This window comes from Callionymus lyra, chromosome 5, assembly GCF_982586985.1.
Source record: "Callionymus lyra chromosome 5, fCalLyr1.hap1.1, whole genome shotgun sequence".
Classification (NCBI taxonomy): domain Eukaryota; kingdom Metazoa; phylum Chordata; class Actinopteri; order Syngnathiformes; family Callionymidae; genus Callionymus; species Callionymus lyra.
Window position 1 is genome coordinate 11,550,653 of NC_141822.1, and position 264,345 is coordinate 11,814,997.

The 264,345-nt window shown below is 43.7% G+C and overlaps 36 protein-coding genes and 1 long non-coding RNA gene across 53 annotated transcripts; 21 read left to right on the forward strand and 16 right to left on the reverse strand.

Moving 5' to 3' along the window:
* The first annotated feature begins 934 nt into the window (after positions 1-934).
* Positions 935-10,538, forward strand: cnnm4a (cyclin and CBS domain divalent metal cation transport mediator 4a). Its single transcript, XM_087790873.1, is given in 10 exon segments — positions 935-1,253; positions 1,256-1,314; positions 1,316-2,427; positions 3,615-3,758; positions 4,711-4,845; positions 5,079-5,248; positions 5,435-5,531; positions 5,992-6,081; positions 8,201-8,376; positions 8,448-10,538. Coding segments are annotated over 10 exon segments (2,751 nt in total). The 5' UTR covers position 935; the 3' UTR covers positions 8,898-10,538.
* A 1,414-nt stretch (positions 10,539-11,952) lies between these two features.
* Positions 11,953-18,344, forward strand: cnnm3 (cyclin and CBS domain divalent metal cation transport mediator 3). 2 transcript variants are annotated; one of them, XM_087790874.1, is made up of 12 exons: positions 11,973-12,675; positions 12,736-13,070; positions 13,152-13,328; positions 14,349-14,506; positions 15,423-15,566; positions 15,627-15,785; positions 16,016-16,185; positions 16,897-16,993; positions 17,061-17,188; positions 17,249-17,375; positions 17,490-17,555; positions 17,763-18,344. In XM_087790874.1, exons 1-11 carry the CDS (start codon positions 11,983-11,985, stop codon positions 17,537-17,539), a joined length of 2,238 nt encoding a protein of 745 aa, XP_087647000.1. In that variant the 5' UTR covers positions 11,973-11,982; the 3' UTR covers positions 17,540-17,555; positions 17,763-18,344. The 2 variants fall into 2 exon arrangements, with proteins under 2 accessions (XP_087647002.1, XP_087647000.1); XM_087790876.1 differs by lacking the exon at positions 17,490-17,555 and having other exon boundaries at positions 11,953-12,675.
* A 211-nt stretch (positions 18,345-18,555) lies between these two features.
* purbb (purine-rich element binding protein Bb) lies at positions 18,556-19,965 on the reverse strand. The gene has a single exon (XM_087790877.1). It carries the CDS (start codon positions 19,948-19,950, stop codon positions 19,084-19,086), a length of 867 nt encoding a protein of 288 aa, XP_087647003.1. The 5' UTR covers positions 19,951-19,965; the 3' UTR covers positions 18,556-19,083.
* Positions 19,966-21,496: 1,531 nt separating this feature from the next.
* Positions 21,497-22,540, reverse strand: ved (ventrally expressed dharma/bozozok antagonist). The gene is made up of 3 exons (XM_087792452.1): positions 22,285-22,540; positions 21,920-22,161; positions 21,497-21,841 (listed from the first exon to the last, which is right to left on the reverse strand). Exons 1-3 carry the CDS (start codon positions 22,538-22,540, stop codon positions 21,539-21,541), a joined length of 801 nt encoding a protein of 266 aa, XP_087648578.1. The 3' UTR covers positions 21,497-21,538.
* Positions 22,541-25,331: 2,791 nt separating this feature from the next.
* On the reverse strand, positions 25,332-31,991 carry polm (polymerase (DNA directed), mu). Of its 2 annotated transcripts, none has more exons than XM_087790879.1 (11): positions 31,725-31,991; positions 30,749-30,926; positions 30,592-30,681; positions 30,335-30,505; positions 30,193-30,264; positions 29,544-29,664; positions 29,355-29,487; positions 29,170-29,272; positions 28,838-29,104; positions 28,701-28,784; positions 25,332-26,010 (listed from the first exon to the last, which is right to left on the reverse strand). In XM_087790879.1, the coding sequence occupies exons 1-11, from the start codon at positions 31,910-31,912 to the stop codon at positions 25,924-25,926; spliced, it is 1,494 nt and encodes a 497-aa protein (XP_087647005.1). In that variant the 5' UTR covers positions 31,913-31,991; the 3' UTR covers positions 25,332-25,923. The 2 variants fall into 2 exon arrangements, with proteins under 2 accessions (XP_087647005.1, XP_087647006.1); XM_087790880.1 differs by having other exon boundaries at positions 30,592-30,701; positions 31,725-31,865.
* A 927-nt stretch (positions 31,992-32,918) lies between these two features.
* Positions 32,919-40,792, forward strand: gnsb (glucosamine (N-acetyl)-6-sulfatase (Sanfilippo disease IIID), b). Its single transcript, XM_087790878.1, has 13 exons — positions 32,919-33,179; positions 33,336-33,395; positions 33,529-33,732; positions 35,039-35,104; positions 35,178-35,276; positions 35,436-35,603; positions 36,843-36,925; positions 36,987-37,105; positions 37,168-37,271; positions 37,331-37,432; positions 37,997-38,107; positions 38,704-38,814; positions 39,697-40,792. Exons 1-13 carry the CDS (start codon positions 33,012-33,014, stop codon positions 39,844-39,846), a joined length of 1,545 nt encoding a protein of 514 aa, XP_087647004.1. The 5' UTR covers positions 32,919-33,011; the 3' UTR covers positions 39,847-40,792.
* A 2,108-nt stretch (positions 40,793-42,900) lies between these two features.
* On the reverse strand, positions 42,901-44,177 carry mrps24 (mitochondrial ribosomal protein S24). The gene is made up of 4 exons (XM_087790882.1): positions 43,983-44,177; positions 43,658-43,735; positions 43,446-43,557; positions 42,901-43,246 (listed from the first exon to the last, which is right to left on the reverse strand). The coding sequence occupies exons 1-4, from the start codon at positions 44,010-44,012 to the stop codon at positions 42,966-42,968; spliced, it is 501 nt and encodes a 166-aa protein (XP_087647008.1). The 5' UTR covers positions 44,013-44,177; the 3' UTR covers positions 42,901-42,965.
* A 227-nt stretch (positions 44,178-44,404) lies between these two features.
* On the forward strand, positions 44,405-48,148 carry nudcd3 (NudC domain containing 3). Its single transcript, XM_087790881.1, has 6 exons — positions 44,405-44,718; positions 45,529-45,803; positions 46,823-46,955; positions 47,024-47,167; positions 47,594-47,782; positions 47,896-48,148. Exons 1-6 carry the CDS (start codon positions 44,527-44,529, stop codon positions 48,004-48,006), a joined length of 1,044 nt encoding a protein of 347 aa, XP_087647007.1. The 5' UTR covers positions 44,405-44,526; the 3' UTR covers positions 48,007-48,148.
* Positions 48,149-48,911: 763 nt separating this feature from the next.
* camk2b2 (calcium/calmodulin-dependent protein kinase (CaM kinase) II beta 2) lies at positions 48,912-52,465 on the forward strand. Its single transcript, XM_087792280.1, has 6 exons — positions 48,912-48,954; positions 49,434-49,509; positions 49,760-49,854; positions 51,184-51,421; positions 51,471-51,616; positions 52,332-52,465. The coding sequence occupies exons 1-6, from the start codon at positions 48,912-48,914 to the stop codon at positions 52,463-52,465; spliced, it is 732 nt and encodes a 243-aa protein (XP_087648406.1).
* Positions 52,319-68,101, forward strand: ogdhb (oxoglutarate dehydrogenase b). The gene is made up of 23 exons (XM_087790884.1): positions 52,319-52,564; positions 52,903-53,183; positions 54,108-54,266; positions 54,336-54,429; positions 58,892-59,007; positions 62,803-62,957; positions 63,019-63,165; positions 63,231-63,321; positions 63,398-63,577; positions 64,552-64,680; positions 64,742-64,921; positions 64,977-65,129; positions 65,346-65,448; positions 65,520-65,648; positions 65,717-65,867; positions 66,279-66,406; positions 66,478-66,656; positions 66,764-66,835; positions 66,901-67,026; positions 67,088-67,160; positions 67,222-67,385; positions 67,483-67,637; positions 67,762-68,101. Exons 2-23 carry the CDS (start codon positions 52,950-52,952, stop codon positions 67,877-67,879), a joined length of 3,036 nt encoding a protein of 1,011 aa, XP_087647010.1. The 5' UTR covers positions 52,319-52,564; positions 52,903-52,949; the 3' UTR covers positions 67,880-68,101.
* Positions 68,102-68,567: 466 nt separating this feature from the next.
* On the reverse strand, positions 68,568-76,787 carry pargl (poly (ADP-ribose) glycohydrolase, like). Its single transcript, XM_087790885.1, has 14 exons — positions 76,732-76,787; positions 74,791-74,999; positions 74,539-74,658; positions 73,484-73,573; positions 73,342-73,413; positions 73,207-73,284; positions 73,005-73,147; positions 72,872-72,951; positions 72,735-72,807; positions 70,712-70,935; positions 70,461-70,648; positions 69,413-69,509; positions 69,224-69,352; positions 68,568-69,141 (listed from the first exon to the last, which is right to left on the reverse strand). The coding sequence occupies exons 2-14, from the start codon at positions 74,995-74,997 to the stop codon at positions 69,032-69,034; spliced, it is 1,611 nt and encodes a 536-aa protein (XP_087647011.1). The 5' UTR covers positions 74,998-74,999; positions 76,732-76,787; the 3' UTR covers positions 68,568-69,031.
* Positions 76,788-83,049: 6,262 nt separating this feature from the next.
* ppiab (peptidylprolyl isomerase Ab (cyclophilin A)) lies at positions 83,050-84,745 on the forward strand. Its single transcript, XM_087790891.1, has 5 exons — positions 83,050-83,207; positions 83,321-83,351; positions 83,728-83,816; positions 83,900-84,072; positions 84,509-84,745. Exons 1-5 carry the CDS (start codon positions 83,139-83,141, stop codon positions 84,639-84,641), a joined length of 495 nt encoding a protein of 164 aa, XP_087647017.1. The 5' UTR covers positions 83,050-83,138; the 3' UTR covers positions 84,642-84,745.
* A 146-nt stretch (positions 84,746-84,891) lies between these two features.
* Positions 84,892-87,837, reverse strand: dusp26 (dual specificity phosphatase 26). Of its 3 annotated transcripts, XM_087790889.1 has the most exons (5): positions 87,770-87,837; positions 87,601-87,684; positions 87,342-87,528; positions 86,412-86,623; positions 84,892-86,332 (listed from the first exon to the last, which is right to left on the reverse strand). In XM_087790889.1, the coding sequence occupies exons 3-5, from the start codon at positions 87,521-87,523 to the stop codon at positions 86,121-86,123; spliced, it is 606 nt and encodes a 201-aa protein (XP_087647015.1). In that variant the 5' UTR covers positions 87,524-87,528; positions 87,601-87,684; positions 87,770-87,837; the 3' UTR covers positions 84,892-86,120. The 3 variants fall into 3 exon arrangements, with proteins under 3 accessions (XP_087647015.1, XP_087647014.1, XP_087647016.1); XM_087790888.1 differs by having other exon boundaries at positions 87,342-87,684; XM_087790890.1 differs by lacking the exon at positions 87,770-87,837 and having other exon boundaries at positions 87,610-87,625.
* A 1,036-nt stretch (positions 87,838-88,873) lies between these two features.
* LOC148079359 (drebrin-like protein B) lies at positions 88,874-93,623 on the forward strand. Of its 2 annotated transcripts, none has more exons than XM_087790887.1 (15): positions 88,874-89,092; positions 89,149-89,204; positions 89,262-89,374; positions 89,478-89,552; positions 89,621-89,770; positions 90,479-90,556; positions 90,615-90,916; positions 90,982-91,039; positions 91,104-91,163; positions 91,772-91,880; positions 91,946-92,125; positions 93,019-93,075; positions 93,132-93,217; positions 93,295-93,361; positions 93,428-93,623. In XM_087790887.1, the coding sequence occupies exons 1-15, from the start codon at positions 89,010-89,012 to the stop codon at positions 93,562-93,564; spliced, it is 1,611 nt and encodes a 536-aa protein (XP_087647013.1). In that variant the 5' UTR covers positions 88,874-89,009; the 3' UTR covers positions 93,565-93,623. The 2 variants fall into 2 exon arrangements, with proteins under 2 accessions (XP_087647013.1, XP_087647012.1); XM_087790886.1 differs by having other exon boundaries at positions 88,877-89,092; positions 93,129-93,217.
* A 355-nt stretch (positions 93,624-93,978) lies between these two features.
* Positions 93,979-96,281, forward strand: LOC148079360 (cytochrome c oxidase subunit 5B, mitochondrial-like). The gene is made up of 4 exons (XM_087790893.1): positions 93,979-94,118; positions 95,373-95,443; positions 95,518-95,617; positions 96,038-96,281. Exons 1-4 carry the CDS (start codon positions 94,022-94,024, stop codon positions 96,148-96,150), a joined length of 381 nt encoding a protein of 126 aa, XP_087647019.1. The 5' UTR covers positions 93,979-94,021; the 3' UTR covers positions 96,151-96,281.
* Positions 96,282-96,959: 678 nt separating this feature from the next.
* On the forward strand, positions 96,960-100,458 carry LOC148079361 (cytochrome c oxidase subunit 5B, mitochondrial-like). The gene is made up of 4 exons (XM_087790894.1): positions 96,960-97,105; positions 98,570-98,640; positions 98,723-98,822; positions 100,216-100,458. Exons 1-4 carry the CDS (start codon positions 97,009-97,011, stop codon positions 100,326-100,328), a joined length of 381 nt encoding a protein of 126 aa, XP_087647020.1. The 5' UTR covers positions 96,960-97,008; the 3' UTR covers positions 100,329-100,458.
* Positions 100,459-101,086: 628 nt separating this feature from the next.
* On the forward strand, positions 101,087-106,456 carry npy8ar (neuropeptide Y receptor Y8a). The gene is made up of 7 exons (XM_087790895.1): positions 101,087-101,181; positions 101,296-101,416; positions 101,597-101,637; positions 104,187-104,565; positions 104,644-104,885; positions 104,953-105,099; positions 105,216-106,456. Exons 4-7 carry the CDS (start codon positions 104,260-104,262, stop codon positions 105,694-105,696), a joined length of 1,176 nt encoding a protein of 391 aa, XP_087647021.1. The 5' UTR covers positions 101,087-101,181; positions 101,296-101,416; positions 101,597-101,637; positions 104,187-104,259; the 3' UTR covers positions 105,697-106,456.
* Positions 106,457-107,441: 985 nt separating this feature from the next.
* Positions 107,442-115,389, reverse strand: actr1b (actin related protein 1B). The gene is made up of 11 exons (XM_087790896.1): positions 115,214-115,389; positions 113,185-113,249; positions 113,010-113,085; positions 111,203-111,328; positions 111,013-111,137; positions 109,422-109,638; positions 109,262-109,354; positions 109,016-109,190; positions 108,510-108,571; positions 108,398-108,438; positions 107,442-108,118 (listed from the first exon to the last, which is right to left on the reverse strand). The coding sequence occupies exons 1-11, from the start codon at positions 115,259-115,261 to the stop codon at positions 108,016-108,018; spliced, it is 1,131 nt and encodes a 376-aa protein (XP_087647022.1). The 5' UTR covers positions 115,262-115,389; the 3' UTR covers positions 107,442-108,015.
* A 500-nt stretch (positions 115,390-115,889) lies between these two features.
* marchf5l (membrane-associated ring finger (C3HC4) 5, like) lies at positions 115,890-118,714 on the forward strand. The gene is made up of 7 exons (XM_087790897.1): positions 115,890-115,991; positions 116,435-116,518; positions 116,601-116,803; positions 116,953-117,083; positions 117,156-117,321; positions 117,398-117,555; positions 118,310-118,714. Exons 2-7 carry the CDS (start codon positions 116,490-116,492, stop codon positions 118,463-118,465), a joined length of 843 nt encoding a protein of 280 aa, XP_087647023.1. The 5' UTR covers positions 115,890-115,991; positions 116,435-116,489; the 3' UTR covers positions 118,466-118,714.
* An 801-nt stretch (positions 118,715-119,515) lies between these two features.
* On the forward strand, positions 119,516-124,508 carry kctd9b (potassium channel tetramerization domain containing 9b). Of its 3 annotated transcripts, XM_087790902.1 has the most exons (12): positions 119,516-119,674; positions 119,790-119,911; positions 120,254-120,288; positions 120,894-121,040; positions 121,518-121,646; positions 121,709-121,776; positions 121,834-121,929; positions 122,463-122,612; positions 122,671-122,776; positions 122,835-122,968; positions 123,759-123,871; positions 124,111-124,508. In XM_087790902.1, the coding sequence occupies exons 1-12, from the start codon at positions 119,606-119,608 to the stop codon at positions 124,133-124,135; spliced, it is 1,194 nt and encodes a 397-aa protein (XP_087647028.1). In that variant the 5' UTR covers positions 119,516-119,605; the 3' UTR covers positions 124,136-124,508. The 3 variants fall into 3 exon arrangements, with proteins under 3 accessions (XP_087647028.1, XP_087647027.1, XP_087647026.1); XM_087790901.1 differs by having other exon boundaries at positions 121,709-121,929; positions 123,759-123,882; XM_087790900.1 differs by having other exon boundaries at positions 121,709-121,929; positions 123,759-124,508.
* A 785-nt stretch (positions 124,509-125,293) lies between these two features.
* Positions 125,294-132,097, forward strand: fgfr1b (fibroblast growth factor receptor 1b). The gene is made up of 16 exons (XM_087790898.1): positions 125,294-125,520; positions 127,367-127,567; positions 128,461-128,547; positions 128,612-128,772; positions 128,828-128,951; positions 129,015-129,184; positions 129,246-129,369; positions 129,427-129,769; positions 130,480-130,598; positions 130,661-130,771; positions 130,828-131,018; positions 131,074-131,196; positions 131,259-131,329; positions 131,392-131,529; positions 131,597-131,702; positions 131,771-132,097. Exons 2-16 carry the CDS (start codon positions 127,402-127,404, stop codon positions 131,909-131,911), a joined length of 2,175 nt encoding a protein of 724 aa, XP_087647024.1. The 5' UTR covers positions 125,294-125,520; positions 127,367-127,401; the 3' UTR covers positions 131,912-132,097.
* A 12-nt stretch (positions 132,098-132,109) lies between these two features.
* On the reverse strand, positions 132,110-136,311 carry stc1l (stanniocalcin 1, like). Its single transcript, XM_087790903.1, has 5 exons — positions 136,182-136,311; positions 135,130-135,272; positions 134,941-135,048; positions 134,774-134,877; positions 132,110-132,623 (listed from the first exon to the last, which is right to left on the reverse strand). Exons 1-5 carry the CDS (start codon positions 136,297-136,299, stop codon positions 132,338-132,340), a joined length of 759 nt encoding a protein of 252 aa, XP_087647029.1. The 5' UTR covers positions 136,300-136,311; the 3' UTR covers positions 132,110-132,337.
* Positions 136,312-137,992: 1,681 nt separating this feature from the next.
* Positions 137,993-145,063, reverse strand: LOC148079368 (cGMP-dependent protein kinase 1-like). 2 transcript variants are annotated; one of them, XM_087790904.1, is made up of 21 exons: positions 144,991-145,063; positions 144,457-144,666; positions 144,260-144,389; positions 144,138-144,204; positions 143,966-144,065; positions 143,691-143,804; positions 142,704-142,809; positions 142,574-142,637; positions 142,437-142,514; positions 142,278-142,372; positions 142,147-142,212; positions 142,019-142,093; positions 141,385-141,481; positions 140,399-140,538; positions 140,253-140,342; positions 140,047-140,188; positions 139,822-139,985; positions 139,569-139,691; positions 139,227-139,289; positions 139,098-139,164; positions 137,993-138,284 (listed from the first exon to the last, which is right to left on the reverse strand). In XM_087790904.1, exons 2-21 carry the CDS (start codon positions 144,653-144,655, stop codon positions 138,186-138,188), a joined length of 2,079 nt encoding a protein of 692 aa, XP_087647030.1. In that variant the 5' UTR covers positions 144,656-144,666; positions 144,991-145,063; the 3' UTR covers positions 137,993-138,185. The 2 variants fall into 2 exon arrangements, with proteins under 2 accessions (XP_087647030.1, XP_087647031.1); XM_087790905.1 differs by lacking the exons at positions 144,260-144,389; positions 144,457-144,666; positions 144,991-145,063 and having other exon boundaries at positions 143,966-144,070; positions 144,138-144,185.
* A 190-nt stretch (positions 145,064-145,253) lies between these two features.
* lage3 (L antigen family member 3) lies at positions 145,254-146,439 on the forward strand. The gene is made up of 3 exons (XM_087790908.1): positions 145,254-145,326; positions 145,708-145,836; positions 145,907-146,439. The coding sequence occupies exons 1-3, from the start codon at positions 145,283-145,285 to the stop codon at positions 146,013-146,015; spliced, it is 282 nt and encodes a 93-aa protein (XP_087647034.1). The 5' UTR covers positions 145,254-145,282; the 3' UTR covers positions 146,016-146,439.
* On the reverse strand, positions 146,366-151,165 carry wdr45 (WD repeat domain 45). Of its 2 annotated transcripts, XM_087790906.1 has the most exons (11): positions 150,832-151,165; positions 150,293-150,367; positions 149,910-150,014; positions 148,854-148,922; positions 148,585-148,690; positions 148,425-148,519; positions 148,257-148,336; positions 147,986-148,194; positions 147,026-147,127; positions 146,814-146,959; positions 146,366-146,744 (listed from the first exon to the last, which is right to left on the reverse strand). In XM_087790906.1, the coding sequence occupies exons 1-11, from the start codon at positions 150,878-150,880 to the stop codon at positions 146,635-146,637; spliced, it is 1,146 nt and encodes a 381-aa protein (XP_087647032.1). In that variant the 5' UTR covers positions 150,881-151,165; the 3' UTR covers positions 146,366-146,634. The 2 variants fall into 2 exon arrangements, with proteins under 2 accessions (XP_087647032.1, XP_087647033.1); XM_087790907.1 differs by lacking the exon at positions 148,854-148,922 and having other exon boundaries at positions 150,832-151,164.
* A 12,200-nt stretch (positions 151,166-163,365) lies between these two features.
* LOC148079371 (alpha-2B adrenergic receptor) lies at positions 163,366-164,769 on the reverse strand. The gene has a single exon (XM_087792453.1). It carries the CDS (start codon positions 164,767-164,769, stop codon positions 163,366-163,368), a length of 1,404 nt encoding a protein of 467 aa, XP_087648579.1.
* Positions 164,770-168,715: 3,946 nt separating this feature from the next.
* LOC148079372 (uncharacterized) lies at positions 168,716-169,744 on the reverse strand. The gene is made up of 3 exons (XR_015711374.1): positions 169,165-169,744; positions 169,000-169,034; positions 168,716-168,901 (listed from the first exon to the last, which is right to left on the reverse strand). It is a non-coding gene; the product is annotated as an uncharacterized LOC148079372 (long non-coding RNA).
* Positions 169,745-170,168: 424 nt separating this feature from the next.
* LOC148079373 (zinc metalloproteinase nas-4) lies at positions 170,169-173,127 on the reverse strand. Its single transcript, XM_087792281.1, has 10 exons — positions 173,079-173,127; positions 172,982-173,014; positions 172,863-172,916; positions 172,755-172,804; positions 171,524-171,593; positions 171,343-171,457; positions 170,766-170,938; positions 170,619-170,700; positions 170,425-170,554; positions 170,169-170,186 (listed from the first exon to the last, which is right to left on the reverse strand). The coding sequence occupies exons 1-10, from the start codon at positions 173,125-173,127 to the stop codon at positions 170,169-170,171; spliced, it is 774 nt and encodes a 257-aa protein (XP_087648407.1).
* Positions 173,128-174,111: 984 nt separating this feature from the next.
* zcchc9 (zinc finger, CCHC domain containing 9) lies at positions 174,112-177,622 on the forward strand. Its single transcript, XM_087792454.1, has 6 exons — positions 174,112-174,156; positions 175,431-175,874; positions 175,953-176,103; positions 176,831-176,923; positions 176,990-177,058; positions 177,158-177,622. The coding sequence occupies exons 2-6, from the start codon at positions 175,506-175,508 to the stop codon at positions 177,268-177,270; spliced, it is 795 nt and encodes a 264-aa protein (XP_087648580.1). The 5' UTR covers positions 174,112-174,156; positions 175,431-175,505; the 3' UTR covers positions 177,271-177,622.
* Positions 177,623-178,721: 1,099 nt separating this feature from the next.
* On the forward strand, positions 178,722-196,000 carry LOC148079375 (DNA repair protein XRCC4-like). Of its 2 annotated transcripts, none has more exons than XM_087790909.1 (8): positions 178,722-178,832; positions 180,816-180,953; positions 181,990-182,174; positions 186,310-186,476; positions 187,575-187,706; positions 187,774-187,853; positions 190,689-190,803; positions 195,535-196,000. In XM_087790909.1, the coding sequence occupies exons 1-8, from the start codon at positions 178,808-178,810 to the stop codon at positions 195,626-195,628; spliced, it is 936 nt and encodes a 311-aa protein (XP_087647035.1). In that variant the 5' UTR covers positions 178,722-178,807; the 3' UTR covers positions 195,629-196,000. The 2 variants fall into 2 exon arrangements, with proteins under 2 accessions (XP_087647035.1, XP_087647036.1); XM_087790910.1 differs by having other exon boundaries at positions 190,692-190,803.
* Positions 196,001-196,811: 811 nt separating this feature from the next.
* On the forward strand, positions 196,812-209,675 carry vcanb (versican b). Its single transcript, XM_087790911.1, has 16 exons — positions 196,812-196,898; positions 197,293-197,365; positions 198,466-198,870; positions 199,358-199,532; positions 199,887-200,014; positions 200,937-201,233; positions 203,378-203,944; positions 204,174-204,346; positions 204,411-205,389; positions 205,445-205,558; positions 205,620-205,733; positions 206,771-206,929; positions 207,006-207,088; positions 207,962-208,106; positions 208,196-208,378; positions 208,436-209,675. The coding sequence occupies exons 2-16, from the start codon at positions 197,302-197,304 to the stop codon at positions 208,630-208,632; spliced, it is 3,783 nt and encodes a 1,260-aa protein (XP_087647037.1). The 5' UTR covers positions 196,812-196,898; positions 197,293-197,301; the 3' UTR covers positions 208,633-209,675.
* A 1,760-nt stretch (positions 209,676-211,435) lies between these two features.
* hapln1b (hyaluronan and proteoglycan link protein 1b) lies at positions 211,436-219,199 on the reverse strand. The gene is made up of 7 exons (XM_087790913.1): positions 219,156-219,199; positions 218,800-219,077; positions 213,987-214,123; positions 213,454-213,611; positions 212,905-213,103; positions 212,249-212,551; positions 211,436-212,182 (listed from the first exon to the last, which is right to left on the reverse strand). Exons 3-7 carry the CDS (start codon positions 214,090-214,092, stop codon positions 211,893-211,895), a joined length of 1,056 nt encoding a protein of 351 aa, XP_087647039.1. The 5' UTR covers positions 214,093-214,123; positions 218,800-219,077; positions 219,156-219,199; the 3' UTR covers positions 211,436-211,892.
* A 4,480-nt stretch (positions 219,200-223,679) lies between these two features.
* On the forward strand, positions 223,680-231,703 carry ash2l (ash2 like, histone lysine methyltransferase complex subunit). 6 transcript variants are annotated; one of them, XM_087790914.1, is made up of 17 exons: positions 223,680-223,800; positions 224,349-224,415; positions 224,969-225,114; positions 225,188-225,276; positions 225,376-225,470; positions 225,580-225,675; positions 225,789-225,884; positions 226,254-226,329; positions 227,613-227,642; positions 228,989-229,091; positions 229,229-229,446; positions 229,515-229,682; positions 229,888-230,081; positions 230,141-230,233; positions 230,451-230,549; positions 230,617-230,676; positions 231,430-231,703. In XM_087790914.1, the coding sequence occupies exons 1-17, from the start codon at positions 223,742-223,744 to the stop codon at positions 231,535-231,537; spliced, it is 1,797 nt and encodes a 598-aa protein (XP_087647040.1). In that variant the 5' UTR covers positions 223,680-223,741; the 3' UTR covers positions 231,538-231,703. The 6 variants fall into 6 exon arrangements, with proteins under 6 accessions (XP_087647040.1, XP_087647041.1, XP_087647042.1 ...); XM_087790915.1 differs by having other exon boundaries at positions 228,992-229,091; XM_087790916.1 differs by having other exon boundaries at positions 223,681-223,800; positions 227,613-227,630.
* A 23-nt stretch (positions 231,704-231,726) lies between these two features.
* grk5 (G protein-coupled receptor kinase 5) lies at positions 231,727-240,333 on the reverse strand. Of its 2 annotated transcripts, XM_087790920.1 has the most exons (16): positions 240,237-240,333; positions 238,386-238,475; positions 235,788-235,900; positions 235,574-235,651; positions 235,399-235,496; positions 235,251-235,343; positions 235,119-235,182; positions 234,491-234,631; positions 234,145-234,335; positions 234,047-234,084; positions 233,482-233,571; positions 233,198-233,406; positions 232,995-233,132; positions 232,785-232,922; positions 232,583-232,717; positions 231,727-231,917 (listed from the first exon to the last, which is right to left on the reverse strand). In XM_087790920.1, the coding sequence occupies exons 1-16, from the start codon at positions 240,286-240,288 to the stop codon at positions 231,828-231,830; spliced, it is 1,758 nt and encodes a 585-aa protein (XP_087647046.1). In that variant the 5' UTR covers positions 240,289-240,333; the 3' UTR covers positions 231,727-231,827. The 2 variants fall into 2 exon arrangements, with proteins under 2 accessions (XP_087647046.1, XP_087647047.1); XM_087790921.1 differs by lacking the exons at positions 231,727-231,917; positions 232,583-232,717 and having other exon boundaries at positions 232,795-232,922; positions 232,991-233,132.
* Positions 240,334-242,896: 2,563 nt separating this feature from the next.
* On the forward strand, positions 242,897-243,869 carry pnx (posterior neuron-specific homeobox). The gene is given in 4 exon segments (XM_087792455.1): positions 242,897-242,976; positions 242,978-243,014; positions 243,016-243,217; positions 243,451-243,869. Coding segments are annotated over 4 exon segments (738 nt in total).
* Positions 243,870-245,304: 1,435 nt separating this feature from the next.
* On the forward strand, positions 245,305-257,052 carry aebp1a (AE binding protein 1a). Its single transcript, XM_087790923.1, has 20 exons — positions 245,305-245,566; positions 247,658-247,897; positions 249,090-249,170; positions 249,244-249,291; positions 249,381-249,440; positions 249,513-249,572; positions 251,485-251,562; positions 251,892-252,001; positions 252,064-252,203; positions 252,262-252,346; positions 253,519-253,663; positions 253,760-253,839; positions 253,904-254,027; positions 254,088-254,284; positions 254,359-254,532; positions 254,599-254,724; positions 254,788-255,034; positions 255,220-255,359; positions 255,472-255,571; positions 256,338-257,052. Exons 1-20 carry the CDS (start codon positions 245,365-245,367, stop codon positions 256,898-256,900), a joined length of 3,000 nt encoding a protein of 999 aa, XP_087647049.1. The 5' UTR covers positions 245,305-245,364; the 3' UTR covers positions 256,901-257,052.
* Positions 257,053-258,106: 1,054 nt separating this feature from the next.
* Positions 258,107-263,850, reverse strand: ddx56 (DEAD (Asp-Glu-Ala-Asp) box helicase 56). Its single transcript, XM_087792457.1, has 14 exons — positions 263,780-263,850; positions 263,208-263,369; positions 262,962-263,116; positions 262,393-262,563; positions 262,220-262,310; positions 261,916-262,157; positions 260,985-261,125; positions 260,798-260,911; positions 260,632-260,726; positions 259,689-259,762; positions 259,072-259,161; positions 258,901-259,006; positions 258,642-258,736; positions 258,107-258,295 (listed from the first exon to the last, which is right to left on the reverse strand). The coding sequence occupies exons 1-14, from the start codon at positions 263,834-263,836 to the stop codon at positions 258,218-258,220; spliced, it is 1,671 nt and encodes a 556-aa protein (XP_087648583.1). The 5' UTR covers positions 263,837-263,850; the 3' UTR covers positions 258,107-258,217.
* Between the last annotated feature and the right edge of the window lie 495 nt (positions 263,851-264,345).

Below are 264,345 nucleotides of genomic sequence, written 5' to 3' on the forward strand. Positions count from 1 at the left end.
AGGAAGATGTAATGATGATGATGATAAAGAGAATGATGTGGGGATGTTGAAGAGGAAGATGTGATGATGAAAGGGAAGATGAGATGATGATAAAGAGAATGATGTGGGGATGTTGAAGAGGAAGATGTGATGATGAAAGGGAAGATGTGATGATGAAGAGGAAGATGAGATGATGATAAAGAGAATGATGTGGGGATGATGAAGAGGAATAAGTGATGATGAAAGGGAAGATGTGATGTTGAAGAGGAAGATGTGTTGATGATGACGATGATGATGATGAAGATTTGATGATGATGATAAAGAGGATGATGTGATTATGATGATGAAGAGGATTATGATGATGAAGATTTGATGATGATGATAAAGAGGATGATGTGATTTCGATGATGAAGAGGATGATGTGATGATGATGATGAAGAGGATGATGTGATTATGATGATGAAGAGGATTATGATGATGAAGAGGATTATGATGATGAAGAGGATTATGATGATGAAGAGGATGATGTGATTATGATGATGAAGAGGATTATGATGATGAAGAGGATGATGTGATTATGATGATAATGATTATGATGATGAAGAGGATGATGATGCTAATGATGAAAAGGACGATGTGATGATGAAGGCCTTTGTGACGATGATGAGGATCTTTGTGATGATTAAGGCCATGTGCTTTTACATAAGAGTCAAGTGAACATCTGCAGCAGATGTGTGCCGCATAGGCAGGGAGGGAGTGATGACGCAGCACCTCGGCAGCCAATCAGCGGCTGCGCTGAACTCTGACTAGAGACGAGCATCACTGGCGGAAGGTGGGGGGGGGGTGGGGGGGCGGTTGTTTACAGTCGCTACCTGTCGCGGTCCGGTGGGCGGGGTTAACCGAGGGTGTGTGTGTGATGCGAGCAGGAGGGGGGCGGGGTCGCCGGACGTGAGTAAATGACGTCAGCGCCTGCTGTCGCCAGCGAAAGCAACATGGCGACAGAATGGAGCGGGCAGCAGGGTTGCGTCCTCACCGTCATCATCTGTCTGTGGAGCGCCGTGGGCGGCCGGACCGACACCGCGGCCTCCTCCGGGGGGTCCGGCGAGGGGAGCCGGGTGCTCGGCATGCGGCTGGAGCGCAGCGACAAGCCCGCCACGACCACCGACGACGGCGTCCTCCAGGTGACGGAGGAGAGCTCGGTGCTGCTGCGCTTCTACGGGCTGCAGCTCCACCCCGGCGCCTGGACCCAGATCCGCTTCACCGAGATGATGGACGCGCGCGGGGCGGAGGACCCGGAGGAGACGGCGGCGGCGGGTGGGGAGGAGGAGGCGGTGGCGGCGGCGGCGCGCGCGGGGATGGAGAGGACCTGCGTGGACTTCACCAAGGACATCAGCGTGGGCAGCTTCATGAACGTGAGCAGCGGCGGGACCTCCGGGGTCATCGCCGTGCACGTCAAGCCGCTGCGCAAGAGCGAGCCGCGGAAGGAGTACGCGCTGTGCACGCGCCGCGCGGACGGAGCCGCGTGGGAGCTGCTGGGGGACAGTGATGGGCGCGTGCTGGTGGTGGAGGAGAAGAAGTCGCTGCTGCCCCTGTGGCTGGAGTACATCCTCATCTGCTGCCTGCTGGTTCTGTCCGGCATGTTCAGCGGCCTGAACCTGGGCCTGATGGCTCTGGACCCCATGGAGCTGCGCATCGTGCAGAGCTGCGGCACCGAGAAGGAGATGAAGTACGCGCGCAAGATCGAGCCCATCCGGAGCAAAGGGAACTACCTGCTGTGCTCGCTCCTGCTGGGGAACGTCCTGGTCAACACCACGCTCACCATCCTGCTGGACGACCTGATCGGGTCCGGGCTGGGCGCCGTGGTGGCCTCCACCATCGGCATCGTCATCTTCGGCGAGATCGTCCCCCAGGCCTTGTGCTCCAGACACGGGCTGGCCGTGGGCGCCAACACCATCGTGCTCACCAAGTTCTTCATGCTCCTCACCTTCCCGGTCTCCTTCCCCGTCAGCAAGCTGCTGGACGTCCTGCTGGGTCAGGAGATCGGCACCGTGTACAACCGGGAGAAGCTGGTGGAGATGCTGAAGGTGACGGAGCCTTACAACGACCTGGTGAAGGAGGAACTCAACATGATCCAGGGGGCGCTGGAGCTGCGGACCAAGACGGTGGAGGACGTGATGACGCCGCTGAACAACTGCTTCATGATCCAGGCGGACGCCGTCCTGGACTTCAACACCATGTCCGAGATCATGGAGAGCGGCTACACCCGGATCCCGGTCTACGACGACGAGCGCTCCAACATCGTGGACATCCTGTACGTCAAGGACCTGGCCTTCGTGGACCCGGACGACTGCACCACCCTGAAGACCATCACCAAGTTTTACAACCACCCGGTCCACTTCGTGTTCCACGACACCAAGCTGGACGCCATGTTGGAGGAGTTCAAGAAAGGTGTGTTTGTATTTGTCAACAATGAGAGTGTTGGCATGACGACAAACTTGACCATCGTAACCATGACAACCGAGCTACACTGAAGTAGATTCTGACTGACAGTCATATGACCTCTGACATGGCTTGTGTCGGTCGATACCATTGATCAGTGGAATGTTTGTCAGAGGGAGCTGCTGTGACTGGTCGTAGAGAGTCATGTGACTCGCTCTGGGGATTGGAACTTGATCAACTAATGATCGTCTAATCGTGACATGATCATTGTGATCAACTGAGGTGCGTTCAGGCGCACAGGATTACTGTTGTCAGCCCATGTTTAGTGAGGATCAAACACTCGACTGACAACAAGATAACGTTACCTTGACGACAACATCAAAGAAATCTGTTTCTATTACAACTTTAATTCCGTCACCTTCTCACCCCTTTACCTTCCCTCCCTTTTACTTTCTCCTTCCTTCACCTCCTTACCCCATGATGATAGTGATGATTAGGATGAAGGTGATAATGAAGGTCATGGTGTTGTTGAGGATGAAGGTGATGGTGATGATGATGAAGGTGGTTATGTTGATGAGTATGAAGGTCATGATGATGAAGGTGATGATGATGTTGATGAGGTCATCCTCATCATGATGATGATGATAATCAAAATGTTGATGATGATATTGATGATAATGTAGGTGGTGATGATGATGATGAAAGTGATGATGATGATGATGATGAAGGTGATGATGAAAATGTTGATGATGATATTGATGATAATGTAGGTGGTGATGATGATGAGGATGATGAGGATAAAGGGGATGATGAAGATGATGATGATGAAGGTGATGATTATGATGAGGATGAAGAGGATGAAGGTGATGATGAAGGTGATGATGATGATGATGATTATGATGATGATGATGATGAAGGTGATGATGAAGATGTTGATGATGATATTGATGATAATGTAGGTGGTGATGATGAGGATAAAGGGGATGACGAAGATGATGATGATGAAGGTGATGATTATGATGAGGATGAAGAGGATGAAGGTGATGATGAAGGTGGTGATGATGATGATGGTGATGGTGAGGATTAAGGTGGTGATGATAATACCATGTCAACATCAACAATCATTGTTTGACAAGAGAACTCAGATCATTGTTTTGCACAGACGGGGTCGTGACCTTTACATGATCTCTCCGCAGGCAAGTCTCATCTGGCCATCGTCCAGAAGGTCAACAACGAGGGGGAGGGAGACCCCTTCTATGAGGTCCTGGGTCTGGTCACCCTGGAGGACGTCATAGAGGAGATCATTAAGTCTGAGATCCTGGACGAGTCTGACCTCTACAGTAAGACTCTCACACACACACACACACACACACACTCACATGCACACACACACACACATAAAGATGCATTCAATTATTGAGTTGTTATAAAGTTTTGTATTTTTGTGAATTAATATATTTTAGTATGAATATGTGATAATTCTGTGTAATAATTGTTCTTTTAATAATGCGTAGTATTCATGTGAATTAATGTAGTGTAGTATTATATTGTAATTATGTAGTGTGGTGTTAAAGTGTAGTAATAGTGTGGTGATAAAGTGTTATATTATTGTGTAGTATTCTTTTTTATTAATATAGTGTTTAAATAGTGTGTAGTATTATTTTTTAGTAATATAGTGTAGTGATAAAGTGTTGTATTATTGTGTAGTATTATTTTTTATTAAAATAGTGTTTAAATAGCGTGCAGTATTATTTTTGTAGTATTATAGTGTTATATTATTGTGTAGTATTATTTTGTAGTAATATAGTGCAGTGATAAAGTGTTGCTTTATTGGGTAGTATTATTTTGTAGTAATATAGTGTTGTATAAGTGTGAAGTATTATTTTTATTAATATAGTGTTTTATAAGCGTGTAGTATCTTTTTAATAATGTAATGTTTTATAAGTGTGTAGGATTATTTTGAAGTAATCTAGTGTAGTGATAAAGTGTTGTATTATTTTTGTAGTAATATAGTGTTATATTAGTGTGTAGTATTATTTTGTAGTAATATAGTGTTGTATAAGTGTGTAATATTATTTTTAGTAATATAGTGTTTTATAAGTGTGTCGTATCTTTTTAGTAATGTAGTTTTTTATAAGTGTAATATCATTTTGTAATTATATGGTGTAGTGATATAGTGTTGTACTAGTGTGTAGTATCTTTATAATAACGTAGTCAAGTGATTTAGGGTAGTAATATACTGTAGTAACGTCTAGTAACATTGTGTATGACTTGTGTGTCATGTGACTGCAGCTGACAACAGGAACAGGAAGAAAGTGGATCCTAACAAAAGCAAACGAGACTTCTCAGCGTTCAAACACGACGGCGACAGTAACGTCAAGATCTCTCCTCAGCTCATGCTGGCGGCTCATCGCTTCCTCGCCACAGGTGGATTAACACACCATCATTCAGGCCTCTGTCACCGCCACTTACCGTCACTCCCAGACACAGACACACACACACACACACACACACACACACATATAGACTGTAGTTAATTAATTATAAACAAATACAAGTTGATCCTAAATACAGTGTTTGTATGTGTGTGTCCATGTGTGTGTGTGTGTGTGTGTGTGTCCACGTGTGTGTCCATATGTGTGTGTATTCATGTGTGTTAGAGGTGAGTCTCTTCAGTCCATTTCAGATCACGGAGAAGGTTCTGTTGAGGATTCTGCGACACCCCGACGTCATCCAGGAAGTGAAGTTCAACGACAACGACAAGCGCTCGCCGCATCACTTCCTGTACCTGCGAGGAAAACCTGTGGACTACTTCATCCTCATCTTGCAGGTGTCACTCACTCGTGCTGGTCGTCATGGCGACATGTGTGTCCGTGTGTGTATGTGTAAAGAGACACTGCAGGAACTATCTCATATTTATTTGATGCCAGCAAGTGTTACTGGAGACACACAAGTGAAACACAAACTAACGCGTGCGTATGTATTGTGTGTGTGTGTGTTTGTGTGTGTGTTCCAGGGTCGAGTTGAGGTCGAGGCTGGAACCGAAAACATGAAGTTTGAAACGGGAGCGTTCTCGTACTATGGCGTGATGGCTCTGAACACACCCACACTGGGTGAGAGACACACACTCTCGTTACACACACACTCTCGCACAAAAATTGATAAACACACAAAAGGTAAAGCTAAAAAGCAGTTCCGATGTGTGACGGTTTGAGTTGAGGAGGGGGTCAAAGGTCAGCGTCAGTGATGTCACCGCGAGTAAAGCTGCCCCACAAGTCAAGAGGCTTTAGTGCTAAAGACAGCAGCTTAGACCAGTCTGCAGCTCGAGGACACTGAAGGTCACCCGACGCCTCCCTCGCCCACTTGTCAATCATTCATGTGACCACTTCAGTCACATGACGCCACTGACCCCTGCAGGTGTGTCACTGATCCCCCCTGACTTCATGTCAACACACACTGATGATGATGTAACCGCTGCGGCTCCTCTGAGATCTGGAGCCCCCTGCTGGACGCTCGCTGCATGTGCAGGTTCTCTCAGACTGACAACGACCTCTCTGTCTCTCTGTCCCTCAGCCGTCACCCCCCCTCTCTCCCCCTCGGTGGCCTCCCCCCCACCTCGACGTCTCTCTCTTAAGAGGTTTTCTGTCTTCTCTCGCTTCCCAGGTAAAAGAACCGGGGTCTCGTTGGGGGGGTTCTCTTGTGCAATCTGTGGTCCACGCACCCCCAACAAGACCTCTTGCTTGGAGGTCTGTGGACTCTCACCTTCATCATCATCATCATCTGTGCACAGGAGGCTTCACAGTTCATCGTGAACGCTCCTCTGCCCGAGAGGAGAGGATGCAGAAAGTTAGAGGAAATGAAAGGAGGTGAAAAGGAAAGGAGGAGAAAAGCATAAGCATAAGGAAGGAAAAGAGGGAGAAGAGGAGGAAAGGAAAGTGAGGGAGGAAGGTAGTAAGGAGTGGAGGAGGAGATAAGGAAGGAAAAGAGGGAAAAGAGGAGGAAAGGAAAGTGAGGGAGGGAGGGAGTAAGGAGAGGAGGAGGAGATAAGGAAGGAAAAGAGGGAGAAGGGGAGGAAAGAAAAGTGAGGGAGGTAGGTAGTAAGGAGTGGAGGAGGAGATAAGGAAGGAAAAGAGGGATAAGAGGAGGAAAGGAAAGTGAAGGAGGAAGGTAGTGAGGAGAGGAGGAGTAGATAAGGAAGGAAAATATAGAAAGAGGAGAGAATGAAGGGAAAGTGAGGGAGAGGGAAGTAAGGAGTGGAGGAGGAGATAAGGAAGGAAAAGAGGGAGAATAGGAGGAAAGGAAAGTAAGGGAGGAAGGTAGTGAGGAGAGGAGGAGGAGATAAGGAAGGAAAATAGGGAAAAGAGGAGGAAAGGAAAGTGAGGGAGGAAGGAAGTAAGGAGAGGGGGAGGAGATAAGGAAGGAAAAGAGGGAAAAGAGGAGGAAAGGAAAGTGAGGGAGGAAGGAAATAAGGAGAGGAGGAGGAGATAAGGAAGGAAAAGAGGGAAAAGAGGAGGAAAGGAAAGTGAGGGAGGAAGGAAGTAAGGAGAGGAGGAGGAGATAAGGAAGGAAAATAGGGAGAATAGGAGGAAAGGAAAGTGAGGGAGGAGAGGAGGAGATAAGGAAGAAAGGGGGTAAAGGGTTCACTCACCCACTAATGTTTTTCGCTGCTTCAAACTGCAAAACTTTGACGTCATCACTGAAGTCTTCAGGAGGCTCCGCTCAGAATGTCTCACAGACGACTGAGATTATTTCCATAGCGACTAGAGATTAAGAAGCATCTGATGATGAAGTGAGAAACACTTCCTGTGACTGACACCTGACAGCCCCGCCTCTCTGTGACATCACAACCAATCACCGTCTCTGTCTCCTCATGTGTGACCTTCATCTCACACTGTCATGTTCACCGTCATCATCTGAGCGTCCTCACTGTGTGTGTGTGTGTGTGTGTGTGTGCGTGTGTACACATGTCTTTGTGTGTGTGCAGGATTTTTGTATTTCTGTCCATGCATGTGCGCGTCTTGGTTTGTGTGTATGTATGCTTGCATGTCTGTGTGAGTTTACAGCATGTTTGTGTGTGTGCGTTTGTGGTGCGTGCGAGTGTGTGCATGAGTGTAAATCTTTATGCACATGACTATGTGTGTATGTTGTTTGTGTGTGTGTGCAAATGTGTATGTATGTCTATGCATTTGTGTGTGTGTATATATGTGTTTGTCTGTGTGTGTGAGTGTGAATATGTGTGTGCATGTGTGTGTTTGTCTGTGTGAGTGTGTGTGCATTTGTGCATGTGTGAATGTGTGTGTGTGTGTGTGTGTGTTTGTCAGTGTGTGTGAATGTGTGTGCATGTGTTACTGTGTGTGTGTATGTATGTGTTTGTTAGTGTGTGTGCATGTGTTACTGTGTGTGTGTGTGTGTTTGTTAGTGTGTGTGAATGTGTTACTGTGTGTGTGTGTGTGTGTGCTTGTTAGTGTGTGTGTGTGTGTGTGCATGTGTTACTGTGTGTGTGTGTGCGTGTGTGTTTGTTAGTGTGTGTGAATGTGTGTGAATGTGTTACTGTGTGTGTGTGTGTGTTTGTTAGTGTGTGGGAATGTGTGCATGTGTGCATGTGTGCATGTGTGCATGTGTTACTGTGTGTGTGTTTTTTAGTGTGTGTGTGTGCATGTGCATGTGTGTGCGTGTGTTTGTGTGTGTGTGTGCATGTGTGTGTGTGTGTGTTTGTGTGTGTGTGTGCATGTGTGTGTGTGTGTGTGTGCATGAGTTTCTTCTCACTGCTCTCTCTCTCCAGAGTTCCGCTCTCCTTCTCACGGAGGAAACCTCAATCGTTCTGCGTCTCTGAGCTGCACTGAGCGTGCTCCTGAGGGGGGGTCCGTGGGGGGGAGCAACAGCCAGATCCCAGGAACCCCCTTCCAGTATGTTCCCGACTTCTGCGTCAGAGCGCTGACCGACCTGCAGTTCGTCAAGGTAACGCATATCCAGCCTCCGTGTGTGACCACTAGAGGGCGACTGGTGTCTGACCCTCCTCTTCTATCCAGATCACTCGCTCGCAGTACCAGAACGGCCTGCTGGCGTCTCGTCTGGACAGTTCTCCTCAGTCACCAGAGGGCAGTACCGTCCGCTTGGACTTGTCTAACCCGGTGCCCCCCATCACCCCGCCAGGGCCTTTGGCCACGCCTCCCATCAAACAACAGGTGCCGCCCCCTGGTGGCAGGATCGCGCCGTCGTCTTGTCGCCGACCGAGTCAGCCTTTGCCACAGGCCTGTCCTGGGACCCAGACCCCCCTCCCACAGACCATAGTCGCCCCGCAAACAAGCTCAAAGACCCCGCCGTCGCCTCCTTCTGTCGACTCTGAGAACAGCGTTGGGGAGACCACCACGCTGCTCGGGGATCAGCAGAACTGTGCCGGTCCTCGGCGGCCCAGCGGTTCCGGACCGCAGACCCAGGTCCACACCATCAGCCACACACACACGGAGAGCACCATCTGACCCACAGCGCCACCTACTGTTCGGCCCCTGCTCTCCTGACCAGAGCGCCACCTTGTGACCCTTCTTCATCCTGCATGGTCCTCATCAACAGAGCCCAACGGGAGGGAACATGAAGGTTCAATAACCTTTGACCTTTTCAGGTTTGAACAAACTGTAATTAGTTTTTTGGTAACTTTGCCACTGTGAAGTTGTGCGAGACTCTGGGAGGAGACCAGACGCAACGTTTGGAACACTGTGACGGCAGAAGCGCTGATGTTTGTTTGTTTGTTTCCTTTAAGCGCCTGATTTGGGTTCGTTTGTGCAAAAACCTGAATAGTCCAAAACCTGTCGCAAGAGTTTTAACTTGCTAATACTTGACGTGCTGCTCCGGAGGAAGATGGCCGCTCATCTCCGCCAGTTTGGTCCAGATGTTTTGCACAAGCGTCGTGGCGGCGTCTTAATTCTCGTAGCTGGCTGGTGGGGGCGCCGTACTCTGGTGCTCCCGGGTCCAGAATGGAGCGGTACCGGTGATCGTTCCGAGCAGCGCGACGGTGCTGTGTTAGCCTTAACAGAAGAAAGATGTGCTGAAAGCTATAGCCGAACGGCTGAAGCTAGTAACTCGTAGCAGTAAATATACCGACGCATTTATTCAACAGTCCAAATCTTTATTTACAAACGACACAGAAACATTAACAAACGCACCTTCACGTCGAGATGTTGCTGTTCTGTGGCCGGTTAACAATCGTTCTCATGGTGGACCTGTGGGGCAGGGGTCTCAAACTTTATGAGTGCAGGCAGAGCAAGGGACTCCTAACGTCAGATCATATATATTAATTTAATTATAAAGTTTAAATGGAACAGAGTAATACAATAAAATAACTAGTAAATTAGATAAATTTGCCCAAATTCATAGTTTAACCACACACGCAAAAATATGTTTAATATTAAACAAATAAATATAAATTGAATTTGTCAAAGACCTTTCCAACGGGTGACCCAGTCTTCACAAGACTCCTGCTGGCCCCCCAGCCAGTTGAGTTTGAGACCCCTGACCACGTCACGTCTACCGACCTGAGAAACATAAAAAGTGGTTGAAATGTCATGACGTGACGACCCAGCGTGACATGAAAGCAGGACTTTGATGATCATTAGTCGACATTAAATCTGACGTTGTGTTGGTGCGACCTCTGAACTTTGAGGATTGACACTGAACAGATTGTTGCAGCCGTGGACGGGGGTGTTAGCATGCTAACTCACTGGCTAGCTTTATATTTAACCAGCCAGAGTTTCCATGTCATGAAGAGAAAGTTAATGAACGTCCGACCAGGTGAAGGATTGACTCGTCCTGGTCGACCGAGTTTGTCGATATTTAACCCAACTTTCCATCGCATGTCTTCTCCCCGCGTTCGCTCCCGCTTTAGCCGAAGATGTAGTTTACAAATCGTTGCACTTCAAACCAGGGAAACCTCGAGCACTTCCTGTGTACAGACTGTGCTGCTAGCATGGTGGCTACTTCGGTCAGAGTCCTGAGTAGAGTTTATTTTCTTCAACATAGACTGAAATATATTTATGTCAGCAGCAGAGTTGAACTTTCATTTGAACAATCTGAGAGATGATCCAGTTCAAGCACAAGACGTCTGACATCTCCAGCACTTTAGCGCCCCCGTGACCGAAACTAAGTTACAGCATTGTTACAGTCGTTGTCCATCCATCGATTTATTCCGTCATCTAAACCTGGAAAAATATTCTTGTCCTCCATATTTGCAGCACCGCCAGCTGTTACACTCGTTCACTCAGTCATCCATTCATTTATTCATCCATCTATCCGGTGTCAGCCTCTTCACTGTGTTTTCAGATTTTTATTTGATGTACGACTTTGCTAAATAATAATAAAGATTCGTGAGGGACGTTCCTGATCCGGAGTGGAGTCGTACCGTCCACCTGGTTCCTGTACAAAGTTTGACGCATCTTTGTGCTTGAAAGGAAGACTTGAACAGAGCAATAACGACAGGTTTGTTCAGACTCTCACTGATGTTTGCTGCTGAGAGAACAAACTGATTTTATTTTGAAATGTTCCACCTGGTCTGGACCGGGTCTGGTAGTTGAAAGTGACTGAACAAATAAGTGTATTTATTAAAAGCTGTGAGTCGTCGCAGGAGGACGTTAAAAACAGATTTTATTTATTGAAGATGTCTGAGTTGAAAGTGAAGCAATAAACACACATAAACACTTTTTGTCCTACTGTTGTGTTCTTGGCCGTCTGATAAATTGTCTGAGGTTGAGTTAGTTTTGTTCGAATATTTTGAGTTCGATATTCTTATTCAATACATTTTTCGCAGCCTATTAAATACAATATAAAAATGTTGGTATAGTTGTGAGAATATAATTGACTGAAAGTAACTTGAATATTCACTAAGTAGATAAAGTATCTCAGTAATCTTTTGGTATTGTCTGGTTTTTATTTGTTCAGGCTTTTCCTTGATTTTCTGGAACTCCTGTTGTGTTATCAGTTTTATCTTGATCTTTAAAGTATATACTTTATTGAATATTGTTTTGATTGTTTAAGTGCTTTGTGACCCTGGTCTGGAAAAGCGCTATACAAATAAAAATGACTTACTTACTTACTATTATACCGACAATTTTAAATTAAAAATGCCACGAATGAAAAAATATTACATTTTAAAATTGTATTTTTTAATGATCCTAATATCAAACAATAGGTATGTGTTAAAATAATTAATCTATTTTGAAAATATACGATTTTTAACAATTAAAAAATTAAAGAAGCGAATAAAACCTTTTTAATAATACATTTTAAAATATAAAGTTTAATCGTTTTAGATTCAACCATTCAATATGGAGACGCTACTAATAAAAATGTTATTTATAATAATATTTACAAAGAAACGAGTGTTCGGAGAAGTAAACAAGTGCCTTTTTTCGGCGTGTGCGCGTGTTTGCGGGTCTGCGGACTTGAATGCATCATCCTTGTCAACAACTCCCGGCGTCTCCCGACTGTCCTTGAACGCCGCAGATGCTGCGAGTGGGCGGGGCCGCCGAGGGTGCTGGAGTCACATGACCGCGCGCAGCCAGGACCAGATCCAATATGGCGGCCAGCTCGGCGGGTGTCCCGTTATTGTTGACAGTGTTGTTGTGGTCCTGGACTGGGTTCGGCGCCTGTACTCAGGGCGCGCCTCTGGTCCTCGGGCTGCGGCTGGAGGACCCGGCGGGCCCGGTGTTCATGAAGAGCCACATCATCACAGCTCCGGCCGGGTCGTCGTTCCGGCTCCGTCTGTTCGGGTCCAGCCTGAATGGAAGCTCTCCCTGGGTGGCTTTCGCCGGAGTGGTCGGCGGGGCTGCGGGGGCGGTGGGCGACACCGAGGACCCGTGTGAGCTCGAGTCCAACCGCCGGGAGTCCCTCTTCACGGTGTCCAAGGACTTCGTCCCGGATGAGGAGCACGGCGGGCTGCTGACGGTGGAGGTTCGGTCCAGTAGCGGATCCGCCTCACGGATCTACCACCACCTCTGCGTGCGGACCGGAGACGAATGGGCTTCTACTGGCCCGGACCGCTTCCACGTCAGCACCGACAGCGCTTGGCCCGCGGACCACATCCCTGCCTGGGGTCTGGCGGTTCTGGTCGTGGTGCTGTTGTTGGTTTGTGGGCTGCTGCGGACGGTGAACCTGAGCCTGCTGTGGCTGGACCCGGTGGAGCTCTACGTCATCCACAGCTGCGGTTCCGAAGAGGAGAAGCGGGCCGCCAAGAAGCTGGAGCCCATCAGGAGGAGAGGGAACTTCCTGGTGAGTCCTGGTCCAAACGTCACTCTCCATCTTCAAAACTGAACCTCTCTCTGTCCTCAGGCCTGCTCGCTGCTCTTCCTGTGTGTTCTGGGACACTCGGTTCTGGGGGTCCTGCTGTACCGGGCCCTGGGCTCCATTCTCTCGGCCGTCTTCACCAGCGGGATCCTCATCTTCCTGGTGGCGGAGCTGGTCCCTCACATCGTGTGTTCGGGGTACGGCTTCCAGGTGGCGCCGTCTCTCACCTGGCTGGCCCAGGTGTGCCTGGTTCTGACCTGCCCGCTGTCCTGCCCGCTGGGCCTGGTCCTGGACCTGGCCCTGAGGCGAGACATCAGCACGTGTGGCATCAGGGAGCGGGCCATGGAGATGATCCACACCAATGTCAATGACCCGTACAGGTGAGCGCGTGAGAAGGTCCTGACGGGTCCACGCTGAAGTTCTGGTTCTGTGCCGTGACCTCGCCTGCTCTGCTGCTGCAGTGAGTTTGTGAAGGAGGAGTTCAGCCGGGGGGCGCTGCGGAGCAAGACGGTGGAGGACATCCTGACCCCGCTGAAGGACTGCTTCATGCTGCCCAGCTCCGTGGTTCTGGACTTCGCCACCATGTCCGACATCATGCAGAGCGGCTACACCCGCGTGCCCATCTACGAGGAGGAGAGGTGAGCCCGTCGGACCTCTTCATCCCCCCCGACCCCAGTTTGACCTTCAGTCAAAGGTCATAGGTCAGATGTTGTTTTTTACTCGTTTGACCTTCACTATCTGTTACCTTTGTGTGTCAATGAGTTGTACGAACGAATGAACGACAAAGACACTCAGCGGCGCCACCCTGAGGAACTTTACAGTGAAGGGCGTTAGATGTTTGACCTTATTTTATAATCATCAACTCTGAAGATGTTACTGTTCTCACACATGCACACGCACACACACCTGCACACGCACACACACACGCTCACATACACAGCACTTAAGTAGTATTTGTTATTTGAAAAGAAAACGTTTTAAATCAATAATAACATTTTTAACACATAGATTTTCTTGTTCTAATTTAAATAGTTTGTAAATAAATGTTCGCAATTCAATTTTTTTTTTAAATTCCTGAGCTTTTAAATTCAACAATTAATTGGTATATTCTGATTTTATACCAATATTTCAATATTTAATTTAAAACGTTTTTAATTAAATCCCATTTACTTTTAAATAGTTATTTATAACGATATATAACGATTCAAATTAGATCACAAAACTCTTAAGAAAGAAAATAAAGAAACACATTTTTTAATTCAATAATTAAAAAAAAAAAAAGTCTAAATGTATACAGTATTGAATTCAATTATTAGGAAGAATAATGCTTATAATTGATTCATAATTTGATTGAATAATACACCTTTATTACCTTTAAATTTGTTCACAAATAATATAAAATGTCGTGAATACACATTATATTCATACACATTAGTACATAAACTATAGAAAAAGGAAAAAATAATAATCATCAAGGACAAATGATAATATAAATATCATAAAAACAAACACAATTATGAATAAGATAATGATAAATACATAATATGTATCTTCACTAAACAGTAGTAAAAGAAAACAAACTACAAAAGTAGATTAATTCAGAGTCTTAATTATATATTCGCTGTTAAATGTACTTCCATACGCGTGTGTCCTCTCAGGTCCAACATAGTGGAGATTCTGTACGTCAAAGACTTGGCTCTGGTGGATCCAGACGACTGCACACCGATGACCACCATCACCAAGTTCTACAACCACCCGCTGCACTTCGTGTTCAACGACACCAAGCTGGACGCCATGTTGGAGGAGTTCAAGAAAGGTGTGTGTTTTTCGTACTGAGATCCGATCACTTGAATGTTCGATCAGTAGAGATGAACTTTAGAAACTGAAGTTTTTGTTGCTGGTACTGGACCAGGTTCTAGACCAGTGATGGGCTATTAAAATCGCTCAAGGGTCACAATTTAAAGACTGCCTGCTGTAAGGGCCACCAAAGAAAAATAAAAGGAGGGAAAATTATAAAGTAAGAAATAATCAATCAGAATATGCTTAAATTATTATCATTTTGTATTTATATAACTTTTAAAATGTCTAAATCTCGCATAAATCTTTAAATCAAACATTTTTATATTAACATGAATCTTTTTGAGGGGATATAATTATGGAGGCAAATGTGTTGTCAATTTAAAAGAAAGTGATTAAATCCAAAAAAACATTTTCAATCTTTTTAAAAAAATTAATATCGACTTCAAAACTTCATTTAGTTCAATAAATAAAACGACTGTGAAACGGTTTTCTTTGATTGAAGTCACCGCTTTGTGTTTGGAATATGTTGTGGAAAATACATCTATGTCTGGATAATTAAATCCTCAAAAAGTTTATTTCAATCATTTTTTTATTAAATCAAACAAACATTTGTTGTTTGTTTTATTTTAAACTTCTTTTTTTTATAATTCAAAACATTTTTTAATTAAAGCAAATTTTCTTTAACTTAATTCATCTTCTATATGTTGTTTGATAATAAAGAAACAAATTGACCTTCCTTAACAAATACTCGCAAAAATGTCTTATATTATACATACAAATATTACATATTTAGAGACTAGTGGTTGGTTTCGACATGAACTTTGACCTCATGAGGGCCACACAAATACATTTTGCCAAGCTTTTTTTTTTTTCACCTGAGGTTGGCTTAACATACAAACGATGAATAACCTGACCTCTGACCTCTTCTCCAGGAAACTCCCACATGGCCATCGTCCAGAAGGTCAACAACGAGGGGGAGGGGGACCCCTTCTATGAGGTCCTGGGTCTGGTCACCCTGGAGGACGTCATAGAGGAGATCATCAAGTCCGAGATCCTGGACGAGTCTGACGGCTACCGTGAGTGACCACCAGTCGCCCACATTTTGCAGTCAGTCTGACCTCTGACCTCCCATGCAGTGGACAGGAAGGTGAAGCGTCCGCTCGCCCCACTGGACCTTCCGCTGGAGCCTCGCTGCAGCCACGACGAGTTCTCGCTCTTCAAACCCCCCGAAGGAGAACCCAAGATCAGGACCTCGCCTCAGCTGCTGCTGGCCACACATCGCTTCCTGTCAAGAGGTGCGTGTGTGTGTGTGTGTGTGTGTGTGTGCGTGTGTGTGGGTGTATAAACATGTCAGTTCTGTTGTGTGTCAGTACATTTTGTGTACGTTATCTTTTTAATGTCGTTAAAGTAGTGATTCAGTCTCCACCAATGAGATGCAGAAAGACAGAAGCAATCGCTAATGATTGTTCATAAAGTGTGTAAACGGTTCATCCATGTGTGTGTGTGTGTGTGTGTGTGTGCGCAGAGGTGGAACACTTCAGTCCCGCCCGGGTGTCAGAGAAGGTTCTCTTCCACCTGCTGCGTCACCCCAGTGTGAACCAGGAAGTGCACTTTGACCCCAGCAACCGACTCAGTCCGGCCCACTACCTGTACACTCGGAACCACCCGGTGGACTACTTCATCCTGCTGCTGCAGGTAGGTCCGGTTCTGACTGTGTCGTCTCTCCAGACTACAGTTTACCTCTTCAATCGAATGTTACAATGATCCGCGCAGTGGTCAGTACCCGTCACACGACGAGGATTGTTAGAGGTTTTATCCGTTTTAGGATCAAGGAAATATTTATACACATAACTAACTAATCTTCATTTTCACAATACTGTAGGGATAAACAACAGCACTGTATCGATTAATATATACATACATACATACAAACATACATACATACGTAATTTATTGTTGTTGCTTTGAATTCATGTCTTTTTACTATGGATCTGTCATGGATTTTTAAAAAGTGTGTATAAAATAGATGGCAAGATGGCAGCTAAACAAACAATTGAAGCCTTGATATGACTGAGGATGAGAGGATACAGTGAGTCCAGCAGCTTTTAAAGCTGATGTTTGGACAGATTTTGTTTTCAAAACAATTGAAATCAGTTACGACTTCATCAAGAGTCATGTGGTCTGTAAATTCTGCAACACCAGAGTCAAGTACTCCACAATACTACACATATATCCTTGTTACTACAGTATCACTATATATCGTATCGTTGCCCCTTTATTGTGTGTGTGTCGTATCTTTACATTTTTTTTAAATACGCAACCTAGTATGTGTCGCCTCCATCTTGTTCCTACACCAGACAGAGGTCTTAAGTGTGTCATGTGACCAAGACTGTCCACTCACTGCAGGGTCGCGTGGAGGTCGAGATCGGGAAGGAAGGACTGAAGTTTGAGAACGGAGCGTTCACGTATTACGGCGTGTCTGCACTTACGCTGCCCTCCTCAGGTGAGAGTCGGAGGTGCGGCCTGTGGTCAAAGAAAGGTCTTGACCCCCCCCCACGTGTCTCTCTCAGTTCACCAGTCCCCGGTGTCCATGCACCAGTCGCCCCGAGACCCCTTCGAGTCCGGAGAAGCCACGAGCCCCTCCAGCTACTGCCCCGACTACACTGTCCGCGCCCTGACTGACCTGCAGCTCATACGAGTGAGTGACGGAGAGAGAGAGAGTGAAGGAGTGAGTCTGGTGTTCATGACCTCTGCTCAGGTGACCCGTCTCCAGTACCTGAACGCTCTGATGGCCTCGCGGGTGGGCCAGAGTCCGGACCCTCCCGAGATCAAGATCGTGCCGACCAGTCAGACCAAACTGCTCAACGACCGGAACACGTCACAAGGTAGCTTCCTTCTGTGTGACCTCTGACCCCCCGCCGCCTTCTCCGCCACTAACTCTGATTAAGACCGTGATGTCACTTCCTGCTGTACTAAAGTTTTCTTCTTCCTGTGCTCAGACTTCCCTGTTCACTCTTCTTTCTTTGACTCCATTGAGAACTTCTGTTAGTGTGTGTGCGCGCGAGGTAATGCACACTCGCACAAATACACACACTACGCTCACAACCGCACACTTTTCTCTCGCACGTCACACACTCACTAACTCTTTCTGCTTGACTTTTCTTCGTTGTCGACTCTTGAACACAATAGTTTGTGATGTTCAGATGATGTCATCAATGATACGATAAGCTCCGCCCACTCACTCCTGCTGTCCTCTCATTGGTCGACTACAGGTGGCTGCAGCAGCCGAGACAGCTCCACAGAAGAGGAGGCTCTTGGGTAATGAGCTTCCCTGAAGAACGCTGGAACCAAACTGGAGTGTATGCGAGTGTGTGTGTGTGTGTGTAACGACAGAGTGCCAAAGTGTGTGTGTGTGTGAGAGAGAGAGAGTCCTCGTGGGTACGTTTCATGTTACACAGCAGTTTTCTTGTTTGTTGAAGCGAACCTGAATACTGACACGTTGTTTAGACTTTTTTAGAAACAAACACTAGAAGGCATCTCTACCTATTCCCAACGTTCACGTCGAAGCGTCTTCTTGTCCAGCAGGGGGCGCCGCTGATCGGCCCTCACTAGTTACTATGTGGCGAGTTGCTGCTCATTTGTTCCAGGATTATTTTCTACTTTTGATTTTCTACGAAGGACTGAATGTAAAAAAAAAAAAAAAAAAGAGTCGCAAAGTGGAGTAATAATATATAATTTTTAGGACGTAGACGTCCACTTCCTGTCACACTCTTATGTTGGAGGGATCAACTTCCTGTCAGTGTATTTAACGTTTTCAATCGTTTTAGTAAATAAAAGATAAACTTCTGATTGAACCGTGTGTGTCTGAACATGAGTGTGTGTGTGTGGCTGCTGTGGTTCTGCTTCATGGCAACAGAACTAAATATAGCCTCACTGTAGGATCCCCCCCCCCCACCACTTCACTGAAAATACAAAGACTCCTGACACTTCCAGAGCCTCTGGTTCTGACCCGATTCCAGCTGGACCGACGCAGAACTGGGTCAGACACGGCAGTAAATAATGACGTTTAAGAAATTAATGCTTTTATTTTTAAATCCAGGTTTCATAGTTAAAATATTTCTGCTGGTTTGTTTTCTTTGCGTTTGTCGTCAGTCGTTCAGACAGAGAGGATTCTGGGAAGTAACTGGAGTGGAAACCAACAGAGAATTTTTTTGCACGAAACACAAGGTGTGCAGGTGAATCATGACGTCACAGATGTTGGCATCGTGACGTAAAAAGTCTGCTGGCACTCAGGACTCGCGCACACGCACGACAGTGTTGAACCTTCGCACAAATGACGTTGTTCGGTAGCGGATCACGTTGCTGACGTCACAGAAAAAAAACGAATGTCGAAAGATGCACCTGTGCAGGTGAGTGTGGACGAGTCTGGATCTTCTGTCATCCAAGGAATTCCCAAAAACGTTGCTGCCTGACCCACTAAAAAGAAAATCCACGCGGGCTCGCAGAACCGCGTCAGCTGGCTCAGAACCGAACCGTGGTCTTCACCTGCCCCCCCTGATGCTCTGACGTCACAGGCCGGGTCCCCGCGGCGCGTCAATCGTCGTCCACGTCCTCGCCCTCGGACTCGTCGCGGCGCTCGTAGGCCTTGTCCCGGTGCCGCTCCTGGATCTCGCGCATCTCCTCCGCGTACCTGCTGAAGGCGCCTCCGAACTTGCTCCAGGCCTTGAGCGGCACCGTGATAGAGTTCCTGTAGCTGGGCTTCACCTCGCTCACGCGCATGAACACGCCGTACTTGTTGGAGCCCACGTCGAAGAAGAAGCGCTTGGAGTCCACGGTGATGGAGGTCCCCTCGGGCAGCTCGCTGAAGCCGGACGACATGCCGCCGCTCAGCTCGTCGTCGTCGCCGCCGTAGTCGTCGATGAGTTTGGCGAGCGCGTCCCGGAACTCGATCAGGCCCTGGGCCGGCAGCGCGATGGTCTGTCCGGACAACATGCCCCCGGCGGGGCCCCCCATTCCGAAGCCAGGTCCCCGGTTGACGGTCTGGCGGATCCGCAGGAACCTCCCCCTCTGGTTCTCCTTCAAGTCCAAGTAGTACTTGCGGTTCTCCCGGACCAGGAACTCGGACTTGAGCGCGCGCCGCGGGCCGCCCTCCTCGCCCGCGGACGCCTGCGCGACCTGCTCGGGGCTGCTGGGCCCCAGCTGGGCGTAGTGCTCGATGAAGTCCCCGAGGTAGTCCCGGAACTCCGCCGCCACTGACAGCGAGAGCGTCAGGCGGCTCTTGGAGCCTCCGGCCCCGACCTCCGCGATCTTGATGAAGCGGCCCTTGCTGTTCTGCTTCACGTCCAGGTAGAAGCGCTTGTTCTGGATGTCGAGTCTCTTGGACGCCAGTTCCTGCGTGTCCTGGTCCCGCTGGACCTGCTGGAAGCCTCCGCGCTCACTCCCGCTGTCTCCGTCCGCCATGTTCGCGCGAGCCCTTCTCTGCCCCCTGCTCGTGCTCACCCCGCCCCCCCTCAAGATGCGCGCGCTTTCTCCACGCGCACGCGCCCGGAGGAGGGTGACGTGATTGGCCGAGCCGCGCGGGCCCTGCCGATGGTTCCCACGGTTACTGCCGTCTCATTGGTCAAGAGTTCACACGGTCACGCCCACTGAGAGCAACTGCCGTCACCCTATTGGTCGAGAGTCGGATTTCGGCTGCAAAACTTGGGATGTCAAATAGAAATTAATTCTCACGGTTAATCAAACGTAAATAAGACGTCGTGTCAGCAGGACGAACACAAGTGCGATAAATACAATTTAATACAAACAGAGTCACGATGTTACGCAGGGTTTAGTTATGATTGATTGACATATCGATCGAATCGACAACATTCCTTCACATCGTCAGATCCAGTGTTTGTGTCAATATCAGAATATTGAATGGTAGAATTTAACATATCAAATGTGGAAACTTTTCTTATTGAAGTGTTCTTTCAAGTCATTTAATGTCGTTTTAGTCATTACATTTTCATTTGCAATTTGTTCAGTTTATTTAAAAGGACAATGTGCAGTTACATTAAAAAATGGCTGCACCAGATTTAACAAAACGTTACTTTCCATCTGTAGTCCTCAACAAAGAATCAGACAGTTTACATAATAAATACAAATACAAATAAAGCAAAAACACAATAATGTACAAAAACACAGTAGACTTTAATAATGTCAATGATGGCCAAATACTTGTCTGGTGTTATTAGTGTATTATTATTAATTATTTCATAATTTCTATACTGAAAGGGTTATTTTAGATATATACAGAAATCATTTAATGTTTTTTTTATCAAACTAAGGCACCGCAATGGCTGCCTTTGTTCTCGGTTCTATTTTTTTATTGCTTATTTTATTTCGTCCTTTTATTCCGTACTGACACCACTATGTTGTGTGTAGAACTCTGGCAATACAAGCTTCTCATTCATATTATGCCACTAGGATACATCACTAGCTGCCTGTTTTAAAGTAAGTAAGTCATTTTTATTTGTATAGCGCTTTTCCAGGCCAGGGTCACAAAACGCTTCAACAATCAAAACAATATTCAATAAAGTATATATTTTAAAGATCAAGATAAAACTGATAACACAACAGGAGTTCCAGAAAATCAAGGAAAAGCCTGAACAAATATAAACGTCTTAAGATGTTTCTTGAAGGAGTCAGTAGATCCATCAAGTGCAGAGAGAGAGGAAGGTCGTTCCAAAGGTTAAAGGGTAACTGTATCAGAACAAGGCCTGAATGTTACAACAGGAAAATGTAGTTTGAACTCAAAGGATTAAGGCGGACAATGAAGAGAACATTTCCCGTGTAAAAATGAAAATGCAAAAGTAAATAAGGAAAAAAAAAAGTTTTATTTATAGTTTTTTCATCTCAATTTCACTTCAACACAAACATGAAATACAAGTTTGAAAAACACACAAATATTGCACATAATACTGACTCTGCTGCCTCAGGGTTTATCCTCTCCTGATAAACTTCAGGTTAATAAATAAATTATTGTGTCCGTCAGAAGAGTTCTGTGGACTTAATAGAAAGCCCGGTAGTTCGGGTACGAGCCCGCCACAGGGGATGCTGCAGTGGGCAGTACCACGCCGGGCAGGCTGCTGTACTGGTAGAAAGAGTCAAGGGGCAGCTGGGATCCGAAGCTCGGGTGGACGTACTGGGCCGGGCCTTCGGTCAGCGCCGTGGCGGAGTGGTATCGTGGGTACGGCGCCGCTCGGTACGCCTGCATGTAGTGAGAGGCGGCGTTGGCCTGGCACGCGTGGGCAAGTGCATCCTGGACGATCCTCTTCAGCTTCATCCTCCGGTTCTGGAACCAGTTTCTGATCTGAAGAAAGATTTACACAAAAAGGTCAGATAATGCTTGACCTTGCAGGTACATTGGGCTCTTGAGCGGTTCTGGTACCTGTTTGTCGGAGAGGTTGAGGGTCCGGCACAGCTCGGCTTTGTCCTGCGTGCCCAGGTACGCGTTCCTCTTGAAGGCCGCCTCCAGACTGCTGATCTGCTCCGCCGTGAAGGCCGTGCGCGGCCTCCTGCCTGCAGGGGGCGACTGCGGTGAGGTGAGGACCGGCGTCTCGGAGCGCCCCCCCTCGCTCTCGTACCCGGAGGTCTCCTCCTCGGTGCCGCTGCTGAACCCCGCCTCTGAGCCTGCAGACAAAGTTCAGCGGTGAAAAGATCAATCAGAGCAATAAAGGAACAAGTTCCTCTTCATGGCTCAGGTCCCTCTAGTCGCTAACACGCCTCAGATCATGTCCAGAAAACGGGTCTTACCTGTGAGGTGGTTCTGGAGTGTGTCCGTGTACTGTGCTGGTCCAGTCTGGTCCTGATCGTTCCTGGTTCTGTAGTAAAAACCGGGGAGACTCTCCGAATGTGTCCCGCAGGCGGCGGGTCCAGGTTCGGCCCAGTGTTCCGGTTCACTCTGTCCCGACCCAGTAAGTCCTGGCCTGGAAAGTTCTGGCCCAGCCTGTTCCGGCCCGGTCTGCTGGCTGCTCTGGGCCATCCACTCGATAGAGAAGCTTCCCCTCATGTCCGCGGCGAGTCCTGAAGTGTGTGTGAGTGACCACAGACCGGGTCCAGGTTTTATACAGGACGTCCCAGCTGAAGATCAAAGACCCCCCGGCACCCCCCCCTCTCCCTCTGAGTTTTCACAACCAGAGTAATTAAGACGTCTCATTCAGTCTCAATGAGGCTGTTACAGGGAGGCTCCAGTCGGTCTGGGGGGACCCCCCCCCCCCGCCCGGCCGGCCGTCCTCCTGCCACCACTCACCTTCCTGCCTCTCCCGCCTGATAACACACACACACACACACACACACACACACACACACACACACACACACACACACACACTGGGATGTATCGTCAAAAAAAAAATTCTGTAAAAGGTTTAGAAAATAGTTGTGAAATAAACAAGAGACTGTTTGTTGAGACAGTTTTGAAGGTGAAGACTCTGTGTTGAAGGCATGAAGGTGACGAGATCAAACACATGACGTGTGAAAACATGGTCTAATCCTCTCATTGATGCAGGATCAGCCGGATCAGAACCTTCATCATCATCACTTTCTGCTGTCATGTCTTCATTCAAGTAGGAAACTTTGATTCCCTCGAGTCATGTGATCCGGTAAGAGTTCAACTATAAGAATGTTTTTAATGTATTTTACAGTTTCTTCTCTATATCTAGGTGTATTTGTGTGATTTAAATGTGTACAAAACATTTGCACATGTTTTAAAATGTATTATTGATTTGTTGTTGTTTTTTACCAAAAAATCTTCCTTTACTGTAAAATCTCAGATCCGTTTCTTTTCATCTCAGCTGTGTTTGTGTTGGTCACATGATCACGTGATCATGTAGACGAACTCAGGCAGATCCAGCGGTGATTGTGTCCAGAACCCCCCGTCCCCTCTGAGTGTGTGTGTGTGTGTGTGTGTGTCTCCTGCTGGGTCTGTCTTTGATTGTCTCCATTCAGACTCTTTCATCTCTAATGGAGACGCTTGCTCCTCTGTGATGGACGCAAACACACCTCGTCCCCCCCGCCAATCACCCTGTTAACCCCCTCCAGCTGAGAGGAGACGACACACACACACACACACACACACACACACACACCACACCCACACACGAGTGTAACGTCATGATCCCATGAATCATTACTTCTGTTGAAAACAAACAAACTCAAAACTATATCATCTTTAAAAGTGTTTAAGCCTGAATAAAGTGATTAATCATGTGACAGCAGATGTTTAACGCTACACAACACCTACATTTTCTTTTGTAAACGTCTAAGTGTGTGAGACTCGGTGTATTTTTACATGTGCGTTAGTACATTTGTAATCATTTTTTTTGCTGCGTGTAGATTTGTAGCTGTGTATTTTTACATGATATAGTACTTGTGTGTTTGTATGTGTGTTCATCTGTGGGTTAGTAGTTGTGTATTTTAACATGTGCGATGGTAGTTGTGTGTTTGTATGTATGCATTCATGTGTGCGTTAGTAGTTGTGTATTTTAACATGTGCGATGGTACTTGTGTGTTTGTATGTATGCGTTCATGTGTGCGTCTGTAGCTGTGTATTTTTTCATGAGCGTTAGTACTTGTGTTTGTAGGTATGCGTTCATATGTGTGCATTTGTAGCTGTGTATTTTACCATTTACTATAGTACTTGTTTTTTAGTTGTGTTTTAGTATGTATGCATTACATGTATTGTATGTGTATGTATTTTTACATATGCATTTGTCCCTGTGTGTTTTGACATGTACTTTGTTTGTAGGTGTGCGTTAATAGCTGTGTATTTTTACATTAGCCTTAGTTCTTGTGTGTTTTTAGTTATGTTGTAGTATCTGTGCGTTTGTACTTGTGTTTTAACATGTGCTTTGTTTCTACCTTGTGTTTGACGTTGACCTGCCTGCAGAGATTCGTCACCAATACTAAAATAGTTGTGTACCAAACATGGTCGATCAGACATTTGTAAACACTTGTGAGCTCCATTTATAGCTCGACATAAAATAAAAACAGACAAACATACACACCAGGGGCCAGTTGTTAAAATCAGGTGATCAATCTGTGACTCTTTAAAGCAACAATAGGTTGGATCATGTGAAGCAGAAACATCACCAGAACTCTAGATGGAACCACAACAGGTCGGGGTTCACTTTGAGTTTGGTTTTAGAACAATAAACAAATAGATTGACAAAATACAGTGTATATATTTTTTCAAGTAAAAACGAAATATCCAATAGTTAATAAATTGATTAGGATTAGGAGACAATTTATTTTTTACAGGTTCATCTCCGATGATTTTTGATTACTAGACAATGATGAAGGACAGAAATATATTGTTTTATTTGTTATTCAACTCTTTATTCAATTTAAATTTCATTATATTTTTATTATATTATACTTTATTACATTGAAAGGCTTCATGGGTTGCATACGTCTACTTTGTCTACTTAATCAGTGTAACAGTTAAACAAATCAAGTGCAAATTATGTGATATTTTAAATTAAAAAAACTACAAATCCATAATTTTTAAACAAAGTTTCTCCTCCTTCTCAAACAATCCACCTTAAAATCCTGGGTCGAGTTAATCCTGTGTTTTTGGATCAAATGTATTCAGGTCCTACTGTAAAGTCTTAAACGACACAAACTGAAGGTTGATCCAGATTAAGGTTTGGATTACATGATCCAATCCGACAACAGAACCTATTTTCAAAATTTGATCCAATCTGAAAACCACAATCTGATCAAATCACTTCTGAACAACTGGCCCTCGATGTTTGAAGTCACATGACTTTGTTTTTTGTCAGAATTAAGCAGCAAGTTAAAAAAAATAAACAAATATATTTATTTGTATTTACACATTTGACACTTTTCTACCTTGAAGTTGTTGAGTTTCACTTGACTGTGTGTGTGTGTGTGTGTGTGTGTGTGTGTGTGTGTGTGAGACTCACTTCCCTCTACTGATCTCTATCACTCATCAAAGGGTTGAATCTCGAAGGACGAGACGGTGCGGCCAGTCGCCTCCTTGTGGGGGGACAAGGAGACGTGGAGATCAGGTCGTCTCTTGGTGGGAAGTAACCACTCAGCCGTTTTAAATGATGGTTGAACTGATGACGTCACTATCGTCAAGTATATGATTTAGTTGAAGTCTCAAGTAAAGATTCTCAACTGGAGTGTATGTGTGTGTGTGTACATGTGTCTGTAAGAATGAGCGGGAGTGTGTGTGTGTATGCGAGTGTGTGTGTGTACTCATTAGCCTCTCAATAGGGGCTGACATCAAAGGCTCTCCTGTGCGAGCTGGTCTGAGATCAGCCGAGCTGGTCGTCTGTGGTCTTCACGCTGCAGGTGTGAAAGTGTCTCTTCATCTTCTTCGCTGGTCAAACACGTTCTGTGACCACTGGAGTCACCCGACGGTCCTCAGACGTTCCTCTCAGTAGGGGGCACGAAGTCCAGCTCCAGATGAGAGAAGATGTCCTGCTCGGTCTTTGCCTCCAGGTTCTTCTTCTGGGGGGAGGAAAACAGAGTATTTATATGTGCGTCTGTATCTGTTTTTTTACATGTGTGTCTTTATCTGTGTTTTTACATGTGTGTCTTTATCTGTGTTTTTATATGTGCGTCTGTATCTGTGTTTTTACATGCGTGTCTTTATCTGTGTTTTTATATGTGCGTCTGTATCTGTGTTTTTATATGTGCGTCTGTATCTGTGTTTTTACATGCGTGTCTTTATCTGTGTTTTTATATGTGCGTCTGTATCTGTGTTTTTACATGTGTGTCTTTATCTGTGTTTTTATATGTGCGTCTGTATCTGTGTTTTTATATGTGCGTCTGTATCTGTGTTTTTACATGTGTCTTTATCTGTGTTTTTATATGTGCGTCTGTATCTGTGTTTTTACATGTGTGTCTTTATCTGTGTTTTTATATGTGCGTCTGTATCTGTGTTTTTACATGTGTGTCTTTATCTGTGTTTTTACATGTGTGTCTGTATCTGTGTTTTTACATGTGCGTCTGTATCTGTGTTTTTACATGTGTGTCTTTATCTGTGTTTTTACATGTGTGTCTGTATCTGTGTTTTTACATGTGCGTCTGTATCTGTGTTTTTACATGTGTGTCTTTATCTGTGTTTTTACATGTGTGTCTTTATCTGTGTTTTTACATGTGTGTCTTTATCTGTGTTTTTACATGTGCGTCTGTATCTGTGTTTTTACATGTGTGTCTTTATCTGTGTTTTTACATGTGTGTCTGTATCTGTGTTTTTATATGTGCGTCTGTATCTGTGTTTTTATATGTGCGTCTGTATCTGTGTTTTTACATGTGTGTCTTTATCTGTGTTTTTACATGTGCGTCTGTATCTGTGTTTTTATATGTGCGTCTGTATCTGTGTTTTTACATGTGTGTCTTTATCTGTGTTTTTACATGTGTGTCTGTATCTGTGTTTTTATATGTGCGTCTGTATCTGTGTTTTTACATGTGTGTCTGTATCTGTGTTTTTATGTGCTTCTGTATCTTTGTTTTTATGTGCGTCTGTATCTGTGTTTTTACATGTGTGTCTTTATCTGTGTTTTTACATGTGCGTCTGTATCTGTGTTTTTACATGTGCGTCTGTATCTGTGTTTTTACATGTGTGTCTTTATCTGTGTTTTTATATGTGCGTCTATATCTGTGTTTTTACATGTGAGTCTTTATCTGTGTTTTTATATGTGTGTCTTTATCTGTGTTTTTATATGTGTGTCTTTATCTGTGTTTTTATATGTGTGTCTTTATCTGTGTTTTTACATGCGTGTCTTTATCTGTGTTTTTATATTTGTCTTTATCTGTGTTTTTACATGCGTGTCTTTATCTGTGTTTTTATATATGCTATGTATCTGCATGTTGTTACATGTGCGTCTTTATCTGTGTGTTCTTACATAAGGTAAAACTTTATTGATCCCTCAGGAGGTCTCCTTCGGGAAATTGTTTAACCTAACCTTGATACATGCAAGTAAGTAAGCAATTTTTATTTATATAACGCTTTTCCAGACCAGGGTCACAAAGTGCTTAAACAATCAAAACAATATTCAATAAAGTATATACTTTAAAGATCAAGATAAAACTGATAACACAACAGGAGTTCCAGAAAATCAGGGAAAAGCCTGAACAAATAAAAACGTCTTAAGATGTTTCTTGAAGGAGTCAGTAGATCCATCAAGCGCAAAAAGAGAGGAAGATCATTCTGTGTTTTTACATGTGCGTCTTTATCTGTGTTTTTACAGGTGTGTCTTTATCTATGTTTTTATATGTGCGTCTGTATCTGTGTTTTTGTATGCGTGTCTGTATCTGCGTGTTATATCATGTGCGTCTGTATCTGTGTGTTTTTACTCGTGTTTCTGTATCTGTTTGCTTTTACATGTGTTTCTGTATCAATGTGTTTTTACATGCGTGTCTGTATCTGCGTTTTTTAACATGTGTGTCTGTATCATGTTTGTTTTTACATGTGCGTCTGTATCTGTCTGTTTTTTTACATGTGCGTCTGTATCTGTTTGTTTTTTTTACATGTGCGTCTGTATCATGTGTGTTTTTACATGTGCGTCTGTATCATGTGTGTTTTTACATGTGCGTCTGTATCATGTGTGTTTTTACATGTGCGTCTGTATCATGTGCGTTTTTACATGTGCGTCTGTATCATGTGCGTTTTTACATGTGCGTCTGTATCATGTGTGTTTTTACATGTGCGTCTGTATCATGTGTGTTTTTACATGTGCGTCTGTATCATGTGTGTTTTTACATGTGCGTCTGTATGTGTTTTTTTTTTTACATGTGCGTCTGTATCATGTGCGTTTTTACATGTGCGTCTGTATCATGTGCGTTTTTACATGTGCGTCTGTATCATGTGTGTTTTTACATGTGCGTCTGTATCTGTCTGTTTTTACATGTGCGTCTGTATCATGTGGGTTTTTACATGTGCGTCTGTATCATGTGCGTTTTTACATGTGCGTCTGTATCATGTGTGTTTTTACATGTGCGTCTGTATCATGTGTGTTTTTACATGTGCGTCTGTATCCGTCTGTTTTTACATGTGCGTCTGTATCTGTCTGTTTTTACATGTGCGTCTGTATCTTGTGCGTTTTTACAAGTTAATTTGTTCATGTGGGTTTTCTACCTGTATGTCTGTAGCTCTGTGTCTGTACATGTGCGTTTGTTCACGTGTCTGTTTGTACCCGTGTGCAACAGTAGAGGGCGTGGCTGCTCAGCAACATGTTCTTCTCTCGACCAGCCCACCTCCTCAGTTCTCTCTCAAACAGCTGTGAACAATACCGTCAGAAGGTTCCACAGCAGCTGACAGAGATCGACTGACCTTTGACCCCGTCCAGCCCAGTAGAGCAAATGGGAACTGGCTGAACGGGGAAACCACCAGGTCCACTCTGACCGCCCTCCAAGGTTTAGGCCGGGAATGACCTGGAGACTCACACCCTGAGTCAGAGTTCTGTGGTCCAGGGTCCTGCTGGTCCAGCCTGAAGATGGAGAAACACCTCTCAAAGTGGTCCATGCTGGAGGAGGGTCTGCGTGGACCTGCCGACTCCAGGTAGGAGTTCTTGCTGGTCTTGTGGTACAGCAGGAAATCCTGGAAATAAAAACTCACTCTCAGAATGATTCAAGTGAAGGTATTGGGTCTCCTGGACTCCTGACCTTTGACTCTAGCCAAATCAGCACCTGGTCCAGGAGCCCCTTTTCCTGACCCTCCTCCTGGTGGGTAAGCAGGAAGTCCACATCATGGCCCGACTGCTTCCCTCTGCAGACACAGTCAAATGCTGGTTCACAGGGAGACCTGGACTATGATTTGGTGGATGTTCTTATGATCCTCCTCCTTATACCTCCTGAATCCTCCCGTCATGGTGACCTGGGCTCCCGGGCAGACAGTCCGGACCGCCTCCTGCACTATCCCTGCCACAGAGTCGGCCTCCTCTCTGCTGACCGGCTGGTTCAGGTGCTCATAGTGGAGTACACCTGAGAGACCAGAACTTCACCCCCACTCTTGTTCAAAACCAACACCCGGTCCTCACCTGCCCGCTGAGTCCGGTTCAGAACCTCTCCAGAGTCGCGCAGCTGATCGAGATCACAAATTCCTGCTCGAAACCACCGATCTGCCGTCTTTGGTCCGACCCCGAAGATCCCGGTCAGCAGCTGAACACAGCTTTATGTTCACTATGGTGTATCAGCAAGAATATGGCGATAGGATACCAGGGCAACTATAATATATAGTACTGTAGTAACAAGGATATATTTGTAGTATTGTCCAGTACTTGACTCTGGTGTTGCAGTATTTACAGACCACATGACTCTGGACAATTTTTTAATTTCAAAACAATGAAATCAGTTACGACTTCGTCAAAAGATCAGCTTTGAAAGCTGCTGGAGTCGACTGTATCCTCTCATCCTCAGTCAACACTTAGCTCAGGGCGGATGGCTGCTGCCAGCTAGTGTCCGTAAGTTGCAAAAATTAGTTAATTTTACTTTTTAATATACGCACTTTATTGAAATATAAAACATAAAATAACTATGATTAAAATATAAAATAAAAAGATGATTTCCAAGCAAAAAAAAAAAAATCGATTCAATGTTGTTAAATTGTGAAAAGTGCATCTATTTTTTCCCCCAAACCCGTAGAGGTCACCCAAGGTCACCTGAGATACAGAGAAGATTCAGACGAACCTTCAAGACTTTGTATCGCTCAGATGTCCTAGTTTCTTCAACCTCGGTGGACCTGCCCCGCTCCAGAACCTCCTACAAAACAGAAGAACCCCGTCAGTATCCCCGACACTATGCAGGCACACACACACACACACACACACACCTTGACAACCCTCAGCGAATGATCCCCAAGACCAGGAAGTCCTTGCAGGTCCGTCACCCTCGTCACTTTGGCAGGAAGAAACTTCAACACTGCGGCGGCTCTTCGGAACGCAACAGCTCGACCTTCTTCCTGGTTCAGTTCGGCGTTCTCGGCCAGCAGCGACAGAGAATCCTACACACACACACACACACACACACGGTGTATATATAAATATATATACTCCCATGTATACTGACAGGCTCAAGTTGGTGACCCACCGTCAGGCGCTGGTTCTGGTGGTCCAGAGGAGTCGGTCTCTGACAAGCATAAGCAGGAACTGAGAAGGTGACTCGGTCCTGGAGGACGACCTGAACGATGGACAAGGACTCTTCATAGATGTTTGGACCTATAAAGTACTCACAGCCAGTCAGTCACCTGCAGCCGGTGTTGCTCCTGGACCAGGATCGGACCCCCCTCCCTCACGCTGTCCGTGAGCCAGCCGACGTCCAGCACCTGAAGGTGCGTCAGGTCTGTGGCGCCGCCCTGCAGGTGGAGCCATGACATGACGTCGTCGGCAGTGTTGTTCTCGCAAACCAAGTGTGTGACGTCATCACTGCAGGAAGTAAACAGTCACGGACAGACTCATGTGGACGCAGATCACTGGACTATTGAATGGAGTGATTTCAAATGTAAAATGGTGAAAACTAATGTATTTTTTGGAATTGAATTCCCTTTTTTCAAATAATTGAATTGAATAATTTCTATACTCTTATACTAGGTTTTTAATTAATGATTTTTTAATATCTTCTAAAATCATCCATTTTGGGTTTTTTTTAAGAGACAGTTTAATATCCAATTTATATATATATATATATATATATATATATATAAATATACCTTCTTTTTTTTTTAATTCGTAGCCTTTTAAATCCAATCAGAAAATTCAATTCAAAGTGTAAGATTCCTAAGCACTTGTAAGGTTTTAGTTATTTGCAACTGAAGGTGAATTTAAAGATCAGTAGCATTATAACATCGTTTTATATTAAATTTAAAAGGCGATAAATAAAAAATATTGAATTTAGAAAATGTTTGTGCAAAGGGAAATCATTTATTAAAAAAATGTGTTTTGTTTTTGTTCTTTATTTATATATTTTTTTGTATGCAATTATTTAAAAATATATGTATTTAACCTTTAAACATATTTAATTGAAATATCAAAACAATTTAAATGCTTGAAAAGTTCCCTGAGAAGAGAGTGTTGCAGATGTCAACAAGTTTTGATTTGACAGAATTGTTGACAGGACCAGAGGGAGTGACGTCATTGTCGGTGTTTGCTTTGTCACGACATTCATCTGCTAAGAAGCCGTGAGAGACTCGTACCTGAACTTATGAATCCGTGAGAGACTCGTACCTGAACTCCTCGTCCACCCTCAGCCCTCTGCTCCTCGCCAGCCCGGACAGGAAGTGTCTGCGGCTGCGGCCCATCCTCCTCTCCAGGAGGAACACGACCACCTGCGGGAACTTGACTTCCGTCCCGCCTGCTCCAGAACCGGACCCGGCGGTACCGAGTGACTTTTTCCTTCTCTTTAACGGGATCATCTCAGAACGAACGCGTTATTAACACCACTATTAAATTCGAGTGACATTTTCTGTTGAGTGTTGAGTTTTTCACTTTACACAAGCAGAGCACCGGAAACAACTGTTTGCTACTTCCGGGCTCTTCTTAGTGACTCATTGGCGCCATCGTGCGCACAAATACACAAACAACAACTTTTTAAAAAAAAAAAACATGTTTGAATTTATATTATTTAAAACAAAATACAGAACAGTAAAATGTAGGAATGGTATCCTTCTGTCTACATCCTTCTCTTTTAATTTAATCTTTCAGCCTAGTTTTACTTTTTGTTCTATCTAAAGCAGAGAAAAGATAAAATATTACATGGTCTAGTTTTGCGTTTCTTAATTCTCTGTCTTTTTTGGTTAACTATGGAATTAATTTATAGTATTTTTTACCTCAATTGTGCATTACTCGATTCGGCGAAAAATATTTGAATGCAAATATTTCCGATTTATTTGAATTTTGGCTTCAACCATACGTTTTTTTTTTAAATATCACTCTACAACTTGTCATTTATTTTCTAAAACGATAGTGGTCTCATCTGCTAATTGTAATATTTTAAAATAAAAGATGGCAAATTTTGGATTCAGTTTAATTCCTCTGTTCGTGTTGAATATTGTCGTGGTTCCATGCAAAAGTTTTAAATGTTATTTCAATAATGTGTGTTTTTTTCTGCAAAAAAAAACCATTATGTGAGACTTTGTCAAATGCTTTTATGTCTAGACGAGAATCCGTGGCTTATCACCAGGTGGATCTGTGTAGTCTAGCCCATAACTGAGAGAATTGTATCTAAAATGTGAGTCCCTCTCATGAATCATTTAGAGTCAAGAGATAAAGATCTAGGATCCTTATGGTGGATCACGTGAGCAGCTTCGAAGTTACTGAGTTCATCACATTTGAGCTTGTAAACGCCCAGAACTTCATGTTCTTTCACGTCTTTATAGGTGTGTGTTAAAAACAACTAGCACGCCCCCTCGTCTCGTCACGTGCTCCGTCGCACTTACTCAAACTCTCCTGAAGCGGAACCGTCGCCTCAGACCCGGGTCTTCTTCTTCTTCTGTGTGCTGCGGGTCCGAACTCATGTCTGACCACATGGACCGAGACGGAAGTCGGGGGGGATGCGCGCACCGGCGGCTCGCGCTGGCTCTGCTGATGACGTCACTGCTCACCGGCGTCAGGTGCGAGCCCAGACCGAGCAACATCATCCTCATCCTCGCCGACGACCAGGATGTGCAGCTCGGGGGGATGGTGAGAATTAACACACCATGTGTTTGTAACCTGTGTGAAGACATACCCTCTCTGGGGAAGTGAGTGTGAAGTGAGACCTGGAACAGCACGACGACCTTTGACCTCTCAGAGCACCTGCTTGTTGTGTAAAAATAGTCATGTGACTTTTCTCCTTAGACGCCGATGAAGAAAACTCAAACTTTGATCAGAGACGCTGGAGCCTCCTTCGCCAACGCCGTGAGTTCAAACGACATGAAATCATCCAGAACATTACGACCACCTGCGTCAGGAACCTTCCGGGCTGCTGGTCATAATGTTCTGGCTGGCGAGGCTGCAGGTCCTCAAGCGGGTCTCTTCTGTGCTCCTCCAGTTCACGGTGGCGCCGCTCTGCTGTCCGAGCCGAGGCAGCGTGCTGACGGGTCAGTACCCTCACAACCACCAGGTCCGGAACAACTCGCTGAGCGGGAACTGCTCCAGCACTGGGTGGCAGAACGGACCTGAGACCCGGACTCTGGCCGTGTATCTGAGCAAGCAGAAGTACCAGACCTTCTTTACTGGGAAGTACTTGAACCAGGTCTGGCCCGCAAACACTTACACACACAGTAACACACAGACTAGTAAACACACACAGTAACACACAGTCTACTAAACTCGCACAGTAACACACAGACTAGTAAACACACACAGTAACACACAGACTAGTAAACACACACAGTAACACACAGTCTAGTAAACACACAGTAACACACAGACTAGTAAACTCACACAGTAACACACAGACTAGTAAACACACACAGTAACACACAGTCTAGTAAACACACAGTAACACACAGACTAGTAAACTCACACAGTAACACACAGACTAGTAAACACACACAGTAACACACAGTCTAGTAAACACACAGTAACACACAGACTAGTAAACTCACACAGTAACACACAGTCTAGTAAACACACAGTAACACACAGACTATTAAACTCACACAGTAACATGCAGACTACTAAACACATGTGCACACACACAGTAACACACAAAACAATAAACACACACAGTAAAACCCAGAACAATAAACGCACACACAGTAACACACACAGACATTAACACACAAAACAATAAACGCACACACAGACATTAACACAGAGACTGGGAAACACACACACAGTAACACACAGAACAATAAACACATACACACACAGTAACACACAGACTGATGAACACACAGACATTAATACGAAGACTGGGAAACACACAGTAACACACAGAACAATAAACACACACACACAGTAACACACAGAACAATAAACGCACACACAGTAACACACAGAACAATAAACGCACACACAGTAACACACAGTAACACACAGAACAATAAACACACACACAGACATTAACGCAGAGACAGGGAAACACACACACAGTAACACACAGAACAATAAACACACACACAGTAACACACAGAACAATAAACGCACACACAGTAACACACAAACCCGAAGACTGGGAAACACACAGTAACACACAGAACAATAAACGCACACACATTAACACTCATAGACATTAACACAGAGACGTGGAAACACACACACAGTAACACACAGAACAATAAACGCACACACAGTAACACACACACAGTAACACACAGAACAATAAAAGCACACACAGTAACACACACACAGTAACACACAGAACAATAAACACACACACAGACATTAATGCAGAGACGGGGAAACACACACACAGTAACACACAGAACAATAAACGCACACACAGTAACACACACACAGTAACACACAGAACAATAAACGCACACACAGTAACACACACAGACATTAACGCAGAGACGTGGAAACACACACACACTAACAGTGTGTGTCTACAGTACGGAGCGGCAGCAGCAGGTGGTCCGGCTCACGTGCCTCCAGGCTGGGACCAGTGGTTCGCTCTGGTCAGTGCCGGGAATTGAACCATCATCCTGCTGGAGTGAGATACACTTTAAGAATCTTGTTCTCTGTCACCAGGTGGGAAACTCTCGCTACTACAACTACTCTCTGTCGGTCAACGGCGTGGAGGAGCAACATGGAGACGACTACGACCGAGACTACCTGACACACCTGATGGTGAGCTGTCAGTCATCTGCTCACTTCCTGTGTGGCTCAGCTCTGACAGGAAGTGACATGTTTATTCCTCCAGCTGTTGATCTCTGAACATTTGTTTATTTATCGCTCTGTTAGTTTTATCTGATGAACCTATGTTGTGTGTGACATCACTTCCTTCAGACCAACAAGTCTCTGAGGTTCCTGGACCAGCGAAGTCCTCAACGTCCCTTCTTCATGATGTTGGCGCCTCCTGCTCCGCACGCTCCCTGGACTCCCGCGCCACAACACCAGAAGAACTTCTCTGACGTCAGAGCTCCCAGAGACGGCAGCTTCAACTTACCTGCCAAAGTACACACATGCACTCGCACATCCACACACACATGTGCAGTCACATATAAACATTGTCACACGCACACTCGCACACACATGTGCAGTCATATACACACATAGTCACTCTCACACACGCACACAAACAGTCTCACGCACTCACTTAGACAAACACACACATACAATAACTCTTACACACACAGCGTCTCCCTCTCACACAAACATCTTAAACACACATGCAACGAAACGTAGTCAAACACAAGTCTCTTTCACACACTCACACTTACACACAGTCTCGTATACTAACACACACTCACTTAAATACACAATATCTCTCTTTCACACACACACAATCAAACACACAGACACATGCTGAGGAAAACACATGCAGATACAGAAACACACTCACAACAAACACGAGTGAGACACATACACATAAACAGACACACACTCTCAGCAAACACGAGTAAGACACACATATAGAGACATAGAAAAGGACACACATACAGACACACAGACGCACACACACACACACACATAAAGTGACATAAAAAAAACAGACACACACAGAAACGGACGTGCATATAAACACACACACAGAGACACACAAAGTGACATTGAAATGGACCCACATATAGATGCACACAAAGAAACAGACATGCATATAAACACACACACACAGACACACATAAAGTGACATAGAAATGGACACACATATAGACGCACACACAGACAGACATACATAAAGAAACAGACATGCATATAAACACACACACACACACACATAAAGTGACATAAAAAAACAGACACAGATATAGACACACAGACAGACACACACAAAGAAACAGACATGCATATAAGCACACACACAGAGACAGACACACATATAGACACACAGACAGACACACACAAAGAAACAGACATGCATATAAGCACACACGCAGAGACAGACACACATATAGACACACAGACACACACACACAAAGAAACAGACATGCATATAAGCACACACACAGAGACAGACACACATATAGACACACAGACAGACACACACACACAAAGAAACAGACATGCATATAAGCACACACACAGAGACAGACACACATATAGACACATAGACAGACATGCATATAAGCACACACGCAGAGACACACACAAAGTGACATAGAAACAGACACAAATATAGACACCCAAGCACAGAGACACAGACACACAAAGAAAGATACACACCCCGCTAAACAACTGATTGTGTGTCTGCAGGACAAACACTGGCTCCTGCGTCAGCCCGTCAGCCCGATGTCTCAAAGCTCGCTGACGCTGCTGGACGACGTGTTCCAGAAAAGGTCAGACTCCGTCTCTGGACCTTCTCTTGCTGGACGCTGCCTTCACTGCGTCTCCGTGCAGGTGGCGGACCCTGCTGTCGGTGGATGACATGGTGGAGCAGCTGGTGCAGAAGCTGGAGAGCATCAAAGAGCTGAACAACACCTTCATCTTCTACACCTCCGACAACGGCTACCACGCAGGTCTGCCAGCAGAGGGCGCTGTCCTGTTGGAGGGTTCTAGCTGTGTCCGCTCTGCTGTGCAGGTCAGTTCTCGCTGCCCATCGACAAGCGTCAGTTGTACGAGTTCGACATCCGGGTCCCCCTGCTGGTCCGAGGTCCAGGCATCAAACCCGGTCAGACGCTGCAGGTGAGCGAGAGTCCTCCAGGTGGCGCTCTTGTCCGTCTCGCTCACTGACCGTGTCTCAGGGGCCGGTGCTCAACATCGACCTGGCGCCGACCCTGCTGGACATCTCCGGAGTGGACGTGAAGAAGGTCAAGATGGACGGAAAGTCATTCCTCTCGCAAATGGTATGTCGATAAATGTATTAATTTATTATTCAATAAATAACTATTACTTTCATTAAAATAACATTTTAAAAACCATTCTAGATTGATTAGTAAAACTAAAATTTTGGATAAAATGTCTGACCTAAATGACCCTAAGACAAAAACGTACCTAAGTTTAAAATTGTTTTTATTGAAACAACTGTTTTGTCATTAAAGGAATGTTTTTTACTGCAATCGTTTCTCATGTTAGCTTTTTTTTTTTTAAATAAAACAACTTTTTTTTTTAATGCCATTTTTTATTTTGCATCTTTTTATTTATTTAAATGTTTACTTAATATTAAACTTAGCATTTCTTAGAATTGAGCCATCCTTTAAGCTTTTTATCTTGCATTTTTCTTTTTAAATGTAATTTTTATTGTCTAATTTGAATGTTTACTTATGATTCTTACCATCAATTTTTCTTATTTTATTTTATTTTTTAAATTGAGGAATTATTTTTTTAAATTGAATAATAAAGACAAGATCAACCTCCATAAAAGGGTCAGTGCTGATCTAGAACGTTGCTTCACTTAATCCTCCTCTTAGGTTCCGCCTCAACAGAACAGCTCTGTCCGATCCTTCTTCCTGGTGGAACACGCTGGCGAGGGCCACGTGACCTCTGACCCCTCTTGTCCTAAACTGGGCCCAGGACTATCGGTGAGTCCCTTGTCATCCTCCATCCTTCTAAGAAGAAAATATTGATTCACTTAAATATCGCAATATTTTACTTCCCAATATCAATATTCAACAGCACTGTATCAAGGAAGTTAATTTATGGTTTATATTTCAATAAAGTTTTTCTTGAAAAAATTGATTTTTATTTACAATTAAAAAGCAAATATCTAATTGTTCATTTTTGTGTTGCAATTGAACTTCTGGCCACTAGATGGTAGCCGTTCTCCACAGCAAAAAAAACAATGTAATCCTGCAAGATCCCTGTGATGACTGAGGACGAGAGGATACAGTGGCTCCAGCGGCTTTTAAAGCTGATGTTTGGACATATTTTGGTTTCAAAACAAATGAAAGCAGTTACGACTTCGTCAAGAGTCATGTGGTCTGTAAATTCTGAGTCGGATAATCGACAATACTACAAATATATCCTTGTTACTACAGTTTCGCAATATATTACAATATATCGTGCCATAAAGCCTGATTCTTGCAAGTACACACCCCTAACCCCCACACATCGTGGACTCAGAAAGTAACACTGCTCACAAACCGACAGAACACTAACGTTTCTACTTCCTCCTCAGCACTGTTTCCCCGACTGTGTGTGTGAAGACTCGTTCAACAACACGTACGCCTGCATCCGCACTCTGGACGCTCGCAACAACCTGCAGTACTGCGAGTTTGCAGACAGTGAGGTACCTGAGCTCCGCCCACACAGCCTACACCATTGCTGTGTCTCAAATCGCATACTTCTCTTAGTATACTAGAAGTTAGTATGCATCAGGATAGTGAACATACTAACTGTATAAAAGTTTGGAAAATAAATAAATAAAATATATGAGAATCGAAATATTCGCGAGATATTTAAGCTGGTATCAGCACCGAAGACGTGTCGTCCTTCTACTGCTGCTGAAAATACACCTGTAAGTATATGAATATATATATATGACGTAACTTCTGTTTACAACGTCACTAAGATTGCGGCCGTTTGGTGTGGTTAGTGTCCATCGAACCATACTCAGTTTTGTGGGCGTATTAGTGACAATTTAGTGTGCATGGCGCACTAAATTGGCGTACTAAGAATCGAGACGCACTTGCACACTAAAAATACTTACTTTGAGTACGCAAGTATGCGATTTGAGACACAGCACATATATATATATTTTTTTACTCATAGAGTTTGATATTTTGTTCAAACAGATATATTTTTCTGAATTATATTGTCCATATATTTATATATTAAATTTAATAGTTTACAAATTTTTTTATATGGAATGTAAAAGAAAATACATTGGAATTAGAACATCAAAGTGTTCAAAATCCATTAAGAAAAATATTAAACATTTGAAAATGGAATTATTGAGTAAATTTCAATAAGAAGATTTAAAGTTTCAACATGTTTAAATATTCAATTAAATATTAAATAAATCAACGTATACACCGATGGCACTAACAACACCTGAGGAGCTAAAAGCTATCGGCTAACGTGATCCAGTCCTTGTAGCATTCGCTACGTTTCTCGAACTACAAAATGTCTTCGTCTAGTCTAGTTTGACTTGTGCGTTGTCCGCCCACAGTCCTTCGTGGAGATGTACAACCTGACCTCTGACCCACACCAGCTGGTCAACATCGTGAAGAAGGTGGACCCCGCGCTGCTGCAGGTCATGAACCAGCGGCTCATCAAAATGCAGTCGTGCGTCGGCGACTCTTGTCAAGACGGGAAGTAACCGTGGAGCGGCATCCTCCTGTGCCAACACTAGAGGTCGCTGTTGGTTTGCTGCATACTGTTAACGTCACTTTTTGGACCTCAAAAAACAAACTGTGAACCTTGAACTCATACTTGACGTCACCTTAATCTTTTCTGAAGGCACCGAACCAAATAATTGACTGAGTAGCTAGCTGCAGGTTAGCTTAGCTTGAAGTCCATCGGCCACATTGGCCGACCACGAATACATAAACCTCAAATTCCTCAACAGGATGAATCGTTCATGCTAACAGCACAAACACTTGTTCATGCTCACAACAGTTAGCTATGTTAGCAGTAGAAACACTTGTTCATGCTAACAAATGTTAGCAGTGTTAGCAGCAGAAACACTTGTTCATGCTAACTCATGTTAGCTTTGCTAGCACACTTGTTCATGCTTACAAATGTAAGCTGTGTTAGCAGCAGAAACACTTGTTCATGCTAACTCATGTTAACTTTGCTTGCACACTTGTTCATGCTAACAAATGTTAGCTGTGTTAGCAGCAGAAACACTTGTTCATGCTAACTCATGTTAGCTTTGCTAGCAACAGAAACACTTGTTCATGCTAACCTATTTGTTAGCTGTGCAAGTAACAGAAACATTTCACCATGCTAACTAATTTTAGCCTTGTTAGCAGCAGAAACGCTAGTTCATGCTTAAAAATGTTTGCTTTCTTAGCAGCAGAAAAACTTGCTAATGCTAACAGCTGAGGACTTCATCTTCATGATTTTTAATGTTGATGGAAATGAAACGGGTAGCTAGCTAAATGTGAATTCTGCTTTTTATGCGCACACCGAAGCATTTGTGCCACACTTTTGAGGTGTTGAACCCTCAAACTTATTGATTGCGCGCCATGTTCTTCTCTCAATTGGTCCTTAAGTGTTTTTTTTTTGTTTTTTATAATGAAGGTTTTTAAACTTTAGAATAAATAAAAGGGAAGTGTTTAAATACCTCTATACTCTTTCCTGCTCAAAGTGCTACATCAATAAACTGATAGTCAGTGACGTGTCCTCCATGTTTATAGTTGTAGTTCTAGAGTCTGTGAGACAAATGCCTGTTTTGTGCTCACTTTTCTTATTTCGAAAAGACTCACTTAAAACCATCCATATACCTCCACATTTCTAGTCTGAAACATTGATCTTGTAATGAAGACCTCACATAAATTGTCAGAAAAAAAGTCAATATTTTAAGCTTGTTTGTTGCAGAAGTGTCTACACTTGGAACTTGCAACATATTTAGTCAGTAAGTAAGTAATTTGTATTTATAAAGCGCTTTTCCAGACCAGGATAACAAAGCGCTTAAACAATCAAAACAACATTCAATAAAGAAAATATTTTAAAGGTCAAGATAACACTGAGAACAACACAGGAGTTCCAGAAAATCAAGGAAAAGCCTGAACAAATAAAAACGTCTTAAGATGTTTCTTGAAGGAGTCAGTAGATCCATCAAGCGCAAAGAGAGAGGAAGATCGTTCCAAAGCTGAGGAGCAACAGCCTGGAAGGATTTCTCTCCTCTGGTCCTGAACCATGTGTGAGGAACCATCAGTAGATTCTGATCCACAGACCACAGAGCCCGAGCTGGGGTGTAAGGCTGGATCAGATCAGTGATGTAAGGAGGAGCCTGACCATGAATTGTTCTGAAAGTAAGAACCAGAATTTTAAAGTTGATCCTGAAAGAAACTGGAAGCCAGTGAAGAGTTTTAAGGATCAGAGAAATGTGAGTTATTCTACTAGAGCTGGTCAGAATTCTCGCTGCAGAGTTTTGAATCAACTGCAGGCGAGACAGATCCTTCTTGTTAAGACATGAAAACAAACTGTTACAATAGTCCAGACGAGAAGACACAAACGCATGGATTATAAGCTCCAGATCATGTTGTGACAACATTATCCTAAGTTTAGAGATTTTTCTCAGTTGAAGGAAACAGTTTCTGGTCAAGTACTGACTCAACCCTGGAACCTTATCATCAGGAGCAATTACCAGAGTTTCAGTTTTGTCCACATTTAGCTGCAGAGTTTTTTCACTCAGCCATTGTTTAATCGCTAGCAAACAACTGACTAAGCTGTTCAGCCTCTGGGGCTCAGTTGGATCAAAAGAGCAGTAGAGCTGGATGTCATCAGCAAAAATGTGATAAGAAACATTAGTAAATCTCTGAATGTTTTTACCGAGGGGAATCAAGTACAGCAAAAACAAAGGACCCAGAACAGAACCTTGGGGGCCTCCACACAGCAGGTCAGCCGAGTCAGACCTCATTTGATTGGCAGATACACTAAAACTGCGCCCAGAAAGGTATGATGAGAACCATTCTAACACAGACCGAGACAGTCCCACTTCATCCCTCAGTCTTCTCAGCAGGATCTGGTGATCAACTGTGTCCAAGGCTGACGACAGATCCAAGAGAATCAGAACAGTGAATTGACCCGAGTCAGCCGACATGTCACTGGACACTTTCAATAAAGCTGTCTCTGTAGAGTGATGTTTACGGAAGCCAGACTGAAACTTCTCTGATGCAGGAACAAAGACAGCTGCTCAGACACCACCTTCTCCAAGATCTTGGACAAGAAAGGGAGCTTAGAAATAGTCCTGAAATTACTGAGGTCAGTTGGGTTTATTTAGTGTGTCTTGTCTGAGAAGCATGTTAGCCCTTTAGCTTCTGTTAAAAAACAAGCTAAAAATATAGGCCCTTTTGTGGCGAGTGTAAACATGAACTTTGGTCTTTTTTGCCTCAAGTGGACACTTGATGCACTGCAGCTCTTTCACACTTTAGCATTGACCTGAGAAACAAACGTTTTAATTTCAATCATTATTTCTTAACACAGGTAACAAGTTAAGGATAGAAGAGCTCTGTGAGGACCATAATTGTGGCTAACTTGTAGGTGCTTAAATCTTATTTTCTGCAACATTTAACACATTTCTTTTTATTATACAATGTAATTTACTTCTTTTTTTTAAATCATTCTGTATCTAACGTTGAAGTGTATCTTTGACAGCTGCCAAATACTGGAATTTACTGATGGGCAGTAGTAACTTATGGATACATTTGCAACTGTTTCAAACATTTTTATTCTGTGAAGCAAACGTAGTACTGGCTGGAGGTGATCTGGTCAGAGGTACTTGTAGACGGGTGGTTTTTCCACCACCTGGATCTGCATCTTGACAGGACACTTGTAGAAGTGTGACAGCAGCTCCTCCATGTACCCGACCAGGAAGTAGAGCTTGTGCGCCATTATCCTCTGATTCAACAGCATGCAGACCTGCAGCATGTTCGCTCGCCGCTTGATCACCAAATCCACCAAGCTAATTTGTACTGTCCCGGTGATGAAGCGCCGGATGAAGACGTCCTCCAGTGTGCGTTCTGCTGCCCCGTCCTCGCCACTGAGGTTGCCTTACAGACACACACAAAATGCTGTTTAAACTTCTTTTTTTTCCACAAATGTGGATTTTTAATTTGTGTGATCATTGTGTAATTAAATTGAACAAGTAGTTGGAGCTTTTGTGTGCATTGTTCGTTTGTGAACACTGTTGGTATTTTCATGTTAACTTGTTTGCAGGAACTTTTGCATGTGGTTTGTGTGAACACTCACTGGTGTGTTGTGACTTCCAGCCCTTCCTGTGGGCGATGTGATGGGGTTTGAGCGCCTGCTCGTACGTCAGTGGCCGGTCTCCCTTCCCAACACGGATACGGGCGGCTCGATTCTGTAGGATGAAATATGGTGCATCAGAAACTGAAGAAATATCCAACAACTTTCTGGGAGCGACAGAAAAAAGGAAAGGTTGTGCTTCATTATTCCTATACCTTCAAGCAAGACGCTGTGACATGAAGACTCCTGGTCGCAGTCAGCATCAGGGGGGAACTGGACCACACCGCCCACCTCTGAGAACACAATGTCACACAATATCAGCTTGAAGAATGATCAGTAAATCTGTTATTTAAATTAAGAAAATAAATCTAAACGTTTTTATTTGACATTATAAACAAACATGGATCTTCCGTGACAGCTGAATAAATCAGTTAATTAATTGGTAAATAATATCTTGCAATTACAGAATTGGATTCACAGTTGACTTAAAAAATGTTATTATTCATGTTTGTGTGATAAACGTCTTTCAAAATAACTCACCAACATGCCGGAGCTCAAGGACACCGCCATGCTGCTCCCCGCGCACAACGAAGCCAATTTAAAAAAAAGGTTTCAAAGCCTGTGTCGTAATGGAAACCAAAAAAAGGTCCAACCTTAACAAATATTAAATCTTTATGATTAATATGAGGACGTCTTTCAAGCGTCAATGCGCACTGACGTCAAAGAAGAAACCGGAACTATTTAACAGACCCTTTCTTACGACGGACCGTTTTCCTCTTCCGGACAGACCGGAACTCATATAATTTGGATGAAATTAGAGGTTATCTAAAACAAAAAAAGCGAGTTCACGTCAGATATTTAATTCACATAATACTGTGCGTTAATTTATATTAACATTTAAAAATTGTGAAGTGAAATTTAAGAGTTTTTTCAATTGGTATACACTGGGAAACCGGATGTGTCGTAGGTTCTAGAAGCAAAACACGGGAGCATGGACATGTAGCTGATCGACGACTGGAGAATTTAAAACAAACCTTTCGTATTTAAACATTTGAATTCAGTAGTTGTGCTTTAATACACAGTCATGTCGTCGCCACAGTATGAGATGTACGACACCGCGCTGCTGGGAATCCTCCAGCACGTCGGCAACATACAGGAGTTCCTGCACGTCTACTTCGGGTTCTTGTACCGAAAAACGGACTTCTATCGGCTGCTGTCGAGTCCCACCGACAAGATGGGTTTCCCTCCCGGTGTGGCGGAGAAGATGGTGCTGCAGGTAACGAGGGTTTGTGACTTTCAATGTACCAACTGTCTGCGGACTGACGACACAGCGTGATGGTAAAACAGTTTCTCTGACATACATGAACTTGGCTTCATATATGTATGTAAGTCAGTAAGTAAGTAATTTTTAATTATATAGCGCTTTTCCAGACCAGGGTCACAAATCGCTTAAACAATCAAAACAATATTCAATAAAGTATATACTTTAAAGATCAAGATAAAACTGATAACACAACAGGAGTTCCAGAAAATCAAGGAAAAGCCTGAACAAATAAAAACGTCTTAAGATGTTTCTTGAAGGAGTCAGTAGATCATCAAGCCCAAAGAGAAAGGAAGATCGTTCCAAAGCTTAGGAGCAACAGTCTGGAAGGATTTCTCTCCTCTGGTCCTGAACTGTGTGCGTGGAACCATCAGTAGATTCTGATCCACAGACCTCAGAGCCCGAGCTGGGGTGTAAGGCTGGATCAGATCACTGATTTAAGGAGGATCCTGACCATGAATAGATCTGAAAGTAAGAACCAGAATTTTAAAGTTGATCCTCATAGAAACTGGAAGCCAGTGAAGAGTTTTAAGGATCGGAGAAATGTGAGTTCTTCTACTTGAGTGGGCAGAATTCTCGCTGCAGAGTTCTGTGTCAACTGCAGGCTAGACAGATCCTTCTATATATAAATAGACGTGATTTTTTAGGTTTTAGCGCTCCTCTGTATTTTGTTGAACGTCTTATTGATTGATATTTCATTTCTATCAATATTGTGTATATAAATATATATATATACTGTATATATGTGTACCTTTGTGTCCTCAGGTGTTCAAGTCGTTTGAGAAGATGTCTGAACGGGAGCGAGAGCAACGCTTTACTCAGCTGCAGACCACTCCCCCAGCCATCCAGGAGCTGGAGGTCCAATCAGAACCTGCTGAAGAGGAGGTGTCCAGTGCCAAGCAGATCCCGCCAACTGTACCTTCAGAGACCGAAGAATGTCCTGGGCCTGAAGTGGCACCGGCATCTGCACCGGCATCTGCACCGGCATCTGCACCGGCAGGCCCACAAGAGCAGGCGGCTGCTGCAGACAACAGCAAGGCGTAAGTGTCACTTCCTGTTGACGAATGGTTGCTACGTAAACATTGTTGTGAGGTTTTGATACAACAGAGGCAAAGATCACGAGGGAGGATTCATGTCTTGTCGACGTAGCTTTTAGGTTAACCCTGAGATATTGATGTCACAAAACTGTGTATTATATTTAAGAGCAACTCAATTGGGTATGTAGGTAGAACTTTATTGACCCCTCAGGAGGTCTCCTTCGGGAAATAGTTTTTTTCCAACGAGACACAGCAATACAGCAATTATTCATAAAAATAAAATAAGAACAAAGAGAAATAAAGAGAAAGAACAAGATCAATCTGAGACTAAAGATAAGATAAAGAAAATAGATCAAAGAAAAATATCACAAAGGATACAAAGATTAACAGAACATCAAGATACTTTTATGTCGTGTTGGTTATTGATTGATTGATAAACACCTTGTTTTCACATTTAGGGCACAGGGCAACTAATGTGTTGATTAAAGTGTGTCTTAAATAGATCTTAGACCTCTATTGTTCTCATGTGTCTGTTTGTACAAAACGCGCCATTAATCCCGTAAGTCTCCACCTCCAAGGGAGAACTTTATAAAATAATACATTCGAGAGGAAGACTTTAACATTTGAAACATGTGAGTGAGGAGAGTTGGGTTTTCACATTATTTCCCTTTAAATAATGGATAAAAATAGTTTTAGTTGAACTGAGATGAGGACGTGGAAGTCATGCATGTGTATGTCTGAATATACTGTATATTGAGTCTGAGTATTTACATCATAGATTAGATTACAGTTGCCTTACGAATCCCTCTGGAGATCTCCTTCGGGGAATTAGGTAATATAACATATGACAAGAAAATAAAACATTTATAAGTGAGCTGTGGCCTCTGTTCTTGGCACAAGAGGGCGCTGTTTGACGAATACCTGCAGATTATGAGGATTAATGAAGTCTAAGGCAGACGGTCATTACGTTTTGGCTGACCTTCTCGTGCACTCGTCAGATTTTGTGACCCGGTTGTGTCCAGCCCTCAGGTCCAGTACCAGGCGCAGCCAGAGAGCTACAACGGAGCGGTGCGGGAGAACTACTGCTGGTCTCAGGACTACACAGACGTAGAGGTCCGCGTGTCCGTGCCCAAGTCGGTGATGAAGGGTCGACAGGTGAGCCTCGACATCTTAATGCCTTAGCGTGTTGGCGCCCCCTGTTGACGGTCCGGGTGTGGCTGCAGGTGAGTGTGAGCCTTCAGCCCAGCAGCTTGCGCGTGTGCGTGCGGGACGGCGAGCAGCAGCAAACTCTGATGGAGGGCGAGTTCACGCACAAGATCAACACGGAGGAATCCCTGTGGAGTCTGGAGCCGGGGAAGTGCGTAGTGGTACGTGACTTGCAAAAATGTGATATTTTTTGGCAATTAACCTTAAAGTATTGACAATCTTTGTTCATTAATTAAACGTCCTGCGACTAGATGGCAGCGGTCATTGAGTTCTTCACAGCTAACAAGACAATTAAATCCAGTGAGATCTTGGGGATGACTGAGGACGAGAGGATACAGTCGACTCCAGCAGCTTTTAAAGTTAATGTTTGGACATGTTTTGGTTTCAAAACAAATGAAATCAGTTACGACTTCGTCAAGAGTCATGTGGTCTGTAAATTCTGCAACACCAGAGTCAAGTACTTGACAATACTACAAATATATCTTTGTTACTACAGTATCACTATACATCATATTGTTGCCCCTGTATCAGGATACGTATGGTAACACCTGATTCTTGCCAATACACACCCCTGTTTGTCCCCACAGTTGTCGCTCAACAAGACGTCGGAGGTGTGGTGGAACGCCGTGGTCAAGGGCGAGAAGGAGATCGACGTGAACGAGATCAACCGCGAGCGCTCCATGGAGACGGTGGACGAGGAGGAGCACGCCGTCCTGGACCGCCTCAACTTTGACTACGCACAGAAGATGCAGGGGAAGCCACAGAGCCATGAGATGGTGAGAGCGCCCCCCTGTGGAAGACTGAACAGGAAGTTGCTGAACGAGTTGATGTGTAGACGATCATCACTGGTTCTCACCACTTCAAATATTGCCTGGTCATGTCTCCACAGAAGGTCCACGACATGCTGAAGAAGGGCTGGGACGCCGAGGGCTCGCCCTTCAGCGGGCAGAAGTTCGACCCGTCCATGTTCGACATCCCGCCCGGCTCAGTGCAGTTCTAAACCAGACGTGCCGACACAGTGAACTTTTCTTTTCCTTCTCCGAGTGGCCTCCGGAGTTCTGCATTTTAAGACTCCGCCGGTGAACTGGCTCCGCCCACCAACGTTTTGTAGTCATTTGAAATAAAGTGTTTTGAGTTTCAAATGAGTCTCCAATATATTAAACTCACAACTTTTTTTTTTAAATGTACTTTACACATAGACTCGGGTGGTTGACTTGTCTTTAGGGTTGTTTTTTTTGATGGAGTAGCAACTGTTGTCTCGGACTCTCAACCTGAGTAGCTGGGACGGACATGACCTTGTGAAAGTAAAAGGTCAAGTGAAAACGGATGAAATGAGGGTTGAGCTCCTGATGTTGGAAGTCTGAACACAGTCATGTAACGAAACACTCATCTCTGATGACTTCTAGCAGCGGCACAACACACACACACGAGCAGAGTCACACTAATGCACACACACTTTCTAATCTCAGATTATTCCTGATGATTAATCTGTCATTACATCATCTCAGCTTCCATTTGTGTCGCACACGCACACACACACTGATGTGTGCGACGGCTGAGAGGATCTGAAGTTTGTATCAGGTCAACACAACCGTTCTTGACTAGACCTGCAGCTCTGATGTTCTCCTCAGTCGTGGCATGTGTTGGTCACACTTGTTCGGAAGTGTGTGTGTGTGAGTCATACAAGTGTGAGTTAAACAATTGAATGAGTCCTCTGGTGCAGCAACAGGACATGAAGGTGAGTGACATGATGGTCACATGGGACTGGGTCGGGGGGGGGGGTGAGCTAAGCCTCTCACAGAGTCAAATCTGGCGGACAAGAATAGACACGCAGCAGTCAAGATCACAGTCCATATAAGCGACCAGAACCGCTGCAGATCCAGTTATGGAGGATTTTGGACCCCAATGACCCCGCTGACCCTGCTGACCATGAGCGGCCAGATAAGTGGTGAGTGTGCGTTTTTTATATTCATCCATCAGTGATCTTTTCCTCAATGATTTGGGAATCGGAACCAGCAACCTGAACAAAGGGGGTCCTCAGTGCATTTTTTTAAAGGACCTCTGGTTCTGTGGAACAAACTTCAGAAGTCCAGAACAATGTCTAAGGTCCTCGAAGTGCCGATGCTGGGTGCTTTGCTAAAAAGTAAATAAAAAAAATGTACTGTATTAATTTTGTTAATTTCCTGATCTTTAAAAAATGTCAGTGTTTAGGATAAGAAAAAGAAGAGATATTACGGATGTCAACAATGACCCCCAATAACGGTAAAATGGAAAAGAAGGGAATTTCCTTCTCCAGGTTAGAGGCAGTTTGTACATTTGTTCAGTGATCAAGAGATCCTAAAGGTTTTGGCCCCTCGTGTGATTGTTGTGATCTACTGTCTCCTCGCCCTGACTGCACTCTGACAAGGGAACTCTCGCTCTCTGCAGCTCGTGAACAAGAGATCATCAAGATCACAGAGCAGCTGATCGAGACTTTCAACAAAGGAGACTTTGAGTCATACGTGTGAGTTCACCTCTCTAGCTCGCCATCACAGACACTTTCTTATTCACACGTACACTAACACACAGTCTCTGTATCTTTTTATTTGTCACTAAACACAGGCACACATTAACAAGTACACAAACGCATTCATGTACACACATACACACAAACACACGCACACACAGGGGGAGCGGGTAATTACTTACTTATTTAAAAGAGCTGCAGTGTTGAAACTGTCCACTAGAGGTCATGACATCTGCCTCCTCCACAGTAAGATGTGTGATCCTGGTCTGACCTCCTTTGAGCCCGAGGGTCAAGGAAACCTGCTTGAGGGAACTGACTTCCACAGATTCTACTTTGACAACAGTAACGTGTCTGTCTGTGTTCACGTGTCTGTTACCCTGTCTGTAACCTTATGTGTCTGTAGGTCAGTGTTTACTGTCTGTATTTACATGCAAGTCTTTCTGTACTTATGTGTGTGTCTGTCTGTATTTATGTGTGTCTGTCTGTATTTATGTGTGCATCTATCTGTATTTATATGTGAGTGTGTCTATTTGTATTTGTGTGTCTGTGTTTATGTGTGAGTCTGTCTGTATTTATTTGCGAGCCTGTCTGTATTTATGTGCGAGTCTGTCTGTATTCATGTGCAAGTCTGTCTGTATTTATGTCAGAATCTGTCTGCATTCATGCGTGAGTCTGTCGATCTGTATTTATGTGCAAGTCTGTCTGTATTTATGTGTGAGTCTGTCTGTATTTATGTCAGAGTCTGTCTGTATTTATGTGTGAGTCTGTCGATCTGTATTTATGTGTCCGTCTGTCGGTTTGTATTTATGTGTGTGTCTGATCTGTATTTATGTGCAAGTCTGTCTGTATTTATGTGTGTGTCTGATCTGTATTTATGTGCAAGTCTGTCTGTATTTATGTGTGAGTCTGTCTGTATTTATGTCAGAGTCTGTCTGCATTCATGCGTGAGTCTGTCGATCTGTATTTATGTGAGAGTCTGTCTGTATTTATGTGTGCTTCTGATCTGTATTTATGTGCGAGTCTGTCTGCATTTATGTGCGAGTGTCTGTATTTATGTGCGAGTGTCTGTTTTTATGTGTGAGTCTGTCTGTTTTTATGTGAGAGTGTCTGCATTTATGTGTGAGTCTGTCTGTATTCATGTGCAAGTCTGTCTGTATTTATGTCAGAGTCTGTCTGCATTTATGCGTGAGTCTGTCGGTCTGTATTTATGTGTGCATCTGTCGGTCTGTATTTATGTGTGCGTCTGATCTGTATTTATGTGCGAGTCTGTCTGTATTTATGTGAGAGTCTGTGTGTATTTATGTCAGAGTCTGTCTGTATTTATGTGTGAGTCTGTCTGTTTTTATGTGAGAGTGTCTGTATTTATGTGTGAGTCTGTCTGTTTTTATGTGAGAGTGTCTGTATTTATGTGTGAGTCTGTCTGTTTTTATGTGAGAGTGTCTGTATTTATGCGTGAGTCTGTTTGTTTTTATGTGAGAGTCGGTCTGTATTAATGTGTGGGTCTGTATTTATGTGTGAGTCTGTCTGTATTCATGTATGAGTCTATCGGTCTGTCTTTATGTGTGAGTCTGTCGTCTGTCTGTATATTTGTGTGAGTCCAACTGTTGGTCCGTGTGTGAGTGTGTGTTAGTGTGTGATTGTGTCTAACTGGTGACATCTCTCTGTCGTCAGTCGTGACCAGGAACAAGCAGTCCGTCCACACGACCATCTTGAACCCACACGTGCACGTGTTCGGCGAGGACGCCGCTTGCATCGCCTACATCCGCCTCACTCAGTTCGTGGACCTGCAGGGCCGCGCTCGCTCCAGTCAGTCGGAGGAGACGCGGGTCTGGCACCGACGCAACACCCACTGGCAGAACATCCACTTCCACTGCTCCGGGGTCTCTGCTGCCCTCTGCAGGGAGGACAGGTAACTGCAGCACCTCAGCGTCCTCCCCAGTGTGTCCTCGGGTGTGTAGGACTCCTCACCTGTGCTCCACACCTCAGCTCCTCCACATCCCTACCTGTGTCTTCAACGTCAGGAGGTCAAGGGTCAAGGTGGCCATCACAGTGGTCGCGTGGAATGATGTGAGCGCCTCTCCGTCTGCAGCGCCTCACCTGCCCTGTAGGGGGAGACATCAGACGACAATGACTGACGACCATAAAGCATGTGTTAACTGAAGATGTCAAAGTACACTGACCTGCTTTGCCTCAATGTGTGTGTGTGTGTGTGTGTGTGTGATCATTGCATTGATCCTCACTGAAGAGTTATTGTGGAGTATGTTGTTGTTATCATGCAGCATCATTGTTGTGTGTAAGAGACAAATAAATCGTCTGTGTTATCGTGACAAAGAAGCATTGCGTATTGATGTCGATCACTGTGTGTGTGTGTTGTTTTACTCTCGCTTCTTGACTCACTTTGTTTTCTTCTGTTTGTGTTCGAATTTTTGTGTTTGACAATGTGTTATAAACTGACGAGATGTCAACCTGTCGCACGTACTTTGTGTTTGTTCACTGACGGAACTTCCTGATCGTCACACACTTTGGTACAGTTTGTGTGTGTGTGTGTGTGTGTGTGTGTGTGTGTGTGTGTGTGTGTGTGTGTGTGTGTGTGTGTGTGTGTGTGTTTAGTGTGTGACCCGCTTCTCACCTGAGTAGCTGGGACACCACTTTGACGGACGAACATGAACACATGGATCTCAAAAACACATACTAAACCGGATGACACGTTTTGAACGCTTGGTGACGTCACCGTGACGTCACCACACGCAGACGTGGGTGCACTTATATATTCACTCTGGTAAGTGAAAGTTCACTCGCGGGAAAAAATCGCGGTCCAGTCTCCAACCTGGTCAATCCCCCCCCCCTGACGTCACATCCCCGCTGTACGAACCTGCAGCAGCGCGAGCCCGAACTTTCGGCTCGGACTCGGGACGGACAGGTGATTGACAGGAGGAGGCAGCGCGAGCGCTGAGATCACGTGGACATCGCGCGCAGGAGCTCACCTGGTCCCGGAGTCACGGACGGACCTGGACCCCCCAAGACTGTGCAGACCTGCGCCCGCGAGTGCCCGGTGAGTTCTGCGTGTACAGTACAGCGCTGTGACGTCATTACAGTGTGGCGACGAGCGACTCCGTGTGTGTGTTTGCGTGCACGGATGTGTGTGGATATGTGTAAGTGAGTGCGTGTTAGTGTGTGTAACCATTACGGGTCTCATATTTATTCTTTCTTCAGTTTTGTATTTCTCTAGAAAATGTGTTTTTAATCTTCCACAGATAAATAAAGACATTGATAGTTTTGTGTTAGTGTGTGTTTGTGTGTTTGTGTTAGTGTGTGTTTGTGTTAGTGTGTGTTTGTGTGAGCATGTGCGTGAGTTTGTGATGATTTCATCATCATCATCTTCATCATCAGGGACTGTCCATCTGAGGACCTGTCGTGACCTACCGTGACCTTCAGACATGCACCGGGTCCGGACCACGTTGGCGAGGCTGCGTCCTCTGACCGCGGCCCAGACCCTCCAGCACCGGTCCAGACCGCCGCCGCTGCTGCTCCTGGAGGTTATGAAGGCGTCTCAGCCGGCGAGACTGCAGACCACGTCTGTGGCTGCAGAACCTTTTCTGAACGGGACCAGTACCAACTACATGGAGGAGATGTTCGCCGCCTGGCAGGAGAACCCCTCCAGCGTGCACTGGGTGAGACCCACAGACTAGACCAGGTCACATCAGAGTCGTGTGTTGTGATCCGAGTCAGAGTTGTATGAGTTAGAGTTGTAAGTAAGTAAGTAATTTGTATTTATAAAGCGCTTTTCCAGACCAGGGTCACAAAGCGTTTAAACAATCAAAACAATATTCAATAAAAAAAATACTTAAAAGATCAAGAAAAAACTGAGAACAACACAGGAGTTCCAGTAAATCAAGGAAAAGCCTGAACAAATAAAAACGTCTTAAGATGTTTCTTGAAAGAGTCAGTAGATCATCAAACACAGAGGAAGATCGTTCCAAACCTTAGGAAAAACAGCCTGGAAGGATTTCTCTCCTTATCAGCAGATTCTGATCCACAGACCCCGAGCTGGGGTGTAAGGCTGGATCAGATCACTGATGTAAGGTCTGACCATGAATAGATCTGAAAGTAAGAACCAGAATTTTAAAATGGATCCTGAAAGAAACTGGCAGCCAGTGAAGAGTTTTAAGGATCGGAGAAATGTGAGTTCTTCTACTAGAGAAGGTCAGAATTCTCGCTGCAGAGTTTTGTATCAACTGCAGGCGAGACAGATCCTTCTTGTTAAGACATGAAAACAAACTGTTACAATAGTCCATATATGAGCTGGAGATGTGATCCAAGTCAGAGTTTTGTGATCCGAGTCAGATTTATTTGAGTCAGAATTGTGTGAGTCAAAGCTGTGATCCGAGTCAGATTTATTTGAGTCAGAGTTGTGTGAGTCAAAGCTGTGATCCGAGTCAGATTTATTTGAGTCAGAGTTGTGTGAGTCAAAGCTGTGATCCGAGTCAGAGTTGTATGAGTGAGTCAAAGTGAGTCTCCACTTGTATACATCGCACAAGACCACGTGAAACCTTCTAGTTTGTATCGACTCAGTCGTGACTCGTGATTCTCTCCAGTCGTGGGATGCTTTCTTTCGTGACTCCGAGTCCGGAGCGACGCACAAAAGCCCGGCGTCGGCCGAGTCGCGGAGCGGAGCGCCGACCTTGACGGGATCTTCGGTGGAGAAGCTGGTGGCCGACCACCTGGCCGTGCAGTCGCTGATCCGGGCCTACCAGGTAACACGTCGGTGACGTGAGCAGCGCCCGCCGTGGTGGTTGAACAGGAGTCCATTCTGGTCTTCACAGGTCAGAGGTCACCACGTCGCCAAGCTGGACCCTTTGAACATCAGCTGTGTGGACCTGGACGACACGCCGTGCTCCATCGGCCTCCAGAACATCGGTGAGACTCGCACTGCTGGTGACACTTTCACTTCTGCACATTCCTACACACTTCACCTCAGTGACTGGAAATGTTGAGACACAAGTGCCGTGAAGTGACGTGTTGATGTATGTGTTGGAGTGAGTCCTCAGTGTTTGTGTGTTTGTGTGTTTGTATCTGTGGATGTTGATGTATGTGTTGGAGTGAGTCCTCAGTGTTTGTGTGTTTGTATCTGTGGATGTTGATGTATGTGTTGGAGTGAGTCCTCAGTGTTTGTGTGTTTGTATCTGTGGATGTTGATGTATGTGTTGGAGTGAGTCCTCAGTGTTTGTGTGTTTGTATCTGTGGATGTTGATGTATGTGTTGGAGTGAGTCCTCAGTGTTTGTGTGTTTGTATCTGTGGATCTACGGTATATGTGTATGTTTGTGAGTGTGTGTTGGCGTACTGTTTATACATGTGTTTGTGAGAGTGTGCATATTTTTGTGTGTTTGTGTTTGTGGATGCATATGTGTGTGTGAGTACATTTGTGGGTGCACATGTGTATGAGTATGTGTGTATAGGTGCACGTGTGTGTGTATGGTTGCACATGTGTGTGTTTGTGTGAGAGTATGTGTATGTGGGCAAACATGTGTGTGTTTGTGTGAGTAAGTGTGTGGGTGCACATATGTGTGTTTGTGTGAGTATGTGGGGTGCACATATGTGTCTTTTTGAGGGTAGGAGTGTGTGTGTGCACATATGTGTGTTTGTGAGTGTAGGAGTGTGTGGGTGCACATATGTGTGTTTGTGAGGGTAGGAGTGTGTGTGTGCACATATGTGTGTTTGTGAGGGTAGGAGTGTGTGGGTGCACATATGTGTGTTTGTGAGTGTAGGAGTGTGTGGGTGCACATATGTGTGTTTGTGAGGGTAGGAGTGTGTGGGTGCACATATGTGTGTTTGTGAGTGTAGGAGTGTGTGTGTGCACATATGTGTGTTTGTGAGTGTAGGAGAGTGTGTGTGCACATATGTGTGTTTGTGAGGGTAGGAGTGTGTGGGTGCACTTATGTGTGTTTGTGAGGGTAGGAGTGTGTGGGTGCACATGTGTGTGTTTGTGAGGGTAGGAGTGTGTGGGTGCACATGTGTGTGTTTGTGAGTGTAGGAGAGTGTGGGTGCACATGTGTGTGTTTGTGAGTGTAGGAGAGTGTGGGTGCACATGTGTGTGTTTGTGAGTGTAGGAGTGTGTGGGTGCACATGTGTGTGTTTGTGAGTGAAGGAGAGTGTGGGTGCACATGTGTGTGTTTGTGAGTGTAGGAGAGTGTGGGTGCACATGTGTGTGTTTGTGAGTGTAGGAGTGTGTGGGTGCACATGTGTGTGTTTGTGAGTGTAGGAGAGTGTGGGTGCACATGTGTGTGTTTGTGAGTGTAGGAGAGTGTGGGTGCACATGTGTGTGTTTGTGAGTGTAGGAGTGTGTGGGTGCACATGTGTGTGTTTGTGAGTGTAGGAGTGTGTGGGTGCACATGTGTGTGTTTGTGAGTGTAGGAGAGTGTGGGTGCACATGTGTGTGTTTGTGAGTGTAGGAGTGTGTGGGTGCACATGTGTGTGTTTGTGAGTGTAGGAGTGTGTGGGTGCACATGTGTGTGTTTGTGAGTGTAGGAGAGTGTGGGTGCACATGTGTGTGTTTGTGAGTGTAGGAGTGTGTGGGTGCACATGTGTGTGTTTGTGAGTGTAGGAGTGTGTGGGTGCACATGTGTGTGTTTGTGAGTGTAGGAGAGTGTGGGTGCACATGTGTGTGTTTGTGAGTGTAGGAGTGTGTGGGTGCACATGTGTGTGTTTGTGAGTGTAGGAGAGTGTGGGTGCACATGTGTGTGTTTGTGAGTGTAGGAGTGTGTGGGTGCACATATGTGTGTTTGTGAGGGTAGGAGTGTGTGGGTGCACATGTGTGTGTTTGTGAGTGTAGGAGTGTGTGGGTGCACATGTGTGTGTTTGTGAGTGTAGGAGAGTGTGGGTGCACATGCGTGTGTTTGTGAGTGTAGGAGTGTGTGGGTGCACATGTGTGTGTTTGTGAGTGTAGGAGTGTGTGGGTGCACATATGTGTGTTTGTGAGGGTAGGAGTGTGTGGGTGCACATGTGTGTGTTTGTGAGTGTAGGAGAGTGTGGGTGCACATGTGTGTGTTTGTGAGTGTAGGAGTGTGTGGGTACACATATGTGTGTTTGTGAGGGTAGGAGTGTGTGGGTGCACATGTTTGGTTTTTGTGAGTGTAGGAGTGTGTGTGTGCACATGTTTGGTTTTTGTGAGTGTAGGAGTGTGTGTGTGCACATATGTGTGTTTGTGAGTGTAGGAGTGTGTGGGTGCACATGTTTGGTTTTTGTGAGTGTAGGAGTGTGTGTGTGCACATATGTGTGTTTGTGAGGGTAGGAGTGTGTGGGTGCACATGTGTGTGTTTGTGAGTGTAGGAGTGTGTGGGTGCACATGTGTGTGTTTGTGAGTGTAGGAGAGTGTGGGTGCACATGTGTGTGTTTGTGAGTGTAGGAGTGTGTGGGTGCACATGTGTGTGTTTGTGAGGGTAGGAGAGTGTGGGTGCACATATGTGTGTTTGTGAGGGTAGGAGTGTGTGGGTGCACATGTGTGTGTTTGTGAGTGTAGGAGAGTGTGGGTGCACATGCGTGTGTTTGTGAGTGTAGGAGTGTGTGGGTGCACATGTGTGTGTTTGTGAGTGTAGGAGAGTGTGGGTGCACATGTGTGTGTTTGTGAGTGTAGGAGTGTGTGGGTGCACATGTGTGTGTTTGTGAGTGTAGGAGAGTGTGGGTGCACATGCGTGTGTTTGTGAGTGTAGGAGTGTGTGGGTGCACATGTGTGTGTTTGTGAGTGTAGGAGAGTGTGGGTGCACATGTGTGTGTTTGTGAGTGTAGGAGTGTGTGGGTGCACATGTGTGTGTTTGTGAGTGTAGGAGTGTGTGGGTGCACATGTGTGTGTGTTTGTGAGTGTAGGAGTGTGTGGGTGCACATGTGTGTGTTTGTGAGTGTAGGAGTGTGTGGGTGCACATGTGTGTGTTTGTGAGTGTAGGAGTGTGTGTGTGCACATATGTGTGTTTGTGAGGGTAGGAGTGTGTGGGTGCACATGTGTGTGTTTGTGAGTGTAGGAGTGTGTGGGTGCACATGTGTGTGTTTGTGAGTGTAGGAGAGTGTGGGTGCACATGTGTGTGTTTGTGAGTGTAGGAGTGTGTGGGTGCACATGTGTGTGTTTGTGAGGGTAGGAGAGTGTGGGTGCACATATGTGTGTTTGTGAGGGTAGGAGTGTGTGGGTGCACATGTGTGTGTTTGTGAGTGTAGGAGAGTGTGGGTGCACATGCGTGTGTTTGTGAGTGTAGGAGTGTGTGGGTGCACATGTGTGTGTTTGTGAGTGTAGGAGAGTGTGGGTGCACATGTGTGTGTTTGTGAGTGTAGGAGTGTGTGGGTGCACATGTGTGTGTTTGTGAGTGTAGGAGAGTGTGGGTGCACATGCGTGTGTTTGTGAGTGTAGGAGTGTGTGGGTGCACATGTGTGTGTTTGTGAGTGTAGGAGAGTGTGGGTGCACATGTGTGTGTTTGTGAGTGTAGGAGTGTGTGGGTGCACATGTGTGTGTTTGTGAGTGTAGGAGTGTGTGGGTGCACATGTGTGTGTGTTTGTGAGTGTAGGAGTGTGTGGGTGCACATGTGTGTGTTTGTGAGTGTAGGAGTGTGTGGGTGCACATATGTGTGTTTGTGAGGGTAGGAGTGTGTGGGTGCACATGTGTGTGTTTGTGAGTGTAGGAGTGTGTGGGTGCACATGTGTGTGTTTGTGAGTGTAGGAGTGTGTGGGTGCACATATGTGTGTTTGTGAGGGTAGGAGTGTGTGGGTGCACATGTGTGTGTTTGTGAGTGTAGGAGTGTGTGGGTGCACATGTGTGTGTTTGTGAGTGTAGGAGTGTGTGGGTTCACATGTGTATGTGTGTAATGGTTACACATCTATCATGTAGATTCTGCAGCAGTGAGCAGCAGATAAGAACAGTGATGATCTTGCTCAACAGCACAATCATTAGTTATTGATTTCCTATTTTTTAAAACTACACAAAGTCCAACTATGATGTCATCTGCTGATATACCTGAGTGTGTAACATTTGTGTTGTTGGACCACAGCAAAGGAACCGTGCTACACATCACTGTGGACACTTTCTCAGAGCCTGACAAACAACAACTACACAAACACACGGATGACACACTTTTGTGTGTTTATAGTTACTGTGGGTTGTTGTGTAGTTGGAGCAGACATCAGAGTGTAGTTGTGAGTCTGCTGACTCGCTGGACTTCGCTCAGATGTGTGTCTTAGGTGTCATGTGACACTGTGAGTCAGAGATAGTGTGTATCAGTGTCTGTGCAGAGATAACACTTCTGCTCCTCCCTGTGTGTACTGTGGTGTTGTCGATCAAGAGAAACACATGTGTGTCCACTGATAATGACATCATGACCCTCTGACCCCCGTCTTCCTCAGGGGTGTTCGGTCTGACCCAGCAGGATCTGGACAAAGTCTTTCGTCTGCCAACCACGACCTTCATAGGAGGTTCTGAGAGCTCACTCCCCCTCAGAGAAATCATCCACCGGCTGGAGGTATGAGCCAGCACCAAAGACACTCCTCTGTGACTCCTCCCACTTTCAATGACTCCTCCCTCTCATATATGACTCCCCTGTGAGTCCTGCCTCTCTTATTATACCTCTATGACTCATTCCCCAAATCTCTGACTCCTCTGGCTCCCCTGTGACTCCTCCCCCTCCTCAATGATTCCACTGTGACTCGTCCTTTGGCTCTGTGACTCCTCTGTGACTCCTCTGTGACTCCTCTGTGACTCCTCTGTGACTCCTCTGTGACTCATCCTTCAACTCTGTGACTCCTCTGTGACTCATCCTTCAACTGTGTGACTCCTCTGTGACTCACCCTTCAACTCTGTGACTCCTCTGTGACTCATCCTTCAACTGTGTGACTCCTCGGTGACTCATCCTTCAACTCTGTGACTCCTCTGTGACTCATCCTTCAACACTGTGACTCCTCTGTGACTCATCCTTCAACACTGTGACTCCTCTGTGACTCATCCTTCAACACTGTGACTCCTCTGTGACTCATCCTTCAACACTGTGACTCCTCTGTGACTCATCCTTCAACACTGTGACTCCTCTGTGACTCATCCTTCAACTGTGTGACTCCTCTGTGACTCATCCTTCAACTCTGTGACTCCTCTGTGACTCATCCTTCAACTCTGTGACTCCTCTGTGACTCATCCTTCAACTCTGTGACTCCTCTGTGACTCATCCTTCAACTCTGTGACTCCTCTGTGACTCATCCTTCAACTGTGTGACTCCTCTGTGACTCATCCTTCAACTCTGTGACTCCTCTGTGACTCATCCTTCAACTCTGTGACTCCTCTGTGACTCATCCTTCAACTCTGTGACTCATCTGTGACTCATCCTTCAACTCTGTAACTCCTCTGTGACTCATCCTTCAACTCTGTGACTCCTCTGTGACTCATCCTTCAACACTGTGACTCCTCTGTGACTCATCCTTCAACACTGTGACTCCTCTGTGACTCATCCTTCAACTCTGTGACTCCTCTGTGACTCATCCTTCAACACTGTGACTCCTCTGTGACTCATCCTTCAACTCTGTGACTCATCTGTGACTCATCCTTCAACACTGTGACTCCTCTGTGACTCATCCTTCAACTCTGTGACTCCTCTGTGACTCATCCTTCAACACTGTGACTCCTCTGTGACTCATCCTTCAACTCTGTGACTCCTCTGTGACTCATCCTTCAACACTGTGACTCCTCTGTGACTCATCCTTCAACTGTGTGACTCCTCTGTGACTCATCCTTCAACTGTGTGACTCCTCTGTGACTCATCCTTCAACTCTGTGACTCCTCTGTGACTCATCCTTCAACTCTGTGACTCCTCTGTGACTCATCCTTCAACTCTGTGACTCATCTGTGACTCATCCTTCAACTCTGTGACTCATCTGTGACTCATCCTTCAACTCTGTGACTCATCTGTGACTCATCCTTCAACTCTGTGACTCCTCTGTGACTCATCCTTCAACTCTGTGACTCATCTGTGACTCATCCTTCAACTCTGTGACTCCTCTGTGACTCATCCTTCAACTCTGTGACTCATCTGTGACTCATCCTTCAACTCTGTGACTCATCTGTGACTCATCCTTCAACACTGTGACTCCTCTGTGACTCATCCTTCAACTCTGTGACTCCTCTGTGACTCATCCTTCAACTCTGTGACTCATCTGTGACTCATCCTTCAACTCTGTGACTCCTCTGTGACTCATCCTTCAACTCTGTGACTCATCTGTGACTCATCCTTCAACTCTGTGACTCCTCTGTGACTCATCCTTCAACTCTGTGACTCATCTGTGACTCATCCTTCAACTCTGTGACTCATCTGTGACTCATCCTTCAACTCTGTGACTCCTCTGTGACTCATCCTTCAACTCTGTGACTCATCTGTGACTCATCCTTCAACACTGTGACTCCTCTGTGACTCATCCTTCAACTCTGTGACTCATCTGTGACTCATCCTTCAACTCTGTGACTCATCTGTGACTCATCCTTCAACACTGTGACTCCTCTGTGACTCATCCTTCAACTCTGTGACTCCTCTGTGACTCATCCTTCAACTCTGTGACTCCTCTGTGACTCATCCTTCAACTCTGTGACTCATCTGTGACTCATCCTTCAACTCTGTGACTCCTCTGTGACTCATCCTTCAACTCTGTGACTCATCTGTGACTCATCCTTCAACTCTGTGACTCCTCTGTGACTCATCCTTCAACTCTGTGACTCCTCTGTGACTCATCCTTCAACTCTGTGACTCCTCTGTGACTCATCCTTCAACTCTGTGACTCCTCTGTGACTCATCCTTCAACTCTGTGACTCCTCTGTGACTCATCCTTCAACTCTGTGACTCCTCTGTGACTCATCCTTCAACACTGTGACTCCTCTGTGACTCATCCTTCAACTCTGTGACTCCTCTGTGACTCATCCTTCAACTCTGTGACTCATCTGTGACTCATCCTTCAACTCTGTGACTCCTCTGTGACTCATCCTTCAACTCTGTGACTCCTCTGTGACTCATCCTTCAACACTGTGACTCCTCTGTGACTCATCCTTCAACACTGTGACTCCTCTGTGACTCATCCTTCAACTCTGTGACTCCTCTGTGACTCATCCTTCAACTCTGTGACTCATCTGTGACTCATCCTTCAACTCTGTGACTCCTCTGTGACTCATCCTTCAACTCTGTGACTCCTCTGTGACTCATCCTTCAACTCTGTGACTCATCCTTCAACTCTGTGACTCCTCTGTGACTCATCCTTCAACACTGTGACTCCTCTGTGACTCATCCTTCAACTCTGTGACTCCTCTGTGACTCATCCTTCAACTCTGTGACTCCTCTGTGACTCATCCTTCAACTCTGTGACTCATCCTTCAACTCTGTGACTCATCCTTCAACTCTGTGACTCATCCTTCAACTCTGTGACTCCTCTGTGACTCCTCTGTGACTCCTCTGTGACTCCTCCTCTGTGACTCCTCTGTGACTCCTCTGTGACTCCTCCTCTGTGACTCCTCTGTGACTCCTCTGTGACTCCTCCTCTGTGACTCCTCCTCTGTGACTCCTCTGTGACTCCTCCTCTGTGACTCCTCCTCTGTGACTCCTCTGTGACTCCTCCTCTGTGACTCCTCTGTGACTCCTCCTCTGTGACTCCTCTGTGACTCCTCCTCTGTGACTCCTCCTCTGTGACTCCTCTGTGACTCCTCCTCTGTGACTCCTCTGTGACTCCTCCTCTGTGACTCCTCCTCTGTGACTCCTCTGTGACTCCTCTGTGACTCCTCCTCTGTGACTCCTCCTCTGTGACTCCTCTGTGACTCCTCTGTGACTCCTCCTCTGTGACTCCTCCTCTGTGACTCCTCTGTGACTCCTCCTCTGTGACTCCTCTGTGACTCCTCTGTGACTCCTCCTCTGTGACTCCTCCTCTGTGACTCCTCTGTGACTCCTCTGTGACTCCTCCTCTGTGACTCCTCCTCTGTGACTCCTCTGTGACTCCTCCTCTGTGACGCCTCCTCTGTGACTCCTCCTCTGTGACTCCTCCTCTGTGACTCCTCTGTGACTCCTCTGTGACTCCTCCTCTGTGACTCCTCCTCTGTGACTCCTCCTCTGTGACTCCTCTGTGACTCCTCTGTGACTCCTCCTCTGTGACTCCTCCTCTGTGACTCCTCCTCTGTGACTCCTCTGTGACTCCTCTGTGACTCCTCCTCTGTGACTCATCCTCTGTGACTCCTCTGTGACTCCTCCTCTGTGACTCCTCTGTGACTCCTCTGTGACTCCTCCTCTGTGACTCCTCAGTCGGCGTACTGCCAACACATCGGAGTGGAGTTCATGTTCATCAACGACATACATCAGTGTCAGTGGATCCGACAGAAGTTCGAGACTCCAGGACTGCTGCAGTTCAGTGTGGAGGAGAAGCGCACCCTGCTGGCCAGAATGATCCGCTCCACTAGGTGTGTGTGTGTCACAAGTCCAGTTTAGTGCCAGAGACGGGGCTGACCCGGGTGTCCTCAGGTTTGAGGATTTTCTACAGAAGAAATGGTCGTCGGAGAAACGCTTCGGTCTGGAAGGCTGCGAGTCTCTGATCCCGGCGCTGAAGACCATCATCGACAAGTCCAGCGCCAACGGTGTGGAGAACATAGTCATGGGGATGTCGCACAGGTATCACATGACTCCTACAACACGACCGCCGTAGTACCACCTTATCGTGACTGTCGTTTCCTCAGAGGGAGACTCAACGTTCTGGCCAACGTGATACGGAAGGATCTGGAGCAGATCTTCTGCCAGTTCGACTCCAGGCTGGAGGCAGCAGACGAGGTGAGGAACGGCTGATGATGATGATGATGATGAAGATGATGATGATGATGCAGCGGGCGACGCTCTATGACCGCAGGGCTCCGGAGACGTCAAGTACCACCTGGGCATGTACCACCGCAGGATGAACCGCGTCAGCGACAAGTTCATCGCCCTGTCACTCATGGCCAACCCCTCCCACCTGGAGGCCGTGGACCCCGTGGTCCAGGGAAAGACCCGGGCGGAACAGTTCTACTGCGGAGACACGCAAGGAAAGAAGGTGCTTCTTCTCTCCAACAGGGGCTGTCGATGAGTGAGGAAAATGTACAATTGTCAAATCCCAAAATACGTTTCCTGAACACATCACTAGTCTCCTTCTCATGAGGCCACGCCCACTCTCCCAAACCCTCCAAAGTCTAAAAGTCTGTATTTCATTTATAGATTATGCCTTCATTTTATTTAGATTAATCTTTTTTCTATGTATTACTTCAACTTTTTAGATAAAGAATATAAAATGGGTGAAAAGTATTTGTTTCTATTGAAATGTTTGTACTGTTGGTATGATGTTTTTATGATAGTACTAGTATTACATTGAATTCAATTGGCTACTAATTAGGAAAACATCGAGTTTGAAACATTTTTACAAGAATTTCAAACTCTTTGTGTAAAAAACATTCAAAAGGTTTGTATTGTTTCCATGTTAAATTCAATTACTATTTTAAAATTTAAATTTACTTCTTTTTTTTTTCAGGTTTTTAAACATTTTTTTAAATTTAAACTCTATTAATTTATTTAAAATGGATCTTTAAATATAATGTTAGATTTAACCTTTTTTTTTTTTTTTTACAGTCAATTTATTTTAATTTAGGTTACAAAACATTTTTTTTAATTATGAGAAGTCAATGGGATTTGTTTTGAATTTCCTTGAGGTTCAATTTTATTATACTTTATTTTCTTCTCTGTATTTGACCAAAATTAAAATTATATTTCTTTTGATCAAGACAATTTTCCATTACAAAACTCATAACTATAGCATACATAGCAAGAGTTCTGAGTAAAATAATGCCTTATCATGCTTTGATATTGATAAGAATCAAGGCTGTTATTCTCCTTCCTGGAGTGACAGGAAGTCATCACTGGTGTTGCTGCTGTATCTGTCCATGTCGCGGCGTTAGCTTCGCACAGCTAAAGAGATGAAAACATTCCAGAGACTCACCTTCAGCCCCGTCTCCTGACTCGTCCTTGTTCCACCAGGTCATGTCCATCCTCATCCACGGCGATGCCGCCTTCGCCGGACAGGGAATCGTCTACGAGACGTTCCACCTGTCGGACCTGCCGTCCTACACCACACACGGAACCATCCACATCGTGGTCAACAACCAGGTGAGCCTGTCTGGTCTCGGCTCTCCGGTGAAGTCCACTGACGGCACCGGTGGCCCCGCAGGTTGGCTTCACCACGGACCCCAGGGTGGCGCGCTCCTCCCCGTACCCTACCGACGTGGCCCGAGTCGTCAACGCCCCCATATTTCACGTGAACGCGGACGACCCCGAAGCCGTGATGTATGTCTGTAACCTGGCTGCCGAGTGGAGGAACACCTTCCATAAGGACGTGGTGGTGGACCTGGTGAGATCCTGAACATCTGCATCCGATGGCACATCAGCTGACGGCGAACCTTCAGGTGTGTTACAGGAGGAACGGACACAATGAGATGGACGAGCCGATGTTCACGCAGCCGCTGATGTACAAAAGGGTTAAGCAGCAGAAGGGGGTCTTGCAGAAGTTCGTGGAGAAGCTGGTCAAAGAGGAGGTTGTCACCATGCAGGACTATGAGGTGACCACAGCACCGTCACACCTAGAGTATCAGGGTCGGTCCAGGCCTATTGACCCTCGAAACACCTCAGACAGTCTTCAGTTTGAATCCAGACTCTTCATGGATCCATCCTTGTCCTTCCGGAATTAAGTCTACTTTTCTCCTTTATTCCTTCTCATTTCAACGTTCTTCTTCACTCTCCCTTCTTCCTGCTCGCCTCTTCATCTGCCCTCGCAGGAACAAGTGGCTCGATATGACCGGATCTGCGAGGACGCATTCGGGCGCTCCAAAGACGAGAAGATACTGCACATCAAGCACTGGCTTGACTCGCCATGGCCCGGTACTGCCTTTTCCTTTTGCTGGAAATCTCTGCTAGACTCGACGCTGACGTTTGGGTTTCTGTGCCAATAGACTTCTTCAACCAGGAGGGTCAACCGAAAAGACTGGCGTGTCCATCCACAGGCATCAGTGAAGACCAACTGTCTCACATCGGCAGCGTCGCAGCGTCGGTTCCTGAGGCGGACTTCACCATCCACGGAGGTCCTGCTGCTCCAGGGGCTCCTCGTGTCTCCTGCTCAAGTTCTTCTGACGTGTCCTGATCTCCACAGGTCTGAGTCGCATTCTGAAGGGTCGCGCCGACATGCTGAGTCAGCGTCTCTGTGATTGGGCTCTCGCAGAGTACATGGCCTTCGGTTCGCTGCTGCAACAAGGCATCCACGTCCGGCTCAGTGGGCAGGACGTAGAGCGTGGAACGTTTAGGTAAAACACTAAAAGTGTTTTTTTTTCATGCTACACTATCAATATTCATTAGCACTCTATATATATTTTAGTGTTGCAATTAAACTTCCGGCCACTAGTTTGGAGCAGTCATTACGCCCTACGTAGCTAAATAATCTTGCGAGATTCCAGCTATGACTGAGGACGAGAGGATACAGTTAGCTGCGACAGCTTTCAAAGTTGGATTTCAGGGCAAATTTACCAACAACAACTTCGTCAAGAGTCTTGCTAAAGTATGCAACACCAGAGTCAAGTACTCGGACAATACTACGAATGAATCATTGTTTCTACACCATCGCAGTATATTATCTCGTTACCCCTGTATCGTGATACAGCCAGAAAAAAATGCCAATACACACCATACAGTGTTTGCTGACGTGATGTCTTTCTCAGCCACAGACACCATGTGCTACACGACCAGAACGTGGACAAAAGGACCTGCGTTCCCATGAACCACCTGTCCCCGGACCAAGCCGCCTATACCGTCTGCAACAGCTCCTTGTCTGAGTACGCCGTACTGGGTTTGTAATACTACAATGTTACAATACTCCCTTCTTCCCCCCACATCTCACCGTCCGCTCGGGGCCCACAGGCTTCGAACTGGGCTTTGCCATGGCGAGTCCGGACGCACTGGTGCTGTGGGAGGCTCAATTTGGAGACTTCAACAACACCGCTCAGTGCATCATCGACCAGTTCATCAGCTCCGGTCAGGCAAAGTGGGTCCGGCAGAACGGCATTGTGCTGCTGTTGCCTCACGGCATGGAGGGCATGGTGAGGTCGCTCCCTTCAGTTCCTCGCCGTCATCAGCTCTACCCTTTCAGGTAGCTCACTGATGTCTCCTTCCTGTCCTCCGTCTCTCCTCCCTCCTCCTCTCCCAGGGTCCAGAACACTCGTCGGCTCGTCCAGAGAGGTTCCTGCAGATGTGTAACGACGACCAGGATGTGTTTCCGGTCGGTGGCGTCAAGACAGTCCGATCGGGTCGTGGAGCACTCGCTCACTTTCTGTTTCTCTGCAGGACCTCGGCGAAGACTTTGTCGAGCGGCAGCTGGAAGACTGCAACTGGATCGTGGTCAACTGCTCTACACCGGCCAACTACTTCCACGTCCTGCGCCGACAGATGCTGCAGCCCTTCAGGAAACCGGTCAGTGTAGGATCCAGGTCGCTGTGCAAATGGACCTCTTCAGTGATTTGTGTCTCCGCAGCTCATCATCTTCACGCCTAAATCTCTGCTGCGCCATCCAGTGGCCAAGTCCAGTTTTAACGACATGCTTCCCGGTGAGTTCACTGACCATGGTCTGTAGGACGCCCAACGTCTAACCCATTCCACCTCCTGTAGGAACCTGCTTCCAGAGATTGATACCGGACCAGGGCCCGGCTGCTGCGGCCCCAGAGCGGGTCCGCAGACTCATCTTCTGCTCGGGGAAGATCTACTACGAACTGTTGCGGGAGCGGGACAGTAGAGGCCTGAAAGACTCGGTCGCTGTGGTCCGAGTAGAGCAGGTGATTGACCTGGACCTGGGCGTCCTGGGACCAGCGCGTTTGAAGGTGTGAAGAGTTTGTGGGTCACACAAACGGGTTTCTTTTCTCTCTCCACCAGCTGTCGCCGTTCCCATTTGACCTGGTCAAGCTTGAGGCGGACCGGTACCGCGGCGCCGACCTTGTGTGGTGTCAGGAGGAGCACAAGAACCAAGGCTGCTACTACTACGTCAAGCCTCGGATCCGCACCAGCGTCAACAGGACCCGGCGTGTCTGGTGAGAGTCGGTTCTAGATCACCACGCGTCGCATACATCCTCGCCATCTTTTTTCCGCTACGACGTGGATGGTCACGTAGATCCGTGTCACGTCGCTCATCACTCCTCTCATCTCGTCCTGCAGGTACGCCGGCAGAGACGCCGCCGCAGCGCCGGCCACCGGGAACAAACACACTCACGTGATGGAGTTGCAGCGTCTGCTCGACACCGCCTTCCAACTGGACGCTGAATCCACGCCTTAAAGCTCCGCCCACTCCTACCAAGACTCTGATGATCACAACACATGCAACCTCATGCCGTACAAGAACTGTTTGTTTTTTTACTGGAAATACGGGTCACGTGGCTCCTATACATCCACCACACCTATTCTCCCAGCAGGGGGCGAGTCTCAAACACTGAATACATTTGTAGCTCTAGTCTTGTGACGTCTCTCATGTGACAGAAATAAACATTTTTAAAAACCAGCTGACAATGCGATGAGTTTTATAGAATGATTACAAAAATCAGTTGAACAGACTCATCAGTTGTGAGAGTCCAACACTGAGAAGAAACTCATTAAAATATTTATATTGTGTATTTAATAAGCAATGCAATCAAATAAGACAAATCTTGGAGTGAAATAAGGTACTGTTTACATTATTCAAAAAAGGAATGTACAATTTTTGGACAACAAATTCAATAGTAGGCATTAAGAGAAAACACTAAATAAAAAGCAACAATAATGTTAAAAATCAACACAGAAAAATTGAATAATTAAATATCAAATAAATAAAATTGATTTTATTTAATATTTAATTATATAAATTATTTATTTAATATTTAATTATTCCATTTTTTATTGTTATTTTTTAATCATTTAAATAGAAGTAAAAATCAAAGTAGTACAATCTTCATATAAAATATGGATAAAATGTGGGTGATTAAGATCAGATAGAAGCCAATAACAATACGAGTGAAACAGATTTTGAAGGAAAGGAAATTGTTTGGGAGGTAAGAGAGGCTGAATAGAGAAAAATAGTTTAAAGAACTTTGTAAATAAGGACCGAATTCTAAGGTAGTGTTTGAATACAGGGTTCAATGTAGATTTACTTGGAGTTATTAGCCAAGCAAGACGTCAACAGTACTGGAACGATCAGATCAAACGCAGGATTGTGGGCCAGTAGTAGAGATTGAAGTGAGACAAAACCCAATATGTCCAAATAAAAGAAAATTAACTTTTAAATGAAGGATCACTTTAACAGACATGAAATATTTTAAAGAGCGAAAGGATTATCAAAAATTCTGTCCTTTGATTGCACACGTATCAGTATCCATTTCTCGTTGGACAATTATGCAATGAAGTCAAATGAGACAAACAACGAGACAATTGTGGACGATGTTCACGTGACGCTGTGTCACGGTGGACTTTGCCGAGCTCTGCTGGTGGTCTTGATGAAGTCAAAGAGTGGCGGAGAAGACTTTGGCGAGGTCACACAGTAATTCTCCAGCATCTCCATCAGGTCTCCTGGAGCAACGGATCAGAGAGTGAGTTGCACTGACATGTGTCCACTGAACGTTGACCTCCAAAGTCTGACCACGTGACTCACCGACTGTGACTCTCTGTGACACCAGCAGGTGGTGCACTTCCTGCAGCTGCTGCTGCAGCGGTTTGTCTCCGTAGGTGAAGAACGCAAGACTGCGATTGGCGACCGCTGCCGCCATCATCTGGATCAGAGCTGGACAACAGGTAGATTTAGCCTGGGGCGACATCATTAGGTGCACCTCTGACCACACACCTTTGAGCTGAGAGTCCCCGTTGCTAGACCCGCATCCCCACTTGCCGGTGGCGATGTCTGGCTCGTCATGCCCGAAACACCTGAAGGCACAGAAAGCCTGCCAGAGCAAAGTGTCGAAGAAGATGAGGAGGATGGGAATATATTACGGAAGTACAGACAGACAGACAGACAGACAGACAGACAGACAGACAGACAGACAGACAGATAGATTCAATATTTTTAAATTCAATATGAAAAATTCAAAGTCTTAAATTCAATTTAAACTTCAAAGTATTAAATTCAATATGAAAAATTCAAAGTCTTAAATTCAATTTAAACTTCAAAGTATTAAATTCAATATGAAAAATAAAAGTATTAAATTCAAAGTCTTAAATTCAATATGAAAAATTCTAAGTATTAAATTCAATATACAAATTCCAAGTTTAAAATTCAATATACAAATTCAAAGTATTCAATTCAAAGTCTTAAATTCAATATGAAAAATTCTAAGTATTAAATTCAATATACAAATTCCAAGTTTAAAATTCAATATACAAATTCAAAGTATTAAATTCAAAGCCTTAAATTCAATATGAAAAATTCAAAGTCTTAAATTCAATATAAAACAATTTGAAGCCTTGCAAATTCAACATAAATGCTGGGCTGTGTCCCAGATCGCTCATTTCTGTGCAATGGTTTATAGTACACATTAAGTATCAGATATGAGCTAATTCTAAAACATGACATCACTTGACAAAAGTTCAAGAGCAGGTTTCGAACCCCCAAATTGTTTTTTTTATTTATTTAGAAACTATTTCAGAATTAGAAAATAAAGCTAAGTAAAAAGAATATGATCATTTTCTATTCAATTATTGAGAAAAACAAAACAAATTCAAGCCTTCAATAAACAAACGATTCAAATAAATTATATATAAAAAAAAAAAATTCAACCTTTCATTATATAAATGATGTAATGCAATTACAAAAAAAAAGAAGCTTAAAAAGCTTAATTTTAAATGAAACTATTCAATGTTCTGATGGCACTGATTTACTTCGATAGAACTGTTACCTTGTTGAGCTCTCGTGTGATGTTGGCTCTGGTGAACTGGTCTCTGACATGTTTGTAGTTCTGAGCGTCGATGGCCACGATCTTCCTCTGCCGCCGACACCAGTCGTCCCTGAGCACCTGGTCCTGGTGAGGCCCCGCCCACTTGAAGCTGTCGCCGCAACCCTCGTGCGAGCTGTACTGCTCACCTCCTGAGAAACAGCAGTGGTCACATGACCGGTCTCACCCTCCGCACGCTCATGAGCTTCAGGTACCAGTTATGATCAGACACTCGTTGTCATCGAGTTGTTCCGTGAAGAGTCTGGACACGATCAGTTCTGGACTCAGCAGGAACAGGATCTCCTCCTGCAGCAGACCAGAATCCAGAACTCCTCCTCCGACCCAACAGGAGGCAAAGTCCACCTGGAGGAGTCCAGCTCCTTCTGTCTCGATGGTCCCAGCTGAGCTCACGTGCAGTCTGGGCATCCTGTGTGTGCAGCTGAAACACAGTGTCATCATCTATGATAGTCAGTGACATCATCATATTTAGTCGCTAATATCATCATGGATCGCCTGTGACGTCATCGTAGATAGTCAATAATATCATCATGGATCGCCTGTGACGTCATCGTAGATAGTCGCTAATATCATCATGGATCGCCTGTGACGTCATCGTAGATAGTCAATAATATCATCATGGATCGCCTGTGACGTCATCGTAGATAGTCGCTAATATCATCATGGATCGACTGTGACGTCATCGTAGATAGTCAATAATATCATCATGGATCGCCTGTGACGTCATCGTAGATAGTCGCTAATATCATCATGGATCGCCTGTGACGTCATCGTAGATAGTCGGTGATATCATCATGGATCGACTGTGACGTCATCGTAGATAGTCAATAATATCATCATGGATCGCCTGTGACGTCATCGTAGATAGTCGCTAATATCATCATGGATCGCCTGTGACGTCATCGTAGATAGTCAATAATATCATCATGGATCGCCTGTGACGTCATCGTAGATAGTCGCTAATATCATCATGGATCGCCTGTGACGTCATCGTAGATAGTCAATAATATCATCATGGATCGCCTGTGACGTCATCGTAGATAGTCACTAATATCATCATGGATCGCCTGTGACGTCATCGTAGATAGTCGCTAATATCATCATGGATCGCCTGTGACGTCATCGTAGATAGTCGCTTATATCATCATGGATCGACTGTGACGTCATCGTAGATAGTCGGTAATATCATCATGGATCGCCTGTGACGTCATCGTAGATAGTCGCTAATATCATCATGGATCGCCTGTGACGTCATCGTAGATAGTCGGTAATATCATCATGGATCGACTGTGACATTATCGTAGATAGTCGGTGATATCATCATGGATTGACTGTGACATTATCGTAGATAGTCGGTAATATCATCATGGATCGACTGTGACATTATCGTAGATAGTCGGTGATATCATCATGGATTGACTGTGACATTATCGTAGATAGTCGGTGATATCATCATGGATCAACTGTGACATTATCGTAGATAGTTGGTGATATCATCATGGATCGCCTGTGACGTCATCGTAGATAGTCGGTAATATCATCATGGATCGACTGTGACATCATCATATTTAGTCGGTAATATCATCATGGATCGACTGTGACATCATCATATTTAGTCGGTAATATCATCATGGATCGACTGTGACATAATCGTAAATAGCTGGTGATATCATGATAGATAGTCATCAAAGATAGTTATATCAGATTTTAAAAAAAACTTTTATTGCCAGTGTTAAAAAGAACGTTGGAATATTTGGTGTTTTTTCATGAAATGTATCATCATAAATAGTCATGACATCATCATAGATGGCCAGTCATATCATCATAGAGTGTCGGTAGATAGTAGGTTAAAAAGAACACTGGAATATTTGGTGTTTTTTCATGAAATGTATCATCATAAATAGTCATGACATCATCATAGATGGCCAGTCATATCATCATAGATTGTCGGTAGATAGTAGGTTAAAAAGAACACTGGAATATTTGGTGTTTTTTCTTGAAATGCATCATCATAAATAGTCATGACATCATCATAGATGGCCAGTCATATCATCATAGATTGTCGGTAGATAGTAGGTTAAAAAGAACACTGGAATATTTGGTGTTTTTTCTTGAAATGCATCATCATAAATAGTCATGACATCATCATAGATGGCCAGTCATATCATCATAGATTGTCAGTAGATAGTAGGGGACATCATCTGTCTCTAACTGTCATACCTGCGCCATTTGGGACGCTGATGGTTAACCAGGCATCTCCTCTCAAACGTCAGCAGTCCAGCAGGTCGCGTCTCTGCAGAAGCAGGTTTTTTTAGGTGAAGCTGTCCACACCTTAGATCTGGTACCATCAGACTGACCTGGGTTCGTGACCACACTGAAGTAGTGCATGATGGCCTGCAGCTTCTCCATCTTCCCTTCAGGCCCATCTCCAAACAGGCTGGAACAGAACCAGAATCAGAGCCTGGAAGGCGCTCATGCTAATAGTTGTACCAGTTGAAGTTGATGGACGGGAGGTCTTGGTTCGAGGTCCGGTCGGGGAAGGTGCAGAAGAAGGCGTTGGCCAACAGCGTGGCGACCTGCATCTGGGACAGTGTGATGGAGTCAGAGCTTCCCCGGCGGAGCAGTGGAACACCCTGGAGACCGAGCAGACAGCTTCATCACACCATCGTCCGACAGGCTGACCTGACCTCACCGCCTTCAGCTTGTCGGGCAGAGTCATGGCCAGCGCCGCGATCTTGGGGAACAGCTGCTTGGAACTGCGCTGCTTCTTCTGTGGACACACGAAGACGATCAACGTTCAGCTGATCTCTCATAAGTGTGTTCAGACCTGGACAAAGCTGCTCAGAGACTTGAAGGTCCACAGGTGCCGCTGTCTTTGGTTGTAGGTAAGGATTGCCTCCTGATGGAGAGCAAGACAGACTAAGAACTTCTCCACACAGTTGTCAAACTCTGCGGGAAACTGGACGAACCTGAATGTCGTTGACTGTTGCTTCTCTCATGTAGGTGAGATTATGAACATGCTGAAAGATCACGTCCCACAGCTGCTCACGCTTCCTCATCTAAGCAACAACACACGTGTGACGACATCATCAGTTAGAGTCGGTCAGGTCAGCATCAGTGACATCATCACTGCAAGTCAGTGATAACATCATAGACAGTTGGTTATAAAATCATAGTCAATAACATTATCATAGTTGGTTATATAGTCATAGATAGTCAGATATATCATATGTCAAAGCACTTTGTGACCCTGGTCTAGAAAGGCGCTATATAAATAGAGATTATTATTATTATTATTATTATAGATAGTCAGTGACATCATAGATTTTCAGAGATGACATCATAGATAGTCAGAGATATCATCATAGATAGTCAGACATATCATCATAGACAGTCAGTGACATCATTGATAGTCAGAAATATCATCATAATCAGTGACATCATCTTAGATAGTCAGTGATATCATTATAGAAAGTAAGTGATTGTTGTGGTCACAGCAGTCTGCTGTGTTTTCCTCCTCCTGGTCTGCCACTCCCCCTGTCGTCTCACCTCACACCTGGTCCTCATCTTCAATCATGCTCACCTGGTCTTGATCCCCAATCAACCCCCTTCATAAACCCTTGGATTCCCCGCGGTCGGCGCCAGATCGTACTACGCACAACCGTGTTACCCGGATCACTCACTCCAGCTCGCCCACCTCGCTCTCCCTCCGGCTTCCTCATCCACTACCTGCTCCCGTCCTATTCAATGAACCCTGTTTGTATGCCCTTGAACATCGCCTCTGTCTGCTCTTGGGTTCAGCATCGTGACACCTAACAGTGATATCATTATAGATAGTCAGTGATATCATTATAGATAGTCAGTGATATCATTATAGATAGATTGTCGGACAAATCATCTTAGATTTTTGAAACAATTATAATAGTCAGTGATATCATTATATATAATCAGTTATATCATTAAAGATAGTAAATGATACCATCATTGATAGTCGTGATATCATCATACATAATGGAATCATCACCTTTTCACCTGCCGTGTCCACGAAACCATCCGGTGAGTTTGGCATCTCGACATAGTCTACGTCCAGACGCTTTGGAGCTTGATGAGGATAAATTCCAGCTCCTGAGTTAAAACGTTGGACCTGCACATACAAACGTCTTGACACAGACTCAAATGAAAAAACACACAACTCACTCATCTCTTCTATGAAGACACACAGATTTAAAGACACAGACTCAGCACACACACAAAAGGTAAAAGTAGGTGACGCTACATCGATGAGGACGGTGTGACTCCTGCTGCTGTACAAACGTCTCTTCGTCTGGAGCCGCTTCAGGTCCTGCAGACCACAACACGACGATGGGGCCACACCATGAGGACCATCTCCCGGTCCAGGTCCACTGGCTGCGTTCTTCCCTGGTTTGATGGATTGCTTTTTCTTAGACTTCTTGGACCCTTCGTGGTCTCCAAGTCCAGACATTCCTGCGAGGACACTGGAGTAGATTATCCGACGCTTCCACGATCACAGCCAAGCCAATAATCAAAGTCAGTCAAACGATTTTTTTCTCGCGTTACATCAATACTCACTAAATGTAGAATATAGTGAAATGATTTGTTAAAAATCTAAATAACATTTTTATTCAATCAATTATTTATTATTATTGATCTGTCAAAATAAACGCATTTACATCATAGATGAAAGTTTTACTGTATGAAATTACTGAGACATTTAACTTGTGTTTTTGGTGGGAGTTTTACGTTCAATTACATACAGTATGATGTAAACTCATTTTAGCCCTTTTAATGGCAATGAAAGAAAAACGAACTATATATTATTAACAATGAAGACGTTATCTATCATATAAATGTATCTATCATTTGAATGAATTTAGAGACACTTTTACTGTAGTTTTTTGATTTTATCAAGTTATAAATGTAGTCATTTCAATACAAAGGCATGTCAACTTTAAACAGCATTAAAATAAAAATCTACAAACCTCTGTAAACGAATAACTACCTGTATATATTATTAAGGATGAAGGTTTTATCTTTCATCTGAATGAATTAAGAAACATTTTACTTTACTTGATTGATGATTTTATCATGTTATGAATGTTGTAGTCATTTCAATACAGACATGTTTACTTTAAATGTCAATAAAATAAACATTGTGTAAATTACTTCGTTATTACAACTCTGATGGTCACCAAATGTATGTCAACTTTTAAATATCTTCATATCATGTAACTACACTCGTTACTTTTTCAGATTTTTATTTAAATTCTTAAAAATCAATATTTTCAGTCAATCTTTCATAAACATTTTTTAGTAGATGGATAGATAAACTTTATTGATCCATCTAGGGGTCAGGAATTTTTTTTCCAGCACACAGCAACACAGACGATAGATACATAAAAAAAACGAGAACAAGAACAAACTGCAATAAAAAGAAAGTGCAAGATGACAAAATCTTAATCTAAAGAACAATAATCAAAGAAAAATAACACAAAGAAAAGGATACAAAGAATAACATAGAATATAATAATCTAATCACTCCATTCCTGCCCCCAAACTCAGAATTAAAAAATCTAATAGAACGAGGAATTAATGGGTCCCTGAGTCTATTAGTGTTGCATCATGGGAGGAGCAATTGTCACCAGTGAGTCCAGCTTTATGCCAACCACAGAGCCCGCCCTCCTGATCAACCTGTCCAACCTGTTGACAATCTGTTGTTTTTTTTTACTTGGACCTTACAAAATGTTTATGAAAAACTGCATTAAAATATTTCTATTAACGATTTTAGAGAAACATTTAAAAAAACGAATCAGTTTAGTAAAATGATATGAAGGTCGTCCATAAGTGACATACATTTGGTGACCATCAGAGTTTTGTAATTACAAAGTTATTCTCGCTTTTTGACTTAATGTCGAAGTGTTGTCGCCTCGGTGGTCGCGTGTTTTTTTTTTTTGTTTGTTTTTTCAAAATTCAACCATTCACACATACTGATGTGAGTAGGCTGCACACTTGCGCCAAGTTCACCATCAGGAGCAATCAGGGTGAAGTGTCTTGCTCAGGGACACAACGACACAAGCTTGTCTGGAGCTGGGATTGAACCTGCAACCTTTTGGACTGCAGGCAACCACTCTACCATCTGAGCTATTTTTGAACATATTAATAAAAATGATAACAATTCACAAAAGAATAACACACATACCTGCATGTGAATCAAAATACTGTTTGAGGATGAATCGCTCACACACTCGTTGCTTTCGCTCTAGAAACACCACACAACAAATATATAAGTTACACGCTTAAAAAAATTAATACAAACATATACAATAAAATGGCTACTAAAAAAAAGAGGATATAAAGTAGGACAATTGAATGAAAAAGGTGTTTCTAACATAGTTTTATACAATAATGCTCACAGATCGAGCTCATCCTCCTACCACAGTGCAGTCCTCGAGGCAATAAGGAAGGGTGGTCAATATCGCGATCGACCGATGTGATATGAGATAAGAAAATAGTAAAGAGAGCTCTGATTGGCTGCTGTGCATGTCAATCAAATACTTATTGCGCCGATTGGTTGACAATTTGATTGACATGCACAGCAGCCAATCAGAGCTCCCGCCTCTTCCACTGAACGCTCGGCAAAGTTCATTGCTGTGTCTCAAATCGCATACTAGCGTACTAAAAGTTAGTATTTTTAGTGCGTTAGTGCGTCTCAATTCTTAGTACGCCAATTTAGTGTGCATGGCGCACGCCCACAAAACTGAGCATGTTTCAGGAACAACACTCTCCACCCACTGCACCTGCCACTGAAGGAGCTGGCCTCAGGCACCCCCAGTGTAGGAGCGTTATAGAAGGTCCTTCATCCCAACTGGTGTCAGGATATTTAACTCTCTACTTTAAATATCCTGATGCAAATCCATAGTGTGTTTTTCTTCTCGTGTGTTTTATTTTATTTTTTATTTTTATTTGATTTTATTTTATTTTATTCTATTTTATTTTGTTAATAGTGTTAAATTTCTAATTTTGTAAATAATTTGTATATTTTTAAGATCGTTTTTATTTTATTTTGTATTATCTCTTTTATTATTTATTTATTCCTTGCACTTTATTATTATTATTTTTTTTCAACTGTGCTGTTGTAAAAGTGCGTTTCCCCTCTGGGGATGAATAAAGATTTTCTATTCTATTCTATTCGATGGACACTAGACACACTAAACAGCCGCCATCTTAGTGACGTTTTAAACGGAAGTTACGTCATATATAAACGCATATATATGCATATACTTACAGGTGCATTTTCCGCAGCAGTAGAAGAATAAACACGTCTTCGCTGCTGATACCAGCTTAAATATCTCGCAATTTCTTTATTTATTTTTCCAAAGTTGCAATACGTGCTGCCAGCAGGTGGCGATAGCGTTCAAACAGCTGGTTGAAACATCGTTAAATAGAAGTAGAAGAAGAAGCTGTCATGTGATTTCCTGTTAGTGTGTAGCAGCAGTGTTTGATTTGAGACATACTATCTGTGGAGAAATTGCGTACTAGTTAGTACGTACACTAAACTGATGCATACTAACTTCTAGCATACTAAGAGTAGTATGCGATTTGAGACACAGCACATATGAATCGAGAATAAAAAGAGCAAAACGTGCGGACTTCCCGACAGTCATTTTACGCAATTCAGAAAAAACGATATAGAATTATAAGCTTGTTTTTTTTCAATAATATATCTAACAAAATAATGCGCGTTTGATCGCTTCAGGTCTTCTCTGCGAGAGTCACAGAAACATGACGTCAGTTCCATCAAAGTTAAGCTGCAGGTTCCAATGAAAGCAACAAATGCTGGTTTTCCTTTTGTGATCGCGTCCTTAAAACACACTTGTATTAATACACCATCACATGATGACTATTTGTAAATGACCTTTATCTCACGAATGTAATAAGAATACGCTGAAACACGTTAAACAGTTACATGTGAGCCACAAATTCTAATGACAAAGCGATGATGATGTGAAGTTACTGGTTAACAGTTTTATTCTCGTTAAACTTCATCTGAAGATGTTTTAAAATTTAAATAATCCACTTGTGTGATTCATATCAGACATGTTTAAAATTAACAAATATAAACTGTTTGAATTCATGTTTTCATTTGTTTTTGTTTTTTCATGATCACAAAAATGGAGAAATTTAAATCTTGTCCTTCATTTAAATATGATCGGCATATTGAAATGGAGGCATGGAAAGGGATGAACCCGTCTGAATTCTTTGTTGATTTTGATGAACAAAGGAAAATGGCTTGAATTCGTGTCAAACACAGATCTTTACACATGAATATTTTTTGTGCACCATATGGGTTCAAATGAACGACCATTTTTAGTTGGAAATCAATGCAATTCTTAGTGCATATGAGTCTGAACTGGTCTGCAGTGGAGGATGAGATTCAACACAGGCTGACACTGAGCCTAAGACCAGTGCTGTGTCTCAAATCGCATACTAATCTTAGTATGCTAGAAGTTAGTATGCATCAGTTTAGTATGCATACTAACTAGTACGCAAATTCTCCGCAGATAGTATGTCTCAAATCAAACCCTGAAGCTACACACTAACCGGAAATCACATCACAGCTTCTTCTTCTACTTCTATTTAAGGATGTTTCAACCAGCTGTTTGAACGCTGATCGCCGACACCTGCTGGCAGCACGTATTGCAACTTTGGAAAAAGAAATAAAGAAAAAATATGAGAATCTAAATAATCGCGAGATATTTAAGCTGGTATCAGCAGCGAAGACGTGTTTATCCTCCTACTGCTGCAGAAAATACACATTTAAGTATATGCATATATATGCATTTATATATGACGTAACTTCCGTTTAAAACGTCACTAAAATGGCGGCTGTTTAGTATGGTTAGTGTCCATCGAACCATGCTAGTTTTGTGGGCGTGTTAGTACGCCAATTTAGTATGCATGGCGCACTAAATTTCGCATACTAAGAATTGAGACACACTAACGTACTAAAAATACTAACTTTTAGTACGCTAGTATGCGATTTGAGACACAGCACAGGTCTCATGGACATTTTTGGAAGTTACTCTCAGAGGAAAAGTATCTTCTTATGAGGAAATATCCTCCTAACGGACTGAACTATTTGAATCGAGTTATTTATGTAAGTCAGCATTTCTATGAAGATGATTAAATCCACACATCCTTCCATCATGACTGATTATCAGTCCATTCACTTCATTTAGTGCAAGTCATCTGAGTAAAGTATGTTCTTACTTACGTTGAGCAAATTTGATGAAGGTAGATCTTTTGAACTTGACAATTATAAAAGTAGCTCGCGAACCGAAAAAGTGTGAGCACCCCTGCAATAAGGATATCATACAACAGCGGTACAGGTCAAAGGGCAGGTTTAATGAAAAACAACAATAACAGTAGGTGGCACTGTTACCCAATTTTAGTGAGTTTAATGCACAGTCCTTCACTTTGTTACACCCGCACGAAAAGTTAGATAAACAAAGGCAAGATGAAAATTGATATTTTGAAATGATTAGCTCTTGGCACAGAATACATTATATATACCACTTTAGTCAACTTTATCAAAAATACAAAACGTATAAGAGCAGAAGATATATTTATCAAAAGGATCGTGATCTTACTAACTCAACTTACTAACTCACTTAACTCAACACTAGCGATTCATTGTAGTTTAAATGTTAAATTCTCACAACATTAGCAGAATTAGTCAAATATTGTAGTCACATTAAATAATATTTCTGAACTTCAGTGTAATATGTTTTGTCATGTTTGTGTATGTGACGGTTTTTAAGAAGGTGCGCTTGAATTTGTGTACAAGTGTGTGTGTGTTGCATCATGTCTTTGTGGGTCTTTGGAGCAGAAGGAACGAGTCTAAAGAACTAAAATAAAGAAAGACGTCTGGCTGAAGGCAACACTTATGTAACTGTGTGTTTCAGTTTGTGTGTGTGTTTGTGAATCTTGTTCTAAAGGGAACCACGCCTATCCAGTCAGAACAGGTTTTCATGTAGTCTTGATCACCTTTGCTTCTTCTGAGCATGTGTTGTGTTGATGACTCACACACTGAATAATGGATCCTTCCTTGACTTGATTAAGCCACAGTGTGTGATGTCACTTCCTGCCCGTGACCTGCATCCTTCAGACTTTAGTGAATGTGCTGAGCTGATAACTTTACATATTATTTCAGACTCATCTTTCATAACACAACTCTGATGCTCAATTACATAACACACAACATTGTGTTGAGGATGACTCAAGAGTCTCAGTTCGAGTTCATCACTCAAACACTAACAGACACACACACACTTTAACACACTTGTCAGCAGCAGGTGCTCTGCAGTAGTTCTCTTCTGTCACACACTTCTGTCGTTGGTCCTCTTCAACCTATCTCAGGTTATACTCTTCATCATCCTAATTTTCATCCTTATCATCATCATCAACTTCAACTTCATCATCATCATCAACTTCATCATCATTGTCACAGTCATCATCATCATCATCTTCATTTTCATCGTCATCGTCATCGTCATCGTCATCGTCATCGTCATCGTCATCGTCATCATCTTCATCGTCATCGTCATCGTCATCATCATCATCATTTTCATCATCATTGTCACCATCATCGTCATCACCTTCATCTTCATCTTCATCATCCTCATCCTCATCGACATCGACATCGTCATCTTCATCCTCATCCTCATCATCATCATCATCCTCGACATCTTCATCTTCATCGTCATCGTCATCGTCATCGTCATCATCATCACCATCATCGACATCGACATCGACATCGACATCTTCATCTTCATCTTCATCTTCATCCTCATCCTCATCATCATCATCATCATCATCATCGTCATCGTCATCGTCATCATCATCATCATCATCATCATCATCCTCATCATCGTCATCATCATCATCATCGTCATCGTCATCTCCTTATCCTCTTAGCCACCATTATCGCATTTTCTTCATTATCATCACCATAATCTTCTTTATCGCCATAATCCCTTTTAATATTTATCTTCGTCTACATTGTCATCGTCTTTTTCATCATCACCCCTATCTCCATCATCATCTTATTCTTTATCATTATCATCCTTCATTATCATCCTCATCACCATCGTCATTATCCCCTTTATTATCACCATAATTTTCATCATCATCATCATCATCACCACCTGCATCATCATCATGACTTCTTGACTGAAGAAAAACTGAGCCTGAGAAACCTGGGTGTTGTATTTGATAAAGACATGTCTCTAGTACAACACTGTAGAAAACTGACCAGAAACTGTTTCCTTCAACTGAGAAAAATCCCTAAACTTAGGTTAATGTTGTCGGAACATGATCACGATCTTATAATCCATGTGTTTGTTTCTTCTCGTCTGGACTATTGTAACAGTTTATTTTCATGTCTTAACAAGAAGGATCTGTCTCGCCTTCAGTTGATTCAAAACTCTGACCGGCTCTTGTAGAAGAACTCACATTTCTCCGATCCTTAAAACTCTTCACTGGCTTCCAGTTACTTTCAAGATCAACATTAAATTTTTGGTTCTTACTTTCAGATCTATTCATGGTCAGGCTCCTCCTTACATCACTGATCTGATCCAGCCTTACACCCCAGCTCGGGCTCTGAGGTCTGTGGATCAGAATCTACTGATGGTTCCACGCACACGGCTCAGGACCAGAGGAGAGAAATCCTTCCAGGCTGTTGCTCCTAAGCTTTGGAACGATCTTCCTCTGTCTTTGCGCTTGATGGATCTACTGACTCCTTCAAGAAACATCTTAAGACATTTTTATTTGTTTAGGCTTTTCCTTGATTTTCTGGAACTCCTGTTGTGTTATCAGTTTTATCTTGACTTTTAAAGTATATACTTTATTGAATATTGTTTTGATTGTTTAAGCGCTGTGTGACCCTGGTCTGGAAAAGCGCTAAACAATTAAAAATTACTTACTTACTTACTTATTCCATTCTTTTATCCTGTAATGCCACCATTAAAATCCCTATGTTGTGTTGAAAACACAATAGGTTTCTGACTCTGACCATCATCATCATCATCATCATCATCGTCATCATCATCATCATCATCATCAACATCATCATCATCATCCTCTTCAACGTCGTCTTCTTCTTCATTATCAGCATCCTCCTCTTCATCACCTTAACCATCATATTCTTCTTCTTCATCACTCCTTTGTAAAACCTTGGTGGCATATTCGATCACTTTATTAAATCCCTATCACCTCTTCGTCACACATTGATCCCCTCTTCATCACTCCTTCATCCTCCTCACATCTCTCATTTCTCATTCCGTCATCCCTCCATCAATCCGTATAAGTCCACCGACAACTCCGCGGTCCCGCCCCGCGTTTATTCCGCGCACACGCGGGCGGGAGTTGACTCGTGTCGGGCTTCTCTCCTGACATTAGCGAACTCTCACGTCAATCACAACCACGGAGGCGGGGGCTGTGACGTCACGCGCACCGTTTCAATAAAGCGGATCCTGCAGCGGTGACTCGCTTCATCCTCGCCTTCATCACCGGATCACCATCATCCTCCAGCTCCGTACAACCAACATGGGACTCCCACAAGTCTTCTTCGACATGACCGCCGATGGCGAAAAGGTTGGGAGGATCGTCATGGAGGTACTGTTGATGTCGAACATGGCGTCACGTCAGTGCGACGATGACGTCGAACTTTGTTGACTCGATGGCATGTGCGCGTCTGTAAACAAGTTGTTTTGTGTGTTTGTCCACAGCTGCGGTCAGACGTAGTTCCAAAGACAGCCGGTAAGTAAAAAAAAAACTGGACGAACCTGTCAAACAAGTCAACGTCACCTTTTTTCTTCTTCTATCTTTGCCTGTTTTGATTATGTTTCTTTATTCACATCAGATGTGACACAAAAATTCTTAAATCCGTGTAAAACAATGTTTCAATGGGAGAATGAATGAACAAGCGTTAACTTGCCTCAACGTGTCGGTTGACATTAGATGCGAGATCGGCAACTCCCTGATTCGTCGGTTGCATAATCGCAACAACACACCTGCCATAGGAATCTGTCGTACCCGCAGTAATCCCTCGAGCGTCTTTCTTAGACGCCACCTAGTGGCCGAGCAGGAAACAACCGTCTGACATACAAGTCAGCTGACTTTCTTCACTTCCTAGAAAACTTCCGAGCTCTGTGCACCGGTGAGAAAGGTTTCGGCTACAAGGGTTCGACGTTCCACCGCATCATCCCCGACTTCATGTGTCAGGTAACCACGCACCCTCGTAAGGCGGTTGCAGTCCCAGTCATCGGCCGACGTGTTGAAACTAGACCTGTCTTCTGGTTCTGAAGGGAGGCGACTTCACCAGACACGACGGCACCGGCGGAAAGTCCATCTATGGAAACAAATTTTCTGACGAGAACTTTACGCTGAAACACCAAGGACTGGGAACTCTGTCCATGGCCAACGCCGGGCCGAACACCAACGGGTCCCAGTTCTTCATCTGCACGGCTAAAACGACCTGGTGAGTGTACCAACGGCTTCTGGTCCGTTATTAGAACATTTCTTTTTAGCTCTAGAACAACGTTACAATAGATTCCAACCTGCGTCCTTGAGATCAAATGTGTGCTTCGCTAAGATGTCCAGGGTTAAAGACATAAAGGGAGTAAGTGGTAAGAGAGAAATTAAATAAGGATATTTCATTGTGTTTTCCTCTTTAAAAGATTATGAACACATTGCACAAACTCAAATGAAATCAGATGAAAGTGAAGCGTGTGGTTGCTCGTGGCTAGGAATCAGTATTTCATGGCTACAGTATGTCGTTCCAAAGGTATAGCTATACAATTCCTGTGTTTGTCCAGGGCCTCTTAAATTGATCTAAAACTAAAACATAAATATCATTGTAATTATTCTCGGATCTGTCTGATGCTAACAGTCCTGTCCTCCGTTGTGTCCCGCAGGCTGGATGGCAAGCATGTGGTCTTCGGGAATGTGGTGGAGGGTGAGGACGTGGTGAAGGTGTTAAACAAGAAGGGAGGCAGCAGTGGAAAAACCAAAGAGAAGATTGTCATCGCTGACTGTGGCCAGCTCTAGTGCTTCTGACCCCCAAAGACCCATCGAGACCCAAACCTGCTTCCTTTCTGATTTATGTTTGTTCATTTTCTACGAATAAATGCACTTTAGTGGTGGAAGCTGGAGACGGAGCTGGATTGACGTGCTGGCGAAACAGAACGACCTCCTATTTTCTGACCGACCCGTAGCAGCATTAGCATATTTAGCTTTCAACAGAACACAACATTTTTTTCTGAAAGAATTTAAACTTGATTTGCGTCAGAAAAACTAGTGATGAAGGTAAACCTCTAAACGCCTGAAGAAGCTGAGAAAAGACAACCTTTCAGATTGTTTGGTTCTTTATTGGTTGAAAGACTGAGGTTCCATTCATTTTAAGGCCTCGACAGAAGAATCAGGTAGAAAAATAAAATCCAGTATAATCTGAGAGTTTTTCTGAGGGAGAAAATATTCCTGAAAACCAGAAAAAGACATTGAAGGAACGCGAGTCGACTCAACAGATGCTAATTCGAAGATGACAACAAACAAAGTTCCCGCCTCTCAACGTTGTGTGTCTGTCCTACATTGTGTTTGTCATTACTGGCAACACTCACGTTTGGTCCCAGGGTAGACTCGTCCGGTAGAAACTTGAAGACTGAGTGTTTTAAAAAACAGCGTAAGACGACGTGACCAGAAGAAAACGAACAAGAATCCACTTCCTGTTTTCTACAAGGGCGTGCTCAGGGTCACATGACGTCCAGACACACCTGAGCACCAACAAACGTTGGAGACTCGACGAGTTGACTTGAAGACTCGGCTGCTGGTGCGAAGACAAGTACAAGTCACGGATGTCTACTTCGCTGGAATGTTTCCGAAGTCTGAGAGATCGCAGCACCCATCACCAGGTTACCGTGACGACATGTTGATTCTTGTTACCAACATCTTGAGACTCATTTTTCGAAATCTCTCGTATGCGATCATATCGGATTGTTGTTCTCGTGGGAGCACTGAGTGTGAGCGGAAATATAATAAACTCAAATCCTAATCCTAAATCTCTGAGACCTGAAACAAAATCTGTGGTTCTGCTGGTTCTGGTCCAGACTGGTCTACCACATTTACCTTACAATCAGTTTGTTAAAACCTTGAACTGGATCAGGTACCATGTCTGGACCAGTTGGGGTTAAAGTGGTTAAACAACGGTTAGTGCATTAAGCTAGTAAAGGATCTCGTGCTGGTTATTTTTCCGACTCATGGTTCGGCCAGATCGCTAACAAGCTCGCAAACATTCCTGAATACACTGACGCAGCTGCTAGCTTAGCATCCCTGTTTTTGTCTTTATACCTGCTAGTTTAGCATCGCTGTTTATGTCTTGATACCTGCTAGCTTAGCTTTTTTGTTTACATTTATGGACCTGTTAGCTTAGCATCATTGTATGCCGTTGTGTATAGAAGAGTCATGACATCACTGTATCTGACCTCAGATGTTCTGGTCATGGGGGCACGAACATTTCGGCAGGTCCGGATCTCAGTTCTGGACAGACGACCTGCGACTGTCTCTCAAGATCCCGTCCAGTCCGTTGAGCTGGCGCAGGAACCCGCGGTTGGGCGTCACTCCCCGGTGGTCTTTGACCGTCCTGATGGCTTCCACCAGCGTCAGGTTCTGTCGGATCATCAGGTAGGCCAGAACCAGGGTGGCGGAGCGGCTCACTCCCACCGTGCAGTGGACCAGAACCTTCCCTGAACACAACAACAGGTCCACATTCGTTCAGGTCCGCCTCATGTGGAATCAGTCTAAGGGTCAAGCAGACTCGCTCACCTCCACTGGTCAGAGCTTTGTGGATGAACTCGGACGCAGGGTAGAAGTTGACGCTCATGTCGAAGGTGGGCGAGTCGTGCGCCTCGATGCCGTGATACGTGATGTTCATCCCGGCGTAGTACTCGGCGCCGCTGCGCCACTTGCACTGGGCGCAGTTGATGATGTGAGTGATTCCGAGTCGGGCCAGCTCACGGCGGTCGGACGCCATTTCCCTGTAAAGACATTCTTGATATTTTCTTTTGTTTGTTTTTTTAACCCAACGTTTAAGCTCATAACACTCACTGACTTTTTTTTTATCTTTATCAACACAACTTCATAAATAATAGCAATAATATTTTTGTGACAGGCAATTTTGGGAAGTTAACTCTCTTTTTTATTCATTGTAGGCAAAACGACTGCCTGTGATTGTTGTTGTTTATAATAAATAAAATAAATAGCGCCACCAACTGTCTAGTGGTGACTAGTTGAACAGCAGTTACTGTTGTTATTGGCCGTCAGGTAGAAGTAGTGAAAAGTCCGAAAATCAAGCTCAAACTATTATTTTATCGTATATTATATAAACTTTAATTAAAAAATAAATCTAATATAAACCACTTTTGTCACAATATTTTTTTTATATTCACCTTAATATTATACTCAGAAAATTGGCAAAAGTAGAAGTAATAAAATAAATAGAAATTACATGAAATATAACATAATTAGAGATCGAAATTAATAAAATAAATAAATGAAAAGTTAATAAATATATATATTTTTTTAATTTCTACCTGACTTCAACCTCATGAAGGCCACATAAATACGGTAAAGGGGCCACATGTGGCCCCCGGGCTGCACTTTTTCCCTGGTCTGGTCTGGTCTAGTCACGCACGTGATGAACGAATAAACAACAAAACTTGTCACAGGTGCCTCTGGTTCTGGTTCTGGACTCACTGGTCTCCGATGTAGAGTCTGGGCCAGACCTCGTCCGCGTGGTTGACGGCAGTTTTGCCGGTGAACAGCAGCCGCTCCAGCTCCGACACCGACATTCGGCTCGGCGACACCTTCTCCGAATCTTTCCGGTTCGGAGACCGAGAGCTGCTTCGAGACCGGGAGAACCGGGACATGAACGCCATCGAGTCTGGAGCAGATGGAGTCACGTGATCAACGAGACCCTCGAACCGCTGTGATGTTGAAGAAACTGAACCCACACCGTCGGTACCGGGTCTCTCGGGGACAGACGAGCGGGGTTCAGCGGTTCTTGACTCGGTGCAGCGCCATGTTGACTCGATATGTTCTGGAGGAGACAGATGCGACAGATGCGGAACATTCACAGTCTGGACCCATCAACAAGTCCCGGGTCTGGTTCTGGTCTTATTTACCTGGTACCGGGTGAACAATCTAGCCTTTCGTCCCGCTGGATCCAGGTTCGACTTGGTTCTTCTCTCTGTTCCTCGAATGGACTGTTATTTTTATTATTTATTAGTTTATGATGCTGGCCGTGACGTCACGTGTGTTCTGCTATCTCTGGCACCATCTTGTGGACACGATGTGTCATGCATGTATTTATTTATTACTGTTTCAACAGCTGTATTTAACATTTCCATCCATCCATAATCTGACGCTTATTCCAAGTTTTAGGAGTTGCGGGGGGTGTTACTTTTGTAAGGATTTAATTATTTATCTACTTTTAAAAGTCGATTGAATAATTTCTATATTGTAAGGTTTTTATTGTGTTTTTTTTTAAATAATAACTTTAATCTATGTTTAAAAAATGGAATCTTTTCATAATTAATTATTTTCTTAACACGTGCAATTGGATTTAAAGGTTTTTTGTTGTTTTTAATTATTTTACAATATTTACATTTTTTTTATTTACACAGAGCTTGATTGAAATGCCAATTATTCTAAATATTTTTTTCTAAATTTCGATTTTTTAATTCATGGTCTATTAAATTTAATGTAACATTTTTGATATTATAGTGCCACCAGGCAATACAAAATCATGTTGGTACTATTATACCAACATCTTTCAATATAATTTAGAAGGGTACAAATTTGAAAAAAAAATCGATTTAAAAATAATATATTTATATATATATTTGAATTATTGGTATAAGAATATCAAACTCAAATAAAGGATAATAACCCAAATAATAAAAAAAATAAAAAAACGTTGCAATATATATACATGGATTCAATTATACAATAAAACAAATCAAACCTTTCTATGAAGAAATTATTGAATTCAATTATTAAAAATAATGATCCAATACCTAAAAAACAATCAATTTCTATTTTTAAAAAATCAATGTTTCAACATTTGAAATTTGAAATTCATAAATGTTCTGTTCTGATGGCATACTTCTATAGTTCACCTGACTCTAAAGGGGCAGGTGTTGAAATACTCCCACTCTTCTTCAGGTTAGCAGCGGACACTTCATAAACAGGTTTCAGGAACTGTGTCCCGGCAACGGACGAGAAATTAAATCTACTTCCTGGGTGTTGTAGATTTCCAGCGGGTGAGTTGGGAATGTGACTGGGCAGGTTCTGTCCTCCCCGACAGGTCCGACGCGTCGCTCTGAGTCTCCTGTGTCACTTCTCACCTGCTCCCGGATCAAAATGTCGGTGAATCTGAGCAAGAACGGCGCCGCGCTCTCGGCCGCCTACGAGGAGGTGGTGAACGCCAAGTCAGACACCAACTGGTGAGTGGGATCGAGAGCCGGGTCACTTCCTGTCACTGACGGTCTGCTACTTCCAGGGCGCTCTTCACTTACGAGGGAAACAGCAACGACCTGCGGCTGGCTGAGACCGGAGGTGACTGGTTCTGGAGGTCCAGCTATGGGTCAGGATGTTAACCGGGTCTGTGTGCAGGAGGAGGACTGGAGCAGATGGTGGAGGAGCTCAACAGCGGGAAGATCATGTACGCCTTCTGCCGGGTCCACGACCCTAATTCTGGTCTGCCCAAGTTCGTCCTCATCAACTGGGTAAGTCAAGACCTCTGACCTGATGCTTGACTGTGACCCAGTTCTGGACTCCCTCGTGGAGTCTCTCAACATAAATGTGTGTTTCTGGTGTGTGTGTGTCCAGACAGGTGAGGGTGTAAAAGACTCCCGGAAAGGAGTTTGTGCGAATCACCTGAGCTCCATCAGGACCTTCCTGAAGGTCAGTGATCTCAAGTCAGGGTCGAAACACAGACCATCATCCACACAAACACCTCTGTAATGGTCCAGGGCGCCCATGTGACCATCAATGCTCGCGACGAGGACGACGTGGAGCCGGAGACGATCCTCTCTAAAGTGTCGAAAGCGTCCGGAGCAAACTTTAACTTCCATAAACCAAGCCAGGAGCCCGGGAAATGGGACGCACCGAGAGGCCCCGTGGTGAGCTGAGTAATGTGGCTGTTACTGTTTATTTTTAATACAACATTTTCTGGACAACATTATGGAGATAGATTTTATTATTATTATTATTCAGTCAAAAAAAGTAGCTACAAACGAAAAAAAAAAATTCAATTAATAAAAAAGTTGCTAGAAAGACTGAAGCAACTGTAAAAAAAAAAATGATTATGACACCAATGTCCTACCCATAATACAGCTCAACCAGACTAAAAAAAATACACTTGAATCAAAGAAATCTGTTTTTGGAAAAAAGTTTATCAATAGAAAAAGTGTTTTTATAAATTTAAAAAGATATATTTTTTTAATTTAAGAAATGTTTGATTGTTTGAGTCAACTTTTTAAATAAAATAATAAACAAATCTACTCCTATAAAACATTTGTTTATCAATAGCATGTTGCTAAGATGTCCCTTTAGTTTTATTAGCTTAGCTTTTTTTCGGTTAGCAACCACACAGATGTGGCTAGTTTGTTAGCACCACCTGCTGCTTTTTCTCTTTAACAACATGTTTGTATCTTTTTAGTTTGTCACAGATGAACACCTGCATTACTCCTGTTTGTTAACAATGTTTATTTTATCTGTTTATTTAGTTTACGGTGTTAGCATGCACGCTAATTTAACCCATAGAACAGAAAAGTGGGTTAGCAGAGTTAGCTCAGCGATGCTAACTCCGGGCTCCTGCTGTATCCCAGGGTTCTGTGTACAGAAAGATCAACGCTGTGGAGGAAATCCAGAAGACGAATAAAGACGACTTCTGGACTCAGAACCAGGTACCGCCTGACCCGAGGTCGCCACGGCGAATAAAGTAACCCACTCCTGTTTCCTCAGATGGATGAGGAGCAGCGACGCAGGGAGGAGAACAAGAGAGCCCAGGAAGAGAGGAGTGTACGAGAGAGGGAGTGGAGAGAGATGGAGGACCAGAAAGCAAAAGAGAGGAGAGAGATGGAGGTGAAGAAAGAATTGGAGCAGAGGACAGAGAGTAGACAGAGGGAGGAGAGGAGAGAAATGGAGGAGAGGAGAGAAATGGAGGAGAAGAGAGATATGGAGCAGAGGAGAGAACTGGAGGAGAGGAAACAGAGGGAGGAGAGGAGACAGATGGAGGAGAGGAAACAGAGGGAGGAGCAGCAAAGGTGAGTTCTGAAAATGTACTGATAGAAAATGTAACATCAGAGTCATCAATGGACTGTTTGATTAGAAATGAACAGAAGAGGAGTGAAGAAGGAGGACGAGGAGGAGAGGAAGAGCGACATCATGTGAGACTCAGATCAGATCATACAAAGAAAAGTGAAATGAAGTAAACAACTGTTGATGTGTCAGTTTGATGCAGGAAACAGGAAGTCTGGGATTTCAGGAGTTGCTTCCGTGCAGAAAGCTGACGTGAGAGAAAACACACACACACACACACACACCCACACCCCCCCCCCCACACACACACACACACATACTCACACACACACACACACACACACACACACACACACACACCCCCACACACCCCCCCCCACACACACCCCCCACACACACACACACATACTCACACACCCCCACACACACCCCCCCCCCACACACACACACACACACATACTCACACACACACACACACACACACACCCACACACACACACACACACATTCTCACACACACGCACACTCACACATACTCACATACTCACACACAAACACACACACACATACTCACACACACATACACACACACATACTCACACACACATACACACACACACACATACTCACACACACATACACACACACATACTCACACACACTTGTTCTTATTTTATTTTGATTCATTTTTTATGAAAAATTGCTGTATTTGCTGTGGCTATTGAATGAAAAAAAAAATTCCGAAGGAGACCTCCTGAGGGATCAATAAAGTTCTACTTTACCTTACCTTACACATACACACACATACACATACACACACACATACTCACACACACACTAACGCGGTGTTGTGTCTTCAGGAGGCCAGATCTTTGATCTCTCAGCGCAGCTTCAACCCCAGGGAGATGTTTCTTCAGCGAGAGAAGAGTCTGGAGGAGAACACGGGCAGACGAGCGATGCCCACCAAAGGTGACGACGCCTGAAGGTCATGTGACCCGGACAACAACAACAAACGTGGAGGTGTTTGTTCTCAGGGAAGTTGCAGAGTCCGTTCCTGTCCCAGAAGTGGAGCGACAAAGACCCTCAGGACTCCACTCGTCCTGTGTCTCCACGCGTTGATAATCCGCCGTCCCCCGACATCTACTCCTCCCCCGCCCCTCCTGCCGTCTACCGGTCTCACCCTCATCACACAGAAGAACACACACCTGCCGCAGGTTTGACTCTTAATCTCACTGGTAACTGTTAATCCCAGGTTTTGCACATCATTTCAGGATGAAATATTTATGGTAGTGTTTACTTTAATCTCTAGCCTGGTTTACAGAGAAATTCAGTCTTGACCTTTAATCTTAGGTTTAACTGTTGATCTCAGGTTTGACTGTTAATCTCAGGTTTAACTGTTGATCTCCGGTTTAACTGTTAATCTCAGGTTTGACTGTTAATCTCAGGTTTAACTGTTGATCTCCGGTTTGACTGGTTGTCTCAAGTTTTACTGTAAATATCAAATCTGACAGTTAATTTTAGGTTTAAAGTTATTCTTAGGTTTGGGTTTTAATCTCAGAGTTACATGTTCATCTCAGATTTACCTTTTAATCTCAGGTTTGACTGTTAATCTTAGGTTTGACTCTTAACTTCAGGTTTGACTGTTAATCTCAGGTTCGACTATTAAACTGAGGTTTGACTCTTAATATCAAATTTGACTGTTAACGTGAGGTTTCACTGTTAATCTGAGGTTCGTCTCTTAATCTGAGGTTCGACTGTTAATCTCAGGTTTGACTGTTAATCTCAGGTTCGACTGTTAATCTCAGGTTTGACTCTTAATTCCAGGTTTGACTGTCGATCTCAGGGTTGACTCTTAATTTTGGGTTTGACTGTTAATCTGAGGTTTGACTGTTAATCTGAGGTTTGACTGTTAATCTGAGGTTCGACTGTTAATCTCAGGTTCAACTGTTAATCTCAGGTTCAACTGTTAATCTCAGGGTTTACTGTTAATTTGAGGTTTGACTGTTAATCTTAAATTTGACAATAAACGCACAAATGAGGACACAAGGACGTGGTCAGCTGTGAAGGTCAGTGTTAAATCGTAACGACCTGCTCGTGTCTGTTGCAGACTTGGAGGACGAGTGGTCGGACGAGTTTGACGACGACGTGGACGAGAGCGGTGGCGGTGAGTTGGCACGCCACACAACTGTTGTCTTGAAGTCTGACTGTCTCGTGCAGCAGGTTCCAACCCCTCCAATGACACACAGGACACTCCACGTGCTGAGGAGCCGCAGGAGGACCTGTACGAGGACTTCTACCACACGCCTGTGAGTCTCTATAGACCAGTCTGGAACTTAATGTTGACGACGAAAGTTTGACAACTTTTTAATCGTAATTGTTTCAGAGCAAAGACAAACCATCCGCTGCTGACAACAGCCTCCGAGCTCGAGCTCTGTACGACTATCAGGCTGGTGAGACTCACAAATGGACTCACACTCTTGAGATAAATAAAAAAAAAAATGTCTGTGTTCCTGCAGTTGACGACTCAGAGATCACCTTTGACCCCGATGACATCATCACAGGGATCGACATGGTGGACGAGGGCTGGTGGCGAGGCTTCGGGCCGGATGGGCGGTTCGGGATGTTTCCCGCCAACTATGTGGAACTTCTGTGAGGTTCAAGATGGAATCGACGATTCATTTTTCCGGGAATTAAGAATTAAAATGTTGTTTAACTGTTCTCACTGTGTTTTGCTTAAAAACAACAACATCGGAACAACATCCACTAACCTCTTTTACTAACATTTTCAAACATGAAAGAGATTTTATCTCACAAAGGATCAAGACAAATATGAATGTAGATTTGTTTCTTTGTTATTCATGCTTTTTTTCATCAAAGAAACTTTATTTTAATTGAAAATATATATTTTTGTTTGAAGCTACTTTTTTGATTGAATAATAAAGAAACAAATCTACCTACAAATGCAAAAAAAACACCGATCAACTTGATAGAAAGATAAAACTGGACTCACACACCACACCAGCAGAGGGCGCTGCGTGTGCGTGCACTTGTTATAAACGAAGAAGAGCGGTCGCGTCATTAGCTGCGACAGACTTGCTAAACAAGGAGAAATGGCTGCAAGGTTACTGCTTAGATCCGCCGTGAGAGCCGCGACGACATGTCGGGCCGCACCAGTGTCGGTTCTGACCCGCAGCATGGCGGCTGGAGGTGAGTACATTTACCGACACCGACCACGGAACCTCAGGTTCGAGTGGAACCTCGCGCCAAGGTGACGAAAGACACCTTCGAGTGCTCCACCGAAATATAGCGATAATTGTGATTATAATAAAGTTAATGTCAGATGGATAATGTATTTTTTTTTTATCTAGTTCGTATATACATTTTTTTTGCATTAATTGCGTTTAAAAAGTGACGTATTTCATGCCATGCTCGAGGACTGTAGCACTAGGGTGGACCAGGGTGTTGTAAATATAACCAAACAAACGTTTTTATCGAACGTATATTTAGTTTTTTTTGTCACCCGGGATGATATCTAAATGAATCTAATATATTATGAACGCACCACCTCCTTGGCTGAGCAAAGGACATGTTCAGAAAGATGCAAACCCTGGTGTTTTTATAACGTATGACCATTATTTACTTGTGGTGTGTCATAAGTAACATACGCTGTGTATCAAGACTATTGTCGATCCCTTGACGCACATATTGTTGTTGTTTAGTTCTTTTAAACTATGCAAAAATCACAACTTCTGGTCTTTATAGGGTAAATAGAGTTACGTTTTTCATATTGACAGATTAAAATTCAAAAGTGACCATTAAAAGGAGAGAAAATTACAGATTTGCCAAAAACAATGTAACTGAGTTAGTGCTAGTTTTTGGGCGAAAATCTAATTGTGATTTAATTGATTTTTTTTTTTTCTTTCTTCAATATTGTGATCCAGTTTGCAAAGCTGAAAGGATTGATGCATAGATTTGAAACAAAAAATATTTATTTAACTTTTGGACTGTAAAACTAAAAAACGTAAAAAGCACTACACAACACACCTGGAATGGACAATATTATTATAAATGTAACACAAATGAAGAGTGCAAACAACTACTCGTATGTAAGCATGTGGATCTCCAGTCTTTAACTAATCACAAAATATAAAGTACAACAAAAAAAAAAAGGAAAAAGTTTTAGCTCCATCAATGAATTTTGTACTTAAAAGCAAAAAGGTATTTGCCTCCATCTACTGTAGGGTTTTTATTTTTTAATAAGTCACAGCCCATTAGATCACCGTGCCAACATTAGATCAGCCATATTTCCTGTGATCCAATTGTATTAACAAATTCATACGTGATCAGTTAATTGTGCCTATCCTTGGTAGTTGGAGTCTCTATTAGACCAACTGTTGGGTTCTCTAGACGCTCATTGCTGCAACACTATCAGCTGATCAGCTGTTTGTGCGTCTCTGACAGGGATCCCCACTGACGAGCAGCAGGCGACTGGGCTGGAGAGGGTCATCATGGAGGCGTCCAAAGAAGGAAAGGTGAGAGCAGCCCAGCTTCCTCCTGCCGTCACATGACCTGAGGATAAATTGATGTGACCTGTGTTTTTGTTCAGGATCCCTACAGCTTGCATAAGCCCAAATCCTACGCTGGGACCAAAGAGGAGCCTCACCTGGTGCCCTCAGTTACCAACAAGAGGATCGTGGGCTGCGTGTGTGAGTGTCTGCTGTCCCAGCGAGTGTTGCTGTCATTATTAGAAACTGATTTATTTCCTCATGATCGTATTACTTTTATATCGGAAGTATATCAGAGCCGTCTAAATATTGAATGGTTGAATTAAACATTTTAAATGTTTTTGTTTTTTTTACTGAAAAGTATTTATTTGAATAATCAATTTGTAATTTATTTAAATTACATTTAAAAAGTTTATTTCCAAATGAATGAGCTTCCATATATTTTTTTAATCCTTAGTCCTTTTTGTAACACAATTTTCAATCAGATGTATTTTGTCGTCTAATGACAGTCGCCACAGTGCAGCACTAAATGATCGGGTGTTGTCATTCAAAACATTAATGTATCAAAGTCTGACGTTATGATTTATGCTGGCCTGTAACGTGTTGTGGCGCCCCCTGCAGGTGAAGAGGACAACACGACTGTGATCTGGTTCTGGCTCCACGAGGGTGAAGCCCAGCGCTGCCCCTCCTGCGGCGACCACTACCTGCTGGTCCCCCACGCCGTACCCCACTAAACCCGCCCACCTGGTCCATCATACTGCAGCTGGATGACTCGTCAGCCTGCGAACTGATTGGTTGATGTGGATTAATGTGACTTTCTGTTCAATTTTATTAGTAAACCAATAAATTAATCTTTAATCCTCAAGTGTGGTATTGAGTTTAAAAAACAAAAGGTTTCTGTGACTCGCATTTTTTTCACTACTGTAGGAACCTGGTCTGAATAGCAATCTGGGTGGTAAAAGTTGCAGACTCCTCTAGAACCTTCTGCTCTCGACCACTGAGGCGGTCACCATAGCGATGAGTTTGAGTGACAGCTTTGTTGAAGTCTCCGTGGAGGACGACTGTTATGGGATTTCACTTCTCAGCAGGTCTGATGTGTGGAGTGCTTCAGGTGCCTCATCTAGCCTGTCAATCATGTACTCTGTGGAGGTTCATTTTGGGGTGTCAGTGGAGATGCAGTAGCAGGGGGTGCTATTTTTAAGATGAAAGTTTTATCAGTTCATCTCTGGAAGATCTAGAAGGAGAGCCCTTTTCTGCTAACATACCCAAAGTGCAACTGCACTTATTCCCTGCCATGTTTTGCATCTGTAAGGCCCCTAGAGATCGTCCCACCCTGCTTGGGCTGAGGGGGAGCATTGGATCCCTTACCCCGTTCATCAAGTCTGTTTGTGAACTCTGGGAGAATCCACTGTACCTGGATGATATCGGTACAAAATCTACCATTAACACCAGCTGATGGTGCAGCTATTCTCGCTGTAATTAATGAAGCGACCAGCAGAGGGCGCTGCGCTCTTGACCGTAGTGTGCGTGCCCTCGCCTCGACTACTAATAAGCGAAGAAGAGAGGACAGAAGTCTCGCACAGGAAGGAGAAATGGCTGCAAGGTTACTGCTGAGATCCGCCGTGAGAGCCGCTGCGACATGTCGGGCCGCACCAGTGTCGGTTCTGACCCGCAGCATGGCGGCTGGAGGTGAGTACATTGACCTCGGAACTTTGGGTTCGAGTGGAACCTTAGAGAAGAACATGGCGACAAAGTTTCCCTTCCGCCTGTTTAAAGAGTGAAAACTGTGGTAAAATGGAGACAATACTTTTATTTGTATGTTGTTTAGAGCTTCAGTGGAGCTAGCTTGACAGCAGCTGAAGCTAAACACGTCACATGTCAAAGTTGTGTTTCTGACCTCGACGTTTCCGCTTCCGTTCTTTATTATCTTTTTACAACCGTCTCTGACATGTCACGTGACGATGGAAGATGGGTAAAATACGATTCATAAATGGTTAACTTCTCCAAAAGTCTACGTTCATATGTCATGATATTTTGTGGGATAGTAGTCTACATTTTCTGAGATGATTGAAAGAATCTTAAACCTGTCATCTTCGACAGTGTATGAAACACAGCTAAAATGTTTTTAACTTTGAATTTCCCTAAAATTCTACATTCTAATGTTGTTTGGCGTCCTAAACCTGGCATTTTAAATGATCTAAACCTATCACCTGGCTAAAAATACAAAGATGTTTTTAAATAATCAATAAATATGGCTCAAAATAATGAATGATGACAAATATAAATGAATTACAAACATGCATTTTTAAACGGCAACATAGTGTAACTGTGAAATAACGGATTACAAAGCAGGTGCAGCTGATTCAATGCTCTTAATTTAGTTTATTTCCTTCTGAATGGCGTTCTGGACTGTTACGATGAGTGTAGTAAGGTAGTATGTTGGGGTTTGCTTTAGTTAAAGGTCAATTCAGAAGAGAAGTCCCCGAAGTATGTTACTTCTTACTGGTTAATATTGCCTAGTTCTTTCCGTGGTAAACCAGATGAAATATGAAATATTTCAAATTTTGATACATCAGTCCAGAGCACCTGCTGCAATTTTTCTGCATCTTAGTTCCTATGCTTTTGTGCAGAGTTGAGCCGCTTGGCCTTGTTTCCATGTCGGATGAATGGCTTTTTGGCTGCAAATCTTCCATGAAGACACTTCTGGACAGACTTCTCCGACAGTAGATGGGTGTACCTGTGGGTCCCACTGGTTTCTGCCAGTTCTGAGGTGATGGCACGGCTGGACATCTTCAGATTCCACTGCGTCTATGATCCTCAACGTTGCCTGTTTCTTTGTGCTTCTTCAAAAGAACTTGAACAGCACATCTTGAAACCTCAGTCTGCTTTGAAACCTTGCTGGGAAAAACCTTGCTGATGCAGTAGAACTACCTTGTGTCTTGTTCCTTTGCTCAGTCTTGCCATGGCGTATGAACATGAAAACAACCTCAGCTTGGTAGCAGTTTGTTCCTCACCCAGTTTTAAACTCCTACACAGCTGTATCTTTTTCTCTTGATTCACATGAAACCTCACGCTAGCGCTAAGTTAGCCTAGCGGATGTTCTAAGTTAGGGTAGCTGACGTTCAGGTGATGATGTTGGTGCGTCTCTGACAGGGATCCCCACTGACGAGCAGCAGGCGACTGGGCTGGAGAGGATCATCATGGAGGCGTCCAAAGAAGGAAAGGTGAGAGCAGCCCAGCTGTCAATCTTCTTCCTGCCGTCACATGACCTGAGAATAAATTGATGTGACCTGTGTTTTTGTTCAGGATCCCTACAGCTTGCATAAGCCCATATCCTATGCCGGGACCAAAGAGGAGCCTCACCTGGTGCCCTCAGTTACCAACAAGAGGATCGTGGGCTGTGTGTGTGAGTGTCTGCTGTCCCAGCGAGTCCAGGGAGTTTCTCTCTGACTTTTGCTGTCGATTCTAGAAACTGATTTATTTCCGCATTGATGGTGTTATTTTTATATATTTCTTTGATTTAACCTTTTTTTTCTTGACTTTCCAAGCACTCTTCTGATCATGAGGTTTTTAGATTAAAATGTTTATCTTTTATCAAAAGCTAAGCATGTCATGGATAATGAAGGAAGGAGGAATGAAGGAATAAATGCAAGGTATAGGTGTGGAAAGTGTCTGATTTATGTTTGATGACAGAAGCAATATATCCAATCCATGTTCCAATAGTCAAATGTTTTTTTTTGTTCATGTGAATGTTTTATGTTTGCTACATAGTGCAGTCAATTTGTTCGTTTAAAAGCTCAATCATTAAAAAAGCTTAGCATTGTCAAAAATCGTGCACTTACTTGTGCAGTGCTCAAATTCCAACGGTGAAGTTCTGTCTCAAATCAAACACTGTCACTACACACTTACAGGAAATGACTCGACGGTTTCTTCTTCTACTACTTTTTAACGTTGATTGCAACCGGCCGTTGGAACCTCATCGCAGACACTTGACGGAGCTTTTCGCCATTTGAAACAAGTTATTCAGTTTTATTTACTCAATTTTCTGGAAATTTGAGCACTACATTTTCACACACTGCTTATTAGGGTGCACTTTCAAACAATTGAAAGTGAAGTGAAGTGAAGTGAAGTGAAAGTGAACAATTGAAAATTTTAAACAATTTCACGAAGGAGACCTCCTGAGGGATCAATAAAAAAAAATTTTTTTACCTTACCTTACTTGTGCAGTCAAAATATTAAGGGGAAGTGCGCGATTTGGGACACACCCCATGATACAATCTGTTTAAAACCCTGGATAGGATGCAGTTGCATACAGAAGTTTAAATCAATATTGCTGCAGAGTCCAGTCATGGTCGCTAGATGGCAGTGTCTCTTTACTGGGGGGCACGCTGGCACGTATCATGTATTGCTAACGTTTACGTCCAAAACATCTTGAGAAAAAATTATGTAATGGGTTTAAAAACGCCACCAACGCATCCATCTCCGGGAAACTTGCCACTTCTGAGTGAATGAACGATGTAAACCTGTGAAAAGAAGTTGCTCTGATTTAAATTCAAAATACCCACATATTTGAGACTAAAGACTTAGAAATGTAATCTTAATTCTAAACCTGATCACTGTTTTGGGGAATCTCATTGTGATGTATTTTTTTAACCAATATTATGATTGTGAATCAGAATGTGATGCTGTATTGCGACCGTGGTTTTTATTTTATTTTTTTCAGCACCAAGACTGTAGTCACCGTGTTGTTGCTGACAGTTATGTGACTGGCCTGTAACGTGTTGTTGCGCCCCCTGCAGGTGAGGAGGACAACACAACTGTGATCTGGTTCTGGCTCCATGAGGGTGAAGCCCAGCGCTGCCCCTCCTGCGGCGACCACTACCTGCTGGTCCCCCACGCCGTACCCCACTAACCCCGCCCTCCTGGTCTATCACACTGCAACTGGATGACTCGTCAGCGTGCGAACTGATTGGTTGACGTGGATTCATGTGACTTCCCGTTCAATTTTATTAGTAAATCAATAAATTAATCTTTGATCCTCACGTGTCTGTGTTCAAGTTGACTCTCAAGTCAAGGTCAGCACTCTTCTACTCTTGGTACTCCAACACCCTGATTACGCCTGGCGGTCTCACCCGCAACCTCAGTGTTTGCTCAAGTGCTTCTGTGGTGGCCTGGTCCAGTCCAGACTCTAGATCCTTCTAGTGACCACTGATGGGGTCACCATGGCGATGAGTGTGAGTGACGGCAGAACTGTGTTGCAGTCACCGTGGAGGATGACTATTATGGGATGAGAGCTCAGCAGGTCTGATTTGCGGAGCCCCTCAGGGGCCTCCTACCCTTCACCAGCCTGTCAATCATAGACTGGAGGTTCATTTCGGGGTGTCAGTGGGGATTCAGCAGCAGGGGGCGCTGTTCTGAGATAAAAGTTTCAGAATCAATTTGCTGCAGGTCAGAACAACTCGGGGTGAGAGGGAGTATTTAACCCCACACCCCAGTCTTCCAGTCTGTTGGTACACTATGGGAGGACATCTGAGTACCCAGAGGAGATCAGTACAAAAGCTACTCTAGTCCGGTTCAATTAAGCGATCGATCAGCGGGTCACGTGACGCGGTCTCGCCAAACGACACGCACTAACTCGACTGCGTCTTCGATCGGCAGGTGCGACTCTTCGTGTGTTCTCGTTAATCCTCGCTCGGTGGGCTCAGTCGCTCGTTTTCCCGCCGGAGGTGGACGCGCTGATACTGGCGCCAAACGGACGAATCCAGGTGAGTGCTGGCGGGAACTTCTGACCACATGCTCGGGCTGAGGTGGTGATTGACAGCTGGTTCCGACTCGGCTGGTAGAAGCGGTTCCTCTGATATCCAGATGTTTTTCGGCAGCATCTTCATCTTCGTCACTCGTGTCAATCTTCCGCGTGGATCTGAAGCCGGTTCTGTCTACACCGCGGAACGGAACCACCACAACAACGACAGACGAGGAGGTCCAGATGAACGAGTGAACGTGAGAGAGATTTCTGTTATGCTGAGGATGATCGACCAAACGATATTTCCTCTGTGGTGAACTTACAGATGTTCTAGCGTAATTTAAACTCTAATTTGAAATCTTACCTTTCATCTTCCTTTATCTCGACCCTTCTTTCTGGCTTTGAATTCGTTTTTCTGTCATCTTTTTTTTTCACAGTTCAGAAAAAACATTGAACACAACGCAATCTTACGTCGAAGGTATTTAACATATATTTTTTCATTGAACATTTTATTTATTTTCTATATTTCAATTTTTCCATTATTTATGCGTTTTAATCCAATTGTGGTAGTTACTGATACTTATTTAAAAACTATATCACATAACTGTTATTCTTTTTTATAATAGCTGTCATATTATTTTCCCCAGCAGTCAGTTTTCCTGTTTTTTTATTTTACAAACGTCAGTTTATTAACTGAAGTGAAATGAAAATTGACTTCTTCCCATTTATATTAAGTGCTACAACTTTTTTTATTTTCATGAATGTTTTTCTTCTTCGGGCTTTCGAAGACTGGAAAGTGACAAGATGTCAACAACCGGTCCTATCGTGACGGTCACATCCTTCAGGGGGCGCTAGTCACTTCTGTTTGACGTTGACACAGAAGGTTGACGGTTCAAATCCCAGTGCGTTTCAAAAGTCGCTTTCAGGCTTGATCAAAAAACTATGAATTTGACCAAGACTATTCCAGACCTGGACCTGCCTCAGAGGGTTGGCTCTGATGCAGCTCCTCCTTAGACCTCGCCTAGTCTCATGAGGACCTGCAGGTGTTCCTCGTGGTCCAAACCAGCCGAGCCGAACATGACACCAGCTGGTGAGAGGCGGCAACAGATGGAGGCGTCATCAGTGACCAACAGCCACGGCTGTCCTGTCGCCATGGAGACAAGAGGAGAAGGAGACCCTGGTCCAGGGTTTCTGCCGGGGTCCAGCTCACCTGACACAATGACCTCTATGTCCACATGGGTGTGACATCCACGAGCAGGTCCACTTAGTCACGTTCTGACCTGTATCTGCCCGTCTCATCTGGTCCACGGTTGCATCCGAGTGAATCTTCAGTGGAAATGGAAGAAGACGTGTCATCCTGTTGTGATCTCCTTAACATTCCACCTCCAGATGCTAAAATTACAGCTCATTTGCATGTTCCACCCAGGAATGTCACTCTGGGAAGAACAACTGTTTTGGACGCAGCTGAGGCTCAGTCAGCGGAATCTAATGTCAAAGAAAAGTTGAGGTCGGATACTTGGCTCTGCTGCTCACCTGATGAATGCATGTCCTGCACAAAGAGGAATAAATAGGCTTTCAAATGATATAAGAATCAGTTCTTAGATGTATTTTTACAACATAGAAATAATCTACCAAACAAAAATTGCGTTTTTTCATTTTTGTGTCATGTTTAATACATGTTAGTGTTGTTGAAGCTGATGTAGCTGTTGTAGTAGTGGCTGACTTAGCAAAATGTTATTAAGCTGATGTTAGCATAGATCATGTCATTTGCTAAAGCTAATCTAGCTAAAATTGGCACAGATGAACGTAACATTGCTAAAGCTGATGAAGCCCAAATTAGCATAGATGAACGTAATGTAGCAAAAGTTAGCATAGATGCACGTAATGTAGTCAAAGGTAGCATAGATGACTGTAATGTAGCTAATGCTAATTTAGCTAAAGTCAGTAATATTGCTAAAGCTAATGTAGCCAAAGATAGCATAGATTAACATAATGTAGCCAAAGTCATCATAGATGAACGTAATGTCGCCAAAGCTAATGTAGCCAAAGTTAGCATAGATGAACATAATGTAGCCAAAGTTATCATAGATTAATGTAATGTAGCTAAAGCTAATGTAGCCAAAGTTAGCATGGGTGAACGTAATGTAACCAAAGTAAGCATAGATGAACGTAATGTAGCTAAAGATAATGTAGCCGAAGTTAGCATAGATGAACTTAATGTAGGCAAAGTTAGCATAGATGAATGTAATGTATCTAAAGCTAATGCAGCCGAAGTTAGCATAGATGAACGTAATGTAGCCAAAGCTAATGTAGCCAAAGCTAGCATAGATGAACATAATGTAAGCAAAGTTAGCATAGATGAACGTAATGTAGGCAAAGTTCGCATAGATGAAGGTAATGTATCTAAAACTAATGTAGCCGAAGTTAGCATAGATGAACGTAATGTAGCCAAAGTTAGCATTTATGAACGTAATGTATCTAAAAGTAATTTAGCTAAAGTTAGTATAGATTAATGTTAACTAAAGCAAATGTAGCCCAAGTCAGCATAGATGAACTAAACGGAGATTAAGCTATTATCGTTAAATTAAATGTAGCTAAAGCTAATGTCCAACTCAAGATAATTTAGCAGAGGTTTGCATAGATCAATGTAATTTTGATAACGCTAATGTAGCTGAAGCTAGCATAGATGGATGTAATTTAGCTGAAGCTAGCATAGCTAAATATAATATGTGATAAATTGAATGAACCTAGCATATATAAATGTAATGTAGCGAAAGCTAATGTAGTTCAAGTTAGCATAGCTGAATGCCATGTAGCTACAGCTAATGTAAATGAATTTAATGAAGCTAAAGCTAATGTAGTTGAATTTAATGTAGCTAAAAGTACTGTTGCTGAAGCTAATGTAGTTGAAACTAACTTTAATGATTGGTGGTCTGAGTGATGAAGATATTTCCAGGCACATTAAATACGTTTGTCATTGTGAAGATTCATCTCAGCTCTCGGTGACTCAGTCTTGCTCTGTCACAGTCTCAGGACCTTCATCAGCAGTGAAGGAACTCATCCGAGTCAGACCTCCTGCCGTGCGATCGCTCGGTACCTCATGTCAAACGTCACTCCCCCGGAGGTCTGGGGCGCCTCCGGCTGGACGGACCCCCCTCTGTGTTCTCCCCTGGTCGGTGCCACGACCTTCCTGATCGCGGCCTACAGCGTGGTCATCTTCTTGGGGCTGCTGGGAAATGCCGGCCTGGTGTTCATCGTGGCCCGGCAGCAGGAGCTACGCAACGTCACCGACATCCTGATCGCCAACCTGTCGTGCTCCGACATCCTCATGTGCCTCGTGTGTCTGCCGGTCACCGTGGTCTACACCCTGATGGACCGCTGGGTGCTCGGGGAGGTGCTGTGTAAGGTCAGAGGGCGCTGAGATGATGACATCACAGCAACACACCCAACAGAAAGTTCAATTCATTTTTCCTGTTGCCTGCAGGTGACGCCGTTCGTCCAGTGCACGTCCGTGACCGTGTCCGTCTTCTCGCTCGTCCTGATCGCTCTGGAGCGCCACCAGCTGATCCTTCACCCCACCGGCTGGTCGCCCGCCACCGGACACTCCTACCTGGCGGTGGGACTCACCTGGCTGGTGGCCGGTTTCATCTCACTCCCTTTCCTGTCCTTCAACATCCTGACCGACGACCCCTTCCAGAACACCAGCCTGGCCGCCGGACCCTTCAGGTGAGCACGACCGTCCACGGGCCCACGACTCAGAATGTCTATATCTCGGGGCCGCCCTTCTCTGCAGGGATCATGTGATCTGCATGGAGCTGTGGCCGTCCAACAAGCAGAGGCTGGTTTACACCACGTCTCTGCTGCTGTTCCAGTACTGCCTCCCCCTGCTGCTGGTGCTGCTCTGCTACCTGAGAATCTTCCTGCGGCTGCGGCGCCGAAGGTGGTTTTCCTCCGTCACCCAGATAACCTAGGAACCCTTGACAATCTGTCTTTTTCTTACACCCCTGATGGCATTTTCGTTTCCTCATAGTTTGACCTCGCCGGTCTTCTTTCCAGGGACATCCTGGAGAGCAGTCGAAGGACCCGCGGCGCCCAGCGCATCAACGCCATGCTGCTGGTCATCGTGGTGGCGTTCGCCCTCTGCTGGCTGCCCCTGAACGTCTTCAACACCATCTTCGACTGGCACCACCAGGTCCTCCCCGACTGCCGGCACGACGCCGTCTTCTCCGCGTGCCACCTGACCGCCATGGCGTCCACCTGCGTCAACCCCGTGGTCTACGGGTTCCTCAACAGCAACTTCCAGAGGGAGTTCAAGTCCACGCTGCAGCGCTGCCAGCGGCGCGAGCGGGCGCCGGACAGTTACGAGAGCGTTCCCATGTCCGTGGTGGGCAGCGACGGCACCACCAAGGTCACGTCCTTCCACAGGCTGCCGTCACCTCAACTCCAGATCAGCCTGGCTTTACCAGCCGAGGTCAACCAGACGGCGGGGATAGAACAGTCGACCTTACATTCTCGTAGGAGTGAACCCACAGTGTAAGCTGGACCAGATCCAGCGTAGAGGTTCTAACACCGGACATGGAGGTCCAGTGAGAATCATGACTCGCCAGACTAGCGGAGTTGCTCTGCCCTGACACACTTTGTGACCTCTAAACCTCCAGTTCAGTTAGCAGCTCCACATGACCACAACAGGGATTGAACCAGCAACCTCTCTAGTCAGTGACTCCTGAAAACCCAACACAAACTTGAGTTGGGGTCCTCGCAGAAGTGGAGGTCCTGACTCAGCGTTAGCTTAGCTTAGCACGAGTTGTCATTGGAACTACAGAGTCAAAAGAGGAAGAAACATATCGTGTTGAAAGTTCTGTTTAATGCCTGTAAACCGGAAAACTAGCATCTTTAGCTATGTTAGCTGATAGCATTAGCATGGTAACGTGTTGTGATGGTAACTGATCACATGGTGCGACTGTAGATGACAAGTTTTGGATCAAAGCTTAGGCGTAAAAAGTAAAAAGTATTTTGTGTTTTTTAAGACACTTCATTTGATTTATAAAAAAAAATTGGATTATATTATACTGATTATTTTCCTCTCATTTGTAGAGACTAAAAAAACAAACAAAAAACGAGATAGAATCACATGTGCATTGTGTTTGTATCTTAAAATAAAGGTCAGACACATGAAAAGTAACATTCTGCTGTACATACTCCACTTTTTTGCAAACAATTATGATTTCATAAGAAAACAATCACACTTCTATTTTTGAGAAGCCACACTTCAACATGGTGGCTCATTCACACTTAGTGAGGTGACAGATTAAATTGGCATTGAAACTAAATATATTGGCTGAAAGAAATAAAACATTAAGAATACATTTAAGTAACAGCTTAATATTGTTTTTACATCCAATATATGTTTTAGCAAATATTTTTTTAATGCCCCTTACGCTGTCATTTCATTTCAATGTTTTGAATCTCATCATAATTAGAAATATTGGAATTTTCATGGAGGTCTTCCGTCCCCCTTCTCTTGCCATCCTCCCTAAAACCTTCACCGACTAGAATTCTACATGCTATCTTCATGTAAAATTGGACATGTTTACATTTCATGGGGGTTGTCTACGTACATTTCAGCTACAATTACAGTTAACAAAAATAGAAATCTCCTTTACTGAGTATGTAATACCTATGGTTTAGATCTCATCAAAGGTGGATGTGCTTGAATCTCCACATCACTGAGGTTCAGATGCTTGTGACTCATCAGCCTGAAAACAGATCAATCGCCCGATGAACTGCTGACGGCTTCAGCTGGTCACCAATGTTTCATGAGGTCACAGGAACTGAATTTTCTCTCCAGACATCCTGCTTTCAAGTGAGGAGGAGTTGTCATGGTAACCATGTATGTTTCTCAAGTCCTTTAAAATAACTTGGAAAAACACAACCTGCTGCCAGACTGTGTGAGAGGGCCAAGTAACCATGGCAACAAAGCTAAAAAAAGAAATTCAGAAACCCGTTTGTTGGTGTGAAGTCACTTCCCGGTGTATCCTCACTTTATTTATAAAAATAAAAACACTGCTTTAGATTTACTCTTAAATCGTAGGATTTTTGTTCACGTTAATAAATAAACATGCATGTGTAAAAGATTATATTCATTACGTTTTAAATTATGAGACTTAATATTAAGATTTTATTCAGATCCCCATGAGGCTATTGTCTGACACCTGGTGGTCATGAGTGGAACTACAACTTGACTTAATTGCTAAACTTGATAAATGAGCAGGAAACACAAACTTTTCAACACATAACTTTAATTCTGCTGCTGTTTACATAAAAACTTTTCATCCAAAGTGACGACAGACAGCGTTGGTCGTTTTTTTTCCACTGGGATGGTGACGTCAACGCTCGGAGGCGCTGTGGCGGCGGCTGACGCAGTCATGTGACCCCCAAACCTTTTTACTTCCACCAAAAAATTCTGGGATTTAAATACAGAACACCTTTCTCAGCGGAGGTGACGGCGTCAGCGATAGTGTGTGTGTGGTTACAGTAAATATCGGTTACTAGAAGCGCGTTGTTGGCGAAGGTCGTTAAATAAAACCTAATGTTGGAATGGAAATTTTCAACAGTAGCAAAAACAAACAAAAACAATCATGTTTGTTGACATGTCATGAAATCGTCCACACACGGTTGCTGCAACATGACTAAGTTGGAGAGCAGCGCCCCCTTGTGGTGAGAGTCCACTGAACGAAGCGACGACCCCCACCGGCCCACTCAGAAGGTGGTCAGGAGCAGGCGGGGGCAGTGGGGGGGTGGAGTCTCTGACAAAGGGAGGGGGGTTTGGGGGGTCAAGGGGCAGTCCCGGGGAGGATTAGAAGGTCTTCCTGTGGATGGCACGAGCTCTGTCTTCTTCATATTCCCGCTTAGACACCCACATCTTCTTAAAGGTGTCCAACGACGCAAGGATGGAGCCACTGTGGGGAGACGCTTGTATTAGATGAATTCAACTTTTGTGTTTGGTTCGGAGTCGAAGATAAGAGTTGAATCTTCGACACTCATTTTTAACATTTTCTTTCACAGAAACTATTGTGTTTTGGGGTATTTTTACAACGTCTTCATTTAGCTTGACTGTATTAAATCAATTGAGGACAAGATTGTCTTTAAATACACACTAAAAGTTTCAGTCACACCAGATGTCAAATGTCAGATCATGTGATGTAATAGTCATGTGAGCATGAGTTCTTGATTCTCACCCGATCCACGTGGAGTAGAGTCTCTCCTGAGGAGCCGAGATCTGAGCACAGAAGCAGCGAGAATTAACATCCCGAGTGAAACAGGAAGTGAGGAGGCTGGACAGGAAGTTACCTTGATCTTCACGTCTTTAGGCGCCAGCTTTTTTACTTCAGTCAGTAGTCTCTCGCCGAAACCTGCCGGGTCAGAGCGCAATATTAACCTTTGACCCCATGTCAGTCTCACTAAAAAGTGAAGGCCTCTGTCAACACAAGTGAGTTGGTCGATGTAGTTCACATGGCAGGCCTGTGTGGGGCGCTGTAACACACCCACAAGTAAGACTGTATGGAAGTAGCGTTAGCTTATAAACATTAGCATTAAAACGGAAATGGAGGAAGATAGACACCTTTGTGCTAATTGAAGGTTTTGAGAATCTCCCATTATGACTAAGGACGAGAGGATACAGTAAACTCCAGCAGCTTTTATAGCCGATGTTTGGACATATTTTGGTTTCAAAAACAAATGAAAGAAGTTACGGTAAATAGCCTGAAAGATGCCACAGAGCTTGAGCAGGTCCCAATGTTAAACCTGCTTCACATTCCTATGACCCCCAACACAGAACCCTGCAGACGTGGACGGACCTTTGATGAGGGTGGAGCCGCCACACAACACGATGGTGGAGAAGAGCGTGCGCCTCAGGTCCATGTCAGACTTCTGGATGGCGTAGGCCAGAACCTCGTGGATGCCCGAGCTCTCGTCTCCGATCAGGTCGGGTCTGAAAAGCAGCTCGGGAGCTCTGAACCGGGCCGGTCCAATCTGCGGATAACAAGAAAGACTCGTCGTAGAGGTCGGAGGTCAGAGGGACGGCAGAGAAAGTGGACGCTCACGTTCAGAGTGCTTCCGTCAGGGAGGACATACTGAGCCTTCTCCGTCTCCAGAGTCTCGTCTTTCTGAGGGTTGAGGGACAGGTAGCAGGCCCTCTGGACACACACACACAGGTTAGGGACATCATGGTGCTTGACCCGGCCCACGGTGGTCTCCTGGTACCTCTTTGACGGTGCGGACGACCTCGAACTCTGCCGAGGTGTTGAAGTTGTAACCCTCCTTACGCAGCAGCAGACGAAGGTACCGCGACACGTCTCGCCCGGCGATGTCCACGCGCATGATGGAGTGAGGGATGGCGAAGCCCTCGTAGATGGGAACTACGTGGGTCACTCCGTCTCCAGAGTCCAGCACCACACCCGTGGTCCGACCCGTCGCATACCTGGAACAAAATGAAAGTCAACATCAGAACACAAGACTCATGAATGCAACAACCAAACTAAAGGAAACCTTGTCAACTAAACACCTTCATACTCAAGCATAGGAGTTTGAGAAAATATCAATACACCCGATGTTGTGTATATCTTTTTTACAATACTGTATTATTGTAAATTCTTAAATGTATCACTTACAATTGACAATTTTGCATTCTTTGTTGCAATAAAATACGGTTCGGTCAGTAAAATCCTGCGCAATGCCGGCGACAACTGAGGACAAGAGGATACAGTCGACTCCAGCAGCTTTTAAAGCTGATGTTTGGACATATTTTGGTTTCAAAAACAAATGAAAGCAGTAAAGACTTGTCCAAGTCTAAGTCAAGAGTCATGTGGTCTGTAAATTCTGCAACACCAGAGTCTGAACTCGACAATACTACAAATATATCCTGGTTACTACAGTATCCCAAATATCGTACCAATCCCCATGTATAGTTATATGTATCGTATCGCCAGTTTCTTGACAGTAAATAACCATATGAAGTATAAGGCAATACTTCATATGGTTAAAACAAACACATTTTCCCCCAGAAGTTTTTATGGATCAATAACTTTTTGTAAAACATAACCATGTAGACATTACTGTTCACTCAGCGAAAGAAAAGCACATTTACTAACAGACGAAAAGTCTCAGGGGCTGAAGTGTAAACATTAATTCATGAATTGAATCACAGGAAGTTGAACGAACTAAACCAGAAACAGCAGCAGCGAAGATGCATCAAAGATCGTCAGAAATAGACGGTTACAAAAACATCTTCAATAGTTACTCAAACTGACTTCTGATGAAGAGAAATACAGAAGACGACAAATAATATACAACAAGGGAACAATCTTGACTAACTGAGTGTTTTTCAAAAGCAGGTAATAACATTAAAGACTTCAAACATAAGTAAGAGGGAAGAACAAATGGATCTACATCTAAGAAAAAGAAAAACTTGGCTCAAATATTTGGCTTCAATAAATGCTGAAAATAAACGGCGGAAATAAATACTTGTGATGTTTTGTAAATTCAATGGAAAATATGTGGATCTGGTTAAATTGAAATAAACATGAAACTAATAACTCTTTACACTTTAACTACATCTATACAACTTTGTCACTTTAGTGATGGTATTTTGTCGACCCTGAAACAAACATGAAGGAAGAAGAATAAAAAGAATCTTCATCCACCAGTCGACTATTACTATTGCTATGACTATCATCTTCCACAGAACGTTTTCAGACTCAACTACTTATTAACATGTGAACTCCGTCCAGGAAGTGAACGCTCAGATAAGTCCATAAACTCGTCGGTACCCTAAAGGAGAGTCAGAAGAACCTACAAGCTGAGCACGGCCTGCATGGAGATGAAGAGTGCCGGCACGTTGAAGGTCTCGAAGAAAACCTCGGCAGCCTTCTCCCTGTTCTTGCTGGGGTTGAGGGGAGCTTCTGTCAGGAGGACCGGATGCTGTAGAGACATAGGGGTTTAGAGCAGAACCGAGGATCAGGTGGACCACAGAGGGAAGAGCTCACCTCCTCCGAGAAGGTCTGCAGCTGCTCTTTGGAGTAGACGTACTGCCAGATCCGCTCCATGTCGTTCCAGTCGTTGACGATGCCGTGTTCCATGGGGTACCTGACAGACAGCAGACCCCGGTGCTCCTGGACCACACACACAACATGTCAACCGTCTGCAGCCGAGAGCAAACGTTTCAAGTCACAGAACAGCGGGACAAAGATGCTTCAGTCTCTGGATCATGTGAAAGTTCCAGCAGCTTTCCCGGCAGGCCAGGCGACCACAGGAGCGTGAGTTCTGAACGGCTTTATTTTTATCTACAGAACATTCCACAGCAATATCCAACAGAACCATTAGGCAGTGGCACTGATGAGCAGTTAGGAGTCTGAAGACGAGGGCAGAGAAGGTCAACAACGGTGCACCTAATATGTGATTGTCATCAGACTTGTGGATAGTCACACGAGCCACTATAACTTACTCAACTCGAAGGTTCAAATGTCTCTGTCACGGTGACATCAGAGGAACCACAGTTCATTAGTCATCCAGTAATTGTTTGATGACAAATAAACCCTTGTATTTGACATCTATAAACATTTTCTTGTTGCTATACTGCAGTGTTCACCATCTTGAGTCTGTTACGTCCTGTTGTTGATGAAAATAGAATCATATCAGATTCTATGACGTTACTATGAAGTGTTTCCAACCATGATTCAACTTGTAGAGCTTCAACTATAGCATGTATTTTTATGATCTAAAAACAGTTTAAATTCACAGTAAAAGTCACTATAATTATTTGACTTGAATACATGACATCATGTGGATTTTTATCCCAAAGAAATATTTGACCTTTCCAGCCCTTAAGGCGGCGCTGCTACAGTACAATATGCACTCCTTTCATCATATACTCTTGATACATGATTGTTAAATACTTTTTTTAGTCGTTATACTTGACCTCCTTCTTGTATAATATATACATGATTATATTATAAACACATGAATAATTATACATGATTTGAATCAATTCTTCTTGCAAGAGACAATTTTAACGTTTATTAGTGCATCGCTACTATTGGTATGTTAGTGATGCACATGATTAAAAATAAAATAAGGAATAAAATAAAATTAATTAATATCTTGCGGACTGATTTCGATTAATATTTTCCATTTTGTTCTGGCATGATGATCACACAAGTTAAGGTGAGTAAATTAAAGTCTTTTAAGTTATTGTATTCTAAACTAAACAGAGATCTCTGTATCTACATCTATCAACCAAATATTCAAACAAAAATGCTTTTCTTGACCATCAGAGTCGTTTCCACTGACGCACGACATACAAAATGTTTCGGGGATTCTGCTGATGAATCACTCTGCCAGTTGTGTTCAAACTTTTGTGAACGGGGGCCAGGTTTAATGAAGAGAAACGAGCAGGGGTCAAAGGTTTCTCATTGAAGAAGCTATGAACTTCTTCAATGACCAACGGGAAAAACGTTTTCAGTATTAGGAGTTATCGACAAGTAGACCATGTGCTGTTTTTATTCGACCTATAAAGATCTTGAGTGACATTTAAAAATGTTGTATTTTACAATTGACATGGATAATAAATTGCCCCCCAGTTTGATTCTGAGATTTTTTACGTTTTTTTTTTTTTTTTAAATCAACAAAAAACTCAATTAACAGGACAAAAGTTATCAGGGTTTGATCAGTAAATGCTCTTTTTGTTTAATTGTTATACATTTTTAATATTATTATTTATAAGAATTCTGTCAGAATAAAGAGCAAATGTAAAAAATTCTGATCAGCTGTGTTCTGGTGCACATGTGCGTTTACCTCGGCCTTAGGTCCAATAAACATGTCTCCTTCCAGCGCTCCTGCCATCACCCGCACATGTTTGGGACGTCCCACACTGGAATACAACAATAGAGTGTTTTAAAAATGATTCCCTGGTCGAAGAACATGCATAAGACAAGAGGTTCTCCAGGAGAAGTTCTGCAGGAAAACTTACTAGTTGGGGAAACAGTATTTGGGGATCTGGTCTCCAGCAAAGCCGGCCTTGATAACCCCCGACCCCTGAGAAGAGAGAAGAACTCCAATTAGTCTGTACGTGGTCACGCACATTCATCAAAAAAGATGTTTATGGTACAATGTCTCTTGTCTGGACTTCCAAGCATTGCTTAGAATGATGGACGGATCCAGAGCAATTACCGAAGAGAAAATCATTTCTACAAGATAAAGATGAATAAACTATGTCTATAAGCAAAACTGTCAGAATCTGCTGTTGGTTCAGCCAAAACACTTAAAGAGTTTAACTTCAACAGAGGAGTACATTCATCAGACATCCTAATGAACCGGACCAAATGATTCTTCCTAGTTCTATGCTGGACCTGGAGAAGTGCCAGAGAGGACACGTCACACAGTACAACCACTCAGAAGACAAGAACAAAACTGAAATATCAAGTCTGTTGGAGGAAAACGTGGCGATCATAAGACTCTGCTTCAGGCCAGCATTCAGAAACTCACATCCAACTCAATCCACATTCACAGACAAGTATATATTCACTCTAGCCTTTCAGACATTTTACCATGCTTTTAGATTTATAATTGTGTCGTTAATAAACATCAGAAACTCTTAAAGTGTCAGAAGAATCAAGTATCCTTATTAAAGCATTAGCTGATAGTTATTTATAAATGTCATCTTTGACTACACAGAACACAGAAGCTCAATTAACGAAGTACAAGACTCTCTCTTGTACAAGTGGATACTAGCCGTCAGAAACTAAAATAAAATGAAGAGGGTTCAATGGAAAATAAAGGATTCCCTGAATCTTTCTACAGTGATCTTTTAGCCCTCAAACAATTGCTGGGTTGCAAGACCAGTTGTATAGCTGTTCAAATCCAAAGACGGAAAAGATGTCAGACTGTAAACATGCTGGAGTGTGATGAATAAAGCTGTAATTCTTATGCGTATATGTTGTTTTCTTTGCTTGCCCAACAAATGGGTTGAGTGAACTCGGTCACAGTTGCCTGCAAGATCTGAAAAAGTTAATTTTTCTAGGTTGGAAAATTCAAAACTGGAACCAGGTGATAACATGAACTAGTTTAATGCTTCTTGAGAAATACTCAGCATAGACAGATCTGCATTATGGTTCAGCTCTTTCATTTATACTGACCAGATACTATTATATTTTGATTTGCAGCAGATGAAGCTGTATGGTGGATCAAAATCCATCATTCTGACTGACTGTGATGAAGATCTGATTCAAACATTTCAAACACCAGAAACAGGTTTGGTGCGATGCACAGGTTGAAAATCATCAGCAACATAAACTTTTTAGACACCTTGTTTAGATATATTCTAGATTTCTCAACAAGAAGCTTCTAGTCTTGTAGTCGGAAGACACTTGCACGAGTTGTTGCATTATTATTATTATTATTAGAACAAAAGGATAATAGTGCATTTCAGTCAGAAGGAGCAGCTACTGACACACACATCTACTGTGTCACACTAGCTCTCATGTGTTCTGGACAGTTTAACTAAACACTAAAGTTAAGGTTATTTATAATATATTTGCAACAAGGGGGATGTAAACGTCTGAGAGGTCACATGACAGAGCGACGTGTTTATATTGTTCCGACTTCAGACCATAACGCCCGCTAGTCAAGTGCTATATAACATACACGTCCATAAGAGCCCAAGAAAATGTATCGACAGCATATAAAGTCACTTTCAGGGATGAAACTTGTGAGAAGCTGCGTAATGATGGAGGCTCCAGCACCACAGAGCAGCTAGCATCCTGACCCGACGGTTAGCTACAGGCTTCACCGGGATCGAACTGCTGCTATCGCTCCCTAAACACCGACCCGGTGAACCGGGAGACAAAAGCGACTGTGTCGGAGTCTGCCGGGTGATGTTCTGCTTTCGATACGAGCCGTAACCCCGAATAAAAGTGGTGTCGCCGCTGCACGGAGCTAGGCGGCTAACAGGCAGCAGCGGCCTCGGTTAGGGTGTGGATCCGTGACATCATCATACTCACATTATCGATCACCACCGGCTGATTGGCTAAGATGTCATAGGATTCCATGACGAAGTGGCAGTTGTGGAGGTGTCTGTGAGGATCTCTGGCCGCTTTGCTCGCCGGTGAGTGTGCTCAGCATGTAAAAATAGACGCCCCGGTGTGTGTCTGCACTTTCCGCCGCTCGACGTCGCCGCCGCTCCTCTCTGTGCTGAAGCCCCGCCCCGTCCGGCACAACAACAACCGCATCCCGAGACCGCGACCCCGACGGACAAGGGAACCAGCCAATGGGATTGAGGGTATCTGGTGACTGATAGAAACGGCAGCCAATCGTGTAGCGCTAAGGAAGCGCTTGTGTTGTCGCTGTCAACGACAACGTGGAAGCTGATGAAAGATAAATATCCAAATTGTTTATTTCAGCTTTTTTTTCTATGAAATAAACCATAGAAATTAAATAGGCAGAAAACTAACGCATTTGATCATTAGTTTTATAATTAAACAATAATAGCGACAGCTTTAATAATAATAATAATAATGTATGAATTGAGACTTGGTTGCTCTTATGTCGCATTTTAAGACACAAACAATGTTGTTTTGTCAACATGTCAAATACAAAATCGCGACAAGTATTTCCTGGAAAGCGTTTATGTCATGAATGCACCTCCAGTGTCTTCGCTTTAAACCAATAGAAATGTTGCTGGACGGAGTGGGCGGGGCTTAGCTGTTCTGGACCACGGCAAACGTTTTCAAGAAAACAAAAGTTCTTTAAAATGAATTAACGCCTACAAGACAACAGCAGGTACTGTTTAATTATATACAATACGAAGATAATATTGATAATCCATGTGAGACGACCCTGGACGAAACAACGATGTTTGTTTGAATCTAAAAATAGCGTCGGCTAACTAGCTATTAGCTTACAGGTCATAACATAGATTGAACAGGTGATAATGTAACTTTTGTTTTATTAATGCCTTTGATTCAAATGTTGTTTTCCCACTTCCAGAAGCACGTGTTTATATGTATCCGCCATTAGCTGACAGCATGAGTAATGTAGTTTAATATTGTAAACAGAACCTGATGATGACTGGCGAGGTTAAAATTAGAATCAAGTTACTTCTATTTTCGCTGTGAAACCCTTCAGGCGAGTATATGTGTCTAGTTCTTTAATACCAATGTTTGAAGACTATTGTTCAATTGAAAGGTATCTTTGACCTTTTTTTTTTAAATGTTTTCCATCAGGGATTGATGACGTCATTCTAACATTTAGAACTGCAAGTGTTGGGTTCAGACCGTCATGTCTGGTTCTGAGGAGCAGCAGGAGAAGTAAGAATTGTTGTTAGCCTGACAAAGTCCATTACCTTATGGTCACATGACTCTCTCTCTGTGTTTGTGTGTGTGTGAGCAGGCACTGCTGGGTGTGTTTCTCTACGGACGGGGACGACCGGGCGGCGGAGTGGGTCAGTCCCTGCAGATGTAGAGGATGCACCAAGTGGATCCACCAGGCATGTCTGCAGCGTTGGCTCGATGAGAAGCAGAAGGGAAATGGGGGCGGCCCGGTCAGCTGTCCTCAGTGTGGCACCGAGTATCTTATCATCTTCCCCAAAATGGGCAAGTCCAGAACCGCACTTCTGTCAGTGAGGATGAATGAGTGAAGTCTTTACAGAGAAAGTTTCACACTTGAATGAATAAACGTGAAGTTCCGTTTGATGAGAGCCTTTTCTTCTGAGTTTAAATCCGGTATGCCTGTGCTCCTACAGGTCCGGTGGTGTTCTTCCTGCAGCAGGTGGACCGGGCCTTGTCCTGGGTCAGTCCCTTCACTGCTGTAGGAGTGGTGGTGGGGACGATGTACTGGTCAGCGGTGACGTACGGCGCCGTGACTGTCATGCAGGTGAGCCAAGAGTCACAACTGGCAAACAACTCGTGCAGGTCCTAATGTGTGTCTGTGTGTGTGTGCACGCAGGTGGTGGGTCACAAGAAGGGTCTGCACGTGATGGAGCGCGCCGACCCGCTCTTCCTGCTGATGGCGCTGCCCACCATCCCAGTGATGCTGGTCCTGGGAAAGATGATCCGCTGGGAAGATTACATCATCAGACTGTGGCAGAGACACACGCTGAGGCGCAAGAAGGGTAACACAACACTTGTGAACACACACCTGCACAGAAGTACCACACAATCGTAGAGCACCAACGCTTTGTCTTCCAGGTCACCATCCACGGTTGCCAGCGGAGGTCCCGTCAGCGGGAGACCATCTGTCCGTGCCCAGAACTCTATGTGGCGCCCTCATCTTTCCATCAGTGGCCAGTCTGGTGGGTCGTCTGCTGTTCAGTCATGTGACCTCTGACCTGCAGCGAACCATCCTGGTAAGTTCTGATCTGTGTCAATAAAATCTTAATTTATTAGGAATAAATGTATTCATTTTTAAATATTTTACTGAAAGTCACCTATTCAGACCTGGTTAAAATGGTTGATCTTCTGACCCATCCTGGACACACAAGAGGCCAGAAATGAATTGAGAAAACATGCTTTCTTTCCTAGTGACTTCCATATTATTATTTTGTATTTAAACATAATTTTTTTGATAAGGTGTTCTTTTTCATTTTTTCAATTTTTATAATTAACCACCAAGTTGCAAATGCCTGGATCACCTGCTGAGTGAGGCGTCCAGTCGCCTGGGCCACCCTGGCTTCCCTCCATGTGGACGAGGAGTGGATCTAATTTGAGTCTCTCCTAAATGACTGAGCTCCTCACCCCATCTCTAAGAGTGTCGCTTGTTTCCACGATCTTGTTCTTTGGGTCACAAATTTGGTGACCTTAAATGAGAGTAGGTAACGTAGTAGTATTGAGAGCTTTTGGCTCAGCTCTTTTTACACCACCATCAGAGACCTGATGACTGAGGAGGTTACATTGGTCCACCTGTTGATCTCACCCTTGTATTTTTCCCTCACTGGAAAATAAGACCCAAAGATACTTGAAATTCAAGTCCTAAATAAATCATATTTATTATCGTTGCTTCTGAACATGTAGTGGCTCCAATAATGACATTTCACATGATCCTGAAACCAAATTTAAAAAAAATCGGCAGATGCAGAATGCAGTGTTTTTCTCTCTCCTCAGGGGGGCGTCACATTCGTGTTTCTGAAGGGAGCGATGAAGATCTACTTCAAACAGCAGCAGTGCGTCTCTCAGACCGAAAGAAAGATTCTCAACTATCCTGAGACAAACGTCCACACGGACGGAGGGGACGACACGGAGGACAGCGGGAACGAGTGAGCGGATGGTTGGGAAGGAAGGAGGGAAAGATGGACAATCATGTCATCACAGACTAACTGCTGTTGTCATGGCAACGACAATGAGGAGTTTATTTTTCTACGTTTAGTGATGGAAGTGAAATTAAAAAGTATATTTTTAGATATTTGATGCTCTTTGATGCACTTTGACAATCTTCCCGACGATTATTTTGAAATCGACTCCACGAGTGAAGCTGCTGATGATGTGTTGCAATAAAAAGACTAAAACCTACATGAAGCATCTCCAGGCTGGATACACAACTGTGTTTATGCCACTTTTTACATTTCTAGAAGTTATTTTCTTTCGTGTTTATAGCAAACAAAATGGATTATTCTAAAGAAAAAGTTTTCTCATCTCTGATATCAAGCTTAAGACCCTGAGTAGACTTTAGGTTGAAATCTCAGAGTCCAGTTTTACACCCTGGTATTACCACTTAAGTTATATTTTTAATCAAACTCTTGATTCCTCCCTTACCAAATGAGAAGCGCATGTTATGATTTTCTGTCTCTGTGTTCCACTTGGAATCTTCTGTGTTGATTCGGCATCCACGCATTCAGAATGTACTGATGGTTCCTGAACACGGTTCAGGACCAGAGGAGAGAAATCCTTCCAGGCTGTTGCTCCTAAGCTTTGGAATGATCTTCCTCTGTGTTTGATGATCTACTGACTCATTCAAGAAACATCTTAAGACTTTTTTATTCGTGCAGGCTTTTCCCTGATTTTCTGGGACACCTGTGTTTTTCTCGGTGTTATCTTGATCTTTTTAGTATATATTTTTAAAGTATTTTTTTGATTGTTTAAGCGCTTTGTGACCCTGGTCTAGAAATATAAATTACTTACATACGCACTCTTGCATTATTTCACTTCACAATGACAAGTTTTTCAATGAAAATAATCGCAGATCCTGTGTGTCGACTGTTAGTCATGAACGGGTTAATGAAACTTTTTATCAACTTTGACTGCAGAAGTGCTGCGGTAGGGGTAAGTCCCGCCCCCCGGAGCGTGATTGGCTCTCATCATGTGTCACGGCTCTGATTGGGGCGGTGGCAGGAAGAGGAGAAGCAGCGATGGAACGAAGTGATTCTCTGTAAAAAGATGATTTTAAGAAAAAACATGTAACCGATGAGTGTGTCTCCTGCCGCCATGAAGAGAGTCACGCTGTTTGTCAACGGGTCGTCCACGAACGGAAAGGCAAGTGAAGTAAAAGTGTTTTTGTTAGCATCGTGCTAACGAAGGCAGCTTCGCTAGTTCTCGGATCTTCCCGCGAATCTTCGTGTTCGTAAAGTGACTTCTTTGGTTCTGGAAGGTGGCGGCCGTGTTCGGGTCCATGGAGGACGTGCTGACGGTGGCCAGCGCCAAACTGGGACTAAGAGCCTCCAGTGTGTACAACGGGAACGGCGGCCTCATCGATGACGTCACTTTAATTCGGTAGGATGGTTATTGAAACGTCAGAAAAATAAATAAAAACGTCAGAAATAAAATGTCCCGTGTTCGGACGTTATGTGATTATTCACGTAAAAAAAATCAAGTTAAATAAAGTTTTCTATGGAATGTTGAAGTGCATTGATTCATATCAACATTTAAACACCGTTATTTTTATTTACTTATATTATTATTATTTGATGATAAGCATTTATGAATTAACGTTTAATAATTTAATTGTCCAGATTAATTTGGTTTTCCAGTAATGAGTGTTTATAACTTGTCTCTAGTTTCTTTTGTTGATAATAATGCAACTTAAATCAAATGAATACATTTACGTTGTTTCAGGGACGACGATGTTCTATTTGTGTCAGAAGATGATGGTGAGTTGTTGTTTTTTTCACTTGGGTTTCCTGCCTGTCAGTCATGCTTATCACTTGTGCTTTAAAATTCCTGTTTTGAATGTTTTTTTAATTTATTTCTAAGCTATTGTTGATGAGAAGTAACTGGTCAACAATAACAAAATCTTGCACTATATATTTTTTTTATTAATATTAAGGCCATGGCCTAAGTAAGAGCACAAATGAAATGCATCATTTAAAGAAAATACGTAAACTTTCTATGAATATGTCTCGCTATAAGAAGTTTGGATTATTGAACACTTGATAAAGTACTTTTGCTGTCTGTCCGTCACTGGATGTGTGACTGCTGAGAAAAGACGTCCACACAAAATACAATTTGCTGTCAGTTTTGCTGTGAGTTTTAGCCAGTAAAAAAGTTGTTAACTTGCTTATATCTACGGGTGCTGACAAAGAGAGAAAAGAAGTAGAAGTCTCATGATAAATAATGTTAATTCAACATTATTAAAGATTCCCCAGCAAGAGCACCTATAAGCGTTCCAGTGTGTATCTCAAGTGCTGCTGTTATAAAGCGAGTCTATAGCAAGATCGTGAGTTTCCTGTTTGGCGTGACGTCCGTTTCCCTGCAGACATCCAGGACGGCCCCCCCGCCAGCGACCACACCCACACGGACTGGCTGACGCTGAACGTGGGTGGACGCTGCTTCACCACCACCCGGAGCACCCTGGTCAGCAAAGAGCCGGAGAGCATGCTGGCCCACATGTTCCGGGAGAAAGGTGAATTCATCCGGTGTTTGAAACTTTTATTACTCAACGCAACACTAAGATGCATAATACATATCCAGTCCTGGAGCAAACTTTTATCTGAAATATAAATAAATGTAAACAAATTTTTTTTAACCAATATGCGTCAGGGTCTACATTTTCCTTTATTTCTATCACTTCTGTTCGTGAATATTTTTTTTCTTCATATAATTATAGATGACTGTTGTGACGCTACTTCACCTACTGAGGGCGCTGAGCTGCCAGGTTCTCACTGTCTGATTCCAAAACTGTCCTGCTGCAGCGCTCTCGTCTTAATTCACCTCCTCTCTCAAGCCTCTGCTTTTGATTCTCCTCTCAGACTCTCTAACTCAGGGAGAAGATGCTTGGTCATCATTAGGCATCAAGTGCAGTTTGTTACCACGTAAACAGGAAGCGATGCGCTCTGACGTTGATCCACTGGTCTCTGCTCACTCTGACTCCTTCATACAGATGTTTGGGGGAACAAGCGGGACTCTCGCGGGGCCTACCTCATCGACCGCAGCCCGGACTACTTCGAGCCCATCCTCAACTACCTGCGTCACGGTCAGATGATCATCAACGACGGCATCAACCCACTGGGTATGACGCGTCCTCGCTCAAGAGACTCACGACTGGTTCTGACCGGCCTCGGTTCTCTGCAGGGGTTCTGGAGGAGGCCCGCTTCTTTGGGATCGAAGCGTTGGCGGAGCGGCTGGAGGCGTTGATCAAGGTGCGCCCAGGTGTTTGTTGGGGGTCAATGGGGAAGTTAACGTGTGTGTGTGTTCAGGCCTCGCAGCCAGTGGACGACCACTCGCCTCTGACCCGGAAAGAGTTCACCCGCTTCCTGTTGGCAACCACGACCAAATCAGAGCTTCGCTGCCAGGTACACGCACGCTGGTGCTGCCGGTGTAGTTACAATTTCAGTCCCTCCACTTCCTACGCGATGACGTCACACGCTGCATTTGCGAACGTCTCTTTAAAACATTGTTTATGGGTTAAAGAAACGTCAACAGAACGTTTACAAAAAACAAAAAAGTTTGATAGTCTATAACTCATTCTACCTGTCTGTAGTTCGGACCATAAACAGCTAAAACATCATTTAGTTTTCATTTCGATTTTTATACATTATGTTAAGAGAACAAATCACAATAAAATCTTGAAAATTAGAAAAAATAAATTAGCCAGTAGTGTTAGAAAAACACACGATTTATTTTTTGTTGTACTGCATACATTATACAAATTGAACAGATTAAATAAAATAAAATGACTCGTTCAATAAAGTGGGCATATATACATGTAATAATTGATTTAAATTGGAGAAAAAAAACGTTAGTTTAATTAGTTATAGAAAGGGGAATATTATAACATTTTTGTTATTTGTCATTTTGTTATTTAAATTAAATTAAATCCCTGCAGGGTCTCAACTTCTCCGGGGCAGATTTGTCTCGACTGGATCTTCGGAACATAAACTTCCGGCTGGCGAACCTGCGAGGAGCAAACCTGAAGCACAGCAACCTGAGCGGTGCCAATCTTGAGCGAGCCGACCTGTCCAATGCCTGCCTGGATGTCAGTCATCCGAGTTTGTGTATGTGTGTGTGATGGTGTTAATCTATGTGTGTATTAGGGGGCGAACCTGCAGGGAGTCAAGATGTTGTGCACTAACGCAGAAGGAGCCACGCTTAGAGGCTGCAATTTTGAAGACCCAGCAGGATTGAAGGCAAACCTAGAGGGTGAGACACAAACACACACATACACACACACGCACAGAAAGTGACTGTGTGTTCTCAGGGGCCAACCTGAAGGGAGTGGACATGGACGGGAGTCAGATGACGGGCATCAACATGAGAGTCGCGACACTGAAGAATGCCACGCTGAAGAATTGTAACCTGCGGGGGGCGACACTGGCTGGGACTGACCTGGAGGTAAAAAAAAACACAAAAAAAGTACGATGGGACACACAATACATGGTCCATTATACTGATGTTGTCAAGAAGCTGTGGTAATGACATCCATAATAACATGTTAAGCCAACTGGTTTTAAAACTGTTTCACTGCAGTTAAAGGGGGATAATGAACCATGTTCTTTTTAAATGGTCCATTTTACGACTGTCTGGTGGTCTTGCTCGCTGTGAAGTCGTTCCTCGTCCTCCTCTGAGAACTCTACTGCGAACTCTACTGCATATATTTACACGTATTGTATCAAACTGCAGTCAGGACAAGCAATTCCTTGTCTTTGTCTCGACTTGGTTGGACAAACTTATTACCGCACCCACCTTACGGTGGAATGCAGACGGTGAATTCCCATGATGCCTCACTGCTGTATTTAGTGACTGCTGAATGGCTACAATACTGTACTTAAGTTCTATATCTATGTTGCTATGTCAAAAGTTATCGACATCTGTGTTGGTTGGCTGGGCGGCAAAGCATTATGGGACCTGTTCAGGTCACGGTTACTGAGATGGTTGTTGAGAGGCTAGGAAACCTTAGTTAGTTTAAATAAATGTAATTTAAAGAAGCAAAGCTTTAAATAGTCACCACTTCAAAGATTTAAACAACTGTATTTTGTAACAACATCATCCAAGTACACACTGTAAATATGATACAGTGGTAACTTAATTGAGTGATTTATATTTTGTTGTTTGATTCATTTCCTTGCGGTGACAATGAAAGTTTTGACCTCGACTTCACCCTCTTTGTTGTTTTTGTGGACAGAACTGCGACCTCTCCGGGTGTGACCTTCAGGAGGCCAATCTTCGCGGCTCCAACGTGAAAGGCGCCATCTTCCAGGAGATGCTAACTCCCCTCCACATGTCGCAGAGCGTGCGGTAAAACACAGGTCACACACGCGTCACACCTCTCAGTTGTGTATCCGTGCATGTTTGTGTGAGGTTTAGAAGCTAGTCTGCCGCCTGTGGCTTCAGCTTAACGCTTCAGTTCAGCTAACTATCACAGGACTAAGCTAGCATATTAGCAGACGCTGAGCAGTTCGGAGGTGAATGTGTGGCATATGTCCGCCAGGGGGCGCTACCGCAGACCAACAGTTCTCACGTCTTGTTTGGCACAGGTTTTACGTTGGATGTCCGTTCTGATGTTCTGGACCAGAGCCTTCACCCGATGAAGGTGAAACACAGAGAGACAGAAACTTTGGTACAAATTCATAACGTCGGTGCTTTTGCCTGAACTTCCTCGCGTACACAGTCTTTATGCCTTCTTTCTCAGGGGTCAGCGGTTCAAAGCCTCTGACCTCAACTTGTACGAGCTGACCTCCGAAACTGTGGACACTCCAGGTGGTCGCATGACCGATTTATTTTTTTGGTTTTACAAAATAAAGGTTGGAACTGCTCCCGACAACAATATCGATTGTAAAAACTCAACAACCTTCATGTCGTCGTCACTGTAACAGGGACTCGTACTACACTATCGTCGCCTGCTGATTTTCAATAAAGTTCTTATTCAAAAGTCCTGCTTTTTTTGGTTTGCATGTTTTATTTCCACACACACAGTCTCCTCCCTCGCACTCTCAAAAACTGGAATGAGGCTTTAAAATCTACAGGTTTATTTGTACAACTGGCAAAAAAACACCTTCTCATGGAGTCCAGCAGAGAGTGAGGGAGTGAAATATTTACAAATATATCTACACTTGACATTCATCTGGAAGCTCTCCACACACACACACACACACACACACACACACGACACAGCCGTGGCAACTTGTATTTGGGTCAGAATGGAGAATAATAATGTTTCATATCCTGAAACTCCCTCTGTTGTTCCTGGGAAGTGTGAGACAGTCATGACGTCAGGAGTTTTTCAGCAGATGTGTGACCACAGTACCCGCCCATACCGGGCCTGGATCCGACCCCAGCCGACCACACAAACACATTCCTGCTCACCAGACCGGACCTGAGTCTGTGCCAGGAGAAACCGGTCCACCTGTGACCGCAGGCCCCGCCCACCTCCAGATGTCACGTCTGTGAAACCAAAGAAAACTCACAATTTATCTTCTGTGACACACAATATTTTATTTCACACGTGTGTTTGTGTGTGTGTGTGTGTGTGTGTGTGTGTGCGCACGTGTTGATTTCTTTAAACAAATAAATCCAGGTTTATTAAAACTAATTAAAACCACGTCACTTCCGTTCTCACACCTTGTTTAAATAAAGGACTATTGGAGTTAGTGGACCGGGACCAGGACTGGATGAAGAATCGACAGTCGGTCCAAGGACTTGGAATGGTCTCAAAAATGTAGGGCGGGATCGGAAGAGGGGGGGCAGGGACCAGGCTGCTCCACAGTGCAAGTTCACGCCGGACTCCGACTGCGCTGCTCGGCTTCTGTCTCCCTGGAGACTCGCTGTGGTTCTGGTTCCTGTGGGCCGAACTTGCCGCGTGTCCGTTTTCTCGAGTCGTGCTCCTGCAGGAGAGTTCGGTCTAAACTGGCAGATCTTCGAGGCATTGGACCGAAGAACCGAGCCTGGTAGGGGTTTCTAACTTTCAGACTGAGAAATGATGTTGAAATGTTCTGGTGATCCGGTCCAGAAGAACCTTCTTTAATGGGTTTTTTTTTCGTATTTACTGATGACCCCCTCATCGTTCAGTGTTAACTTGGTTCTGCACCGCTGGTAGAGTTGAGTCTCGCGTTAGCAAAACATCTGGAACATTTTGATTTATATATCTTTATATAAAAGAGCAGATTATCTTCATTGGAAAACTATAAACATATTTCACATTTCACCATCGTTTCAATTTGATATTAGAAATATTTTTTCTTTCATTCTATATTTACACGATTTTCATTTTAATATTCAAAATAAACAAAGTGTAAAGTTAAATTTCACCTCAGTGTATTTAAGTATATCAGTGCAATTAAATTAAACATTGAAATTGTTGAAATTCTTTATTGAAACGTTGTTTTTATTATTATAATTAAATTAAATTATTTCTTTATAAAAGAAAAACAATACAGATGAGTACTGGGCGACTTGAAAGCAACTTAAGCCAATCCTGTTCACACTATCATAACAACATTTTTATATTGAATTAAAAAGGCTATAATATAAAAAAGTTATTATTCAATAAAAAACAATGAAAATGTTGGACTTTTATGGATAATATTTTATTAATTTACATTGAAACATGATTTTATTAAACAGTTTTGTTACACTTTCAAATAAACTTTCCAGAGCAATGTAATGGACACATAATTATCGACCCAATCATTGAATTTTTAATGACGCAAAGGTGACGCTAGAATCTTCAGGCTGACACTGACGACAGTTCTTGCTGGTGTTGGTTCTGGAGACACAAACATGTCGGGCTCTTGTTGACAACGTCAACGTGTTCGGTCGTTTCACGTTGTCGTGCTGCGGCTTCGGAATGTACAGAGTGTGTGTCGAGTCTCTCGAACGCACACTGCAGTCGGAATGTCGTGTCTCTCCAGCACCAGAACCATCTGGTCCTGCTGAACCCGTCTCAACTCTCGAGTCCACTGCCAGGCCTTCGGTTTATTTGTCTGAGTGAGCAGCACTGTGGCGCTACTGTGAGCCACAAATGGTGTCAGAGGCAGGATGATCCACGAGGACCTGTGAGACACATCTGTGCTCTGGCTGGGTGTGTGGGATTCTGGTCCTGGTCCAGTTGGGACGGGGGAATAAAGGCGGATCTGGTCCAGCTGACTCATGTTCAGGTGGTGCCGAAATTAAACTGAGTCATTGGTTTTCTTATGAACGAGTTTCCTACATTAAAAAAATGCTCACACACAGCATCATTTTTTAAATAAAAACAATCCAAACAAACCTTATTTGCAGACAATAAATTACACATTTTATCACTTACTTCAATGTTATTTATCAGTTTCGAGTGACAGCTGACTGATCCCAATAATCTGATCAATGGGAAGACCCTAAGACAAAGTCTTATCGGTTAACTATTCTTATCAAATCATGTCTTGCTGTGTATTGTCAATAAAGTTGCACTTTATTAATGGAATAAAATACAAAATCAAAGTACAAAAAAACAAAGAGTAACAAACAAATATACCAACATATGCACACATGTGCTTCTTCTACTTTGTCTCTCTAACTTTTTCTTCTCTTCTCTATACTTGTTTCCTTCTCTCCCTCATCCCTTCTTTTTCTTGGCTGCTTCTCTATCTTCTTATCATTCCTTTTTTCCCTTTTTTTGTGAGGGTTAAGGTTGTGGTTGTTCCTCACATGTTCTTCACTCCTTCTTTTTCTATCCCTCTGGTCCCTTCTTCCATTCCTCTCTTTTTCTTCCTTCCTTCCTTCCCTCCACTGAGCTGACTCTCCTCTTCTCCTCAACAGTCTCTTCAAGTGGACTTGTGGGACTCAGTCACACTATGTGGTCTCCTCGCCGCCTCCCTCTGCTGCTCCTCCTGCTGGCAGCGGTCCAGTGTCCTCCCGCTGATTCCAGACCCACCACAGAAGACACCGACCCCGACCCCGACCCTGACCAGGACCCAGATTCGGACACAGACTTGGACACAGACTTGGACACAGACACAGGTGAGAGACGTGATGAAGTGAAGGACACACACGGTCCCAGGTCCTGGTCCTGGTGGACGACATTATCTCCTGTCCAGAGACAAATGTTTTGTTTTCTTCTTCTTTGACTCTCTCTGCTGCTCCCATCGACCCCCAGAACCAACACACAGAGAAAGAAAGAATTCCAGTTACCGCCCAGTCTGAGCCTGAGTGATCTTTTTATAGAACATTTGAAGTTGTTAACACACAGACTTCTTTTACAGACACATGCAGACCCACATACACACAAAAATGCAGACTCACAAACAATCCTTAAAGATGTGTGTGTGGTCGTGATGGTAGTTTATCAGTGCAATAGGAATAGATGTTAAACTTTTTTCTTATATATTTTTTTGTAAGCATCATTTTTTAATTCATAATTTCTATATTTAAAGTTTTTATTAACCCTTGTGTTGTCTCTGGGTCAAGGTGAACGACCTTCAAGGGATACCAAGAACACATTTGTTTTTGGGCCTCCGGGTCACCTTGACCCAGATAAAACACATAATTGCATTGAATCATTTGTAATTTTTCAAAATGAGCTATTTTTAAACATTGTGTTTTAAATAATTAAAAAATAAATAATATAACAATAATCAACATTTATACATACCATTTAAATGGCTATGAATGACAGAATATATAAATATTATTTTAAATTTATTTAAATTATATTATAATATACAGCAATGATCAATTATAATAATAAATAATAAATCAATGCTTAACAAAAAAAGGAAATGTCAACACCCAGAGTCTTGTCCCTGAACCCCCCCATTCCTGCTCTACATTTTTGAGATTATTCCAGAGATCCTGGACCGACTGTCGATCCCTAATCATGTCCTTAAGTTTCAACTTTGTTGAAAATGTTTCAGTCGACTCTCTAGAGGACGAGGAAGAGTCGTCTTCAGAGGAGAACCGGGTCTCGCCCGAGTCCACCACCAGCACCCACAACCTACAGCGTGAGTCCTAAGACTTCTTCAACATTATCCCTGTATTCTAACCACGCTGCCTCCTGCTGGCCAGATCTGGCGCCACAGTGGTCGGCGCCGGAAAAGATGGAGAGACGGGTTCATGTGGTCCAGGTGGGTCGGGCCGCCAAGTTCCGATGTGTGGCGGCAGGAAACCCGACTCCCGCGCTGCACTGGTACAAGAACGGCAGAGAGCTGGAACCTGCGGGCATGAAGGTGGGTCAGAGGTTCTGATTGGACGGTGCTGGTTCTGAGGCTCTGGTTCCGGCAGATTCGGGACCAGCCGTGGACCCTGGTCGTGGAGGCTGTGGTGCCATCCGACACCGGGAACTACTCGTGTGTGGTACAGAACCAGCACGGGAGCCTGAGACATGACTTTCTGCTGGATGTCATCGGTGAGAGACTCACATTAGTTCGTCCAGGTCATGTGACATCACTGTGCTGCTGTTCTGTTCCAGAGGATTCTGGTGTCAGGCCCGTCCTGCGTACTGGACCTCAACCCAACAGGACAGTACTGGTGGGCAGTGACGTGGACCTGAAGTGTGGAGTCTCCGGCCGCTGGCCGGGTCACGTGACGTGGTTGAAACATGTCATGGTGAACGGCATCCGAGTCACACGCGTGCTGAAGGCGAGTCACATGTGATCGAGTCACATGACCGGGTCGTCAACAACAACATTGTCTCGTCCAGGCTGCAGATCTGGACCCCCCGGATCAGGCCCTGGTTCTGAAGAACGTGTCGGTGCAGGACTCGGGCGAGTACACGTGCGTGGCAGAAAATTCGAACCAGTCGCTGTGGCTCACGGTCGTCCCAGGTCAGAACCGGACCCGCATGTCCCGGGTCCAGAAGTCTGATCGGGTCTGTCCTGCAGATCATCCCGGGCCTCCTCTGCTGACTCAGAAATACTTGGAGGTCTTCCTGTACTGTCTGGGCTTCTTCATCATCGTCATCCTCACCGTGGGGGTCGTGGCCTGCAGACTCTGCTGTGCCCCCCAGAAGACGGACTTCAGCGGCTCGTCGACGGTCCAGAAGCTGGCCAAGACCGTCTCGCTGAAAAAGAAGGTCCGGCAGCACATTTTTAGTCTCAGAACTGAAGGACCTGAAGGTCTGACGTGTGCCCCCATGCAGGACTCCTCCTCCTGTCTGGTCCCCAAGACTTCACTCTCCATGTGTGACCCGCCTTACGACCCGGTTTGGGAGATCCCAAGAGACCGGTTCGTATGCAATGATCAGTGTTGACAACAAGGTTGGATACAAATGCGGGCGTGTGTCTTTGTGTGTGTGATGTGTATGAGTGTGTGTTTATTTTTCATCATGTGTGTGTTTGTTTTGTGTGAGTGTACGTTTTCTTGTGTCTTTGTGTGTATGGTCTTTATATATTTGTGTGTGTATTATTTGTGTTATAAGTACACTTGTGTGCTTATTGTGTGACTGTGTGTGTTCTTAATTGTTCTTGTGTCTTTGTTTAATTGTTTTTGTGTGCGTTAGTTTGCGCATTTGTTTTTGTGATTTGTGTGTATGTGTCTGTGTGTATGACTTGTGTGACTAGTACATGTTTGTGCTTTTTTATAATTTCGTTTGTGTTCTTACATTTGCGTGTGTCTTTGTGTGTGTACGTGCATACGTGAATTTTGTAACTGTGTGTTTTGTAAGCGTCAGTATATGTTTTAGTGATTGTGTTAAAGTTTGTGTGTCTCATTGTATGTGTATTTCGTGTGATGTGTATGTCACTGTGTGTGTTTTGTAATTGTAATTGTGTGTTTGATTTATCAGCGTTTGTGTATATATGTGTGTGTGTTTTTCGATTGTGGGACTGTAAGTTTGCATGATTGTGTGTGCTTATTGTAATTGTGTGTGTCTGTGTGATTTTTTGTGTAGGTCTGTGCGTATACATTTGTGATTGTGTGCGTGTCTGTGTGTGCAGACTGTCTCTCGGGCGTCCTCTGGGTGAAGGATGTTTCGGTAAGGTGGTTCTGGGGCAGGTAGTGGGTCTGGACCAGAACAGGTCCGGGATCAGCCAAGTTGCGGTGAAGATGCTGAAAGGTAGAAAGTTATTTTTTATTTTTTTATCCGTCTATGTCCATGATGTCACTTCCTGTCTTAAGCCGACGCCTCAGAGAAGGACCAGCAGGACCTGATCGCAGAGATGGAGATGATGAAGAGCATCGGACGACACCAGAACATCATCAACCTGCTGGGGGTGTGCATGTATGATGGTGAGAGCGGTTCCAGGTCCAGTTTCTACAGGTCCCTCACCCTTCACCTTCATCAGGTCCGCTGTACGTGCTGGTGGAGTTCGCGTCTCAAGGGAACCTGCGAGACTATCTGCGGTCTCGTAGGCCTGCTGGTCTGCAGTACTGGGGTGGCACCGGTCGTCCGGACCTTGGGTCTGTGGACTTGCGGGACCTGGTCTCAGCCGCCTTCCAGGTGTCTCGCGGGATGTGCTACCTGGAGTCTAAGAAGGTGAGTGTGACCCCTGGTGGCTGGGACAAGACAAGACAAGACTGTGTGTGTTCAGTGTGTCCACAGAGACCTGGCCGCCCGGAACGTCTTGGTCACAGAGGACTTTGTCATGAAGATCGCAGACTTCGGACTCGCCAGAGACGTGCACCACATTGACTACTACAAGAAGACCACCAATGTAAGACCTCGACTCACTTTTGACTTCCAGCCAGACTCACTGCTCAACTGGTCCTCCTGCAGGGTCGTCTGCCCGTCAAGTGGATGGCGCCCGAAGCTCTTTTCGATCGGATCTACACCCCCCAGAGCGACGTGTGAGTTCTGGTACCCCTCAGAAACCGGACAAGTCAGAGGTCAATGACGCAGGTCTTTGCAGGTGGTCTTTCGGAGTCCTCCTGTGGGAGGTCTTCAGTCTCGGAGGTTCTCCGTACCCGGGTGTTCCAGTGGAGGATCTGTTCAAGCTGCTGAAAGAGGGTCACCGTATGGAGAGACCGTCCGCCTGCCCCCCTGAGCTGTGAGCCCCGAAGAACTCACCTGACCCTTTCTCTTACTCACCCGACTCACCTGCCCATGTCGTCCAGGTATCAGCTGATGAGGAGCTGCTGGAGCGATGCCCCAACTAGCCGGCCTACTTTCCAGAACCTTGTGCAAAAATTGGACCGGTCCCTGTTGACAGCAAGTAACAAGGTAACCATGGCGACAAGAATTTGCTCGTAGCTCTTTCATCACTTAAATCCTCCGGCCGTGCCCCTTAGGAATACCTGGACCTGGCTGTGTCACCGGTCCAGAACTCTACAGTGCAGTACACCTTGATCCAGAACCTGGCGGTCCAGTACTCCAGCGTGCAGCCTGCTGCGGTCCAGTACTCTCCCGTCTCCACCTTCTACTCTCTCTAGATTTGGACAAACTTCCTTTTTCCGGGATCAACTTCCTGTTCACGAGTGCTACCAGAAGTCCCAGCTGGACTGGGACTCAACAGAACCAGTACCGGCAACGGCTTGTAAATACTGTAAATAACAGTGTGGGTGAGGAAGAGGAGCAGATGATGAAGAGTTGCGTCTTTTTATCCAACTTTCTTTTTTATTTAAAATATTAAATATGACTGATTGAAGAAGAGCTTCATCTCTGACACACACACACATCATAGATCAATCAAGGTTGGTAGTTACATTTTTATTTGTCAGATTATAAACCAGAAAATAATGTCACATGATCTCAGACCAAGAAGTCATTGAACGCACCACGACCTGCGTGGCGACGCTGGCAGACTCGCACTTTAAATAAAATCGCTCTTAATAAATATGGCCGACGAAGCTCTGGTTCTACTTCTGGCCGTCTTCCAGCTTCTCGTCCACCGACCTCCTGGCAAACAGGTGTGTGGGGTCGCGGCCTCTGAAGCCCGGCTGCACGTTGAACACGGGCATGTTCCTCCAGCTGGCCGGGTTGTCGAAAGCGCTGGGACCGCTGCCGACTGGACACGGTTTGTTCTGGACCAGCTGCAGAAAGGTCTCCATGTCGGGTCCCAGGCGAGCGATGAGCCCCGTGCGCACCGACGCCACCGTTTGGTCGTCGCAGGACTGCAGCACCTGCAGCAGCGTCGAGTAGTACCTGCAGCATACAAGGTTGAACTTTTGACTTCTAGGTACAAACGTAACAGAGACTACTGAGGAGAAACATTATAGTAACTGACTTGGAAGAAGATAAAGTACCGGAGAGTCCAAGGTAGAAACTCAAATTTATAAAAGTATTTTAGTCAGTTACAAATGTTGAACATTTGAAATGTAAAATTGATTAAAAAATAATGCTTATACATTTTTTTTTTAATTGAATCCTATATTTCTACATTAAAAGGTTGAATTTGTTTTTATTAAATAATTAAATGCAATAATTAGTATATTGAATTGTTTGAATACCATATTGGTATCTAAGCAGTTAGCAGAAGTTAGCATTAACAACTCTAAAATTCTATAAGCTAATGTAGCAGAAGTTAACATAAACAACTATAATATACCAGAAGCTAATGTAGCAGAATTTAACATAACTCTAACATACCAGAAGCTAATGTAGCAGAAGTTAACATAAACTACTTTAACATACTAGAAGCTAATGTAGCAGAAGTTAACATAAACAACTTTAATATACTAGAAGCTAATGTAGCAGAAGTTAACATAAACTACTATAACATACTAGAAGCTAATGTAGCAGAAGTTAACATAAACAACTATAATATACTAGAAGCTAATGTAGCAGAAGTTAACATAAACAACTATAATATACTAGAAGCTAATGTAGCAGAAGTTAACATAAACAACTATAATATACTAGAAGCTAATGTAGCAGAAGTTAACATAAACAACTATAATATACTAGAAGCTAATGTAGCAGAAGTTAACATAAACAACTATAATATACTAGAAGCTAATGTAGCAGAAGTTAACATAAACAACTATAATATACTAGAAGATAATGTAGCAGAAGTTAACATAAACAACTATAATATACTAGAAGCTAATGTAGCAGAAGTTAACATAAACAACTATAATATACTAGAAGCTAATGTAGCAGAAGTTAACATAAACAACTATAATATACTAGAAGCTAATGTAGCAGAAGTTAACATAAACAACTATAATATACTAGAAGATAATGTAGCAGAAGTTAACATAAACAACTATAATATACTAGAAGCTAATGTAGCAGAAGTTAACATAAACAACTATAATATACTAGAAGCTAATGTAGCAGAAGTTAACATAAACAACTATAATATACTAGAAGATAATGTACCAGAAGTTAACATAAACAACTATAATATACTAGAAGCTAATGTAGCAGAAGTTAACATAAACAACTATAATATACTAGAAGTAGCTATTGTAGCAGAAGTTAACATAAACAACTTTAATATACTAGAAGCTAATGTAGCAGAAGTCAAGATAAACTACTATAACATACTAGAAGCTAATGTAGCAGAAGTTAACATAAACAACTATAATATACTAGAAGCTAATGTAGCAGAAGTTAACATAAACAACTATAATATACTAGAAGATAATGTAGCAGAAGTTAACATAAACAACTATAATATACTAGAAGATAATGTAGCAGAAGTTAACATAAACAACTATAATATACTAGAAGCTAATGTAGCAGAAGTTAACATAAACTACTATAACATACTAGAAGCTATTGTAGCAGAAGTTAACATAAACAACTTTAATATACTAGAAGCTAATGTAGCAGAAGTCAACATAAACTACTATAACATACTAGAAGCTAATGTAGCAGAAGTTAACATAAACAACTATAATATACTAGAAGTAGCTATTGTAGCAGAAGTTAACATAAACAACTTTAATATACTAGATGCTAATGTAGCAGAAGTCAACATAAACTACTATAACATACTAGAAGCTAATGTAGCAGAAGTTAACATAAACTACTATAACATACTAGAAGCTAATGTAGCAAAAGTTATCATAAACTACTATAACATAATAGAAGCTAATGTAGCAGAAGTTAACATAAACAACTATAACATACTAGAAGCTAATGTAGCAAAAGTTATCATAAACTACTATAACATACTAGAAGCTAATGTAGCAGAATTTAACATAAACAACTATAATATACCAGAAGCTAATGTAGCAGAAGTTAACATAAACAACTATAATATACTAGAAGCTAATGTAGCAGAAGTTAGCATAAACAACTATAATATACTAGAAGCTAATGTAGCAGTTGCTAACATAGCTCACCTGTTGGGGAAGTGGGCGGGGACCTGCACCACCTCACCGATGGCGTCTGGGTTGGTGCGAGCGACGGTGCAGATGTCCAGCGAGGTGAAACATTCTTCCTGCACCTGAGATAGAAACAAATATGATGTCAGTGCTCACGGAGCATCGGCGTGACCTCGTCTGCTCACCTCGGCGATCATCCTCTGGAAGATGTTGCAGCGCCTGATGGTCTGGAAGACTTTGGAGGAGATTCCCTGAGCGATGCAGTGAAGACTCTTCTTCACAAAGGTTTTACCCTGAAGACCCAGAGCACAGGTCATCAGCTCACCTGTCACACCTGTCCGTCACAGAGGCGGCGGCGGGCGCCGCCAGCTCACCTCGGTGTTGAACATGGCGGCCGTCTGGAGGAAAAGCTCACAGATCTCGTGCATCCCGTCCGTGTCACAGGTGGAGTTTTCCAGGCAGGAGAAGAAGCCGCAGCCCACGGCGACAGCATCGTTCAGACACCGGGCCACGTCCGCTGCACAAGAACCACAAAGATTGAGTTATTATACATGGAATATACAGTGTTGACACAGATTGTACTACTGTACAGACATAGTCAGTTGTAGCAGTAGTATTTATATCAAGTTCTTGTAAAAGTACTGACACAAAAAACATTGTTGTACTAAGTCTTTAAAACTGAGCATCCGTTGCTGTTGCCAGAATGTTGTAAGAAAACAAAATGTACAATTCCAGATGTAATAATACTGCATTCTCAACAAGGGTCAAGGTAATACAAGTACTCCCCAAAAGTATAAAGAAAACTGAAATACCATCAGGTGCATTTCCTCAGCAGTAGTACTACAATGGAGTATTTAAACTTGGAGTGGTTGTAGAAATACTACTGATCTCCAAATAGTACTAATTATAGTAAAAAATGCAGTACACTTATTGTCAGTACAGTAGTAGCAGCAGTTATGAAGCAGTACATCTGACTGAATGGAGACATGTCAGGATAAATTGAAGCTGAAGAGTAAATTAAGTAAAAGTAATAGTATTTATTAATATTAGTATATATACTGCGAGTTATGGTAGCTGCAACAGAAAATATAAAGATAAAAGTACTTCTGGAAGTATTGATGAATGGTTTGAGTTAGTAACATGCAGTTACTGTATATTGACTATTCTATTCATAATATTATATATAATAATATATAATAGTATTCATAATTATTGTTGGTATGACCACTCGTTTTAGTAAAAGTGTTAGTTAGTAAACTTATTCTACAACTTAACTTACCCTGTGAGTATAAATACTTGTCAGTACCAACAGAGCAGTAGAAGCATTAGGAGTATTACTAATAAGGACCGAGTACTACATTACAAGTACGGGTCAGATGGAAGTACCAGGAGTACAAGGAGAAGACCGAGCGACACCGTTACTCACTCGGGCTGTTGGAGGAGAAGCGAGCCCGGCGAGGAGCCGCTTCCTCCGGCAGGAGCGTGACGGCGCAGGCGGTGGAGACGAGGAGCAGCAGCAGAGGAGCGGAGCAGGTGGTCGCCATCTTTGAGGTGGGTTGGAGGTCCAGGTGGAGGTCCGGCTGGTGTGACCCATCGCTGGCTCTCGCCGGTATTTAAGCGCGGTCCCGTCCAATCAGGAGGCTCCATTGAAAAAAACTAATGGCAAGTTTCCAGACACGCGTGCGCGGAAGTTCCAAATGACCGAGACCACAACAAGTTCCAAGACCGAGGTGACGTCACGTGTGAACGACCCGAACCTGACTTCACCTGGAACTCGCGGGTGTCCAGAAATAGTAGCCGGAAGGCAGTGGTTTTTATTCCGATCACGTGCAGGCCCACTGGACCGAGGCGAGAGACCTGGACGGACTTGGATCAGAACAGGACTTGAGTTGTGTGTCTTCGTCTCATGTGGATGTGTGTTTGTGTACACTACACACATGTGTTGTTGTTGATGGTAGAACTAGGCAACATGTTTATTTTTGTCTATACACTTTTGTTTTGTGTATCTGTGTGTGTGTGTGGGTGTGTGAGTGTGGAAAAATGTGTGTGTCTTATCTCCGTGTCATCAGGAAGCAGTGACCTGACGGCTTCTTTATTCCGCAGGTCTTTCTGATAATGATCTTAAAGCACTTCGATACACACACACACGCACACAAACACACACATTTCACACTTCAAGGCTTTCCAGAAGACACAACTTTAGGAACCTGACAATTCAGTTAGCTCAAGTGCCACAACTGATGATTGTAACACAACTTTACTAATGATAACTGTATCACAAGTATACAGACAACAACAAAACTGTACTGATGATTACTTACTATAAACAAATGTAACACAACAAAACTAATGTCAACTAAACTATCACTATACTTATAGCAACTTTGACACAACTTCACCCATGACCACTGTAGCATAACTGTACAGCAACTTTTACACAATTATACTGACAACAATTGCAACACAGCTATACTAATGGCGAATAAAACCCACTATACTGAAGACAACTATCATAAATATAATAACATCAACTGGACCACAAATATACTGATGACAACTGCCCCACAAATATACTAATTACAACTGTTACACAATTAATCCTATTAACTGTCAGAGAATAAAAGTATACCGTCAACAAGTGTAACACAACTATACTAATAAACAGCTGTTACACAAATATACTGAGATTCCACTCTGAGAACAAATGTAACACAGCTTTACAGACAGCGACTTTTTCAGGATTATAATGATGACAACTGTAACACAACTGTACTTATGACAACTTAAACACAACGATAATGAAGACAACTGGAACATATCAATACTAATGTGATATAATTATACTGATGACAACTCTTAGACAATCATTCTGCAAACAAAAGAAACACAACTGTTTCAATGACAGCTGTTACACAATACTAAACTGTAACTACTACAACTGGATGAAGCTGTAATAAAACTGTAGCAAAATTCACAACAAAACAGCTAATTGGTGACTTTTAACACAACTATACTGTTGATGACTTTTCAATAATTATAGTACACAATTACAGTATACTGTATAATCTATGCACAAATATATCGAAGACAACTGTAACACAATTATACTGATGACAACTGTAACAAAACTAGCTGGTAACTATGTTTATTTGTGTGAGTAAAAAAAAAAACACCATACATTGAAACACTAAAACTTTATTGGCACAGCTTGGGTGAACAGTTGCAGGTAAACTTCATCGTTGAAGTGTTCGGGCTGAGAAACAAATACACAATAACACAGACATGATGTAACTGGGATCAAAAAGCTCGATCCCACAACAGTGAATCAAGTTCATTTTTGCAGTGAGCCTGTGTCCAGGAAGTGGTCAGGGTTTAGCGGTTTGGAGTCTGAGAACTGCAGCAGCTGAGAGACCAAAACAAGTCGAACCCGCTAGAACTCCTGATCCCAGCCTGAGTCGTCGTCTGGAGGAGGATCGTCCGATTCTTCAGGGAAGAAGTCGAAGTTGCTGTTGTCCAGGGGTCCCTCCACCTGCCACACACACACACATATGCACACAAACAAACACAAACACACACTCACAAACATAGACACACAAACACACACTCACAAACATAGACACACACAAACACACACTCACAAACATAGACACACAAACACACACTCACAAACAGACACACAAACATAGACACACACTCACAAACATAGACACACACAAACACACACTCACAAACATAGACACACAAACACACACTCAAAAACATAGACACACACAAACACACACTCACAAACATAAACACACACAAACACACACTCACAAACATAGACACACAAACACACACTCACAAACATAGACACACACAAACACACACTCACAAACATAGACACACAAACACACACTCATAAACATAGACACACACAAACACACACTCACAAACATGGACACACAAACACACTCAAAAACAGACACACACAAACACACTCAAAAACATAGACACACTCACAAACATAGACACACACAAACACACACTCACAAACATAGACACACACAAACACACTCACAAACATAGACACACAAACACACACTCAAAAACATAGACACACACACTCACGAACATAGACACACAAACACACACTCAAAAACAGACACACAAACACACACTCACAAACATAGACACACAAACACACACTCAGAAACATAGACACACAAACATGAACACACACATGCACCAACACATTCAGATGTAGACACACATTCACAGACAAACACGAGAATACACAGGAACACACACATTAACATAAGCTGCAGGTCTGTGACTCTCACACACACACACACACACACACCGTGGGAGTGTATGGGGGGTCCAAGGTTCCCTGACGAAGACCCTCCCAGTTGAAACCTTCAAACCATCTGCCAGAGACAAATACGTGTTTCCATGACAACCACTTCAACTGTCTGAGTTTGGCTCTCACTTGTGTTTCTGGATGTCCTTCACTCCGTTCTTCTGGTTCCCTAGACGCTCGGACGGATTGTCCCTGGATACACACACAGGAACACACACATTTGTGCACATAAATGAACACAACACATACATGAACACATTTGTGTACAAAAGTGGACACATCAAACATCAACATCCACAAACACAAAAATTTGTGTGAACAAGCAAACACAACACACACATAAACACACAAACATGAACACAACACAAAACTAACACGAACATGAACGCAACACACACGGATCAAAGAAATGCTCAACAAAGACAGGGCTCCGGGTCAGGTGTGGGTCCAGGTCTGAGGGTCCTGACGTACCTGCAGAGCCTCTTGATGAGGTTGGCAGCACTCTTGGTGATCTTCTTGGGGAACACGATCATGTCGATGCCTCTCAGGATGATGTTGTAGGTCTTCATCGGGTCAGAACCAGAGAAAGGAGGACTGCAGGGACAGAGGTAAGAGTTCTGAACCAGACTAGACCTCCAAAGACCAGGGGTCTCTACTGGAAGAGTTCAGTAAAGTTGCTCTTCCGGATTGACACTGTGACCACCAGGACCCGGGTCACCTTCACCTGCCACTCAGGAGCTCGAAGACCAGGATGCCAAGAGACCAGCAGTCCGCCGAGCTGTCGTGACCCTTGTTGAGGATGATCTCCGGAGCCACGTACTCTGGAGTCCCACAGAAAGTCCAAGTCTTCTTGCCCAGGCCCACCTTTTTCGCGAAGCCAAAGTCCACCTGAGCGAGACCAGGAACAGGTGAGACCTGGACCTGAGTCCCCACTGGACCCTGACAGTACCAGTTTGGCGTAGCCCCTGTGGTCCAGGATGATGTTCTCAGGCTTCAGGTCCCGGTAGATGATCCCTCTGGCGTGGAGCAAGGCTAGAGCCTCGATCACGCAGCCTGTGTAGAACCGGGTCGTGCTGTCGTCGAAGGACCCCCTGAGACCAGCAACACATTTAGTCCCCCCTCCTTTCTGCAGATCTGCCCTTGAGCAACACAAACCTGTCCCTCAGGACCGTCCACAGTTCCCCCCCTAGACACACCTCCAGCAGCATGTACAGGTACTTGGAGTCCCTGAAGGTCCGGTAGAGCCTGAAGACCGATGGCTGTCAGGTGAGAGTGTGGCACGGGTGATTGACAGGTCGTACCTGATGATGAACGGGCTGTGAGCCTCCTTCATGATTCGGCGCTCAGACAGGATGTGACCCTGCTGACTCGTATCCAGGATGTGACGCTTCTTCAGGACCTTCAGGGCGAACGACCGGCTTGTGTCACTCTTCAGCTGGACCTGGACCACAAGATCAGAATTGTAACAGAAATCTAGAGATGACCAGAGAAGAGCAGAAGACCAGAAAAGACTAGAAGAACAGACAGCCGAAAGTACAGAGAATACAGAGAGAACAGAGAAGGACAAAATAATAGAAGAACACAGGATACAAGAGGAACAGAGGATGAAAAGTCCAGAGAAGAAAACCAGAAGACCATAGAAGAGCACAAGAATAGAGAAGACCTAAAGAAGAGAGAAGACCAGAAAATAGATAAGACCAGAAGACCATAGAGAACCAGAAGAATATAGAAGACCAAAAGAAGAGAGAAGACCAGAAGAATAAAGAAGAACAGTGAATAACAGGGAAGACCAGAAGAATAGAGAAAAAAAGAGAAGAACAGAGAAGAACAGAAGAAGATAGAAGTAAGTAAGTAAGTAAGTAATATATATTTATATAGCGCTTTTCGAGACCAGGGTCACAAAGCGCTTTAACAATCAAAACAATACTCAAAACAGTACATACTTCAAAGATCAAGACAACACCGAGAACAACACAGGAGTTCGAGAAATTCAAGGAAAAGCCTGCACAAATAGAAACGTCTTAAGAACAGAGTAGACCAGAAGAACAGAGAACACCAGACAAACAGAGAAGAACAGAGAAGACCAGAAGAATAGAGAAAACCAGAAAAATAACAGCTTAGAGAAGACCAGAAGAGTATGGAATACGAGCAGACCAGAAGGAAAGAGAAGATCAGAGAAGACCAGAGTGAATAAGATAGCAACTCTAGTACACTGAATGACAACCTTCTCATCTCTTCGAGACCTGGTACCAGGCAGGACCACGGAGAGGGTTCTTGTTGGACTCACCAGATCAACTCGGCTAAATCCTCCGACTCCAAGAGTGCAGATGTTGTTGAAGTCCTTCAGCGAGACTGAGGAGAAGAAGTCCTGCTCCGCCTGAAGGCTGGAGGACATCAGTGTCATCAGAATATAGACTGATTGAATTTAACATTTCTAACTTTGAATCTATTTATTAAAATGTTATTTTTAATCAATTGATGGTTTTATTAAAATAATTGAATTAAATTATGTCTCGATTGAAAAGTTGAATTTTCCTTTATGGAAAAAATTGAATTAAATTTTTTTTTTATTATTTAAATAATCATAAAAAATGTATTTTCTAAATTCAATTCATTTGACAGTGTGTTCCTACGTCGTCATGTGATCGTCTCTGCATCGCGTGATTGGCTGAAAGTTCGATCAAAAATCTGGTGGCCCTGATGCATTTTATATCGAATTTAAAAGGCTACAAATTAAAAGAAATATTGAATTATTTTTTTTATTGATCAGTTTTATCAAATTCTATGAGTAAAAATTAATTTAATATTTTATTTTAATAATAAAAAAAAATGCAAAATATTGAATTATAATATTGAAAAAAAATCCCCAGAAAACATTTGAAATATTCAAAATTCAGTGTGCATCCGTTGTCGTCACTCACTTGGCAGAGTACTCGTCACTCTCGCACTGTTTGTTGTTGACGTCGTCCAGACCTCCGATCAGCTGCTTGAACGACCTTCAACCAAACCACGTTAACATGGACTCAGACGGGCCCTTTCGAGGACTCACTCTCTGTCGATGACCAGACACGTGACGTCGCCCGTCGCCGTCACGCTCGCCGTCCGCACGTCCTCGCTGCAGTTACCATCGCCAGTTAGCAGTTCCTCGGATCAGCAACAGGGGTCGCTAGAATACCTCACCCCTTCAGCGCCTGCTCGCCGAACCAGTCTCCTTTCTTCAGGGTTTTCTCCGACGCCTGCTCTTCACCTGCCGAGTTCTGCTGCGACACTTTGACCTTCAGGAGGAAAAAAACACAAACGTTGAAGGAGCTGGAGTCGCATGAGGAACCTCGGACTCACCTGTCCTTCACTGATGATGAAGAAGGTGTCCCCCGTGGCCCCCTGGCGGATGATGTAATCTCCGTCGCTGTACCGGGTCTGACAGCAGAGGGCGACATGTTAGGCGTGCGTTAACGGAGCTAGCGTCGCGTCGTCACCTCCTCCAGGACGTCGGCTAGTTTGCTCAGGACGTCTTCGGGCAGCGACTTGAACGATGGGACGCTGCAAGGGGGGCGATAGCGAGCGTTAGCTTGGCTCACGGGTCATGTGTCCGATTCCAGGCGTTACCTGCGCAGGAATTCGGTGTACTGGGAGTGTTTTATGAGTCCGGTCCTCATCATGATGGTCTGGAAGCACTGGCGGTCGATGGCCCACAGCTTGATGTCCGTCAGAGCTGTGAACAGGAAGTCGGTGAATTCTCGTCGCTACACGAGCTGCGACAGGACTGAGGCTCTGGTCTGAGGCTCTGGTCCGAGGCTCCGATGGATGACTCGGCTCAGTCGGGCAATCGGGGCGACGAACCCCGATTAGAACTGGCCCATAGAGGAGCGTGACCCAAAATGGTTTTCTGAATAACATACTTGTTGAGTTGTAAGGTCTTTGTGTACGCTACTGGTTGCCATGGAAACAAGCACAGTATCCTTGAAAAGTGCTGGAGTTTTGTCCACTGGCGACAACAGAAAGAGCTCTAGTATATCAGCGCCGTCAGAATATTCAATGGATTGATTTAACATTTTCAATGTGGAAACTTGGAATCTTCTTATTACAATGGTGTTGTTTTTAAAGCATTTAATTATAATTAAATTAAATAATTGAATTAAATAGTTTCTATATTTAAAGGATGAATTATTTTCAATTATAACATTTTTATATTGAATTTAAAATGCTTTGAAATGAAAAATATTGAACCTAGAAACTTTATTTTTTAGTTATCGGTATAAGAATATCAAACTCTATGCGTAAAAAAAAAAAAAGTATATTGTTTTGAATTGTATAAAAAAATATAGAAATTATTGAATTAATTTATTCAGAAAATATATATATATTTTTTTATGTATCTAATGCTTTAAATAATTCATAAAGAAAGTTTTAAGTGTCAACATAAATTAAATTCAACCATCTAATATTTCGATGATACTGATATACTTCAATAGAACTTACAGTTTTGTGTGTGTGTGTGTGTGGGGGGGGGGGGGGGGGTGCGTGTGTGTGCGTGTGCGTGTGTGTGGGGGTGCGTGTGTGTGTGTGTGTGTGTGTGTGTGTGTGTGTCTGTACCTGTAACTGACGCGGTCCTGGTACAGTTGTACAGAATAGCCAGTTCTCCAAACACTTTTCCTGGTCCGATGCTGCAGAGCTTCTTCCCCTGTTTGGTCACCTCCACCTCCCCCTCTGAGACCAGAACCAGAACCATACATCAAGACAAGAACCAGACTGTTAAACGGGTCAACTTGGACCCAACACTCTACACTTGACCGCCCCCTGCTAGCCCGTAACACCGGTTCTGAAGGAAACCTCATGATCCTCTCAGACCTTCAGATCTTCAGGGGTACCTTCCAGCACGTAGACCATGGAGCCGTCGTCGCCCTCTCGGATGACACAGAAGCCTTTGGTCAGACTCGTCGGGTGCATGCAGTCCATGATCGTGAGGATCTGCACTTACAGGGGGGTCGGGGAGGTCAGAGGGGTCAGGCCCAGGCACGGACTAGAGCCGGTAGTCTTCACCTGCCCGTGCTCTAGGTGCTTCATGAAGTCGTTGTCCATTAGAGCCTTCTGGATCAGCTCACTGGACCTGCAGGGGGAGACGGATCAAATCTTCTGACCCAGGAACAGGTCCTGGTACTCACTCTTTGGTCTTGCTGTAGCTGGTGAGGGTGACGTCGGTCAGCTGGGACGGGTCCAGTCCGCTCGGCTCTGCGGAGATGGCCTGTCTCTTGGTGCGCTGGTCGGGTCCCGTCAACGTCTGGACCGCGGCGCCTGTGGGCCCCACAAACAGGGTCTGTAGGACTCCCTCGCACACCGACCCCCCCTGCTGGCCACGCACCTGCCGGGCCACTTGGGTTCTGCGGCTGCCTGCGGTGCCGGTCCAGCTCCACCTGCAGCTGTCGGATCAGGTCGTCTTTGGAGTCCAGCTCCAGCTCCAGCTCGTCGATCAGAGTGTCTCGCTGGCGCAGCTCCTCGATCTTCAGCTGCAGCGCCAGCTGCAGGTCACGCAGCGTCCCGCGGCTCCTCGGTGCTGCCATGGTGCCGCAATCTGGACAAGTCACAGGGATGAGGATCAGCACCTCCAGGTCTGACATGGTGGTTCTCTTTCAGGTGAGGGCGGATGCTGACCCAGGACTCATTTAATGTCAGCAGGGAGGAGTCCACGGGTCAGACCCGGGAGGAAAAATCATGAAGGGAATCATCAGCAGAAAAAATCATTTCATCATCTCTGATTAACTTTGACTTTATTGAACTTTTCCGCAGCTGACGTCATGAATATATAGTCTCAACAAGTTACGCACTCTCTCCTGAACACGAGCGGATGGATAATGTTGTTGAAAGATGATGAAGAAAAGACAAAGAAGCGTCTCACCTGCAGGAGCGTCGTTTTATCAGTGAGTGACTCTGAGCTCAGACGGCTGTCGCTGACAGCTCTACAAAATAAAAGCCTCGTACGAGGATCTCATCCATGCGTCAAGTTTCAGTCCGGAAAAAAAACAGTGTCACTTCCTGTCTCACATTTCCTCTTTTCGACGTTACAACTTTTATTTTCACATCTTCAAAAGTGTAAATGATGCAGTTCTGAGTTCCACCGCTCGATGGCGGAAGACTTAAAATTCCTGCTCAGGTCAGGCCGGATCTTACGTCACACCACAATAAGAAAGATGGCGGCGACGGTGTCGGACCACGAAGATGAGAAGTTTGAATAGTATCCTTTTATTCTTTATTATTAATCCAAATATCAACGACGAAGCAAACTTATATACTTTCATTTTGTCAACAATCGTTGACGGTTTTGTTAGATTTTGAGGTCTGAACTGCATTTTGATGACGCATAAATATAAATTATAGTAGAGTTGTACGGGAAGGTTGCGTCAAATGTTTTTAATTTCATATGAAAATAGTTTTAAATAAAATATAAGAGTATGCCTTAAAAAATTGGTTGTTTAATGTTGAGAATAGATACATTTAATCTTGATAATGATGTAAAAATAAAAATCTTTCGAATCTAAAAAACACAAGGAGCTTGATTTATTCTTGATGTTTCTGATATGGTTGCCGTGGCAACGGTCCTTCACTCTCTCTCAAGCTCTTTACACGTCCCGTTTCCTTCCTCGCATCTGGCGACCATTGCCCTTCGATCGCTGTCGCCGGACCGTGAGCCGAGGCGAGGAGGGGTCAACAAGCAGCTGACCTTGGAGGACAACACGCTGTCGGTGTGAGTCAACTGTGACATCATCGGTGTGAGATCTGTGTGCGTCTGGTGTTAACTCTGGTTCGTCTCAAAGGAAGTGGACCGCTGACACGGCGAGGGTCCTCCGCGTCTCCACCAACTCCTTCATGGACCACCTGATTCTGGTCCTGGAGACCATGCAGATGTTCAGCAGTGACTCCTGAGGACAGTCGGGTAGCAGATAGAAGACCCTCTTTGTGAAGAGTTTTACTGAGTATCAACAAACGCCACAGAGTGACTCTTACAGACCACATTTATAGTTGAACAACATCTCAAGATTTCAAATGAAGGAGAAAAGAAGAAGAAAATCACCTGCTGTCGCTCGGCTGTTCCCACGGCAACAACTGTCTTTTCCTCCATCATGAAAACCTTGAGTTGAGTGACTTGTCTCTCTCATCTATCATCTGAACCAGTAAATCCCTAAGTGACGTCTTAAGTTTCACTTCAAACCAACATGGAAGCTTCTTTGGATTTCGGTGCATTTTGAGACATTTTGGGATCAATCATCATGAACTTGTGTTTCGCATGTTTGTGATTTATTGTCTCACCAACTACAAAAGAATAAACAACATGAAAAGCTCAATAAAAGTCAATTTTAAAATGGTCTTCTTTCACATAAAGTAAAACCTGACAGCTCACGTGCAAAAACCTCACGTGTGTTGCCGTCACTCGACTTCAAACTCACTGAATCAGAAAAGTTCTGAGGAAGAGACTATCGGACCGGCGGCTCTGATGACATCATCACTCCTCAGGACAGGTGTGAGCAGATGGCGGTCCTTCACATCAGAAGTCGTCGTCGTCACAGATGTCCAGATACACGTCGAACGCTTCTCGGTTGCAGTTTCCATCCGGGGTGAAGACGTACTTGTGGAAGGTTCCGTCCACGCAGATGGCTGCGACACATTGACAGGAGTTACCAAACAAGACTAATCGTTGAAGATGTCAACATCAGCGACTCTCACCGATGACCGAGTTCACGTTCTTGGACGTGTTCTTTCCGAAGGCGCAGATGCAGGCGCACTCGGCCGGTACGGTGAAGCTGGCCAGAGACCACTGACTGTCCACATACTGACCGATCACTGGACCCACTTTCCCCACTCGAGCCAGGCTGGAGGAGAGACAGGGAGACGGGTGAGGGCGGGGCTCAAAGGTCAGAGGTCGAAGTTGGTCTTACGCTGAGCGACGGTTCAGTTTCGTGTCTTTCAGGGCGAAAATGTGGACGGTGCCTTTGTCGCTCGACGCGCAGAGAAATGATGAGTCGTGACTGAAGTTGATGCTGCGGAGACACACATGACAGACGTCAGTCACATGTCAGAGAGAGAGACAGTTGTCAATCACAGGTCAGAGTGAGAGAGACAGACGTCAGTCACAGGTCAGAGAGAGAGAGACAGACGTCAGTCACATGTCAGAGTGAGAGAGACAGACGTCAGTCACAGGTCAGAGAGAGAGAGACAGTTGTCAATCACAGGTCAGAAAGACAGTTGTCAATCACAGATCGGAGTGAGAGAGAGAGAAAGCTTTCAATCACAGGTCAGAAAGAGAGAGACAGTTCTCAGTCACAGGTCAGCGAGAGAGAGAGACAGTTGTCAATCACAGGTCAGCGAGAGACAGTTGTCAATCACAGGTCAGAGAGAGAGAGACAGTTGTCAATCACAGGTCAGCGAGAGACAGTTGTCAATCACAGGTCAGAGAGAGAGAGACAGTTGTCAATCACAGATCAGAGAGAGAGAGACAGTTGTCATCAGAGGTCAGAGAGAGAGAGAGAGAAATCTTTCAATCACAGGTCAGAGAGAGAGAGACAGTTGTCAATCACAGATCAGAGAGAGAGAGAGAGACAGTCGTCAATCACAGGTCAGCGAGAGAGAGACAGTTGTCAATCACAGGTCAGAGAGAGAGAGACAGTTGTCAATCAAAGGTCAGCGAGAGAGAGACAGTTGTCATCAGAGGTCAGAGAGAGAGAGACAGTTGTCAATCACAGGTCAGAGAGAGAGAGACAGTTGTCATCAGAGGTCAGCGAGAGACAGCTGTCAATCACAGGTCGGAGAGAGAGTGACAGCTGTCAATCACAGGTCAGAGAGAGAGAGAGAGAGAGAGACAGCCGTCAATCACAGTTTATGTCTGAGTTGTCACTAACCAGTAGAGGGTTGCCGGGTCAGTTCCTCTCCGCAGCTCCACCAGCTTGTCTCGGGTCGTGGTGTCGAACAGTCGGATCAACGTTCCTTTACGAGAAGCTGAAGCAGCGACACTTCCGGGCTGATTCAGGGCGACACAAGCGATCTCACTCTGGTGAGCGTTGATGGTGAACGGGGCCGACGACGTCCCGGGTTTGGTGTTGGACAGGTCCTGCAGAAGAAGACCGGTAAGATGTGTGTGTGAGCGAGAGTGTGTGTAAAAGTATGTCTCACCACCAGCTGCAGACTCCCGCACTTGTGTCCGGGGAAGAGCAGCAGTTGTTTCTCCAGACTGGGACAAAGGTCACACAGACCTGCAGACACACCAGAGACTCACTCATCAGCTGGTCAGCTTGAAGGCCATTTGAGCTGACGTTACATAAGCAAGACATTACTACAGACCTTTGGGATTGTCTCTGGTGTCAAACTCGAACAGCTTGACGGGGTTGTCGGGGAAACTGTAGACGTAGATCCGGTTCTTCAGCACGATGATGATCCTGTGGGCAAAGACGTTGTCAGGACAGCTGTCAGTTGGTTCACGGTTGCTGGTTTGAAGACCGACTTATCGTGTCTCATGCGGACCGCCAGGACTGGTTTGGTGAAGGTGAACTCGAGCACCAACTTGTCCTTGGGGTCCCGGGACTCGCGGGCGTCATCCCAGATCAGAACTGAAACACAACAGACGAGATGTTCGGTGTCGACACAGAAACTAACCGCGTCCTTCGCCCTGTGGCCCGTCAGAATCATGACCTCGCCTGACCTTGTCTGACCTCACCTGACCTCGCCTGACCTCGTCTGACCTCACCTGCCTGGCTAACATCTCACTTTTACCTGCGTTATCTTTCGCGTTATCTTTCTGGCTGCATCGGCGGCGCTTTTTACGAGACTTTACGCCTCCTCCTGGAATGAAACGTGACACGAGATCATCGCTGCGGGCTCGACCAGTTCTCTGCACTATCACTGCAACGCCGTAAATTCTCAGACCGAAGACAAACGTGTTAATTGTTCTTGTTTATTTCCTTTAGTAAAAATATTTAACTGATGGAAGGGAGTCAATATAGTTATTGTAAGTGTTTTAATCAAAATATGTTCTGAAATTATTATTATTATTAGGTAAAATTAGGTTAAGAAAATGTCAAAAGAATCTGTAATTTGTTAAAAAAAAAAAGGTTAAAACACTCACAAAAGGAAGCGACAGAAGATGGACGATTATGGAACATACAGAAACCTGTCAAGCACATTGAACAGCTCCAATCTCCACCAGAAACAAAGCTGCTTATTTATCTTTTCACCAGATAAAGCGAGGATATGAACATCAGATGCTTCTTTTTGAGAATTATGACACACATTTTTGCTTCAGGGACGCACACACATGACGTCAGCTCCGCTGCACGACTGTCATGGTGTAGTGTGAGTTCTATAACCATCATTAATGACAATTTCAACCCGAGTTTTTAGACTTTATCAGACAAGACGTCCTAAAAAGTCAGATTCATCTATAGCGGGTTTATAGCGGTTCAATTGCAAACTCCATAATCATGATCACATTTTCTTCTTCATCTTTAACTCATCTTTAAACAGAATTATTTCACTGTATTGTCACTTGTATTAACTATGGCAGTCAATAAGATGGCACTGGAAACTTTGTCCGATGACCAAAATCTATTTTATTGCCAATAAACATGAACAATTATTTTGCCAATAGACATAAAGATACACTCATAACGAGGAAAGCCATGACAGTCAGAAAATTATATTTATATCTTACAGTAAAATAAATGAATGAAAATAATCTATTCAAATATGAATGAATGGAAAAGTAATACAATAAAAAAAGAATAAACAAACCGTTTGGGCTGCAGTTCCATTTGAAACATTTCACCTCACCTGAGATCTCAGAGAACCTGGGGTTGACTCCGCCTCCCACAATGGCCAGCAAGTTGGAGCGGTGCAGCATGGAGCACAGCGCCACGCTGCCGACCTGCTCGTGATCTGACAGAGGACAGAAGCGACACATGAGCGTCATGAAGACACATGATGGTCACAGACACACACGTGAGTGTCATGGTCTTGTGAACAAGCTTGTACCTGTTTTTCTGTTGGTACTTTTTCAGTAGCTCTAAAAATAAATTCACTTTTTTGTATGAATTCATGGTCTTCTCAATTATTGTTTTAAAAAAAGAATTAATAATGAAATGTAGAGGCAGGATTGTCAAGTATTTGAATAACCGGGGTGTATTGTGACGTCATCAGACATCAGCAGGACTCACCCAGGTGACCTTTCTCCATCAGAGGCTCCACGTTGTAGATCCTCACACCCGTCTCCATCGCACAGCAGAAACAACCTGAGACGAGTCATTCACAATCAATCACTCATTTACATTAAATTTATTTACTTTTCTTTAAAATAGCTAATAATGGCGAAATTAACTTCAGTAGTAAATAAATTAAAGTAATGAATACCTAAAAGTTGAACAGTAAGTTATCACAAGATAAATGGTGTTCATTATTTATTTTTGCTACTTAAGTTTTATTTAATGATTTTTAAAACGATTTTATTATAATTAATTATAAATATAAGAAAATATATTATTGATGACGTCACTCTTGGGTCTCCAGTCACTCGCTTGTTGTTGTTGTTGTTTTGTTACTCAAATCAGAAATGACGACACATATTCACGTCAAATACACAATCGTTTTAAACACTTTCGTGTTCACCTCAAAACACACGATGTTAACACTTAATTCAATTCAATTCAATTTTAAACCTGAACATCACACTTGTTGTTAGCATTAGCAGCTAGCTCACTCTGGTCCTGGTTGAACTGCAGGCTGTTGACTCCTCTCTGCTGAGTCATGGTTCCGCTCACAAGATGGTTCCGACACACTTGTGCTTCGGTTGTGTCGGGACGACGAACCCGGGCTCGAGGGTCCGGTCCAGGGCCGAGACAGACGTTCTGTCTCTCGGAGAGATGAGAGGACACTAACAGGGAGCTAACAGGCTAACTACCGAGCCGCTAACATCACGTCCATCTTTTGACACTTTGGATCAACTCGAACTCTAACAAAACGAACCGTCGAACAGAGAAAAAAAACAATCGTCACGACTTGTTTTGTTTTTACACGCGTGACGTCACTCACACGTGTTTCCGCTGTTCTGGTTCAAGAACTCCTGAAAGTGCGGAAGTTATAAAAATAATTTCACATTAAAGTGTCCAGACTTTGAAGATGACAAGAGAACCTTAGTGACGTAATCGATTCCATATCACAAAGATTATGGCCAACATTACTGAACAATTTTCATCTGAACAGTATTTGTTCTTGACAAAACACTTTCTATAGCATTCATTTATTCAGTGTCACCACAGCAATCTGTTATTCACACACTTGTCACCACAACGAAAGTGATGTGTCACTCACACACTCGTCACCATGACAACTATGGCCAACTATTTGTCACTCACATAATTGTCACCATGACAACACTTAGGTTTCACTAAAAGTCACCATGATGACACATATGTCTCACTCACACTTGTTACCGTAATGACACTTTAGTTGTCACTATGACAACAATGATGTGTCACATCCTACTCCGCTAAAGAACTTTTAACTTTAACAGAAGCCTTTAATTTTGAGCAACATGTTTCTGAACCCACTCATCAAAAAGGCCAGACTTTAGACTTAGTTTTTACTCTTGGCCTGAACATTTCTAATGTATCTGTACATGATGTCCATGTGAGTGATCATTCTCTTGTCTTGTTTAACCTGGACTTCATCCTTGAACCTAAGCCTTTGAAAGTTAGGTCTCAGAGGTGTGTTATCTCAGCCGATACTGCAGACATTTTTTCTGCTATGTTTGACCCTCTTTCCTTTGATGACTGCCTAAATGTGGACAGTTTGATTCGCTGTTTCACTACTCATTGTGTTGAAATACTGAGTCAAGTGGCACCTGTTAAATCGAACGTGAAAATTCAGAAAAAACGGTGCCCTTCGACAAATGAAGATCTCCTATGTCTGAAGAGACTTTGTCGAAAGACTGAGCATCTCTGGAAGTCCACTAAACTTGAGATGCACAGACTTCACCTCAGGGATCTGATGTCTTCATACAATGAGATGTCGGAAACTGCCAGATCTGATTACATCAGAAAACTGGTAGCAGCAAGTAAGAAGCTCCTCAAATCAAGCCTGTCTTCTGTGATGCTGACAGCAATGCATTGTTGAGATTTTTCATTGACAAAATTAAATTGATCAAAGAGAAAATCTCTCCCCCTTTGTGTGGAACCCATGCTGTCTCTGAGCCCCTCTCCTCCTCTTGGTCTTCCTTCAGTGCTGTATCTCTGGGTGATATTTCGGCACTAGTGAACAAGATGAAACCCTCCTCTTGCTCAGATCACGTCCTTTCTTGCAGGCTTTTTATAAAAGTAATTGATGTAATTGGGCCCTGGGTTACCTATATGGTAAACCTCTCCCTTTCCACAGGGTTTTTCCCAATGCATTTAAACATGCCATTGTGGAGCCTTTGCCCAAAAAGCCAGGCTTAGACTTGACTGACCTCAGTAATTTCAGGCCTATTTCTAAGCTCCCTTTCTTGTCCAAGATCTTGGAGAAGGTGGTGTCTGAGCAGCTGTCTTTGTTCCTGGATCAGAGCGACATTCATGAGAAGTTTCAGTCTGGTTTCCGTAAACATCACTCTACAGAGACAGCCTTACTGAAAGTGTCCGGTGACATCATGTTGTCGGCTGATTCTGGTCAATAAACTGTTCTGGTTCTCTTTGTCCTCAGCCTCAGACACAGTTAATCACCAGATCCTGCTGATCTGAGAAGACTTGAGGGATGAAGGGGGACTGTCTGGGTCTGTGTTAGAATGGTTCTCATCTTACCTTTCTGGGCGCAGTTTTAGTGTATCTGCCAATCAAATGAGGTCTGAATCATCGGATCTGTTGTGTGAAGTCCCTGAAGGTTCTGTTATGGGGCCTTTATTGTTTTTGCTGTACTTGATTCCCCTCGGTAAAATCATTCTAAGATTTCCTGATGTTTTTTATCACATTTTTGCCTTTGACATCCAGCTCTACTGCAGCTCTACTGCTCTTTTGATCCAACTGAGCCCCAGAGGCTGAACAGCTTAGTCAATTGTTTGCTATAAATCAAACAATGGCTGAGTGAAAACACTTTGCAGCTAAATATGGACAAAACTGAAACTCTGGTGATTGCTCCTGATGATAAGGTTCCAGGGTTGAGTCAGTACTTGAGTGACTTAGGTCAGTCTGTCAAACTGAGCCTGAGAAACCTGGGTGTTGTATTTGACAAAGACATGTCTCTAGTTGGACACTGCAGAAAACTGACCAAAAACTGTTTCCTTTAACTGAGAAAAATCTCTAAACTTAGGGAAATTATGTCATAACATGATCCGGAGCTTATAATCCATGCGTTTGTTTCTTCTCGTCTGGACTATTGCAACAGTTTGTTTTCATGTCTTAACAAGAAGGATCTGTCTCGCCTGCTGTTGATACAAAACTCTGCAGCGAGAATTCTGACCCGCTCTAGTAGAAGAACTTACGTTTACCCGATCATTAAAACTCTTCACTGGCTTCCAGTTTCTTTCACGATCAACTTTAAAATTCTGGTTCTTACTTTCAGATCTATTCATGGTCAAGCTTACATCACTGATCTGATCCAGCCTTATAACCCAGCTCGGGCTCTGAGGTCTGTGGATCAGAATCTACTGATGGTTCCTCGCACACAGTTCAGGACCAGAGGAGAGAAATCCTTCCAGGCTGTTGCTCCTAAGCTTTGGAACGATCTTCCTCTCTCTGTGTTTGATGATCTACTGACTCCTTCAAGAAACATCTTAAGACTTTTTTATTTGTTCAGGCTTTTCCTTGATTTTCTGGAACTCCTGTGTTGTTCTCAGTGTGATCTTGACCTTTAAAGTATATCTTTTATTGAGTATTGTTTTGATTGTTTAAGCGCTTTGTGACCCTGTCTGGAAAAGCGCTATATAAATACAAATTACTTACTTACTTACTAACTAAAGTTGTCACCATAAAATAATGATTTTGTTATTCACACACTCGTCATCATGATGACAATAAGGTAACATTCACACTCGTCACCATGACAACATTTATGTTTAACTAAAGGTCGTCAACATCCTGACACTGATTGTCCAGTCACATGCTCATCACCATGACAACACTTGGGTTTCACTAAAAGTTGTCACCACGATGACACATATGTGTCACTCACGTACTTGTAACCATGACAACAGGTGTGTCACACTTGTCACCATGACGACATTGTGGTGTGAGAGTGATAACTAAGCAGATATTTTTGTGTGGACTGGTCGACATAAAAGCTTAAATTTCTTGGTAAAAGTCTAATCAGGTTTCAAGTGGAGGCCAGTGATGATGATGATGGTGATGATGATGTGATTGGAGCAGGAAGTGATCAGTATCATCTTTCAGAGTGACGGCTGCCTGTGTGGAAAATGAGGATTAGATTCCCGCCAAAAACTACAACAAACCCTCATCAGACGTCTCTGACAATCTAACGAGCGATGAGGTCATCGACGATTAACTTCCAAATCGACTTTAATCCGATCCAAGGAAATCAGGAGGACAATAAAAGGTCCGGCAGATTTAAGGGCCGGCATCGATTTCAGGGTCGCGCCGGTGAAGAGAGTCGGCGCCGGGCTGCGACGCGTAAATCTGTTTTCATCAAGAATGATTCTCCACTTAGCTCTTCTACTTTGAATCACACCGGCTTGACATTGACGCTGAGCTTCTCCCTGTCAATCACACGTCACACAAGTGACACTCGACAGCCGCTCTTTCACCTGCGACCGTCCACCGGGGTGTTATTGAAGCCGCAGACACTTCACTGACGGGAAGAACGGCCAAACCAAAATGATCACACACAATAAATCAGACATAAAAAACTATTGATCCAGACGACTGTACTCACATGCACCACAGGGGGCGCATCTGCACCAATATTCTTGATAAAGAAGAGACTCAGTGTGTCAGTGAAGAACAGTGAGGTTCATGGTGGGTGAGGCAGATTTACAAATATATTAACCCAGCTGAAAAGGAACACACTACAGAACAACATACCCATCAGTGTTGCGTAAAGACAGAGGAAGACCAGTGATGAAGTCTATTGTAAGGTGGGTAGGTAGAACTTTATTTTACTAAATTGTTTTTTTCTAATTAGCCACAGCAAATACAGCAATTTTCATTAATTAAATAATAAAATAAGAACAAGAGAAATAAAGAGAAAGAACGAGATGATACAATCTAAAGATAAAGATAAAGAACATGGATCATAGAAAAATAACCAAGACAAAGGATACAAAGACTAACATAGAACAGAACATCCAGATACTTTCACTCCACTCCTGCCCCCGAACTCAGAATTGTACAATTGAATAGCCCGAGGAATGAATGAGTCCCTGAGTCTATTAGTTTTGCACCTGGGTAGGAGCATTCGTGCACTCATTCTGCTTCTCTGCTCACTGATGACAGTGTTCAGAGGATGACTGTCATCATCCAACCCATCTTTTATGGATACAGATATATTTGACCCTGACCCGGGATGAAATCTAAAAAACTGATGCTAAACTAAACTCCCAGAAAGTGCTTGGGCAGATTCGGAAAAAAGACAAGGATGTCGTCCAGAACCGACCTGGACAAACTGGTTCAGCATATCACGTAACAATTATTGGTCATTTATGCAACACTATTTATGCAATAGACTCAGGGACTCATTCATTCCTCGCGCTATTAGGCTGTTTACTTCTGAGTCTGGGGGCAGGAGTGGAGCGGAAAAATAATTATATTCTATGTAATCTTTGTATCCTTTTCTTTGTTATTTTTCTTTGATCTATGTTCTTTATCTTTAGATTTAGATTGTGTCATCTTGTTCTTTCTTTTTATTTCTCTTTGTTCTTGTTCTTATTTTTATGAATAATCGTCTGTATTGCTGCGTCTAATTGGAAAAACAATTTCCCGAAGGAGACCTCCTGAGGGATCAATCATTTGTTCAGGCTTTTCCTTGATTTTCTGGAACTCCTGTTGTGTTATCAGTTTTATCTTGATCTTTAAAGTATATACTTTATTGAGTATTATTTTGATTGTTTAAGCGCTTTGTGACCCTGGTCTGGAAAAGTGCTATATAAATAAAAATTACTTACTTACTTACTTACCTATCTTTAGATTTAGATTGTTTCATCTTGCACTTTCTTTTTATTGAACTTTGTTCTTTGAATCTATCGTCTGTGTTGCTGGAAAAAAAACAATTTCCCGAAACAGTTGTGTAACTACTAAAAAGGTGTCAGTCGAGGGGGGCGTGGTCTGGCTGTGACTGACAGGTGGATACGGACCAGAACCACAAATCCAGGTCATCGTCATCATCATCCTCACTAACGAGGTGGATTCTCAGGAAGGGTCGCGCAACAACTCGTTCATCATCGTGTCTCCTCCGAGCTCCTGCGGCGTTCCTGCTCACGTTCATTAACAGGCGGTGCTGACGGTCGCGGGCCCCGGGGGACCCTGCTCCACTTCTGCGGCTCCTCGTCCCACTTTAGTCGTCTCCGGAGGAACAAGACTATCGATCCAGCATCATGTCAGCCTACAGGAGGCGCTGTCGACCTGGTTCCAGTATCAATCGCCTCCAGTGTGAAGTTTTCACCTGTGAGATGATGTCATCAAAGTGAGCTGCTCAGGTCATGTGACCCATTGTCCTTTTAAAATAAACTGAACTGAACTGACAGTAGAGGTCACCGTCTAATGTAGTTTAATGAATTTAGACGTGTGTGTGTGTGGATGTGTGTGTGTGGATGTGTGTGTGGGGGTGTGTGTGTATGTGTGTGTGTGTGTGTGTGTGTGTGTGTGTGTGTATGCGTGTGTGTGTGTGTGTGTGGATGTGTGTGTGCATATGTGTGTGTGTGTGTGTGTGTGTGTGTGTGTGTGTGTGTGTGTGTGTAGCCAGTAGAATGTTTTCCAAGTGTCTTTGAAAAATTTCTGGACCAGCCGGTGCCTGTAAACCAGAAGAAATCTAAACAAGAACCAGATCAAACAAGTAAAAAAAGTGAGTGTGTTGTGAGAGAATGTGCGTGTGTGTGTGACTAAATGTTTGCCAGCGTGTGTGTCTGTGAGAGAGAGTGTGTGTGACTACATTTTTGCCAACCTGTGTGTCTGTGAGAGAGTGTGTGTTTGACTAAAGATTTGCCAACGTGTGTGTATGTGAGTGGGTATAAGGATGTGTGTGTGTCTATGCCTGAGTGAAAGTGTTAAGGAAATGTTGTGAGTCTGCTGCTGTCTTCAACACTAATAAAGACCTTTATGGTGGTGATCGCACATTTTTAGCACACTGAATATTAAAAAACGCACAGAAGCAGGAATACACACTCGTATACACACAAACATTATATCACACAAAGAGCCTGAAACATGGAATGATAATATCCATTAATTTGATTCACATTAAAATCGTCCATTAAGCTTGTCGACATGAAGGCGGAAATGAAAGCGGTTTGCCACACACACACAAACGCACAAAAACGCACACACACGTGCACGCCCACACTCACACAGACGCACACACATACACACAGACACAAAAGTATTTATTAGCGTCCCTCACTGTGTATGGAGATAAACGGAGTAAACAGATACACTTTGTGAACCTTAGATCTGATTCATGAGTAATTAATTGATAGACATCGTCAACCTTCTGCTTCCCTTTGTTGACTCTTAAGCTCCAGCAGATTCAGCTCAGCCGCCTCTATGAGTCATTGACTCCAACAAGATCCAGACATCCAGGGACGAGTCTTTTGAGTTGGTGTTCAAATCCTGTGACGAGTCAGAGGATTTTGACAATATAAATGGCTGCAGAGAACCTTGAGTCACAGGAGTTTGATGATAGAAATGACTGTAGAAGAGTCATGAGTCACAGGAGTTTGAACGTATAAATGAGTATAAAAGAGCCATGAGTTACTGGAGTTTGAAGATATAAATTACTGTAGAAGAGTCATGAGTCCCAGGAGTTTGAAGATAGAAATGACTGTAGAAGAGTCATGAGTCACAGGAGTTTGAACATATAAATGAGTATAAAAGAGCCATGAGTCCCAGGAGTTTGAAGATAGAAATGACTGTAGAAGAGTCATGAGTCACAGGAGTTTGAACGTATAAATGAGTATAAAAGAGCCATGAGTTACTGGAGTTTGAAGATATAAATTACTGTAGAAGAGTCATGAGTCACAGGAGTTTGAAGATATAAATGACTGTAGAAGAGTCATGAGTCACAGGAGTTTGAACGTATAAATGGCTGTAGAAGAGTCATGAGTCACAGGAGTTTGAACGTATAAATGGCTGTAGAAGAGTCATGAGTCACAGGAGTTTGAACATATAAATGACTGTAGAAGAGTCATGAGTCACAGGAGTTTGAAGATATAAATGACTGTAGAAGAGTCATGAGTCACAGGAATTGGAACATTTAAATGACTGTAGAAGAGTCATGAGTCACAGAACTTTAGCTGGAAGAACTAAAGGATGTTCCTTTAGTTGACTCAAGAGTCACTGTCAAAAGTTTGAGTGACACCAGGTGAGTCAGCAGGAGTGAGTCTCAGCCGGCGCTCCGGCACAAGTGTGAATATATTCAGCGGCTCTCGACTCGTCAGTGGGAGGATTGTTCTCACACGTTTGTTCCACGAATCGTCAAGTGGATTACGTGAGAGTCGAGTCTTTGTTCTGTTTGTCTTTTGTCTCTCACAGAAACGACTCACTCCCACGTCAGAGCCCGTCTGACCCTCAACTCGACCTCTATGATTCCTGATGGAGATTCGTTGAAGCTCAGCGAGCAAAAGAATCTCAGTTGTAACCATGGCGACAGCCACGACCTGCACCTTCGAGACCTCTGCGAGTCTTCAAGATCGAGTCAAAGAAGACGAGTCATTGGTTTTAATTGTCGCTTGATTTAACCCGTGAGTCATTTGAGGTTGGATTCCACATGTTAAAGTGGGACACTCACCAATGTGTGATTGACATCCGAGGCGTCATGTGACCAGGAAATCAATTGAAAGGCTCATCAATATTGATGAGACACTCGCCTGCTCTCGTCCTATCGCGCGCCTACGTCCTCATGAATATTCACCACCAGGCTGATCCAGTATTCACAGTGCAGCGGTCAACTGGAGGTCACCTGGATGTCTCACCTGTCCTCCCGACATTCAACTGAGTCAACCGACCAAAAACTTATTGACGGACTCAACGTCTACTTTTGTCGCACTGGACGCCATTTTGTTTTAATCTCAAGTACGATCAGAGACAACTGTCAAAAAATGTGATGCTAATGATGAAGATGAGATCGACGATGATGAAGATGAGACCGACAATGATGAAGATGAGAACGACGATGATGAAGATGAGACAGACGATGATGAAGATGAGAACGACGATGATGAAGATGAGACCTACGATGATTAAGATGAGACCGACGATGATGAAGATGAGACCAACGATGATGAAGACGGGACTGATGATGAAGATGAGACTTACGATGATAAAGACAAGACTGACAATGATGAAGATGAGACCGACGATGATGAAGATGAGACCAACGATGATGAAGACGGGACTGATGATGAAGATGAGATCGACGATGATGAAGATGAGACCGACGATGATGAAGATGAGATAGACGATGATGAAGATGAGACCGACGATGATGAAGATGAGAACGACGATGATGAAGATGAGAACGACGATGATGAAGATGAGACAGACGATGATGAAGATGAGACAGACGATGATGAAGATGAGACCGACGATGATGAAGATGAGACCGACGATGATGAAGATGAGAACGACGATGATGAAGATGAGAACGACGATGATGAAGATGAGACCGACGATGATGAAGATGAGACCTACGATGATTGAGATGAGACCGACGATGATGAAGATGAGACCAACGATGATGAAGACGGGACTGATGATGAAGATGAGACTTACGATGATAAAGACAAGACTGACAATGATGAAGATGAGACCGACGATGATGAAGATGAGACCAACGATGATGAAGACGGGACTGATGATGAAGATGGGACCGACGATGATGAAGATGAGATCGACGATGATGAAGATGAGACCGACGATGATGAAGATGAGATAGACGATGATGAAGATGAGACCGACGATGATGAAGATGAGATAGACGATGATGAAGATGAGACCAACGATGATGAAGACGGGACTGATGATGAAGATGAGATCGACGATGATGAAGATGAGACCGACGATGATGAAGATGAGAAAGACGATGATGAAGATGAGACCGACGATGATGAAGATGAGAACGACGATGATGAAGATGAGAACGACGATGATGAAGATGAGACAGACGATGATGAAGATGAGAACGACGATGATGAAGATGAGACCTACGATGATTGAGATGAGACCGACGATGATGAAGATGAGACCAACGATGATGAAGACGGGACTGATGATGAAGATGAGACTTACGATGATAAAGACAAGACTGACAATGATGAAGATGAGACCGACGATGATGAAGATGAGACCAACGATGATGAAGACGGGACTGATGATGAAGATGGGACCGACGATGATGAAGATGAGATCGACGATGATGAAGATGAGACCGACGATGATGAAGATGAGATAGACGATGATGAAGATGAGACCGACGATGATGAAGATGAGAACGACGATGATGAAGATGAGACCTACGATGATGAAGACGGGACTGATGATGAAGATGAGACCTACGATGATGAAGACGGGACTGATGATGAAGATGAGACCTACGATGATAAAGACAAGACTGACAATGATGAAGATGAGACCGACGATGATGAAGATGAGACTGAAGGTCAACATGGTGACTACTGTGTGATGATGTAACAATAAGTCCAAGGTAAACAAAAACAACTCAGGACTGAACAAATAATAATAATTTGTTCAAAAGTAGAAAAAGTTGGTCAGATGATTCCCATTGATGTTGCCACGGAAACACTTCAAGTCGGATAAACAGACAGGAGAGCTGAGTGTGTGTGTTTGTGAGTGTGTAATCTGATTGTCGTTGAAGCAAACAAGATAGGATGTTAGCGGTTAGCTTGGGGCGGCGACATGGTTAAATGTCACGGCTTATCACCATGGCGACGAAGATGAGGCGACAGGGACGGAGACGTTTTCAAACAAGTCGCAGCAAAAACTTATTTAAAGCTTCACGTGGAAGTTTCAGCCTCAGTTATGGAGGGAAAACTACCTTTTAGCTACATGTTTGTGAGCTGATGCTAGGACCTCTAGATGTTGGAGTTTATGAAAGTATATCAGTGCCTTGGGTAGATTAAATGGATGAAGTTAACATTTTAACTAACTATAAAACTACTATTACTATAAATATCTATAAAAAATATATAACAAACATATTAAATTTTGAAAAGAAACTCATAATGATTTGGGAAACAAATATAATGACCATAATAATCATGTAAATCTATTGAAAAAAACATTTTTTCTAGTCTTATTGTTTCTAAACAACTAAACAAATGTAACACTTAAATAGAACAACAATTAAATTGTCCAAAAAATAGTAATTAAATATTAAAAAACAACAACATCAGAGTTTATTTAAAAAAAAAAAACTTAAAACATTTGAAATGTTAAAATCAACCATTCAATATTGTGCCAGGTGACAGACTGGCCTCCTGTCCAGGGTGTCCCACGCCTTTTGCCCTGAGAAACTGGGATAGGCTTCAGCCCCAGATGACCCCCATAAGGGAACAAGTTGCACAGAAAATGAATGAATGAACCATTCGATATTATGATGGCACTGACATATCTTCATAGATGTTCAGGTAGTAATACATCTGGTTCTGTCTGTCAGGAACCAGAGCAAGCTAGCATAGTTAGCTAGCATTAAAATCATTTACATCCTTCATCAATTAGCTTGAAACAAAATAAACGTTAGTGAAATGTTTTTTTGTATTTCTTCCATTAACATAATACGATTACATGGTGACACACTGGATCTCGAGTGATGACCTGCAGAATATTGGAGCAGACACACTCAAATAAAACTTCCACCAAATTATAGTCTCATTTCATAATTTATTACTCTTCTGCTCGCAGGTGAACACACACACACACACACACACACACACACGGCAATGAAAGTGTGTCGGTAAATCTCAGTCTCTCGGTGGTCGAAGCTCGAGTCGTCCTGGAGCGACAAAACTCAGACGAGTGAGTCAACCGATGATGTCACGTGGTCACAGACGAACACGGGGCAATAAAAAACACATTAAAGATCCTATAAAACTCAAAGCTCCGGGCTGTAAAACCATCAGAAGCGCCAGAGACGACCGCTGGGAGCCCGCTGGTCACATGACTGCCGAGGCTATGCTGATGGATGGTCAGTTGTGATGGAGGGTCGGTGGGGGGGGGGGGGGGCAGCACCCCGAGAAAGTTGTTCGACGAGGGGATTGAAACAGGAAGTTGATTTAACATTGTGGAACTCACAAGTGCACCTTGGTATTAATGAATTATAGCCGTCTAGACGCGATGCTAACGTGGCTAAGCTAAGAGTTGTCTTTTGTGTCTTATTGAAATACAAATTGATCTCAACAGTCCAACAACAAGTCACATGATGTTTCTCCAGAAGATTAGCAGGACCAGCAGTAGCATACAGGAGGTCCAGCAGTGAGGAACCTTCTTAATCCAGAGTGTACTTCAACTTCAACAAAGAAAAGACAGGTTCGGATCATGACTCTTCTCTACCAAGACATCAGCTCAACACAGTGTCTGGCGGACGAGAAGACATTCTTGTCGTCCTCCTGGACGCTCAGCTACTGACACATTCTTGCAACAAATTACAAAAATCTTTACATCATTTTCCTTTTTCTTTACAAACATTTACACCTCAGTTATCTGATCGGAGTCTCTGGTAAATGACCGAGCACTACCTTTTTTTTTTGCGTGTCTTGAGTCGTCAGTGAAACTTTACCAATGAAGGATCACTAAGGCCCTAAGGGGGCGCTCACAAGCAGTTCCCAGGGCGGCTCCAGGTCACAGGGAGAACCCTCACTTACTGCAAGAGGAGACGCTTCTGTCTGCTGCTTTGTTTTCTTAGCGATAAAGAACACTTAGTGATCCAGTCGACCCTCGGGCAGGTTCTGAACATCCGCTTCTGTTGGACTGTCTTTCCTCTGCAGACGCTGATCTGATAAGACTCTTAGAATATATAAGAACATCAAACAAACAACATTAAAGATAATTGATTCTGCTAAGAGTTGGGGTTTACTTTCTGTCCTCTAGAACAAGGTTCCCTTCGTGTCGCGGCAAAGGATTTTCTTGAAAGCCTTACGGAAGTCCTTGTTGAAGATGGTGTAGATCACAGGGTTCAGACAGGAGTTGCAGTAACCGATCCAGAAGAAGAACTTGAAGAGCGGGTCCGGGATGCTGCAGGACTCGGGACAAACGGCCTTCAGCGAGTACGAGAGGAAGAAGGGGAACCAGCAGACCACGAACACACCCATGACCACAGCCAGCACGAAGGTTAAGCGCTTCTCTCGGTTCAGAAGCGCTTTCCGCCGGGAGGCTGGCGTCCCCGGAGTCTGGGGCTCCGGCACCAGTCTGGTCCCGACCGAAGTAGCCATGGTGCTTTTGTACCGGACTGCCAAGTCCTTCATCTGAGCTCTGAAACCTTTCCCCCGGGTCGGTTCCAGGCGCGGCTCATCTGTGGTCCTGGACTTGGCCTCGTCCGTGTCGGCGTCTGAGCCGGAGCTGGGAGCAGACAAAACCTCCGTCTCGGAGGCTTGCCTCCTGGTATGCTTCTTCTTCAGAGCACCCAGGGGGATTTCGGAAGGGAGCCGTGCCAGGTCGGACCCCTGGTTTTGAACCTTCTGATGTGAATACGTCAACTTGTCTTTCACACTTCCCTGTTCACTGTTCTGCTCCATGGACTTTCTAAAGGTCTCACTGGCGTCCTCGCCTCTAGACTTCTGGCCCGGCGGGCAGCGGGTGTGCTGCTTGGCTATTTGGTAAATCCTGACGTAGACCAGGATCATGATCACGCAGGGCGCGAAGAAGGAGCCGAGAGTGGAGTAGAGGATGTACCAGCGCTCATCGTTCAGCTCGCACACGTCCTCGCCCGCCTCGCTCTTGTCCAGCGAGAGCAGCGGCGGGAAGGAGATGACGGCGGAGATGAGCCAGACCACGACAATGGCCGCTTTGATGTGGTAGGCAGTCCTTTTGGGGCCATAGGTTACGGGTTTGGAGATGGACAGGTAGCGGTCCATGGCGATGGCACACAGGTGGAAGATGGAGGAGGTGCAGAAGAGGACGTCTAGAGCCAGGTAGATCTCACACCAGACGGCGCTGAAGGCCCAGTAGCCCTGCAGCTCGTTCGCCAACGAGAAGGGAATGATCAGCGTGGCCACCAAAATGTCGGCCGCCGCCAGCGACACCAGGAACAGGTTCTGAGGTCCTTTGAGGGAGCGCGATGTCAGGACGGCAATGATGACCAGGATATTGCCCACGATGGTGACCACCATCATGAAGGTGATGGCGAGGGCGAAGGCGGCGGTGGCCGGCGGCGTGTAGATGGAGCCGGGGCTGGTGACGCTCTGGTTGCAAGGATGTGTCCCCGAGACGAAGCTGCTGTTCCTGCTGTGAAGTCCGAGCAGCTCCGTCAGACAAGTGGTGTCGGAGGCCATGACGATGACAAAGACCACCTGTCACTCACCGGAGAACGCTGATGCCATGAGGGCAAGTCATGTGACCTGCAAGAGATCAAAGACCAAAATTGAAGGGGTTTTTTTTAGCTTATTTTCAGTCACAGTTCTACCATGTGTGGTTTAGTTTTGGTGTGTATATTGGTGTGAGTGTAAAAAATTATCAGTAACTTCTGTTTGTATGTGTTTTTCTGCATAATTTGTGTGTTTTCTTGTTCTGTTGTGTTGAAAAAGATCACCCTTGTGGGTGTTTTGGTTGTCGTTTTTTGTATAGATTTTTATGGGTTTTAATGTTTGCCTGTAGAAAAGTAATTCCATATGAAATTAAAAACTACTGGACATCACTTTGATCATAAATGCAATATTTTACATATTTTAAATATTCTATATTTTTCCGTGTTCTTGTGTGTATGATGTTCTGGAACTACATTTTATTGTTAAAGTTTATTTTCTAAAACTGAAGTGATCTCTATAATATACTTTACGTTTGTTGCTTTCTCTGTTGTGGTTAAAACAAGGCTTAGTTTGAGGGTGTGTTTTTGTGTGTGTATTGTGTTGTTAGCTCAAGTAGTTGCTCGATCTGCTCTTGATGGATCTACCGACTCCTTCAAGAAACATCTGAAGACATTTTTATTCTTGCAGGCTTTCCCCTGATTTTCTGAGATTCCTGTGTTTGTCTTTTGTCTTAATCTTTTAAGTATATATTTTATTGAGTATTGTTTTGATTGTTTAAGCGCTTTGTGACCCTGGTCTGGAAAAGCGCTCTATAAATATAAATTACTTACTTATGTCAGTGGAGAGTCAAAATGTTGGAAGTATGAACACAAAAACACCATCATCTACACGACTTTTATTTTATTTCTATGTCTTGTTTTATTTTGTCTCTCTGTATACAGCCCTGTAAAATCTGAGCTCTGATAGGTCAACCATCGTTAATCGAGTTGTACAATAAAATGTTACCAGAATCTTGAAACACTTGCGATGTCACAATCCGCCGCACCCCCGTATTGTAGTGCAGCCGTTTGTAATTGAACCTCCATGTTGGCGTGAACACAGCTTCGTATTGAGCAGGGCTGGAAACACCAGTCGCAATAATTTGCCCACAATAACAATAAGATCATGATCCTGCATTATTTATTTTTTATAAAACAAGTGTATTATGCACAGTGGCTCTTTATAAAACACACACTGATAATTACTTATTTGAGAGATGAATGATACAAAATAAATGAATAAATAAAGATTTATCATCATAATAATCATGACAATTAAAAAAAGAAAAAGATTTCATTCAGTGTATGTTCATAAAAATCTGGGTGGTTCAGGAAAGTTTTACTGACACTACACGTATAAAGCACTACAGACTGACCGTACACCTCGGTGGTAATACTTGTGGTTTTTTTTTTGTTTTTTTTTTTAATTTTTTTTTTTAGAATCCCTTATTAGTCCCGCGAGGGGAAATTCAACCATTCACACATACTGATGGGAGTAGGCATGCACACTTGCGCCAAGTTCACCATCAGGAGCAATCAGGGTGAAGTGTCTTGCTCAGGGACACAACGACACAAGCTTGTCTGGAGCTGGGATTGAACCTGCAACCTTTTGGACTGCAGGCAACCACTCTAACATCTGAGCTATGTCGCCCCTGTATTAATGTCTTTGACAAATTTAAAAACTGAGAACATTTAACTTGCTTGTATTTAAAATGTCTGCATCACAAACTATATATATAGAGCATATAGAGTTATTATGAAATGATTTAAGAAGCTAAACATATATTTAGAAAGATATTTAGTAAAAACTAACACTATATGCTCCGATCATTCACTGCAGTCGGTTCGAGGAGTCGTTGCTTCATAGGAATCCATGCTTGATAGTTGCAGTTAATTGATAATGTACAAGAGCCTAAAACATATACAAATATATTCTAGTACCGATGTTTTGTCACACCCCTAATACTGACGCATCACCACCTCTGAAAACACAATTCTCTTCTTCTCTGACAGCATCTTTATTTTCTCTCTCCTTCTTTTTAGTCTCATCTTTAGGACAATTTCCACAACAGTGACAGTTGTTCAAAATGAATTTGCTTAGCTCACCTGATGGGACAACCGGCCAACACTGAAACTGTTCACATTGAAATACACAAAACTAGGATCAGCACAGACCAGCAGGCACTCAAACATGAAAAAGTTATTTTGCACGCCAGCCATCAAAAGCCATCTTCTATCATCAACTTACTCACAGAAGTGTTGCCAGGAGACTCTGGAGCTCCAGATGCACGTCAGGATGAGAGACACGCAGCAAGGAGGCTGTTCGGAGGAGCAGAGGAGTTCATCTGGTGCTGAGGATGAGGAGGACCGAGGAGGGTGGAGGGAGGGGGGGGAAATAGTGTGGTCACGTGACTTCAGGGCGACTCACATCATCATCATGTCTTGAAGAAAAAGGTTTGTTCTCCTCACTCACATCTATAGCTAATTTTCGTGTGTTTTGGACAGGTCTTGGGGGAAAAAAAAGTCAGTTTAACGTGAATATTGGTCGTATTTGCAAGACTTTTTTGTGACTTCAAAAGTAGACACGAAAGAAGGACATACGATTACAAAGAAATTTTAATCTAAACTTCCATTGATTAAGTCTTTTATCAGTCACAATTCCAATAACATTTAATTAAATTAATCGGAATAAAATATTAATGCAGTTCATTTCTGGCGCCCTCTTGTGGTCAACCACCGTATTCTATTTAGTATAACAATGTCTTATTCATTTAAAAAAAGATTATCAAGTTTATAATAGTTTTTAGGTCAATAATACTTGTATTATTAATTAAATTAAATAATTCTTCACGTTCATAAAAGGAATTATAGTTCTATGTAGTGAAATATCTTGAATTAAACCAATAAAAAAATAGGCATGCAATATTACGGAGTCCTTTAAGGGACATATAAAAACAAAACAAACGTTATGGCGCGCACGAAAAAGTAAAAAAAAAAAAAAAAAAAAGGAGTAAAAAGGTCCATCATGCATATTACATGGTATAAAAGGTTATTTGATGGCAGGAATAACTCACGATCAAAAATTAACTAGGATTTTACAAGGTACAAAACAATGTAAAAATATTTTAAATGAAAAATGCAAAGCCCATGAAATTTAGTCTTAAAATATTGTATCGTCCCTTAAACATTCACTACTACAATGGGCTCTAGTGACATTTTGACCAAAGAAATCCAGCGGAATCACTGCTAATGTCTATAAGAAGGTCTAAACCTTGGAGAGCTTGCATTTTTAAAAGGCTGCAGGTCATTTTGATCCCAAGAAGATCTCTGTAGGACCCCTGTAACACCCTTGACAGAACCAAGCTGACCCTTAATACATATTGATTATTAAATATGCTTAAAAGGGACTTGTTGTACAGGGAGTGCGGAAATATTAGGCAAGTTTATTATTATTATTAAGTAGTATTTTTGAGGATTAATTTTATTATTGAACAACAACCATGCTCTTAATTAACCCAAAACACTCATTAATATCAAAGGTGAATATTTTTGGAAGTTGGAGCAGGGCTTTTTTAGTTTTAGCTATTTTAGGAAGATATATGTGTGTGCAGGTGACTATTACTGTGCATAATTATTAGGCAACTTAACAAAAAACAAATATATACCCATTATAATTATTTATTTTCACCAGGGAAACCAATATAACAGTTCAACAATCACAAATATACATTTCTGACATTCAAAAACAAAACAAAAACAAATCAGTGACCAATATAGCCACCTTTCTTTGCAAGGACACTCAAAAGCCTGCCATCCATGGATTCTGTCAGTGTTTTGATCTGTTCACGATCAACATTGCGTGCAGCAGCAACCACAGCCTCCCAGACACGGTTCAGAGAGGTGTACTGTTTTCCCTCGTAAATCTGACATTTGATGAGGGACCACAGGTTCTCTATGGGGTTCAGATCAGGTGAACAAGGAGGCCATGTCATTAGTTTTTCTTCTTTTAGACCCTTTCTTGCCAGCAATGATGGAGCATTGTCCTGCATGAAAATCATGTTTTTCTTGAAGGATGCCGACTTCTTCCTGTACCACTGCTTGAAGAAGGTGTCTTCCAGAAACTGGCAGTAGGACTGGGAGTTGAGCTTGACTCCATCCTCAACCCGAAAAGGCCCCACAAGCTCATCTTTGATGATACCAGCACATACCAGTACCCCACCTCCACCTTGCTGGCGTCTGAGTCGGACTGGAGCTCTCTGCCCTTTACCGATCCAGCCACGGGCCCATCCATCTGGCCCATCAAGACTCACTCTCATTTCATCAGTCCATAAAACCTTAGAAAAATCAGTCTTGAGATATTTCTTGGCCCAGTCTACAAGTAGACGTTTCAGCTTGTGTGTCTTGTTCAGTGGTGGTCGTTTTTCAGCCTTTCTTACCTTGGCCATGTCCCTGAGTATTGCACACCTTGTGCTTTTTGGCACTCCAGTGATGTTGCAGCTCTGAAATATGGCAAAACTGGTGGCAAGTGGCATCTTGGCAGCTGCATGCTTGACTTTTCTCAGTTCATGGGCAGTTATTTTGCGCCTTGGTTTTTCCACACGCTTTTTGCGACCCTGTTGACTATTTTGAATGAAACGCTTGATTGTTCGATGATCACGCTTCAGAAGCGTGGCAATTTTAAGAGTGCTGCATCCCTCTGCAAGATATCTCACTATTTTTGACTTTTCGGAGCCTGTCAAGTCCCTCTTCTGACCCATTTTGCCAAAGGAAAGGAAGTTGCCTAATAATTATGCACACCTGATATAGGGTGTTGATGTCATTAGACCACACCCCTTCTCATTACAGAGATGCACATCACCTGATATGCGTAATTGGGAGTAGGCTTTCGAGCCTATACAACTTGGAGTAAGACAACATGCATAAAGAGCATGATGTGGTCAAAATACTCATTTGCCTAATAATTCTGCACTCCCTGTATAAACAAAGAGGGGTGTGATAACAGCTGGCTGGAGGAGTGAAACCATGATCATGTCATAATGGACTCTGCTCTCATAACCTCTCCTTCGCCCAGATTTCAGGCGTGAACTTTATAAACTGACAACTTTTAAAACATGGTCATGATGAGGGACTTACTGCATCTTGGAGAAGACTTTAACAGTTGAATCATGCAAGTACATCAGGAGAGTTGGAGTTTATACACATGTTCCTCATTTAATGTTTAAAGTAAGTATTAGATGAAAGAAGTACAATCTTGTATTTTCATGTTTCCAAAAAAGCAACAGGTTTTCTAGACTGTCATTTTGGGGAGTAGATCAAAGAGGCTATTTGTTTGTTTCAATCATCATATTGACCAAGACATTGAACGGATATATCGGGGGTGGGGGGGATCTAAGCGGTCTTGTGTGGCTGCAGTCAGGAGGTCAAAGGTGAAGACTCGGATGTCAAACTTTATTGTCTTAGACAAACTGCTGAGGAGGTGAACTGGTCAAGACTGGAGCGATCAGCCGTGATATGGACCCAAGATTGAAACGTCCTCCTGGTTCCTCCGTCTATGGTTCAGTCTGTGGAGGGAGCAGGTGAGTCGTGGCCTTCAGAGTCACCAACCTTCACGCCAGAGCACAAAGATAACATGGTGGTCACTCACCGCAGCTGTGCAGTTGTACAGTTCACGAACTCTGGCCACGTCCAGCGGCGTCATCTCACTCCTCTGGCCCATCCCCGACACCTTCTCGTTGGAGACGATGGTCGGCTCTCCGTTCACAGAGAAGAAGTGGCTTCAGGGCGAACAAACTAGAGTCAAGAACTTCCGAAGAAGTCTGGAGTCGTACGTGACTTTACCTGCCGTAGTGCAGGATGGAGTTGATGTCGTACGGCAGCTCAAAAGTCGTCCCTAACCTCTTGTTGAAGTTCTTCTCCATCCCTGGATCGAGATGTTTCACATAGATCATCAACAATCGCTTCTTTGTCTCACAAGTCTATGGTCACCCATCATGATGTTCCCCGGCAGGATGCTGATGAAGCGGTCCCGGTCCTCCCTCGTGTGCTCGTGGTGGAAGCCGATCGCGTGAAGGACTTCGTGCACGATGTTTCCCTTTCGGCATCGTGACCCGATGTACACGGGCTGCTTCCCACCAATGAAGCCAACGTACGAAGCACAACTGCAAAAGAAGCATCAGTGGACTCAGTAGCTCCCCTAGTGGTCCTCTTGAGAAATTAGGTCAAAACCTCAGGAAATGCATGTTTAACTTGAAAATTCAAACTTTTGAGGTTAAATTAAATGTTTGTTTTTATACATTTGTAACTTGATATTGAACTGAATAAAACAAATAAATGTAACAAATTTTACAATATATAACAATTTAACATTATATCAAAATATTTAACAGCCAAATAATGAGAAAAGAATATACATTATTGTAACTTTTAAGAAAATATTAAATGCAAGTTCTAGTTCACAACCAGCTCTTACACAGGCTGTCTGAAGACTTTACGAGGCCCCAGGACCAGGTTTCCATCTGTAAACTTTGATTTAATTTAGGGAGAACATGAGACTTGGCGCTACCCTTTCCTGGTCTGGAACAGCAGGAAGTCCGGCTCACTGGTCCGTCCGATGAAGGTCAGGCAGGTTTGTTCCGACACCATCGACAAGGCAGCTTCGATGTCTTTCGTCCGACTTTCTGAAACGGGAACAGAGAACGGTTTAGACACCGGTCACAAGCTCCAAGTCGACAAAGTGGTCGTACCCAAGTGTGCGTCGATGAGGTACGGGATCACCGGCGTCGGCCATCTTTGGCCGACTGCGTTTCGATCGTCCTGTCGGGCCAGAAGATCATGTGATACTCACTTCACTTTGAAGAGCCAGAACTTCGTCCTGAACATTAGCTTTGTTAAAAAAAATTAAAAAAACCTTTTAAAAGAAATTATTCAGATGACAAACATTCCTGTAAATTTTTATCGGTTGCTGGAAATGCTCATATTTTCCATATTAACATTCCAGTAAAACAAGTATAGTCAACACTTTTGTCACCAAAAATAAAATGAAGATCTATCTATCTATCTATAGATAGATAGATAGATAGATCCGACTTGAGTACATTAGTCTGCATCCATCTTGTATTGAAGCCTCAACATGTGGAATCTTTCAGAAAAAAAAAAAAGTATATATTTTAAGATTGTTTTTAGCGGAAGATCCCGGTCTAGGATAGTGTTTCACGGAGGAAGAACTTGAAGCCAAGATACCAGACTTAGACTTAGACTGCACTTTATTGATCCCTTTGAGATGACACTCAGGGAAATTTCTGTTTTCCAGTAGCACAGAAGGAATAGAGAAAAACCAAAAAGCACACAGAAGAGGACGATAGCATTAAATAACAAAACAGTAACTGAATATAACGACAGTATAAACAAAATATAAATATAAATAAAATAAACTAAACAAATTGACTTTACGTTATTGCAAATGAAAGTGTCAGAGTGTTGTTATCCACTGTAGAGGTGGAAGTGTCAGACTCCTCCAGACTCCAGGAGCTTCTGCTACAAAGGAACATTAAAATATAGAATTATTTAAAGTTTTCCCGAACAAGTCCTAATGTTGAGGCTTCGATCCAAAAGGGAAATTCCAGCAGTATTGAGGAATTTGGATGTTTTTTTGGACGAAGATGAAAACAAAGACAACTGAGATCCAGTCGCTACATTAAAATGAACAAACATTTTTGTCTCTAAAAGAACAGATTACTCTGAAAATGATCCCAACCCTCACTTGAGATTGGGGTGAGTACTAACGATACTATCCCTTTAAATAATAAAATCTGAACAATTTTATGGCAGATTTCACACAAAAAGCATTGATTTATTCTGAGTATATAGTTAAAACGAAGACCAACAAAAAGACCTCACAGAAGGTTGAGAACTGAGTTATCTTTAACACCAAACATTATTTATTTACTAAAGACATTTGTCGACCGTCAGACTCACAGGGAGGACCAGGTCTCCCTCCAGAACCGTCAAGTCGTCAGCCATCAACTCTGCAGGAGGCAGCGAGTCAGTGACGTCTTGTGCTCGCATCGTTGACGGTCAACTCACCCTCCATGGTCTCAGGGTCAGAGGTCATGTAGCTCACTACTTTAGCCAGCCAGCCTGAGGGCGGAGAAGAAGTTTAAAAAAACGTCACTCTGGGGGAGAGTGAAGGGAAGACATGTTACCTCGTGAACCCTCTCTGACGGGCCCACTCGCCGCTGAGACAACACCACATGTTAGTTCCACGTCTTTAAGTCAGTTTCTTCTTCTTCTTCTTCTTACCGTGCTGGAGGTGGTGGGAGAGCAGCAGAGCAGTGAGCAGCAGCAGCATGATGGACGATCATCAGAGACAATTGAACTCAGCTGCTGCTTAAAACACAACCCTCCCATTCAGTGTTATCTTGATCTTTTAAGTATATATTTTATTGAGTTTTGATTGTTTAAGCGCTTTGTGACCCTGGTCTGGAAAAGCGCTCTACAAATATAATTGACTTACTTACTTACTTATTCTGTACCAAAAGTAATCTGGAAAACTGTTTTCATCACTGCCTTTTATTTTGGTTTAGTGTGTGACACATAACTTTATAGAGACATGAACTTTTAAAGCAATATTTTTTAGGAAAATAATAAAAACAAATAAAATGTTGCTGGAAAAAAAAGGAAATATAAATAATAAAATAAATAAATTAAAATAGTAAAGTTCTGCAGTAAGTAAAATAATAAATAAAAAAATCGAACTGTATAATTGTTCATCTCATCTTTTCCTATTCTTATAATCTTTAATGTTGATATAAAACTGTCGGGTTAATTATGTTGACATTAAGCATGTTTTGAAATATCATTTTTTGAGGAATTACACCTAAGCTCACGGGGTTGGGAGCAATTAAAATTCCCTCGTGAGGAAAAAGAAACAAATAAAAATGAATAAATAATGTTGAAGATTTAGGAAATGTTTCAATATTTAAAAATGTAATTATGTCAAATATTGATATCGTCTTTTTCAACCAAGTTATATTATTTTGTATTTTATGTATATTTTGAAGAATAGTTTGTCAATGTATTTTAAGAAACAAGAATTTTAAAACGTTATATTGTATATAAGTAATGAATAATAAAAACAATTTGGTTTACTCTGACCATAATGGCTAAATAGATAAGGAAAAGTAAAGTAAAAAGGCACTAGCTACCGCCAGGCTGCATTTATATGTATTTTAAACGTCAAATTTTAAATTGAATATTTCGCGACTTTCTTTCATCGGATCTGTTCTTCGCCAGAACTGCAGGGGCGCTGCAGATCTCTTACTCCATTCTTTCAGTAGTAGCAACAGGAAGCATCTTCCGCATGTTGATGAAAACACAGGTATGTTCATTTTTCTTAATTTAATGTAACTTGTGATGTATTTCTGAATTTACTTTTTGAGTTTATGACTTTATTTTACACGGAAAGTCCGACATGTCACTGCTTACAAGCTAAACATCGTCGTGAACAACATTCCATGTCGATACTTCACTGTTGAGCTAAAATGTTTGAGGTCTACCTAAAATTTCACTTTCTTAAGCTATTGCGACTAAATAACTAAAGCCATGTTTACGGCTGTTTTTCATATTGACATGACAAGTCAAAATCGTATGCTTTTAGAAAGACTACATCCTACATGGACCTGGTGTGCTTGTTTATTGTTTATAAGTTCTGATTATTTTGAAAGAAATATATTGATTTATCCAAAGCATTTCAGAACAGAATAGATAAGATGTGTATATATATATATATATATATATATATATATATATATATATATTCTGATCTTTATCAAAATACAATGTAATACTAAACAAAACTGGGAAAATCCGAGTTTGTACCTTCTTCATAATAACCTCTCCCCTGTCGGTCATGTAAGAATATACATTTAAAAAAGAGGACTAGGTACGATACAGGAGCACCAATACAATATACTGTGATTTATTACGATACTATTTTTGTAGCATTGTCCAAGTATTTGACCCTGGCATTACAAAATGTACAGACTATATGATTATTGACGAAGTCTTAAATTCTTTTTGTTGTTTTAAAACCAAAATGTGTCCAAACATCAGATTTAAAAGCTTCATGAGTCGACTGTATCCCCTGGTCCTCAGTCATCGCCTGTATTTTGTAGGATATCATTGTTTTATCAGCAGAACGTAATGACTGCTGGCATCTAGAGGCCAAAAGTTGGATTCAAACACATTGAAAAGTCTCTTTATATGAAAATATTTGCATATAAAAAAAAGAAATATAATATAAGTGAAAAAATATATTATTTTATTGAAAAATAAACGCAACATAAATGTGATTAAAAAAAAAGATAAGATTGACAGCCCAAAAAGAATATAATTTTAACAATTTTAAATATTGATACTGTGCTGTAAGTATCGATACAGTAATGTGTAAAGAGGACATGTCCAGGTAAAGAGGACAAATGGTCACCCTAGTAAAGATCGTGCTACAAAAACAAGTGTTCAGATTCTGATAAAGTTATGAACTGACATGTGGGTTCAGGGATGTCTTGAAAGTTTCATCATCTGCATCATTAGAGCTGCAGCACCGTCTCAAACAACTTTTCAACACATTTTTTAAATCTCTTGTTTCAACAGTCGGAGAATGTGAGCAGAAGAAGCTGACGCAGTCTCAGCGGGATTTTACCAAACAACTTCCACTGAAAACCAGTCATGACGAGGTGGGCTAGAGCCAACAACAGTAGACCCAAACCAGCTGAGGCCACACCGTGGAGCAAGCTAAAAGGAAGGGGCGGGGCCTCCGCAGGAAGAGGCAGGACGCCTGCTGGCCGTGGTCAGAGTGAGCCCCCTGAGAGGCCGCTGCTTGTGGGCTCTGCGAAGAAGCCAAAGTATGAAGACCAGGACGTGAATGGTTTCATGGAGTACCTGAAGGAGAGTGGAGTGGGACCAGCTGACCGGGGGGTGAGACAAGGGGGGAGGGAGGAGAAGCAGTTCAGGGAGGAGGTGCAGACCGCTCTGCACAAGGACAGACGGCGAGAAGATCGAAGGGTGAAGAGACAGTCGGACAAGAAGAGCAACATGGTGAGAGCGGAGAGGCCCGGGTCAGCCCACGTCTGGTTCTGGTACCAAACCTGTGCATGTGTGTGTTTCTGCCCTCAGCTCTGCTTCAACTGCAAGAAACCAGGTCATGGTCTCGCCGACTGCCCGGAGGCGGACCGGGACGAGGAGATGGGACGAGGGATCTGCTATCGCTGCGGCTCCACGGAACATGAGATCCAGAAGTGCCGGGCCAAAGTGGACCCCGCCCTGGGTGAGCAAGATTGCCTAAGAGGGGTTACACTGGGATGGAGCAGAGATGGACAAAGTGTGGCCCCTTGACTGTATTTATGAGGCCCTCATGATGTCAGAGTTGAACGTGTAGAACAGGGATTTCCAACCAAATAATTTCCAAAAGGGTATCATTTTTTTGTGGGAGGGTGGATGTAATTATATAAAAATACAAATACACAAAATAGTGTTTTAAATGTTAAAACTCATTCAGTTTAAAAGGATATTAAACATTTTCAAATATTCTTTTCAGTATATTTATAATGCCTTCGTATTTATGGGGCCAGAGGTGGGCCGAAAGGTTTTTGAGCCCTGAGTTGTAAAGTTTAGGGACCACTGATGATAGGTAGAAAATGTTACTATTTTATTTAGTATTCATTATTGTATTAACTCTTAATACAACTTTCTCAAGTTCTTTATTTTGGACTGTTTTCCCTTTTTTCTTCTTCCTTTTGGTGAATATTTCTTTCTCCTTGAAATAATTTGACTAAATATTGATGATATTTTTCTTTGATCGTATCTTTTATACAAAATATTTATAAATTTTTCTATTCTTACTTACTTGCTTTTTTTTCTTTTTTTTTCAAGTGTTTCCATCATATGTTGCCCCCCCTTTCGTCCCGCCCCCCAACAGTTAGATTATATACTTTGGCCCCTTAGGACATTGAATTGCCTCACCCACTGGAGAGTAACTGTGATGTCATTCTCAGGTGAATATCCATACGCCAAATGTTTCATCTGCAGTCAGACGGGTCACCTGTCCAGGTCCTGTCCAGACAACCCCAAAGGACTCTATGGCCAAGGTCAGACTTATAACTCAACACACATATGAACATAATCACTCAGATAGTGTGTGTGTGTGTGTTCAGGAGGTTGCTGTCGAGTGTGCGGCTCAGTGGAACATTTCCAGAGGGACTGCCCAGAACATCAAGCTGCCGGTCAGTGCAGGCTCCGCCTACTTTACATTATCATCAGTGTTTCTGCAACTCTAGCAACTGGAGGTCACCTGACTGTGTGTTTTCGTGTGTGTGTAACAGGCAGCTCTATGACGGTCGGCTGGCTGTCCAACAACATGAGCGCGGACTTCGAGGACGCGCACGTCCCAGTGAAGAAGGTTAAACCAAAACAGATTAAGGTGGTGACTTTCTGAGTCGGGTGCCCACCGCTGATGACGTCGCCCGCTTCATTTCCTTTTGAAGAAATACACATTTTTGAACAGTTTAACCTTGTCCTCTCTGACTCCTCCACAAGATGGCGCAGTTGTCCAGACCTAAACCTCGAGTAACTGAACTACTTTCTCAAGTGTTGCGGGTGTGGTCCATGTCCACGTGACTACTTGCTGCTTAGGCAACAGCTTTAAGTTAAATATCTGTGTGTGTGTGTGTGTGTGTGTGTGTTCTTTTATTCAACAGCCTCACACATGTTTCTGGTTTGGATTCACAAACATCTGTGTGTGTCTGTATGTGTGACACACACACACTTGTATTTAAACACGCTGTACAAAAAATAAAAGGCCCACTCTTTTATACACAAAGTACACACTTGTATTTACACAGATACAAGGTTCACACGACAAGCTAGTCTTGTGTGAGGATTTTTCTATTTTCAATCCCACATTCGTGGAGCTTGGATGTTTAGATGTGAGTCACCGTGACTCAGTATTAGTTCCTATTATGAAAACAGTCGATTGCACAGTAATCTCAGCATCAACAAACACTGCACAGCCCAAAGGGTCTACTCGTGTCTGACCATGGCTGTCTGGGAGAAGATGATGCTGTCGTGAACAAAAAAACTGAGCAGATAATGAGGGCCAGCACTGAAGAATCTGAGGGTGTGGTTCTCGACAGGAAAGAAGACACGCTCCAGGCTCCCAAAGATAAAAAAGGTCCAGACAATGGCGGTGTCAAAAACATGGTAACTAAGGAAACATCAGATGCACAACTGGAGCTCTGAGAGTTGTGTGGAGTCCACCTGAGAGTCACGGTCCTTCAGCAGACTCGAATGTTCCGCAATCCCCTGAAGACAAACAGCTGAAGACATTTTTACTCAAACTAATTATTCCCGGGAAGTCCAGTGTTTGTTTGAGACTCTCTGATCTGCTCATTTCCTCTCTTCCATCTGGATTACACACTCTCCTGTCCTCCCTGCTGTACGTGCAGCTCTTGTCTGTGTTCACAGCCTTCATGACTTCTATAGTCTGTTACAATTTCCCTATTAAATCATTTTGATGATTAAACATTAATCCACAGCTGTGAATCACACAAACCAAAAAGTCGATTAAAACACCACATTTAAATACAAATTACTTACTTACTTACTTACATTTAGTTTTGTGGGAAACGTAAAGTAGCTGGATTTGGCCACACGTTTGACAATTATGTATTAAAAACATAAAACAAAAATTCAAAACACGCATGTGTTTTTTTAATGTATTGTGGTTACAGGTTAATATATTTTTATCTCGACAATTTAAAACAAATTGTAATTAAAATAATCCTGGAAAATAGCTGGTGTTTAACGAAGTCTGCGCAGAATTATATCCAGCTATATGGAAAATTAAATAAATAAAAATAAATGCATTGGGTTGTGACGTCATCACCAGTCAAGTCTAGCAGCTCAGTGATGACGTAAAAAGTGTCGCGGCTCAGCTCTACTGTTAATATAAATCATATAACTCAAGATAATAAATGTCTTCACACCAGGCGACTCCAGGTAAGTGTCTTATCTCTCTCGTCCAAAGTTAGTCGTTAACGTAACTGTTGTTGTGTCGCATTTGTGTTCCTCGTGTTGTGTGTTTACAGTTGTTAGCATGTTAAGCTAATGTTGACGTTCACCACCCTTTCCCTTAAAACCCCTCAATATTTGTCACTTTACTGTTTTAATTCATGAGTAACAAACTCTCTTCAACCTCCGAGCTCGGCCAGTGTTAACCCCGCGAGTTGAGTTTTGTTTTTTACACTTAAATGTTGAATATACTTTGGCTAACTTTACTTGCACAACAAGTGCAACCAAAGTTTGACTCCAGATCATTTCTGTGAGCATCGAACTTGCTTCTCATTCTGTCTTATTTTTATTTTCTTTAAATCATAGTCATTCAACTCTCTGAAAGACAGATAAATAAGCACCTAGTTATTGTCAGTTCATCTGGCTGAAAAATGTATTTTCTTTTTTTCAATCTTTTGCTCAGTATTGTTTAGATTCAAGTTGACATCAAGACCTCGTCTGTCATCCTTGATCACAGAGAAGCTACAGTACATTCCATTGTATTCCCTTTATTATTTGCATACTTGACTGTTTTCAATACATGATTTATTGATGCACAACATTTTGTGTTTAAATTCATCGATTGTAATGCCTTTTATTATTAACGTTATTTACTTTCTGTTAAATTAAAACTTTAATCTCACATTCAGGGAAATGTTTTCTTTAAATAAAGTGTTTATTACAATCCTTTTCACAGCACATAGCAAGACCAAAGTGCAACAGGTTTCTTGGCAGAGTTTTAAACACAATAATAAAACGTTTGTGGTGTTGACAGTAAAGACTAGAATGAATAAAATCCATAAAAGTAATATATCAGGATGATGACAAGGGAAGTGAAGGTCTTGATCATTAGATGTCATTATGATCAGCTTTTTATTTCAAAGTTTTAAAGTTACTGACTTTGGTGGTTTTAGTTGAATTCAAAGTGAGACGTCAGTGAGCTGAGTCACTGGTTGTGAAATAGATAATGCCTGGTTTTCTCCATGTCATCCGATGATCATTTTAATGATCGTTCGGCTCCAACTCTACAGTCCAGCCCCGTTATTATCTGTAAGAGCCAGTTAGCTTTCGCTGTCGCCGCCGTGACACATGTTTACTCTTTAACTACATCCTGTGCACAGCTGCTCCTGCATTCAGCTTCGGATGCTCCGACATCACAAACGCGACACATTTTTCTGACCTCAACTTCGGCACCGACGACCTTCTTGTGGGCTGTATTTAGCCCCTGAGCCTCAAGTTTGAAACCGAGGTAGTCCAGAGCAAAAACAAGTTAAAGAGACAAATATTAATAATAATCATCAATTTTACAAGAGAATGATGCTGAGTTTGGGGCGCACGGTGGCGCAGTGGATCTCGTGATCGCCTAAAAACAAAAAGGTTGCCGGTTGGCATCCAGGTCGGGAGGGAGCAAACTTGTGAACTTTATGTGGAGTTTGTATGTTCTCCTTGTGTTGCGTGGGTTTACTCCGGGCACTCCGGTTAAGTAAAGACAATTAATGAGTTTTTACATGTTTAAAATACATTTAAAAAAAAAGTTTTAATACACAATAGAATAAGAAATAAAAAATATATATATATATTTATTAAGGTTCATGCATTGGATTAGTGATACTTGGATCATACAGGATTTAAGAGAAATAGGAGCAGACAAAATAACATTATTAATTAATATTATCTTTTACATTTTTTTTACACCCGTTACATTTATCTTGATAAAACCATTAACCATCACCGCATGGTTATTGCATACTTTTGACGATATGAATAAACCTGATCAAATTAAAATAACAAAAAATAGTTCAATAGTAAAATAAAAAAATCGGATTTAATTGATCAATAAAAGGAAAAGTAAATAACAAATAATCCTATTATATAATTATATTATATATATATATAATTTCAAGTGATGAATCTATGTTGTGGTGTCTGCAGTCATGGCTACCTGGGTGCGCGAGGTCAGCATTTCTCCTGGCTCCTCCTACTTCCTCCGGGTGGACGTCGGTTGGCCGGACTTGTCTTCGGGCTTCCAGCTGCTGCTGACGGACGGACAGAGCGCCTGGAGAGGAGAAGGTACGGCCGTTAATCATCCAATGCACGTCTAGCGAAGACAGGTTTATAGCAACACTGTGTTCACCTGTCTGACTCCTCACACTCCAAAACGTTAACCTTTCACCTCACGTCTCAGGTGTGTCTGCTCACCTGTGACAACCTAGAAATGATTCAGCAGTCTCGTTGAGTGGCAAAAAGATTCCGACATCAATGTTACGATGCAGAAGTTCAGACGCTCTATTTAGTTAAGCTAACAGCCACGTTATTAAGCTAATGGTAAAGTATTCGCTGCAATGTGGACTTTAGCGAGCCGCTAGTCTGGCTGGAGTTACAACAATATATACACTATATTGAAATACTGTAGGAACAAGGATATATTTGTAGTATTGTCCAGTACTTGACTCTGGTGTTACAGTATTTACAGACCACATGACCCTGGACGAAGTCGTAACTGCTTTCATTTGGATTTGAAATCAAAATATGTCCAAACATCAGCTTCAAAAGCTGCTGGAGTCGACTGTATCCTCTCGTCCTCAGTCATCGCTGGGATATCGCTCAGGATTTCATTGTTACTTTAACCGCGAAGGACGTAATGACTGCGGCCATCTGGCGGCTGGAAGTTTAATTATAACATAAACACAAACGGTGTGAATATTATGTTAATTTCAAATTAAAAATACTTAATTTTATTCACACTTTATTGAAAAACATTCCATAAAATAACTAATATAAATATAGTAAATTGTGAATAAAAAAAATCATAAAAAACTATCATAAAAGTTAAATATAATTTGTAAGCCAAATAAACGCATATATATTGTCACAAGGCTGTTTAATATCGATACAGTACTGTGAAAAATAAATTAAAATGTATTGTTGTATCTATATTTTCTCACACCTGAAGTTGGAGTTAATGTAAGGTTTGGACAGTTGCTAATAGTGCAGTTGTAAACGCTAACGTGGTTAGCATTAGCACGTTAGTCAGTGTACATCGGTCGTTGGCGTGACTAGCTAGGTAGTGATGAAGATACCTGAGACAGAGTTGATGTTGTTCCAGTGAGTGCTGAGTCGGTGCAGCAGGAAGCCTCAGAGCTGGAGATGCAGGAGGAGAGCTACATCCAGGACCTGAAGGGGGCGCTAACAGAAGCTGGAGGCTGCTATCGCCTCTTGCTGACGCCGTCTCCTCCGCAACATGCCGCTGTGGTGACGCTGACATACGAGAAGGTCCAGGAGGAGATTTCGGTAAGTCTGTCTCAGTTCTCACGAGTTAAGACAAGATATTCCTTCATTAATCCCAGCAGGTTAAATTCCTCTTTGAGCAGCAAAAAACAGAAACGATAGTAACAGTACAGACACTAGGACAACAAATGAAAAAGTAGTGTTGTGGGATCTAACAAAAATCTAAAAAGGCATAACATAAACTTAATGTTAATTGTTTATTATTATTGCTGTGACGTGATGAAGAAGCAGAAGAATCTCTTCCTGGAAGAGGCTCAGAGCTTCATATCTGTGACACGAGCGTGTTATTGATGCTCCCGCAGCTGCCATTTATCTAAACTCTGTCAGAGGCGCTCGTTCATCTTCGTCCTCACAGCGACTGTTTGTTTGACTTTCTCACCTGAACTTTGACTGATGAAGTATCACATAAAACTCAGGTCAGGGAGCAGCTCAGAGCTCAGTTACATGCAGACGTCCAGGAGGAATGAAGCAGGGATGTTGTCGACTTGTTCGTTTGATTTGTTATTTGATAGCTATGTGAGTCATCTAGCTGTGTGACTCGTCTCATTCTGTGACTCATCTCACACTTTCGCTCCTCTAACTCTCTGACTCGTCTCACACTTTCGCTCCTCTAACTCTCTGACTCCTCTTACTATTGGACTCCTATGACTCCTCTGACTCCTCTTACTATTGGACTCCTCTGACTCCTCTGACTCTCTGACTCCTCTTACTATTGGACTCTCTGACTCCTCTTACTATTGGACTCTCTGACTCCTCTTACTATTGGACTCCGCTGACTCCTCTGACTCTCTGACTCCTCTTACTATTGGACTCTCTGACTCCTCTGACTCCTCTTACTATTGGACTCTCTGACTCCTCTTACTATTGGACTCCTCTGACTCCTCTGACTCTCTGACTCCTCTTACTATTGGACTCTCTGACTCCTCTTACTATTGGACTCCTCTGACTCCTCTGACTCTCTGACTCCTCTTACTATTGGACTCCTATGACTCCTCTGACTCCTCTTACTATTGGACTCCTCTGACTCCTCTGACTCTCTGACTCCTCTTACTATTGGACTCCTATGACTCCTCTGACTCTCTGACTCCTCTTACTATTGGACTCCTCTGAATCCTCTGACTCTCTGACTCCTCTTACTATTGGACTCCTCTGACTCCTCTGAGTCCTCTGACTATTTGACTTCTCTGACTGCTCTGACTATTTGACTCCTCTGACTATTGGACTCCTCTGACTCCTCTGACTGTTTGACTCCTCTGACTCCTCTGACTATTTGACTCCTCTGACTATTGGACTCCTCTGACTCCTCTGACTGTTTGACTCCTCTGACTATTTGACTCCTCTGACTATTGGACTCCTCTGACTCCTCTGACTGTTTGACTCCTCTGACTATTTGACTCCTCCAACTATTGGACTCCTCTGACTCCTCTGACTGTTTGACTCCTCTGACTATTTGACTCCTCTGACTATTGGACTCCTCTGACTCCTCTGACTGTTTGACTCCTCTGACTATTTGACTCCTCTGACTATTGGACTCCTCTGACTCCTCTGACTGTTTGACTCCTCTGACTATTTGACTCCTCCAACTATTGGACTCCTCTGACTCCTCTGAATGTTTGACTCCTCCGACTATTGGACTCCTCTGACTCCTCTGACTCCTCTGACTGTTTGACTCCTCTGACTCCTCTGACTATTTGACTTCTCTGACTCCTCTGACTCTCTGACTCCTCCGACTATTGGACTCCTCTGACTCCTCTGACTATTTGACTCCTCCAACTATTGGACTCCTCTGACTCCTCTGACTATTTGACTCCTCTGACTATTGGACTCCTCTGACTCCTCTGACTGTTTGACTCCTCTGACTCCTCTGACTATTTGACTCCTCCAACTATTGGACGCCTCTGACTGTTTGACTCCTCCGACTATTGGACTCCTCTGACTCCTCTGACTGTTTGACTCCTCTGACTCCTCTGACTGTTTGACTTCTCTGACTCCTCTGACTCTCTGACTCCTCCGACTATTGGACTCCTCTGACTCCTTTGACTGTTTGACTCCTCTGACTATTTGACTCTCTAACTTCTCTGACTCCTCTGACTGTTTGACTCCTCTTACTATTTTAGTCCTCTTACTATTTGACTCCGCTGACTATTAGACTCCTCTGACTCTCTGAGTCCTGACTCCAACTCTGTAACTCTCTCACTATAGGACCCCAGCGACTCTGTGACTCCTCTTACTGTTGGAAACATCTGACTCTTTGACTTGTTTGACTCTGTGACTTGTTTGACTCTGTGACTCGTTTAACTCTGTAAAGTATTGTGATTGTATAATAAGTTTCACGGGAAGATTAAAAAGGAAAACTAGTCAAAATCACCAGATGACGTTGACGAGTATCAAAGTTGTCAGCAGTTGTCAGTGGATCTGGCCCGTGAGCAGAAGATTTTGTCAACAAGAAGAAAGTGTGAGTCTGGACGAGAGAGTTATGTAACGTCGACCAGCAGCTGGTTCATGTTGCAGCCGTCATGTTCGCTGGTCGGGGCCTCCAGGAGCTGGACCTCCGTGATTTGAACCCATATCTGGTGAAGCCGTCGCTATGACAACCCGCCACTGTTGGGAAAGACAAAACGGGAAGTTGTGTTGTAATAAAGCTGCGTTCCGGGGCGTTGAGAGATCCGAATCATGTGATCTGATTCATTCATCATATGCAGAAGTGACCTGCGTCATCGAGGGAGTTGTTGCTCAAGAGCAGGAATAAAATCAACAGAAGCTCTCGTGAAGTTATGAGTCATAATGAGAGGGTGAATGTATGTGTGTGTGCGTTCCCCTCTAATCTCTCACACACGTGCGCAGATGTTGCCAACGTATTTAACATACCTCTGTGTGTGTCTGTGTGTGCATGAGACGCACAACTTGTCTACACTACTCTCGAAAGCTTTCAAACTTTAAATGAGTTTTAGTTGTATCAGAAACCGGAAGTTGGTTCATCCTGCTCTGAAGTGATAGTACGGAGCCGGTAAGTCGGGTGACCTCTCTGATGACCTCTTGTCTGACCTCTGAAGTCACATGGTGACTTTGAGATATAAAAGTATTCAAGTAAATGTGTCTAAGAAAAGTGTTGCTGTGTCTCATATCGCATACTAGCGTACTCAAAGTTAGTATTAAGTGCGTCTCAATTCTTAGTATGCGAAATTTAATGCGCCATGCACACTAAATTGGCGTACTAAAACAACCACAAACCTGAGTATGGTTCGATGGACACTAACCACCCTAAACGGCCGCCATCTTAATGACGTTTTAAACAGAAGTTACGTTATATATATTCATATATATTCATATACTTACAGGTGTATTTTCAGCAGCAGTTGGAGGATGACATTTATCGCTGCTGATACGAGCTTAAATATCTCGCGAATATTTCGATTCTCATATTTTTTCTATATTTCTTTTCCAAACTTGCAAAACGGGCTGCCAGCAGGTGGCGATAGCGTTCCTACAACTGGTTGGAACCATCGTTAAGTAGAAGTAGAAGAAGAAGCTGTCACCTCAATTCCTGTTAGTGCGTAGCAGCAGTGTTTGATTTGAGACATACTATCTGTGGAGAATTTACGTACTAATTAGTACGTACACTATCCTGATGCATACTTACTTCTAGTATACTAAGAGAAGAATGCAATTTGAGACACAGCACGTGTGTCATTTCTTTTTTAAGCTCTGGCTAGAGTTGATTCTGTCCAGGGCGTAATTCAACATAGAACCTCCCCTGGAGTCGTTCTTTTTCCTTTTCCATGACAACAGTGCAGGTCAAACCTCAGCAGACGTTCTGGTCCCTCAGGTGTCAGACTGGACCTCTGCAGCCTGGACGGCTTCTGGTGTTTGTGTGTGTAATGATGTCATCGCTACGTCTGACCAACTCTGCTCAGTGTTGTCTGATGGCACGTTGGCAGCCACATGGATCTGAACCAGTAAACTTGACTCATATGTTGTATCAGTTATTTAACACCTAAAACTGCAGACATTAGTACAACAGGTGTACCAGTACTACCTTAAATACCGCATCATAGATCTGTAGTCATGGAGGTTCTACTGACATGTTCGTCTAGGCAAAAACTTAAATCTGTGTTTCCTTATTTTTGTTTTGATCCAGTTCCAGTTGGGCTCGGTCCTCCTGCGGTCCGTGTCCGACCCGACTGAGGAGGTGAGACGTCTGCTGCTGCACTCTCTGGACAGGAGGCACTCCCTGCACGACCAGAACTACAGACTGGAGCAGGAGAACCAGACTCTGAGACAAGAACACCAGCGAGTCTCTGATGAGTGAGAACCAGAACCGCACACACACGCACGGACGGACACACACCTACAAGCACACGCACGCATATACACACTCACATACACGTACACACATGGACACCAACAGACACACAGGTACACGCATATAAACACAAGGACACCAACAGACATACAGGTACACGCACACACATATACACAAATACACACACATACACACACATACACACAAGGACACCAACAGACATACAGATACACGCACACACATATACACAAATACACACACATACACACACATACACACAAGGACACCAACAGACATACAGGTACACGCACACACATACACAAATACACACATTGATACCAACATACACACAGGTAAACACATACACATATACACAAGTACACACACGGACACCGACGGTCACACGGGTACACACACAAACACACGTATACACAAGTACACACATGGACAACAACAGACACACGGGTACACACACACACACACACACACACACAAGTACACATATGGACACCAACAGACACACAGGTACACACAGATATACAAATACACATACATACTTAAGTACATTCACACAAATACCCCAACTGAAATGCATGTACACAAATGTACACCTAGTTACACAATGTACACACTTGTATAAACAGACACATGCACGCATGCACACAAACAAACACGCACAAGCACACAAATACGTAGACGCGTAGAAACGTATGTACACAAACATACAGGCACGCACACCAACATGCAAACAGACACACACATCCACTCAAGCAAAAGGACACACAACAGCTTGCACTCACACACACACACTTTACTCAACTTGCTGTCTGTCACTAAATGGTCTCACTTCTTCTTAAACTTCCTCTGAAGAGTGAAGTTCCGTTGTTGGCGTGAGAGAAGCATGTGGTTGTGAGGGTTCTTCTCTGCTGAGTCAGTAACTATGATTAAGAAAGTTGTTAAGGAGTTTGATCTTCTCCTTGTACTCCAGTTTCCTCCACGAACTACACTAATGAGTTACAGTCTGTACAGTCATGATGTGAGCTCAACCTTGTGTGTGTATTTGTGTGTGTGTGTGTGTGTGTGTGTGCGCGCACATGCAGGCTGATGCACTGTAGGTACAGTCAGGAGTCGTGGGAGGACGAGCTGTTCCGGCAGTTTTTGGAGGTCCTCAACACCCAGAAGGCTCTGACCCGAGTCCTGCAGGAGTCAGTCAAGAAACTGAAGCACAAGAGGTCAGTAACAGATCATCAGCTGAACCTCGGTGACATCAGTCTGCAACGTTCTGATCCGTGTCGGCAGCTCTGAGGAGACCAACCCAGAGGACAACCCAGAGGAGGTCGAAGACTTGCAGGAGGCCACGTCGTCTGGGCTGAACCAAGGTGAACACACCTGTTCTTTTTTTAATGTTCGTGTTGATGGGAACAATAAGGGTGTTGGAAAATATACACTTAAATATCTTTAATACCATATCGATATTTAACAGCGCTGCTTTCAAACCATATTTTATTCTTTATCTTTTATATCATGATATATATCTTATTTTATATTAGATATTATACTATGTATTATATTTCAATAAAGTGTGTTTCTTATACAATTATTAGATTTATTTTATTCCCAATTAACATGCTAATATTCACAGGGATTTTGTGTGGCATTAAACTTCCTTCCACTAGATGGCAGCAGTAATTACTTCCTCTGGAGCTAAAGTAACGTAAAGTAACTAAAGTGAAATCGTGAGAGCCCAGCGATGACTGAGGATGAGAGGATACAGTTGACTCCAGCAGCTTTAAAGCTGACGTTTGGATCGTCTGTAAATTCTGCAACACCAGAGTCAAGTACTCCTGGTCAGGGACAGTTTGCTCAGTATAAAATTGGTTTTCCCATGATTAAGAGTGTTAAAAATACAGTGTTGACAACATTAGCCTGTTAGCTTGAAGACACTGTTGTCACGAAGAGACTAAAGAAGTTGGACGTGTGGAGAAGAGAAATTCAACAGAAGTTGACTGTTTCGAGTAAGAGAAAAGTCATCAGTTTTCACTTTGAGGCTGAAGAAAAAAAAATCTAATTTAAAGATGAGCTCCAGCGCCACCTTGAGGATCCTGAGCATGCACAAATAAGGCTGCAGGTTCACTGAACTAGAACTTGTTGACGTCAAAAATGGATATTGTTTCTCCGGAGTTCGGTCCTGGCCTGGTTCTGCTGCCAGCACCTGAGGAACCCAAATAAGCAGGCTGATGGTTCCCAGATGGAGAATGGCATCGACGTCATTGCCCTGCCACCACTTGACGTTTATGCTCGTCAAATATCACGTCGTCGTGGCGACGGGTGTTTTCCAAACCTGACGTCAACCTGTGTTATGCAACCGGGCCCCAGGCCTCCCGGAGACCTGAGCAGAGATGATGTTCCACTTCAGCGGAGTTGACTTCCCACGTCTGCACATGATTAACGACTCGTTGCAGAGCCACTCGCTCTACGTTGGTCTGGTCCAGTTCTGGTCTTGTTTCTGTCTGTTCTGGTCCTGTATGGGTCCAGTTTTGGTCACTCCTGGTCGACTTATAGTCTGTCTCGGTCTAGTTCCTGTCTGATTCGGTTTTGATTTAGATGTTGTGTTATGGTCTAATTCTGATTATGTTGTTGTTATGTCTGGTATGGTCTGGTTGTATATGGGTCAGTACTGGTCCAGGTATTGTGTGTCTACAGTTCTGGTCTTATTCTGGTCTGATCCAATTCTGGTCTGGTCCAGTTCTGGTCTTGTTCCCATCTGTTCTGGTCCTGTATGGTTTCACTTCTGGTCTCTCATGGTCCAGGTATCATCTATTTTGGTCCAGTTCAGGTCTAACTTTGGTCTGGTCCTGACCCAATTAGGATAGGATAAGACATGTCTGGAATGGTCCTGTTCTTGTTGGTTCTGGTCTGGTCCTGTTTTGGTCTGTTCTAGCGCTGTTGGGTTAGATCTTGTCCATTTACGATCTGACTAAGTTCTATTCCATTTTGGTTCAGTTCTGGTCCTGTACGGTTCGTTCTTGTCTGGTCTTGCTTTAATCTAGTTCCTGCCTGTTCCATTCTATTTATGGTCCAATTCTGGTCTACTCTCGTTCAGTTCTGGTCCAGCTGTGGCCTCTTCTGCTCCAGTTCAAGTCAGTTCTGGTGCATCTCTGGTGTGGTTTAGTCTGTTCTGGCCACATGTCTGTCAGCGTGAACATTGTTCCATCAGATATGTGGAGGACATATAAGAACTCACCGGGCCAGGAGACCCGCGGGCCTGGACAGTTCTGAGAGTTTACAGACTTCAGTGGAGCCTCGTTAGTGAATTTACAGCAAATAAAGTCAACAGTAAAATTCACAGCCTGAGGTTCTGTTGCAGTCCTGATCAGAACCAGAACTCCAGTGAATGTGGGTCAGAGTTGGGTTGTTAGCACAAAGAAGTCCTCCACTCTGACACCGTGGTGCTGATCGAAGCCGGTAGCAAGCTTTTGTGTTCCCAGCTGTGACCGGATCAAAGTTTTGTCGACGTAATCGTCTCACAGTGTAGGCTTGGTTCTGTGTTCTTTTAAACCCATTACTCACATTTCAAAGTAATTAGTTACATTACAATATTACTGTCTTTAAAATGTAAAGTACTTTTCTTAGTAAAATATTGTTTTGGTGTTAAAGTGGCTGCAGTAACTTTTTGTTGTAAAATCTATAAATATGTGTTTATATGTGTCTAAAACTCTATAAACTGTTGTTTATTAAAACCTTTTTTTCTGACGTGAATGAAGACGTGTGAATGTTTATATGGAGGATAATCAACTTAGCATGCAGGCTAACAAGGTTGCTAACACGTTTACCAATTTTCTTCAGGCTCTTAAACCCCTTGAAGCAGTAAACAAAGTTACTTGTTTATCTGTAAAACATGCAGTAACATGGATCATATTCAAAAGAATGTCCTTAATGTCAATACAGGACGTTTTTTTGCTGCTTTTTTCTCCCTTAGCTACTCTCTTGTGGCTGATTTGTATGAAGAAAAACTTTATTTAAAATAAAAAAAGGATTGCACACCGTTGTACCAACGTAATATATATAAATATATAACCATATTTTATTGCAATGCTTTACACAATGGGCATGTAAGTAAAGCGTTACTTTAATTGACTTGCTCAACACTGTTGTCCGACGTATCTGAAGTGTTGCTGACGCTCTGACAACAAGTGGAACTTCTGTCTCCACAGCAGCAGCTCCTGACGACGACCTCAGCCAGATCCTCAGCGACATGCCTGACGTGGCACCGAACCGGAAACGCCGCCTCTGTCATCGGAGCGCTCCCGCTGTTCCAGCGCCAAAGAGGTGTGTTCGCTCGTCTATCCCGGGCCTCTCGTGTCCGTCCTGGTTCTTGTGCGTTCGTCGTGCGTCTCTTTCGGTGTTGTCGGTGTGTGTTTGTCGTGATGATGTGTGAAGTTTCCGTGCCACACTTTACAGCATCGTCTGTCTGAGTGTTTTACTGCTGCCGTCGACAGTTTGGTGTTGTGATGCTTAATGTGCTCACGTCTGAGGGTGGAGCACTCACACACACACACACTCGGACTCACACTAACACACACTGGAAACTGTCGTACTTGAGGGGTCACGTGATTTGTTCAGCTGCAGCTTAGGAATCTTCTCATAGTTTCACGCCGACGCCCTTCGTGACCTTCGACCTGCTTGTTCCCCCATAATCTGCGCCAAAGTCTTTGTCCTGCATCAGGTGACACCGGCTGGAATGTGGAGAGTAAATTTACAAACTCGGCAAACATGACAACGTCTCTTTTTATACGGGTCAGATGTCAACGAGAGGGTCAGCGTGGACAGTAGTTTGAAGGTCTCGTTTCAAAACTTTATTTAAAATCAATGATAAATCCTGATGACATTTTCTTTTTAAATATTTGAGGTGCTTGTATGTTTTGACCTTCTTCTTAGACTTCTGTTTATCACACACCGGTAGGAAAACGACGGCTCATCAGTATTGTTTTCATACTCGATACATTTCCCTGATTAAAAAACAAAATATAAAACTGCTGCATCAATAAAATTAACAGGATATCGAGGTTCTTTTTAATCAAGAGAAGCTTAGTCCTCCATGATCGATGCGGAGTAGGCTCTGCTCCTCCAAGAGAAGACGGATGTTGCAAAGAATCTCTAGTGTGAATCAGATCTTTCACTCCAGACCTTAGCGTGTTTACGACCTTCAGATTGTGTTTATAGAAGATGTCGCTGCCCTGCAGCTTAACAGTGCTGAGGACCTGGTACCACCTTTAAAGACCAGAAGCTCACGCTGGTCCAGCAGGACGTGCTGCCCCCGGGTCAGCATCTTGGACCTCTTTATGTGAGGACAAGTCCTCTAATGAGGGCCTGGATCTGGGTCAGGGGGGGTCTGAGACTTGGACCAGGGCAACAGGAGGGACCATCCTTGCTGATCCTGGTTGATGTTCTAGTGGAAGTCTGGACTTGATGCTGTACTGAACTAATGTCGGTTTGAATCACAGGCACTTTGTGAAAAACTCCAAATAATTGCGGCACTCACAACGAAACCTGAACCCCAGGTGGTCCTTCAGCAAACCTGGTCCCCCTCGAGGGAGCCGGATCAATCTGTGGTCCTTCTGGTGTCCGATGACCGGCATGAGTCTGATTGTTGCTGGTGTTGTCTTTAGACTCAGTGGGGGGTTTGAAGTAGATCTGGAACTCGTCGGTCTCTCTCAAAGAATCTTTTCTCCTCGTCTGTGTTTGGACTCTGGACCCAGAGAATCGCTCCGACCAGTTCCAGGTCCAAGAGCCTCACAGCTGCTGTTGTTGCTTTGCCCAGCCAGAGTCTCAGTACCTCCTTGTTGTTGCCCCGCGTGTGCCAGCTTCTGTAAAGCGCTACAACAGCTGCCCGGGGGCCCGGAACCCCAACGAGGGCCGCCGGCCAGCTGAGGTTTCTGGCCGCTCGCATCGCGACCCCCCTCAGAGTTGGCAGACGTCCGCCGCAGAAGAGAGTCTTTGTCTGACAGTAGCCATTAACAGCGGTGGGGATTCATGGGGGTCCTGGGGGGGCCTTGTGGGAGGGGGGGCATCAACACACCAGCCTATTGTGTTGAAGGTTTCCATGACTCGGGAAATCTGATTGACCCGCAGAGACTCAATACCTCAGTCTCATGTCTGCTTGTGGACTTCAGTCTTTTTTGACGGGAACTTATTTTTCAGAGTCTGAGACTGAAACCTGTAGAGCACTCCAGAGGGTCTGAGACCAGAACTGGACTGGTCAGGTGTGACGGACCAGCATTAGAGTGTCCAAACTAGGGGTGTTTATTGGCTAGAATCTGGTGATTCATAGTGATGCAGGGACAACGATACAATATATTGTGATACTGTAGTAACAACGATATATTTGTAGTACTGTTGAGTACTTGACTCTGGTGTTGCAGAATTTACAGACCACATGACACATAACTGCTTTTATTTTGAAACCAAAATATGTCCAAGCATCATTTAAAAGCTGCTGCAGTCGACTGTATCCTCTGGTCCTCAGTCATCACCTTGATCTGAAAAGAGTTCATTGTTTTCTTTAGTTGCAGATTTCATGACTAATTGCAACATGAAAATAAACAATTTTTTTATGGTATATATTTTAATAAAGCGTGAATAAAAAATGTCAAAAATAAAATGCAATGTGGAAGCCAAAATGATAATGTTTTTAAAATACACTAAACGATGCAGTTCACTGAAGAAGAAAAATCTATATTTTCTAACACTTCTCATCAAAACTGGAGCCGGCGTCTGCTCATGTCAGTAATGAGGATCGTGGCGCAGTACTTATGGGTTTTTGGACTCCAGTCAGAACATCTGACTCACATTATTTTTCATGTTCCAACTTCATGATTGTTTCTTCACGTTCCTTCGATGAATGAATCCTCAATTGTTCTGCTGCACGACCGCAGACCCTGCAACCCAAGTCCAGTTCCCCTCCTTAGACCCTTTCGCTGCTCAGTTAGAACTTTGTGTTTTTGTTTCTGTTGATTGTTTACATGTTACATGTTAGTTTGGCCTTGGGTTCTGCCAGGAAACACAACAAAACACACATACTTTCACTCTCGCACAGCGGAGGCTCCGGGCTGAGGTTCATAATCACTACAAGATTGTTTCTCTGCAGTGACTCCAGTGTTGTCTTGTTCAAGTCACTTCTCTTTGAGAGTAAGTCCAGGCGGGTCATGTGAGGCTGCATCTATTGAGGGAGACGAGTGGAAGCCAGATGGACTCAGGAGCACCCATGAATCAGGGGTAGACTTTTTTTCAAAATAAAGCACCTTACAGACTGCAATGATTAATAGAAGATAAGTTATATATATATTTTTTTTCTTTATGTGCGACCAAGTAAAAAACGCCTCGGAGACAACCTACTTCTCTAAAGGAGAGTTTGCTCTAGTCCGAGTCTCAGTCGGATGAATGAGCTCCAAGTGATGGACACCGTGGGAAAGTCCCGCAACGGGAGAGGAGAAGACCTCAAACATGGGGGGTCCCGGTACTGCCTGCCAAGCCGACATCCGGATCGTCCATCTTGAAACCCCCTTCTGGGCTCACCAGGTCCCTCCAGGTCTACGATGAGGGACCGGAAACTAAACCAGGCACCGCCGCCTTGACAAAGACCAGGATGGGGTCTCCAGAGGATCCCTGTCAAATGCGATCCTGGAAACACATGTAGTCCAGCTGGTCCTGGTTCCGAGAGCCAAGAGTCACTCCTTTGTTTGAGGATCTGCGTCGTCTTTGTTGTCATTTCTGCCGAAATCCGGGTCCGTCTGAGGAATCGACGGGCCGCTCGGCAGAACCGACCTCAACTGACACCGTGTGATGAAACCATGAGTTTCCTCGAGTTCTCACCGCCAACCACACAGGGACCACGGCGGTGTAATTAGCCTGTTGTGGTCTGGTGCTGGACCTGGACTTCCTGCTGCCTGCTCCGCCCGGACCTTTGCCGAGGTCGAACTTAAGACTGATAATTGCTGCTCTTGCATGGCGGGGGTCGGGGGGGGGGTGTCCATGACCGGGCTTAACTTCGATCTGGTCCCCCTGCTTGTGTTCGGGTCTGTGGTGGTCTTGTCCCTCCCCCTCCGATTAACTGGTACCAGCAGTTGTGTTTTTGCTCCGGTCCTGATTCAAACAAGCTGCACAGCTACATCTTCCTGTGATGCCTCTGGGCTCCGGGGGGTCTGAGTGTGTGGTCACTGTAGCAGCTCTGTGGTGGGATGTCGACACTCACCAGGAGCTGTTGGTTAGCTGCTGGTTTGGATGTTAGAATATGATGAAGACAATGACGAGAATGCTGGGAGGGCATTGAACTTATGTACACACACACGCAAGAACACACACACACACACACACACTTACATTTACATTTACATGCATATGTTGAAGCATCATGAAGCTCCATTACCAGGTCAACTTTTTTTGGGCTGCTGGCACACACACACACACACAGTGACACACCCACACACATAGTAACACATATAGACTCGCACACAAACATTCTCTCACACAACCAGTGACCCACACACTGACACACACAGTGACACACAAACACATACAGTGACACACACAGTGACACACACACATACAGCGACACACACACACAGTGACACTAACAGACACACAATCACACACACTTGCACACAGTGACACACACGGATACACAGTCACACACTCTTGCACACAGTGACACACACAGACACACAATCATGCACACTTGCACACAGTGACACACACGGATACACACACACATACAGTGACACACACACACTCTCTCACACACAAAGTGACACTAACAGACACACAATCACACACTCTTGCACACAGTGACATACACAGTCACACAGTCACACACACTTGCATACAGTGACACACTTGGGTATTATCTTCACACAGATGTTTCTGGTCTTTTTCCTTATGAGCCTCACAATCCACTTCCTGCCTCAACAGGAACCTTCAACTGTAAACCAGCCTCATTGACGTGTGTGCGTGTGCGTGTGTGTGTGTGTGTGTGTGTGTGTGTGTGTGTGTGTTCACTTACAGGATTGACCCCCCCTCATTACCCAGCGCTCCGTCAACATCCTTCCTCTCTCCAGCATCATGTTGGGAAGTCGACAAACTGTTTGATGACATTTAAAGTTCTGGTGATATCTGGACCCACTCAGTGAGTACAGAGATGAAGTCCCCGGACACTTGGTTCCAACCCTGAAGGCACCACAGTGGACCGGGAACCAGCAGAAGACGTTTGTAGTTCTGACTGTTCGAAACCCTCGAGAACCTCCAGAGATCCTGAGACTGGAGAGTTTTGAGAAGATCTCCAGTTTTAACAAGAGGAAAATTCTTGAACTTGTTCATTGTTGTTCGAACCCTAGACTGTGTTGGTCCTGTTTTTAGAACCCAGTTCTGAAGGTTCTGCGCACCTGCTGCTGTTCCGGGACCATGTTTGATCCCTGTTGGTTGATGTGCACATTTTATAAAGATTTTTCAAAATAAAATGTGTGAAGCATGATGTGTTCTTCCTGGCCAGCTAGAATCATCTCTAGAGACATTAAATGAAGCCTCCAGGTACTCTGATTTCCTCCCATTATTAGATAACAATTAAGAGTCAACAACTCACTCAGTGTAACTCGTATGTAATTACTCACTAGAGATAGTACGGGGTGTGTATCTGCAGGAATCTGTCGATACGATACGTATCACGATACAGGGTCAACAATACCATATATTGTAATACTGTAGAAACAAGGATATTTTTGTAGTATCGTCGAGTACTTGACTCTGGTGTTGCAGAATTTACAGACCACATGACTCTTGACGAAGTCGTAACTGATTTCATCTGTTTTGAAACCAAAATATGTGCAAACATCAGCTGTAAAAGCTGCTCGAGTGAACTGTATCCTCTCGTCCTCAGTAACCGCCGCCATTTGCGTAATTTCATTGTTACTTTATGTGCAGAGGGAGTAATGAATGGACAAATGCCATGAATATTATGATGTTGATTGTAAAAACATCTGCTTGTGTAACACAACATTATAATAATGGACTGAACTACACAACCAGACGAGCAAACACTCACTCGTCGTCCTGTCATTCAGGGGCAGCAGCAGAGACATTGGGAGGTGCTGATCCTCATCCCTGACTCTAGTGTGTTGAAGCCTCTCCTGGTTCTGGTCGGACTCCAGACGAGAGGAGAAAGAGTTAACATGGGAGGAGGTAGTGTCGGGGTCTCAGACGGGATCCCCCCTCCTCCTCCTCTCGCTCCTCCCCTCCACCCTCCACCCCCCCACCCGCCCCTCCATAATAGCGGGTGTGAAGTGGATTTGAACTTGCAGCAGAGAGTGCGTCTTCTGAGGAACTTCCAGCTCAAGCCTGGACTTCAGTTATCTTCAGAGTTTTTTCTTCCACAGGTGAGTTTGTAGATTCATCTCTGACTCGACTGCGAGACTCAAGATTTGTTGAATGTGACAAAGTCATTGTGTTACTGTTGTTTATTTTGTGTGAGACACAACAACATGTCAGGAGATGATCTAAACATTAATCAGGATTTTATTTTCTAACATTTCTTATCTTTCCTTTTTTTGTCACCACATTTTGTTAATTAAAAATAAGAAATGTCATATGTAAAAAAAGGGCACTGTCAGTGTAACTGAACATGTGTTTGTCATTAAATAAAAAAGAAACTTCTTGGTCACGCTCCTGCTGATTGGCTGAGACGGGTGATGTCATCATCACTACGAGTCGTCACGGTGAAAGTGACGTTGAGTTGTACGTCAGCTGATCTTGTGGTTACTCTCCTGCCAGAGTTGTGCGATGATTCTCCTCCACCTCGCTCGACTTGTTGGGCTGGTGTGTTTTTGTTCGGCGCGTCCACTAGGTGAGTGTTTGTTTTATTTGTTTTATTTGTCATCATTATTGTCAGCAAGAGAAAGTGTTCATTGGAAGAATTTCATAGATGTATTAAATGAGTCACTGAGGGATGTAAGAAAATATCAATGCACTTAAATATCGCAATGTTTTTCCTGATATCTATATTCAACATTATTTATTTTATATTTAATGTCTTTCAAATCATATTTTATTATTTATCAAACTTATTTTATGCTTTATATATCAATAAAGTGTGTATGAATAAATAATATTTCAATATTTCTAAACGTCACTCCTGAGGGTCCAAGACTTTTGAGTACATGACCTCAATCTGACCTCCAGCATCCGACCACTGTCGTCATGGTAACCACAGTCTAGTCAAACATCAACAACCTGATTCGTGACGAAGCTCTTTTCAAGATTCATCAGTTTCTCCTCGAATACGACTTTGTTCGTCACATGTTGTAAAGTCGTCGGCCATCTTGACTCCAAACAACGAATTTCCCTTTGTGATTTAGTCATTGGAACTTCAAAAGAATGGTACAGATGACAGACCTCCACGGTGGTGTCGTAAAGCTCATCGTCACGCTCACAGAATGCTAGTTCACACCGTCGCGTTATGCACTAGCGCTAATGTTTGCTAATTAGCCACAAACAAACATGGCTGCTGTGAAGTTAATTCTTCCGTAAGTCAAAGTTTCTCGCGGTGATATTGGGTGTGGCGGAAACTGCAGCTCCTAGTTTACAACCTCATTATATATATATATATTTATTTTAAATACAACATTCTACAAACTACGCCTTCCAAATTAAAAGATGATTAGCATGATGACTGAATAGCATCTGCTAGCTAACGGCTACTGTTTTAACAGCTCTTAGTTTTTAAACCAGAAAATACTTGTCTTGACCAAGGTAGTACACAATGTTGTGTACACACTTTCGCTGTTTTATACGACTTTTATTTTCTATGCCATCCAAGAGATTTGGACGTAACTTACGGTAAATAAATGTAGGAATATTACGATGTTAGCATCAACGTTAGCTGCTGATTAATGTTGAAGGTGATTCTGTGGAAAGAGGACTGAGGTCCAGGTCTTGGTGTTCCAGTCTTTCATAGTATGCAGATGGAGGACGATAGGCCAGTCGTCGGGTCCCTGGCGGGAAAAGTGGAGATTCCTTGTTTCTTCAACATCGATGCGACCCAACCCCCCACGGACACCCCCGTACCGCCCCCAAGTGGAGTCCTCGGGGACGACCCACAGGACCAGTTGAGGATCAAGTGGACGAAGTTGGAGGCAGCAGGGGAGAGTGTGGTCCTGGTGGCTCATGGCAGCATGGTCAAGGTGTCTCCGAATTACCAGGGCCGCGTGTCGGTGCCAAGTCACCCGCTGTCCGTGGGCGACGCTTCCCTGACCCTGGTGAGGCTCCGGGCCAGTGATGCTGGACTCTACCGCTGTGAGGTGATGCATGGGATCGAGGACGTGCAGGACCTGGCCCACCTCAAGGTTATCGGTGAGTCCAGGCGTACCATTTATAGCACAGAACCTAGACTTCTTCAGACCGCGTCCCAGGACGAGTTCGGACTTATTCAGCTTCATTTGACTCCAGAATCCGTATCCCAGCCAAAACATTATGACCTCCTACTTTCCGCCTTCCGTCAGACCAGCAGTGGTCTCCTGCCCCTCACCACCCGAGACCCTGTACCAGGTCTACCTCTTCTGGCCACAATAGTCCTGTAGACTCTCTATGCAAACCAAATTGGGTTCAGAGGTTAATCCCGCGGACTAGGACCAGCGCATTGAGATGCTGAGATGAATCAGAAGATGAAGACTGGACTCATTTGGACCAGGATGCCAGAGTCCAGGACCTGGTTCTAAAGAGCCAAGTGAACCCTGACGACTACTTAAACTACTACAACTTCTACTACGACTGTAACTGTTTCTATTTCAACTTCTTTTGTTGCCATCAGCTTAAATGTCTTGCCTGGTTCTGTTTGCAGGAGTCGTGTTCCACTACCGGGCCCGGATCGACCGCTACACCCTGGACTTCGGCGCCGCAGTGGCTGCGTGTCGGGCAGCAGACGCGACCATCGCCACGCCAGAGCAGCTGAACGCTGCCTTCGAGGACGGTCTGGACCAGTGTGACGCTGGATGGCTGTCGGACCAGACGGCCCGGTGAGTACCATCCGTAGTATTACTGTAGTAATAGTCGATCACTGGTGTAGTTGAAGTACTGACAAGAGAACTGCAGACGTATCAGTGTCAGTACTTTATCCGGTTTCCTGGTTCCTGCTGATCCAGTCCTCTTATAGTACATGTAAATGAGTCATACATGAAATAGAGGTGGATCGGGTCGGAACAGATTCGGGTCAGAACTCTGAGGCCTCGCTGCAGCAGCGACGACGTTATCACTGTGAAATGCCGAGACTGTTGCTGGACACGGAACATCTGGCTCGTCCTTCTGGACCCGACCCGCCTGGTCTCTGTGGACCTTCAGAGAATCTCTGACCCCGAATCCGTCTCCTCCAGGTATCCGATCACGGTACCACGGCCCGGCTGCTCAGGGGACTTGAGGGGAAGACCCGGTGTGAGGACGTACGGAGTCAGAGACCCTGCAGAGAAGTACGACGTGTACTGCTACGTGGAGCGACTGGACGGTACTTTCACCTTCATTTGGATCAGAACCTCTTGGAGAGAGTTGGCTATGTGTGTTCTGTCGCCCCCTTCAGGCAGTCTTTGGAAGTGTGTTATCTGTTATCATAAGTGTGTATGTGACTGTTTCAACATCTGTGTAGATGCATTAATGTACGTTTGTGTAGCTGTTGTTACTTGTGTGTCTGTATACCTTTATAAATGTTTGTAAATATATCAAAGTGTGTACTTGTATTAACGTGTGTGTATGTCTGTGGTGTGTCTCTGTGTACACATCTAGCTGTATTAGCATATGTTTGTGTTAATGATCGTATTGACAGTGTGTCTTTAACTGTATAAGCGTTTGTGCGTCTGTGGTGTGTGTGTAGTTGTGGTAACGTGTGTGTGTTTATGACTGTATTAACAATTGTGTTTGTTTTTATAGCTTTACGTACTCGGGTGTGTACAACTTATAACTTATATGTATCATTTTATTAACATGTTTGTGTGCAACTTTATTAAGGTGTGTGTTTGTGGTGTGTGTGTCTTTTCATGACTGTATTTACGTGTGTATTTTGCAATATTATGTTCTGTGTGTGTAGCTGTATTAATTGTTGTCTGTGCTGTGTGTTTTTGTGTGTAGCTGTATTAACCTCTGTGAGTTTATTACTTAATTTACATGTGTGTGTTTGTTTGTATACCTTATTAATTATTACTAGTGTAGTTATTAACAGTTGTGTAGTTGTATTAGCGTGTGTGTACGCATGTAGCTGTACTTGTGTGTGTGTGTTCAGTATTGTATTTACGCGTGTGTGGGTTTGTGTAGTTGTATCAAAGTCTGTGTGTGCGCTTGAATGTATAGCTGTACTAAAGTGTGTATGAATATATTAATGTGTGTATTTAGCTCTATCAATGTGTGTAACTATATGGGGATGTGTGTGTGTTCAGGAGAGGTCTTCTATCCGGCGTCTCTGTCCAACAAGCTGACGTTGCAAGAGGCTCGAGTCCACTGTGAGGACCAGGATGCAGTTCTAGCATCACCGGGTCAGCTGTTCGCGGCCTGGAGGGCGGGTCTGAACCGATGTGACTTCGGCTGGTTGTCGGACGGCAGCGTGAGGTATCCAATCAACCTGCCCAGACCCGCGTGTGGGCGGGGCCTGCTGGGGGTACGCACTCTCTACAAGTACGACAACCAGACTGGATACCCCGACCCACAGGAGCACCACGGAGCCTTCTGTTACAAAGGTGACTCAGTCACACAAAAGACATAAACAAACATATTTGCAAATATGCATACAAATACACAAACATTCATTTACAAACATGCATATAAACACATTTACAACTATGCATACACACACGTTTACAAACATGCATACACACACATTTACAACTATGCATACACACACATTTACAAATAGACATACACACATTAACTAATTTGCATACCAACTCATTTACAAAAATGCATACACATACATTTACAAATATACATACACACATTAACACATGCATACACACACGTTTAAAAACATGCATACAAACACATTTACAACTATGCATACACACATGTTTACAAATATACATACACACATTTACAACTATGCATACACACACGTTTACAATCATGCATACACACACGTTTACAACAATGCATACACACACGTTTACAAACATGGATACACACACATTTACAAATATGCATACACACACATTTACAACTATGCATACACACACGTTTACAATCATGCATACACACACATTTACAGTTATGCATACACACACATTTACACACGTGCATTAAATAACACTAAAAACACAAATTTCTACACTCATGCATACAAACTTCATTCATAGACACACACACACAATATCACATGCAAAAATACTCACATGTATACACACACGCATACACAGACATCTACAACATTCTTGTTGCTCCAACATGAAGACATTGATTCAAGTGGGTCAATGAATGCGTCACTGACTCGGTCACATGACCGTCGGCTGAATTCTTCAGAAACGTTGTGTTGCCGTGACTCTCTACACAAGAACTGGAACCAAACACTTGCAGAACTCTGATCAGATGTGACCCGGTCAGTTGCTGGATACGCCCACTGATGATGTCATAGGGCCTCATGAGCTGGGTGGAGGAGAGTTACAGTGTGATGACATCATCAGAATGGAACCGTGTGTGTGTGTGTGTGTGTGTGTGTGAGAGCATGGGTGTCACAGTCGTGCTGTACGAGACCTTGTGTGTGTCTTTGTGTGTTTGAAGATATGTTGCGGTTTGTGAGGCTCAAGAGCACTTCAGCCTTGTGGTGTTAGTGTGTACCAGTCTAAAGTAAACTAGCGACGATAGGTTCAGGGACACTCAGTAAAAGTCGGCATCAGCTCGTAAACCAGTGGTCATGTGGCTGGTGTTTTCTCCTTTTATAGTCGTGAGCTTTTACTGTAGATTCTTCTCTCCTTCTGTCACTCAAAGTGTATTTTCTCAGAACACGCAAAATGCAATCATGTTGTTGTGTACGATTGTGTGGTTGTATGGAAATTAGTAGTTTTGTTGTGCAGTTATGTGTGGTTGTATAGAACTGAGTTGTGTTGTTGTGTGTCGTTGTATAGTTTTTAAGCATGTGTGGTTAAAATAAAAAGAGTTGTGTTGTTGTGTGTTGTTGTGTAGTTAGGTATGGTTGTATAGTGGTAGGTTATGTGGTTGTATAGAGATAAGTTGTGTTGTTGTGTGTCGTTGTGTAGTTAGGTATGGTTGTATAGAGGTAGGTTATGTGGTTGTATAGAGATAAGTTGTGTTGTTGTGTGTTGTTGTGTAGTAAGGTATGGTTGTATAGAGGTAGGTTATGTGGTTGTATAGAGATAAGTTGTATTGTTGTGTGTCGTTGTGTAGTTAGGTATGGTTGTATAGAGGTAGGTTATGTGGTTGTATAGAGATAAGTTGTGTTGTTGTGTGTCGTTGTGTAGTTAGGTGTGGTCGTATAGAAGTTAGTTGTATAGAAGAGTTGTATTTGTGTGTTATATGTGTCATTGTGTTTTGTGTAGAAATGAGTTGGGTAGTTGTGTGTCATTGTATTGAAATGCGTTGTGTTGTTGAGTAGTTATGTCGAGTTTTAGAAATTATTTACGTGTGGCTGTGTAGTTATGTGTGATTGTGTGGTTGTATGAATTGTGGTTTATCATGACTTTGTACGAGGTTACATTTGTGCCAAAAACATGTGGTCGTGCTCACAGTCTTTACTCTGACATGTGATGAGTCGTTCTTGTGTCGTTTGTCGTCATGACGTGTCTTTTTAGTTAGTTGTTGTTACGTTGTGTTCTCTTGATGTGTTGTTTGACAACATTGTCTACTCATGGACTTGTTTGTTTGTCCTCCTCAGCTCACCCACCGACGCCAACCCCTGTTCTGGACCCGGTCACCACCCCAACACCTGAGTCCCCGCTCGTCCCAGAAGTTGCTCAGGTCCAGACTAGACATCCGGTCGTGTCCACCCCCGGACCCAGGATTCCGGACCCGGTTCAGTCAACACTCTATGTGGACTACGAGGCTCCGGACTTTGACTCGAGCATGGTGGAGTCGGTTCCTGGTCGGGGGGACACGCTACTGCCCATGCTGCTACCCCCCCTGCCCACCACCAGAGGGCAGCCTGCTATTCTGGACATCGAGTCTCACCCATGTGAGTCAATTTTGACAGAAGTTTTGCCGACCCCGGACCAGGCACCGGACCATGTCACCATCAGACCGGACCTGCTTTCGGTGGTGACACCAGAACCGGGTCTTCCCATCGATGACCCACAACAGCCGGCGCTGGTCTTCAAAGAGGACTCCACACAGGGAACTTTGATCCAGATCCACCAGTCCGGGGCCGAGCCTTCAGGGGACGAGTCGTCCGTCAAACCGCCGTTCCACGTCATCATCGTCAACGTCCACGACCAGAACCAGTCCGGTGAGTCGCGAGTCGCTACTGACCAACAAACATCAACACATGGTGTCAACGGTGTAATCCTGTCGCCGGCTGATGACATCACACTGAGATACTTCTACTTATTCATTATTTAGTTATTTAGAGATTGTTTTACTTCCTGTCTGCTCATAATTGGCGAGTGGACACGCAAACACACTTCCTGCCCACCAGCAGGGGGCACCCTCTGATGCTTCCGCTGTGTCTCCTGTAGTGGACCGGATCCTGGATCTTCTGAACCAGCCCATCAGCGGTCTGGAGGGTCAACATATCCACTTCCCTCAGATCACAGACCTGTCCCAGCTCGCCGCGGTCCACGGCATCGCCGACCCTCTCGACCCGACCCCCATACACCTGCCGCCTACGGACCCCAACGAGAGTCACCAGGTTTGTGTCCCTCTGATGAGGATCAGGGACGAAACGTTCTCATGTTCTTTCATCCATCTCTCAGGTGGCGTTCCAGGTGGACCTGCCAGAGGAGGCCCGGGGGGACCAGTTTGAGACGGCCACGCCGGTCCAGGTTGAGGACGGAGCGGTGGATGAGGTCGCCTTTGAATTCAGCGCAGTCGAGATCCAGACGGAGGAGCCTCCAACGGACCAGGCCTCAGGCACTGAGCCCTCACAGCTGGACCTGCTAAATGAACTGGACCAGACCTCCACAACAAGACCTTCGACACCCCCTAATCTGGTCCTCAGTCCGGGTGACTCCAGCAGAAGGATTTCTGGCGGTTCTGTGGGTCCAGGCGAAAGTTCTACAGGATACTCCGATCCAACACGGGCCACTAAGGTACCATCCAGAGTGATGACCGACGAGACTGAACTTGGCGGAACCGACGCCCCGACAGCGAGTCCAGCTTCCTTCTCGCCGGTGAACACCATGCCGACTTTAGACTTGGAGGGTTCTGCGTCTGACGAAGAGGAAACTTCAGGACAAGAGCCCGACTCGGGAGAGGCCAGTGGCACCGGCCCGTTTCCTTCTGCCCCCCCGCCGTCAGCAGCAGGGACCACACAGGTCCTGGGTTCAGCTCAGGCTGACCAGCTGTCGGGCCAAGTTTCCGGGAGCGGTCCTGTTCCAATGGGGGTCACGGCAGGTCCAGACATGGCATCTGTGACTTTTACTGAGCCCACTGTGGACTTTATAGAGTCGACCTCTGGACTCGGACCCACCAGATACTCCACAGATGTCCATGAAGGACCCTCCACAGGCACCCCTCAGACCCCGCTGTACACCTTTGACCACAACGACAGTACCAGGTCCGTCCCTCAGTGGGCGCTGCAGCCTGACCCGGCGTCCACACTGCTGTTGGAGAACGCATCCCTGGACTACAACAGAGAACTGGTCCCAGACCTGCTGGACTCTCAGAGACCCACACAGGAACCAGAGATCAGCAGCGACCCGGTTTTCCTCGTCAACACGGCAGACCTGAGAGGTGCGAGTCCGAGTCCCACTTCCTGTCTCCTCTTTTGACCGTCTTGTCGTCTCAGATCTTCTGTCCTGCTCGCCGGGCTTGTGTCAGAACGGAGGCTCGTGTGTCCTGCGGGGGTCAGAGGTCGCGTGCGCGTGTGCGCCCGGGTTCTCTGGTCGTTACTGTGAGACAGGTGAGCTCACGCCTGCCCTCTGCTGGCAGACCCGGCGTCACATCTGTCTTGTCGTCTGCAGACGTGGACGAGTGCCGGTCGGACCCGTGTCTCAACGGCGCCACCTGTCTGGACCGGGTCGGCTCCTTCAGCTGCGTCTGTCTGCCCAGCTACTCGGGGAGACTCTGTGAACAAGGTGAGTCCAGAACCTCCTGACAGGGTGAGTAACCTGATGCTGCTGTCACTCATCTCCCACTCATTAACTCACCTGACCCCACAGCTGTGCGCCTGCAGGTATGTGTGTTTGTGTGTGTGTGTGTGTGTGTGTGTGTGTGTGTGTGTGTGTGTGTACAGGTGGGTGTGTATGGATAGTGTGTGTGTTTGTCGACATTTGTGTGTAAGAGTTTGTACGTGTACTGTGTATAAATGTGTACAAATGTGTGTGTGTCTAATTAAATGTATGTGTATTCAAGTATGTGTGTTTATTTCTGGTGTGTGTTGTACACAGTATGTTTGTGTGTACAGATGAAGGGTTTAACTTTTTAATATAACTGTGTTATTGTACGTCAATGTCTTTAGGAATGTGTTTGTTTCGCTGTGTGTGTATTCATGTCTGGCTGTGTGTGAGTGTATTTGTGTTATAAACTGTATACAGTCTTCAAGTATGTGTAAGTTTCCTTTTGTGTGTGTGTTTATGTCTGTGTTTAAGTGTGTGCGAGTGCAAGTGCATGTATAAATGTGTGTTAGAGTTTGTATGTGTACTGTGTAAAAATGTGTATAAATGTGTGTGTGTGTGTAATTGTATTTATATGTATTTAAGTATGTGTGTGTTTATGTCTATATGGGTGTTTGAGTGTGTGTTGTACAGGCTTGAGTGTGTAGGTGTGCCTGTGAGTGTGTGTTTACAAAAGTTTGAGTGTGTGTGTTTTTAGGAAGTGTAATTGTACGTTAATGTTTTTAGGAATGTGTGTGTTTTGCTTTTTGTGTGTTAATGTCTGTGAATGTATATCGGTTATATGTGTTATAAATTGTATACAGTTGTGTTCAAGTATGTGTATGTTTCCATTTGTGTATGTGTTCATGTGTGTGTTAGAGTGCGTGTGTTTATTTCTGTTGTTGTGTGTGTTTGCAAGTGCATGCATGTACTGTGTGTGAGTGTGTGAGTTTCTTTGCTAGTCTCACCTATGTTGTGTGTTGTCACATCAGTGAGGTGTTGTTGTGTTTGTCGTGCAGACACGGAGGTGTGCGGCGTCAACTGGCTGAAGTTCCAGTCGCACTGCTACCGTCACTTCACGCACCGCAGGACGTGGGACGCGGCGGAGCGCGAGTGTCGCCTGCACGGAGGTCACCTGACCAGCGTGCTGTCAGAGGAGGAGCAGCTGTTCGTCAACCGTCAGTCCACCGATGATGTCACCGATGATGTCGCTGACGGACGTCCTGCTCACGCGTGTCTCGTTCGTCTCCGCAGGTCTGGGAAGCGACTACCAGTGGATCGGACTCAACGACAAGATGTTCGAGAGAGACTTCAGATGGAGCGACGGCAGTCTGATGGTGAGTCCTGCTGGTCACATGACCCACGGCGACTAACAGAAAACACACACTTAGCTTGGTGTGTGTATTTGCAAAATAATCGGGCGATGTAAGTAAGTAAGTCATTTTTATTTGTATAGCGCTTTTCCAGACCAGGGTCACAAAGTGCTTAAACAATCAAAACAATATTCAATAAAGTATATACTTTAAAGATCAAGATAAAACTGATAACACAACAGGAGTTCCAGAAAATCAAGGAAAAGCCTGAACAAATAAAAACGTCTTAAGATGTTTCTTGAAGGAGTCAGTAGATCCATCAAGCGCAAAGAGAGAGGAAGATCGTTCCAAAGCTTAGGATGTATTTTGATACTGTAGTAACAAGGATTGTAGTATTGTCGAGTACTTGAAACCAAAATATGTCCAAACTTCAGCTTTAAAAGCTGCTGGAGTCTACTGTATCCTCTCGTCCTCAGTCATCACAAGGATGTCGCAGAATTTCTTTGTTCCTTTAGCTGCGGAGGACTATTGACTGCCATCTAGTGACCGGAGGTTTATATTACAACACAAAAATGATCCAACTCTTCTCAAAATATTTTCAATTACAATGGTTAACTGTAATTGAAAATATTTTTTTCATATATACACATTCTTTATTGAAGTATAAACCATAAAGTAAACAATGAAATAAAAATCTATACTGTTACAGTTTCGTGAAAAAAATGTATGCGATACTTAATTGAATCAATATTTTCTTACACCACTAAACCAAACACGCCTCAGTGTATTTGACTGACATGCAACAACATACATCTGCTGCCCTCTGCTGGTTGAAATGTAACATGCACACAAGTGAGTGATTCGAGGACTCTTGATGACGAGTCCATGTTCCCGCAGCAATACGACCACTGGAGGCCCAACCAGCCCGACAGCTTCTTCCAGTCCGGCGAGGACTGCGTGGTTCTGATCTGGCACGAGAACGGCCGCTGGAACGACGTGCCCTGCAACTACCACCTGACCTTCACCTGCAAGAAGGGCACAGGTAAAGTCGCAGCCCCCGCCAGCAGGGGGCGCCCTAGTGACCTCACGGTGTCCTTCCCTATTGACTCACCTGTTCCATCCGGTCTTAAGTGTCATGTGACCAGCCGCCGGTGGTGAGGGACGCCCGAGTGTTCGGCGCCTCTAAGGTGCGCTACGAGATCAACTCGCTGGTGCGATATCACTGCAAACCCGGGTTCATCCAGCGACACTCTCCCACCATACGCTGCCGTGCCGACGGCGAGTGGGACCTGCCCCGAGTGACCTGCATCCCCCGTAGGTACCACGTCTTCCAGGAGAGCCGGGTCCACGCTAACGCCGTTCCCTCCGCAGCCTCCACCTTCCACAGGCCGACCTCGGCGCGGCTTCGCCAGGAGCAGAGCGGCGAGCGTCAGCGGCGGCGCCACCGCGAGCACGTCCATCATGGCGGCCGACGGCAGCAGACTCCCGAGTCCCAGCTTCATCACACGCGTCAGGATTCCCGGGAGACTCTCCATCAGAGGGAGAAACGGCAGCGCGACATGAGCTAGCTCTTCAGCGCCACCCGTGGTCGTCCGACGTAGTGGCTAAGCTAGCAAACAACCATTCAGAAAATGACGTCTTCTCTACTTTTTCTTTCTGAACTCTAAGGTTCCTGTCACTGGTGCTCGCTCGTTCCCTCCTGGCCGACCGTGAAGACAACATGGACGCCCGGGTGTTGGCGTCAGACTGAACTGAAACAGTAAAAGTCTGAGTCTTCTTGAATTAGGATCCGATGAAAGAGCGACAGCTGGTGGACGTTCATCATGTTAACAAGTTTACTGTAAAAGAAGAGGATTGCTGTGAGCTCTTATTTTTGAAGGGTTTTGATGTACAATGATAACGCACAACTGACGTTCTCGATGGAGACCTAAATCGGACACATTTCATCTCAGACTCTCATGTTTTGAGCTGCAGTTTCATCACAAACTTTGTGGCGGTTAAACTTTCAAGTCAACTTTGAAGTTGGAATCCTTGTTAAATGTTTTCCAGTGAACTTCAAGACTGTCTCCTGTTGATCTAACGATAAACATGTAACGCTCATGAAGCTGCAGCTCAGAAACGTCCCAATAGACAATTTACTTTAAGCTAAACTTTTGATTCATTTTCAAAATAAAAGCTTTCAGCTTTTCACGTTCTGTTTTTATATTTTCCACTCTGAACCTGTAAATGCTGTTTTTCGTATCTTTTCTCCAAGGGTGTAGGGGGGGGGGAGTACATGTGTAACTTGATTCTTTTGAATTCAAATCTTAACTTATTGTTCAAATGTGATTTTGATATCTGGCAACTTCCTGTCCGGGGCTTTTATTCTTTCAGCAACAGGAAGTGCAGATCTGGTATCTGTCCTGTAACAAACGTTGAATGTGAAAGATTGAGTTTTTTTAAATGTGATTTTTGTATGTTTTTACGTGTAAATATTTGTTTTCCTTCGGACGAGCTTCACACGTTCTCTTTGGACATTTTAATATTTGTGCAATAAAAGTGAAAGACATAACTAGAACAAATATCTATTTTGTTGCTCTATTCCTTTAATACTTTTCAAATAAACATTTTTCAAAGGTAAATGTTTTAGCCTCATTTCCTCTTATAGTTCAGTGTGTGTTTAATATAATTTAAGATATGTTTATTTTTGTTGACACACTTTTTTTCTTTACTCATTAGTTGTGTTTCTGTTGTTGTTATCTCAGGTCAAGGTGACACGAAGCCCGAAAACAAATGTCTTTGTGGTATTCCTTGTGTTGTCTGTGGGTCAAGGTGAACTACTTTTACCACTGCATATGTATTTATGGTAACCAGGGAGGTCCGTCACCTTGAACCAGAGACAAGACAAGGGATTACAAAAACACATTAGTTTTCGGGCCTTTCGGGTCACCTTGACCCACAGACAACACAAGAGTCAACATGACAGAAGAGAATTATTTTTGATTATTTGAGATTCGAGTGCATTCAACGTTTACTATAGTTTTTAATTGTAAACTTGCAGGACAGACATAAAGGATGATTTTAAAATAAGAAATAACATTTTATTTAGATTTAAATTAGTATGAAAAGCATCATTTTTCCTAATGAAATTATTATATAAGTTTTAAAGGAATATGTTTAATTATATTATGTAGTAGTATTTTCATGTAGAAATTGTTGTAACTAAAATGATTAAAAACATTCTTTAAGTAATTTGCTGATTCATTAAAGACTCAACAATTTTGCGATTAATTTATTTGGTTATAGTTTTAGTTATTATTTGTGTAAAACAACTGTCTGCTCACCGTCGATGTAAAAATCGGAACATTCTGACGCAACACTCGTAGGGACCTCTCGGGCTCCTCTGTGATTTGTGTTCTTCTTCTGCTGAGTCACTGGAAGTCCTCGCTGATGCTGCTGACGTTTGATTGGTCGGTCGATGGCGGCTCATTAGTGAAGTTAACGAAGCCACGAACGAGCGTCAGGAGCGTCGACGCTGCTACGTTGATCAATAAAATATGCAACACAGCAAGAAGAATAAGTGTTTCAGTGTAAACTGCAATACAACGTAACATTGATTCATACAATGTTTAGTATTTTTCGATTCAACACCAACATAAACACAACTACTGAAGATGAAGCTAACTCATTGTGTTACATGCTAAACAAGCTAGTGCTACAGCGCTAATAGACATGCTAACATTAGTATTATTATTATTTTACTCAAAACTATTTAAATTAAAGATTGTTTTATTAATGTAAGATTTTAGAAGTTAGTTGTACATCATGGTTAAAAAAACATGCTGTTTAAAAAAAAGACCAATAAAGTTTTGGATGTTTTTATTCATGAAAGGTCGTATACAGAGCGTGCATGGACGCTGAAGCTAGCCGAGCTCAAGCTAGAGCAGCTCTACGACAGCGAAGAGCGTCATGTTCCGTTGAGTCTTCAGAGCTTCGCTTTTTTATTCGTTTCTTATGATTGCCATCGTGTTACGCTAAAAAACAGGTAAAACAAAAGGGTTTAGAAACGATCTATGACGCTAACGCTCGGATGGACGCGGATGGTTCTGTCATGTGACGTCGGTATAAAAACGTAAAAGCAGCGGACACTTCATAAACATGTTAGCACCGAGTCGGAAACTCTTCTGTCCTGAACCCGATAACAAGATAAGTGCCCCGAGAATCAGTCGCCCACGAGTTCAGGTCGACGTTTCAATGTCGACGCCCAGGTTGTTAAGCCCCGCCCCTCCCTTAAATAATTGTTAAATATATGTCATTAACTAGCGAATCTTCGATGTCCGTCTACTACGAAGTCTTCCTAAAGCGTCACAGTTTAAGTGTGTTTGTGTGAGCGTGTGCGTTTGCTCTTTACGTTTGTGTTATCGTGTGTGTGTCGGTGCGTTCATTTTTCTGTGTTTGAGTTTGTGTGTGTGAGAAAGAGTGTCTGTGAATGCCATTGTGTGTCAACGTTTATTTATATGCGTCTTTGTTTTTGTATATTTGTGATTTTGTTTATGTACGTGTATGAGTGTGTGAGTGTGTGTTTTTGTGTAAGCATGTTCTTGTTTGTGCCTTTTTGTATTTTATCGTACATGTGTCTGTTTTTTTTTCTCTTCTGTGTGTGTTTGTGCGAGAGTGTGTGTCTTTGTTTATGTTATTACGTGCATTTTTAAGTGTATGCCTTTTTGTTTGTGTGTGCTTTTGTGTACATGTGTTTTGTGCATGTTTGTGTGAGTGCATTTGTCTGTTTTTTGCATAAATGTGTGAGTCTTTTTATGTGTGTTTCCTTGTGTATTGTGTGTCTTTCAGCTCAGTTGCCTCCTTTAAAGCAATAGGCTCCGTACAACTTGTGTTTTTTATCGGGGTATCCGTGGAACCTGACGGCGGCCTCCGTGGGGCTGCAGCGGCGGCGTGGGCTGGAGATGGGGTACCGGACGCTCCCGTCAGCGAGCCAGCCGGCGTCGCAGCGGTCGTAGCCCAGCAGCTTCCAGGCGGCGAACATCTGCCCGACCTTGGCCAGCTGGGCGCCGTCTTTCCTGCAGGCGACCGCCGCCTCTTCGTACGTCAGCTTGGACGGATGGATCAGGAAGTAGAAGCGACCTGCGGGGGAAAGCCGGCAGAAGAGTCAGCGCCCTCTGGTGGCCACGAAGTAAAGTTCCCCCGAACCTTTGTGGAAGGACGTGAAACAGAAGACGTCGTATTGATTCTTCTCTTTGTCCCGCCGGCCGTAGTTCCGGATCCCGGGAATGGTGTTCTTGCCGCCGCAGGGCTCCCGGGGGACGGTGATGGGGTACTGGACCGAACCGTCGCTGAGCCAGCCGGCGTTGCACCAGTCCAGCCCGCCTCGCCACGACTCGTAGAGCTGGTCGTAGGACGCCACCACGGCGTCCTGTTCCCGACAGGCCCGCTCGGCGTCGTAGAAGTTGAGGTTGTAGCGTCCCAGGCGAGGGAAGTACGGGAACACGACGCCTGCAGGTGAGAGAGAAGTGACGACATGATCACCTGATGTCATGTGACGGCGCTCCTTCAACCTACACGTGGACAGTGGGGGGCGCCACCTCGATGTTCACATAAATCGTTTTTCAGATGTTTTATTTCAAAAAAACTTTATTCGTCTTCGGATGTTGACATACAGCGAGAAGCTAACGCACAATAACAAAACACGTCCGACAAACAAAAACGTCGCTCGCGAGCGTAAACCAGTCGCCTGCTCAACAGCGCCCCCCCTCTGAGATGCCAGGAACTTTCTTCCGATCGACGTCGCCATGTTACGAGGACCTTGGGAGTGTCCACTGAGGGTCTTGGACAGGTTCAGGTCTCACCTTCCAGGTCCAGTGAGACCACCACAGTGGCGTCCTCGAGTCCGTCGATCACTTCGCACTTGTAGCGACCGTAGTCGTCCAGCGTGATGTCGGCCAAGACCAGGGACGCGTCCAGAGGGTTGGAGTTCTGCAGGTGAACTCGGCCGTGGAACCTTCCGTAGCTCCTCTTGTGGTGGTCCATCACCACGAAGACGTCCTCCTGGAGGTGCAGGAGAAGGTCAGTCTGGAGCGTGCAGTGTCCTGCTGGACCTTAGGGACCCACTATAGTCTCTTGTGTTCAGTTCAGATGTCTGGTCAGGACCAGGTTTGACTAAGGTCCACGGTCCATGTGTCATGTTTGGTGGAGTCTTCAAGGAGTCTAAGTCCTCGAGTCAAGTTCAATCTTCAAGTCACGTTTGGGTCAAGTCGGGAGGGATATGCTAGTCCACATTTAGAGCTGGATCTAGATGGCCCGGTTCAGTGGTCCAGCTCGTCCTTCTATTCCGTAATCTAGTCTGCGGTCTACAGGTTCGGGTCTTGGTAGGTCTACGTCCGACATCGTCCACAAACCTCTTTGAGGAAATCCGACGTCAGCTTCGTCCACTTGATCCTCATCTTCTTGCTCAGAGTCGTGGAGGTGTGGATCTTGCACGTTAGCGTAGCATTGCTTCCTCTGCGCGACAGAACTCGGTTCTGATCCGTCGTCACCGACAGCTTTGGACCGTTTTCTGGAACAAACAGAGAGTTGTTAGCATGGATGGTTCAAACCCACAAGATCCAACAGCAGGTACACTTGTTAGCTGCTGCTGATGAAGCTAGCTAAAGATGCTAATTAACCCTTCATGTGTCAGTATGGATGATGGATGATTGACAGGTGGATGATTGACAGATGGATCAAAGCGATTTCAGAAGTTCAGTCACTTTGACCTCTGAACTCGGGTCTAATAGTCCATGGTGGTGAGGTCTAGCTCTGGTCCTCTGTAGATCTTATCCTGCCGAACAGGGACAGCCGGGTCTTATCAGAGCCGACCCGCTGATACTGGTGTCGGAGAGGAGCGCAGAGAGGATGACATCATCGACCCGGCATGTAAACAGAGACCCACCCACGACGTAGATGGTTCTGGAGTGGTCCAGCTCCGGGTGCAGGGAGTCCACGTCCAGGTCCGCCGCGGTCAGCGACAACAGGCTCCAGATCAGGACGAGAATCATCTTTGCTGGAGCAGAACCAGAATTCCTATCACTGCAGAGAGACACACAGTCAGCTGCAGCAGAACCAGGACGTCCCAGAACACACTCTCAAACACACACTCTCACACACACACTCTCACACACACTCACAAACACACACACACAAAAAGAACACGTTTATGGGTCCACGTACTGAGCGAAATTCTCAGCAGCAGATCCGGAGCCAGAAGTTAGAGAAGAGACCAGAGATGCGGGGATGCAGGAGCGTGTGTGTAAGTGTGTGTAGGTGTGCGTGTGTGTAAATGTGTGTGTGTATCTCTACGGAGAGTCGCAGCAGACAAACCAGCAGCAAGTTTTAATCAGTTTAATACACAACTCAGTAAAGAAACACTTAGCTAAACACTAGTTTCTAAAATTAGAAACACAAACATGTTGTGTATAATTTAAATTAATTACGTGTGTGTCTGTGGGATGTGTGTGTCTGTGAGGTGAGTGTGTGTGTGTGTCCATCCACACATTTCTTCATTCACTAAACGTCTAAATTGCTGATGCTCCTCGTCCTCTGCCAGGTGCGGTCAGCAGATCAACTCTGCAGTACTACACACACACACACACACACACACACACTGAGTCACTCTCACACACACGAACACAGACACAATGACACACACACATCGTCTTGGAAGATAAAAGAGAAGAGTCGCTGTCAATCAACACTTTTTATCAAGAGTAAACAACAATAGAGACACACACACACACACCTGGTCTTCTAACTGTTTTACCCTCCACACACAAGGTTGTTAAGTGTGTCTGCTCTGTGTGTGTGTGTGTGTGTGTGTGTGTGTGTGTGTGTGTGTGTGTGTGTGTGTGTGTGTGTGTGTGTGTTCTTAAAATCTGCTCCTTCATTGTTCTGCTGTAACTGTGAGTTGTTAACCTGTGACGACCCCCACTGATAATAACTGCTTGTGTGTGTGTGTGTGTGTGTGTGTGTGTGTGTGTGTGTGTGTGTGTGTGTGTGTGTGTGTGTGTGTGTGTGTGTGTGTGTGTGTCTCTTTCTCTGTGAGTGAGTTTGTGTGTGTCTCTTTCTGTGTAAGTGTGGTTGTGGGTGTGTGTGTGTGTGTGTGTGTAAGTGAGTGTGAGTCTCTTCCTGTGTGAGTCCGTTTGTGTGTATTTCTTTTAGTATGTGTGTGTTTGTGTGTGTGCGTTTCTTTTTGTACGAGTGTGTTTGTGTGTGAGAGTGAGTGTGTGTCCCTTTCTGTGTCCGTGTAAGTAAGTTTGTGTCTCTTTGTGTGTGTGTGTTACTGTCTCTCTTTGTGTAAATGTTTGAATGTGTGTGTTTTTGTGTATTTGTGTGTGCGTTTGTTGGTGTGTGTCTGGCACGTCAAACACAAACTTCAATCTGTGCTAATGACGTAAAAGATGTTTTAAGAAGGAAAATCTTGTTTGTGATTTTTACGCACAGATGTACTTTTACGCACACACATGCGCACACACATGCGCACACACTCGTGTTTCCACTCCTTCTTTGGTGATTTCTTCACAGTTTTTCTCCCACATTTAACACCGTTGACGTCACCTTTGACCTCTACCAACTCTAAACTCTTTCACAGACTTCAGGTCAGATTGTCGTCCACTTCTCTCTCTCCCACACACACACACACACACACACACACACACACACACACCTGGGAGGAGTTCTATTAGTGGAAGCTAGCATGTTTGTGTTTCAGGTTTACACAAACACCTCAGTGAGTGTGTTTCTTATTCCACACAAACACACACACACTTGAATTCCACCTGGTGCAACAGACACACACAAAGACGCCACAGTGCGTCGACTAGTGACCTCATCAGCTACACACATTTATAACTGATTCCATGGCAACGCCCACAAGGGTGTGGACACACATACCTGTATTTGATTTTCTATTTAAACACACAAATAAAAAAAGATCACACACTCGTGCACATTTAGACACATGACGTGTCTTAAGTACACAAACATGTAGATTTAAAAATAAGTTAGAACGCACACACTTTGACAAACAAGTGAAACATACAACAAAATTGACAAACCCACGTGTGTCTGGTTCCGAAGAGGTTTCTGCTTAAAGCATTTAAATGCTAGAATGATTATTTTTTCTCAAACAAAATTTGACTTTTGTTGAAGACAAAAGTCTGAAGTGACTTCATGGACCCGTAAGAGATGAGTGTGGATCAGAACCGTGTGTGGATCCAACAGGACAGTTCTCCTGACTGTCAGTGAACACACCACGAGCGGTGAGTGGTCAAATGTTCTTCTTCTTCCGCGTCAGGATGTAGAACACCAAAAGTTTACGACGTCGTTGACTTAACAAAGCTTTTATCAACCATAAAACTCTGTATGTGGTCCAACATCAGCGTGAGGTTCTGATCCAGACGAGCTACTTCTGTAAGCTGTGGATCTTTGATGTGGCACTTTATACTTTACAGTCTGATATAAAAGACCCCCCCCTGCAGCCCCCCGTCACTCCCGGCCTCCAACTGTTGCGTCATGCAGCTTCATCTCAACAGTGCCCCAGAGGTCTTCACATGTGTCAAATCCTCTTTTTATTTCCCGTCCACAGGGGTCCGTACTCACACCCGGGGTCAGAGGTCAGAGACCTGAGGAGGGACACGACTCGACTCCTCGGTGACTCCGGCGTCATCGTAACACACGTTCAAATCCACGAACGCATCGAACAACAACAGCACTTTTCACAAAGTCTGATGACATCATCAGCCGCGTCACATGACCCAGCTGGCTTCGGTCGAGAAGGTCTCAGTCAGCAGAACCGACGCACTAAACACACTCTCACTTCATTTATAGTGGAGCCGCTCTGGAGGGCGTGTGCTGCAACACACACACACACACACTCACAGTCGGAGTAACATTTAAACACAAGTGTGTATTCATTTCAGCGACGACACAACTAAACCTTGACTTTAGTGAGCTTAAGAGACATTCTTGATGCCAATTAAGACTAATTGAACCAAGCAGTGTGTGTGTGTGTGTGTGTGTTTGAACGTGTGTGTTTGTGTGTGGCATGTGTGTAATGGGTGAGGGTCAGGGTGGAGCCGCGGAGTCTCAGCAGCACACAGAGGAGAGTTGTTGTGTTGTTGCTCTCTTCAAGTTCTCGACTCAAAAACCTCCGTCGTGGTGAAGCAACTATGATGTCACAGCTGCCTTTTCACTTCTGAACTTCAGTTCATGTTCTAGTTGTGTACTACACAATCAACACAACAGCAAACACAAAATAGCAATGAAAACAACAACACACCCATGAACAGAAGACATCGCTCTACACAACACAAAACATCACACAAAACAACACATAAATCAACACAACAGATCACTCAACACAACACATGACACAACACATCACTCAACACAAAACATCACACAAAACATCACATAAATCAACACAACAGATCACTCAATAGAATGCAACACTCAACACAACACATCTCATAGAACAATACATCATTAAACACAACACACAAACATCACCCTACAAAACGCATCACTAAACACAACACACAAAACACAGACAGCTCAAGAAAACACACAACAGAGCACATAGCACAACACACTTAATACCTGCATCCTTTAATACGCACAGATCAATACAAGAACAAAAACATGTTCAACACATCTGCTACACATCACTTTACGTGACAACATATAAACCTGTCTTCCGTCTGTTACTGACCCACAACTTTCAAATCAATCCACAGTAGCAGCATCTTGGAAATCCAATGATTGAAGAATGATTGACAGATGAAACTACAACAGCTGACACTTGTCAGTCAAGTCAACCATGTCTCTTATTATCTAAGTTCAGGAAAATGCAAATGTAATCGAATATATAAATTGTTAGAAAAATGAATGATTGAGAAATCTGAAGCCAGCCTCAAGTGGACACCAGATGAACTGCGGCTTTTTAAAATCGAATGTCGACTTTGGGTCAAAAGAAGCATTAGTGTCTCAAGCAAACACAAAAATAAGATTCTAAATTAAATAAAAGTAACCACTCAATACAATGTTTGATAGAAAAAATTTGGAAACAACAAAAAAAGGCAGACTTTCTGGGATTAAACAATACACATATGTGCGTGTGTGTTTATTGTCTTATCATATCTCAGCAGTCACATGACTTCCACTGTCTCATTCCAGCTGATCTGTTTGTGTGTCAATCAATAATCAATCAACATCAAGGTGAAGACAGAAAGCTGAGCCTCAACAGAGAAGAACATAAACCAGTTTCATCTTAAACCTGAGTGGAAAAGCATTTAAAGTGATTTATGAATTAAAATTTAATTTAAATGTTCATAACTTCACAACGAAATTACATTTTTTACTCGTAATTACCGATTTAATACGTCATTCCTCAGAATAACACTTTTATTTGTGCATAAATAATCATTTATTTTTGAAGGTGTTGTTACTGCAGTCAACCTGGTGCGTTCACGACCACAGATGTGCGAAACTAAAAATCTTTATCAAGGAATAAAAAGTAAAACTTTCAGCCGCGAACGCGTCTGGATCGTGAAGCTGCAGTTGAAAAAGAGACGCGTCTTGATCCGTCAATCATGTAGAAACTGCGTCACATTAAATCATCGAGGATCTCATGACGTCATGAGCAGAATGATATTAAAAACGTTAAAGTTCGTTGGCGTGCGCGTTAAGAAAAGTGAAACGTGCGTCACCTGAGCTGCTGCTGCTGGACTCTCCGGCTGATGCGGGACCACGACTGGACCAGAACCAAGATTTCCGCCACAGATGCGGGACGCGGACAGGAGCGGGACCAGGACGCGGCGAGGACTCCTGAGCTCTGACTTTACTTCCACATCTTCTCTGAGCGGGAGGTCTGAAGATAAGAGCTGATGTCACCGATCAAGTGTCCGCCTCCTCTGGAGCCCCTCAGTTCCGGACCCCCTGATCTCCGGGACCTCCTGTCCTTTGGACCCCAGACGTTCTGCTGTCACTTTTCGAGATAGTCTGTCTTCATACCTGCTGGACGTGAAATCACTGTTGCCTGAAGTTACGTGAAGGCAACACTCACCTGCTCCTCCTTTTTAGTCCAAGTCTTCTGGTCAACAAGTCTTCAGACATCTGCTGTCTGTCTGCTGGTCATCACTGGTCCTCTTGCCTTCAAGTCTGCAAGTCACCGAATCAGCTTCTCAACCCATCAGATCTCTACTCGTCCTCAAGTCTTGGTCCTTTAGTCTTGTGGGCTTCTGGTCTTAAGGTCCTTTATTATTCAGGTCCTCTAGTCTGCAGGTCCCTTTGCCTCCAGGTATTCTAGTCTCCAGGTCCTCTAGTCTTACATTCCTCAAGTCTCCATGTCCTCCAGAGTCCAGGTCCTCTAGTCGTACGTTCCTCTCAAGTCTCCATGTCCTCAAGTCTCCATGTCCTCAAGTCTCCATGTCCTCTAGTCTCCAGGTCCTCTAGTCTTACATTCCTCAAGTCTCCATGTCCTCCAGAGTCCAGGTCCTCTAGTCATACGTTCCTCTCTAGTCTCCATGTCCTCCAGTCTCCAGGTCCTCTAGCCGTAAATTCCTCAAGTCTCGATGTCCTCCAGAGTCCAGGTCCTCTAGTCATACGTTCCTCTCAAGTCTCCATGTCCTCCAGTCTCCAGGTCCTCTAATCGTAAATTCCTCAAGTCTCCATGTCCTCCAGAGTCCAGGTCCTCTAGTCATACGTTACTCTCAAGTCTCCATGTCCTCTAGTCTCCAGGTCCTCTTGTCGTACATTCCTAAAGTCTCCTTGTCATCTGGTCTCCAGTCCCTCTTGTCTCCTGCTCCTCTAGTCTCTAGGTCTGAAGTCTTGATGTCTTCTTGTATTCTTGTATTTTGGTCTTCTAGTCTCCAGATCATCTAGTCTTCCTAGCACGTAGTCTTCTGATCTTCTGGTCCTCTTGTCTTCAGGTCCTTTAGTCTCCTGGTCCACTAGTCTTCGGTTCCTCTAGTCTAGGGTCCTCTGTTCTCCATGTAATTTAGTCTTCGGTCTTCTAGTCATCTGGTCCTCTAGTGTTCTGGTCCACTATTGTTCTTGTCCTCACCTCAGAGGTGAATTCCAGTTCACAGGTACAATTTCTTCAGGACCCCCTTGGATTAAGTCCAGGTTGATAATTCCCTTCTTGTTCTCTTGCCGTCCAGCGCTGGACGCTTCGTTAACTTGTTCTGGTCACTGAGCTTCATCTGAAGGTCAGAGTCATAAAGAGTTGAAAGGTCAACGACCTGGAGATGTTTGTGGAACTGTTCCGCTTTCATCTCATCAGCCATTCTCTCGGTCTTTGGACTAACGAGGTCTTAACCTTGTGACGGGGCCAGCAGGTCTTCAGAGGGACCACCTTATCTTTTAGTCCTAGTCTGGTGAGAGACTGGATCTGGTCCGTCCTCTCTGAGCTCTCACATTTGTTTCTTTATGTTCATGTCAGTGAATGGAAGAATGTCAGTGCCATCTGAATTTTAAGCATTTTAATTTTTTAAGCATTTATTTATTGTGGAATCATTTAATTCAATATGTTTTATACTAAAAGTTTGAATTAATTTTTCATACATTTTTATTTAATTAAAAAAAGAAATATTTTCAAAATGAGTCCATTCATCAATATTCACTGTGTTTGTTCATCAACTGGAGCAGCTTTTAAAGCCCGTGTTTGAGATTTGGATTTTTTTTAATTAAAGCATTTTTTTTTTTACAAGTAGAGTTTGATATTTTAACTACAATAATTTGAATATAAATTTCTTGATCACACAGATACAAGCAACTTGATAATTTACAGAGTCCACGCGTTTATTTCCATTTTGTTGAGTTGTGGAGGACGTTAGTTGTCTTTGCACATGTTTTTTTGATTGTGTTCATGCGTGTGTTTGTGCGTCACAGAGAGTCTTTATTAAGATTAGTAAAGACCACACGGACTCTGTGCTTTACTCTAGTGACTTCTGGAAACATTAGAATTAATCTCGGCTGCAGAAACATTAGTTTAGTTTTCCAAACTTTTCTTAGCAAGTCCTTTAAAGACAGATCGTTTTTGTTCTAGTGTAGACACAGATGTCAATCACATATGTACCTTTGAAGGTGTTCATTGAGAGCTAGAAAGGGAGTCGAGTCGTTCAGGAACTTTTTCTGCTGAATCTCAAATCTGTGTTTTTCTACCAGGGAGGAAACGACTTCACCTGGGAAAGAATCGGACTCTGTGAGACCCGGTCCGGGTCCGGACAGAGGCGGCTTTCTCAGGACTGAACCCCCTCCCTCGTCCCACCCCTCCCTGTCTCACCCTCCCCCAGCAGGATTGCTTGCGTCCGTTCATCTCTCTCATGTGGTCTCGCTGACATGCAGGCGGACCGGGGGGGGGAGAGGGTCTTCTACAGCTGTGAAGTCATGTGACCCAGCTTGAGAGAGTGTGTCCATTTCTAGATGGTCAACAAAGATTTCAGTTGAAACAACATTCTGACTGATATTTTTGAGATGACTCACTCCGTAGAACTCTCGCCCTATTTTGTTAACTGCACTTTATTACACAACTATAGCTGATATCTGACTGACAAAAGAACTGCTAAACTTGTGGGTCAAGGCTTCAACTACCAGGAGAAAAATAACCCAACAAGAGCCTGTTTTCTAATTGTGTTAACAATTTTATCATCTAACATTGCTGCAATTACTCTTTTCAACCAGCGGGGGAGCTGAAAACAAACCCCTTCAAACTCAAGTGTTGATTTAGGCTCTAATCCTAGCATATCTGTACTTATCTTCAAAGTACAGTCGTTCTTTCTCTCCTACATTGGCTCAGAATACAAATAAAATAACACTACTCCAAAAGAGACAACACAACAATGTGTGACACAAAATGAATGAATGAAACTGGAAAAGTATCTTAAGTATTTATCTGAATAGTTGTTTGTCAGTTTTGCTGCTGAAATACTGGAGCTAACTTTGGTGCTTGAATCAGATGAATATCAAAGCCGTGGGAGACGTCAGTTTCATTTTCATTAGAAGTTAACTTCTGATTTATGTTGGAACGTTGATTAATTTAACTTAGTTTTACAACTTCTTTTATTTAAAATGGTTGTTTACATGTGTTGACGCTTTATTGCGTTGTCTTGTAATTGTGTCTTAATTTAATTGTGTTGCGGTGAACTTTACACCATTTGAGAGACAAAACTAATCACTAGACTAGGATTTACCCTTAAAGCAAGAGTGTAATCGCAACAGTGCAGAATTAAATGAAAAGTGCTGTTTTATTCTATTGTGTTGTTGCTTTTACAATTGTGTCGTGGTCTAATGTTGCTGTGCCATGGTTTTTGTTGCAAAATTAATTGTTTACATTAAAATCTATGTAGATGTGAATTTTAAGGTCTGATGGACAAAGCAACTGAACAGTAAAATACAAATATATGTTCTTGTTTTGTTACTAAACACCCATGATGTGTGTCTATCTGATGTGAACACACACTTCCATCACACAACAAAACAACAAGGCTAGTTTTATCACTGTTGCTTCTTACGTAGATATGGTCGTCAGTTTCAAAAGCATTTGTATGAACGTTTAGGTGGAAAGATTCCTGTTTCGAATATTTAAAAAATATCTTTAGGTAATAACAACAGGCTTATATGTTACATTTATTGGTTCATATGAATCTAAAATGTTTACATTGACATGAATCAGCGATAGAAAAGTTTTCCCGTGACATCATAAAGGTGTCTCAGGGTCTCTTGCATTGCAACATGGAAGATAATATTCAATTAAATTCTAGATAAATGTTAACTTATTCAAATTTAACAGAAGCAACTTTTATGGACGATGTACGATCATTACAAGTATTCATCTAGATTGTTCTAATCTATCTCCACACTTTAATACTCTGTACTTGAATCAACTTGATTGACATCAATGAAACTCGTTTTTCCTGCCGCTTTATTGTGTTTGTGACTCACGACAGGAAGGAGAGATAAGTGAAGGTGGCGCCATTCGTTTGTTGAAGCTGGTAGGAAAAAAAAGATAGAGGAGGAGAGGAAGAGGATGAAGGAAACAACACAGCTGTCTGAGGTTGGCTTCCTTTAGTTTTCTGTTTTTACACTTTTCTTATTTTTTCCTGCACTTTTCTTTTATTCACCCTGAAGGTGTGTTAAGAATAATAATGATCTCTTGTTGTATTGAGTGTTGTACCCTGAATAATAATGTTGTCAATGTAGGTAGATGACTGTCTGGTGGTTAGAAATCATGAAATATAATGACTATTAATGGAAGGAAGAGGAAGGATGATGCAGGAGAGATGGTTAAAACATAGTAAGAGGTGAAGATGACAGGGAAGAGAAGCTTTCAAGAAGTAATTTCCCTCAAAATAAACTTCTTGACTTATTTTATATTTTTGACCAATTGAAACCTTGAGGGATATTTTGGGACAAACATTTGTCAATTATATATAACCTGAAGAAATATTTTAGTCACTCAAGTTGTGGACTTAAATATGTGTTCATTTCCTTTACTGGAAGTGTTTTCCATCGTCGAACCCGTTTGTGTTTCTCAATTGTCCAGGATGAGGAGAAGAGTCTGCGCCATGCTTCTGGCAGAAAGAATTGGGAGACATCACTCGTCCGCAAGTCTCGCTCTCGCGATGTTTCGCCGTCATCAGTTCAAAAAACATGGCGTCTGAGGCTGAGGCGGGCAACACAACAACGACAGAAGCGGATGCCGGGAGAGGGTTTGTGTGGTTTTTATCTAAAACTAACGCTTTTGGAAAATGCAATCGCTTTATTTTACAATTGCCTCATATTTTCCTTTACAATATCATATCTTTTGACACACTAGTGTGGAAAATGAAGCAGAGCTAACGTTAGCTTCATGCAAAGTCAACACAAGAGCTAACGGTCTCTTTTTCACTGTGAATTGAATACATTAAAATGTTATGGTATTAAAAAATACATCTAAGTTTCTTTGCACTTTTTCAAACCTTTTATCCACAAAATACACTATCAGAAGCTTATTCTGATAGTAAACAGTTTGAGTGACAGTGAACACAAAGCGTCGTAGATATTTGAGTGTCTATTCTTTTAAATTTCTAGACAAAGACACGAACACAATCTACAGATAAGTTAACATTATAAGTTCATGGAAAAAAACTAGGAAACAAAGGAGGGATCAATAAAGTTCTATCTATCTATTAGTCATGACTCGTAATTTTAATATTGTTTCCCCCAAAACAATAAAACTCATTAGTTTGTTTGTATTAACCTGCTACTTTTTTTTCAGGGATGCTGCTTTCACTGAAACCCCCTCCAACATCGACACTGAATCTTCGAACGGAAAAGAGGCCATGGTAAGTTTGGTCTGTTGTAGCCACCTTTGGCTAACAGTTAAAACAGTTTTGGGTCTTACTTTTTGCTGACTTATTGACACAGTATGGTCAGAAACGAGTTTTATGAAGAAGCAGACATTTCAGACAGGTTCCATTTGATTGAGGTAGATAAAGTGATGGAAAAATGGGGAGGAGAGAGATGAGAGCAGGTACAGCAGAGGGAAAGTTCCAGTTGTATGGCAGCTGATGGTATGTTAACTTGTCCTACTCATAATGTAAGTTGTTTATGGTGGTGAACCACAGTCTCAGTTTTAAAGAGGATGATTTAGCTCCCCTTTCACCTCCTGCAGAATAAGACAATCTATTTCTGACTCGCATCTCACTGTTCTTAGGTGTTTGTTTTTCCTCTCATTCTTCTCACAATTACATTTTGTTCCTGGTACTTCCCTCTTTGTTTTTTATGTTTTTATTGTTTGATTTCTACACAAGACTTTGATTGTTCCTGCAAACGTTTGTGGTTCTTAGTCATTGACAAATGCTTCGCAAGTCTCATCCCACCTGAACCTGTGTCCAGGAAACGGCCGGTGATGGCTCGGAGGCGGCCGAGACTCTGACAGGGTCTGGGGATGATGAGTCCGGGCGGCAGCTGGGTGAGGTGGAGCTGCAGTGCGCCCTCTGCACCAAGTGGTTCACTGCAGACACCTTTGGCATCGACACGGCGTACGTTCAATAACTAGCCTCGTCATGCATCCTTGTAAAGTCACATGTTTCATCTGCCTGTCTCGCCCTCTAGGACCTGTCTTCCCTTCATGACCAACTATGTGTTTCACTGCAACATCTGTCACCACAGCGGAAACACATACTTCCTAAGGAAACAAGCCAGTATGTGTCCGAAGCTGCCCTGATTGTTTCTAAGATTTGAACTTTGTCTGTCTCTCGAGCCTGAAGGAAATGTGTCTCACTGCTCTGTCTGTCTCTCAGACCTAAAGGAAATGTGTCTCACTGCACTGGCTAACTTGACGTGGAGGTCCAGAACTCAAGACGAGCACCCAAAGACCATGTTCTCCAAAGACAAGGTGTCGGTCTCTCTCTGCCTCTTTCACTTTCTCTCATCATTTGGTGTCTATTTGTCACATTTCTTCCTTCTTCCTCTTCCTGTCTCTAATTCCGTCTCGTCTATCTCAGGACATCATCCCCTTTATTGACAAGTACTGGGAGTGCATGACAACCCGCCAGAGACCCGGCAAGCTCACGTGGCCTAACAACATCGTCAAGACAATGGTAGAGTTCAGCAACTATGCACTACCTTTGTTGAGTGGCTTCAGAGTGCATATGATTCACATTTCACATAAAGTTTTCTTTTTTTAAATCTGATTTTTACCAATTTCCACCAGAGTAAAGAACGAGATGTTTTCCTGGTGAAGGAGCATCCGGACCCTGGGAGCAAAGATGTGGAGGAGGAGTTCCCCAAGTTTGGCCTTCTTGATCAGGTCTGACACATTAATATTTAATTAAAGACCACTATTGTGGTCTGCATGATTCTAATGTAAAAGCAATACAAAGACTGATGTTTTCCTTAACTTGATGGGACAGTACGTGGTCAATAATGGACCACAAGCTACAGCATAACCATCAATTATGATGGAAACGATGACGACAACAACAAAATAAGTCTATGAAGAACACTTTTTTAGTGGAAAAAAAAGTTTTGAAACAATTATTTTTGCTTAATTTATATAAATTACAGGGTTTTTTTCAGTAGAAAATTGTCTTGATTTTGTGTAAATTGCAGATGCAACTGTCAAACAAGAGCCTTAAGAGCGATACAGTTGTTTCAATCAATCTTGTGGCTTTTGCAGGAATTGGGGACCATCGGACCTTCCTACGATGGCCTGAAGCAGTCCAGTGCTGCGCCCTCTACTGGAGGACTCAATGGTAACACAAAAAAACACTAATCATGATTATAGTGGCCGGCCACCACAATGCAGCTACTCATGCCTGCCCCCCAGAGTGTCAAAGATCTATCCGAGGTGCCGATCAAGGCTTGTTCCACTCTTCTGAGGAACATGTCAGCAGCTGTGGCTCTGATCACCAAAATATTCAAAATTTGAATAACGCAACTTATGTTTTGCAGAAAAAGTGTAGTGACATGAATTGGTGTCAGTTTATCCCCATTCTCTCGTCAAGAAAGACTATTTTACTAAATTGTCGAGGTTCAGCCTCTTGAGGGAGGACGACCAGAGACTTGTTGCCTCGAGGGCTGCAGCTGCTGTAGCCAGATGAGACTATAAAGGAGCTTGAATCTCATCGAGGGATTCTATCAAGTTCTCAACTTGGGTCCTAGTCAATTGAGGGGACTGTGAAATTAGAAGCATGACTAGGTATTGAAGGAGACTTGAGGATCATGCAAAGGGCTAAAACTGAGAATTCACTCCAAAGATGGGTTCATTGACTCGTCACATGCCATCAACTAAGATAATCTACCTAATAAAAGGAACTCTTGGTTTGTTCTAGGACTGGGCTTTGAGGTGGTCTTGAAATGCTCGACTTGATCTTGTCTGACTGACAGAATTTACATTTGTCACTGATGGAGTTTTAAACATTTCAAACCTCACTTAAATTAAAATAAAACTTTGATATACCGTTATTTTATAGGACAACTAATGTGTTGATTTGAGTGACTCTTAAAAAGATGTTGGACTCCATTGTATCATCAGGATGTTTCTGTTTGTACAAAACCCTCTTTTCATTGAAATATTACATTACAAATTTTAAAAATGTGTTAAGCACCGAAAATGCTTTGTATTTATGGAGCTAAATTGTTTTCCATAACCACGGCCACTCTGCTGTGATTTGACATAGAGGTTTGTCACTGTGCATCACCAATAACAGAAGTCTCCACCTCTAAGGGACTTGTTGTATAAACAAAGTGGGCGTGATTCCAGCTGGCTGAAGGAGTGAGGCCATTATTGCATCTTAATGGACTCTGCTCTCGTACGCCAAGATTTAATTCAAACTTTATAAAGTCATACGTTCAAAACATGGTCACGATGAGGGACTTACTGTATCTTTGAGAGGAAGACTTCAACGTTTGAAACATGAGAGTCAGAAGAGTTGGTTTTCCCATTAATTTTCCTTTAACAACCTTGGCCTGGCTCTCCACCTTGAAGCAACACGCTCTTAAATCTGTGTGTGATGAGTGTTTGTTGTTGTTCCAGGTGGATCTACCTTCACAGGTGAATATGTTGGTGTGTGTTAGTGTGTGTTGCGTGGACGTTAAATCTCCCCAGCTGGTCCTCAATCACAGCTTCTCCTTTGTCCACATTGATGTTCAGAACCCCTCCGTGCCCTCGCTTCCACCACTGCCCCCTAGTGTCTCTGCCTGCTAATGCCAGCCAGCTAAATTACCAGAAGGGTGTTTCCACAGGGTGGCGCTATTCACTCTGGTGCTCGTCTGCTGCCCCCTGCTGTTAAAAGCAGCCTGACAGTGTTATCTGTAGAGGGTAAGCAGATCGTTCCAGACTGAACCTTGCTGCTCTGTGGACACGCACTGCATGATCCAAGAACCATTTAATGAGCCTCTTCCTGCTCCGAGTCCAACGTCAAAAAGTTTTTCCGAAAAGCATCTCGTCATCTGATTGAACTGGTCGGGCTCTTAACTGGTGCTTCTTCTCCCTTCCTTCTTAATGTCTGTCAGTTTAGTTTGATTTTTAATTGTCGTCTCCATGAAATGCGTGTGTTGAAGTGACTCTTGTTGTGAGAAAACACTTTTTTTTATCCTTCAGTGTTTTTCAGTTTGAGACGTTGTTGCAGCAGCTGCGACTCAACAGTTGTTTTCTTATTTTGGTGGAACAAACGTTACACGGTTTACATATTAGAGAGACACGACACAAGTAAATGCATCCTAGCCCGAACCTAAAGCACATTCAGATCAAATGACTTATAAAAAAATAAATAATTAAGTTTATCGTAATAGCTAAGCCAGGGGCCAGCATGTTTAACACAGTCTCGCTGTTGTGCTGAACAAAAGGTAGTGTTTAAATGTTGCTAAAATATTTCAGGCTAAGTTTATTATTATTTGTATCATCATTTTAGAATGAATATGGTTCCATACAGACTATCAATCACACTTTTAATTAGTGTGTATCTGTCACAATGCTAACAAACGGTGAATCAAAGTCGACTAAAGCGTTGAGGTTAACACATGAGTTACATGCTGGGATGGCAGTATTTAGGTGAGTTGGGCCGGACTGTTGAACTGGAACTTCAGATCAAACGGTTCTTCTGAGAATTTTTCCAGTCCATTCCCCGTGTCACTTCTCAAACAAGCTGACAGTGTTTTACTTCTTGAATTCTTGATGGTAGTGAGATTCACCCGTGAGTTCAGTCGCTCACAATTCACATGATGTATAATCTTGATTCTGAGCCTCCTCGCCTCTCTGGATCTGTGTGACTCACGGGTTAAGTGAGTTGTTTGTCCGAGTCATGAGTCTGTTGGTGCGTCCAGCTCCGCTGCTTCTCCATTCCTTGTGTGTGTCTGTGCTCGTCTGGAGACGTTTGCGTGACGACGGTTGTGACTTTAACTGATGATCAGCAGGCGCTCTGGCCGCCGGTCCCGGGAAAGGACGAGGAGCCAAACGTAAGCAGCAGCAGCAGCAAGAGGGCGCCACCACCGGGGCCACCAAGAGAACCCGCAGGTGACCTTTTGAACTCTGGACCGTTGTTGCATTTCTGTGTCTCTCATGTTTGTTAAGGGAGGTTCTTAATAGAACAAAGTGGATCAGTACCACACGCGGTCCAGATCTTTCATGCTCTTGACTGTCTTCCCCATCAGTGACCCGCTATTCTCGGCTCAGCGTCTGCCCCCCCACGGTTACCCACTGGAACACCCCTTCAACAAGGACGGCTACCGCTACATCCTGGCAGAACCAGACCCGCACGCTCCAGACCCAGAGAAGCTGGAACTGGACTGCTGGGCGGGAAAACCCATCCCGGGCGATCTGTACCGGTCCTGCCTGTACGAGCGAGTGCTGCTGGCCCTTCATGACCGAGGTTTTTACGAGTCACCGACAAGGGGCCGAGACTTGGACCACGGGTCCTGACCTGTGATCTGGTTCCAGCTCCGCAGCTGAAGATCTCCGACGACAGGCTGACGGTGACGGGAGAGAAGGGCTACTCCATGGTGCGGGCCTCGCACGGGGTCCGCAAAGGGAACTGGTTCTTTGAGGTGACTGTGGACGAGATGCCCCCCGACACGGCGGCCAGACTTGGCTGGTCCCAACCCCTCGGTAAGTTTGTCATGTTGCTACTCTAGCAGTTACTGGCTTCACTTCTTTCTCCTATAATAACAATTATTAAATATTACTTTATGGCCACTGAATGTTAGGGAGGATTATTGGGACTTTCCTCAATTAGTCGTCATAAAATGGTCGTTCAAACTGTACAGTTTAATGTTCCTGAATGACCCGGGTGTTCCACCTCTGCGACCCTCAGGGAACCTGCAGGCTCCGCTCGGCTACGACAAGTTCAGCTACTCATGGAGAAGCAAGAAAGGAACTCGCTTCCACCAGTCCATCGGCAAACATTACTCGGCAGGTTACAGTCAAGGGGACACACTGGGGTTCTACATCCAGCTCCCGGACGACACGGACGTGGCCCGAGCGCTGCCCGACACGTACAAGGACAAGGTGAGTCGACACGAGGGCTCACAGGCCGACACGCGCGCTGACTCGTCCTCTTTCTGCAGGCGCTGATCAAGTTCAAGAGCTACTTGTACTTTGAGGAGAAGGACTACGTGGACAAGGCCGAGAAGAACTTGAAGCCCATGAGTCCTAGTCAGGTGACACCAGAACCAGGAATTATTATCATTTAGACCTAGATCTTAGTTTTAGATTCTAGACAGATCCAGGACTAGATCTGCTGCTGCCTGACTTGAATCCAGGTCCAGTTACATTTGAAGCTTCTAACTTGCTTCAGGCCGAGAGAGTAGGACCCTGGAACTGATCTTCAGCTAGAACACCAGATCTAGACTTCTGACCTTTGTGATGTTCCCACAGATGATCTTCTACAAAAATGGGGTCAGCCAAGGCATGGCCTACGAGAACCTCTTTGAAGGACTCTACTTCCCGGCCATCTCGCTGTACAAGAGCTGCACGGTCCGTGTTCTGGTCCCGAGAAGATTCTGCTCCCTCTTGTCGACTAAATATGTGTTTTGTACTTCAGGTGTCGGTCAACTTCGGACCTCACTTCAAACACCCTCCCAAAGATCTCAAGTTCCAGCCGGTGAGTCTCAGAGTCCTCGTGAACCAGAAAACTATTGTTGTGTCGCATGTTGATTTTAGCTTCTTATGGTATTGACTGAGCAGATACACATAACCTTGAAACACAAACACACCCTTAAATATCCAACACTAGTGTGTATGCGAGTCTTGCTTTCTTAAGGTATTTAATTATTAATCAGAATAATTCAATTAAATAATTAGAATTTTGTAAAAACTTTTTTTTAATTATTGAATTGAAAATGGGAATAATCTCAATGAATTATTTTTATTATTTGTTTTAATTAAAAAATGTATATTTTTTAATCCTTAGCCATTTAAATTAAATTTAAAAAATGGTATTAAAGGGCCCACAGGTCATATTGAATTTAAAGGCTGTGAATAAGAAAATATTGAATTTAGGGGGGAAAAAAGTGTTATTGGAATAAGATTTTTTTTATTTTAATTATAAAAAAATCAACCTTTCAATGTTAAAATGATTTACGTACAATTTTTAATTAAAACATATTGAACCTTTCATCATAGAAATGATTGAATCCAATTTTGTGATGACACTAAACTTCCATGTAAAATGAAACTGCAGACGCTCTAAACTACAAGGTCAATTACGTTTGGTCTCATGTTCATGTGGCCCATTAGATCTTTAAATACTATTGTAATAAATTAGTCATTTAAAGCTATTTAAAGAAACGATCTCTAGTACAAACGAACGGCTAAAAGTGTGATTGACTCCCGCGTGTTTGTGTCCGGCGCTCAGATGAGCGACATGGGATGGGGCGCCGTAATCGAGCATTCGCTGGCGGACATCTTGTACCACGTGGAGACGGACGTGGACGGACGCCGCAGCCCGCCGTGGGAGGGATGAGCCTCGCGCTCACAGCGTTGGCTCATTTTAAACGATGAAAAAAATAAAAAAAAATAGATTTAGTGGAATTTGTGCTAAGACATGTTTGCTCGTGCTGTCCAAGCTTTTTCTAATTTTATTTGTCGTTTTCTACATTCACCATCAATAAAAGGCTGCATAACTTGAACTCACGGATGTTTTCTTACCAGATTTAAATTAACATGTTTATTTAAAAAAAAGCACATACAATAAAAACTTTTTTTTACACATTTGTTGGCCGACTCCTTCCATGACGCCGGGCGTTTCATTTGTCAGAACGTTGAGCTGATGAGTCCCGCCCCTAAATACGTGCTGTTGGGCAGCACAGGTTCGTCTTCTGATGACTCTCCAGAGTTCTGGTGCTGCAGAGAACAAATGAACATGAACGGGTGAAAAATGCACACAGACGCACAAACCTCCCACAACATTAGACACAACGTAACTCAAAAACAAGTGTTGCTACTAGTGTAAGAAAATATCAATACACTGATGCCATATTGAATTGACAGCACTGATTGATGTTTTTTCATTTTCAAATCATAATTAATTTCTATCATATTTTTGTTTATATTTCAATGAAAGTTGTATATTTTTTAAAATTGACAATTAACATGCAAATATTTACATTTTTGTGTTGCAATTAAACCTCTGGCCGCTAGATGGCCGCAGTATGTAATAACTCCGTAGCCAAAGGAACAATGAATTCCAGCAATGACTGAGGACGAGAGGATACGGTCGAATTCAGCAGCTTTTAAAGCTGATGTTTGGACATATTTTGTTTTTTTAAAACAAATGAAAGAAGTTTCGACTTTGTCAAGAATCATGTGGTCTGTAAATTCTGCAACAACAGAGTCAAGTACTCGACAATACTACACATATATCTCTATATATTCATATTCATATATATTGTTTTTTGCCCTGTATTGTGATGCGTATTCTATCGCCAGAGTCTTGTCAATACACACCCCTAGAAAAAATGTTTTCAAACACCCACACACACACAATTTATTTTTGTTAATAATCGTACGTGTCTGCGGAAGATTCTGTCCAGCAGGGATTTCTGGGTCCGTTTCTCAGGAACCTGGGTCCAGTCTAGGTCCGCGGTTCGAGTCCCTTTTGGCCCAAACACATTGAGCTCCCTGAAGCAGCCGGTGTCGATGATCTGAGGCGGGAGAGCATGTTTTTTTAAGAGGTTCTGTCTAAAGGAAGAGGACCTAGAAGAGGGGTACCTCATTCTGCCAGGTGATGGGAACGCTGCCGGTGTTGAACTGAGTGTAGAAGTCGAGGTCAGTCTGGTCCAGCGTGACCCCCTTCACAGGCAAGAACTCCTCAATGTCCTGCACGTCGTTGCAGTACACCAGTTTGGGCTGCAGGGGGAGGAAGTGGTCAGACATACGTCGATGACTCTTCGAGTCGGGACTAAAGGGCGAAGTACTTGCATCCGGTTTGAACGGCGGCTCCACCAGTCCGGCCTCCAGCATCCGGAAGTTGATCTTATTGAAGAAGCGGTGAGACTGGACCTCCATCCCTGCGGCGGCGCCACAGCCGAGCCTTCTGTGAGAGTCTTTGTTCATCAGCTGGACCAGAAAATATGAGTCACTCCGGGGTCAGGTCAAAGCAGGAGAGAGGACCAGGGACCCACCCGGCTGCAGATGTCCCGGACGTCCAGTTTGAACTCGGTCCCGTAGTCCTCCTTCTCGGTCTGTATCCTCCGCTCCATCTCCGCTGGTTTGGGGTGTTCTCCTTTGGCCCTCAGGGGGGGCTGACCTGCCGTCATCTCGTAGATGAGGCACCCGAGACCCCACCAATCGGCGCTAGTGCCATAATGATAGTGACCTATGACCTCTGGAGCTAAAATGGGCAGCAGGATAGTTGAGCGGATGGATCTAAGACCTTGGATTCTGATGTGTTTTATCAAATACTGACCCATGTATCCGAGGGTCCCGACACGTCCTTTCACCAGCTGACCCTCCCTGAGCCGCACCGCCAGACCCAGGTCAGAGATGCGGATGTGACCTGAAGGAGAAAACATCTCCGCTGGTTTCATTATTTCCACGGTTCAATTCACTGCTATGTTCACGCCTTTTAGGATCAACTGTCCATCAAAAGACAGGGAAGTTAGCTAAACATCCGACTCAGCAGATCGAGACACGCTTTCAACATTTGCATTCTTGAGTCGATGCCAAAAGGAAGATATGACCTAAAAAAAAAAATTCCCAACAAGTTTATCTGGATCTTGGTTTAACTGTTGACATATCACAGTCAAGAAGTCCTGAGAATTTTTTTATTTTGTTCACGGAAGTCGAGCGGGTTTATCCTAACTCGACCTGAACCCTTTTCTCAGTCTGGTCTGTCCTTGTTTCTTCTTCATGAGTCCATCCATCAGAGTATGTGGTCCGCCCCATGGTTTGCTTTGTCAGTCAAAGTACTAAATAAAGGACCAGAACTGAAATGTTCTCAGACCCGGAGAGGTCTTTGAAGTGATAAGTACCTTTGTCGTCCACGAGGATGTTTTCTGGCTTCAGGTCTCTGCAGGAGGAAGACGATGGTTTGTCACAAACTCAACCCTTTGAAGGAGACGAAGCTCACCTGTAGACGATGGACTTCTGGTGCAGGTGCATCAACCCGCAGCAGACTTCTGCAGCGTAGAACCGGACCCTCTCTTTGTCCAGGCCTGGATTGCCGATGCTGTAGATGTGGAACCTCAGGTCGCCACCCGACATCATGGTCAGAACCATGCAGAGATCATGTTTGGTCTCGTAGGCGTACGCCAGGTTCACCTGAGGAGGAGACAGGTGTAGGTGAGTCGCTGAGGGACTGCAGAGGTTCAACTATAAGAAACTTTTCTGATTCATGTTCTTGCTCTGTGATCAGGACCGGTCTCAACAGATCTTATTCTTTCATTTTTTATTTTATTTTTTGAAGCCATCTGTACCACAAAACGACTGTCCAGACTTTCCAGGATCTCCTTCTCGTTCAGGGCCATGTTCTCCCCTCTCCGCCTCTTCACGTGAGTCTTCTCCAGTTTCTTGCAGGCGTACATCATCCCCGTGGCTCGGACCTGACAGGCCCACACCTGCAGAGGGAGCAGATACAGGCGTGTTTTCACCTCCACCAACTTCTCCTCAGGACCGGTTAAATCCTGAAGGCCACTAGAGCTGGTCGTTCAGTGGTCAGTCAGGACTGGCCCAAATGGGACCTGGACTAGGATCTGAACTTCAAACCCTTGTTCTTTAAACAACTAGTGGACTTCAGAATGTTGAGGCAGGACCATGTAGAGTTTTACTACAACTCTTAATGAGAGGGCACCTGAATAGTTTTTGGAACCCGTTTTGGAGACAATGAGGACCTCAGTGGGACCATTACACTTGAGTGAGGGCCATGTTCTAAAACCCTCATGGTGGGTGTTGCTTCAGTCATCTGTTAGAGACTCAGAGGAGAGTTCCTGCTTCCAAATAAGTCAGCTGAGCTTGGATGGTAAGTCCTGAACAAGTGTTCTAGGAAGACCCGTGTTGATGGCCAGGTCCAGGATCAGGGTCATGTTTCAAAGACGGTTGACTCACCTCTCCAAAACCTCCTTTCCCCAGCAGACGATACTGTCTGAAGTTCTGCTTGGTGACCGGCTGCCTTGAACATAAGTAGACTCATTCAAATTCTGGGTGAATCAGAAGGTCCTACCGAACTGTCTCACTGACCTCTCCAGCATCTTCCACTGAAGGAACCGGTCGAAGAACATGCTGTCCTGGTACTGGAGGTACGGCTCTGCGCTCAGGTACTGGTGCAGGTCTCTGGGCAGGAAAACGTCACGGTCTGTACCCAGTGAGTTGGTCAGTGGCAACTCACTTGCGACAGTGTAGGAAGATGTCCGTGCACGGGTCCACCTCCAGACTGTGGATGCAGCTCAGCTCGTGAGGCTCCATGATGGGAACATGTTGGATGGACTGTGAAGACCAGGAGTCAGGTGAGTTAATTTCCAAAGTCCAAAGATAGCCGGGAATCTGGGGTAGAGAATTTGGACCTGACTCCTGAAGAAACGATCAACGATGTTGAGCCCAAACTTTGCTCTTTCTTCGTCGGACCTGGTCTCGAACACCTCCTGGAGGAGGAGCCAGAAGACAGGAAGTTAGAGGATCTTCATTTGAAGTCAACAACCAGAAACATATTTAACATAACAATTGCTTTCACAGGCCACACCCTGGACCTCCGGGTGTGTTGTTGCCTGAGACTCGTACCAGAGCGTCCTGAAGGGAAACGTAGTTCTTCAGCGAGAGCTGACTTCGGCAGAAGAGCTGGAACAGTCTCTTTCCGATCGGCTGCTTCACACAGAGACTCCAGTAGTCACGATCTGACACACAAACACGTTGTTACTGCAGCCAAACAACAGAGGGCGCTGTGAACTCCAGCAGAGGCGGTGGAGCGTCAGTGAGAACTTGCTAACATTAGATCTTTGGTTCGTTTTAAGAGGCAGGTCTAAAAACACAGCAGAGCTCATGGTTGGTTATTATGACAACATTTTTAAAATATAATGATATTTAAAAACATTATGACCACATGTGTAGAATATAATATTTAAAAACATTATGACCACATGTGTAGAATATAATTATATTTAAAAACATTATGACTGTATATGTTTTTCACTCTTTGTTTCAATGCAGCCATTCGCTAAACTCATTTAAATAATTATAGTTTGCAAATGTATTAAAAAAGGGAAACTGAAATATCATATGTGCCAAGTATTCAGACCCTTTGCTGTGACTTATATTTAAGTAAGTAATTTGTATTTATAAAGCGCTTTTCCAGTCCAGGGTCACAAAGCGCTTAAACAATCAAAACAATATTCAATAAAGTATATACTTCATATAACACTGAGAACAACACAGGAGTTCCAGAAAATCAAGGAAAAGCCAGCACGAAAAAAGATGTTTCTTGAAGGAGTCAGTAGATCCATCAAGCGCAAAGAGGGAGGAAGATTGTTCCAAAGCTTAGGAGCAACAGTCTGAAAGGATTTCTCTCCTCTGGTCCTGAACCGTGTGCGAGGAACCATCAGTAGATTCTGATCCACAGACCTCAGAGCCCGAGCTGGGGTATAAGGCTGGATCAGATCACTGATGGAAGGAGGAGTCTGACCATGAATAGATCTGAAAGTAAGAACCAGAATTTTAAAGTTGATCCTAAAAGAAACTGGAAGCCAGTGAAGAGTTTTAAGGATCGGAGAAATGTGAGTTCTTCTACTATGGCGGGTTAGAATTCTTGCTGCAGAGTTTTGTGTCAACTGTAGGCAAAACAGCTCCTTCTTGTTAAGACATGAAAATAAACTGTTACAATAGTCCAGGCGAGAAGAAACAAACGCATGGATTACAAGCTCCAGATCATGTTCCGACAACATTTTCCTAAGTTAGAGATTTTTCTCAGTTGAAGGAAACAGTTTCTGGTCAGTTTTCTACAGTGTTGTACTAGAGACATGTCTTTATCAAATACAACACCCAGGTTTCTCAGGCTCAGTTTGACAGACTGACCTAAGTCACCCAAGTACTGACCCTGGAACCGTATCATCAGGAGCAATCACCAGAGTTTCAGTTTTGTCCACATTTAGCTTCAAAGTGTTTTCACTCAGCCATTGTTTGATTTCTAGCAAACAATTGACTAAGCTATTCAGCCTCTGGGGCTCAGTTGGATCAAAAGAGCAGTAGAGCTGGATGTCATCAGCAAAAATGTGATAAGAAACATCAGGAAATCTCGTGAATGATTTTACCGAAAAAAGTTCCCGAAAGTCAACTATCACTGCAGCTCTCCACCAATGAGGGCTTTATGGCAGATGGGCCGACGGAAGCTTCTCCTCAGTGTAAGACATGAAAGCCTGCATAGAGTTTGCCAAAAAACACGTGAAGGACCAAGATTTAAATCTTTGGCCTCAATTCTAAGAGGTATGTGTGTAAAAACCAGGCACTGCTCATCTCCTGCACAATCCTCCTCCAACAGTGAACATGGTGGGGGCAGCTTCATGCTATGAGGGTGTTGTTCAGCTGCAGGGACGACTGGTTGCAATTGAAGGAAAGATGAATGCTGCCAAGTACAGAGATATCCTGGAAGAAAACCTTCTCCAGAGTGCTCAGGACCTCAGATTGGGCTGAAGGTTCACCTTCCAAAAAGACAATGACCCAATGCTCAGACTAAAATAATAGTGGCTTCTCTGTGACCATCCTTGACTGGTCCAGCCAGAGCTCTGACCTGAACCCAATCGAGCATCTCTGGAGAGACCAGAAAATGTCTGTCTATCAACGTTCACCATCCAACAGAACTGAAGAGGTTCTGCAAGGAAGAATGGCAGAGGATCTCCTAATACAGGAGGGAAAAACTTGTTACATCTTTTCCAAGAAGACTCAAAAAGGTGCTTCTACTCAATACTGAGCAAAGGGTCTGAATTATGACCATGAGATATTTAAGTTTTTTTATTTTTAAGTTTTCTTTTATTCATTTGCTAAAATGTATTTTCAGTTATTTACTGCTGAGTGAACATTAATGTGTTCAAAATGAACTTAAATGATTTTAGCAAATGGCTGCAATGGAAAAAAAGAATGGGGGTCTGATTACTTTCTGTACCCACTGTATATATGTACACACACACACACACACACACACACACACACACACACACATCGGATCTTTCTTTTCCCACGGAGAGTTCTGCAGAGCACCTGCACTTCTCACCGGAAACCCATGGTCAATATCCATGGTAACGTGTTCAGAGTTAAACTGAACCTGCTTTGTTCAAACGTAAAGCTTGAGTTGTGTGTCCCTGAAGTGATGTCACTCAGTCACAGACTCACCCAGACTGACGGCCACGTCCACACACTGGCTGATGTGAGGGAGGCGAAGCATTTCTTTCCACTTGTCGCTGCGACCCTTGCCGCCCCCACCTGCACACATGACACGGAAACACTTTTAATCTTAAGTTCATTTGCATGAAACCTAGGATTGTTTGTGTGTGTGTTAGTGCGCCTGCATATGTTTGTGTGTGTGTGCACGTCATGTTCCTGTAGTGAGCTATTTATAGTTTCGCGGGATGATCCAGTACGACAACATAACAGGGGAACTTTTAAACTCCAATTTCCTGAAACACTCAACACTGTTTAGACGCATGTTCAGAATGTACAGCAACAACACAAACATGGTGATGAAAGGAAGACAACGTGTGTGTAGTTGATGTGCGTATATTTACACAACACATGCAGAACTAACACAAGTGTCCAACAATGATCACAACAGTGAGCCCAGAGGTGAGTTCCTAACACACAGACACACAACATGAGGTGGAACTTCCCCTCTTGTTCGTCGACAATCAAATCCGATGTCCGGCTGAACGAGTGTGTGTTTAATTATCGCTCGCGTTAACGGAACCGTCCGTCGCTGCAGAACCTGTTCGACGAACCTCGGCAGTTGTTTCTTTTCTCTCGGCTACACTAACAGTGTGTGTGTCTGTTCTGAGTCACGAGTTTGCGACTCTTTGTGCGTCCGTGTGTTGATGTCGAGAAGTGACTACATCAAAACACACTGGGATGTGTTTCCGAACATGTTGACATCAGATGGATCGACGGTTGCGTTCGTCCAAGAAAAATCGCTGATCTGTTGAAACATCTGTGTCGACGAGTCAAAAGATTTTATTAGTTACAACCCGTTGCTTCATGACTAGCTGCTAAAAATAACCAGACTTGTCGATTTCCTCTTCACAGAAACATCCCATGATACATCGTCTCTGACACAGAAACACACTCTTTTCATACATTTCATTGAATAAAAATGAGTGACTTGTTGAATCAGGTTTAAGAACCTAAACCCAAGAATCAACATTTATAAGTGAAAGATCATATTAAAAACCATTACATCACATATCGTAAACCCTTGGCCCGAGGGCCAAATCTGGCCCGTCAAGTTATTTAATGCGGCCTGTCGGATGGTTCTCTCAACGTCTCAATAATAATAATAAGAATATTCATGTTCATGTGTCGACCTATAAAGATGTTGACGAAAAGATAAGCTTCAGAGATGATGGATGACGACAATACAAGTCAAACTGACGTTAAAAGATGCCGAAAATGAATACGTTTTAGATAAATTGAGCCTCAAATAATAAAAAAGGCTGAATTACAGTAGAATCATACTTCCTGTTTGGTGGATATACGATTAGTTTGGCCCTAAACAAACTGATAGAAGGTTTTGGCCCCTTGTGTCATTTAGTTTGACAATCATGAATATATATATATATATATATATATATATATATATATATATATATATATATATATATAATATATTGTTTTTCTTTTGTGAAACGTTTGAGTGACATGCACATGAATTCATCAACATAAATGACTTAAATTGTTTGACCATCTCATGATCAACAAGGAATCAACAAACCTTGTAAAGAAATGTAGCAGAAAGTTCAGATAGTTAGTGTTATAAACAGTTCTCAGTAACAACAACATCGAGTGAAGCACCGATGTTGATGTTTTGTTTTGAGTCTAATAAGAGGTTGTTGTCCTCCTTATTTTGTTTTGTTGACGCTGATGATATCGAGGGTTCTTCTGTTGAGTGTGTGTCTGGTCGTCACTCAATAACACGTTTGTTTCATGTCACAGATGCTGGCGATAACACACACACACACACACACATTCTCATACCTTCTCTTGCTCGGATGAGCGCGCTATTGGCCACCATGCTCTCGATCTCCATCGGACGTCTGCACCGGTGCGTCCTCGCTCACCTGCCCAGTCGCTCACCTGCTTCTTTTTTTAGCTCCGGACACGCCTCCTCTGGGAGGGCGGAGCCACGACTTCCTGCTCAGAGCTGCCGACCGAGAATATCCAGATTGACTGTCACATGACCTCAGGTGACCTCAAACTGACTACACAACAGGTGTTGATGAGAGTCGCGGTTGTTGTTGCTCACAGCGGCCACCAGAGGGAGAATCATTATAGCAGTGGAGCCTCTGCGTTTGGCCCCTGAACAAGACCAGAGACACATTTTTGACTTTTCCTATACACTGCGTGTCAAAAATATAGGACCAGACATTTTTAGGAGCATATTACTTTTTGGAGTAACTAAATAAAAATGAAGACTGTATGTCTTTTGTTGTTATATTCTGCACTTACCTACATGTTTCGATCTCTTAGAAGGTTTGGTTTGAAACATATCAACACTTTAGGGCCTAAACATAGGTAGTTATTATATATTTCATGACTTTTTTGTGAAGAACCCAGATGGGGTTATTTAATATTATTTATTTCACAAATAGTTTTTGTTTATTTCCTGATATGTGGGGAAATGGAAGTATATCAGTGTCACCAGAATATTGAATGGTTGAATTTAACATTTAAAATGCTGAAACTGTAAAAACAATTGTATTGAAATGTTGTTTTAAGCTTTGAATTTAATTAATTTCATTTACATTTAATTTCATAATTTCTACAGAAAAAGGTTGAATTATTGTTTATTAACCAGTGTAGTGTAGTGTAGAATAAATATTTTTTACACATTGAATTTGATATATTAAAAATACATTTTCTAAATGCAATATTTCTTAAATTTCTTTAATTAAATATAAAAATGTTGGTATAATCGTGTCACCAGACAATATCAAAAGAGAACCAACATACTTAATCAAACGTTCAGCCAATCATGGTTTTATTATACATGTATTTTTATATTGAATTATTATTATTATTATTTTAAGTTTTAATACAGAAATAAAGTTAAATTGTTAGATAGATCAACTTTATTCTTTACTACCATATGGGAATAAAAAAATATATTAAATCAAAAAACATGTTTTTTATCTCAGTATTTTTTCTTATTTTCCGTTTTAGTTTGACATTTTCTTTAAAAAGGTTGTTTTAAACGTTGGTTTAAACGATCAGCCTACACACTCAAACACACATTTGTGATCATTAATGGCTCCAGTCTTTGTCCTCTCGTCGCCGCTGTTGTCACCGAACCGCCTCCTGCTGAGCCGCCGCCGCGGTGATGTTTGCGGCGCTCGTCATTCGGCAGTAAAGTCGTCGTCACACAAAGACTAAAGTGTGTCGAACACAAAGCATCATGGGAGTCAGCGACCCCTGCAGAGTCGCTGTAAACTCTTTGTTGTCCAGTTCTCCTCCTCGCACACATCTGTCAACTTTCCTCAACCTGTAAACTCACCGGGCGAGAAACAAACGATGGAGCTACTTGTTGTTTTTCAGACCAGAACTCCTGGTATGAAGGTTTCTGTGTCTTTGCAGCTGCACCAGGGTCACATGGTTGAGTGGGGAGTCGACCCTGGTGTCAGAAGTAGGATGGTCAGGTGAAAAATGATGGCATTTTGATGGTGGTCGCCTCAGTCAGGTGATCACTTCCTAAAGAATGTTCTTCTTCAACTGGTCCCCCCCCTTCCCAGGGTCCAGGAACAAAGGTCGGGTCATTTAAGGTCGAGCGAGGAAAGACATCTGCTAATTGTCCTGATGGTCCGTCCCCCAGACCCCCATCCTCTCAAGACCAGCAGGCGACTGATGCAGCGAGACGACCACATCTGTCACCCGTATTTCTCCCCCAACCCTGGACCCACACACACACACACACCCCCACACACACACACACTCCGGTATGACAGTGTGGTTTTTTTAAGATGCTAAAAAAGTAATCAAAGTTGTCATGTTCAATTCTCACTGAAACACAAAATCATCAGAAAAATGTCACATGACTCAGCAGATGTGAGCAATATTGAACTATAAAAATGAATTAAGATTAAGTTAGATTCAATTATACATTTTTAATTTAACATATATTAGCAGGATTCCAACAGTTATGTGTTAGTTTAGTTGTAAGACGATTGCAATACAAAAACACACATATTTTGACTCATTTTTTAACAATTTAGCTTACAATATTTTAGAAAAAGTTCAATTATAGACCATTAATATTGGATTAAAGATAGTTTTGGAGCGAGACTGAGTAAAATAACACAAGAAAGTTGAATAAGAATCATTTAAACGTCTTGAATTTATTTATATTTCTTGCAGTTCATTAAAAACTGATATTAAGACATAAATTACACATATTAAAAGTTAAAATATATATATAGAGAAATAATAACACAATGATTAAATAACAATAATAAACTAAAAACTGATTTATAATATATCAACAACCGAAAACGTTAACGCACAAATAAATGATTTCTCATCCCAAACTCCGCTTGTTCCATTGATCCTCGTACATGTGTGAACACACACGAACACACTCGTAAACGTGTCTCCTCTTGTCTTTCATGACTTGCACCACTTTCTCTTTGACTTCATCACTTTGCATGACAAGCTTCCTGACAAGCTCCTTCACAATAAAAGACACGTGAAACAGCTGCAGGACAATAAATAACCAGGACACGCGCCCACCCGCCGGGCAGGCTCGTGTCCGTCACGTCACTGGAGGCTTCTGGGTATAAAGCCGCGGGACTCGGTCCGGGTCTCAGTCCGCGCTGGTCCCGGTTCTGAGCTCACTCTCTCCAAAAACATGCTGCAGGACAAACTTCCGTCCAACTTCCGGACTCCGTTTTCCGTGGAGGATATTCTGGATCCTCACAAGTTCAACGGAAGACTCACCTGCGTCCCTGCTGACGTCACGCACACAGGTAAGAGATTTTAGTTTCTCGTCTTCAGTCAAAAATAATGAATATTATTTATGTCTGTTTAAAATATTTGACATATTTGAAGAAATTATGATTTGACTCAATTACATTTAGAATGTTGTGTTTTTTTCTATTTTATTACAAATCATGTTTTTTGTGAAGAGAAAACAAAAGTATTTTTAATTTAATTTAAAAAAAAATGTGTGAGTTAATTCTTGTTTCATTTCTGCCATTAGCTCCGACCGACTCACAGGAAGTGACGTCAGAGCGTCTCGCCTCCGACGAGGATTCCGACGAGGGGGCGGAGCCTCAGAGTGACGACAGCCCGCGGCGGAGGAAGAGGATCCGCACCGCCTTCACCCTCGAGCAGCTCGGCGTGTTGGAGCGCAGCTTCCGGCGCGCCCACTACCTGTCGGTGCTGGAGCGCCACACGCTGGCCGCCGCGCTGCGACTCTCCGAGACGCAGGTGAAGATCTGGTTCCAGAACCGACGCACTAAATGGAAGAAGGAGCGAGCGATGGCGGGCGAGACGGAGGAGGATCAGCGCCTCTGTTTCGTGCCGTCCATCCCCTGCGCTCCACTGTACTGCCACCAGGCGGCGCCACTGAACTTCTTTGCGCCGCCGCTAACGTTCCATCGTCGTTTTTACGTCTGAGGTTTGGACTCGAAAGGGACTCGGAGTAGAACGATGCTGTCAGAAATTATTCGGATCAAACTTTGTTTTGCGTGTTGAAAATGTTATAGTATTTTGTATCTAATTAAATATTTATTTTTAAATAATGAAGTCATTGTCGCAGAATGTTTCTTGTTCGCTTGAAGGCATCACAGGTTTACTTCCAGAACACCCATACATGGGCCATTTTAAGAAGTGGTCCGAGGACTGGTACAGGTACTTACGGCCATACTATGTTACCGGGCTGCACAGAAGGTCAAGATAATATATATATCATTTATGTTTTATTGATTATTTATGTCTGAAATGTGAAAAAAAGGCATTAACTAACATTAGTCTGTGACTCTCGACTCATCGAGACGCTCATTTATTCAAGAATTAAACCCAAAAAGTCAAGATTGTTGAAGCACAAACTTTATGAGTTGTTTTTTTTACAGTTTTATCTCAATTTTTGTCCGAGGAAAAAAAAAACTGACATGAAACACGTCTGCTACGCAAAAAATCTGATTTTGAATGAATAAAAGAATCAGGATTGCAGGCCTTTCCATGGTGTCCCCTGCCTCTCCCCTGAGTAGCTGGGACAGGGAACAGCCCCTCTGACTCTTGCAACAAATCAATGAAACCTCTCTCTCTCACACACACGCACATGCACACACACACACATGCACACACACACACCTCCGTATTCAGATGTTTCTTCTCAAATAACTTTAATCATCAAACAAACATTTAACTGTTCATCTAATAAAAGTGAACATGTTTGAAAGACTGTCAGAGAAACAACAACCAGATGGACCATCTCGCTCTCGCACGCACGCACACACGCACGCACACACACACAGTTTGGCGGCAGAATCTGAGTCACACTTGATGGGAAATGTTTTCGTCTTTACAACACGTGTGAAGCAGAGGGTTTTTCTCAACAACCACAAGAGGGCGCCAGTCCAAACTTGAACATGAGTCAGTTCGTTGCTCTTGAAGTTTGAGGAACATCTTCGAGGTGAGAAGAATAACAAACATGTCTAGTGAAGCTTCCTCGCTCCACACACTTCAGGTCCTCTGTCAGTGATCGTGTTGCATTCACTGACCAGGGCGTTGAGAAGCTAATCATCTTTTTAAGGAACAAAAAAACAGAACAATATAAACAAATGTTTATAAAGTAAAACCATATAATTCAGAAACAAATCATTAAAAAAAATTGAGGACAAAAACTAAAATACTTCACATTCAATAATATTTAGTTGAAAATGTTGATAAAAATCTATTTTTTTACATTTAAAGTCAAACAATTTTGTCAAAAATTAAGAAAAAAAACTCCCTCCTCCTCAGGAATGTGTCACGTGGGGAGACTCCTCCCCCCACTCCCAGACGGGTAAGGGGAACAGGGGATAAAGGGGGAGACATGAGGAGGAGGAGACACTCGCTCTCTCTTGTCTGCTTCATGTTCATTTCCAGAAGGTTCTGGTGAAGCTGCAACATGAGGACCCAAGTTCTGCTGCTGCTGGTCTCGGGTCTCTGCTGCGTCCAGGTCTGTGCCCGGGAGGCCCCGGTGGGGGACCCAGGTGGGGTCCAGGCGGCGGCGGTGGAGGAGAAGAAGGAGGAGATGATGTCAGACGAGCCGGTGGAAGAGGTGAAGGTGGAGAAGAAGAAGAAGAAGACACCTGAGGAGGTGGAGGCAGGTGAGTTCGGGTCCAACACCAGGACTGGTTTCTTCAGCGAGTCTTACAGATGTTCCTCCTGATGTTGTCCAAGACTCCAGAGTCTCTGGAGGGTCAGAGATGATGTTGCACAGCTCCAGGAGACCCTGGTTTTGATTTTGGTTTTTAAAAGCAGGAATGTTTTTCTTGATCTGATCAGGGAAGGATCTGGAGTTGAGCTCAGAAACATGTGTGTATCAGTGAAGTGTAATGAGTTGTGATGAACCAGAGCAGGAGATGAAACCATCTGACAAACTTCTCACTTGGTTTTCTGGATCTCCTGTTGTGTTCTCAGTTTTATCTTGCCCTTTAAAGTATATACTTTATTGAATATTGTTTTGATTGTTTAAGCGCTTTGTGACCCTGGTCTGGAAAAGCGCTCTATAAATACAAATGACTTACTTACTTATGAACACTGAAGGAAGAAAGAATAGACACTTTAAGACAGTTTTATCAACATTGAAAATCAGAAGACGTTGCTGATGCTGTAACGGTGAGAACATAAATAGTGAAAGAAGACGACGGGGGTAAAAAATAATATAACATTTGAAATAAAAGCCTGTTTCAGTGAATGAGGACCACGGAGACTTGTTTTTTTTTAAATATATATTTATTAATTTTGACATTAAATAACATAAACCACATCAATAAATGTGAAAGTGATTGAAACAAGATTCAAAATCTCAAAATAAAAAAAGGAAAGACACAAATAATATAAAAAGACTAATCAAAAATGAAAAAGTTTGTCCAGCACATTAGATTTGCTGAAGCTGTGCTGTCGCTGGTGCGCCCCCTGCTGGTTCGCTTCAGCCAGCTTTTGGCTCCAAAAGACGTCAGTTTGTCTCCACAACAAACTTTCCGCTGCAGCAGCAGTTTTTTTCCGACGCCACTCGCTCTACTCGGTTACATAAACCTGCTGAGTCCGCAAACACGATGGGATCATGGGCTCCGGGTCTGGGCCCCCGTCTGTGGTGGAACCAGCATCTCCCACGCCAGACTCTTCTGGAATCATGTGTCACTGATGTCTCCCGGGTCTTTTGGGGGGAGGACCACGTGGATCCATGTCAGGTCTAGACTTGTGTGCGTTGGGGTTGTTGTGGTCGGGATGCGTCTCCGAGGCTCTAGTCCTGACCCCGGTGTTAATGAAAGACCCGGGTTTGGGGGTTCCGGCTGGCTGCGGACCTCCAGGACAGTCTCCCACACTGACCCTGATGTTTATCTTGAGGCTTCCTTCTCATCTTCTTCAATCACTGCCAGATGACCTGAGGGTGGGGAGACAACGCCCCCGGCAGGCCTGGACATCCTGGTCCCAGAGTCACTCTATGGGTTCTGACCGGACTCTAGTCGAGGGTAGTCAAGTGGTCGAGTCACTTCCTCTCGTGGACAGCGTCTGAAGATTTGAGACATTTGTGTGGTGATGAGGAAGAGCTGGTTGGTGCTAACGAAGGTGTTTATTTTAACCATAAGGTTCATGATGACCAGCACTAGTAAGATGGACAAACAAAGGTAAATACCGACGTGAACTTACGGTATTTTCTGTACTGGTTACAGAAAATACAATCATTCATAATTATTTTTTTTTAAGTCAACACTTTTCAAGTGTCTACTAATAGACACACAGTTGTGAGTCCATCTAATGTGTACACACACCTCCACGTTTTGTTTGAAAGGTGGATGTTCCTCAGTTTTCGAAACATTTGTATAAACAAATTCCATTATTTTGTGGAAGCGACCCAAATACTTCGGTAGTACCGAGTATTGAAACAACACAGTAGAACCTCAGATGTCACTTGTTAGCAAGTGTTATTTTGCTCTGGAAACTATTTTTTTCTGTTGGAAAACAGCTTGGAGTTGAACTTTAGGTCTGTGGATCAGAATCTACTGATGGTTCCTCGATCCATGACCAGCCCTAGTGACTAATACACAACAATTTTGTGCAGATTTCAACATCGTGCTACGAATAAAAGTCTTTCTGTTTGATGATAATAAAAGTGTCACAGGTGTCAGTGAACTTTTAGACTCTATGTGAAGTTCAGGTCTAACAGAGGGTCTCTGTCCTCTCTCTCTCTCCAGCGAAGGCCCGCAAGGCGGCAGAGAAGGAGGCCAAGGCCAAGAAGCAGAAGACCCCCAAACCCACCAAGAAACCCAAAGCCCCGAAACCCACCAAGAAACCCAAAGCTCCGAAGCCCTCCAAGAAACCCAAACAGCCCAAACCCACCAAGAGGTCAGAGACCACCACCGTGCTGCCAGACACCGCCAGACCCACCCAGCCCCCGCAGACCAGAGTGGTGACCGAGTGGGACTGGGACTCAAGTGCGTAGGTCCTGATGATGTGAACAAGTCCAGTCCTGTTGGGGTTAAGGCCAGTTGATGTGTATCAAAACTGACACCCATACCCTAGTCTCTCACACTGCTGGGTCTAGTCACTCCTATAGTCCAGGGCTTCCAAAGCTTCACCATGCCAAGGCCCCTGTTATACTATAGCTTGGGACCCCCTTTGCATATATGGCAAATTATTTTTAACCCTGTTGTCTCTGGGTCAAGGTGAACGACCTGCACCACTGCATATGTATTTCTGGACGCCAGGGAGGTTGTTCACCTTGACCCGGAGACAACACAAGGGATACCACAAACACATTTGTTTTTCAGGCCTTTGGTCACCTTGACCCACAGACAACACAAGGGATACCACAAAAACATTTGTTTTTTCAGCCCTTCTTGTCACCTTGACCCAGAGACAACACAAGGGATACCACAAACACATTTGTTTTTTCAGCCCTTCCTGTCACCATGACCCAGAGACAACACAAGGGATACCACAAACATATTTGTTTTTTCGGGCCTTCGTGTCCCCTTGACCCAGAGACAACACAAGGGATACCACAAACACATTTGTTTTTGGGCCTTCGTGTCATTTTGACCCAGAGACAACACAAGGGATACCACAAACACATTTGTTTTCAGGCCTTCATGTCACCATGACCCAGAGACAACACAAGGGATACCACAAACACATTTGTTTTTTCAGGCCTTCGTGTCACCTTGACCCAGGGACAACACAAGGGATACCACAAACACATTTGTTTTCAGGCCTTCATGTCACCATGACCCAGAGACAACACAAGGGATACCACAAACACATTTGTTTTTTCAGGCCTTCCTGTCACCATGACCAAGAGACAACACAAGGGATACCACAAACACATTAGTTTTTTGGGCCTTCCTGTCACCATGACCTATAGACAACACAAGGGATACCACAAACACATTTGTTTTTTCGGGCCTTCCTGTCACCATGACCTATAGACAACACAACGGATACCACAAACACATTTGTTTTTTCGAGCCTTCATGTCAGCTTGACCTTCAGACAATACAAGGGTTAAGCATTTGGGGCAATTGTAACCATTTTTCTGTTTACTTAATGGGATGACAGAGTATCTTTTGAGATTGTGCGTCCACAAGTCCAAGACCCAGTCGTGACGCCCCTGAAACCTCTTCTCAGTCTTCCGGCCGGTGACCCCACACAGACGTATGGAGGAGGCGGAGCCGGTGACGTGGGTGGAGCCTGTGGAGCCGGACCTGGGTGAGAAGAGTCCCAGAACCAATCACACGTTGTGGGTTCAGGTCAGCACCTAAGGTCACTTTGTCGCTCTCAGTCCGCAGGAAGGTCACGCCCACTCCTGAGGTCATCATGATGGTACCAGGTGAGAGGAGCCGACCCTAGTGCTTCAGTAGACCAGATGAGACAGGTGGTCATAATGTTTTGGCTGGTACTCTCAAACTCACTCCTCAGAGGAAGAGTCGCTGCCGCCGCCCGTGGTGCCCTGGTACGAGGAGTACGACTACGCCGACCGTGAGTCAATGAGCTGTCAATCATGTCTGCCGATCACGTCGTCATGGTAACGGTGATGCCTTCATATCTCAGTGGCCGCCAAGAAGCAGGAGGAGGAGGAGGAGCGAGCGCGGAAGGAGAAGGTGGAGAAAGGTGGACTCTTTGTTTTCTTCTTGAGATATAAGGATAGAAATGTTGTGATGCTTATTGTTTAGTATTATATTATAATATATGTATGTGAATGTAAATATATATTTATACTTGTATTTAAGTAACAAGAAACTAAATCCAAGATATTATAAGTGTATTTATGCCTGTGACCTTATACTTAAGCTTAAAAATGTTAATTTATTGTTTTTTTTATTTAATGTACTTTTTTGACAGGAATCATTATATAAAGATGGAAACATATACTGTAAATGTGATATAAATAGGCTAATACATTTATTTTATAAATTTATAATTTTAATAACAAAATGGTAAAAAAAAAAAAAAAGTGTTATAAGAATATATATTTTTTTTATTTTTGGGGGGATTTAAGTGTTCTTTTGTTTATGATGATAACACATATGAGCATGTGTTGAATATGTCGAATATAATTTTAACATGCAATCAAAACATCATCAACAATCGCAAATACTAATGTTAGCTGTGTGTATGCTAATGCTAGCTGTGTGTACACCAATGCTAGCTGTGTATATACTAATGCTAGCTGTGTGTATGCTAATGCTGGATGTGTATACTAATGCTAGCGGTGTATGCTAATGATAGATGTATTTACTAATGCTAGCTGTGTATATACTAATGCTAGCTGTGTGTATGCTAATGCTGGATGTGTATACTAATGCTAGCGGTGTATTCTAATGATATAGGTATATACTAATGCTAGCTGTGTGTATACTAATGCTAGCTGTGTGTATGCTAATGCTGGATGTGTATACTAATGCTAGCGGTGTATGCTAATGATAGATGTATTTACTAATGCTAGCTGTGTATAAACTAATGCTAGCTGTGTGTATGCTAATGCTAGATGTGTATACTAATGCTAGCGGTGTATTCTAATGATAGATGTATATACTAATGCTAGCTGTGTGTACACTAATGCTAGCTGTGTTTACACTAATGTTAGCTGTGTTTACACTAATGTTAGCTTTGTGTATAATAATGCTAACTGTGTGTATATTAATTCTAGACATGTGTATGCTAATGATAGCTGTATGTACGCTAATGCTAGATGTGTGTATACTAATGCTAGCTGTGTGTACGCTAATGCTAGCTACCAATCCTCATCCCCAGCAGGTTTTACTTTGTTCATGTCTGATTATATTGTGAATTTTCTCTAAATAATGAAGCTTTTAATCAAAAGCTGTGAATGAAATCAAGTTCATGTCATAAGCATAATAACTTCTGAAAGAGTGTAAGGTATCGTAGTGGAAAATATTGGAGTGACTGAGTCAGTGCTTCCTCCTCCAGTCCATTGGCAGGAAGTGCAAATCTTTTAGTAAGAGCAGATGTTTTGATGTTACTTTTTTACAACTGTTTGGTTTTAACTCACTGATCTCATTGTCTTTAATAGTCATGCTGGGATACATCCCATCCTCTTTTTCAACCCAATATGAAGCGTCAAAATAGTTGATCCGACCTTCAGTCGGTTCAACTCAATCACCCCTAAATCCACAGATACTCATGAAAATAATTCAGCCGTTATAAGTTTTCACGCCTTCTTTCTCAAATGTTTCTCATCTGTTTCTTATCTTTTCGTCCGAGTCGACATCTGAGAACAAAATAATAAAAACAATAACCCACAATATTGATTCGCTAAAAAGTTGTTGATAATAATGGTCAAATAGTCATATTGGGTTTGGATCAGAACTGGGTCGCGAGGTAGAAGCGCTGTTTATGAGGAATGTGGAAACATGAAGCAACATCTGGAAACACTTTGTGTGTGTTCGTGTGATTGTGTGTGTGTGTTTGTGTGTGTGTGTGTGTGTGTGTGTGTGTGTGTGTGTGTGTGTGTGTGTGTGTGTGTGTGTGTGTGTGTGTGTGTGTGTGTGTGTCTCCTCAGCTGAGCGTCTGAGGAAGAAGTGGGAGGAAGAGGAAGAGGAGCGGCTGAAGCAGATCCTGCCTCCCCCGGAGCCCAAGAGTGAGACGTCCTCCTGTCTGTCCTCTTCTCTTCAGACTGTGTCCACCTGGTCCCGCCGCAGCTCTTGTCCTGGACTGCAGTGGTCAGTGGCCACCAGAATGTTGTGCACAGGCAAAAGTTTTGAATATTAAAAAAAAAAATACATGACCATCCTCTCGGGAGGTCAAAATCCACTTTGGGGGCCCCTCGTTATGTCACTTGGGGGCGAGTTCCCAGTGACTCTCAGGTGACCGCTCGCTACTGACCCAGTAAGAGCTGCGGTCATGACCATACGGATGGACAGGTGGTCGTAATGTAATGGCCGAAATGCTCTTCTGTTCCCCGTTCAGAGTGTCCTCCTCTGGGTCTGGAGTCCCACAGGGTGGAGAACGACCAGTTGCTGGTGTCCTCGCAGTCTCATCACGGGTTCTCGGCTCAGAGGGCGAGACTCAACATGCAGGTACTCTCACGGGTGAGGCTTCGGCCTCGGCCTGTGTTGACCCCCTTTGTGTCCTCTTCAAGGGGTCCCCCAACGAGGAGGACACGTACGGGGGCGCCTGGTGCGCCGAGCCCGAGGAGAGCGCCCACTGGTTGGAGGTGGACGCCCGGCGAGAGGTGGAGTTCTCCGGGGTCATCACTCAGGGCCGCAACTCTGAAACGCTGTAAGTGGAGCATGTGACTCCGGCCAGCTGCGGTAACTACTTCCTGTTTCCTTTCCAGTGAGGACTTTGTGTCGTCCTACTATGTAGCGTTCAGTAACGACAGTCGAGACTGGACGGTCCTGCACGACGGATATGAAGAGTGGGTGAGTCGAGGATCAACGGGAGCCACAACTTTTTTATTGACTCATACATGACTCAAAACAACTTCCTGTCATTTCTCAAGTTCATCTTAAAATGTAGATTTAACTTCCGGTAGTACGGGGTCTAAAGTCAGTGGAGAGTCAAAATGGTGGATCGGAGTGTCAGAATCTTACATTTATTTAACGTGGAAGTATGAAAAAGAAACACTTGTGCTGTGTCTCAAATCGCATACTTCTCTTAGTATACTAGAAGTTAGTATGCATCAGGATAGTGTACATACTAACTAGTACGCAAATTCTCCACAGATAGTATGTCTCAAATCAAACACTGCTGCTACGCACTAACAGGAAATGACGCGACAGCTTCTTCTTAGACTTCTATTTAACGGTGGTTGCAACCAGCTGTTTGAACGCTATCGCCACCTGCTGGCAGCACGTTTTGCAAGTTTGGAAAAAAGAAATAAAGAAAAATATGAGAATCGAAATATTCGTGAGATATTTAAGCTGGTATCAGCACCGAAGCAACTCATCCTACTATTGCTGCTGAAAATACACCTGTAAGTATATGAATATATATGCATATTATATATACATATATATATATATATATTATATATAACACGTAACTTCCGTTTACAACGTCACTAAGGCGGCCGTTTAGGGTAGATAGTGTCCATCGAACCATACTCAGTTTTGTGGGCGTTTTAGTACGACAATATAGTGTGCATGGCGCATTAAATTTCACATACTAAGAATTGAGACGCACTAACGCACTAAAAATACTAACTTTGATTAATTTTGATTTGAGACACAGCATTGGACTTATGTTATTGGAACATCATATATATTAAAAAAATGAAACTAACAACATCATCAATGACAATAAAAAGTATTTTCATGTTTGCACTATTATCCAGAAATGGTTTGTTAGCTGATGTGAGCTAATGCTAGTTTCTATTCCCTTTAATGCAACTTTTAAACTCATTTATTCATTGTGTTAGAATCGAGCAAATATCGGCTTTTCAGTCAACTGACAGTTTTGTTACCGGATGAGTTTCTGTTCATCAAGCTTTGTTTTCCGCTCTAGCTAGCATGAGCTAACAAACACTGAGCCAGTTGAAATGTTACTGGATGAAAGTTTAACACGTGAAGCTAAAATATCACTTTCTCTGCAGTTGTTTTACGGGAATGTCGACAAAGACACGCCGGTGATGAACCAGTTTTCCTGGCCGGTCGTGGCTCGATACATCCGCATCCTCCCTCAGAGCTGGAACGGCAGCTTGTGCCTGCGAGCCGAGATCCTGGCGTGTCAACTGCCGAGTGGGTCTCATGCATCATTTTCAGGACCTGTTATGGCTGGACCCAACAGGGACACTCTCTAGGTCGGTGTCCGTTTAACCGTCCGTCTCCTTTCAGACAGCCACCACAGCGAGAACGAGGTCACCCCGACGGACGAGCTCGACTTCCGCCACCACAACTACAAAGACATGAGACAGGTCGTTCACTCGCCGACCTTGACCCGCGCACCGTCGTTGTTGACATGGTTGTCGTGTTCTCCAGATGATGAAGGTGATCAACGAAGAGTGTCCGAACATCACGAGGATCTACAACATCGGCAAGAGTTCGCAGGGCCTGAAGATTTACGCCATGGAAATTTCCGACAACCCCGGGGAGCACGAGATGGGTACGGTTCGGCATCGGGGGGTCCGTCCACATTAGTTGCTGACGTCAAACCTTTTTCAAGGGGAACCGGAGTTCCGGTACACAGCTGGTCTTCACGGCAACGAGGCACTGGGTCGAGAACTACTTCTGCTCCTGATGCAGTTTATGTGCAAAGAATACAATGACGAAAACCCGAGGGTGCGGCGTCTGGTTGAGGGAGTCCGGATCCACCTGGTGCCATCACTGAACCCGGACGCCTACGAACTGGCCTATGAAATGGTGAATGACCTCAAGATACTTAGCTACATTAGCATTGAGCAACAACTCGGGTGCTGATGGAACTGGTCCTGCAGGGTTCTGAGATGGGGAACTGGGCCCTCGGTCACTGGACAGAAGAAGGTTACGACCTCTTCCAGAACTTCCCGGACCTCAACAGTCTCCTGTGGGGAGCTGAGGACCGTGGTTGGGTTCCACGGATGTTCCCCAATCATCACATCCCTTTGCCAGAGAACGCCCTCAATGGATCTGTGAGTCAGAATCTTCAACGAAGTCCTGAACTCCCAGATCCCAAACTTGTTTCCCTGTTCTTATAGATCGCTGTGGAGACCAGAGCCATTGTCTCCTGGATGGAGAAAACCCCTTTTGTTCTGGGGGCAAACCTGCAGGGAGGAGAAAAGCTGGTGGCGTATCCCTTCGACATGCAGCGCCCCCCGCCTTCTGTAAGATCTTTAGAGCGTGTGGTCCGAGAAATGGTGGCTTCACAGACGTGTCTCTCCCTAAAGTCTACAGAAAGGCAACACTCGAGGACCAACGACGACATGAACGAAGAGACGTGGGCTCGCATCCAGCGGCAGAACGACGGGGCGTTGAGGGAGACTCCGGACGACGCGATGTTCCGTTGGCTCGCCATGTCGTACGCACACAGTCACCTGACCATGACGGAAACGTACCGAGGATCCTGCCACGGCGACGATGTCACCGGCGGGCAGGCGATCACCAACAGGGCGGCTTGGAAACCCGTGGTGGGAAGTAAGTCCGGTAGAAGGGGTTTGACCAAAATTATAGTTTTGTGCTTCATGATATGAAGACGACGATCAAAAATGTAACAACGTAGACGATGTGCTCAACTCTTAGATTACAGTCTGTAGTGCCATTGTCAGTTGTTGGTCAAGTATCCCTCACGAAGATGGATTTTCCTTTTTCTTTCCCCGCAGGCATGAACGACTTCAGCTACCTTCACACGAACTGCTTTGAGCTCTCCGTCTTCCTGGGCTGCGACAAGTTTCCACACGAAAGTGAACTTCCTCTGGAGTGGGAGAACAACCGGGAGTCCCTGCTGTCCTTCATGGAACAGGTGAGGGTCCATGGTTCAAGGTTTGGACATTCTCCACGACCGACTCTTTGGTCAGGTATCCGTGGAGCCGACAAAAAACTCCAGTCCGGGCCCTGAACTCCTGTCTCCTCAGGTGAATCGAGGCATCAAGGGAGTGGTAAGAGACGTGGAGGGGAACCAGCTGGGAAACGCCACCATCTCAGTGGAAGGAATAAGACACGACGTTAAAACAGGTGCGTCAAGACGCCGACCAAATCAACGCAGTTTGAACGTGTCCGGTTTATTGTGTCTCAAAGCGTTCATATAACAACCTTGGGCGACTCACTCATGTGGTAGACCATGTGCAACGGAACACCTCTGTGCTACTCTAGGGGGCGTCGGAGAGCGGGCTCTGGAATTTGACTAATGCTGTGTCTCAAATCGCATACTTCTCTTAGTATACTAGAAGTTAGTATGCATCAGGATAGTGTACGTACTAGTAACAAATTCTCCACAGATAGTATGTCTCAAATCAAACTCTGCTGCTACACACTAACAGGAAATGACGCGACAGCTTCTTCTTCTTCTTCTATTTAACGATGTTTCAACCAGCTGTTTGAACGCTATCGCCACCTGCTGGCAGCAAGTTTGGAAAAATAAATTAAGAAAAAATATGAGAATCGAAATATTGGCGAGATATTTAAGCTGGTATCAGCAGCGAAGACGTGTTTATCCTCCTACTGCTGCGGAAAATGCACCTGTAAGTATATGAATATATATGCATTTATATATGACGTAACTTCCGTTTAAAACGTCACTAAGATGGCGGCTGTTTAGGGTAGATAGTGTCCATCGAACCATACTCAGTTTTGTGGGTGTGTTAGTACGCTAATTTAGTGTGCATGGCGCACTAAATTTCGGATACTAAGAATTGAGACGCACTAACGCACTAAAAATACTAACTTTGAGTACGCTAGTATGCAATTTGAGACACAGCATACATTTTTCATCTGATCATAGCCCCGGGCGGAGACTACTGGCGTCTGCTGAATCCAGGCGAGTACAGGGTGACGGCCAGAGCCGACGGCTACACGCCGCAGACCCGCCTGTGTCTGGTGGGCTACGACTCCGGCGCCAGCACCTGCAGCTTCACGTTGGCTAAATCCAACTGGGACCGAATCCGGCAGATCATGGCGACCAACGGCAAGCGGCCAATCCGGCTGGTCCCCAAGAGCGTCGTCAGGACGACCACGCTGCCGCCGGTAACCATCACGACGCTCGACGCCCACGCGGTGGCCCAGAGGGCGGAGAGACTGCGCCGGCTGCGGATCCTGCGGCTGCGCAGGCTGAGGCTACAGAGGATGCGCGCCGGGTTCACGACCACACCCGTCGCGACCACGACGATGCAAACAACGACGACGACGACACAACCTACGACACAAGCTACGACAATATTGCAAAGCACCACATCCTGGTACGACTCCTGGTTTCCTGTGGAACTGTGGTCGACGGAGAACCCGTTCGACAGCGACTTTGACTCGCTGCCCACACAGGACTACACCTTCGAGCTCAGCATCGACTGAGTTTTCGTCGCTGCTGAGCAGAGAAACACTTTAAAGTCTAAAAGAATATCCATTTTTGTCCATTTTCATTTCAAGTAATATTGTTTTTTTTAGAGAAAGTTCACAACTACAAGTCCATTATTTGATATAAAACTACAATAAAAAAAAGATTCTTGGAAATGATTGTTTTTTTTAATGTCAGTTCAAGTTTCAAACCAATGAGCCCGAGCTGGGGTGTAAGGCTGGATCAGATCAGTGATGTAAGGAGGAGTCTGACCATGAATAGATCTGAAAGTAAGAACCAGAATTTTAAAGTTGATCCTGAAAGAAACTGGAAGCCAGAGAAGAGTTTTAAGGATCAGAGAAATGTGAGTTCTTCTACTGGAGCAGGTCAGAATTCTGGAGTTTTGAATCAACTGTAGGCGAGACAGATCCTTCTTGTTAAGACATGAAAACAAACTGTTACAATAGTCCAGGTGAGACACAAACGCATGAAGTTTAGAGATTTTTCTGGTCAGTTTTCTGCAGTTTTGAACTAAAGACATGTCTTTATCAAATACAACACCCAGGTTTCTCAGGCTCAGTTTGACAGATTTCAGATTGACACAAGTCACCCAAGTACTGACTCAACCCTGGAACCTTATCATCAGGAGCAATAACCAAAAGTTCAGTTTTGTCCACATTTAGCTGCAAAGTGTTTTCACTCAGCCATTGTTTGATTTCTAGAAAACAATTGACTAAGCTGTTCAGCCTCTGGGGATCAAAAGAGCAGTAGAGCTGGATGTCATCAGCAAAAATGTGATAAGAAACATCAGGAAATCTCTTGAATGATTTTACCGAGGGGAATCAAGTACAGCAAAAACAATAAAGGACCCATAACAGAACCTTGAGGGACTCCACACAACAGATCTGCCGATTCAGAATTAGCCGACACGTCAGATGCTACAATACTAATAGAAACAAACAATTATATAAGATCAACATGCCGTTACGACCCAAGGTCTTTTGCAGCATTTAAGCTACTTTCTTCTAACTAAACCACCTTAAATTCCCCATTATTTAGTAATATTACATCGTCAGAGATGGAGGTGAGGACATCAGTCTTATAAATCGTGTAAATTGACTTATAAAAAAAGCCGGTTTTCTTTTGCCAGAGTACGTCATGACACTTCAAATCTCTGCCTAACTGCATACTGACGGCAGACAAAATAACCAAACTTGTTTACAATGAAAAGATATTTAATCGTTTACATTTATACAAAGACAGTTGTTGAAGTCATGTGAAAAGTCCCGGTCCAGCATCCGTCGTTGAAGTTGTCGACTCTCGTGTCGTTTAGCTTACGACTTGCCACGTTTACTGGCTTTTCCTTTCGAGTATTTGAAACTCTTGAGCGGGTTTTTTCCTGAAATACTTTTCTGCAGAGAGAAAATGATGTCAGTGCAAGAGTTTAATGAGAAAACACATGACGGCACAAATATGGAAACAACCCAAGAAAACACTTGGGCCTCTTCCTGTACAGACAGGAAATGGTCTTGGACGTGTTTTTATCTCAACCTTAACCCAGCAGCACCCTCTTGTGGCTCTGGGTGTAACCGCAAGAAATAAATTAAGAATTTCAAAAATGTTTTTTTATTTTAATTTACGGTTTTTGACACAAAGGTTACGTTATGTAAATCATTTACCAACTAAGCTGCTTCTGTGACCGTTTCCTGGAGTAACACACACACACACACTTCTATACAAGTCAACATCGGCTCTGACCTTGAATGTCGGTTGGCCAGTGACTCCGAGTTTCTTCTTCTTCTTGTTCCGCCGTCGCAGCAGCGGGTTCACCATCGACTTGAGCGTCTCTGGAACTGAAGTGTCGGACGTTAGTTTCTGTGACTTTTTATTCCGTCTATCGTCAAGTTTCTTTAAAGGAAACTTCTTCCGTTCAGTTTAAGCACCATAGCAACCGTTCATCACACATGTGAACACTTTTACAAAACACTCTTTGCTCGTCTCAACGTCATCGACTCACTCAGGTAGTCGGGGACGTTCCTCAGGTGAGGCTTGATCACGGCGGGGTGAAGATCTTTGTCGTGTCTCAGCAGCTGCAGGTCTCTGGGGTTGTCCTCGAAGTACGTCTGAGTGACAGCGGGAGCGTCCAGTAAACTCTCAAGTCAAGCCCCGCCCACAACAGGTGACTCACCTTCAGCTTCTCCGAGTTCAGCAGCTCCTCCTTGATCTCCTTCAGACGGGCCTCCTTTACCGCCTGCTTGGTCACTGAACGCATCGCGTCCTTCAAACACACACACACAGTTGTGGATTAACCTGTCGCAACAACAGAATGGAACCCAGCATGCTTCAAAACATTGGCTCTTGCGCCCCCTATAGGTCACTGTGGGCTATGATTTTTCTTTTCTTTCACCATCACTATAAATATATTTTAAATTCAATATTTTACATTTCTGATGAAAGAAAATTTAGTATTTATCATTTAAAATGAATGAATAAACATTTCTTACATCATATTGAAATGCTGTCATAATAATTTGTTGAATTGGCAGTTGTAGTCATTTTATAATACAGTAAAACAAACATTTTATTTGAGTTCAAGTAAACAGATACAAATGTAAACATGTATTTATTATCAAATATAAGTCATTTTCTAAATATTTTTTTTTTGATAACAACCTTTTACTTTTGTGTTCTCTGAGGGTTCATCCGCTCTAATAACTATTGAATCAACAATTCTTTAGTCCAAGTTTTCACATTGGCAGGAAGTGAACCCTGACCTCAGTGACCTTGGCGACCCGTTGAACTCACCCTGCAGCGATACCTGAACCCTTCGATCTCCTCCATCTTGAACTTGTACGGTTGGAGCGGAGAGTCGCCGTGAGCTGGAACGCAAACGTATCGTCAGTGATGGAGACACCCTTAAATCGTTTTGATTACGTTTATTGTGTAAACTTTTATTTAGCTAGACACAAAAACCAACTCAACGATCAGCTGTCAATCATCCGGTCTTCTGGTCGACCCTGACAACAAACTAAAGCAGCAGAAGTGCAAACATGCTAACTGCTTCCTACTACTGAGGCGCTACTCAAAAGTGTCATTGCCGTCACATGGTGACTCACTGAACACTAGGAGAGTAGTAAAATGATTAAAATTAAAATATATATACATTTTTCCTTCTTTGTTTGGCTTAATCATGTTCTTCCAGGGTTTATTTTTCAATTAATAGTTTATAAATACATTTTATTTTTTGTTTATAATTAACACAGATATTTAAACCACTCGTGTTCGTCGGCAACTTGGAACAGTTTTGTGTTGCATTTAATCTTCCAGCCACTAGATGGCAGCAGTCACTACATCTTCTGCATCTAAAGAAACAATGAAATCCTGGTGATGACTGAGGACAAGAGGATACAGTCGACTCCAGGAGCGTTTAAAGCTGATGTTTGGACACATATTGGTTTCAAAACAGTAACGACTTCGTCAAGTCATGTGGTCTGTAAATTATGCAACACCGGAGTCAAGTACTCGACAATACTACAAATATATCCTTGTCACTACAGTATAGCAATAGATTATATCTACACGCTACCGTGATACGTATCGTGTCGGCAGATTCCTGCCAATACAAACCCCTAGTAAAGACTGTGCCGTCATTATTTTGCCAGTGAAGCGAACGTCAGACAAAAAACAAGAAAACGGAAATAATTGGCATAAAAACATTTTAAAGAAGGAGGTTCTCGTCGGGTCTCACCTCCGATCAGCGCCTCCTCCACGTTCACTAGCAGCTGCTCCTCCGTGGGAGACACAAATGAAAGTGCGGTGCCTTGCTTGTCGGCTCTGGCCGTCCTGCAGGAGCAAAAGAGTCGTGGTCAGTTCAGCCCTCGTACCGACAACCTTGCAGTGGCCCTGCACCTCACCTGCCTGCTCGATGGATGTACGAGTCCACAGTGTTGGGAAAATCAAAGTTGATGACGTTAGACACGTTCTGGAAGTCGACACCTCGCGACACCCCGAATTCCTTGTCTTTAGATCTGGAACACAAAACCATTGAGTGTGGGAAACACTGGAATCAACGTGGCTCTTGAATGCAGCACAGACACTCACTTTTCCCCTTTGCTGTCGGTTTTCTTCTTCTTCTTCTTTTTGCCAGGGTCAGCAGAGGTCGCGGGGTCGGGCAAATCGAGCTCGTCGGTAGCGATGACGTAATCATAGAATCCCTGGTTGAACTGTGTGATGATGTGACTCCTGGTGGACGAGAAGAGAAGCGCATGTGGAATTGTTTCAATGTGCAGAGCGAGCGTTTCTTGTTCCAAAACATTTAAATCTGAACTTTTCTAACATCATACGAGTGTTTGATTTGTCAAATGTGTTAACTTGATAAGATTAGGAAGACTAAAAAAAACATGAATAATGTGATGAGTGAGTTGATGATGAAGTTGAACTTTCTCAGAATCTGAAACTTGTAACACAACATATGAATTTTCACATATTTAAAAACTTTCACTCCTGAACTTATATTATTCACTTGTCAGTGTCCAAATATTTGTATCTGCTGTGGTACGACTTTGATCATTCCTGAATTGAAGGTAAAATCTCAATATTAATAAATATTACAGTAATATAGTAAAGTAAAGTACTAAATAGTATTACTAAATATTACTTGATAGTTTTAAGTGAGACTCAAACATGTGAAACAACACTGAACAACTCTTATAACTTAAATAGACTCACTTTTCAACTCAATAAAAATCACAACTCACTCCACATTTTGTGTCTTTTTGGTCAATTAAGAGACATTTTAGCAGCTTTAGTTTTGTTAAGAACATTCAGTCTCCTCGCTCCTGCGTCCTCCCTACCGTTTGTCAACAGGGGGCGCTCTATAGCAGTGAGAATCACTGGATTGAACAAGACACATGTCGTATAGAAAAACAATCATGGCTTTACTTGCAACGACCACGTTTCGACCACATTTCTCGATCTAAGCTGCTCACATGAAACCACTTTGAACCATCGTCATTGGTCTCACTGGACTCACCTGGACTGGACGGGCAGCTCCGAGTTGAGCACGCAGGCCGGGACGCTGAACTGCTCCAGGAAGAGTTTGAGGCGATAACATCGCTCCAAGTCGCGGACGAACACGAGCGTCTTTCCCTGCACCAGCCGCAGCTTGAGCAGCGTGTAGATCAGCAGGAACTTGTCCTCCTCCGTGCAGCGCAGGCTGAACTGCTGCAGCTGAGTGCTGTCGGGCAGCTGCGAGCCCTGCAGCTTCAGGGTCACCTGAAAAATAACAAACAACAGTTACAATTCCGTCACCAGGTGGCGCTGTCGCTCCGACGTACCGGGTTGTGCAGAAGCAGCTCCTTCAGCGCCTGAACGTCTTCGCTGAACGTGGCCGACATCACGAACGACTGGTAGATTTTGGGGAGATGACTGTGGACCACATGAGGAGAGAGACTGTTAGACCTCAACAGAACCTGTCAATCATCATTATCCTTCCATCATCACCACCAACCAGAGAAGGTTCTTCAGGTCTGCCTCGAAACCAAAGGAGAAGAGCAGGTCAGCCTCATCCACCACCAGGGTCTCCAGAGACGAGTTCAGGACCAGGTTGTGGGCGGTCAGATGGGCCAGGACCCGGGACGGCGTCCCCACAATCACGTCTGGTTTCTCCATCAGGATGGGCCTGTCAATCAAACACACCGCATTGTATAAACATTAGGGATGTGTATTAGCAAGAGCCTGTCGATACGATGCGTATAACGATACAGGGTCAACGATACGATATATTTCGATACTGTAGTAACAAGGATCTATTAGTGGTATTTGTCGAGTACTTGACTCTCGTGTTGCACAAATATTGTATCATTTTATATAATTTATTGAAATATAAGCTATGAAATAACTATGATAAAAATTAAATGAGAGTTGAAATAATAAAAAGAATATATATTTTTCTATCGATTCAGTGACGTTTAATATTGAAACACCTAAATATTAATAAAAAATTATATTATAAAAAAAAGATCTTCTTTTCCGATGCCCTCAGAAACATGTTGGATTCGTTGTTGGTGGACCACTGACCTCTGCGCCGACAGGTCGGCTTTAGCGGTGATGTCTGCCACACGCACGTCCCTGGAGCAGTAGGCGGTCAGCTGCCTTATCATGGTCTGGACCTGCTGCCCCAGTTCTTTGGTCGGGACCAGGACCAGAGCCCGCACATCCTGCTCTCGTACCGTCTAGACGTGACACACAGTCGATCAGTTCCGACACGACACAACACAAAAAAAAACAACATCACCCGTGACTCGTGTGACCTGCAGGTCTCACCTGTTTGGAGTCCAGGATCCGCTGGATCAAAGGGATGGCGTACGCGGCCGTCTTCCCAGATCCAGTTCGAGCTCTGGCCAGCAGGTCTTTCCCCTCCAGAGCCAGAGGGATGGCCTTCTCCTGGATCAGGGTCGGCTGGGACCAGCCAAGGTCCGCGACCGCCTGACGTGAATCAAATGGGAAATGACGTCATGTGTATTTATTTTTAAGGTCCTACTTTGTTTACTTTTATGGCAACAATGGCTGTTACGCCAACACTTCTTCACTTAGTTTATAACCACCGAAGTTGTTAAAGGTAAACTGATAATCATGAGGAAGACATTTTGTTAGGAAAACAGCTTCTGTTCTAATACAACAGAGAAGCACGCAACTTAAAATACAAACCATTTATTCTATCAGTTCATATTGTTGTTTTAGTGTGTTTTAGGAAAGTACACGTGCGCGAACACGTCCTGGTCGGACCTCAGCAGAAGTGTTACCATGACGAAGTAAACAACTTCTCTGACAGTTGGTCCTCTAAAGTCTCCAGACTGTCTAAAACAACATTTATCAGCCCCATAATCCACTCGTACCTTCACCAGTCGGTCATCAAGGCTCATTTCGTGGAACATCAGCCTTTCTTCAGCCATGTTTCCCTCCGCACACGTTGTGTCGCATGTATATGACGTCACGGTGCGTTCAGGAGTCTGCGTTCAGCGGAGAACGTTGAGATGTTTTTTTAATTCTTTTTGTAAACTTTTCGATTAATTTTATCTATATGACAGTGATTATTCTTCCCACATTGGGGAAATTGAAGTTGTCACATTAGATCAGAAAAAAAATATTAACCATACAATACATTAAGACATACATTACACATTTTTAAATAATTGAAAAAATATTAATAATACATAAAGCACAATGCATCTTTATAGTAATAATATAATTAATAATAATAATACTAATGTCTATTTGTATAGCGCCTTTCTAAACCAGGGTCACAAAGCACTTTGACAATCACGCATAATACTACTACTCCAATAATAATAATAAGTTACAATCATAATTAAGATTGATAAAATTTGAATAACCTGACCCCTGTAAGTAGGAAGAAGGGGCGGAATCTTTTCTGAGTGATGTGTATGTGTATGAAGAGATT

Excerpts from the sequence above, each read along its gene's own strand:
- cnnm3 (XM_087790876.1), top strand. The coding sequence starts at position 11,983 with ATGGCGGCCAGCTCGGCGGGTGTCCCGTTATTGTTGACAGTGTTGTTG. Across the intron at positions 12,676-12,735 it reads GGAGGAGAGGGAACTTCCTG|GCCTGCTCGCTGCTCTTCCT; the intron begins GTGAGTCCTGGT and ends CTCTGTCCTCAG. Across the intron at positions 13,071-13,151 it reads AATGTCAATGACCCGTACAG|TGAGTTTGTGAAGGAGGAGT; the intron begins GTGAGCGCGTGA and ends CTGCTGCTGCAG.
- purbb (XM_087790877.1), bottom strand. The coding sequence starts at position 19,950 with ATGGCGGACGGAGACAGCGGGAGTGAGCGCGGAGGCTTCCAGCAGGTC.
- ved (XM_087792452.1), bottom strand. The coding sequence starts at position 22,540 with ATGAGGGGAAGCTTCTCTATCGAGTGGATGGCCCAGAGCAGCCAGCAG. Across the intron at positions 22,162-22,284 it reads ACTCCAGAACCACCTCACAG|GCTCAGAGGCGGGGTTCAGC; the intron begins GTAAGACCCGTT and ends CTTTGTCTGCAG. Across the intron at positions 21,842-21,919 it reads TCAACCTCTCCGACAAACAG|ATCAGAAACTGGTTCCAGAA; the intron begins GTACCAGAACCG and ends ATCTTTCTTCAG.
- polm (XM_087790879.1), bottom strand. The coding sequence starts at position 31,912 with ATGATCCCGTTAAAGAGAAGGAAAAAGTCACTCGGTACCGCCGGGTCC. Across the intron at positions 30,927-31,724 it reads AGGGTGGACGAGGAGTTCAG|TGATGACGTCACACACTTGG; the intron begins GTACGAGTCTCT and ends TACTTCCTGCAG. Across the intron at positions 30,265-30,334 it reads ATTCGCTGAGGGTTGTCAAG|GAGGTTCTGGAGCGGGGCAG; the intron begins GTGTGTGTGTGT and ends TCTGTTTTGTAG.
- gnsb (XM_087790878.1), top strand. The coding sequence starts at position 33,012 with ATGTCTGACCACATGGACCGAGACGGAAGTCGGGGGGGATGCGCGCAC. Across the intron at positions 33,396-33,528 it reads GAGCCTCCTTCGCCAACGCC|TTCACGGTGGCGCCGCTCTG; the intron begins GTGAGTTCAAAC and ends GTGCTCCTCCAG. Across the intron at positions 37,433-37,996 it reads AGTCATTCCTCTCGCAAATG|GTTCCGCCTCAACAGAACAG; the intron begins GTATGTCGATAA and ends TCCTCCTCTTAG.
- mrps24 (XM_087790882.1), bottom strand. The coding sequence starts at position 44,012 with ATGGCGGTGTCCTTGAGCTCCGGCATGTTG. Across the intron at positions 43,558-43,657 it reads TCACAGCGTCTTGCTTGAAG|AATCGAGCCGCCCGTATCCG; the intron begins GTATAGGAATAA and ends TTCATCCTACAG. Across the intron at positions 43,247-43,445 it reads CTGGAAGTCACAACACACCA|GCAACCTCAGTGGCGAGGAC; the intron begins GTGAGTGTTCAC and ends TGTGTCTGTAAG.
- nudcd3 (XM_087790881.1), top strand. The coding sequence starts at position 44,527 with ATGTCGTCGCCACAGTATGAGATGTACGACACCGCGCTGCTGGGAATC. Across the intron at positions 44,719-45,528 it reads CGGAGAAGATGGTGCTGCAG|GTGTTCAAGTCGTTTGAGAA; the intron begins GTAACGAGGGTT and ends TTGTGTCCTCAG. Across the intron at positions 46,956-47,023 it reads CGGTGATGAAGGGTCGACAG|GTGAGTGTGAGCCTTCAGCC; the intron begins GTGAGCCTCGAC and ends GTGTGGCTGCAG.
- camk2b2 (XM_087792280.1), top strand. The coding sequence starts at position 48,912 with ATGACCCCGCTGACCCTGCTGACCATGAGCGGCCAGATAAGTG. Across the intron at positions 49,855-51,183 it reads CAGATTCTACTTTGACAACA|TCGTGACCAGGAACAAGCAG; the intron begins GTAACGTGTCTG and ends CTCTGTCGTCAG. Across the intron at positions 51,422-51,470 it reads GCCCTCTGCAGGGAGGACAG|GACTCCTCACCTGTGCTCCA; the intron begins GTAACTGCAGCA and ends TCGGGTGTGTAG.
- ogdhb (XM_087790884.1), top strand. The coding sequence starts at position 52,950 with ATGCACCGGGTCCGGACCACGTTGGCGAGGCTGCGTCCTCTGACCGCG. Across the intron at positions 63,322-63,397 it reads GGCTGGAGGCAGCAGACGAG|GGCTCCGGAGACGTCAAGTA; the intron begins GTGAGGAACGGC and ends CTATGACCGCAG. Across the intron at positions 66,407-66,477 it reads GTCTGAGTACGCCGTACTGG|GCTTCGAACTGGGCTTTGCC; the intron begins GTTTGTAATACT and ends CGGGGCCCACAG.
- pargl (XM_087790885.1), bottom strand. The coding sequence starts at position 74,997 with ATGTCTGGACTTGGAGACCACGAAGGGTCCAAGAAGTCTAAGAAAAAG. Across the intron at positions 73,414-73,483 it reads CAACAGTCAACGACATTCAG|GAGGCAATCCTTACCTACAA; the intron begins GTTCGTCCAGTT and ends GCTCTCCATCAG. Across the intron at positions 69,510-70,460 it reads TCACACGAGAGCTCAACAAG|GCTTTCTGTGCCTTCAGGTG; the intron begins GTAACAGTTCTA and ends TTGCTCTGGCAG.
- ppiab (XM_087790891.1), top strand. The coding sequence starts at position 83,139 with ATGGGACTCCCACAAGTCTTCTTCGACATGACCGCCGATGGCGAAAAG. Across the intron at positions 83,208-83,320 it reads TTGGGAGGATCGTCATGGAG|CTGCGGTCAGACGTAGTTCC; the intron begins GTACTGTTGATG and ends GTTTGTCCACAG. Across the intron at positions 83,352-83,727 it reads CGTAGTTCCAAAGACAGCCG|AAAACTTCCGAGCTCTGTGC; the intron begins GTAAGTAAAAAA and ends TTCACTTCCTAG.
- dusp26 (XM_087790889.1), bottom strand. The coding sequence starts at position 87,523 with ATGGCGTTCATGTCCCGGTTCTCCCGGTCTCGAAGCAGCTCTCGGTCT. Across the intron at positions 86,624-87,341 it reads AGACTCTACATCGGAGACCA|GGAAATGGCGTCCGACCGCC; the intron begins GTGAGTCCAGAA and ends ATGTCTTTACAG. Across the intron at positions 86,333-86,411 it reads CAAAGCTCTGACCAGTGGAG|GGAAGGTTCTGGTCCACTGC; the intron begins GTGAGCGAGTCT and ends TGTTGTGTTCAG.
- LOC148079359 (XM_087790886.1), top strand. The coding sequence starts at position 89,010 with ATGTCGGTGAATCTGAGCAAGAACGGCGCCGCGCTCTCGGCCGCCTAC. Across the intron at positions 89,553-89,620 it reads CCATCAGGACCTTCCTGAAG|GGCGCCCATGTGACCATCAA; the intron begins GTCAGTGATCTC and ends GTAATGGTCCAG. Across the intron at positions 89,771-90,478 it reads ACGCACCGAGAGGCCCCGTG|GGTTCTGTGTACAGAAAGAT; the intron begins GTGAGCTGAGTA and ends GCTGTATCCCAG.
- LOC148079360 (XM_087790893.1), top strand. The coding sequence starts at position 94,022 with ATGGCTGCAAGGTTACTGCTTAGATCCGCCGTGAGAGCCGCGACGACA. Across the intron at positions 95,444-95,517 it reads AGGCGTCCAAAGAAGGAAAG|GATCCCTACAGCTTGCATAA; the intron begins GTGAGAGCAGCC and ends GTTTTTGTTCAG. Across the intron at positions 95,618-96,037 it reads GAGGATCGTGGGCTGCGTGT|GTGAAGAGGACAACACGACT; the intron begins GTGAGTGTCTGC and ends CGCCCCCTGCAG.
- LOC148079361 (XM_087790894.1), top strand. The coding sequence starts at position 97,009 with ATGGCTGCAAGGTTACTGCTGAGATCCGCCGTGAGAGCCGCTGCGACA. Across the intron at positions 97,106-98,569 it reads CCGCAGCATGGCGGCTGGAG|GGATCCCCACTGACGAGCAG; the intron begins GTGAGTACATTG and ends CGTCTCTGACAG. Across the intron at positions 98,641-98,722 it reads AGGCGTCCAAAGAAGGAAAG|GATCCCTACAGCTTGCATAA; the intron begins GTGAGAGCAGCC and ends GTTTTTGTTCAG.
- npy8ar (XM_087790895.1), top strand. The coding sequence starts at position 104,260 with ATGTCAAACGTCACTCCCCCGGAGGTCTGGGGCGCCTCCGGCTGGACG. Across the intron at positions 104,566-104,643 it reads TCGGGGAGGTGCTGTGTAAG|GTGACGCCGTTCGTCCAGTG; the intron begins GTCAGAGGGCGC and ends TGTTGCCTGCAG. Across the intron at positions 104,886-104,952 it reads CTGGCCGCCGGACCCTTCAG|GGATCATGTGATCTGCATGG; the intron begins GTGAGCACGACC and ends CCTTCTCTGCAG.
- actr1b (XM_087790896.1), bottom strand. The coding sequence starts at position 115,261 with ATGGAATCCTATGACATCTTAGCCAATCAGCCGGTGGTGATCGATAAT. Across the intron at positions 113,250-115,213 it reads AGCCGGTGGTGATCGATAAT|GGGTCGGGGGTTATCAAGGC; the intron begins GTGAGTATGATG and ends CTCTCTTCTCAG. Across the intron at positions 113,086-113,184 it reads AAATACTGTTTCCCCAACTA|TGTGGGACGTCCCAAACATG; the intron begins GTAAGTTTTCCT and ends GTTGTATTCCAG.
- marchf5l (XM_087790897.1), top strand. The coding sequence starts at position 116,490 with ATGTCTGGTTCTGAGGAGCAGCAGGAGAA. Across the intron at positions 116,519-116,600 it reads TCTGAGGAGCAGCAGGAGAA|GCACTGCTGGGTGTGTTTCT; the intron begins GTAAGAATTGTT and ends GTGTGTGAGCAG. Across the intron at positions 117,322-117,397 it reads CACGCTGAGGCGCAAGAAGG|GTCACCATCCACGGTTGCCA; the intron begins GTAACACAACAC and ends TTTGTCTTCCAG.
- kctd9b (XM_087790900.1), top strand. The coding sequence starts at position 119,606 with ATGAGTGTGTCTCCTGCCGCCATGAAGAGAGTCACGCTGTTTGTCAAC. Across the intron at positions 119,912-120,253 it reads GATGACGTCACTTTAATTCG|GGACGACGATGTTCTATTTG; the intron begins GTAGGATGGTTA and ends ACGTTGTTTCAG. Across the intron at positions 120,289-120,893 it reads ATTTGTGTCAGAAGATGATG|ACATCCAGGACGGCCCCCCC; the intron begins GTGAGTTGTTGT and ends GTTTCCCTGCAG.
- fgfr1b (XM_087790898.1), top strand. The coding sequence starts at position 127,402 with ATGTGGTCTCCTCGCCGCCTCCCTCTGCTGCTCCTCCTGCTGGCAGCG. Across the intron at positions 127,568-128,460 it reads AGACTTGGACACAGACACAG|TCGACTCTCTAGAGGACGAG; the intron begins GTGAGAGACGTG and ends AAAATGTTTCAG. Across the intron at positions 131,197-131,258 it reads ACTACAAGAAGACCACCAAT|GGTCGTCTGCCCGTCAAGTG; the intron begins GTAAGACCTCGA and ends GTCCTCCTGCAG.
- stc1l (XM_087790903.1), bottom strand. The coding sequence starts at position 136,299 with ATGGCGACCACCTGCTCCGCTCCTCTGCTGCTGCTCCTCGTCTCCACC. Across the intron at positions 135,273-136,181 it reads CTTCTCCTCCAACAGCCCGA|CGGACGTGGCCCGGTGTCTG; the intron begins GTGAGTAACGGT and ends GTTCTTGTGCAG. Across the intron at positions 132,624-134,773 it reads CCCGCCCACTTCCCCAACAG|GTACTACTCGACGCTGCTGC; the intron begins GTGAGCTATGTT and ends TGTATGCTGCAG.
- LOC148079368 (XM_087790904.1), bottom strand. The coding sequence starts at position 144,655 with ATGGCAGCACCGAGGAGCCGCGGGACGCTGCGTGACCTGCAGCTGGCG. Across the intron at positions 144,066-144,137 it reads AGCACCTAGAGCACGGGCAG|ATCCTCACGATCATGGACTG; the intron begins GTGAAGACTACC and ends CTGTAAGTGCAG. Across the intron at positions 142,638-142,703 it reads TACACCGAATTCCTGCGCAG|CGTCCCATCGTTCAAGTCGC; the intron begins GTAACGCCTGGA and ends CCCCCCTTGCAG.
- lage3 (XM_087790908.1), top strand. The coding sequence starts at position 145,283 with ATGGCGGCGACGGTGTCGGACCACGAAGATGAGAAGTTTGAATA. Across the intron at positions 145,327-145,707 it reads GAAGATGAGAAGTTTGAATA|CTCTTTACACGTCCCGTTTC; the intron begins GTATCCTTTTAT and ends CTCTCTCTCAAG. Across the intron at positions 145,837-145,906 it reads GAGGACAACACGCTGTCGGT|GAAGTGGACCGCTGACACGG; the intron begins GTGAGTCAACTG and ends TTCGTCTCAAAG.
- wdr45 (XM_087790906.1), bottom strand. The coding sequence starts at position 150,880 with ATGACTCAGCAGAGAGGAGTCAACAGCCTGCAGTTCAACCAGGACCAG. Across the intron at positions 150,015-150,292 it reads GATGGAGAAAGGTCACCTGG|ATCACGAGCAGGTCGGCAGC; the intron begins GTGAGTCCTGCT and ends GTCCTCTGTCAG. Across the intron at positions 146,745-146,813 it reads GAACGTGAACTCGGTCATCG|CCATCTGCGTGGACGGAACC; the intron begins GTGAGAGTCGCT and ends AATGTGTCGCAG.
- LOC148079371 (XM_087792453.1), bottom strand. The coding sequence starts at position 164,769 with ATGGCCTCCGACACCACTTGTCTGACGGAGCTGCTCGGACTTCACAGC.
- LOC148079373 (XM_087792281.1), bottom strand. The coding sequence starts at position 173,127 with ATGCTGCTGCTGCTCACTGCTCTGCTGCTCTCCCACCACCTCCAGCAC. Across the intron at positions 172,917-172,981 it reads CGTCAGAGAGGGTTCACGAG|GCTGGCTGGCTAAAGTAGTG; the intron begins GTAACATGTCTT and ends CTCCGCCCTCAG. Across the intron at positions 170,939-171,342 it reads CTGTTCCAGACCAGGAAAGG|TTGTGCTTCGTACGTTGGCT; the intron begins GTAGCGCCAAGT and ends CTTCTTTTGCAG.
- zcchc9 (XM_087792454.1), top strand. The coding sequence starts at position 175,506 with ATGACGAGGTGGGCTAGAGCCAACAACAGTAGACCCAAACCAGCTGAG. Across the intron at positions 176,924-176,989 it reads CAAAGGACTCTATGGCCAAG|GAGGTTGCTGTCGAGTGTGC; the intron begins GTCAGACTTATA and ends GTGTGTGTTCAG. Across the intron at positions 177,059-177,157 it reads CCCAGAACATCAAGCTGCCG|GCAGCTCTATGACGGTCGGC; the intron begins GTCAGTGCAGGC and ends TGTGTGTAACAG.
- LOC148079375 (XM_087790909.1), top strand. The coding sequence starts at position 178,808 with ATGTCTTCACACCAGGCGACTCCAG. Across the intron at positions 187,707-187,773 it reads AAGAAACTGAAGCACAAGAG|CTCTGAGGAGACCAACCCAG; the intron begins GTCAGTAACAGA and ends CCGTGTCGGCAG. Across the intron at positions 190,804-195,534 it reads GCTGTTCCAGCGCCAAAGAG|GATTGACCCCCCCTCATTAC; the intron begins GTGTGTTCGCTC and ends GTTCACTTACAG.
- vcanb (XM_087790911.1), top strand. The coding sequence starts at position 197,302 with ATGATTCTCCTCCACCTCGCTCGACTTGTTGGGCTGGTGTGTTTTTGT. Across the intron at positions 205,559-205,619 it reads TGGTCGTTACTGTGAGACAG|ACGTGGACGAGTGCCGGTCG; the intron begins GTGAGCTCACGC and ends TGTCGTCTGCAG. Across the intron at positions 208,379-208,435 it reads CCGAGTGACCTGCATCCCCC|CCTCCACCTTCCACAGGCCG; the intron begins GTAGGTACCACG and ends TTCCCTCCGCAG.
- hapln1b (XM_087790913.1), bottom strand. The coding sequence starts at position 214,092 with ATGATTCTCGTCCTGATCTGGAGCCTGTTGTCGCTGACCGCGGCGGAC. Across the intron at positions 213,612-213,986 it reads CAGAACCATCTACGTCGTGG|AAAACGGTCCAAAGCTGTCG; the intron begins GTGGGTCTCTGT and ends TGTTTGTTCCAG. Across the intron at positions 213,104-213,453 it reads CGTCGGATTTCCTCAAAGAG|GAGGACGTCTTCGTGGTGAT; the intron begins GTTTGTGGACGA and ends CTGCACCTCCAG.
- ash2l (XM_087790914.1), top strand. The coding sequence starts at position 223,742 with ATGGCGTCTGAGGCTGAGGCGGGCAACACAACAACGACAGAAGCGGAT. Across the intron at positions 224,416-224,968 it reads CGAACGGAAAAGAGGCCATG|GAAACGGCCGGTGATGGCTC; the intron begins GTAAGTTTGGTC and ends ACCTGTGTCCAG. Across the intron at positions 225,277-225,375 it reads CTTCCTAAGGAAACAAGCCA|ACCTAAAGGAAATGTGTCTC; the intron begins GTATGTGTCCGA and ends TCTGTCTCTCAG.
- grk5 (XM_087790920.1), bottom strand. The coding sequence starts at position 240,288 with ATGGAGATCGAGAGCATGGTGGCCAATAGCGCGCTCATCCGAGCAAGA. Across the intron at positions 232,923-232,994 it reads AGCCGCCGTTCAAACCGGAT|CCCAAACTGGTGTACTGCAA; the intron begins GCAAGTACTTCG and ends CTCCCCCTGCAG. Across the intron at positions 231,918-232,582 it reads ACAGAATCTTCCGCAGACAC|CACCAGAACTCTGGAGAGTC; the intron begins GTACGATTATTA and ends TGTTCTCTGCAG.
- aebp1a (XM_087790923.1), top strand. The coding sequence starts at position 245,365 with ATGAGGACCCAAGTTCTGCTGCTGCTGGTCTCGGGTCTCTGCTGCGTC. Across the intron at positions 249,441-249,512 it reads GGAGTACGACTACGCCGACC|TGGCCGCCAAGAAGCAGGAG; the intron begins GTGAGTCAATGA and ends TTCATATCTCAG. Across the intron at positions 252,204-252,261 it reads GGCCGCAACTCTGAAACGCT|TGAGGACTTTGTGTCGTCCT; the intron begins GTAAGTGGAGCA and ends TTTCCTTTCCAG.
- ddx56 (XM_087792457.1), bottom strand. The coding sequence starts at position 263,836 with ATGGCTGAAGAAAGGCTGATGTTCCACGAAATGAGCCTTGATGACCGA. Across the intron at positions 263,370-263,779 it reads TTGATGACCGACTGGTGAAG|GCGGTCGCGGACCTTGGCTG; the intron begins GTACGAGTGGAT and ends GATTCACGTCAG. Across the intron at positions 258,737-258,900 it reads GAACGTCCCCGACTACCTGA|TTCCAGAGACGCTCAAGTCG; the intron begins GTGAGTCGATGA and ends CCGACACTTCAG.